At 40.7% G+C, this 288,358-nt stretch overlaps 2 long non-coding RNA genes across 8 annotated transcripts, besides 6 other annotated features; both read right to left on the reverse strand.

Annotated features, from left to right (window-relative positions):
* Nucleotides 48,654–49,154: an enhancer, noted in NCBI's record as "H3K27ac hESC enhancer chr17:13654264-13654764 (GRCh37/hg19 assembly coordinates)". NCBI's record gives its function as "activates a minimal SCP1, AML or CMV promoter by ChIP-STARR-seq in primed H9 embryonic stem cells {active_cell/tissue: H9 hESC(primed)}" and the evidence as "EXISTENCE:reporter gene assay evidence [ECO:0000049][PMID:30033119]".
* Nucleotides 63,556–63,756: a silencer, noted in NCBI's record as "peak2744 fragment used in MPRA reporter construct". NCBI's record gives its function as "represses an SCP1 promoter by STARR-seq MPRAs in K562 erythroleukemia cells {active_cell/tissue: K562}" and the evidence as "EXISTENCE:reporter gene assay evidence [ECO:0000049][PMID:32103011]".
* Nucleotides 70,527–70,696: an enhancer, noted in NCBI's record as "experimental_47013 CRE fragment used in MPRA reporter constructs". NCBI's record gives its function as "activates a minimal promoter by MPRAs in K562 erythroleukemia cells, with activity observed for the introgressed 17:13676222 variant allele {active_cell/tissue: K562}" and the evidence as "EXISTENCE:reporter gene assay evidence [ECO:0000049][PMID:34662402]".
* On the reverse strand, nt 74,335–88,018 carry LOC107985014 (uncharacterized). 4 transcript variants are annotated; one of them, XR_007065628.1, is made up of 3 exons: nt 87,976–88,018; nt 75,672–75,734; nt 74,335–75,443 (listed from the first exon to the last, which is right to left on the reverse strand). It is a non-coding gene; the product is annotated as an uncharacterized LOC107985014 (long non-coding RNA). The 4 variants fall into 4 exon arrangements; XR_007065627.1 differs by lacking the exon at nt 87,976–88,018 and adding an exon at nt 77,226–78,768; XR_007065626.1 differs by having other exon boundaries at nt 74,335–75,734.
* Nucleotides 88,019–88,033: 15 nt separating this feature from the next.
* LOC100506974 (uncharacterized) lies at nt 88,034–196,332 on the reverse strand. Of its 4 annotated transcripts, XR_001752797.1 has the most exons (4): nt 178,009–178,040; nt 162,786–162,973; nt 124,205–124,304; nt 88,034–88,782 (listed from the first exon to the last, which is right to left on the reverse strand). It is a non-coding gene; the product is annotated as an uncharacterized LOC100506974 (long non-coding RNA). The 4 variants fall into 4 exon arrangements; XR_001752796.1 differs by lacking the exons at nt 162,786–162,973; nt 178,009–178,040 and adding an exon at nt 190,432–190,718 and having other exon boundaries at nt 88,034–88,740; XR_001752794.1 differs by lacking the exons at nt 162,786–162,973; nt 178,009–178,040 and adding an exon at nt 190,432–190,718.
* Nucleotides 172,567–173,084: an enhancer, noted in NCBI's record as "NANOG hESC enhancer chr17:13778177-13778694 (GRCh37/hg19 assembly coordinates)". NCBI's record gives its function as "activates a minimal SCP1, AML or CMV promoter by ChIP-STARR-seq in naive H9 embryonic stem cells {active_cell/tissue: H9 hESC(naive)}" and the evidence as "EXISTENCE:reporter gene assay evidence [ECO:0000049][PMID:30033119]".
* Nucleotides 220,212–220,744: an enhancer, noted in NCBI's record as "NANOG-H3K4me1 hESC enhancer chr17:13825822-13826354 (GRCh37/hg19 assembly coordinates)". NCBI's record gives its function as "activates a minimal SCP1, AML or CMV promoter by ChIP-STARR-seq in primed H9 embryonic stem cells {active_cell/tissue: H9 hESC(primed)}" and the evidence as "EXISTENCE:reporter gene assay evidence [ECO:0000049][PMID:30033119]".
* Nucleotides 220,745–221,277: an enhancer, noted in NCBI's record as "NANOG-H3K4me1 hESC enhancer chr17:13826355-13826887 (GRCh37/hg19 assembly coordinates)". NCBI's record gives its function as "activates a minimal SCP1, AML or CMV promoter by ChIP-STARR-seq in primed H9 embryonic stem cells {active_cell/tissue: H9 hESC(primed)}" and the evidence as "EXISTENCE:reporter gene assay evidence [ECO:0000049][PMID:30033119]".

A 288,358-nucleotide genomic window follows, 5' to 3' on the forward strand; every position in this document is an offset into this window, starting at 1 on the left:
CAGAGTCAAATTTCCATTTAAAACACAGGTCTTGTTATTTTGGTACCAATTACAAGGTTATGGATCATGCTTAAAGGTGTTTAATATGCTGTAATGTTTAGACACACTTGGCTCCAACATTTATGAGGGCTGTTTGTAGCAACAAGAAGCATGCTCTCATTCCATAAGTATGCAAGACTGCAGTAAAAACAGTACAGATGGGCCGGAAAGAAAGAACCTCAAACTGCCTACAAAGAAGGGCAACAAGTGTTTTGGGCTGCACTGTGTTTTTACCTACTGCCAAATCTCTCATCAGCCAGAGCCTGTTTTATAGGGGCATATTTTGTTGTTGCTTTTTTAGTTTATTTCAATCCCTGATGTAGAGTATTTGTAAAAAATTGTGTGAAGGATTTTACGGCCTTGTATGACTATATTTTATTCAGGAGTTTTATATATATATATGTATTTCTTAATGAGACCACAGTTTCTGGAGAGGGTTGCTGATTATCTCTTCTTACCAAACCAAGGTAACAGGTGGTAGAAAAGTGCCTAAGGATACTCAGTGATGCAATGGTCAAAGGATGGAAAGTGGTCTCTTGACTCCAAATATTGTAGATGTGTTGGAGTCCTGGAAGGATTGGATTCCCTAGGCAACCTCAGCATATCTCCACGGAAAAACTTCTATCCAGATATGCTTTTAAATACCACGAAGGAAGTGAAATGTATAGTCCATTTAAGAACCAAATTCCTGGCTGAAGAACCAAATTAGATTCACAAGTAATGGGAATGCTAGGGGAAAAGACCAGCTTGCAAACGACCAGCCATGTGCATATGCCTGTAACAGAAAGAAAGAAAGAAAGAAAGAAAGAAAGAAAGAAAGAAAGAGAGAGAGAGAGAGAGGAAGAAAGAAAGAAAGAAAGAGAAAGAAAGAAAGAAGAAAGAAAGAAAGAAGGAAGGAAGGAAGAAAGAAAAAGAAAGAAAGAGACAAAGAGAAAGAGAAAGAAGGAAGGAAGGGAGGGAGGGAAGGAGTGGGGGGGAAGTGAGGGAGGGGGGACTGAGGGAGCGGGGAGAGGGAGTGAGGAAGGAAGGTAGCGGGGAAGGAGAAGACCCTCACTGGCTTGGTTGCAGGTGCTTGAGCTGAAGGCATCATGTTGGTGGAGAAGCATGCAGGCATACAAGGACTACTAGTTTAGCATAAAGGGACTAAAACATATAAAATGTCAGAGTGTGTGTGTGTGTGTGTGTGTGTGTGTGTGTGTGTGTGTGTGTGTGAAAGAGAGAGAGAGAAACAGCATCGTTAGAGGTGACAAAGATTGAAGGAAGCAGATGAAGTCAGCCTTAACGTACAAGGTTCAATTTAACTCAGTTAAACCTTTTCAGCATGCTTCCAGGGGTGGTGCTAGGCACTGGGGAGGCAATGCAAAACAAGGTATGATAAAGCAAAATAAGACGTTTATCTTGAGAGCAAGCAAATGTCAGCAAACTATGGCCAGTGGGGCCAAATGGCTTTTTTAAAATACTGCCAGTGAACTAATTTTTTTTTTTTTTACATTTTTAAGGGGTTGTAAAAAAAAATGAAAGAAAAATAAAACACAAAAGTTAAAAAGTAAAAGAGCATGCAAAACCATATGTGGCTTACAAAGCTTAAAAGATTTTCTGTCTGGACTTTTACATAAAAAGTCTGCAGACTTCTGCTCCATAGAAAAGTCAGATTATTGGAAGTGAATTACAAAAAGACAAGGGCTAGAATGGGGTGAATGTGTGGTTTATTAGGTCCAATAGAGAGATGATTTACCCAGAGGCTTCTCAGAGGAAGTGGCAACTCACCTGGGATCTAAAGAATGAGTAGAAAATAGATAAAGAAAGACGTGGACCTGAAGAAACAATATTCAAAGCAAATGAAACAGCATGGGCTAGGTATAGAGAATTGATGGGTGTCTCAGAAACATAAATGAAAAACGAGGAGTTGAAAGCAGTAAAGCTAGAAACTCAGATGGGTAAACTGGGATGTCATTTCTTCTTCCAGGTCCAGGTTTTATTATTCCTTGAGGACTTAACCCCCAGCTCACAATCTGCTAGCAGTCAAGACATGTGTCTTGTCATGATGTCAAGGGAGAGTACTGAAGCCAGCAAAATGGTTGACTTAGAAAAGTGGGCCTGTAGATTTAGGTAGGCACAGTGTGTCCTTCAGCCTGTGACAGGCACTGGCCTCGTCAGCTTGCAGCAGTTTTTCTCCATTCATATTAGTCCACTACCCAGACCACAAGGCTGCCAAATCCCTGAGTCATGTGAGTTTTTTTCCCTCTACCTCCCAAACTCAAAACCTCATTATCCTCTCTTTCTTCAGCTTCCTCAAGGAGACTGAGCTGCTTCTCTTTTTTAAATCCCTAAAACACAAAGATCTGATAAAACCCTCTTTTCTGGACAAAGATACTCCCTATTACTTTGTTTGTCATCAGCCACATGAGGCTTAGACTTAGGAGATATTGGTGGAAATAGTAGAAGGTGAATATATTTGGAAGACTTGCAGCAAATTTACATGCCATAGTGACTGACTTAGGCTGTCAAGAAAATGTATCTTTATTTTCAATAATTCAGCTGGAGATGTGGCTCCAGTCCAGTCTGCCAATTTATTGTAGGCATTTCAAAGGAAACTAAGTCACTTTTGGGATTACGTGAGGTCATTTAATGAATGAACCTTGGTCAATCTGGGCTTCAACTAGGTTAACTGAGATTTCTCTTTCAAGGAGACAGGCTTATGTTCATCAACACTCACCTGCTGGCCTCCGCTTTAGTAATCTTTAGTCATTGCTACCTATTCCTGTAGCAGAAACATCCACATTCTCCACTCCACTCTGATCTGTAGCTCTTGAAGTCACTCCCTGACCACAAACACTAGCTCTCAGCCAGTTCCGAGCTACGCTTAGGATATACAAAAAATATTCAGGGTTCTCCCGTGTCTCGTAGAAAAGTTTCAGACTCATTCTGTCCAAAGACATCTGATCATTCTTGCTTTCTTAAAAAATCGAGGTAAAATTTATACAACATAAAATTAACAACCTGTTTATGCAGTTCAGTGAATTTAGTGCATTCACAGTGTTATGCAGCCATCACCTCTTACATAGTTCCAAGGCATTTCATTACCTCAAAAGGAAACCCTATACCGAAGAAGCAGTCACTCCCCATTTCCTTCCTCTCCCAGCTCCTTGCAACCAGTGATCTGTGTTCCGTCTCTGTGGATTTACTTATTCTGGACATTTCGTATAAATGGGGTAATATATGTAAACTTCAGTGTCTGGCTTCATTCACTCTGCAAGATTTTAGAAGTCGGTCCATGTTATACCACATGTCAGTAATTTATTCCTCTTCATGGCTGAATAATATTCAATTGTATGGATATTTTGTTTTATATTTAGGTTGTTTCCACTTTGGGCTACTGTGAACAGTGCTGCTATGGACATGTATGTACAGAAATTTGAGCAAGTTTTCCATTTTTTTGGCTATGTATTCAGGAGCAGAATTGCTGGGTTATGTGGTAATTCTGTTGAACATTTTATTTTTTTTGAGACAAAGTCTCATGCTGTTGCCCAGGCTGGAGTGCAGTGGCATGATCTTGGCTCACTGCAACCTCTGCCTCCCAGGTTCAAGTCATTCTTCTACCTCAGCCTCCTGAGTTGCTGGGACTACAGGTGCCCACCACCATACCTGGCTAATGTTTGTGTTTTTAGTAGCGATGGGGTTTCACCATGTTGCCCAGGTTAATCTTGAACCCCAGACCTCAAATGATCCACCTGCCTTGGCTTCCCAGAGTGCTGGGATTACAGGTGTGAGCCAACACTCCCCACCTTTTGTGTTTAAATTTTACTGAACCTTCATACTACTTTCTACAGTGACTGTACCATTTTATATTCCATTATTGTTTTTTCAGACCTAAAGACACTTTTCTTTCAATTTGCTGCCTCCTTGGGCTGCACCATTGAAACTGAAGCACGTTCTATTTTGTAAATTCAGCCGACCCATTGTCTATTGCTCTCAGAACCTAGAGCATAAAGGAACAGCATGTATAGCATAGAGACCAATGAGAATTTACAATATAGTCATGTTCTTTGCATTTCTATTCACATTAGCTGGCTAAACTTCATCTCTTTGATAGGAAACACTAGACATGTCATTGTGGTTTTTTTCCTTCTCTATTTTTATAGTACAGCTGACCCTTGAACAACAAAGGGATTAGGGGCACTGATCCCTGCCCCATGCAGTTGAAAATCTGAATATAAGTTTTGAATTCCCAAATGCTTAATTACTAATAGCCTATGGTTGAATGGAAGCCTTATTGATAACACAATCAATGTGCATTTTGTATGTTATATTTTTATACACTGTATTCTTACAATAAAGTAAGACAGAGAAAAAATGTTATTAAGAAAATTAAAAAGGAAAGGAAATATGTTTACTATTCATTAAGTGGAAGTGGATTGGCCAGGCACTATGGCTCACGCCTGTAATCCCAGCACTTTGGGAGGCTGAGGCAGGCAGATCACAAGGTTAGGAGATCGAGACCATCCTGGCTAACACAGTGAAACCCCATCTCTACAAAAAATACAAAAAATTAGCAGGATGTGGTGGCATGTGCCTGTAGTCCCAGCTACTCAGGAGGCTGAGGCAGGAGAATTGCTTGAACCCAGGAGGCGGAGGTTGCAATGAGCTGAGACTGTGCCACTCCACTCCAGCCTGGGTGACAGAGTGAGACTCCATCTCCAAAAAAAAAAAAAAAAGAAAAGAAAAAGAAAAAAAGGAGGAAGTGGATTATCATAAAGATTTTCATCCTCATGATCTACATATTGAGTAGGCTGAGAAGGAGGAGGAAGAGGAGGGGTTGGTCTTGCTGCCTAAGGGGTGGCAGAAGCAGAAGAAAATCTGCATGTAAGTGGACCCACACAGCTTAAACCCACGTTGTTCAAGGGTCAGCTGTATACACTTCATGCTATGGGTACTCCATTCAGGGCCTTATTCGTCGGTACTCAAAGTTTCCCTCCAGAAAAGCCTGGATTTTGGAATAAAGATCATTCACTTTAAAGACTGTCTCAGACTTTATGATACTTTATGAATGTCAAAAAGATATTTCAAAGGCAAGCACCTGATTTTCTATTCTCAACTTTGATTAGCCCTCCTGTCGAAGACAGAGGATACCAAAAGCCAATCTTGTGTCCTGGATAGTGAGGAAAACAGCATGGAAAATACTTAACTAATATCTTAAAACATTACCTTGCTACTCTTGGTGAAATAGAAACTAAAGAACTTTGTGATTCGTTGATTGATATAGATGCGAGTAGGAGAAGTGAAGAATGTGACCAAGGTTTATAGCAATCCGTGGTAATGACTAGAAATCAGAAAGGAGTCCTGGTTAGTGAAAAGCATCAAGTTTGGTATATTTAGTTTAAGATATAAGGGTGATAAAAACCTTAAGATACTGATTGAGTGGTTGAAGTGATAGATTGCAGAATATAAACTGAAGGGACATGAAAATACAAATGGTAAATATTTAGGAGGAAGCTGGAAAATTCAAAAAATAGATGTGCCTGTGAGATTGAGAAACAGTTGTAGACTTTTACTAGAAGTCATATTGGAACCAATCCTTTTATGAACAACTAGAAAAGCTGGACAAAACGAGAGAAAATGCTACTGGAAGTTGATAGAGAGATGAAACGAGAATAAAGAATGATTGAGCCAGGAGTAAAGTAGGATGAGCTTGACATTTGGAATCACTTCTTACCTGAGGGCTTTGTTGATTCCCAAGGAGGCAGTGGAGAGGCTAAATTACTGAGCAGTCTTTTTAACAGCCTTGTGGGCCTTGGGGGACAAATATTAGAGTGAGAGTTGTAAAGCTGCTAAGATGGGGTGCCCTGGTGAAACTCTTTAATTTGTTTAGGATGCCAATTGGCTTTATCCTTAGAGGAGTCATTAGCCAGAAATAAATAAGTCTTCCAAGGATGTCACCACAACCTGAAATCCTCTCAATTCTTGAAATTAGTGAGTTAATTGACTGTGTTATCAGTAACGCTTCTAGTCAACTGTAGGCTACTAGTAATTAAGTCTTTGGTTATTGAAAAATTATATTCAGATTTTTTACTGCATTGGGCAGGGATCAGTGGCCCTTAGCACACACTTACAAACAGAATACATGGTTGCAATTTCAGTTCCACCCATTACTTTGGATAAGTTATTTCACTTTTCTGCTATACTGACCATATCTGTAACTTCAGCAGAGTAACATTTTTAAAAGTTGGGAGATATCAGCCCTAGTACTTCCCTCATTTGTTCCTTCCCACTTTCAAGCAAATATATCATTATGTGCTTATTCTCAAAGAAGGAATATGAGAGAAGCAAGTCAATAAACAAGAGTCTTCTCACAGTGTTAGGGTTTCGAAACATATATGTTCCTAAAGAAATAGAAAATATTTTTGATGAACATGACATATTTAGCAGAAAACCTCATAGTCTTCTCTATTCTTTTTTCCTTCAGATTGGAAAATGATGCTTTGGTTTGTAAGGGTAAGACATGAAGGAAGGAAACTAGGAGCCCCCAGTTACAAGGGCAGTTGGGAAGTCCCAATGAAAGTTGTCCAAGCTTGAAGGAGGCAGTAAAATATCAAATAGATTTGTGGGATGTGAGAACAGAGGGGTAGAGCTATAGGGAGGCATCTGGATCCCAGAGATGAATGACTGCATGGTGTACCTAAGACAGCCTTATGGCATATAGGCTAAGAAAAAGGGTTCTTTCCCCCAGCATGTGCCTGGGTATCAGAATGACTCCTGCTCCTAGCCAAGTGGCACAGAGACACCAGCGAAAGCCACCAGAGGTGAAGGCCAGGAACAAGGATGTCTCTAGAGACCTGCTGATGGAGACCAGAGAGTTGATCATCTGAGGACATGCCATTGTGCCAGATTGCATTCTTTAGCTCATTTAATTTTTATAAAAACTCATAAAATAAGTGTTGTTATTATTATTTCTATTTTATAGAGAGGGAAACTACAGCTTAGAAAAATTAAATGATTTATTTAAAGTTATGCAGTGATGGAGACAGTATCTAAATCCAAATCTGCCTGGATGCAGAGACCATATTCTGAAGCAAGGGCCTGTGCCTTAGACATTTGACTTTTGATCCTAAACCCACTGTATAAGAATGGGTTATTGCACATCTTAGCTTCCTTGGTACAGATGGCCAAACCTCTAATAATTTGCACAATCTAAGAAACTTATCTTAAGTAACTTTCTTGAAGGAGAATAAAATTCATCCATTTAATCCCTTTAGAGTGCTATTATGTAAAACTATATAATAGCCTTGGTTTTATGCTTTCCTAATTAATACTGTCTCTGCTAATAAATTTCTACTCCATAAAATCATAAGTGCAATCTTTTAGCCTATACAAATGTAAGCATGTACCAAAACCTTTCAAATACATATCAACATTATAAACCTCCCCCAACCCCAAATGGAAGGACACATGCATTATTTAGGATTAGAGATGACTGTAACATCTAAACTCAACACAAGAGTGTTTTAAACAAGACAGAAATTTTGTTCTCCTTCACACAAAGGCCCAGGCATGGCATGGAAGCTCCGTTTCACGAAGTTGTCAGCTACCCGGGCGTCTTTCTATTCCCCACTCATCCACTCCTCGAGTGTGGCCTCATCATAGTCCAAAACACCATGTATACTCCAGGCAACAGATGGATAGAGCAAAAAGACAAAACTATGTACTTAGCTCCTAAAGAAGGCTCTCAGAAACTTCTGTTGGATACTTCAAGTTTTATTCCATGGCCAGAATTTGGCCACATAAACATATCTGGCATCAAGGTAAGCGGGGAAATATACTCTATTCTGGACAGTCGTTTGCTTCTCTAGAAAATCTTTTTTTTTTTTTTTTTGAGACGAAGTCTTGCTCTGTCGCCCAGGCTGGAGTGCAGAGGCGTGATCTCGGGTCACTGGAAGCTCCGCCTCCCGGGTTCACGCCATTCTCCTGCCTCAGCCTCCCGAGTAGCTGGGACTACAGGCACCTGCCACCACGCCCAGCTAATTTTTTGTATTTTTAGTAGAGACAGGGTTTCACCGCGTTAGCCAGGATGGTCTCGATCTCCTGACCTCGTGATCTGCCCGACTCGGCCTCCCAAAGTGCTGGGATTACAGGCGTGAGCCACCGCGCCCAGCCGCTTCTCTAGAAATTCTATTGCTGTGGGAAAGGGAGGAAAACCAACCCTGGAAACCAGCTACAAGGCTCTGGCACAGAAAACCTTGTGTATACACTCACTTGACCACAAAATCCTGTAAGCCTGATTCCCTGAGAAATTAGGGATCCATGGTCTGAATCTTGAAAATTGATCTCATAAGAATTGATCAATCCATAGTTCACCTCAGTGTCCATCTTTATCATGGATATTGCTTATCAATCATGTATTAGGAAACAAGATAGAAGGACTAGACTCTGTTGTTGAAGAATGAACACTATGTATGCATGTTTTATACATAATGTCCATATTTATGTATATCTTTTTTAAATAAGTATATAATATAAATACTATATATATTATATATTTATATTGATATCTATGTAGCTATCTATATATAACTTTTTAAGATTGTTAAGTATGTAAAACATGCAAAAGTACATAAAACACAAATGTATAGTTTAATGAATTATCTGATATGGTCTGAAGGTTTATGTCTCATCTTCACTCCTAAATTCACATGTTGAAACCTAATCCCCAATGAGAGGATATTTAGATGTGGTGCTTTTGGGAGGTGATTAGGTCATGAAGGCAGAGCCTTCGTGAATGGGATTAATGCCCTCATAAAAGAGGCTCCAGAGAGGTCCCTCATGCCTCTGCATGAAAGATTACGTTCAAAAGACAGTTGCTATGCACCAGAAATGAGCCATCACCAGACGTCAAATTTGACAGCTCCTTGATCTTGGACTTCCCAGCCTTCAGAACTGAGAAATAAATGTATGTTGTTTATAAGCCATTTAGTATATGGCATTTTGTTATATCAGCCCAAAAGGACTAAGATTATTATCATAAAGTGAAATCCATGTTTTCAGTACACCACCAAGATCAAGAAATAGAACAATGCCAGCCCCTAGGAGCTTTCACATGTCCTCTCACTCATCAGAAACCTCCTCTTCCTTAAAGACATCTTTAAAGATAACCTCAAGACTGACTTAGGATAATCATAAAAATATATTTTTAGATAGAAAACTTGGGTTCTAATACCATTAGTGTCTCTGACTAGTTGTGTGATTCCGAGCAAACAATTCAATCTCCCATGTATGTAGTTAGAAAATTTACATTATATATATGCATATAATATAAATTTGTGTGTGTGTATATGTGTGTGTGTGCATATATGTGTATGTAATGAAAATCTCCAAGTAAATGGTGTGTAAGATTGTTTCCAGGTTTTAAAGTCTACTTTCTATGTGTGAGTACATAATTATATTTTTTGATTTGTTTGTTTTAATCCTTAAATGTTCTTCCTGGTAAGTTTTAATATCCTGAATAATAATAATAATAGCATAACTAGGTAAAATAACTAAAATTCTGCATCAGACATATGGTTTGGTTCATTTAGAAATAAAGTAATAAACCTCATTTAATAATGTCACTCTTAAGTGATGAATTTTTATGCTTAATGCTCCAGAAAGAAATTGTCTGACTTCTAAGTTTGTTTCTGGATCTGCTACCTTAATTAAATCCCTGGTGTCTAAGCTCCATTAAAGTGGCCAGGCATGAAAGATACCTGGTTTGTTGCACTAGATAATTGAATTGTGTCAAGAGAAGAATTGGCTCAATGAAGTAGTGTCAATGCTTTTTATCACTTACCCTGAAGAAACTAACTTTAATTATTGTCTTTACAGAATAACTTGGAATTTTCAACAAATGGCTTTCTTCAAACAAGGCTTTATGACTTTAAAAACTAGAGTCAGAATGCTACAAATAATTATAAATATGGATCTATATTTTACATAAGAGCAGTAAAAGAAAAGAGATGGGGGGAAAGGTTTCAGGAAGAGGAAAGAAGGCAAAGCAGTGGAAATGAAGGCAAAGAAGGGGGAGTGAAGACAGAGAAAAGACCCATGAGGGAAAAGAAGAGGAAGGTGGAAAGAGGGTTTGATATACTTAGAACTAGACTTATTAACGTTAACCACCTAATACATCTCAGGGCTTGCCTCCAGACAATGAATAGTGGAAGAAATGCCCTCCTTTTTATTATTGCCCTATGAATTGTCAATTAGTAATCATCCTCTGAGGAGTTTTTTCAAACTTCCTTCTTTACTATGGAGGTGCCACATTGTTGACTCTAACTTTTGCAAACCCAATTATGTATGCACATCAAAAAAAGAGAAGAAGAAACTACTCTTTTGGTGGTAGGCGTGATTCCACCCACATTTCATCCAAAAAGTATATTCTGGAGAGAATGTGAGGAGAGAAATGTGGCTTTGCAATTCCCTCCCATGTGAGCATGAGTGTGAACATAATGTTTAAAGGTACAAAATTGTATATATCATGGCTTTTGTTGCAAATGGAGCTCTGCTGAAGAAAGAGCAATCTGTTCCATTCACGGAGGAGGAAACTGGCCATGTTGGGCTTAACAAGACCCCATGCTGGTCTTCATCATGGCTCCTTCCTATAGAATTTTCAAGGACAATTTGCCTTACATTTTTATTTTAGATCTTAATTTCTTCTTAATATATGACATCACTTAATTGTTAAAACAGAACCTGTATAGTCTCTGGAATTTTGAAACTGTTTGAGAAAAGAAACAAAATTATAGAATAATAATATTTGAAATAGATCTTAGGCTGGGCACAGTGGCTCACGCCTGTAATCCCAGCACTTTGGGAGGCCTAGGTGGAGGATCGCTTGAGCTCAGGAGTTCGAGACCAGCCTCGGCAACATAGGGAAACCCTGCCTCTACAAAAAATATAAAAATTAGCCAGATGTGGTGGTGCGCACCTGTGGTCCCAGCTATTCAGGAAGCTAGGTGGGAGGATTGCTTGGGCCCGGGAAGTAGAGGTTGCAGCGAGCTGAGATTGCACCACTGCACTGTAGCCTGAGCAACAAAGTGAGATCCTGTCTCAACAAAAAAGAGATCTCAAGGGTCAGTTAGTATTCTCTCTGCCTCATAGAGCAAGCCATTCTATAACAGCTCCTTCAGATGGCCTGCCAGCTTCCTAATTACCTCCTAGGCAAGTAGTATGATTGCTGCAGTATCTGACCATTGGTTACTGTGCCCTCTTATTTGTGGGGCTCCCTCAGTTACCTGAGAGTTTATGTTTTCTTGCCTTAAATTTTTCTTTTCTGATTGGGCATGGTGGCTCACACCTGTAATCCCAGCATTTTGGGAGGGCTATGTGGGAGGATTGCTTGAACCCAGGAGTACAAGACCAGCCTAGGCAATATAGTGAGGGCCTGTCTCTACAAAAAGTAAAAAAAAATCTAGCTGGGCATGGTGGTGCACACCTGTGGTCACAGCTACTCAAGAGGCTGAGGTGGGAGAATGGCTTGAGACAGGAATTCAAGGTTACAGTGAGCTGTGATCATGCCACTGCACTCCAGCTTAGGCAACAGAGAGAGACGTGACTCAAAAAAAATTCTTTTATAATTTAAACAAAATTAGTACATTTTGCTACTAATAAGAGGTTATTATCTTCAGACTGCTGTATTTCCTTTTCAGACTCTTTGGGTTTACCAAAGATCTTCTTAAAGTCTGGTAACTTTAATGACAAGAATTATCTGCATATCATGTGAACATTGGAGAATCACATGGCCCCACCATTTCCTCTGATCCTGCACTTTCTTTTCACATAGTGTAAAATGTCATTAACGTATTTCCTACTTTTAGGTCCTGGCAACCACTGATCTAATTACTACTCAAATAGCTTCACCTTTTCCAGGATACCATCTGAATGGAGTCATACAGTATTCAGTGTTTTGAATCTGGATTCTTCCACTTATCAGAACAAAGTTGAAATTCTTTGATGTTACTGCATGTATCAGTACTTCATTCTTTTTTATTGTGGAGTAGTATATTCCATTGCATAGAGGTACCACAGCTTATGTATCCACTCATCAGTGGATGGACATTTGGGTTGTTTCCAATCTGGGGAACTACAAATAAAGCCATTATAAACTTTTGTATACAGTCTTTTGCATGAAAAAAAAAGTTTTTATTTCTCTTAAGTAAATACCTAAGAGCGCAAGGACTGGATCATATGGCAAATGTATCTTAAAGATATAAGAAATTTTCAGCTGGGTGCAGTGACTCACGCCTGTAATCCCAGCACTTTGGGGGACCGAGGTGGTAGATCACGAGGTCAAGATATCGAGACTATCCTGGCCAACATGGTGAAACCCTGTCTCTACTAAAAATACAAAAATTAGCTGGGCTTGGTGGCACACGCCTGTAGTTCCAGCTACCCGGGAGGCTGAGGCAGGAGAATCGCTTGAACCCGGGAAGCGGAGGTTTCAGTGAGCTGAGATCATGCCACTGCACTCCAGCCCGGGCAACAGAGTGAGACTCCATCTCAAAAATAAATATATATATATTATATATATATATATAATATATATATCTTAGTAGAAATCCGTCTCTACTAAAAATACAAGTATATATAATATATATAAATATATATATTATATATATTTATATATTTTTGTATATATTACATATACTTGTATTTTTAGTAGAGACGGGGTTTCTATTAAAATATATATAAAATATATATTATTTATATATTTATATATGTAATATATAATATATATAATATATATTTTCTATATTTATATTTATATATTTATTATATGTATATTTATATATTTAATAAATATATAAATAAATATATTTAATATATAATAAAATATATATTATATATAAAATATATAATAAAATATATATTATATATAAAATATATATAATATCTATAATATATGTAATATATTATATATAATATATAATAAATAATATATATTATATATAATATATAATAAATATATAAATAAATATATTTATATATTATATAAAAATAATATATATTTATATATTTTATATAAATTTATTATATAAATTTATATAATAGTTTATAAAATATATAATATAATATATTTTATAAAATATTATATAAATATTTTATTTATAAAATATAAATACATAATATATATTTATATTATTTATATATATATAATATATATATATATATATAAAAGAAAGTTTCAAACTGTTTTCCAAAGTGGTCTTGCACCAGTCCAGGGACTCCTCTTTGTCTGCATCCTCTTTTCCTCAAACTAGGCAGAAATTCAAGTCAATAACCATTTATCGGAAGCCTTTCTGGTGTCAGTCATTGTGCTTCCCTTTAGGGGGTCAGCCTTACTCAGGGGTCCAAAAACTTTACTCTGAGCTTTAATACAAATAACATGAAGTAGTGTTTGAAAAAAATACTTTTGTCTCTAATTCTTCAGTTTTTGAATGAAACTTTCTCCAGAGATTTATCTGTTAAATTATCTTTCGTGGTACTTTTCCCCCTTTCTATTTCATTGCACCCTTGAGGAGGAGCATTAGGGATGGTGGTCAAAGCTAATGGTCCTGTGGGACCATAATCCCAGAGAATGTGGTTTTCACTTTGATGAAGAAGCATCTTAAAGGGGCAATCCTCATATTGGTTGTGTCTTTTTACTTGGTTACTGAAACTGTATCTTCTTTTGTTATCCTTTCCCCCCAATGTTTGGCACTGCTTGGTTGCCCTTTTATGACATATCTATATTGAGGTCTTAGTCTTTGGAAATTCCACTAGGCTATTTTTGTAAGATGGACCTAGGGCATCTTCCCCTGAGATACATTCTCTCTGTGAGAATAACAACAATAACAACAACAACAATATAAATAGCAAAAGGAATTGTCAGTTATCAGGCTTTATGTGAAATGCCCTACATACACGTATTTTATTTAACACTCACAATAATTCCATAAAACAAGTGTTTTGTCCACATTTTATAGACAGGGGAACTGAGTCCTAGAGAAAGGAAACACTTTCACAAAACCATAGAGCTTCCATACGGCAGAATTAGAATCCATGTCCACAGCTGTCTGGTGATAAGGCAAGGATTGATGGCAACATTACGACTTTAACCCGTCTCCTATGCTGCTTTCCAAGCCAAGGAGAAATCAAGGAAGTTTCCTTGCACAGGAAGGCCTGAAACTGCTCAGCTCACTAAAGCCGGTGATTATTCTAAGTTTGAGAGATAAACTTCATCCAGAATACTAGTTAGCTTTTGCTGTATAATGTCAACCACAGAATTCTATAGGACTAGGATTAACAAGAGGTGAGCTAAGCACTTTGCTGATTATGGCTGGGTTTGCTCTTATGTCTGAGGGTTGTCTAATGAGTGATCTGATCCTGTCTGGCTACTACTACTAGGGCTAGTAGGTGACTTGGCTTTGCTTCCTGTGTCTCTTCTACCATCAAGCTAGCTTGGGTGTGTTCTCATGGTGATGGCACAGGCAGGAGAGAACAAGTCCCAGGGAACAGCCCATTTCAGAACTCTGCTTGTGCCAATATGCCCACATCCCATTGACCAAAACAAACCATATGGCACAGCTTAGGGTCAAGGGGCAGAATCAGTCACCCACAGAAGTGGAAGGGTATGGACAAAAGAGTAGGGTGCTTGCATAAGGATAAACACATAGACCAATGGAATAGAAAGTCCAGAAGTAAACCTGTACATCCATGTCCAACTGATTTTTGACAAGAGTCCCAAGGCCATTCAATGGAGAAAGAATAGTATCTTCAACAAATGTTACAGAGACAACTGGATATCTATATGCGAGAAATAAGGAAATTGGACTCTTACCTCACACCACACACAAAAATTAATTCAAAGTGGATCAAAGATTTAAATGTAAGAGCTAACCTGTAAAAGTCTTAGAACAAAACATAGAATAAATCTTTATGAGCTTGTATTTAGCAATGCATTTTTGCTATGACACCAAAAGTATGAAAACAAAAGAAAAAATAGATAAATTGGACTTCGTCAAAATTAAAAATGCTGTGTATCAAAAGACATTATCATGAACATGAAAATGCAACCAACAGAATGGCAGAAAGTATTTTTAAATCTTGTATCAGACAAGAGCCTGGTATTCCAAATATATACTTAAAAACCTTCTACAATGCAACAGCTAAAAAAAAAAACAAGCCAATTAAAAATGGGCAAAAGAGGCCAGGCACAGTGGCTCACGCCTGTAATCCCAGCACTTTGGAAGGCCGAGGCAGGTGGATCACGAGGTCAGGAGATCGAGACCACAGTGAAACCCCGTCTCTACTAAAAACACACACAAAAAAAACTCGCCGGGCGTGGTGGCAGGCGCCTGTAGTCCCAGCTACTCGGGAGGCTGAGGCAGGAGAATGGCTTGAACCCGGGAGGCGGAGCTTGCAGTGAGCCGAGATCGTGCCACTGCACTCCAGCCTGGGCGACAGAGCAAGGCTCCGTCTCAAAAAAAAAAAAAAAAAAAAAAAAATGGATGAAATACTTGATTAGACATTTTTCCAGAGAAGATATCCTAATGGCCAACAGTAGATGCAAAGATGTCCAACATTGTTAGTCATGAGGGAAATGCAAATCAAAACTACAATAAGACACTACCACACACCCACTGGGATGGCTATTTCAGAAAGTTCAAAATAAATTTTGGTGAGAACATGAAGAAATCAAACCCTTGTGTATTGCTGGCAGAAATATAAAAATTATTATAGTTATTGCAAAAAACAGTTTGGAAGTCCCTCAAAAAGTTAAACATAGATTTACTATATGACAAGCAACTTCATCCTTGACTATATACCCCAAATAATTGAACAAGCGTTCAAATAAACATTTGTAGATAAATGTTCATAGCAGCCCTATTCACAACAGATAAAAGGTGGAAACAACTCAAATGCCCACCAATGAATAGACACACAATGGAATATTATTCAGTCATGAAAAGGAACGAAATACTGATACATACTACAATGTGGATGAACCTTGAAAAAAATTATGTAAGTGAAAGAAACCAGACGTAATAGTCTATATTGTGTGATTCTATTTACATAAAATATCCAGATAGGTAAATCAATAGAAAAGAAAAAGCAAATGAGTGATTGCCAAGAACTGTTTAATGTGTATGGGATTTTTGGGAGGTGCGATGAAAATGCTTTGAACAAAATGGAGACGGCGACCACACAACATTGTGAATGTGCTAATTACCACTAAGTTGTACCCCTTAAGATTATTAATTTTATGTTAGGTGAATTTCAGCTCAATTAGAAAAACAATTGGAAGGTACTGCAAAGTTGCATGGCAAATGTGTACAGGGAGAAATGAAGAAGTGGGACCATTCATGTAATGGATCCCAACACAGCAATAGGGAATATGTTTTCCTGATACGCCCTCTGTACAAAGATTCCCCTGAGAAACAAGGGAGATGGCTGCAACCATTGTAGATGACGACTAAAGGTTTGATTATGCTGAATTCTGACAAACTCTTGATCTCTTCCCCGCTTAGAGACACAAACAACAACTACTAGTCCTACAGACTAAATGGATGAATATATAATATCAAATTACTTTTCCTCTCTGGGCTTCAGTGTCTATAATTTTATAAGGGCGTTGCCATTGACTGGATGGTTTCTTCCAGCCCAGCCACTCTATAACACTTGCTTCTGTTAGACTTACAGACAAAGTAGCTCCATGTGAATGCACTCATTTAGGAGAGGAAGAGGAAAAGTTGAAGACAGAAATGCAAGTATGGAAAAGATGTTTCACTAACTTCACCTTTTGCTTCGTAACACTTTCCACTGCAGATCACCTGAGAAATCTGTGTTCTCCACTTCTTTGGAAAAGAAAAATATTTCCCTTTTTCTCTGTCTTCTTGTCTAAGTGCCCAAATGTCTCCTTGACCCCTCTTTCTTCCTACACAGGATCATCAGGAATGGGGGACCTTGAGGTGCACCCCATGTATATTCATGCCTGAAGACCTGATTTTGTATACATGTGGAAGACATCTGCCTTGTGGGAAACGGCGGTATCTCCATTCCTAGTATCACTAGCATTACTATCAATGGTGTATGGTCTTTTGGGGATTGTGTAAGCAATGGAAATTTGCACAGCCAAAGATTCCATTACTGTATAAAACTAACGACTCCACAATTACGGAAAAATAAATTAGTGGTGGCTTCCAAAGTCCTGGCATATTAAGGGAGGATGCAAACACAGGTGTGTCAGCCAGGCATAGTAGCTCACGCCTGTAATCCCAGCACTTTGGAAGGCTGAGGCGGGCAGATTTCTTTTTTTTTTTTTTTTTTTTGAGACGGAGTCTCGCTCTGTCGCCCAGGCTGGAGTGCAGTGGTGGGATCTCGGCTCACTGCAAGCTCCGCCTCCCGGGTTCACGCCATTCTCCTGCCTCAGCCTCCCAAGTAGCTGGGACTACAGGCGCCCGCCACTACGCCCCGCTAATTTTTTGTATTTTTTAGTAGAGACGGGGTTTCACCGTTTTAGCCGGGATGGTCTCGATCTCCTGACCTCGTGATCCGCCCGCCTCGGCCTCCCAAAGTGCTGGGATTACAGGCGTGAGCCACCGCGCCCGGCCGGGCAGATTTCTTTAGGTCAGGAGTTGGAGACCAGACTGGCCAACATGGTGAAACCCCATCTCTACTAAAAGTACAAAACTTAGCCAGGCATGGTGGTGCATGCCTGTAATCCACCTGCTCAGGAGGCTGAGGCAGGAGAATTGCTTGAACCTGGGAGGCGGAGATGGCAGTGAGCTGAGATGGTGCCACTGTACTCCAGCCTGGGTAACAGAGCAAGACTTCGTCTCAAAAACAACAACAGCAACAAATCCCAAACACAGATGTGTTGACCCACATTTTGGAGAGAAAATCAAGCATTTTTCTGTCTGAAATTTGAAGTAATATTATATCTATTATTGCCTATGATAATATTAATCATCCCCAACCCTTACTCGGCATTTTATAAAGTACTAAGCAGTTTTGCATCCATTGTCTCAGTTTTATCCTCAAACAATCCTGTGAGGAAGGTGGAGCTTGTGCTATCCTCATTCAACAGAGGGTTAAACTGACAATCAGAAGTTTAAGTGAATTTCATAAAATTTTACAAACAATAAGAGACCAAGAGCCCACACCTGTGGCCTTTTTCTCTTTCACCACGTTAAGTTCCCTCACCACACTCATAGGCCCCTTACTCTCCTACCTGAGGATGCCCAACTTCAAACAATGCTCACCTCCTGGTTGGCTGTTGCAAGAGGCTCCTAAGGGTGTCCCAGCCTTTTTTATCCACCACATCGTATATAACTATTAAGTGATCATCATAAAATGCAAATATGATCATGCCTCTCTCCTCCTTAATAATCATTAATGCTCCTTCTGTCCTCAGAAACACTATTATCTACAGAATATAGAATGGTGTGATCTGGTGTCTAATTTTCCAGGCTCATCTCTTACAATTCGGTAGCACAAAATCTATCCTTAAAGCCCATAAAGTTGATTTTTTTTAAATCCCTGAATTAGAACTGCATGCTGCTTAATGATTCTGGGTCTCTTCATATACTCTTCTCTCCTCGTGGATCTTCTCTTCTCATCTGACACATTAATGCCTATTTATCCTTCAAGCATCAGGTCAAATATTACTGTAAATGAAGCTTGCCCTAACTTCCATAGGAAAAGCCAATCACTGCCTTCTGTCAGTTCTCCTGCTTTCTTGTGCAAAACATTGCCCTGTAATAACTTAACGTTTGATTGGAATTTTATATTATGAAATCCATGCTGTCAGATGTCAAGAATTTTCATCATTATTGCCTCAGTATCTATCACAGCTGTGGCATACAGGAAGTACTCAATAAATATACGTTAAATGTTTAAATGAAGGATTCAAGGAGAACTTTATAAAAAGTACACTCCTTTCATTTCTTCCTGTTTGCTTATCTCTATTGGCCAGTACTCATTCTTCCTAAAAGCAACTTACTATGTGGGGTCATTAACACTCTGTGGTGTTTTTCCATGGCAGATAAGGAGTTGAAGGCAGTCTAAGCAGGGACTCTGTGAGGCAGACACAATCCCACCTGATTCCTTTCCCTGGGTCAGGGGTCAGGAGTTGCATTGCATGTATTTCAGGGTCTTTGAGACTAAAAACCCGTAAGACAGCTGTTGTCCACAGCCACCTCAGAGAAACCCTGGACTGGCATTGACCCAAAACAACCCAAATCTCAGGGGCTTAGGCTGAAACAATCTGTGATGGGAATGTAATACTCCATATAGTTTTCAGTTAGTTCTGGTTTCCATTTATCTTTCTTTCTTGGCAGGTAGGGCAAGGGTGAGAGGAAAATGGGGTAGGTGGGGAGTGGAACTTGATTGAATTACCTGCCAGGCCTTCAGAAACCCACACAAAAGAAACTCACAACTCAACTTGGCATCTCTTTAGGAACCATTCCTTGAAGGCTGCTGATGGAGATGCTAGTGCTTAGGAAAGCATTAGGCTGCCCTCAGATAATTCGTGTGGCAGGATCAGTGTAAGAACATATCGTTCTTGGCAAAGGTGAAAAGAGCCTGCTGAGTTGGAGAGACAGATCGGAGACTTTCCCCAGCCTACCCTCTGCCTGTTGGCATTATTTACATCCTCACTTCCCTCGTCACAGGACAACTATGCCAAGGTTGTCTATCCGCAGAAGGTTTGGGTTCACAATTGCCATGCAATATTTATTCCTTTCCTTTCTTTACCATTGAACTTCTTACCTCGACCACTGAGAATTTGTTACCATCACTTCTACTTCATCTGATATTTATGAGCACAGTTTCTACATCATTTAGTAGCTGAGGCCTTTCTCTACCGCATGAAATATACAGATATCACTTACAAAAGAACATTTCATAGTTATTTCAATATGGTTACGGCTTTAAAATAGGTCAGTCTGTTTCCTCTGTCTTGTAGAACATTGTAGCATTTATTATTTCTAAAATTCATCTGACATTTATTTCTTGAACAGTACATTCACTGCCCATTAATTTGTATTAAGCAACTGATTGAGACCAGGGGTGGCACTCCTCAAACATAATTGTGTCATCTAATGTACTGCACAGATCTACACGTCTCAGACATCTTGCTGATGTGAATTTTTTGAGTCAAGAACTGGGCTAACTCAGCTTCGTATCACTGTGTATATCTCAGTACTGAGAATATAGAAGACCCACAGGTTTTCTAAAAAATTTAAGCCTAATTTCCCCTAAACTTTCACATTGCGGATAAAGATGGGATCATAGCATCATCAGTGATTAATCCAACTAACAGTGCCAATTCTTGGGCTCATCTTTAGAATCAAGACCTCCAGTGTTCAGCACTGTAATGTCCTCTATGTTTTTTCTGAGAGTTTCCAGGAAGCGTCACATAAGATCTGAAAAAGTGCTATTTCTATGACTCTGACGGGCCCCGTGGTCCCCACCAGAATACTGTCGATGGTCTGTCTTCTGTCGCCTGGTGTTTCCTCACTCTCCTTCGGTGGTTCCACCAGGTACCACAGACCCTCCTTGCACCCCCATGCCCACCAAGTGCCAATGCTACCCCCAGTCCCAGGCTGTGTATAGTCTCTGTGGGCTCTGAGAGACCATGAGGCAGAGGATGCTACTGCATTTAATGAAGCAGCTCTTTTTCCCTTCAACAAACCGTATGACTGGAGCGCCCCAGAATTTGAGGTTAACATCTACTACATTGTTCCTGGAAATACCATTTTACTGTAAAGATCATGGTTTGCTATTTTGTCCATAAGTTTTCTGAAACAGGCCCAGACACATCTGAATCCCCGAATGAGTCCAACTTGAGGCTCAAATCCATAGTATATTTTTTCATTTCTTATTATAAAAGTCATACATATTTACTGTAGAAGAATATAAAAGAAAATAACAATCACTTGTGATCTCACAGCCCAGACTAAACATTTTGACATATATTATTTAATCCCTCTTGCCATTTGTTTGAAATAAACTGGAGGAAATAGTATTGATCAAAATTTCTCTTGTATTCATTGAGAGATTTACTTTGAGGCTGAGACCCCAATAAGATGCTTAGTAGCAAAAGTTGGTTTCTGGAATTGCTCTGAAAAGTAATGAAATATGGAATTAGAGCTCCCCTGGAGAAAAAAAAACTGAGAAGGAAAGTGCATTTGGAAACTATGATGGCATGGCAGAGAAGGAACTGGGGCAAAATGAAAAGTTGGATGTAGGTTTTTGAGCCATACATTGTGCACAGCAGACTGCAGTCTTTATTACCCTGACCTTAACATGAGACAGAAAACCAACTGAGATATAGAATCCAACAGAATGCCACTGAAATGCAAATAAGAATTTTAAATAAGCCAGAAAAAAAGAATACCAAAAAAACTCAAAATAAAATTGAGGAAGAGATAGATCAGTTGAATAATTCCATCTAATTATAAAGCAACCTTGGTTGGTGAAGGATGGTGGAAGAGAGGAAGGGGGCAAGGAGAAGACTCCCTAAAGTCAGAAAGAAGAATGATGTATCTTGGATGTGTCTTGATCCCAAGAACATGCTTTTCTCTGAGCAGTAGAGGGCTGTGAGACCCCCACTACTTGGAGAAAATGAATATTCAAAAATGTTTAGGCAGGTCACTGTGGCTCACGCCTGTAATCCCAGCACTTTGGGAGGCCAAGGCGGGCAGATCACGAGGTCAGGAAATCGAGACCATCCTGGCTAACATGGTGAAACCCCGTCTCTACTAAAAATACAAAAAAATTAGCCTGGCGTGGTGGCAGGTGCCTGTAGTCCCAGCTGTTCTGGAGGCTGAGCTAGGAGAATGGCGTGAACCTGGGAGGCAGAGCTTGCAGTGAACCGAGATGGTGCCACTGCACTGCAGCCTGGCCGACAGAGTGAGAGTCCGTCTCAAAAACAAAACGAAACAAGAAACAATAAGGTTTAATAGTGTTGAATGTTTTGGGGACTACCAGATTTCACATCCTGACTTAAATTTTCTGACCTGTATGAACCTCCACCCATTAAGATGGTAACCCCAACTCACTATCATGTTGTTTCTTATTTTATTTTTAAAAATTATTTATTTATTTTATTTTAATTTATTTTATTTTTATTTTTTGACAGTGTCTCACTCTGTCTCCCAGGCTGGAGTGCAGTGGCATGATCTCGGGTCACTGCAAACTCCGCCTCCTGGGTTCAATTAATTCTCCTGCCTCAGCCACCCGAGTAGCTGGGATTACAGGTGTGCCAACACGTTCAGCTAATTTTTGTATGTTTAGTAGAGACGGGGTTTCGCCATGTTGGTCAGGCTGGTCTTGAACTCCTGAACTCTGGTGATCCACCCGCCTCGGCTTCCCAAAGTGCTGGATTATAGTCGTGAGCCACTGCACCCAGCCCATGTTGTTTCTTTAGTGGGTATATCTTAATATCCTAGAAAGGACAGGGAAGGAATAAATCACTTTCATGATATGAGTTTAATTAAATTTAGGAATAATCTGTGAACCCGTAATTTGTAAAGTACTTCTGATGATTAAGAGCAATTGGCATGCTGACTAATATGACAGATTAGTCTTGTGATCCCAATTTAAACTTTATAACTGTAATTTATTTTAGTCACATTGATTGAAATACGTAAAAACTTTGCTAACTTTGTACATAATACTAAAACATTTAAGAAAAGTTAAGGTTTTCTACAGTTATGTTGAATTTATTAGGTCTACTATGTTGGAGAAGCTTTGTTTGTTAGTGACAATTAGAAAATTGAGCATGTTAAATTTATAAATGCATTTAAAAATATTTAATAGAATTTAACTATGTTCATTGAATAATCAAATACTTCTTTCAACATACTTATCAAAATTTACCAGATTTTTATGAATAGAATAATACAATTTTTAAATATCTATGATGTTCAAAGAAAAAGCTGATATTTAAGTCTGTCACTATCACTTATTAATTTATTCAAAAAATGTTAGTGAGGGTCTTCAATAACTATTCTGTGTGCTGGAGACAGGGCAGTGACCAAAGTACTTGCTCTCAAATGACTTACATTCTCCTGGAATGACAGACATAAACAAATAAAAAGTGTAATCTGTAGCATGGCAGAAGATGCAAAGTTCAATAAAGAAAGCTAATTCAAGGCAAGGGGGATGGGGCTTGCTGGACAGATAAGCTGGGGTAAAGGTGTGGTCTGCTGTTTTTATATAAAGGGGTGAGAGATGGCCCCACTGACTGGGTGGCATTTGAAGAGAAACTCCAGGAATTGAGGAAAGGAATTGACAGAATTTACAGGTATCCAGTGGAAAAGCTTTTCAAGGCAAGGCACCCCAAGGGGACAGCAGGGGCTCCAGGAAGGGAGTCCCTTCACAGAAAGCCACACTGATTACATCCTTAGAGCACAAGCACATGGCATACCCCAGAGAGGGCAGAGCCAGACTACAGCCTTCCAGTGACTCGTCTTGTCCTGGCTTCCTAAACGCACACTCTCCAGAGACTTTGACCCTTTCAACTCCCTCCAGCATTTTTTTTCTGAAAAATCTAGATTGCACTTGTGCCTTTCACCCTTCTAAAAACAGATTCTACATTATTGTCACCTTATTATTATTACATGTGTAAGCTTACCTTTCCTAAAGAGTTATAAGAAACTTGTAAGAGAATCACATCTTAAGGCCGGGCACGTGGCTCACGCCTGTAATCCCAGCACTCTGGGAGGTCAAGGTGGGCGGATCACCTGAAGTCAGGAGTTTGAGACCAGCCTGGCCAACATGGTGAAACCCCATCTCAACTAAAAATACAAAAATTAGCCGGGCATGACAGTGGGTGCCTGTAATTTCAGCTACTCAGGAGACCGAGGTGGGAGAATCACTTGAACCCAGGAGGCGGAGGTTGCAGTGACCCAAGACAGTGCCATTGCACTCCAACCTGTGTGACAAAGTAAGACTCCATCTCAAAAAAAAAAGAAAAAAAAAAAAGAATCAGGTCTTCAGTCACTAAATGTATGGGATGGGATAGAATTAGCTCTTCAGCAGTAACATTTGCTATAGGATAATGGCTGATACTGATGGAGGACATGTGAGCCCCAAAATTGGAGCTTAGTACAGGAGGGTTCTTGGCTTTGCCAAGGGAAAGAATTCCAGGGCAAGCAGGTGGTTTTAGACAGCAATCTTTGATTGAATTGTACCGTTACCAGAAAAAGGTCCCAATCCAGACCCCAAGAATAGGTTCTCAGGTCTCATGCAAGAAATAATTTGGGGTGAGTACATAGAGTAAAATGAAAGTAAGTTTATTAAGAAAGTAAAGGAATAAAGAATGGCTACAATAGGCAGAGCAGCAGCATGGACTGCTCAGCTGCTTATACTTATTGTTACTTCTTGATTATATGCTAAACAAGGGGTGGATTATTCTTAAGTTTTCTGGGAAAGGGGTAGGCAATTCCTGGAACTGAGGGATTTTCGCCTTTTTAGACCACATACGGTAACTTCCAGACATTGCCATGGCATCTATAAACTGTCATGGCACTGATGGGAGTGTCTTTTGGCATGCTAATGTATTATAATTAGCATATGAGCAGTGAGAATGACCAGATGTCATTTTGTCGCCATCTTGGTTTTGGTGGGATTTGGCCAGCTTCTTTACTGCATGCTGTTTTATCAGCAAGGTGTTCATGACCTGTATCTTGTGCTGACATCCTATCTCATCCTGTGACTAAGAATGCCTTAACCTCCTGGGAATGCAGTCCAGTAGGTCTCAGCCTTATTTTACCCAGCCCCTATTCAAGATGGAGTCACTCTTGTTCAAACGCCTCTGACAGCACTGCTCCTTGTGAAGCAGTTCTAACTCCATAGGCAGTACATCTACAGTCAGCAGTCCATGGGCTCTTGGCAACTCTATACCTTCTTATACCCACTTTCATTTACATGCAAATGAAGGGGTGTATTAATGCAAATTGAGAGGTGGATTATTTCAAACGTTCTAGGAAAAGAATGGTAACTTCCAGGTCATTGCCATGGTAAAGAGTGGTAACTTCCGGTCATTGCCATGTCATTTGTAAACGGTCAGGGTACTGGTGGGAAAGTCTAATATTAATGAGCAATGAGGGTGGCTAGGGATCACTTTTGTGTCTGCCTATCCGTTCCCACCCATTTCTTCACTTTATCCTGTTTAGACTAGATCCTGTTTTGGTCAGCAAGGTTGACCAGAAAACAAGTCCTGCTGGTCTCCTACCTCAATGCTACTGCAGTTGTACCACAAGACTTGGAATTTATTCTAAGGCAATCAGAAAAATACATTCATCATTTTATCCAGCAAACACTAATACTTGCTTTGAGCTAAGGATGACTGTAGGCTTTGAAAGTTGGTTTATCAACAGCATCTTTAAAGGCGAGGTCACTTTGCTATGTAAATAAAAACTAAACAGAGCTTTTTAAAATTAATTATTTTTAACCGACAAAGATTATATATATTAATTATGTACAACATGATGTTTTGAAACACGTATTCATTGTGGAACGGCTGCATTGATCTAATTCACACATGCACTAATTCACATATTTTTGTGGTGAGAACACTGAAAATCTGCTCACTTAGTGATTTTCAAATATATAAGTCATCAACTATAGTCACTATGTTGTGCAATACATCTCTTGAGCTTATTCCTGTTGCCTAACTGAAATTTTGTATCCTTTGACCAATATCTCCCCAACCCCCTCAGTTACTCACCCTCAAGCCCCGGTAGCCACCATTCTATTCTCTGCTTCTATAAGTTTGACTTCCTTAGATTCAACATACAAGTGAGATTATGCAGTATTTATCTCTCTGTGTCTGGCTTATTGCACTAAATATGATGCCCTCCATGTTCATCCATGTTATCACAAATGACAAGATTTCCTTCCTTTTACAGGTTGAATAGTATTCCATTGTGCATTTATACCACATTTTCTTCATCCAGTCATTCGTTGATGGATGCTTAGCTTGATTGTATACCATGGCTGCTGTGAAAAATGCTGGAATGAAATTTTTTTAAAGAAAGATTTTCTGCATGAATGTTCTTTATAAAACATTCACTAAAACTCATCTTTCTCAACTCCTGATGCTGTTCATTTTTCTCAACATTGGCAGCCGTCTGCACCAATGAATGTGTTTGGGGAAAGGACTGTGAGTTACTCTTACCCTTTTAGGAGTCAGCCGTGTCAGGACAGCTCTAAAAACTATTTGTTGCTAGTAAATATTATTTCCTGAACAACAACAACAACAAAAAATCCCTTTTATATTTACTGCCCACTATAGTTTAATGACCTGAACAGTAGATTATAAGTAGTGATTCCGGCAGTCTCTATTCTTACGCTTTTGCCTCAAACTCCCAAACCCTCATTGGCAATGGAGCTTGCTCAAATTGCCCTGACCATTTTTCTTTTTAATTAGAGCTTTCAAAGAATGAAATAAATTGTTTTCTAAAGAGGATAATAGGAGGGACAGGAAAGTAAGAAAGACACGTTGCTGCATTAGAAAGTAGAACAAATGTCAATGCTCTCTGACCAGCATCTCCATTTGCTGCATGGACTATAAAATCTTTTAACAGCAGCGGGAAGTGAGTTCAGAATGACTAACCTTTCACCGTGTGTCACTAACGAGGGAGGTTATAGCAGATTCCATTCCCATTAAATGATATTATAGTGACATTCCATGGTCATTAACTAAATGTGCTAAATGTTGTTTTCCAAGACTGAGTTTGAAGGTACAGGAGAGAAGGTATCTTCTCTGGAGATAATTAAATGATATCCAATGATGTAAACTTGCCTGCCATTTGACCAATGGATACTTGTCAAGTAAACTGAGATCAGGAAATGTTCTCTAGATGAAAAATATGTCCAAAGAACCCCACTCTCTAATCCCCCTTGTTTTTAACTGGCCTGGGTTTTTTTTTTTTTTTCTGACTTGAATTGTAGTATAAAGACTTGCCATTAATTTCCATGTATATATTCTGGTTAAACAGATCAGAGTAGCAAATAATTAGTGACTCATTATATCCAAATATGTACATTATGCCAGAATATTTTTGTAAACAAATGTCCCCTTTTACAGATTTAGCATTTTTAAAGTTATTCTTCATAATATTAATATCACCTTTTTTAGATGGGGAGAGGTGAGATTCTGTGAAGTAGAATAGCTGATGAATCTGATTACGTGTCTTTTGTACTTTTTCCCAATTCCAATCCAACTATAAATGACTTTGCTTGAGTGTAGAGTTGTTAGAACAAAGTCAAGGGGCTCCCAGGGAGTGTTTGCAGAGTGAGGGCTTCTGTCTTTCCGTCCATGGGTTGGCACAGGGCTTGCTATGTATAAATAAAGCAGCACAAGACAGTGACCCCTCTAGGCCCCTTAAGAGTCAGGAGCCTGGCCGCGTGTGGTAACTCATGCCTGTAATCCCAGCATTTTGGGAGGCCGAAGTTGGCAGATATTTGAGGTCAGGAGTTCAAGACCAGTCTGACAAACATGGTGAAACCCTATCTCTACTGAAAAATACAAAAAATTAGCTGGGTGTGGTGGCAATGCCTGTAATCTCAGCTACTCAGGAGGCTGAAGCAGGAGAATCACTTGAACCCAGAAGGTGGAAGTTGCAAGTGAGCCGAGATCGCGCCATTGCACTCCAGTCTGGGCGACAGAGCGAGACTCTGACTCAAAAAAATAAACAGGAAAAAAAAAAGAGTCAAGAGACTGCCAGAGGGGAAGAATTTAAGCATCAATTTTGCTGGAAATAGCTTCACCTAAGAAGATCCATATACTCTATTAGTGAGTTGAATGGTGCTCCCTCCAAAAGATATGTCAATGTCCAAATTCCTGGAACCTGTAGATGTTACCTTACTTGGAAAAACGTTTGTAGATATGATTAAGTTAAGGATCTTGAGATAAGAACATGCTGGATTACCCACGTGGCCCCTAAACTCGCAGACAAGGAGAGACAGAAGGGAAGACACAGACACACAGAGCAGAAGGCAATGTGAAGACAGCGGTAGAGACTGGAGTGATGAGGCCACAAGTCATGGAAGCCGAGGAATACCAACAGCCATGAAAAGCTGGAAGAGACAAAGGAGGATTTTCTCCTAGAATCCAAAGGATGTATGACCCTGCTGACACCTTCATTTCAGATATCTGGCCTCTTCTGGAGAATGAGTTTTTATTTTATTAAGCCACCCAGTTTGTGGGAATTGGTTATTGCAGCCCTGGAAACCGATACATATCCCAAAGCAAAGGGCAGCGCAAGAGACCCGTGGCCACAAAGGAGCTGCAAAGATCTGAAACGTCAAGCAGTTAAGCTTCCCCCTTAAATCCAAGGCCCTGCAGCTAAGGAAACCAGGGGAGCAGGCAAGGTTTTCCTGGGGCCCCCGCGAGGACCAGAAACTTACAGCTGGTACATTACCAGCTAAATGGAGAAGAGACTTAAATACCCTCTACTATGCTCTGGGCCCCCAAACTCCACCTCAAAGTACTTGGGGAACTGTGCCCCAAGAGGAAATACAGTGATGTATGGATGTCTTCAGTTGAGTTCTCTGGAAACAGACTCTGAGATGGACAATTGTATTCTGAAGATTTACTGAAGAGAGCTCTTGAGAAACACATTTATGTAAAAGAAAGGAAGCCAGGAAAGGGAAGAGGGAAAATCTCATCTTCAATGTGGTTTCAACTGGCCACATCCTATGGAAGCCCAAACTTGGGCTGACCCTTCAGAGTTGTCCCAGATTGAGGCAAGAGGATCAGATCTTCCTTATACCAGCGAATTCTTGGCTTTGGGCTTCCCATAATTTTGATCAAAGCAATTCTTTGTTGCTGCATGTAACTCCAGCTGAGGGATATGGCTGGAAGCCGGCAGCAGCCAAAAGGTGCACATGATGGCCCTAAAGAGAGGATCTGGGTAAAGCATGCAGCATCCGGTGAAACAGACAACAGGAAGTGATAGCGCAGGTAAGAAGGCTCGGTAGCCTTAGAGGGGAAGAGCTGCCAGAGCTCTCAACACAGGGCACTGGGATAGAATAGGACAGTTGGGGCAGGAGCTGGCAACTTTAACATAAACATAATGACAAAGTCATTTAAAATGTACAAAATAAAAATAGAAAGACTTTGTACGGCTTAAACCTGGTTTTCAGATTTTAAATTCTGTAGATGAATTGAAGGAGAGTGCGTGTGACCCAAAGATCAAATGAAAGAAATGGCTTAAAACATGAAGCAAATATGGAGGAAAAAGAATCCAAACACAGAAATGTTGAGCAAAAAATTAAAGTCTTGGAGAGTAGACCTGACAGGCCTCGTCTGAATGCCAGATGTTTTTGAAAAAGAAATGTATAGATAGAGACAAAGCAATAACTAAACAAATAATGTAAGAAAAGTTATCTGAGCATGAAGAGCTTAATCTGCACATAAAGGCCTCATTAGGCTTTACATATAATTAGTTTTAATTAAAAAATAAAACCATACATCCAAGACATAGCCTTATAATATCTCTGAATTCCAGATAAAAGAAATAATTCTCAAGCTTCTAGACCAAAAGAGAAAGAATCAGAGGGCATTGAAGTTCTTGCTTACAGCACTGGAACTTGGAAATTAGTATAAGGACCTGTACATGCTGAAAAAAAAAAAGTTGCAATTTTAAAATGCTATACCCAGACAGGCATTGTTCTCCAGGGGGAGGGGATCACTTGTAGAAATGAAAAGATGTATGTCACCCACTTATATTGTTTGGCTGTGCCCCCACCCAAATCTCATCTTGAATTGTAGCTTCCATAATCCCTATGTGTCATGGGAGAGACTCAGTGGGAGCTAATTGAATCATGAGTTGGGTTTTTCCCATGCTGTTCTCGTAATAGCGAATAAATCTCAGGAGATCTGATGGTTTTATAAAAAACAGTTCCCCTGCACATGCTTTCTTGCCTGCTGCCATGTAAGACATGCCTTTGCTTCTCCTTCACCTTCCACCATGATTGTGAGGCCTCCCCAGCCATGTGGAACTCTGAGTCCATTAAACCTCTTTTTCTTTATAAATTACCCAGCCTTGGGTATTTCTTCATAGCAGTATGAAAATGGACTAATACAGCAAATTGGTACTGGTAGAGCAGGGTATTGCTATTAAGATACCTGAAAATGTGGAAGCAACTTTGGAACTGGGTAACAGGCTGTATTAGTCAGGGTTCTCTACAGGGACAGAACTAATAGAATATATATATATAATATATTAATATACATAATATATTATATATAATATATATTCTGTAGAATATATTTATATGGGGGGGTTACTAAGTATTAACTCACACAGTCACAAGGTCCCACAATAGGTTGTCTGCAAGCTGAGGAGCAAGGAAAGCCAATCTGAATCCCAAAACTGAAGAACTTGAAGTGCAATATTTGAGGGCAGGAAGGGTCCAGCACAGGAGAGAGATGTAGGCTGGATGGCTAGACCAGTCTAGTCTTTTCACGTTTTTCTGCCTGCTTTATATTCTAGCCATGCTGGCAGCTGATTAGACAGTCTGCCTTTCCCAGCCCACTGACTCAAATGTTAAGGTCCTTTGGCAACACCCTCAGAAACACACCCAGTATCAACACTTTGCATCCTTCAATCCAGTCAAGTTGACACTCACTATTAATCATCACACAGGCAGAGGTATGAACAATTTGGAGGGCTCAGAAATAGGCAGAAAGATATAGGAAAGTTTGGAGCTTCCTTGTTGATTGGTTTTGATAAAAGAAGTCCAGGCCGCGGAGGTCTCAGATGGAGATGAAGGAGTTATTGGGAACTGGAGCAAAGGTGATTCTTGTTATGCTTTAGCAGAGCGGCTGGCAGCATTGTGCCCCTGCCCTAGAGATCTGTGGAACTTTGAACTTGAGAGAGATGATTTACAGTATCTGGCGAAAGAAATTTCTAAGCAGCAAAGCATTCAAGATATGACTTGGGTGCTGTTCAAAGCATTCAGCTTTATTCATTCACAAAGATATGGTTTGGAATTGGAACTTTGTTTAAAATGGAAGCAGAGCATAAAAGTTCCAAAAATTTGCAGCCTGACAATGTGAAAAACCCATTTTCTAAGGAGAAATTCAAGCCAGCTGAAGAAATTTGCATAAGTAACAAGGAGCTAAATGTTAATCGCCAAGACAATGGGGAAAATCTCTCGAGGGCATGTCAGAGGTCTTCCCTGCAGCCCCTCCCATCACAGGTATGGAGGCCTAGTAGGAAAAAATGGTTTCATGGGCCGGGCCCAGGGCCTTGCTGCTTTGTGTAGCCCCGAGACTTGGTGCCCTGCATCCCGACCATGGCTAAAAGGGGCCAAAATACTGCTTAGGCTGTTGCTTCAGAGGGTAAAAGCCCCAAGCCTTGGCAGCTTACATGTGATATTAGGCCTGCAAGTCCTCAAGAATTGAGATTTGGGAACCTCTGCCTAGATTGCAAAGGGTGTATGGAAGTGCCTGGGTGTCCAGGCAGAGGTGTGCTGCAGGGGCACAGCTCTCATGGAGAACCTCTGCTAGGCCAGTGTGGAAGGGAAAATGGTGTCAGAGCCCCCACACAGAGTCCCCACTGGGGCACTGTGTAGTGGAGGTGTGAGAAGAAGGCCACAGTCCTCCAGACCCCAGAATGGTAGATCCACCTACAGCTTCCACCACACACCCAGAGAGGCCATAGACACTCAACACAAGCCTGTAAAAGCAGCTGGGAGTGGGGGCTGTACCCTACAAAACCACAGGGGCACAGCTGCCCAAGACCATGGGAATCAACCTCTTGCATCTGCATTACCTGGATCTGAGACACGGAGTCAAAGGAGATCATTTTGCAGCTTTAAGATTTGAATTCCCCACAAGATTTCAGACTTTCATAGGGGCTGTAGCCCCTTCATTTTGATCAATTTCTTCCATTTGGAATGGGCATATTTACTCAATGCCTGTACCCCCATTGTATCTAGGAAGTAACTAACTTGCTTTGACTTTACAGGCTCATAGGCAGAAGGGGTTTGCCTTGTCTCACATGAGACTTTGAACTTTGGACTTTTGAGTTAATGCTGAAATGAGTTAAGACTTCGAGGGACTGTTCGGAAGGCATGGTTGGTTTTGAAATGTGAGGACATGAGATTTGGGAGGGGCCAAGGGTGGAATGATATGGTTTGGCTGTGTCCCCACTCAAATCTCATATTGAAGTATAGTTCCCATAATCCCCACATGTTGTGGGAGGGACGGGGTGGGAAGTGACTGAATCATGAGGGTGGATTTTTCCTGTGCTGTTTTCATGATAGTGAATAAGTCTCATGAAGTCTAACGGTTTTATAAAGGGCAGTTCCCCTACACATGCACTCTTGCCTGCCACCATGTAAAATGTACCTTTGCTCCTCCTTCATGTTCCACCATGATTGTGAGGCCTCCCAGCTATGTAGAATCATGAGTCTTTATAAACTGTCTTTTTTCTTTGTAAATTACCAAGTCTTGGGTATTTCTTCATAGCAGTATGAAAATGGAAGAATACACCCACATACTCCATCTGTGGAAAATACCTCTAAAATTATTTTAACCAAAAAAACAATTGAATTAGAACAGGGACCGTCAGATGGGGAAGATGATAAGTGACAAAAACCTACACTAGTATACAATGAAATCCAAACAGGAAGTAATAGAATGACAGGGGATTTGTAATATGTATTAATTAGGGTTCTTAAACTAGGCATGCTGCAAAGGGAAGCCCCCAAGTCATCTGGGACTGAACATACTGAACTATGTATTTCAAACCTAGCATTTGTGGGGGGCCAGAGTTATGGTGTGGAGAAAAAGGAAGTAAAACTATTTTAAAGTTTCATGTTTCCAATGAAGCAGATATAGAAACAATCTGGGAAGTGAGTACCCAGGAGGAGTAAAAGTTGATATTTTGTTTTTATGTAGTACTAAGATCTAATAGCAAGTGTGTTGAATATGGGAAGGTAACAATCAGTGGAAAGGAAATGTATCATAAACTTCCAATTTAACAAGGAGAAAATAAAAAAAGAAAGGAGTGAATAATCATTTGACCAATGGGCAAAAATGAGGAAAAAAAACTAAGAGAAAGCACTGAGTGAAAATAACCAGTCAATGTAAAATAAAATGGGAAGCATAATATTAAGTATAAGAGTCACTAACTAAAGGTAGGAGAGCAAACTTCACCCATAAAAAGACAGAGATTGTTGAAATGAGTCACACACAGAGAGCAGCCCATGACAAACACACTGTGTGAGGTCTCTTTCACTTGCTCTTGCAGGTCTGTCTATTTCTTTCTCCAAGCTGTGATCGGCTCTGAGTAGCTGGCCTGTAGGGGTCCCTTTTCTCCTGGTTTCCACTTAGGTTCAGCCAGTGAGGATCACTGAGGGAGAGATAAGAAGGAGGGAGGAGAACGAGCTTCTTCCTTATGTGAACAGCCTGGACTGGCTCTGTTCCCCAGTGAAAATCCCTTGCTCCTCCCAAGATAATTGACTATACTCAAGTCTCTGTCTTTCCAGATTCCAGTAACCTCTCTCTCCCCTTGTCCCTCTGGCCTTAGGGGTGGTAACAGCTCCAATTCTCCTAACACCAGGTCTGCACACTATCCTTGTGATTCCCTTACACCAACACTTCATAAAGAGTTTGCCATCTGTTTTCCTATCTGGAATTATCCGATTTTGAGAGTGCCATCTGTTTTCTGTTGGGACTTGGCTGATAATTGGTTCCAGAAGTGGCCCCAGGAAAGAAGTTTTCAAAATGAGATTCTGGAATTGGGTTGGATGTATATGCAAGGAGTGAATGTTCCGTTTTACTTGTTGAGTAAACACAGAATATGAGTAACCTGTGATATTCAGTCATTCAAATTATCACTGGTGGACAGAGCAAGATAAAATATAGGGAGTGTAAGGAGAGGGAAGGGTGCTGGGAGTTCATCAGGCTGTGACACTGATTTCTTGTGGCGAAATTGAAATAATAAATATTACGAAGACACCTGGCATCTTCTTAGGCCTATAAAGAGAGTGCATAGAGAAGAAGAGAAATTAAATACCATGAGCACACAATCGAAGACATGCATGGAAAATCAGAAGTCTCCATGTCAGCATTAAAGGATCCTTTCTGTCTCCTGTGACCTTAGGGGAGGTGAGGCCCAGGGTATGAGGGTGAAGGTACAGCTCCAAGTAGATGCTCAACCCCACCACACCTCTTAGGCTATGGTAAAGACACTAGTGAGGAAAACTGGGAACCTGAGACCTGGGTTGAGGACATTTGAGCAGACATAGATACACCTAAGAACTTGGAATATTATTCCTTTGAACCTCTCTTTGCAGGAAGAGGATGCCTCTCTTCCTCCCCAATATAAAAGAACTGGCTTTTACCTGCATAAAAGCCGTTCAGTTTCTTCACATGGGGCAGGCCTTATAACACGATGCCTATTCTCTCAGCACCCACATCCAGGATGACCAACTTGTCCCAGTTTGCTCATGACTTTCTTGGTTTTAGCACTGAAAATCCTAGGCCCAAGGAACTCCCTCAATTGCTGAAAGCTGGAACAATAGTCACCCTACTCATAGCAACATCTCTCATTTCTTCTAGCCCCATAAAGCTAGTTAGAGTCCTCCCAGCCCAGATGTAGAGGTGAAAGGCTTGCTCCAGAAAGGACAGTTTACTGTTCAAGAAAGCAACAAATTTTTGCTAATGTGAATCAGCAGAAGCCTAGGGGACTTGTGTGGGAGTGGATCCCAAGAGTGTTAAGCCAAAAGGAAACACAAATTGAATTTGGATCCTGCAGAATTTCCTGACATAGATGTTATCACCCAGATCTGGGGATTTTGTGGGTTGATTCACACTAAAGCCCCACAATGCAATAATAGTTGCTAGGTTGCCTAATCAAACCTTGAATGTGATGAAGAGCTTGAAATGCCATTGCATTCCTAGTATGTGGTAGGAAGGAGTCTGGAGGCCTGGAAAAATGGGTTATGTTAGAGGAGCCTATTTTGTATGACTTCCTCGGTCACCCCAGCCCATCGTACCTCTAGGAGGGCCCGTGGACACTGTCTTCACCATTCTGATTACATAAGCACAGAAAATTATTTAGTAGGACACTTAATAGGTTATTAACATGAGTTCCCTGGAGTGGGATGGATTAAAAGAATAGAGGAAGAGCAGAGGTTAAGCAAAACAAAACAAAACAACAAAAAGCATGATATGATCTTATGTTTGTAAAAGTGTATGTGGATGTTTACAAACATAAAAGAATGTTATTTCGAATTTTCTTATTCTAATTTGTATCATTTCGCTGTTTACAGAGAACATGTGTTTTGTAATTAGAAAAAAATGTTTTACTGTGTTAGTTTTTTTAGACAGAAGAGATGAGAGAAGAAGATGAGGAGAGCAGTGTAAGACATCCCAAATATTATTAGGTAAGTTTTAAGAAAACAAGGTTTTTGTAGGTGATGATTTGGGGATTGCCTGAGAGGACATGCCAGGGAAATTTATGGAGATGCAGGAAGGAGAAGACAGCAATAGATGGAGTCTAGGCATGGGGAGATGATAGGTTGATAGGACACCCACATGAGAAATATCCAATTCTAGGAGAAAGGGGGTTGTGTGTATAACGGATAATTCTGGTAGACTAAGAACTCTGTAATATCCTCTCTTTCATTGTTAGAGGTGAGGGCATGAGGACTGACACATAGGAGAGAAATCTAGAATCCTATTTTAGATAAATATCTGAACCAAAAAGAAAAGGGAAAGCAAGGAAAGGAGACCCTTGGAGTCAGCCAACCATGTTAGTCCTGCACGTGGTCAAAAAGGAAAGGGATATGCTTAAAAAGCCCGTAGAACTCTTACAAACTCTGTTGAACCTCTGAAAATGAAACACCAGTCATAGTGCTAGGTTGAAGAATTTCCATGCTGATATATCGGGGTCCGGAAGATTCAAAGGTTGAGAGAAAACAAGTTTGGTGGAACTTGTAGCAGAAGCCACAGTGGTTCACCTGGGGACACCCACAACACAGATATTTAAAGCACCAACAGTTTCAGTTTAAAAAGTTATTGAGAGAGAAGGTCCTGTGGGAACAAACCTAAGGCTGATGGCAAAGTGCTTCCAGGAGGTTGTTTTCACAAGCTTTAAAAATTCTGAAGCAAAGACTAATGCTCACAGACACGTAGCACGGAACTCACAGGCCTTGGGACCTGGCTGAAGATGCAGTAAGGAAGGAGAACAGGAGGTCAGAAGAGTAAAAGCAGCAACTCCATGCATGCTTCAATTTCCCAACCGCTAACTGTGAAGAATCCTCCGCACAAGAAAGGATGGGAGATTTGTCAACAAAAATTGACAAAACTAAGTTCAGCACTCAGGTGCTGAGAATAATATTCAAAGGAAAATAGAAATTGGGGGTCCACAAAGACCATGATGGAGCCTAAAGGAAGAAAGGACACTCTAAATAAGACATGATGACTTAGACCAGCACCATGGCAGATTTTGCAAGATAGAAACGTCTTGAATACTACCTCCTCCAAAATACCAAAATAGCAGATGGAAGGTGCCGGAATTACTTGATGGGAGATTTCTCGACACCTAAGTTTGTCGGCTTTGGAGTTTGTACACCCAACGCAAGAATCTGACTGGCATCTTGGAACCTGAGATTTCAATTATTTTCTTTTCTTCTTTTTTTTTTCTTTTTAACTTTTCTTTGTCTGGACTCCTTTTTCAATAGATCATTCAGTCTTTACTAGAACCAGGTACTAAGTTCCAGAAGCATAATTTCATGGCAGGTAATTGCTAGAGGGCAAGGGTGATTCTTGTCAATTTCCTTAGACTTTTATGGTGGATCAGGATCTGTGATCCCTTATAACTCCCATTGACCCTCCAACATTATGAATGTAGGACGTATGAGAATCTTTGGTTTATTTTGCTTTAGATTACTTAAATTTTTACTCAATTTGGTGGAAGATAGTAAATGTTACAATTGCTGGAAAAGGAATCCTGACTTAATCTAGACATTACAAAGAAAGCAGCTGGGAATAAACAGAAAATAAAATTCAGAGGACAAAAACTTCCATTTGTTTATTTCTGTGAGATTTAATTTGAAACTTTAATTTCTCCTTAAAGAGTGGGAAGGTGGTCATATTTAGTCATATTTGAGGCTTTTGTTTTGCTTTCTTTTGCTCTGTTGTTCAATATTTTGGTCACTGAATTATTTGGATAGCTTTGGTATTCTTTGGTACCCATTTCATAACTCCTTTAGGGGATTCAGGTGAATTATATTGGACAACATGACAAAGAATAACAGATTCACTGAACACAAAATAATCACCTTTATGGTTGATACTATTTGTTTTAATTTATTATCAGTTAGCTTCACTTTCAGGGTTGGCTCATGTGTTATCCATATGTTGCATTTTTCCTACTATGTTACATTCTCTTTATGGCAAGAATATGTTTTTTGTGTGTGTGGTTTTGTAACCCTAAAAGGTATCACAGTGCCATCCACTAAACTGTGGTCAGTAGGCAAAATGAAGTGCCTGGAGTGCCTAGGACAAGGCTTGGCACGTGGAGAGTGTTTCAACCCAGTAGACTGGACGAGTCTTCTGTTGATGATGATGAGCCCAAGCAGCAGTGATGATGACAGTGGCTGGTGACAGACACAGCTGGGAAAATAAAATTCAGCTGGAAAAACAGTCCAATGAGTACTCAGCTAGAGACACAGACATACTGTTTGCTTATGGTTGAACGATATTTCCAGCGTCTGAGCAGGAACCTTACCTCCCACTCTTTGTATGCCTTCTCTTTCCATCATTTGTTACACACAGGAGTCACCGGCTTCAGACTTACCTGCCATGCTTAATTCCCTTAAACGCTAGGATGAGGCTCCAGCAGCTTGCTCTACCCATCGGCAAACAGAGACTTGTGGGGAGAGGGGAGGAGAGGGAATTTTGGCAGAATTTCACTTAAAAATGTGCAGAGAGCTTTATAATATTTTTCTTGGCCCTGCCACTCAGTAGTTACCTTTAAATTTACTTTATGTGAAACCAGAGAAACCTTACACTGAATAACCATTTCAGGTGAAGTTCAAGCTCACAATTTTGTCTTACCTGGTCGGTCTGTCCACGAACCCTCCCCTAAACTATTGGTCAAACTACCACATGTGTTTCTGACCCTTTGAAGCCTCTTTTTCTTTTTCCTCCATGTACATACCTAATATATATGATAGATATCACGTATATCTGCAAATATAAGATGATTATCCAATGTCCCAATGAGAATATTGAAGAAAATAAAATGTTGGTCAATTAAAATGTTAGTGATATAGGTGAAAAAATAAAATCCCTATGCCCAATAATTAATTAGGTAATATGATATTTAAAAATACATACTATATAAAATAATCTTTTAATTTGAAAATTTATTCTTTCAAATTTATGTTTAGCGAGAAATGTTTTTCAGATTTTTCCCACGCATCAATGTCTTCCTCATCATTAAATCACTTCTCTTGAGTCATCAAACGTGGTTTCCCAGAAAACAGCATTTCTGCTTCTTTTTTGAGATAAAGTACCCTTTTAAGCTGTGTCTAATGATGACACTTACATTTTTGCCCCAGGCCACAAGTTCCCATTTTCATAGCATAAGGACTGTTTTTTGTTTATTTTCCCATTCACCCTTGAGGGGTTTATGTGTGGTCTCTGAAATATATTCACTTACTATTTGGCTTTTAAAAATAATACTCTATATAAATGGCTTGATTGAAAAAAAATCTGATACCCCCAGGAATAATTACTGGATCTGTTTAAATTTCTTTGCCTCTTTTCTGTTTTTTCAAATAAATGATATCAAGTCCTCCACTATAAAGATCCAAAATTAGCTCTTTCAGGTTTATGTGTCTTTCCCAAATGGTATGTTGTTCAAATTAAAGTGATTAAGAAAGCAAATGCTGTACTGGAGAATTTGTGAGGATCTGAAAATAACACAACCCCATCTTTTTTAACTGATAACTTTTTGGGGGAAAATAAAAACGATGCTTTATAATCATAGATAGGTACATGTAAGTTTCACTTACATAAAACCTAAGACATATCTATCACAAGGGAATTAGGTCTTATTTAGTCAGGGATGTTGGCTTTTAAGACAGACACTTTACTCATACCAAGAAAACATATACAGAGACTTAGTAGGTCATATACACAAAGGACAAGAATGAAGTGGGTTCAGTACCGATCAAATCCAAGGACTAAAAGAACGTGGTATTCGCTTTTGCTTTTCCTCTCACTCTTGACTAGTCTCTTTGGCAACTCATCTCTCTTATCTCTACTTTTCTATATATTGGGATTATTTTTCTCTTCTTTCATAAAGTTCTTTGTGACGAGGGAAAACACACAGAACAAGCAATGGTAGCCTTCCACCATCCTCAATTAGCAACTGCAGAGAAAGGAAAAAAAGGCAAAGCTGTTTCTCCAAATGCTTGACATACAAAAAGTCCCCAAAGAGGACCTGAGATTGCTGGTCCATTTCTTGGACTCTTAGTCTTATCTGATCTTGTGAGTTATTTTAACTGACCTTGCCTAGATGGATCATCTGCCCCTAAAGCTGGTGTTGTGCAACTGCTGGCTCCTCAAGAAGGTTTCCTGAAGAAAGAGGGAGTAAGCTTTATGGAAAAGAGTAGGAAGAGAATTCTGAACCTACCCAAACCACAGAAGTCTACTGTGGACATTTTAGACTCGTTTAAAAGCAAACTAACAAGAGATGTTTTAAATAAAATATTTGGAAATTGCTTTATCTTTTAAATAATACACTACTTAATGCACATTTCTTTTTTTTTTTTGAGACAGACTTTTGCTCTGTTACCCAGGCTGGAGTACAGTGGCGCCATCTTGGCTCACTGCAACCTCCACCTCCCGGGCTCAAGCAATTCTCCTGCCTCAGCCTCCCGAGTAGCTGGGATTACAGGTGTGCACCACCGTGCCTGGCTAATTTTTGTGTTTTTAGTAGAGATGGGGTTTCACCATGCTGGCCAGACTGGTGTCAAACTCCTTACCTCATGAACTGCCTGCCTCGGCCCCCCACAGTGCTGTGTCTACGTCTGAGCTTGCAGACCAGGAAAGACCAAGTAATCCATCATTCACTTTGTTCTATTTAACCATTCCTATTGTCATCATATGTGATTTTTTTTTTTTTTTGAGATGGAGTCTTACTCTGTTGTCCAGGCTGGAGTGCAGTGGTGTGATCTTGGCTCACTGCAAGTTCCACCTCCCAGTTTCACGCCATTCTCCTGCCTCAGCCTCCCGAGTAGCTGGGACTACAGGTGCCCGCCACCACGCCCGGCTAATTTTTTGTGTTTTTAGTAGAGACGGGGTTTCACCATGTTAGCCAGGATGGTCTCGATCTCCTGACCTTGTGGTCTGCCCACCTTGGCCTCCCAAAGTGCTGGGATTACAGGTGTGAGCCACCGCGCCTGGCCCATATGTGATTTTTAAAAACTTTTCTGTTGTCCTATTATTCTTTACAGCCTGTAAGAGATGTAAAATCCACAAGTTCTCGAATCTAGAGCAGGAACTAAGTCCTAATCAATATTTTAGCATACCTGTAATCAAAGCTTTGGATTTTCCTTAATCTATGAATGATTATGCTTCACAATGAAATATCTTTCTTTCCTCCTGCTCTTTGCAAAAGGCTTCTAACAGCCTCCCTCACCTACCTTCAACTGCTTTTCCCAGCTGCAGGGGATTAAACAAGTTATGAGATTTTCCTAGCAGTAAACTTTCTGAACAAATAGAACAGTACCTAACAGTTTTCCATTGTGGTATTAGGGAATTTTTCAAAGCTTTAATTTTTTTTTTTAAAGTTCTTTTCCAATAGGTTTTAATTGGGAAAGTTTTATAAGCAAAATTAAGCAGGAGAATTAGATTTTCACTTATAAAAATTTCCAATTAGAAAAGCTTAATTAAACAATCCGGCTCTTGCCTCCTTCTTTCCCTTTACATGATCTGGGTGCAGGTATTCCAAAAACGAGAGGGGAGGGCTTAAAAAATCAGAAGATGTAAAATTTCAACATCTGCCACAGTGCTAATGGAGTAAAATGAGTATAGTGCAATTTTTTTATAAGTTCCAAATTCCAGCTACTACTCAGTCAGTTGGGACAGTGGGATGAGCAACTCTCTTGTTCCTGAAAGTTACAAAAGAAAACCTTTGTTCCAAGTAGAAAATCTGAAAGAAAACCTCAGCTTTCCAAGAAAAGAAATTGCTTTAAAAGTGTCAAAATCAGGAAGCCGAGGCGGGTGGATTGCTTGAGCCTCAGGAGTTCGAGACCAGCCTGGGCAACAGGGTGAAACCCCATCTCTACTTAAAAAATACAAAAAAAGTAGCCGGGTATGGTGGCGGGTACCTGTAATCCCAGCTACTCAAGAGACTGAGGCAGGAGAATTGCTTGAACCTGGGAGGCGGAGGTTGCAGTGAACTGAGATCACACCACCGCACTCTATCCTGGGTGACAGAGTGAGACTCCATCTCAAAAAAAAATAAAGAAAGAAAGAAAAGAAAAGCATCAAAGTCAAAATAAAAATGAAGAGATGAATCTCTATATTTAATATTTTATTTAAGAAGAATGAATTGCAGTTCAGGACATACACACCCACTAGGTGTCTTCACTATGTCCAAAGAACAAAGAGAAGGTTGGGTATTATAAAAGAGACATGTTCTGTCTTGCTCTTTGAGAAAGTTTATTGGCACTAGTCAGGACTGGGGGAGCTGGCAAGTTTGGTTGGTGAGTGACAGCAGTGGGTAAAGTTAGTTTTAGAGTTGCAGCAGCTTCAGAAGTCATTAGGTAAAACTGGTTTCAGGTTGGAGCAAGTGGTTTCAGCAGCCAGGCTTGCAGAGAATGACACTTCGGGAGCAATGTTACGTGTCGTGAGTGCTTTTGCCTCTTGGTTTCTCAACTGTTTTAGTTGGGTGTGACAATAATGACTCAATTCATATGATCAACTGTCACAGAAGCTACTTTGAAAAGCTTACAGCTATCAAAAATTCCACCATGCTGATCACCTCAGATCCTTTTTGTTGTTCACTCTGCCTGGAATTCTCTTCTCTCAGGTGCTCACGTAACCAAGGTTGCCAGACTTTGCAGATAAAAATGCAGGATGCTCAGCTACATTTGAATTTCAGATAAACAACAAGTACATTTTTGCTATGCATGCTATACACTGACACTAAAAATTATTTGTTGTTTATCTGAAATTCAATTGTAGCTGAGTATCTGCATGAGTTTTCTGAAGCTGCCATAACCAAGTACCACAGACTGGAGGGCCTCAACAACAGAAATTTATTTTCTCACCATTCTGGAGGCTGGAAGTCCATGGTCAAGGAGTTGGCAGGTTTGGTTTCTCCCAAGGTCTCTCTCCTGGGCTTGTTGACGGCTGCCTTCCTGCTGTGTCCTCACATGGTTTTTTCTCTGTGCACATTCTTCCCTGGTGTCTCTTTCTCTTCTTCAAAGGCCACCAGTCTTATTGTATTAGGGTCCCACCTTTGTGACCTTATTTAATATTAATTGCCTCATTGAAGGACCTATCTCTAAATAGGGTCACCTGGAAATTAGGGCTTCAATACATGATTTTTGCCAGGGGATACACAATTCAGTCCATAACAGCGAACTTATTTTATCAGGTAACCCTGCAGAAGGCTTGTGTCTTCCCCTTCATGAGATCACAACTCAGAAGCCATCTTCTCAGGGCTGCCTTCCCAGGCCCCCTATTTAAAATTACAACCCCCTCTACCCAGCCCCATCCCTTCTTCCCTCCTTTTCAGATGCATTTTCTCCTGCCAGTTACCACTCTTGTTTTTACTTGGTTATGGCTTGTCTCCTCCCACTTGAAGGTTAGCTTCCTGAGGGCAGGTAGTTTTATGTAAACTTTTTTTCTACTGTATATGCAAACCAGTACCTATTGCATGGTACTGACGCTGGTTTGGATCTGTGTCTCCACCCAAATCTCCTTCCAAATCCCCAGTGTTGAAGTGGCGCCTGGTGGGAGGTGATTGCATTATGGGAGCAGTTTCTCATGGTTTAACAATACCCACCTTTGTGTTGTCACAGCAAGAGTGAGTTATCGTGAGTTCTGGTTGTTTAAAAGTGTGTAGCACCTCCCTCCATCTCCTGCTCTTCCTCTGGCCATATAGGAGGTACCTGCTTCCCCTTCACGTCTGCCATGATTGTAAGTTTCCTGAGGCCTCTCCAGAAGCAGAAGCTGCTATGTTTCCTGTACTGTCTGCAGAACAGTAAGCCAATTAAACCTCTTTTCTTTATAAATTACCCAGTCTCATGTATGTCTTTATAACAATACAAGAATGAACTAATACAGGCACCGATCAATGTTTCTCCAATAAATCAACAGGCAACAAGTGGGAAGGGGGAAACCGCTGTCTATGGCTCTTGCAGCTAACAGGCCCATGGAGAAGAGCAAAATTTTGATAAGAAGATTTGATAAGAAGATTCCAGAGCTGCCTCCATATCCAGGTCATTGTGCTGTGAAATACTTGAGGAGTTATATAACTTTCATGGACCTGGGCCACTCGCTAGTAACACAAGCTCCTGGGCCTCATCCTCAAGCAACTGACTCAATTAGACAAGGGCTGGAGATAGAAATCTGCATATTCAATCAACATCTCAGATGATCCTGACATGTGGACAATTCACTGGAAAAGATAATTCCAAAATCAGCTCCAAAACCAGTTTGGATCAGACAAAAGGAATGTAAGAATCGAGGAAGAAGGTACTTCTTGAATTAAAAAACCTTTGGTATACTGAAACTTTTTGATGGTTGCTTATGCCCAGAGCTTGTTACTGAAACTCCACTCAAAATCATTAATCTGGATTTCTATTGCAAATTTGCTAGGGTTGCTGCCCTCATTTTCCCAAGCTTTATTCCCAGGGCCCAAGCTTAGGTCCTATGCTGAGGAGCCACATCTGGACCTGGAAGTAGATAGTATGGGCCTTCACCTGTGGGCTGAGCTATGAGGGGATAGGGCCTGCATTAGGGGCCAGGAGTGGTTATCCAATGAAGGAAGTCCCTGAAAGTGGACACAGAGCAAACCAAAATCCAAGGGACCATACATGAGCGTGCTTGGGAGCCTCAGGGCAAAGCCAGGAGAGCCATTGAGGCAGGGCGGTGAGTGGAAATGGAGGGAGCTGTCAGCGACCCAGAACTGGCTGACATTTCCCAGGCTCTGAAGCTCTGGTCTGCCTCACTGCACACCAGGAAGTGTGTATCCCTCTGCATTGGTTTCTTCTCTTGACACAGCACTCCTGCCTGTCGAGTTGCAGGATTCAGCCTTATCTCATCTTACTTTGGGCAAAACTGGAAGCCCTGGCTCCCGACACGCGCCAGCGTAGCCTTTGCCTATTTCTCTGACTTAATGTCATCTTTCTTCTTTACTCCTCTGTATTAGTGTACTCCTCTCTTTTAGTCCGTATCTCAGGTCTGCCCAGCCCTGGTACACTTTGACATGGATTTGTTTTCTGGGAAGTTCTTTACTTTACAACCAGATGACTGTGTTGAAGAAGGACAAAAAGACATTCCTCTCTGATTTAGGCTAACCTGCTGGTAGTAGATCTTATAAAACTATAGGCAAACAATTTAAAGCTACCTTTTAAAGTCTCCACATTTCTCCAGAAAATACAAATGCTTTCACATACAACCCTGGAACATTTCTTTCTCGTAACATTTCCAATCATGCTTTTTTATTTTAATTAAACTCTGCCACTTATCAAAAAGAATTTATACCAGCTTCCTAATCATTTTTGGAATACCTGTCTTCCTAATAAATGTCTAACCTGAGATACTTGCAGAAATATTATATTTTCTTCTCCACCTTTATTCTATTTAGAATAAGTCAAGAATAATATTTTAATTTAGTGTATTAAATTGTTTCTTGCCATATTCTGTTTTTTTTTTTCAGCTGGCGCTAAATTAAGTCTGCAATTTGTGAAAACTTTTTTAAAATAGTAATTCAAAATTCACATATATTATAAAACTAACAAAGTTTTTTAAAAATTCGAAATCATGTGTTCAGTCTCACTTCAAAAGTGGCACATAGTAAATGCTCAAGAAATATTTGTTGAATTAATAAAATGAAGGAAATGAAAGTGTCAGGAGGTTAACCACTCAGCCACTAAATTGCTTTATGATTTGGGGTTAGTTGGGTAACTTTGAGCCTCTGTTATTTCTCTCACAATATCTTATAAGCACCAAGTGCCATAAATATTCAGGAAATGCCTTGAAAACATTAAGTTGCAAATGTAAGTAATGTATTTTTTGCAGAAGCAGAGAGACTAGTTTCTTCATGAGGGCTAATAGCTGGCCTCTGTGTACCTCTTTTTCTTACTACATGTGAGATTACCTTCGAATCTATATATCAGCCACAATGACAATCTTGGCATGAGGTTTTGCAGGAATGCCAAGTGACATGGGTCCAAGGGTCGTGGATCTCATGAGAAATGGCTGTTGAGGACAAAGAGATGCAATTCTGTTGACCACAGTGCTCTTCTTCTGATGTCAAAACTCCCGTTCCTGTTACTTCCACAAGATCACTGTTTGCTCATCCGGATCAAGGCAGCAAACATGCCCTGAGAGCAACCTGTGTCCACTTGAAAAAGATGGACAGCATCGTGCCTCACCTCTGTCTGTGAGTGGCAGACTGGAAAGGAACCGACCTGAGGTCTTTTCTTTCATGCTGGGCTGCACACACCATTTCTGTGTTCCCTGTTATGGGCAAGCTGTGATGGAAGGCTGAAAAACCTCACCACGGTGTGTTCAGTCATTCAACCATGCACAAACAATTAGCTACTGCATGATATGTGTCTTGCTCTTTAAAAAAAAAAAAATCCATTTCGTGTGGATTCAGATTCCACTTTCAATTTTCAGTCGTGATCTAGAAATCTGCACATATGACTATAATATTTAAAAGATGAATATCAGAAAGAGAAAGCCTATTAGAAGCTAACTTTGAAGAGACGGTCCAAAGGGAAAAATAGGGGTGATGGTTTGGAGAGAAAAAAGTTATAGATAATGAGAAAAAGCTGAGAAGAGAGATCCCTTTTTCATGCTGTATCAGTTAGCTATGCTGCCTAACAAATCACCCCAAAACCCAGTGACTTAAAACAGTGAGCATTTATTATTTCTTGCTACTTTGCTCATCAGCTGGGCTCACCTGCCAGTTTGTGCCAGGCTTACTTATGCAGGTCAGGTAAGGCCAGGTTTAGGCCATTGAGAGGCAGATGTAGGATGCCCTTACCCATGTCTGTGGTTGGTTGGCTGTTCCTGAGGCAACAGACAGACTAGGCCATGTGTCTCCCAACACCCAGCAGGCTAACCCAGGCCTGTATATATGACTACGGATTTCCAAGTGAGTAGAAGCATACAAGGTCTTCGGAAGCCAGTGATTGGGTTCAGAACATGCCACCCCATAATATAGCACCTTGGAATTTGAGAAAACAGCAGAAGTAAGCAGGTCACTCTCACCTTCCTCTCAACGCTTCTCCCTTGAAGCTGACCTTCTCCTGAAGTAGATCATAAAAACTTCTTTCCAGAGGTGCCCTCCCTATACCTGGAGGAAAGAAACATTCTTATCCTTGAGGACACGGAGAAATCAAGAAGGATCTAAACAAACAGGCTTTGCTAAGTTTTCCCCAGTTTATTACTATTAGGTCATACCCCCATTGTCCACTCATACTTCTGCACAACTGTTTACTCTTTATCAAAGCTAAACATAAAAATAGTTTTTTCTCTTTCTTTGAATCTTCATTTCTGGAGTCTCCCATGTAATGTAAAACTTCATTAAATTGTTATGCTTTTCTCTTGATGATCTGTTTCTTGTTATAAGGCTTCTCAACCACAATCCTAGCAATGGATGAGAAAATAAATCTTCTCTCCTACAATGGCCATGGTACAGTATCACCTCTGCTGCAAGCAATTGGCCAAAGCAAGTCATAAGGCGGGCCACATTCAAGGGGTAGGATATTAATTCTGTGTCCTCCTGGGAGGAGCTGTGTAGTCTCTTTGCATAGGATATGGATTCAGGGAGGGCTGGAAAATCATTCCCTTGGCTGCAGTCAATATACTACGCTTGCCTTTCATGAACTTGTGAAAGTCCTACATGAGTGTGGATGTGTTTTTGGTAGAGTGCACAAAGCTGGAGGTAAGGGTTCCTGTGTAACCCTTGGATTCCTGAAAGGCATGTGAAGCCGACTGTGGTAGAGGCCTCTGGAAAAGCTCCCCATGTTAAAAAACCCATAACCTTCTCTTCTCAATAATTAAGCCTAGTGCTCAAATGTCAGCCAACAGATATTTATTGAGCATCCAGCTATGTCTGGCACTGGGGGGGTGTAGGGATGAACCACAAGGACACAGTTCCTGACTTCAAGCTAACAGAGAAAGCAGACAGTAAATGATTCCATGTGTGTTAAGTAAAGCACAGGGCCTGCCACTTCTCCAGCAATAACCCTTGGCATTTCTGTCTCAGATAGATGTACTTGCATTTTCGCACTGCATTTCCTTGCTGTTCGGGCCTCTGGGCCTCTCTACAGACTGGTTCCTTTGCTGGATGTGTTCTCTCTATACTGACAGCTTACATCTTATCTTTACCCCTCCTGCTGAGCTCCCACCCATCCCTCAGGCTCCAGCTTCGAAATCACTTCTTCTGGGAGGTCCTCCTTTTATCTGCTGTGAACTCCAGGATTCTCTGTCATCACAGTGTAAGTCTTATCTTGTCTCTCCCTGTAACCCTGCCTCTCTCTCCCAGGAGTCTGAGACTATGCCTCAGTGACATGAGAATCATTTAGAGCTGAAGACTTCTGGGAATCAACAGCTGCAGGAAGAAGCCTTTCTGAACACCCTTTATCTCCCTAAAAGCAAAGCCTCTCAAAAGAATTCAGTTGTCATAACTTCCCTCCCCAGGAGTTTCACAACCAGAGAAAAAGGACTCCTATCACTAGAGATGAGAAGTCACGTCAGCTCCTGAATAAGAAATCACCTAAACCAACATTGTCATAAAACAACCAGAACTCTCATGTGTTCTAAGGGCCCGTTTATTTTTCCTAAAAGTCATGTGGACTCCCAGAAGTGCCCCTCTGCCCTTCTTCATCCCCTATTAAGATGCTATTTAAGCCCCACATTTCCAACCTATCTCTGACACATTTTTTGGCGAAACCCTGTGTGTGCCTGTGTAATTATATCTGGGATTTTTCCCCCTCTTGCTAAACTGTCTTTTGTCAGTTTAATTTGCAGTTTGTCAGTTTAATCCTTCAAAAACTGAACCTAAGAAGGTAGAGGATAAGTCTTTTTTGTCCCTGACACTCTAAAACTGATGCAAGGGAGATTCTCTTTCTGTCCACTATAATGTTTCCCAAACCTGCCACAGGGTCTAGAAAAGAGGAGGGCTCAGTAAACGGTGGATTGAATTCCTGGATTACAATAGCTACTTGACTGGCCTTTCTAAATTTCAGTTCTTACTCTCTACAGAGAAAGGAAAGTGAGCATAGTTTTTTTTTTTTTTATTTTCTCCAAATGCTTTAAAATGACACATCCTCTAAGCCAAGAGTTGGCAAACTACAGACCCACATGCCAGATCCAGGCCACCACCTTTTTTGTAAATAAAGTTTTATTGGAACACAGCCCTGCCCATTCAATTATGTATCTTCTAGGGCTGCTATTGTGCTACAGAGGCCATATGGTCCGACCAGCCTGCAGTATTTGCTATTTGTCTTTTTGCAGAAAAAGTGTGAGCAGAGAGGAAGAGTGCCCAGGGACTACAGGAATTTAATCAACTTGAGCAATCAGACTGTTTTACATCCTCCCAGCTGACAGCCGGTTTTCCCCCAAATTCTGTGTGGAATGCAGCCACATCGTCTATTGAAACCAGCTCCTGACAGACCCCAACAACTTATACATGAACCTAAGTGAACTATCCTCAGTTCCATGCTAAATTCTCCACCGTGGGAGGGGCTACAGCTTCATTAGCATAACATGAGACCCGTGTTGCTGGCAGGATGACTCACTACATCTGCCCAAATGGGGCCTGTCCTCTATATGCGATGATCCACCCTTTCCTCTCTCACCCCCATAAAACCCTCCTGTCGCTTCCCTTGGGGAGACACCGCTTTGGAGAACACTTGTAGTGCTCTCCTTACTTGTGACAAGTAATAAAACTCCTATTGATTAAAATCTGCATTCTCATGTTACTCGCCAGGCAAATAAACCCTGTTTTTTCTCGGGTGACAAACCTTTACAGACTTCTGATCTAACTAGCTTCTATCTGAAGGGATCTTCACTCAGCAAACATTTCGTAAGTGACTATTCTGTTTCTCACACTGTTAGGCATTGAGAACACAACGATAAATGCAACCCTTGCCTGAAAAAATTGATATGCATGACATGCATGTGAGGAGCCAGAAAATTTCCAGATTTTGAAAAGTCCCTTTATAATATTTACAGACAAATTTTAAACTGGTAGTTATTAAATTCTCTGTCAGAGAGTTGGTAAATGGTGAAATGTCAAGAGAAACAAACCAAACAAAGGATGTTTATGCTTGAAAATGTGGAAAAAATAATGAAAGGCAGAACTGAGCTAATTCTAGGTTCTAAGGTTTTATTTTAAAGGGTACAGGCTAGGTGCGGTGGCTCACGCCTATAATCCCAGCACTTTGGGAGGCCGAGGCGGGTGGATCACGAGGTCAAGAGATCGAGACCATCCTGGCCAACATGGTGAAACCCCATCTCTACTGAACATACAAAAATTAGCTGGGCGTGGTGGCACGCACCTGAAGTCCCAGAGTCCCAGTTACTTGGGAGGCTGAGGCAAGAGAATTGCTTGAACCCTGGAGGTGGAGGGTGCAGTGAGCCGAGATTGCACCACTGAACTCCAGCCTGGCGACAGAGCGAGACTCTGTCTCAACAACAACAACAACAAAAAAAAAAAAAAAAAAAAAAAGATACCAGAGGAAATAGTAAAATGAAAAGGATAAAAGACAAAGCAAAAAATGTAAAGAAACCAGTTGGAGGAGGGGTATTGATCTGAAGGTCTTGAGGCAGGAGTAAGGACTCACTGTCCATGGGCGTCAGGCAGGAAACCTAAATGAATAAGGCAGACAAGGTGTAGGGAAAGCCAGTGTGCCTCTTGGCCATCTTTCATTCTCCCACTTTTTATGGAGACGTAAGTGTAGGAAGATAGTTCTCTACCAGAAGAAAAGGAAATTAATTGCAAGACAATGATAATGGAGAGTTATACATCCTCAGGGGTGGGGGGAACTGGAGCCCAGGAGAAATGGGGGCACATGCCCCTTCCAAAGAGGGTGGCTGCTCCTCAGAGTCTGCTGATCCCAGCCTCCTGAGAAAATAGGAAGACAGGACTAGTTTTGTGCCATCTTCCTAGTTTCCAAGTGAAGCTAGGGATCCACCTTTTTCTGTGAAATATCTTTTTTAAATATTGGCTTGAGCTTCCTAAGAGCCATAATGAAGGGAAAACAGGTCCCAAATGTGGGCAACCACTGAGGCTCCAATAGAAAGGACCTTGTTGGTCAGGAGTTCGAGACCACCCTGGCCAAGATGGTGAAAGCCCATCTCTACTAAAAATACGAAAATTAGCGGGGCGTGGTGGTGCACACCTGTAGTCCCAGCTACTCTGGAGGCTGAGGCAGAAGAATTGCTTGAACCTGGGAGGTGGAGGTTGCAGTGAGCCAAGATTGAGCCACTGCACTCCAGCCTGGGTGACAGAGCGAGACTCTGTCTCAAAGAAGAAAATTTAAAAAAAGAAAAAAAAAGAAAGGACCTTGTTATGTATAAGGCAGTATATGTAAAATATTATTTACAATTATTTCAACAATAGAAGTTTTTTCAGAAGAAATGGTAGCTACTCAGACATGGCAATCTCTGGTTTTTATTTACGCTGACGGGGGAAAGAGATTTGCTTTGAAGTGACTTGACTGGCTTGATTGGCAAAGCTGTAGAGACTGATAATGTTGTACTTGTTATCTTCACTCTGCAATTCTTCAGCCTGGGCCTTCATTTCAACAGGCACCGATACAGGTCCCAGCTGGATATCAGCTAATTATGTCCAAAGACATTAACTGATAATGGCTTTAAAGCCTTACATTTGCAAGAGTTATTTAAATTTTAAATAAGAACTCAAAGATGGAAATTCCATCTTCTTTCTTACCAATCCTTTTACCAAGAACCAAAGCATTATTAAACAACAAAGCATGAAACAAATGAATTGAAGGCCCTCAATAGATCATAGATGACATGGCACATTTTAGATTTCAAGTGGCATCAATTAATTAATTTAATAAAAATGAAGCTTTTCTTTAGTTCTGGAGGTTATTAGGAGTCTCTATTGATACTCTTTATGACATTCCAGCATCCTTAAGGAAATAAATCTAATTAATGGGAATAAATGAGAAATTTCAAGAGAAAAAGAAAGTGTGCGTTTTTTTCTTTTTCTTTTCCTTTTTTTTTTTTTTTTAGCTAGGAGCACTGGATCTGTTTACTGGAAAGATTCTATTTTAATGTTGGCCCCTCACACAGCTGAACTTGATTATGAAGAGAGAAATTGTTTGGTTCATTAGGCTTTAATTATAGAGATGAATTATTATGGATAAAAAGAGGAAGCCACAGAATTATGGAGATTGAATTCCAGTTCAATAAACAACTTCAAATATCTTGACTGGAGACATAAACTAGTCATGTTCTTTTTTTCCCAGTTTAATTTGATGTCTGTTGACAAATGATATTGGAATGTCCCTGAAAAAAAAAACTTCATATTTACAGTGTGTTAGAAGTTATCATTTAAATTACACTTCCTTCTCTAATTATATTTTCTGATGGTGTACGAAGATAGATAGGTGTTGCTTCCACATGAATTTATTTTGTGTAATAATGACAAAATGTTGCATTTCTGTTTTGCCACTATTCATGTAATCAGATTGCATTTATAATAGCTCAAAAGCCCTCCATTGGAACCCCAATGTATAAAAAGACAAGCTAAAAACCCTGAGCTTGAGATTTAAGGACTTTCAGAATCACATCCAACTCAAATACTTAATATTATCATTCCATATTTTGTTGTAAAGGTGCAAAGCTTTGACTGTAACAAGTGTTCTATTCACCATCTCACAAATAGTCCTTACATATTCCTGCTTCTGAGATTTTAGGCACATCTCTTCCTAGTCTGAATTTGCCCTTTTAAATTCTACTTACCTAATGCCTAAATGTCAGGCCCAGTTAAAAATTATGCTTCCTTTGGCCTTCTGAGCATAGGACTCAGTGGATGTTGATACCACTCTCTGATTTTATAAAATACTTAATATCTATAACATTCTTCTTAAAGACTCATACATTCTTGATAGTCTTTTACTCTGAAGTCATTCAGTCAGATTTTCAGCTCCAGACACATAATTTCTTATTATTTTAACATAATAGTTCTATCAAAACATTGTTTAAAAAAGTAATACCTGTATGGCAATAGAAAATCTGAAAGTTGTCTATTTGATGGTATCAAAGAACTATTTTGAAATTCTTAAGTGTGATAGTATTACGGTGGTTATGTGGTTGGGTTTTTTTAAGAACTTTTTTTATAGTAATTATGCATAAAGTAATGTAATGTCTAGAATTTGCTTAAAATTAATATAGGAGCGAGGTAATTTAGGGTATAGACAATATGTAGGGGAAGAAAAATATCTTTCTGCTATTCCTAGGTTTGTGGCTAAAGCCACTTGAATGAAAGACAGATTAACAAGAGAAAGCATACAAATGTATTTAATGTACATTTTATGTGACATGGGGGCCTTCATAAGGGAGCAAAGACCAGACAAACCTGAGCTAGGCTTGATGAAGAACGGAGAGTCGTGGAGGAATAAGATTCTCCGTGACAATAGGATCCAATGGTAATAAACTGAGGGGACTTAGTAGGGCCTGTTTGTTCAGATTTTTTCCGTGTCCCTGTGTGTTCAGAGAGAAAGATGCTCGTTTCCTCCAGGTATATGGAGGGCACCTCTCACATTTGACCAATCATCAGTGATGGTTGTTGAGTTTCAGGATTATGGGGGTTGATATACTATGCTATCTACTTTTATTATATATGTTTAACTTCCCTTCCTTCCTCCCTCTCTCCTTCTCTTTCTTTCTTTTTTTTCTTTCTTTCTTTCTTTCTTTTTTTTCACAGTCTCACTCTGTTGCCCAGGCTGGAGTGCAGTGGCACAATCTCAGCTCACTGCAACCTCTGCCTCCCAGGTTCAAGCGATTCTCCTGCCTCAGCCTTCTGAGTAGCTGGGATGACAGGGGTGCACCACCATGACTGACTAATTTTTGTATATTTAGGAGATATGGGTTTCACCATGTTGGCCAGGCTGGTCTTGAACTCCTGGCCTCAACTGATGCACCCACCTCTGCTTCTCAAAGTGCTGGGATTGCAGGTGTGAGCCATTGTGCCCGGACTAATTTTTCACTATATAAAAAGTTTTCATTTTGGGAGGCCTAGATGGGTGGATCACTTGAGCCCGAGATTTTGAGACCAGCCTGGGCAACATGATGAAGCCTCATCTCTACCAAAAAAAAAATAAAAATAAAAATTAGCAGGGCATGGTGGCACATTCCTGTAGCCCCGTTACTGGGAAAAGGTACTACTCTCAAAACGGAATAGCCACTTGGTCTTGGGTAAGTCGCTTCGCCTTTCTGAAGCTTCAGTTTCACTCTCTCAAGATGTTCCAGCGAATGCCCCAACCTCAGCCACTTTCAGCTGTAAAGTGCTGTGAATGTAGGCATTTAGGAATCAAAGATAGATTTTTTTGAAAATGAGAGAATATATAAACTCTCCAGCGTGATCACTTTAACACCAACAAAGTATAGTCCCTCTCGGGAGGGAGATAAAACACACATAAACTCAACAGGGCAGAAGGGGAAGAAACGTGGACTGATGGCCACAAGATAATGAAGCTTCCATTCCAGGGTTTGTTTTGAGAGCAGTGACTTGGTAAGAAAATGTTCACTCCTGAGATCTGTAAACCTTAAAAGCCCAGAGGGACTTGGAGTTTCAGCCTCAGTTCAGCCCGGACTGGGTTTACAAAGTCACTCTGGACACATGGTTGGTTTGAATCAGGGAATTGAAATAAATATTAAATCACAGAGTGTGAAAAGACCAAGGAAAATAGGTTAGGCAGGTGAAGGCCAATCCAACCAGAACCGGGTTGTATTTTACGGTAGGAGAGTGGTGGGTCTAAACATTCTGTAGTCTATTCCAGCATATTTTCACTCAGTGGCCAAGATCTAAATATTCTGTAGTCTATTTCAGCATATTTTCTTCTTGTGCAATTGAAATTTTTCCTTTCAACAGGGGTCCATGCTTCATTGCCGAGTCCTCTGCAGGCAGAGAGAATAAATAATGTTTCAGTTTCATGATCATCAAAAGCCCTTCAAATAGTTGAAGGCAGAGAACAAGTTATCTTGAGCCTTGCCATGGTTAACTAGCCTCTTCAAGAAAGGCAATTCACACAGATAAACTGGAGGGGGGAAAAAAAGCACTTAAAACTTCTCTGGATGATCAGAATGGAGGTATTTGCGTTTTACTGAGCACAAGTGTCAGACATCTGGGGGCAGTGATACTCTACTTGTTAGCCTGGTTGACTTTCATTGATCCCAAGCCTTGATTACAACAGGCGGCTCCTTTGATATGTGAGTTATTACTGCAATGTGTTGCTGAAGCTGGATGTCATATACTAAGATTATGGGAAAACAAAGCAAAATAAAATCCATTCTTTTAACTTTGAATATGTCAGCAACTAATAGGAGAAAAAACAACTCTAATTTGTTGAGTACTTGCAGTTGTGCCAAAGGCCTTTGAAAAACTGTTTGTATTATAATCACCTCAATAAAAAAGATATTTCCTTATATAACAAGTGAGGAAATGTAGAGTGACAGAGTTGGAATTTCAGAATAGATGACACCTAAAGCTATTTCCACGCTTAGTAGTTTCTCTACCTCGGCTGCACATTAGAATCACCGAGGAGGTTCAAAGAAGGCTGCGACCCTACCCTTCTAAGATTTTAACTCATTTGCTTTGGGTGAGGCATCAGTACTTTTTTTATTTTTTATTTTTCTGGAAATGGAATCTAGCTTGGTCACCTAGGCTGGAGTGCAGTAGTGCAATCTCGGTTCACTGCAACCTCTGCCTCCCAGGATCAAACAGTTCTCCTGCCTCAGCCTCCCAAGTAGCTAGGATTACTACTAGTTTTTTATTTTGTTTTGTTTTGTTTTGTTTTGTTTTATTTTATTTTATTTTATTTTATTTTATTTTATTTTATTTTATTTTATTTTATATTATTACAAGTAGCTAGGTGGCATAACCACCACAGCCAGCTAATTATATTTGTGTTTTTGTAGAGACGGGGTTTCACCATGTTGGCCAGGCTGGTCTCGAACTCCTGACCTCAAGTGATCCGCCTGCCTCAGCCTCCCAAAGTGCTGTGATTACAGGCATGAGCCACTGTGCCTGGCGGCATCAGTATTTTGTATTTGGGGGTTGCCCAATACACGTTGAGAGACTCTATCTGCCAGTAGGAAGTCACTTTCTCTCTCTTCCCCTTGGTTTGTATAACAAGGAGCTTGGTCTGATATACCTCTAAGGTAAAGAAGCAGTTTAGTGGATAAGCATGCAGGCTCTAGAAGCCACCTGCCGGGGTTCAAGTCCCCTCTCTGCCACTTACTAGCCTTCTGGGACTCTGTTAACATGCCTCCAAAACAGGGTTACTACCAGTACTTATCACATACAGTGGTGTTGGGAGAATAAGTGTAAAGTGTTTAAAAGACTGTCATCTCCTCTCCTATGTCATTGCTATTATCAGTGGTTGGCCCATCTCACTATGAGCCATCCAGAGCCCAGCCTCAGATGTCTTCTTCATGTGCTCTTTGAAGACAGAATTTCACTGCTGATATTCTTCTGCTTCCCTGGGTCTAACCTGTCGCCTCCCACTTCTCTGATCTTCACTGTTTTCCTATTTCCCCATTATAGTCTTCGCCTAAAACTTTGGTTCCAACAAGTTCAGGGGTTCATTATTCTATTGTACCTACTTTTTGTCAGTTTAAAATTTTCCATTTAAAATAGCTAAAATTGTTTTAATAAAATAAAATAATAAAATGAGCCTAAACTGTCTCTTCTATCTAATGCATGCACCATCTGGTTTCCAAAATGTTTACCAGTGGCTTCTGTCTCACATTTATTATTGTATGTTATTATTAATAAATCCATTATGAAACCTCATTGTTTATCTGCGTGAATGCCTATTCACCTGGATTTACCATTTAAACATTCAGAATAACCCTTCTGGGGAATGTGTTGCTTTTTCTAACATTAACACACAATCTTTAGTCTATGTCCCAAGAATGCAGACTGCTAAGTTTAAATGTATTTGCTATACATCACTGTTCCTGTCTTAGATAGTCAGGCATTTTTTGCCAAGGGTCTTATTATCTGCAAGGCTTTGATTGTTTATTGTGCTGTTATCTTGAGGAGTATTATCAGCCTCTCTTATCCTCTGGATGCCTTGGTAACATGCATAATGAGAGTGATGGTGGACGCTTAAGGTTTAGAATAACACTTAACAACTCTTAGAACGGTATAATATTAAATCTATAGGAACCTTGGTGATCTTCTAGGCCAACCCCTCATTTTGCAGATATGGAAACTGAGGCCCCAAAAGTGGCTGCACTTGCCTGAAGTCCCACAGCTATTGAACAACACAAACTCTTTCTTACTCTCAGATGTCTTTCCTAGTCAATATCTCTGATGAAAGAGAATGTAGTGAGGGCAGAGTGGAGAGCAGAGTGAGGATCATGTGAGTGTGGGGGAATTGCTTTCAAAAAGTAAACGTTGCAACTGGCCTAGCTTCAACAAATTTCTTAGGTTGGTTCTCAAACCTTACAGTGCATCAGAATTACCTGGAGGGCTTATTAAAACACAGATTGCTGGGATCTTGCCCCGGAGTCTCTGATTCAGATAGCCATGGAGCCTGAGCATTTGCCTTTTTAACAAAGGGACTACCCTTTGAGAAACAGAGTCTTAGGTAAGTACAACAGAACTCACGTTCCTGACTCCCAATTATTATAATTGTTGTTGTTAATCATTATTGTTATTATTCTCAAGTCCAGTGCTCTTCCCAACACATGGCTGTGCTTCCTTGCAAGGTAGTTTATATTGGCATCCGCACACTAGGTTTTCTCCCTCTTCTCCTTTTCACTGTTATCCTTCTTCCTCTGTCATCACTGAAGCTCCTGTTATGTGTCTAATGATGAATAACACTCTGCTTGAGTAACACAGATGAGCTACCATGCTAGAGTGGTCACTCTATGTACTGAAGCACTGTTAGTGGCTAGAATCTCAATTAAGTCATTTCAGCTCTGCAATGTGGTGGGAGAGGTAGGCAATCATTCGCATTTACAATCTTCAGGCAAGAGAAGCCAAGAGAACGCTTTCATATTCTTGATAAGTTATTTCTTCTGACTCACTCATAACTCCAATTGTGACTTGGTATCAAAGGAGTAATATTTGAATGGCTTATGCAGAGTTGTTAGAACACTGATCACAAGCCAGATACCAGATACCAGGACTGCTTTCCCTTGATAATAGCTTCTGAACCTCTTTCCCTTATAATAATGACTCAGGTCGAAATGCCTCATGCAACTGATACATATGTTGACTACATAGCATAAGAAATTCTATGCTGAAAATAAGAGGCATATTGCTATCCACATTATATATGGTAATGCACGTGGGATTGTGTTCCCACTAACAATGAATCACGCATTTCAATTTGAGTCAGTATTTTATGATGTCTGTCCATAGGAAATATGATAACATGTTCCAGAAGTTGTGAAAGGACCTTTCTTTTATCCATTGCTACAAAAGTCATTGCAAAAACACATCCCAAGTAGATGAGAAAGGGACAGATTCAATCTCCTGGGGAAAAACATTGCTGCATTCAAACCCATTGATAAGAAAAACTTCAGTCTCTAAAGCCATAAATACTTAAGGATTCCTAATACCTGGATAATCTGGTTCTTCTACAGTGCCTTGACTTCTCTACTTTCCTTATTGAGGAATGGTTCAGTCTTGTTTGATTTTTATTTTTAATATATTGCTCCCATTACAATTTATAATTGTAACAAAGCATTACATTTATGGTGTTATGTTAAGAAGAAGAAGAAAAAAGACTATGTCTCTATGAATTGAGTAAAATAGTTGCTCTTGGGACCTGGATAAGTTATCAGCTCACAAACAGTTATACTAAACATTGTTCTAACTGGGATGTTAGTGTATTTGCCTGTATTTTAAGGTTGATATTCAGGAGGACAATCAGACAACATATTCCTTTGTGTTGCTTTCAGAGAGAGGACAAGGTGGTGACTAGACCATGGAACATTTCAAACTGAAGACTGCATGAAATCTGATGGGCTGTGATCCAATTAACAGCAAAGCAATTCAACATAATTGACCCCCAAATAGTAAAGCCATTTCATTGATTCTATTTTCACTCAACTAAGTTGCACGTTACTAGGTCTTTGCAGTGGTTGCAGTGTACTTGAACAAATAAATGAGAACACAGGTAAGTATCTGTGCAGGTGTGGGGTCTGAAACAGAGGATGCCCAGGGACAGCAGGAGGGGTCGCTCAAAACAGAGCTCCTTCCCTCCTTTCCCTGCCAAGCCAAGGCTATTACCATGTAGTACATTGTATCATTCTGTCATTTTTCAGTTCTCTAATTTTTTCCAGCTGTGAGCCAATCAGATTGCTGACACCCCTTTCATGTCTCTTGCAGCATTATCTAGGGATTCATTATTTAAGAAGCCATTTTACCCATGTGTGTATGTGTGTACACACAGAGAATAAAGTCCCTCTTGTACTGTTGGTATGATGTCAGGGGCAGTTTCTCACTCCCTTCTACAAAGCTTTCCTTCTTCTGATGCAGCAATTAGTCGACTATTAATAAAAAGACATTAGGTTATGCTTATTTATTTTTAAAGAATGACATCATTCCAGGCCTTAATGTGTAGCAATGGAGCAATTCACAGGTCTTTCCATTTATTACATCATGGAAGCTGATTGAACTTGGCAATTACCTTGCTGTTTTCCCAACAGTTACGGAGGTGCTGAAAAAGGACTTGGTTGCAAGGGGCTGAATAAACATATATGTGGCTGTATGTCCTCTTATTTTGTTAAGTGAGTTTGTGCCCAGTGAAAAGTACCCACAGAGCCTAGTTTAGAGTACAGATATCCTCAATTTATTCCATAGCAAATCTACAACTCTCAGTCTGAGAGGTTTCGAATAAAGTCGTGTTAATCTTTAATTAGTTCGCTGGCCATCAGAGACTATCAGAAAACAAGGGCTGCTAACTAAAAGCTACAAACCTCCCATTTCTAAATTGAGCCATTATAGGAGCATACCAGCTGAAACACTCATAGATTCATAGGATTTTGAAAATGAAAAGGACTTTGAGGTTCAATTTTAGACATAGGGGAATTGAACCCTAAATTTCTGAGGAGCTTGATTAATTCTGCACAGTTAGCAAGTGGGAAGACTGGGTTTATTTCCACAATGTGATAATACCCCCTCTTAAACATGCTACTGCTCTAGAATATGGCAGATTCTCTTTCCATAAGTAGAACTTATGATATTTTACTTCAATTTACTTGGTACTTTGTATTGAATTTTTTTTTTTTAATAATCATCTTGTTGCAAGAATACTCAAGCCATAAGGATGCTTCCCATGTTGAATGACTTTATACTATAATTCAAGACTCAATGCCAGGACGGTTCAAATCACTGATGCTCATGAGCAACTGGAATCATGGCACCTCCCCCTTCCCAAAAGACTTCACAATTTAAGGACACTGATTAGTCTTCAGCAACAAAATCAATTTTTTTCCTCAACTTTCATTATGGTCAAGGGCAAAGCAGTGGTCTTATCAATAAAGGATTTGATTATGTTAGTCATTAAGAAGGTAATCAGATCTATTATTACTCAGTGATGGAACTGCCACAGGCCTAACTAATTGAATATAAGGACATGGCCTTTGACCAAAGCCAGTCAAGGGAAACTTCTTTTTCCACACTCACAGCTTCTGCTTATAATAAGGCCTTGGCATGACAGATAATGAAAAGACTCAGAAACTGACCATTGATGTTACCAATATGTATGTGTTTCCAGAATCAAGATTCAGATTTACAAAAAAGATGCGACAATTTGTTCAAGGTTGTAAGCAATTAGGCTCCATCCATGAATGCACTTAAAAGATTGTCATCCAACTCAAGCTATGGGTTTCAAAGGTTTGCAGAGTTTTTAATACTTTTGTGTGTTTTCAGGACGGAAGACCACTGTAAAATGACACCACATAAATATGACTGTTTCGTGTGAGGATATTTCTTTCTTTTTCTTTTTTTTTTTTTTTTTTTTTTTTTTTGAGAGGGAGTCTCGCTCTGTCCCCCAGGCTGGAGTGCAGTGTCATGATCTCGACTCACTGCAAGCTCCGCCTCCTGGGTTGACGCCATTCTCCTGCCTCAGCCTCCCGAGTAGCAGCGACTACAGGCGCCCATCACCACACCTGCCTAATTTTTTGTATTTTTAGTAGAGGCGGGGTTTCACCATGTTAGCCAGGATGGTCTTGATCTCCTGACCTCGTGATCCGCCCACCTCAGCCTCCCAAAGTGCTGGGATTACAAGCGTGAGCCACCACACCCGGCCGAGGATATTTATTTCAACATTTATGGTGATTGTCCCATCCATAGGAGAGTAAGCACAGCACCTCACATGAAGTGGACCATCAGGTGTGTTTACCAACAATAAATGGACTGTATTACTCAGCCCCAGACTCCAGGAAGAAAACTTGTCCATAACAAAATATGATTAGCTGAACAATATGGCTGGTGCAGCAACACAAATGCCTTAAATACACACCAGCCTTACCACTGTAGGGGCAGAAAAGTGTGAAGCCTTCCTTCACCCATCACAGGCGTCATGGTCGACACTCCTATAATAAGAAACAAGGTAACAAGAGAAATGCATAACAATCTTATTTTATCAAAGTCTTACTTGACACAGAGCTTTTTGAACTGAAGACCCAAAGACCTAGAGAAAACTATCTATTTTTATGCTTAGGTTCAATAAAGAATGCACAGCCATATAGAAATCTGATTGGACAAAAGGGTGTGATCTCGTGGTAATAGACTGAGGACAGGACAGACCCAGCAAGGTTCATCTGTTCAGATTCTTCTTGGTCTCTCAATGTTGTGTCTCTTCCCCAAGATATAGGACAGGACCCCTCTGGAATTAGGTCTTCAAGGGAGATGAGAGAAAGGAAGAGTGACATTTCTGGGTTTTACGACTTGCTTTGGGGAGAATAGTTCTAGTTTCTTTTCTTTTTCTTTTTTTTTTTTTTTTTTTGAGACAGAGTGTCACTCTGTCGCCCAGGCTGGAGTGCTGTGGTGCAATCTCGGCTCACTGCAACATCCGCCTCCCGGATTCAAGCAATTCTCCTGCCTCAACCTCCTGAGTAGCTGGGATTATAGGCATGGGCCACCACGCCTGGCTAATTTTTTGTATTTTTATTAGAGACAGGGTTTCACCACATTGGTCAGGCTGGTCTCAAACTCCTGACCTCATGATCCACTGGCCTTGGCCTCCCAAAGTGCTGGGATTACAGGCATGAGCCACCACGCTCAGTGAAGAGTTCTAGTTTATATAACGTGACTTGGGAAGAGGAATTCTGGATTCTATGACTTGCTCCAGAGGAGAATGAGGGACAAGAGAGGGGAGAGCAGAAGAATATTAGAGAAGCCTTGCTTCTGAGACCTTCCAGTCCTCTTGTTCAAAGTACTCAGTGGGTCAAGGTGCCGTAGTTTGAGATATCATGTTCTGAGCCACAGCCCCACAGATTCCAGCACAGGATCCTAACAGTTCCTATACCATATGCATGGCCAATGACACTAGGTATTGGACAATTTATGTATCCACTAGACTTTGTTACTTAATGAGAGGCACCCCCAGCATCGACATTGCTGGAAGCGTGCCAAAGAAACAGAGTCTTGGGCTCCCACCAAGACCCACTAAATGAGAATCTACACTCAAACAAGATCCCCAGGTGATTCATTTGCAAATTAAAGTTTGAGAAACCCTGTTTTAGAGAAGTAGTTATCACAACTTGAACACACTTTGGAATAATGAAGAGTTTTAGAAAAGACGAATGCCTGAGTCTGACCCCCTAGACATTCTGATTTAATTAATATGAGGGTACAACTTGGGCCCTGGGATTTTAATGTGTAGCAGTTTGCCAACCTCCGCTCTAGAGCAGTTTCTCAAGCTTCATTGATAAAAATCTCCAGGAAATGCATGTTATAGTTTCAAATTCTCAGGATTCCTCCTGGACTCATGATTTCAGTATCTCCAAGAGCCAGGTTTTGGAGGCTGCATTTTTACCAGCACCCTAGGTGACTCTTCATCAGGAACGTTTGGAAAACACTGTTTCAGAGTAGTTCAAAGACATAGAACCCAGAAAAGAAGGAGTATCTATCAAAGCAATGTGCTTCTTGACTCTCCTAATACATGGCATTACTTCGTGTGTCATCATAGAAATGCCCATTCATGAGGCACAATTATGAATTTATTGTGCTTGGTTCACTAATGAATTGTGTTGACTAGTAATCTCTATATTTTAGAACAGGATCTTTAAATTCATCATTTACTCATTCATTCATTCCAAAAATATTTATTGAAGGCTATAAGTACCAGACCAAGTTCTAATTACAGTAGACCCTTGAACAACATGGGCATTAGGGGTACTGACCCCCACACTATCAAAGACCCCCATGTAACTTTTGACTCCTCCAAAATTTAACTACTAATAGCCTGCTATTGACTAAAAGCCTTACCAATCCACACGTTTTGTGTGTTATGTGTATTATATGCTGTATTGTTAAAGTAAGTTAGAGAAAAGAAAATGTTATTAAGAAAATTAAAAGAGAAAATATATTTACTATTCATTAAGGAGGCGTGGATCATCACAAAGGTCTTTATCCTTGCTGTCTTCACTTTGAGTAGGCGGAGGAGGAGGAGAAAAAGTGGGCTTGGTCTTGCCGTCCCACTGGTTGCAAAGGTGGAAGGAAATTTGCAATAAGCAGGCTCATGTAGTTCAAATCCATGTTGCTCAAGGGTCAATGGTACCGAGGATATAATGTTGAACAAATAGAAGTCCCTACTACCTGGCATCTCTATTCTAATAAGAGACTAAATAGTAAAAAAAAAAAAAAGTAGTAAACAGGATAACCTAGTTATATATTTGAGGTGTTGTGAAAGAATAAAACTCATTAAATAGCAGAAACTGGCTAAGGGTAAAGAGTAGTTTACGTTAGGCAGGCTAATGGGAGTTAGATTTATTAATAAACTATGAGAACCTCTTTAAAAGAAACTCAGAAAAGTGTGCTCCAGACAGAGGAATAGCAAGTGCAAAAGGCCTGAGCTGGAACAAGCTCAGTGTGTTCTAAGAATAGAATATCAATGTAGTGGTTTCACAGAGAACAGGAATGTTTCAGGGTGAGGTGGCAGAAACAAGCATGGAATCAAGTCATGCAGGATCTTGCGGGCCCTGATAAAGGGGTTGGGTTTGACTCAAAGAAGAGTTGAAAGTCACTGGAAGATTTTGACAGACAAGTGATATGTTTTGGAAGCTTTTTGGAGAATGAATTTTGGTGGTCAGAGTGGAAGCCTGTTGGGCAGCTATTACAGTTGTCCAGGTAAGAGATGAAGGTTTTTTGGCCTGGAGAAAGTTCACCTATTCCCCAGTGTTTGTTCTATCGAAATATTTCTATCAGTTGATTTTCTTCCCCTGTTTAAGGAAAAAGAAAAAGAAAAACAGATTTTTTTTCCCCTGTGGTTTTTATGTTTTATAGAAGCCTTTTTTTTTCTTTGTACATCCAACCAGAACAAGTGAATTCTTACCATTTTCGGAGTGAGAGTGGGGGAGGACTGTCCACCCATTCCTGATGAGCCTTTTACTATGGTTTAGGTAAAGATTTTTATTCATAAATCTCTAGAGTATTTGCTTTTCATGACTTTTTTTCTAACTTTGGTTTTGAAGCCCCTTTAATGCTCTTTGTCAATTGTGCAATGCTTTCCATGTGAGTGGAAGGAGAACTCATACCATTTCGAGTGGTTAAGTGCCTTTAAATGATTTAAAATGCTGGGAAGATATTTAAGTCTTTGGCAGGGGGATTTGAAGAGCATGTTATTTCCAGCTGTGGGTTAGGTCCATATTTGGATGGAGAAATTCTTAGCATCAAGAATATCACAGAATACATCCAGGTGTTTTTAAGAGCTGCAAAAATGTCACAGCTAAGAAGAACCTTTCATTGTTCCTTCAAGATACTACACTGCCACACTCCTTTCTCAATGAAAATGAATACCATGAATCGTGCTGCTGAAAGGACTCTTGGATTCAATCCAGGAGGCTAGGAGGAAAGTGGGCTTTGGAGAACATTAAAAGCAGGAAACTGGAGCAGGAGAGTGTGGGCACTTGCGAAGGTGCTAAAGATGAACAGGACTTAGCTTTGTAAAGAAGGTGGTTGGGGGTAGGTGGTAGAAAATTCCATTCTGGAAGAGTAAGAGTTATAAAGAATGGGAATTGGGAGGGGAACTCGAAAAGTAATAAAGCATTACATTTATGGTGTTAGGTTAAGAAGAAGAAGAAGAAAGACTATGTCTTTATGATTTGAGTAACATAGTTGCTCTTGGGACCTGGATAAGTTATCAGCTCACAGGCAGTTATACTAAACATTGTTTTAACTGGGATGTTAGTATATTTGCCTGTATTTTAAGGTTGACATTCAGGAGGACAATCAGACAACATATTCCTTTGTGTTGCTTTCAGAGAGAGGACAAGGTGGTGATTAGACCATGGAGCATTTCAAACTGAAGACTGCATGAAATCTGCTGGGCTGTGATCCAATTAATGGCAAAGCAATTCAACATAATTGACCCCCAAATAGTTGACTCAGTGACACATGGATAGAGCTTTGACAGCTTAGCAGTGAGATCAGGAAAGGAAATTAATATGTGATTTAAGTAAATTCAGGAATCTGGTAGTTTAATGGACTTAGACACTTTCATCCTTTGTTATTAAATTGAATCTGGCCCAGTTAGGAGTTATTGGAAAATTGATTGTAATAAACTGGCGTCTGTGATATGCTTCTTCCTGGATCACCTGGGGGAAATGATTCAACAACAGCACAGGCACACACTCACACACTTAACTTACACAGACCCACCTTGTGTTTCTTCCTAGCAGGGTGGGTGTAAAGTGTGATAAATGGTGAAAAGGTTTGGAACCAAAAGTAGGACTTATGAATGCCAGAAAACCCAGGGTTGGACATAGTTCAAGCAACACATTTTTAATTAAAAGAAAAAATTGGTCTTAAGCTTGTTTCTTCTAGATTCAGGTTTCATATTTAATCTAACATTTTCATGGCTGCTGTAAGGACTTGGGTTTGTTGCTTAAGTCTCCCTTGAAATACCTGTTTATTCATTGGGTTTTAGACTCTACTGCTGTGACTCTTCCCCCACCACTTTATCTATGCATGTGCGGGTATATGTGTCATGATATAATATATGTGAAGACAGCAGGTTTAAATTTTTCATTAGTTTGTTAGTGCAGAAGGAATACATAATTAGAAAACTTTAAACCATTAAGTGAAATAACTCAGAAATAGAAAATCAAATACGGCATGTTCTCACTTATAAGTAGGAGCTAAATAATGTGAACACATGGACACATAGAGCAGTATAATAGACACTGGAGTCTCAGAAAGGTGGGATAGTGGATAGCGGGAGGTGTTGGTGAGAGATGAGAAATTACCTAATGGGTACAATGTACACTATGTGGATGATAGTTACACTGAAAGCCCAAACTTCTCCAGTGTGCAATATAACCATGTAAGAAAGCTGCACTTGCACCCAACAATCTATTTTTAAAATTTTAAATGTAAATAAAATTAAATTAAATTTCAAATTATATGAAAGTATTTGAAGCAAAAGGTAAAAGAATATTTAAATTTAAATAGACATTGTCAAATAGTCTTACACAGAAAGCTTGTGCCAATTTATACTCTCACAAACAGTATATGAGAAATCCCTTTTTTTATTCCTTTGCATAGTTTGTATAATAGTTTAGTATATGTGTCTCAGTGTAAACTTGAGCGTTTATGAATGTGGAGTTCGGGGTTTGTTTGTTTTCATTTCACAAAATGATGTTGCTTACTGTTCTCCAGGCTCCCTGTCTGCTTCATATTCCTCTCAAACAGCAAGCTCCAGCCAGGGCCAGGTCTATATCCTTACTCCTTCCTTGGCCTGGGAGACTTCTTTGATTCTGCTAAGTTGTCATCTTCTCATCTTCCAAGCCTTAGCTCAAACAAAATTTTCCCTACAGAATTTCCCTCTCCACTGTTATAGAGAAATCCCAATTCACTCCAAAGTAACCATCTGTATCACACTTCTCTATTTATTTCCCTCAAAGAATGTATCAGAATCTGAAATACCCTTGACCATGTATTTATTTGTTTTCTCTCTCTCTGTATTAGTCCATTCTCACACTGCTAATAAAGACATACCCGAGACTGGGTAATTTGTAAAGGCAAGAGGTTTAATTTTCTCACAGTTCTGCAGAGCTGGGGAGGCCTCAGGAAAATCACAATCATGATGGAAGGGGAAGCAAACATGTCCTTCACATGATGGCAGGAAGGAGAAGAATGAGTGTCCAGTGAAGGGGGAAGCCTCTTACAAAACCATCAGATCTCATGAGAACTAACTCACTATCACAAGAACAGGATGGGAGAAATCACCCTCATGATTCAATTATCTCCACCTGGTCCCTCTCATGACCAGGGGATTATGGGAACTACAATTCAAGATGAGATTTGGGTAGGGACATAGCCAAACCATATCATTCCATCCCTGGCTCCTCCCAAATCTTATGTCTTCACAATTCAAAACATAACATACCCTTCCAACAGAAGTCTTAACTCACTCCAGCATTAACTCAAAAGTCCAAGTCCAAAGTCTCATCTGAGACAAGGCAAGTCCCTTCTGTCTATGAGACTGTAAAATCAAAAGCAAGTTAGTTTCTTCGTAAATACAATGGAGGTACAGGTATTGGGTAAATACACCCATTCCAAATGGGAGAAACTGACAAAACAAAGGAGCTACAGGACCCATGCAAGTCTGAAATACAATAGGGCAGTCATTAAATCTTAAAGTTCTAAAATGATCTCCTTTGACTCCTTGTCTCACATCCAGGTCATGCTGATGCAACAGGTGGGTTCCTATGGTCTTGGGTAGCTCCGTCCCTGTGGCTTTGCAGGGTACAGCCCCCCTCTAGGCTGCTTTCATGAGCAGGTGTTGAGTTTCTGCGCCTTTTCCAGGCACATGGGTGCAAGCTGCAGGTGGATCTACCATTCTGGGGTCTAGAGGACTGTGGCCCGCTTCTCACAGCTCCACTAGTCAGTGCCCCAGTGGGGACTCGGCACTGGGGCTCCAACCCCACATTTCCCTTCCACACTGCCCTAGTGGAGTTTCTTCTTGAGGGCTCTGCCCCTGCAGCCAACTTCTGCCTGGACATCCAGGTGTTTCCATACATCCTCTTAAATCTAAATGAAGGTTCCATAACCTCAATTATTGACTTCTGTGCACCTGCAGGCTCAACACTATGTGGAAGCCACAAGTCTTGGGGATTGCACCCTCTGAAGCCATGGTCTGAGCTGTACCTTGGCCCCTTTTAGCCATGGCTGGAGAAGCTGGGACATAGGACACAAAGTCCCTAGGCTTAACACAGCAGGAGAACCCTGGGCCTGGCCCAGGAAACTGTTTCCTTCTCCTATGCCTCAGGGCTTGTGAGGGGAGGGGCTGCCATGAAGGTCTTTAACATGCCCTAGGGACATTTCTCCCACTGTCTTGGTGTTAACATTTGGCTCCTTGTTACTTATGCAAATTTCTCCAGTCAGCTTGTATTCCTGCCCAGAAAATGGGGTTTTCTGTTCTATCACATTGTCAGGCTTCAAATTTTCCAAACTTTTATGCCCTGTTTCCTCTTGTATGCTTTGCTGCCTACTTCCACCAGATGCCCTAAATCATCTCTCTCAAATTTAAAGTTCCATAGATCTCTAGGGCAGGGCCAAAATGCCACCAGTCTCTTTGCATAGCAAGAGTAAGCTTTACTCCAGTTCCCAACAAGTTCCTCAGCTCCATCTGAGACCACCTGAACCTGGACTTCATTGTCCATTTCACTATCAGCATTTTGGTCAAAGTCAGTCAACAAGTCTCTAGGAAGTTCCAAACTTTCCCACATTTTCCTGCCTTCTGAGCCCTCCGAGTCTCTAGGAAGTTCCAAACTTCACCACATTTTCCTGTCTTCTTCTGAGCCCTCCAAACTGTTTCAACCTCTGCCCGTTACCGAGTTCCAAAGTCACTCCCACATTTTTGGGTATCCTTAGAGCAGCATCCCACTTCTGGTACCAATTTACTGTATTAGTCCATTCTCAACATGCTGCTAATAAACACACACACAAGACTGGGTAATTTATAAAGGAAAGAACTTTAATTGACTTACAGTTCTGCAGGGCTGGGGAGGCCTCAAGAAACTTAAAATCATGGAGGGAGGGGAAGTCAAACAAATCCTTCTTCACATAACAGCAGGAAGGAGAAGAATGAGTGCCCAGTGAAAGGGAAGCCCCTTATAAAACCATCAGATCTCGGTGGATCACGAGGTCAGGAGATCGAGACCATCCTGGCTAACATGGTGAAACCCATCTCTACTAAAAAATACAAAAAATTAGCTGGGTGCGGTGGTGGGTGCCTGTAGTCCCAGCTCCTTGGGAGGCTGAGGCAGGAGAATGGTTTGAACCCAGGAGGTGGAGCTTGCAGTGTGCCAAGATCACACCACTGCACTCCAGCCTGGGAGACAGAGTGAGACTCCGTCTCAAAAAAAAAAAAAAAAAAAAAAAAAAAAAGAAATCATCAGGTCTCAGGAGAACTAACTCACTATCACAAGAACAAGATGGGGGAAACTGCCCCCATGATTCAATTATCTCCACCTGGTCCCTCCCACAACACATGGGGATTGTAGGAACTACAATTCAAGACAAGATTTGAGTGGAGACACAGCCAAACCATATCACTGGTGGAGCACCAGTGTCTTGAGATCCGAGATTTGTGTGTCTTTTACTGTACTCTTTTTCCAACCTGGCCCAGTGGCTGTCAGAGAATGAAGTTGAATTTGTTGTACTGATGGATTAGCAGCTCCTCCATGGTCCTGGAAGGATTAACAGGCCCTGAATGGAGAGGAGGGAGGCAGATAGACATGGTGTCTGACATCTCCACTGATGTTACAGCTTCATACCCAGTAGTTCTTTTGAGATAAACATGATGTTCCCCATTAAGCTGGTGAACTTTAAATAAACAAGAGAGGGTTTTTTTTTTCCTCCAGGTTCTCCTTTTGAGATGAAACTGTAGGAAATCTATCACATTTGAAATTCTTGCTCATGTTTTTCTATTTAGTTCAACTTATTTTCCAAATTACAATTTGGGTCATAAATACCAAAATAAGTTGCTTGGTATTTTTGGGAAAACAGTATATTAATTTATCTGATTTTTGCATTTTTTCTACTTCTAAGAAAAAACAGGAGACATTCATGGCAATGTGATATGACAGGAGATTGTCCTGTTGGTAGTGATGGTTTGTTTTTTTTCTGTATTGCCCACCCATTGTACAGCATTCAGAGAATTCTGAAAGTATAAAGAAGGAATTGTAATTCTTAAATTACCTTTTATTGTCAAAATAAGCATTTTTTTCTTGAGCTGGATTTCTCAAAAGCAAACACTGAGAGAAGAATTGGCATGTACGTTATTTATTTTGGAAGTAACCTCAAGATCACCTGTAGGAGAGTGGGGAAGTAAGAGGAGGAAGGAAGGTATTCGACAGAAAGTGTGTTGAAGAGCAGGTCACCATCATAAGCAACGGGCTTAATCCTGCTGGGGATGTCTGTGAGGCTATATAATACAGACCTCTGAGTTGTCCCACTCAGTTAAAAGTAAATTGATGTATTCATATGCCATGTCCGGCCCATGATTGGTTGAGGGCTGCTGCTAGGGATGTTAACTTGCTGGGCACCCACTCATGTCTTCTGGTCCTGCTCCAAGCACAGACTGACGAAGTTACCATGGTCAAAGAAAGCCCTTAGGCTGAGACTCGGGGGAAGGTACATTAAAAAGAGAGCATGCACCAGAACAGTGTGTGGTACAGAGGCACAGGAGGGCATGGACAGCGCCTCCCACACAATCATTAGAGACTGGCTGGCATAGACCCAATCCAGCACCAAGTTCTACCCTCCCCTACAAACAGGCAGTGCTTAACAGATACAGCAGTAACAGAAACAATAGTTTAGGAAAATCAAATTCAAGACTGAACATACCAACAAAAGTCACCTTTAGTGGTTGTGGCAGTGAACCAAGGCTCCAAACATGCTTGCACCAGGTGACTTGGTCTCTTGTGTTCCTGTCATTCACCAGGAGGAGAACATGCACCCACGTAGTTGCTTGTCCAAGGAGAGTGTGAAGTGGGGCAAACCTGAATCCAACCCAAATGCAGAAGCCCAGCCCAGCTAAATGTCACCTAGAGTAGAGCCACCTTAGTCTGCAGATGTGTGAGCAAGAAAAATAAATGCTTATCATTGTCAGTCACTACTTTTCAGGATTGTTTGTTATGCAGTATTATTGCAACAATAGCTGACTGACACAATACTCCAGGGAACAGATTTAATAGAGCAATGAGAACAATAGTTTAAATTTTTAATTGCAATCTTCACAGACATAGAGTGGATATTACAGACCTTTTTAAAAAGGAAGAGAGAATCAATGAGACAGCTTGTGAATTATAAATGCTATCACTAAAATTAAAATCTCAGAAATGTGGACTAAATGGTATCATGGATACAGACAAAGAAGAATAAATTCTTGAGTTCCTAGATACAGCCTAAAACTTGACCTGATGTTTAGCACAAAGAAAGAAAAAAATAACTATAAATCTTGATAAATGATGGATAGATCCAAGAAAGGAGGAAAGCAAATGTGAGAAGTAGTGATGGGAAAAAATATCGAAGAATTAAGAGCTCATCAAATATTTGAGAAGGAATGAATGAAAAAGGGCCATCACTGAGATACATTGCGGCAAATTTTTATTAGAATAATAAAATTTGAGGTAGAGAAAAGGATACCTATGAGGGAAAAAGACTGAATTAATACCAATGCTCTCATCAGCAATGTTGGATTTAAACATTAAAATTAAAAAAAGTTTTGATAAATTAGAAACAGAGGGAAATTTTACTAACTAACTAAATGATAATCCTAGGAACCTATAGCAAACGTCATACTTAATGGTGAAACAATTAAATTATTCTTTTTATAGTTTGTCAATTTTAATTTTCAGTTTCAAATATGTCATACGTAACTTTTCAAGCTAAATTGATACAGATCTATACAAAGAGTGTGAAGGGTTGCATACTATTTCATTCTATACCTGATGTGTTCTAATGTATTTAGTCAGTCCCTCTTTTGTAGGGGATTGATGATGTCTAATTTAAAATTGAAAAATGTGCATGACAGTTGAAAATTCCTCTACCCTCTCTAAATCTGATTGGATATTACCAATATCTTTAATCTTGAGTAATTAATGACTAAAAAATACATCTTCTGGGTTTATTAAAATATTCTTTTACAAGTACTACTCTGCAGTGTATATGCTGTGGAAATTTTAAAAATAAAATCGAAAAATAAAAGTACTACTCAGCTCAGGAGGCTAAGGTGGAAGGATCGCTTGAGTCTGGGAGGTGGAGGTTGCAGTGAGCCAAGTTCATGGCACTGCACTCCAGCCTAGGCAACAAACTTCTCTCAAAACAAGCAAACAAAAGAAAGTGCCACTAAAGCTAAAGATCCTCTTATATTTTTTCATTCAATATGAATGACTGGTGAATACGTGCACCAGGTCTTTCCCGAGCAATAGGAATACATCACTGAACCAAATGCGATTCACTGCCCTCAAGAACCCCATGTCTTCCTTCTTTTACCAGCTATCTGTTAATCTACTCAGCTGGTCTTCTTGCTCCCTTTGATTTTTACAAACCATTCATGCATTAGAGTAGTAATCCTTTGTCATGTGTGTTACAAAAATTTGTAGCACGCTGTTTATGTTTTAGCTCTTTAGAGTTCTTTTGTGGAATCTCAGGGAAGTTTTGACTTTATGTAGACACATTTTTTATGTTTGCCTATTTTTCTATCTATTTATCCCAGGATTGAAGAAATAGTCTCCTACATTTTCTTCTAATATTTTTATAATTATTGAGCTTTTAACTGAAACTTTTAACAGATTTATTCCCTGCCTGGGCATGACTTAAGAATCATATATACCATGTATAATCTAGAGTGCATTGTTTGGTAATGAAAGAGTGCTTTCACATATTAATGGTTATGCTTTTACTCCTGCATCAGATTCTCCTGTGTTAAACATGGTGATGTCACCAGAATGGTATCAAATCACCCAAGTCAAAATGTTCTTCTTCGAAGCAGCTGATGCCTTTAGAATAAGGTCCAAAATCCTTAACATGGCTTACACAGCCTTTCACCACAGGCCTCCCTAGCCTCTCCCCAGCGCAGCTCACCCTCCTCTTCCTGGCCCCTGCACCTACTTCAATTGCGGCTCCCTGCACATGTCATGCCCTCTCCCCTGGAGCCCTCCTGCCTGACCTGGTTGCTTCTCACTTAGCTAACTCCTATTTATCCCTCAGTTTCCATGTTCCCTGCTCAAGGAAAGGCTGGCAGTCAGTTTATAAATATTTCTTGGGCCACCTACTAAATGCCAGACCAATGATCACCCTCACTCCGCAACCAAGGCTGAAGAGGTATTAATCCTATGTCTGGCATATCAGCCATCACAACAACTTACAACAGCCTCATGGCTTGATGGTAACAAATTGCTAGGCAGCAAGCATCTTGAGGGTAAGGACCTTGTCTTTTTCACTAGCGTTGCAGCAGCTGACATAGAAATCAAAGTGAATACAGACAAAACGGTAAACCAATGAGAGCCAGGAGGAAAGTATGATACAATTTCATTTCCTGGAAAGTGAATAGGGCAAGAGAAAATATGCCTGTTGTTCAAATACCTGTGCCATGGGTGGCTTTGAAAGAACACTGACTTTGAAGTCAGGAGAACTTGTTTCAACTTGTGGTGGCATCCAGTCCCAACCCTATGACCTTGAATGAGTAAACTTTTTCAGCTCCTGTTTCCTCATCTATTAATCAGCATAACGCCTATGCTATCCAAATCTCAGGGTTATTACATTTCTTGAACTTTATGATGTGCCACACATTGCAATTATTTCATTAATTTTATTACCTTGTTTAATCTTCATGCTGTATGGTGGAGATATTATTATTATCCTCACCCATAAGTTGGAGAGTCTAAGGACACTGGGCCCACATGAGGAAATTAGAGAGGGTTACTTAGTGTAGTAAGAGTACTTAGAGTTTATTTAGTGTCGTCTGAACCTTGGAGGGGTTAAATGAGCTAACCAAGTTCACACAGCTTCAAAATGGTAGAGCTGAGATTCTGACCCAGGACTGCTCGACACCTGAGCAAGAGCACTTAATCACTGCTTAAGGCTCACTCATGTCAGAACAAGAGAGTTTGTAAGTGGACAGGCTTTGCAAACTGTCAAGCACAAGGTAAATGCTGGTGATGAGGAGCAAGTCATTTGTACAACAAGGAAGGCAGCGGTATCATCTGGACGTATGTTTGCCTTCAGGGAGGGATGAATGCCTGGGATTTCAGATCTGATCCAAGTTCAATGTGTCTGGCCCAAGGTTATTTTTGATTCAAGGCCACTGTGTCCTGGTTTCTATCAACACTGAAATAAACACCGCTTTGCAATCTGCGCCTTTTATTAATGATGTGACTCACTTAATGAGGGCTTTGCTGACTCACATCAATCTTCTTTGTAGAAGAGGCCCATCAAGGAATTGTAGACAGCTGCCAGGCTGGATCTACTCTGCGTCAGCGTTTGGCAAGTTCAGCCACCCTGCAAACACCTTTTCTTCAGAAGAGGGGAAAGAGTGAAGCTTCAAGGCTAAAGATCAGCACAACACACACACACACAGACACACACACACACACACACACACATTTAAAAACCTATTTTATTGGGTTTATCTGGACATTGTTGTTGTCGTTGTTTTAAGTTCCAGGCAGCCAAGCAGCCATGGATGGATTACTCTTAAAACCTGATCATAAAATATTGTCCACATGGGCAAAGGCACTAATCAAAACTGTGAAAGGAAAGGTTTGAATTAAGGAAAAAGTTCAATGAGACACAAGGGATTTTTCATTGCAAAGTTTCTCTAATTTTGTATCCCAGGCTGACCCATAAAGGAACAAAATATTCTGCCTTGATGACAACATGTGATTTAGCGTAGTCTGTATTACAGAATGGCCACAGCTTGAAGATGGCAGCATGGTTTCCCCAGAGTCTGGAGCAGAACTTGTAGTTTTGTCTACACACAATGACCCATTGACCATTTTTTCCTGAGGAATTGCTTTTTTTGTTGTTGTTATGTGAAAAAGCTTTGCCCAGTCTGCTAGTTCTTAGGTCTGTTTTTTGTCACTGTCCACATAGAGTTCTTGGAAAACAATACGGGCTAACCCCAAGTTTGGTTGTGAATTTCTTCCATAATAACCCACACGTCTTGTTTTACATGTAAGTTGCTTGCTGTGTCCTTCTCTCCTTGCCCTCCCTATGAGTCACCCACTTAGGTTGGGAGCTTCTAGATAACGACGCCCCTTCCAGGACCAGCATCCGTCCCTTTTCCAACCGCACAGTCCTGCCTGGACTGACGAAGGAAACCTAAAAACAAGGAAAGTTTTCATAAGCATTGCAATAAAAGGAATGGTGCTATTTAAATGTGAGATTATACAATAGATATAACATAGAGTAACACACAAGAATCACCTGGGCAGCACTGTAACTCACCTTTCCAGGATGGCAATTCTGACCTCATAAGAAACATGTAGGGAGTCCCCTTGTAGATTCTATTGTTTCTGGGTTGAGTGATGCTGGAAGTGCGGGGATGCTGAGAGGCTCAAAGAGATTGCTTCATTTAGAGGACTCTCTTTGGCTACCATGCAGAGGTGGAACTGCAGGGCATCTGTGCGGTTCTGAGTTGGGGGTTTCCACAAAACAGTCATTCTCCTCCTCCCCACCCCTGCCTCTAGGCATAAGGAGTGGCAGTGCCTGAGAAGAAGACATGTGGAATTCACAACTGGCCTTGACAGAACACTTGGGCCAGAAGCCAGGCACCAGCAAAGGCAATGGAGGCAGGATAGAGGATTCTCTCCAAAGCAAGATTCCCTATTGCAGCAGGCAGTGGTCACTACAGCAGTTGGCCAGATAGAGAGAAGAACTGCAGAGAGGAATTCATCCTGCCAGAATGCCAGGATGAATTGCTGAAGCATCACCCACCTATCTCGTTATTCGGCTTCTGAACTGGTAACCAGACACCCAGATTAAGAGCTGAGAGGATGACTGTGGAAAGGAAGGGGACAAATATAAGACATGGACACTGTTGAGGGATTCAAAGAAAATGAAAAGAAAAGAAAGGAAATAGCGCACTCAATAAGTAGAGAAGGAATTAGGGAAAATGGTCAGAAACAGTCAGAATGTGGGTGTGTTGGCTGCCATTACCAGTCTTAACAACACCCACAAGAGACAGATGACCGCCAGTTTACAATGGGATGGGCTGCAAGCCCTTGGAAGGGAATACAGCTTCTCCAGGAGGAACATTTTCTGCTTGTAGTCTTCAATTTTAGTAGACTGAGAGTTTAGTAACCCTTACAGGGCTAAAAACAAACAAACAAACAAACAAAAACCAATTTCTCCTAAACTCCAAACTGAAGCAGTTTTAAGTAATGACTTGAAGTCCTGGAATTAGCAAGATATAAAACTTTGGTCCCAAATCTCTGCTCAAAAATCTTTCATTACGGGATCCCTAGCAGATGACATGTTCTAGCCTGGTAGGAATGGTAAGATTACCCAGGATTATCCCCAAAGCCTGTTGTTTTAGACAACTTCAAGGTCACTATTGAGAGGAGGGTTGCATAGAGCACAGAGTTCGGTTTGGAAACTATATGGAAACAAGATCTTTGGCAGTAGTTACTTACACATGCAACTGATGGGAAGCAAATAAACAGGAAATCTACTAAATTATTAAGGGAATTCTATCCAAATAAATCACAAGCTTACCCTCAAAAGCCAGTAATCATTCAACCCCTAAGCAACTCCCAGGCCCTCAAAACTGCACCAGCAGGAAGAGAGCGAATAAAGGGCACAGCCCCCAGAAAGATCAACCTTTCCAAAGCCCACCCCAGATATGACCACCAAGGACAAAAAGCAAGGAGCAGAAGCTGAGGCTGCAGGATGGGACCACCAAGCCATCGACCGACCTGCCAGGTAGGAGGGTCTTTGCTGTGGCTACTTCATGGCATGGCTCATTGCTATAGATCCAGTTGGAAGGAAGAACAGAATTAGGATCACACAGTAGCCACTGCTCAGTAACTATTGTGTGTTTCCAATTCTTTTTCTCCAAGAATACATTTTTGTTTTGGTCATCATATTTCTCCTTCACTGATATAGATTAGATATGGAAGGACAGGAAATGTGTGTTTGGGGTTAGACACTGATTGATGAGGAGCCATAGCAGACATGGAGAAGATTGCACATCATCCTGCAATCATGGAGTTTGAGTTGAGCGCCCTAACTAAATAGGACTTGGGACTGTCTCCCTGTGGAAGAGGAATATGCCAAAGGAATGGAACAAATGCACCTGGATATTCAGGTGGTCAAAAGGGCAGAATGACAGAGACAGATAATTGACCTCAATATCTATTTTCTTCTATCCCAGAAATAAATGTCTAGCTGAACAGATGGCTAGTCAGAGTGAAGAAGATGCTTCATGGCCTCCCTCGCATTGTAACTAAGTTCTAGCCAATTGTATATAAGCCAACAAGGTATATGCACCTTCTAGGAAGATTCCTTAATAGGAGGGTCCAACCTCTTCTTTGGGCTTTCTTCCTTCATGCTGGATGGAAGAAGATGTGATAGATGGCGCTGCAGCAGCCATTTTGTTACTTAGGAATGAAAATGAAAATAAGATGGGCATCCTGATGACTGTGAAACTAAACTTCCACAGCAGCTCCAGACTGCCTAATGATTTTTTTATGAAAGAAAAAATCAACTGAATTTGTAAAAGTCATTATTTTTTTCCCCTTGGCCCTTACAAACTTAATATAACTATAATACATGTATAACCTAAAATTACCCAAAGAAATATTCCAATCAACTAGTAGATGGATCACAATAAAGAGTCCTCACATAGAAAACTATGATATGAAAGAATTGAGAGTAGGTGAGAAAACTATTAAAGTAAAACATAAAGTCTAAATAATTCCCCAGATAAGGCTGTAAAAGTAATTAATGAATAAAAAGTTTCATGATGTAAAGTAATGATTATCATTTAAAAAGTTAAAGGATGTATTCAATCTTACTGATCATTACAATGTTACTGCTGACTTACCATGTGCTAGGCACTGTTGTAAATGCATCCTGTGCACTATGTCATTTTATTTTCATAATAACCCTATGATACTATTATGCCCACTTTCGAGATGGGGCAGCTGAGGCACAGAGAAGGTAAACCCTTTGATCACTGCCCTATGTTATCTGTCAGCCAAAACCTAGGAGATGGCAGAGCAAAGTAAGAAGTTAAATAAGAGTGTTAGTTTCTTCATTTTATATAAAGAGGACTCATGAGTGTTTTGCACTTGTTATTGCCAATTAGGTTATCGATGGCAATGAAGCAAAAACAGAATGTATCTGTTCTAAGTCACTAGAGGAAAAGGTGGTTACGAAAAGGAATTACAGCCCATACAACAAAAAATTAAAAGTAAAGGAAAAATAAGAGAACATTAAAAATAAAGTACAAAACTACAGAAATAAAAGAAAAAATAACACTCATTACATTAAATGTATAGTTGGCCCTCTGCATCTACAGGTTTCACAACTGCAAATTCAACCAACCTCATATTTAAAATATTCAGACATGAACAATAAAGAATAATAATACAATAATTAAAAAGATAAAAATAACAGTATAAGAAAAATTTACATAGCATTTACATTATATTAGATATTATAAGTAATGTAGAAATTATTTTAAGGACACAGTAGGATGTGTGTGGGTGATATGCAAATACTATGCCATTTTTTATGCATGCTTGGATTTTGGCATCCTGGGGGTCCTGGAACCAATCCCCCACTGGTATAGAGGACTGACAGTAAATGCTTAAACTACTCTATTGAAGGGTGAAGTCCCACAAGTTTAGGCAAAATATAAGATACAACAGTGAAATCAATGTACTGTAAATAAGGACCAGAAACTAACCCACTTATTTAGTATATGCTAAAAGAGATATTTTAAGTCAATTGATACATGATTGTATTAGTCTGTTTTCACACTGCTGACAAAGCCATCCCTGAAGCTGGGCAATTTACAAAAGAAAGAGGTTTACTGGACTTACAGTTCCACATGGCTAGGGAGGCCTCACAATCATGGTGGAAGGCAAGGAGGAGCAAGTCACATCTTACGTGGATGGCAGCTGGCAAAAAGAGAGCTTGTGCAGGGAAACTCCCATTTTTAAAACCATCAGATCTCATGAGATTCATTCACTATCACGACAACAGTGCAGGAAAGACTTGCCCCCATAATTCAATCACCTCCCATTGGATTCCTCCTATGACATGTGAGAATTGTGAGAGTTACAATTCAAGATGAGATTTGGGTGGGGACACAGCCAAGCCATATCAATGATGTAATTCGCCAAATGGTAGCTTATCTACCATTAACTGCAAGAATTAAGTTCCCTACATCAAAATGAAGCTGAAGCGAATCATAGGTAAAAATATTTAAAAAGCAACCTAAAAAAATCATAAAAGTATCTTTAAATAATTTAGAGCAAGTATGGTCTTTATATACATATAAGAGTGAAGGTAAAAGCATAAATGAAAAGATATGTGATACAATAGAACCATTTACCAAAACACACAATAAGCAAATCGAGATAGAAGAAATTGGGGCAAAAATAGCAATATTGAAGGCAGGAAAATAGATTAAATTCAAGATATATAACGTCCAAAAATCAATAAAAGATAAGCAACAAGCTAAAATAAAAAAAGAGTTTGAACATAAAATTTACAAAATAACCATTTAAAAAAATTTTTTTTACAATTTTTTAATAGAGACAAGGTCTCACTATGTTGCCTAGGCTGGTCTCAAACTCCTGGGCTCAAGCAATACTCCCACCTTAGCCTCCCTAAGTGCTGGAATTACAGAAGTGAGCCACTGCTTCCAGCTAGTAACCATATTTAAAGCATGATACTGCTCAAAATCTAATAGCAATTTTCATTACTAACCATAAAAAGGAATACACTTTCCAATGTTGACAAAGATATGGGAAAACATACATCTATATAGCATTTCTGAGTGTGTAAGTTAGTTCAACTTTGGAAAAGTATTTTGGCAAAATATACAAATCTATCAAACCTTTAAAAATGCTCACCTGTTTTTACCCAAAAATTCTGCTTCTAATCATTTGTATTTTTAAAATAATTGGACTAAAGATTTAACTATAAGAATGTTTGGTCAGGAGTTTGAGACCAGCCTGGCCAACACAATGAAATGAAACCCCCTCTCTACTAAAAATACAAAAATTAGCCAGGTGTGGTGGCATCTGCCTGTAGTCCCAGCTACTTGGGAGGCTGAAGCAGGATAATCGCTTGAACCTGGGAGATGGAGGTTGCAGTGAGCTGAGACCATGCCATTGCACTCCGGCCTGGGTGACAGAGTGAGACTCTGTCTCAAAAAAAAAAAAAAAATATATATATATATATGTATACTTATATACATATATACGTATAATATATGCGTACTTATATACATATATACGTATAATATATGCGTACTTATATACATATATACGTATAATATATGCGTACTTATATACATATATACGTATAATGTATGCGTACTTATATACATATATACGTATAATGTATGCGTACTTATATACATATATACGTATAATATATGCGTACTTATATACATATATACGTATAATATATGCGTACTTATATACATATATACGTATAATATATGCGTACTTATATACATATATACGTATAATATATGCGTACTTATATACATATATACGTATAATATATGCGTACTTATATACATATATACGTATAATATATGCGTACTTATATACATATATACGTATAATATATGCGTACTTATATACATATATACGTATAATATATGCGTACTTATATACATATATACGTATAATATATGCGTACTTATATACATATATACGTATAATATATGCGTACTTATATACATATATACGTATAATATATGCGTACTTATATACATATATACGTATAATATATATGCGTACTTATATACATATATACGTATAATATATATGCGTACTTATATACATATATACGTATAATATATATGCGTACTTATATACATATATGTATAATATATGCGTACTTATATACATATATGTATAATATATATGCGTACTTATATACATATATGTATAATATATGCGTACTTATATACATATATGTATAATATATGCGTACTTATATACATATATGTATAATATATGCGTACTTATATACATATATGTATAATATATGTGTACTTATATACATATATATGTATAATATATGTGTACTTATATACATATATATGTATAATATATGTGTACTTATATACATATATATGTATAATATATGTATAATATATGTATACTTATATACATATATATGTATAATATATATGTATACTTATATACATATATATGTATAATATATATGTATACTTATATACATATATATGTATAATATATATGTATACTTATATACATATATATGTATAATATATATGTATACTTATATACATATATATGTATAATATATATGTATACTTATATACATATATATGTATAATATATATGTATACTTATATACATATATATGTATAATATATATGTATACTTATATACATATATATGTATAATATATATGTATACTTATATACATATATATGTATAATATATATGTATACTTATATACATATATATGTATAATATATATGTATACTTATATACATATATATGTATAATATATATGTATACTTATATACATATATATGTATAATATATATGTATACTTATATACATATATATGTATAATATATATGTATACTTATATACATATATATGTATAATATATATGTATACTTATATACATATATATGTATAATATATATGTATACTTATATACATATATATGTATAATATATATGTATACTTATATACATATATATGTATAATATATATGTATACTTATATACATATATATGTATACTTATATACATATATATGTATACTTATATACATATATAAGTATACTTATATACATATATATGTATACTTATATACATATATATGTATAATATATATGTATACTTACATACATACGTATATAATAATATATATATATTTTTTCACTGAATTGTAAATAGTGATTACCTCTGAGTTGAATGATCAAATTATGGACAATATACTGCAATTTATTTTCCTTTGTGCTTTTCTGTGTATTTTGATTTTTCTGTGTGTATTTTTTTATAATATGAGTATATACTAAGTATTAGATTAATAAGGATTTTAAATATTCTATTTAGCTCTTAAAAATCAAAATGAAGGGCTTTTATGTCCCAAAATGAATTAATCATCCTAGTCTCCTAAGTTCATGTTTTCTTTAATATTTTATCTTGGAACCCGCAAGCCAGAAAGCTGAGGATTATGCTCATCTCCACCTCTGCCTGGGCACCTCAAGATCTCCTAAGACCCACATTCCATTCGTTTCACTTCCATTCACATCTGACATCCTTCTCACCACACCCTTCGTATATAATAAGCTGATTGTGGTTGGAAAGATCCCTTAGCTGATGCTGTCCGTTCCAATAACTGCTTAGATACTTTCTGCCTTCCTTTCACACCAAGGGTGGACCTACCAGCTCAGCATTTCACTTGCGGCTTCCCATTACCAGCTGTGTCATGGTAATCTGTCAAGCCTCAGAGCCACAGAAGTTTAGAATGAAAAAGAACATATGGATTATCTTGCTCTGCCGCTAAATTATCTCAAAAGAAGAAACTGGAGGTCAGAGATGCAAAATGACTCCCCAACCTCACAGCTAATTCCTGTCTGGAGCCCAGTCTCCCCTAGTCTTCACCACCTCAAACCTCAAATTCATTCATTTCTTAGTAGAAGCCAGGCATTCTCGCCTGGCCTCTTGCAGCCCTAACAACAAAGGGGTTTGCACAATAAAAACACTGGTAAGATTTGGGGTGCAAACTCTGGCTTTTAGCTGAACTTGCTACGTGGCTGCAGCTGAGCCATAAAGTCATCTGGTCTTGGCTGCCCTCTTAACTCAAATTTGCAAAGTAAAGTAGTAAAGTATAACAGAAGCTTCCTTTGATTTAAGGCTGCTGGGGGAGAGAGCCTTGAGTTAGGAACAGAGATCCGAGTTGTTTATTTAAATAAATGAATGGAACTTTAACAGAACAGCTAATAAACAAATCCACAAGGTCATGCCAGGCTCCCTGGGACCCGAGGTGTTGGGTCTGAAATCCAGCCAAAGAGACCAACACATCACTTTGGCCTCCCAGAGTTCTCCAGTGGTCTCCAGGGTCCCAGTGGGGCCTTGGGTTTGGAATGGCTTCTGAGAAGCCAGGCCTGGGGCTGGGGGGTGGGGGGTGCTGGCAGTAAGGGGGAGCTTTATTTTACCTACCCTCTAGAAGGTCTAGAAGGAGGCGCAGCCCAGGGACACTGCCAGCTGGGAAAACCAGTGCCCCACAGCACTGAGGTCCACCCAGCTCCTCTTCTCAGACCACAGATTTGAATTTTAATGTTTTAACCCTTTAGATATGATTTATAATTTAGGTTTGCATATTGACGTCCTATTGGCAAGCTGACCTTAGAATGACTCCCGGCCCTATCAAGGAACTTTCTCCTTGAAACCCCTATCCCCACTTCCCTTCTATGTAGAAGCATCTTCCTTCTTTTCTCTCCCTCTTATATTTCAAGATCCTGTCCAGAAGCAACGTCCTTCATGTTGCCTTTGCTTAACAACCCAAAGTGAACTTTGTCTCTTCTGCTTCCCTGAAGGATGTGGTTGGCCCTTGGAACTCTGGCTGCCATTGTAATGAGCTTTCTCATATGGTAGAGATCTAGACACAATTTTCTTTTCCCTGTATGCTTTGCCCTGAATAAAAGTAAAAAGATATAATCAAACAAAGAAAACCTAAGCATGTGGCAGAGAGCAGTTGTCATCAAAGAGGCCATGAGGGAAGTAGAGATGTGTTACCACTTTCTGGGACATTATGGTCTGTCTACACTCACAAAATGAGTGCTAGATGTTGCTTTGTTTTGTTTTTGGCAAGATAGGTGCATTTCAGGGCTTTCTTCCACTGCTTCTGCCTTTCAAAGCAAGCTGGGGAGCCCTGGCTGACGTAACAACTGCTTATGACTTTCCCTTGCGGTATTTTTTACTAAAGCAGTTTTACTAATAGGCTGTTTACAGTCATTTTCCTTTCACAGCTGGCCCCGGAGTGAAATGAAAACAAAAAAAATGATACCCAGGGGTTTATCAATTTTTCTTCCTTATAAACTGTTAGTGCGTCTCAGCAGGAGAAGTTCACAATCCCCGATTTATAACTGTGTTCAGCAGGATTTGTCTGCCCAGATTGACTCACAACATGGAAAAAGCCCAGATCCCTCCAGGGGAGCTGGTGCCCCTTGCTGAGCCTGGCCGCCTCACTGCTGGGTCTGTGATGTGGCCAGGGGGTTGTGGCTCGCGGGGCATCAGAGCTGTGCAGGGAGAAATGGAGACACCGTCCCAAAGTGGCTTTATGAAGATTCCAAAAGGGTAGAGGGGCTTTATTCCTCCTGCATATATTTACTTAAGTTTCTTTTTAATATTTCCAAGGGTGGGGGGGGGGGGGAAACCATGATCATGACATTTAACATGCAAGAAGTAGGGGACAGCCCAACAGCAGTACCTAAAATCCCAAGCTAGAATAAGACAGTGAAGGGACAGAGACACAGAGAAGCAGGAAGGAAAAAAGTAAGAGGCAACAACTCAGATTTCTTCACCGATCAGACGGGGAAGAAAGACATAGCCAAACCTCATTTGGGTGGCACGTGGGAGAAGCTACCCAGATAAGCCATTGCTTTTAGGTTATGGTGAGTGAAAGGAAGGAGTTTGTGCAAAGGATCATTTCATCCTTTCCATATACACTTGGTTAAATAATCAAGCCCATAGTTGTGATTCCCTTTAAGGGTACTTTTTTCATTCATTTAATGTTTTATTCACTTACTCATTCATCCGAACTGAGAATCAACTGAAAGCTGGATAAGTCATAAAACAATCTCAGCTTCATGCAGCTTTCAATCTAGTGGTAGACACGGACTTAAATAAATTATTCTACTAATGATCTGTATAATACAAGGAATCAAATCTAGACTCAGTTTACCTAGCCTAAGTAAGAAGAACATCCCTGCTGAGGTTCCATAGAATCTGAAACCTAAATGATGAAACAAGCCAGAAAAAAGAGAAAGACAAATGATACATGGAAAAATGAAAATGTGAAAAATTCTAAGCTTGAAAGAAGCTTGTTGAGTTTGAAAAACAGTGAAAAGGCCAAAACAATCAGAGGATATAAGCAAAGGAAAAGGTGGCTTCGGAGTTAGCAAAGGATGGACCATCAGTGCCCTGCAGTCCACACTGAGGCTAAGGAAGATTCTCCTAAAAATGAGAGAAGCTATTGGAAAGTTTTAAAGGATGGCAAGACATGATCAGCTATGCATATTAGGAAGATTATTCTACCTGATCTATGGAAAATGAATCAAAGAGAAAAAAAACGACCAGTAGTTTAGTATGGCCTTCTAGGTAAGGAAATGGTGGTTTATTTTAGGATCCCAGCTTGGGCTAAGGTGATCGCAATGGAGAGGAAGAGGATGGAGATTAAATACGGTTTTTTTTTTTTTTTTTTTGGGGGGGAAATAGAATTGACAAGACTTGCTGATAGAAGGGATACGCTTTTTCTGGCATGAGTAACCAAGTAGATGAAGGTGTTACTTCCTCTAATCAGCACCTATTTCCCACTTCCCCAAACTCACTTGGAGCTGACAAGTTACATGAAGCTTCTGTCTCTCCAGTCTCACCTTCAACCCACCATTCACCTCTCTATGATTACCCCTAATCCCAGCCTCTCCACTTATCAGCTCTGTGTCTTTGGCAAGATATTTAGTCCCATGAGCTTGAGAGTCCTCATCTGTAAAATGTGGGACAGTCAAGAGAATTAAATGAGATCATATCTGCGGAGCTCCTGGAACACAGAAGGCATTCAATAAATGCGTGTTTATTTCCTCCCTGCTTCTCCTTCTTAGCGCTGGCCTTCGAGATCTTGAATTTGGTACTTCACGTTCCCAAATATAACCTTTTAGCTGGCTCCTTCTCTCATTCTCCATCCGACACAAATTTGTTCTTCCACCTCATCCAGATAAATATTCACTTATTAACTCCATCCATCTAGCTAATTCCATTTTCCATGTCTGTTCTACTCAAATTTCAATACTTGTTTTTGACCTCACGGTTATTTACAACCTGTGTGTACAATACCTCCCTGTTCCCTGGTGGGAGACACAGTAAAGTGGCTGAAGTTGGGGACACAGGTTGCGTGCTTAGGAAATCAAAAGATGTTGTGGGTCAAAGGCAGGGCAGGCAAGGATGCTGTCTGGTGCTGGAGTCAATTCAGAAGCTAAAAACCAGAGCCAGGCAAGCTGTTAGGTGAATGGAGGCAGACACAACTTGCCAGAGATAAGGGGTCTTGAAAGGAAAGCAAAGGTCTGCCTCAGACAGGAAACCTCTCATTCCCTCCTCTGTCACTGTTGCGGCTGGATCCAACCATGGCCTTCCTCCTCACCCTTGTTAACTGCATTCCCAGGATCATGGACTCATTCCTGTAGCCTCTGCTGACATTAGCACACCAGACAGCAGGATTCATGCAGGCATGTGGTCTGGCTTCTAATAGAGACATCCAACCTGCACTTGCTCGCCTCTGAGAGTGCTAATGTCTCCTCTCCTTCCCAGCATTAAAAATATTTTAAATTAAGCAGGAAGTTGAAACTAGTTTATCTCTCAGAGTCCTTCCAGTTCAAGGAGTTTTTGTGTTCAACAGAATGAGCTTGATTTTACTTCATTTGAAATATATTTATTGAATAAATAGTAGTTGCACATGGTAAAATAAAAACAGCCTAAAAGAGTGTATGCTAAACACCTTCACTTACCTTCCTCATATGCAATTGCTGTAACAAGTTGTGTGTGTGTGTGTGTGTGTGTGTGTATGAGTGTGAATGTTTCCAGAAATATTTTAACCATTTAAAAGCATAAGTGGCTGAGCACCTATCCCCTTCACTTGTATCTTCAATCATGAAGCCCCCACTGCCTTGGTCTGATTGATTGTGTCCCCACAAAATTCATATGTTAAAATCCTAACCATCACAGTTATAATATCAGGAAGTGACGCCTTTTGGAAGGCGTTTAGGTCATAAGTGCAGAGTTTTCATGAATGAGATCAGTGCCCTTATAAAAGAGGCTCAAGAGAGATTTCTCATTCCTTCCACCATGTAAGGCTATAATGAGAAGATGTCCATCTTTGAAGAATGGGCCATCACTAGACACTGAGTTTGCTGGTACCTTGATCTTGGACTTTCTAGTCTCCAGAACTGTTGTTTATAAGCATCCAGTTTATGGAATTGTGTTGAAGTAGCCTAAACAGACTAAGACACCCACTCTTTCCCAACCCCCATTTATAGAATAAATCTATTGTTCTTTTGTGTTCTCAACAGGCTAAGTATAGACTTCTATTATAGTTTCTATAATGCTTTTCTGCCTCTGTCTTACTTCCCATGTGAAAAAATATGAACAAAATAATAAAAGTAACCCAAAGAAAGTAAAAGGCAGAAATTATAAGGATAGCAGCAAGAATTAATGATATAGAAAACAGCCCCCCGAAAATATTCTCACTAATCTGCAAAACCGAAGTCTGCTCCTTGTAAAGACCAATGGACTAGATAAGTCTTTGGTAGGTCTGACTAAGGGGAAAAGAAAGACAAAAGTAAGACTTACTTTACTTAAAAAAAAAAAAAAAAAGTGGTATTATGTCAGCTATGCAGGAGGCTTATGAATTGTGAGGCTATCTTGCAACACTTTATGCCAACAAATTTCAAACTCTAGGTGAAATAAATGACTTCCTTCCTAGGAAAACAGAAATTATTCAAGAAAAAGTATAAATCCTGAATATACTAATAACCATACAAAAAACCAAGAAAGTAATCACAGATTTGCCACTAAAGACTCTGGACCCATGAGTCTGTTCAAGGAACAGACAATTTCATGTCATATAGCATATTCTACAGCATAACAAAAGATAGAAAATTTCTCCACTAAATCTATAAAAATAGTACATTTTAAAAAGTAGGCTAGTATCACATACATAGACTGAAAAGTTTTAAATGAATTCACATATCAAATCCAACCATTTAAAAATAGAATGTCAACATGGCTTACCTTATTTATCATTGGGCAATCCACTAATAAAATTCACCACATAGGCTGATTAAAAGAGAAAAAATATATGCTAAACTTAAAAGATGCCAAAGAGAACATTTAATAAAATTCATCATGCTTTCTCATTAAAAAAATACTTTAATAATATCATTTTATCACAATAAAATATCTTCATCTTCTAAAGCATAGTTACCAAATCCTACAGCAAACATCTTGCTTAATGGTGAAATATCAGAGGAAGTCTTACTACTTAGGAACAAGACAAGGATTTCCATTATCATTGCCACGAGAGATATTAGCCAATGTAATAAGACAAAAAAAAAAAAAAAGAGTTTTAACTATTGCAAAGGATGGCCTCAACTGCTCAACTGTCTAATTTTTACAATTCTCTACCAAGGAAATCTAAGAGAAGTCATTTTAAAAAAAACTATTATAATAAATAAGATAACTCAACAAAATGGCCAAATAGAAAAACAACATACCAAAACCATTTTTTGTATTCAGGAAAATAAAAAATATAGAGAATAGTAATAAAACAAGTATGTACATATCTTTACAATGTGCAAGATGTAGCTCTAAGTGTTTTACACAGGTTAACCAATTTTGTCCTCACAACCACCCTAGGAGTAAAGTATCATTATTGCCACCATGTTCAGAGGGGAGGAACTAAACCACAGCAAAGTAAAGCAACGTGCCTGGGATCATGCAGCAAATAAGTGGCAGAGCCATGGTATGAACTGAGGGAGTCTGGTCACAGGTTTCATGCTACGGAAATGAATGCAGAATGAAGACCTTATTATAAGTTTTCTGAAAAATACAAGAAGAATTTCTGTCAGATTAGCAAAAATGTTTCAAATTATATAAAATCAAGTGATGTGATCATTGAAGGATTCAGAGTCTCCTCTATGCTGTTACTTGAACTATAAACAGATGAAACTTTCCTGAAGGCAATTTATAGTATCTGTCAAAACTGAAAATAAATTAGAAATTTTATACCCTATATATCTTTGTGTATAAGATTACTTATTAAAAAATTGTTGAAAATAGCACAAAATAGACCACAAGAAAAGTCCATCAATAGGGTAGTCTTGAAATAGAGCATTCTATATCTTTGCTATAAAATATTATGGAGCTTTGAAAAGGAATATGAAATGGAAAAATCACCAAGACATATTTTCAGATGAACAAAGCAAACTATAGGACAATATGCATACTAGGGCCCTAACTGTGTTTTTTAAAGATGTAATATATACCCGTATGTGTAACTGTGCACAGCAAAGGGACTGAGAACCATGATCCAACCTGTTAACAGCAATGACTACTGGGAAAATGATTGAGATAGTGACAGAGATAAATGGGGGCTGTCAGGGTTCTTGTTAAACAATTTTATATTGTTTGAATCTCACATAAAAGGGATATATTTATAAATTTAAATGTTTGTTATTAAAAAGAAAAAAAAGTAGAAAATGCAATATTAGTTTCAAAACCAGAGTAAAAAAAATGTTGGCTGGGTGGGGGCAGAGGGGATTCCTTTGACTAAAGAATGCATGCAAGCACAAATGCACATTTTCCTATCTTTTTGTAAAAGGAGTGAGTCTTCTGTATCACGAGTCACTAATGGAAAAAAAAAAAGGATTGAGTGTCTTGGAGATAAGATAGTTTGGGGCTGGGCATGGTGGCTAATACCTATAATGCCAGAACTTTGGGAGGACGAGGCAGGCGGATCACAAGGTCAGGAGATCAAGACCATCCTGGCCAACATGGTGAAACCCTGTCTCTACAAAAAATACAAAAATTAGCTGGGTGTGCCTGTTATTCTAGCTACTCGGGAGGCTGAGGGAGGAGAATCACTTGAACCAGGGAGTCGTAGGTTGCAGTGAGCTGAGATTGTGCCACTGCACTCCAGCCTGGCGACAGAGCAAGACTCTGTCTCAAAAAAAAAAAAAAAAAAGAAAAAAGATAATTTGGAAATGTTCATTTGTTTGACCACTTCTACCAATACTTAATAAAATAAGGGGAACAAATTCTGTCCTACCTTATCCTCACACAGAAGAATGTGAGAGGCCCTGGAAAGAGAATTAACTGGCCCGTCTTATAAGAATGGGGAACAGAGTCCGCTTCATATTAGTCAGCAAAATGAATAAGAATTGTAGACTTGTGAATGAGGAGCCCTCTAGCCTTCCTCTAGAGAAGTGATTCAAATAAAAATTTAAAAAAGAAGAAAGAGAAGTGATTCAATGCTCTGCCTCAGAAGACATTGGAAAGCTGAAAGTAGAAGACTATGTGTTTGTGTTGGCAGGGAGAGACTGGCATTCCAGGAGACTGGTCATTTTAAATATAGCATCACTCATAGCTTGCAGAAAATGCTATCTCTGCTTCCAGGCTTCAGCAACACAGTGCCATGTCAGGTCAGGGGACAAGAGTTAGTATTTAGGAGGAGGCAGTGGTGACAGTGAAAAAAGCAGAAGACAAAGAAATGAGTGCATAGCTTGATCGTTAGTGGTGTGGGCTCTGGGAACATTTGACTGGTGCTTAATCCTGGCTCCAAAACCCAAAAGTTCTGTGACCTTGGGCAAATCGTATAATTTTTACCCAGTTTACTTACTTGTAAAATGGTGATAAAACAATAGTAATTATTTTTGTATAGTTTTTTTGTGAGTAATAGATGAAATAATCTTGTAAAACCGTTAGCAGAATGTCTGGAACATAGTAAATATTCAACATATATTAGGTATTATTAATAATAACACTATGTAGAAAAATAGGAAGAATAAAGAAGACCTACTATTTGATAACAACAGGGTGATTGTAGTTGATAATTACTTAATTGTGCATTAAAAAATAACTAAAAGAGTATAATTTGATTATTTGTAACAAACGGTAAATTCTTAAAAGGATGGATACCCCATTCTCCATGATGTGATTATTACACATTGCATGCCTATATCAAAACATCTCATGTGCCCCCTAAATATATAAACCTACTGTATATCCATAACAACTAAAAATAAAATTTTAAAATAATAATATGACCACTTTGGCTGGGCACGGTCGCTCACGCTTGTAATCCCAGAACTTTGGGAGGCTGAGGCAGGTGGATCACAAGGTCAGGAGATCGAGATCATCCTGGCCAACATGGTGAAACCCTGTCACTACTAAAAATACAAAAATTAGCTGGGTGTGGTGGCACGCAACTGTAGTCCCAGCTACTTGGGGAGGCTGAGGCACCAGAGAATTGCTTGAACCTAGGAGGCAGAGGTTGCAGTGAGCTGAGATGGTGCCACTGTACTCCAGCCTGGCAACAGAGCAAGACTCCGTCTCAAAAAAAAAAAAAAAAAAAAAAAAAGAATATGACCACTTTAAGGACTAGAAATGACACCACTTTTGGAATTTGGTCTCTAACTTTTGGTCATTTTTGCTTATTTGTAGGGCATATTCCAGTGCTCCTGGAGAAGTACATGGGTATTAGGGGTGACCTGGAAGATGCTTGCCAGCTGGGCACAACCTCAAGCTGTGGTGTCCAGTCCAGTAGCCACTAGTGGCAGGGGTTGCTGAGAAACTGATCTGTGGCTGGTCCAATGTGAGATGTGCTGTTGGCATCAAATACGCTCTGGATAGTGAAGGCGTCACATGAAAGAAAAGACTGTAAAACATCTCAACAATTTTCATATTATTTACATGTTTAAATGATAATATGTTAGATACATTGTGCCAAATAGATTACTAAAATTACTTTTGTCTGCCTCATTTTAAATTGTTTAAGTGGCTACCAGAAAGTGTTTAATTATGTTTTCATTGGACAGCACTGGGCTGATGCCCTGTCAAATCCTCTAGGTCTTGTTATAGCCTGTCCTGCTGTACCTATATTTCCTATTAAATGCATCTTCAGCATTTTTGAAACATTTTTGTATACATTTCCTTACGTTTCTGGAAAGGTAGGTGAGAAGACATTATTTTCTGCATTACAAAGATAGAGAAACTGAAAATTAATGTGATTCATCCAAAGACATTCTCCAAGTAACACATACCCATGTGGAAAAAAAATTAATTAGAACAGAAGGCCTCATCATAGAAAGTAGCAGTCTTCCTCTACCTCCCTGTCCCCTTCCTTGGAGGAACTTTATACATGTATGCATACTTTTTTTTGTAGGGCTATTGGTTTTCTCAGTATTACCCACACAGCTCCTGTTGACTCTGAACATTTTATTTCAAGATATTTTATGGTATAACACCTGCCTTCACCAGAACAACTCGTAGTCCATCAAAGTGGTGGCCTCAGTTATCTGAGCATAGTCTCCAGCTTATAACAAGAACTTAGGATTATTTTCAGAATAAAAGTGGAATAATTACTGATAAAGTAACAAATATTCAACAACAGGTTTCTTTTTCTATAGTGAGATCTTTTGTGGGCCCCATAGCTGCCCTAAGGTTTACAGCACAGGGTAATAGAAGTACGAATGTCCCTGTTAGAATCAGGATTTTCCCAACTTTTTGAACCAGGGATTCTTTTTGGGAAAAAAAAAATATGGCCTTTCTAAAGTCCAGCATCAATATATCAAAGGTAAAAAGAGCCAAAGATCATATATAGCACCTATAATATGAACTACAGGAAAGATTAACTTGGGAGTGGACAGGCTTTTTCTGTAAAGAGCTAGATAGTAAGTGTTTTAGGTTTTGTGGGCCAAACAGTACCCATTGCAACTACTCAACTCTACTGTTGTTGCACAAACATGGGCATAGATAATAGATAAATGAATGGGCATGGCTGTGTTCCAATAAAACTTTATTTATCAAAACAGTCAGAGGGCCAGTTTTGTCCAACAACAGCAGTTTGCAAACCCTTGGATGAAAGTTTTCAGTGAAACCATGCCCAAATGACAAAATACCTATAAAATTTGCACAAGAAAAGGAAAGGCGTATTAACATTCAGTGGCGTTCTTCATAAACTCCAGTAACACAGGAATATCATGGAAGAAGGAGTGCAGGATAAATCAAGATTGAGAGAAGATGCCTGGAGTTTTATGACGCAGTGTTGATAGTGTGATGGCAGCGTTGGTGAGGAGCATCATGGTAGGATTGACTTGAGATATTTGGTGGAGAAGGGAGACAAAGGGTAACCAGAGGAGGCTGACAATCCTGATGTAAGTTTTTTTTTGCCCTCCACCATGGAGAAGACGTGTATATGTTTAACAGGAATGATTAAACCATCAGGGAAGCTAGAGACCAAGGTATCGTAAAGAGGTTGAAAGGTTTGCCTGCACAAGGAGAAGTATCATTTTTTATTTTAAGAGAGGAATGAGAGTTGAGTTGTCCCCAGTCCCTCAGTTACAATTTGTTTCCATTTTTAATGCTTTCATGGCACATTGATCTTCACCATCTCCCTCCTATATCACCTTCAGCCTTGCATCTTCATCTGTATGTTGGCCTTTCATTCTTGAGGGAAAGGGACCATGTCAATCATCTTTCCATCTTTGTATTTGGTGACCTCCAAAGAGAAGGTGCTCAATATCATTTCCACTTGAATTACAGATGAGAAACAAGGAAGCATCACATTCTCGACTGTATTACAGTATCAGGCCTATAGGGCTGCTTTATTCCCAGGGCTTATCTTTAAGTTAAATTAAAAGGCATCTTAACTTAAGAGGTCACCTGGCAAGATGCCGGCCTACCAAGTGACCAGATGAGCATGAAATAGAGCAGACAGCAGTTATCCGTTCTGAGCATCTGCAGTCAAAGTATAAATGGAGATGGCCGATTTTCCTGAATAGAGCTGGGTTTGTGTTCAAGATAAATGGCCAGGCAAGGTGAGGTTTGATGATGAATGAATTGGGATTAGCATTGCAAGTGTGATGGAGAAAAGCTTTCTATTCCCAGCACTTAAAATCATTACTCTTGGTGAACATCTGCCATAATTAATCAATTCTCTCCTGTGTTTGCTCAGGGAACACTGTTTGGACCTCAGTTTGAGCACTGATTTGAGTCTACCTTCTTGATCCATAGATGCATAAAGTCTGTCTTTCCACTGGCCTGTGATCCCTTTGAGAACAGGGATTATTTTAATTAATGTTTGTATCACAGTGGTAACTCCAAAATTTCCCTACAGCACCACACACACACACGCACACACACACACACACATCCGTGTGTGTGCTATATAGAAATACATACATTTCCATATAGAATATAGAAATGCGTATATTTCCATATAGAATATAGAAATGCGTATTTTCCATATAGAATATAGAAATGCGTATTTTCCATATAGAATATAGAAATGCGTATTTTCCATATAGAATATAGAAATGCGTATTTTCCATATAGAATATAGAAATGCGTATATTTCCATATAGAATATAGAAATGCGTATATTTCCATATAGAATATAGAAATGCGTATATTTCCATATAGAATATAGAAATGCGTATATTTCCATATAGAATATAGAAATGCGTATATTTCTATATAGAATATAGAAATACATATAACCAGTGCTATATAGAAATACACACACACACTTATATAGAAGTACATATATTTCTACATAGAATATAGAAATACATATATTTCTACATAGAATATAGAAATACATATATTTCTACATAGAATATAGAAATACATATATTTCTACATAGAATATAGAAATACATATATTTCTACATAGAATATAGAAATACATATATTTCTACATAGAATATAGAAATACATATATTTCTACATAGAATATAGAAATACATATATTTCTACATAGAATATAGAAATACATATATTTCTACAGAGAATATAGAAATACATATATTTCTACAGAGAATATAGAAATACATATATTTCTACATAGAATATAGAAATACATATATTTCTACAGAGAATATAGAAATACATATATTTCTACAGAGAATATAGAAATACATATATTTCTACAGAGAATATAGAAATACATATATTTCTACATAGAATATAGAAATACATATATTTCTACAGAGAATATAGAAATACATATATTTCTACATAGAATATAGAAATACATATATTTCTACAGAGAATATAGAAATACATATATTTCTACATAGAATATAGAAATACATATATTTCTACATAGAATATAGAAATACATATATTTCTACATAGAATATAGAAAAACATATATTTCTACATAGAATATAGAAATACATATATTTCTACATAGAATATAGAAATACATATATTTCTACATAGAATATAGAAATACATATATTTCTATATAGAATATAGAAATAAATATAACCAGTGCTATATAGAAATACACACACACGTGTGTGTGTGTATTTCTATATAGCACTGGTTTGGGGAGGGGCAATCTATGGTTTGGGGAGTGGCCAGGTGTTATAAGAAAAGTGTCTGGCCTGTGTTTGCGTTATAGACTCATTTTTACTTAGATTTTATGTTTTTTTTAGGTAGCTTTAGGTGGTAGATGATGGAAGAGTAGTAAATCTCTGGTGAGGCATCAGTGCACCAGAAGAGTCCCTAAAATGCCTTGTACAAAATTGGTCTAATTGAGTATGTTGACATTTTGCTTGAATTTCTTTAAAATGTTAGGGGAATGGAGGAAATGCTCATCCAACCCAACTTTATCTTGTGAAGACTTGTTGTGCTTACAAGACATATTTTAATCAGTTCTGACAACCATTCCCTTCTAAGGATGGTGGATTCTATTTACAAGGGCCTGCCTTTAATGTTGCTGAGGGTGGGTATGTAGTTTAGGATTGAGTGTTTGGGCATGGCTGAGTCACTTTGCACAATAAAAGGAAGAGGCATGATGGTGCATGCTAAGGACTGAATTCATGTTGAAGCTCTAACCCCCAGTGTGACTGCATTTGGAGATGGGGTGACTAAGGAGGTAATTAAGTTTAAATAGATCATAAGGGTGGGGCCCTGATCTGATAGGATTAGCATCCTCTAAGAATACAAACTAGTGACCATTGATGGGCAGAAAGAAAGTGTGCACATATCCCCTAAAAAATATATACGCACACACACACACATACACACACATCTATCCTCTGGTGACGTGATTGAAAATGGATTTTTAAGGGCAGAAATATATAAAGAACATTTAAGTCTATTTCTGGGCTGGGCACAGTGGCTCACGCCTATAATCCAGCACTTTGGGAGGCTGAGGCAGGTGGATCACCTGAGGTCGAGAGTTCAAGACCAGCCTGGCCAACATGGTGAAACCTCGTCTCCACTAAAAATACAAAAATTAGCCAGGTATGGTGACGGGCGGCTGTAGTCCCAGCTACTTGGGAGGCTGAGGCAGGAGAATTGCTTGAAACCGGGAGGCGGAGGTTGCAGTGAGCCAAGATTGCACCACTGCACTCCAGCCTGGGCGACAGAAGACTCCATCTCAAAAAAAAAAAAAAATCTATTTCTGGCAAGATGTGCAATGTAATCCACCTGCTGCACACATAGTGACCAGAAGCACAAAGATTTTTGCTCCTAGTGTGAAACGGCAGAGTTGATGCAGAGAAGTAACAACTCAGCCAGGAACTACATTTCCCAGGCTCCTTGCATCTAGGTGGCTCTGTATGGCTAGTTATTGCAAATAGACTCTGGGTGAAGCAAGGTATGACTTTGCAGAATGAAGATATCAAGTCTCAGATGCTTGATCCTTTAGGTCAGAGGTAGGCAAACATTTTACCAAGGGCTAATAATACATATTTGTAGACTTTCCAGGCCATACAGTCTCTATTGCAAGTAATACTCAACTTTGCCTTTTAGCAAAAAATCATCCATAGAAAATGTATAAACCGGCCGGGCACAGTGGCTCATGCCTGTAATCCCAGCACTTTGGGAGGCCGAGGCGGGTGGATCACCTGAGGTCAGGAGTTTGAGACCAGCCTGGACAACATGGTGAAACCCCATCTCTACTAAAAATACAAAAAATATGAACCGGGCGTGGTGGCAGGCACCTGTATTCCCAGCTACTCAGGAGGCTGAGGCAGGGGAACTGCTTGAACCAGGGAGGTGGAGGTTGCAGTGAGCCGAGATCACGCCACTGCACTCCAGCCTAGGCAACAGAGTGAGACCCTGTCTAAAAAAAGTACAAACAAATAAGCATGGCTGCGTTTCAAAAAAAACTACTTACAGATATTGAAATTTGAATTTCATTTAGTTTTCACATGTCACAAACTATTCTTCCTTTTATTTTTTCAACCACCGAAAAATATGAAAATAACTATTAGCCCAGAAGCTATACAACTGGCAGTGGGCTGAATTTGGTTGCTGGGCGTTAGTTTGCTGACCTTGCTCTAGTTGCTGTCTTTTCTCACACTCTGTCACAGTACCTGACACCGAAGATCTTCTGGAGGACTCTGAGGACCCAGGACACAGTGGGCTGACAAGATGGAAGGAGAATCACCCAGGTAAGCTGCTCAAGAGAACTGCCCAAGAAGGAAGATCTTTGAGTGAGCAAGAAATAAACCTTTATTTTTGTTTAGCCACTGAGATTTGGGAGTTGTTACAGGAGGTCATGTTGCTTATCCTAATAACCCCCCTTTGCCATCTCTTGCCTCAGTGACAGATTCAATTAATTCTATATTGTTCACTAGGCTTTGTGGAGCTTAAGAAGGCCCAGAAGGGAAGGGCAAATACCTGGGCTATAATAATTTGTGTTAATTACTTTCTATATCAAAGTATTCTTGATATAGTTGAGAGTCTTTGGGAATGAGAAGACCATACTAAATCTTGCCTGGACTGCATCCAAAGGCTTTTTCTTCTATTTCAAACTTATCTCCAATGAATATGTACTAACACCTCATTTATCCACACAATTCCCCCATCTCCTTGACTACCTGCTGTATTTCTGGCAGTAGTTATTTGAAATTCATTGCATTTTTTTTCTCTAGTACATCCCTATCTCTTCCTCCATAAGTGAGCAGATTGTATCATTTTCTATGTATCTATGATTTGTTTTCCCAAGTCAGTTCCTCTATTAATTTGTCATCAGTCTCCTCATTTACTTGAAACACCTTTGCATCACTGTGAATGTTTTCCCCCTTTTTCCCTCTCTCCCTTGCAGAGAAGGAGGCTCCCTATCCCCTGGACAAGTGGATTTCATTCTGTCTCCCTCCCCGCACAACCTCAACAGCACCTTTAACCCCTCCACATCTTTGTTGCTGTTGTTGTTGTTGTTTGTTTTGAGACCAGGTCTCATCCTGCACCCAGGCTGGAGTGCAGTGGCACAATCATGGCTCACTATAGACTTAACCTCCCAAGCCCAAGCTATCTTCTCACCTTACCCTCCCGAGTAGCTGAGACCACCGGCATGCGCCACCATGCCTGGGTAATTTTTGTATGGTTTGTAAAGATGAGGTCTCTCTATGTTGCCCAGGCTGGTCTTGAACTCCTGGGCTCAAGCAATCCTCCCACCTCAGTCTCCTAAAGTGTTGAGATGACAGGCGTGAGCCACTGCACCCTGCCTAACCTTTCCACTTCTAATTGATTCTTTCCTTCTGCCTTCAATAATTCTATGATCATTCCTATCTTTAAAGTGGAAAAACTCTACTAACTTATCAAACCTATGACCTTTCAGAGATTAAGATTTTTGACACAATGCTTGGTACACAGCCACCCTTTTTCATGTACTGCTGTTTTATTTTGCTGCCAGTTATCAGTCTTACACCATTGCTGCAGATCTTGAGGTCACAGATGACCTCTTGGCTGGCAAATCAGTGGTTTTTCCTAACTCTTTAAGCCATCAGAACTCTGCAGTCCTTGACGTCTCGAAATACCATGTACCTTAGGTCTGGGGTAGTCCAACTTATTATGTACAACCTCAGAGATCCTGTATGAAGTTGCTCATTAGCCATTGATTCCCTGTATTTACAGGCCAAGAAGAAATGCTGTATTAGACATGAACTTGAGTGTTGATTCAGGCAAGAAAGAAGTCTGTGTGGATTGCTAGGGTCGTCAGTCATCCAGCGTGCATATATGTATTCTTTTTTTTTTTTTTTTTTTTTTTTTTTTTTTGAGACGGAGTCTCGCTCTGTCGCCCAGGCTGGAGTGCAGTGGCGCGATCTCGGCTCACTGCAAGCTCCGCCTCCTGGGTTCACGCCATTCTCCTGCCTCAGCCTCCCGAGTAGCTGGGACTACAGGCGCCCGCCACCACGCCCGGCTAATTTTTTGTATTTTTAGTAGAGACGGGGTTTCACCGTGTTAGCCAGGATGGTCTCGATCTCCTGACCTCGTGATCCACCCGCCTCGGCCTCCCAAAGCATATATGTATTCTTGTGAATTAAAGTGATGTAGACATTTAGCCACCTCTGTCAAGGCCAACTGCTTCAGAAAGTAGAGGATAAAAATGGTTGAGAGCAGCAGAAATTCCAGATATAAGGAAAACAACAAAGTAACTTATCAATATACCGCTATCATAGTACTTACATATTATTTGATTAAATCAAATGAAATAACCAATATTCGACATTTTTGGCCCACAAAAACAGCAATTGGTCATATGGTTCAATTTATTATAGAAAGTACCTGTTTTTTCTCATAGGCTGCATTTAAAGATCTGAAACTTACTCATATTTTATTTCTAGAGCTTAGTATACAGTGGGGTCAATGCATGTTGAACTGAATCAGAATTCAGTTCATAATGTACACCAGAAAATTTGGGTTCAAGTCAGCTCTGCCACAATGGTCCATGCCAACTTAGATAAGTCACCTTCATCGGAGCCATCTTTTCTCATCTGCAAAATAGGGGTTTCTGCACTGTCTTCCTCAAATATTTTTTGTAAGGATCAAATAGCATTGTATATATGGCAGCATTGTGTGATCTCTAAAAAGCTATATATCTTTACATAGTTTATATCTAGGATTCACTCATTATAGAAACTTAAAAACTAACATTGAAATGAGAATAAACTACCATTGTGGCTAGCTATGTTTTCCTATTTCATGGATGAATAACAGGATACTTACAAGGAACGTATCTCAGTTTACTCACACCTGTGATGTAGACCTACTCCTGGAACATGGATCTCCTGCTTACACCCTTTTTCTCTTCGAATTTTCCAGACCATTGACCTATTATAGTTGACCCTTGAACAATGCAGGGAATAAGGTCACCCATCCCCAGCACAGTTGAAAATCCACCTATAACTTTTGACTCTCCCAATACTTAGCCACTTGATAGTCTACTGTTGACTGGACACCTTACTGATAACACAAACAGTTGATTAACACATTTTTCATATGTTATATTATATTATATACTGTATTCTTACAATAAATTAAGCTAGAGTAAAGAAAACATTATTAAGAAAATTGTGTGGAAATTATATTTACTATTCATTAAATGGAAATTTATCAACACGAGTGTCTCATCCTTGTTGTCTTCATGTTGAGTAGGCTGAGAAGGAGGAGGAAGAGAGGGGTTGGTCTTGCTGTTTCAGAGGTGGCAGAGTCAGAAGAGGTGGAGGAGGTGGAAGGGGAGGTAGGAGAATTGCACTTGGTGTAACTTTCATTGAAAAAAGATCTATGTATAAGTGGAAATCCGTGCTGTTCTAGAGTCAACTGTAGTTACACACACCTTTTTCAGGTAGGGCTTTTAAAAAACTGCACTAGTTTTATCTCCAACTGAAAACTTTTAGACCCTAAATAGCTTACAGGTAATACTTTTGGCATTGAAATATTCCATCGTCAGCTCTCTAAGTCTAAGGATTCTTCCATTTACTACTTAGAGCTTTGCTCATGTCTTCCGCCCACCAAAGCACAGATCAGTTCCAGTCTCCAGTTTGCAAAAGATCTCCTGGACCTTTTCTGCTGCCTAGTCAAAAGCTTTTTGACTCAGTTCCAAATAATCCTTTCACCTTCATTTTATTAAAAGTATTTTATCATATTACAACCTTTCAAAAAGACATGAACTGCAACAGGGAAATAAATAGAGCTAATCTATTTTATATCATCAAAGTCCTTAAATGATGAAGATATGAAATATCCATTTTTCTTTCTCTTCCTGTTCATCATTGTGCAGAAAGATTATTGAGGCTAATTGAAGCCTGTTTCATTTTTCTGCTATTGGATGTGGGTTTTAGCTGAAGTGGAATGAAACATATCATATATGAAGGGAGATTACTTTTACAAATTAAACCAATGTATCTTACTGAGTTCTATTTCCAGAAATGTGACCTTATTATACTTGATAATTAAAAATGAGAGCAATAAAGACATGCTAGCCAACATGCCTTCTAAAAATGCCTGCTGGATTTGAATTAAGTTTGGTCTTGGCCAGTAAAATGTCACAAGGTACCCATCCCCTGTGGGGAACTGTGATGAAAAGCTCCTCATTGCAGCAGTTATTCCTGGCCACTCCAGATGAGATGCCAGCCTCCCTGTGTTCTTAGTAAATAAAAGGTTTTGGGGTATTCTTATTGGTGTTATTAAAGAAGGAAGGGGAAGATACTTAATATGGCTGCCTCCAAGATGACAGAAAAGGAGGGAGAGAGAGAGAAAGGAAGGAAGACTTGAAATCTTCATTTATTTTAAAGAGAAAGAATGGGTTGAAAAACAGACAAGAAACCTGAGGCCAAGGATGTGGGTGAGCTGGTGCAGGGAAAAGCTGACTTGGCAGAAGAAGTCAAGTAGAAGAGTGAGAATATCATGGATTATCTCATCCAAGGGAGGGAGACATCATGCTACGAAGTTCTAAGGACAGAAATTGAACATTTTTAGAACACCAGGAAAGAGGCTGGGAAGGGCAGAGTTGAGAGGATAAAGAAAAGGACTAAAGTCTTTAAAAGAGAAAAAGGTTGTTCAAATTTGCCGACTAAGCTGGACAATGCCAAACTCTTAACTCCATCGTTTCTTCTGGAATGGCTTCCCCTCATAGTTAAAATCCTGGGAATTATAATTATACATATAAAAAAGGGGTGCATTCAGGACAGCAGACCTTAGACTGCTAGTGTGCATACCTTAAAGCCAAGGAGGGGCTTAGACAGTGAAATGTAAGAGGAAAGCCCTGTGTTTCCAAGTCAAGTCTCCCATCTGGAGCCCCCGATGATTAAGAGTCTGGAACATGTTATCTCCAGTCTTCATTTATAGTTTCTCCTGGTAGGGGTAGTTAAAATGCCTTTACTCCTCTCTGTCCAGCTGGACTTGATCCCAGCCAAAGTCAATTTCAAATGCTCTAGTGTCTCAGAAAACAATCTGTATTGAGAATCCCACATGCCAGCACCTTTCTTATTTCACTCTGCAGTACAAAATGCATTGGTCAATTTTTTTTTATTTTATTATTTTTATTTTTTTTAGACAGAGTCTCACTCTGTCGCCCAGGCTGGAGTGCAGTGGTGCGATCTCGGCTCACTGCAACCTCCGCCTCCCGGGTTTAAGCAATTCTCCTGCCTCAGCCTCCTGAGTAGCTGGGATTACAGGCGCCCACCACTACACCCAGCTAATTTTTTCTATTTTTAGTAGAGACAGGGTTTCAGCCTGTTAGCCAGGCTGGTCTCGAACTCCTGACCTTGTGATTTGCCTGCCTTGGCCTCCCAAAGTGCTGGGATTACAGGTGTGAGCCACCACGCCTAGCCACATTGGTCATATTTTAAAACATCAAATGTCCAAAGATAGTCTGTGATCTTGCAGATGGATGAGATTTCAGATATCACCTCATTCATATTCAAACCATCCACAAGATGTGCTGCCCTTCATAGTGGACAACTTATAGAGGTAGGATTCATTATTGGTCAATTTGCCTACATTCTTTTTTTTTTTTTTTTTTTTAATGAGACAGAGTCTTGCTCTGTTGCCCAGGCTGGAGTGCAGTGGCATGATCTCGGCTCACTGCAAGTTCCACCTCCCAGGTTCATGTCATTCTCCTTCCTCAGCCTCCTGAGTAGCTGGGACTACAGGCACCTGCCACCACACCCGGCTAATTTTTTTTTTTTTTTTGTATTTTTAGTAGAGACAGGGTTTCACCGTGTTAGCCAGGATGGTCTCGATCTCCTGACCTCATGATCCGCCCGTCTCAGCCTCCCAAAGTGCTGGGATAGATTGCCTACATTCTTATCCTGCTTACAAGCTGTGTCAGCTCAAGCAAGTTTTAAAAATTGTCGTTCATCTGTAAAATATGAATATTAACAGCACCTACAGCAATGTAACATCACTGGCTATTTTCTGTCATGTAGAAAGCAGAGAGATGTAGCCCATAGTGATCATTCTGAATCTTTACAGGCATTTTACCCCTACCAGGATCACCAAGAAGCCTTGTTAAAACACATGTTGCTGACTCCCACCCTCTGTTTCTGGGATAGGGCCTGGAAATCAGCATTTGTAACAAGTTTCCAGGTGTCATTGATGCTGTTGGTCTGGATACCACACTTTGCGAACCACTAGTCTATAACAAGAAAGAAGAATAAAACCAACATATTCAAAAATCAAAGATAGATGCATGATAGAAGAAAAGGTAGGAAGGAAGGAAGGTAGGAAGGAAGGAAGGAAGGAAGGAAGGAAGGAAGGAAGGGAAGAAGGAAAGAAGGGAGGGAGGGAAGGAGGGAGGGAAAGAGAGAAAGATAACATATTCGGTCTTCCCCAGAGACATTCAATTTCTTCTTGAGGCTTAGCTGCTTCTCTTTTGGTTTTGGGAACTACCCCAAGATCATTCCATTCAAGTCCCTTTCTTGAGCTATTATAATTTGGTGTTTTTACAATTCAAAATATCATTAAAGTGTTCTTGATGGGCAATGCAGTCCCCTACTTGAAAAGCCAATTTCTCATACTTCATTTCAAACACCCAGAAAGTATCTATACCCATTCCCTGTATAAACAAGAAGGGTCTAACCTCCAGAGTAAGATGAAGACTTTCAAACAAAGGTAAGAAGACTCTCCCTCCAGGTAGACATCATAGCTGAGCACAGCTCAGTGACAACCGAGAAGATGAATCGCAGACTTGAAAAATCAGTTAAAAGCCCACAGGATTTCCTATGCAGCCAGGATATGAGGTGCTTGTTAGCCCAACCCGCATTTGCAGTGCCACACTGTAGTCTGCTATGGTGGAACAGGCCTGGGCTTTGGGAGCCAGACAGACTTAGATGTGAGCCCCACCTTTGCCATCACCAGCTGTGTGGCCTCAGATAAGTTACTCAGCATTTCCAAGCTTCAGTTACCGCATGTGTTAAATGAATTAATAACAGTGTCCACTTGACAGAAATTACACAGGGTGCTTTCCACAGCTTACCAGTCGGTGGGATTACCAATTGATCAATCCCAAAGATTGATAAGCTGTGGAAAGCACCATTTATAACTCCTGGGCCATTTCTGGGAGGTGAAGATAAATCATATCATCATTGTTAGGACACAGTGGGAAGAGGAGGCCAAAAAGATGAACGTTAATGAGAAATGGTTACGCAGAATACAGAACAGTCACAGGTGTCTGTCAGGCAACATGGCCAGAGGGTTGACTGGGGCTTTTTCCATGACCCCTCCCCAGCTGCATCAAACTCTACTACAGGGAGACACAAGTGCAGGACCCCAGCTCTCATTCTAATTTTTTTTTCTCTTTTTGAGATGGAGTCTCACTCTGATACCCAGGCTAGAGTGCAGTGGTGCAATTTTGGCTCATGCAAACTCTGCCTCCCGGGTTCAAGCGATTCTTCTGCCTCAGCCTCCCAAGAAGCTGGGACTATAGTCACGTGCTATCATGCTCGGCTAATTTTTCTTTTTGTATTTTTAGCAGAGACACGGTTTTGCCATGTTGGCCAGGCTGGTCTCAAACTCCTGACCTCAGGTGATCCACCCGCCTCAGTATCCCAAAGTGCTGGGATTACAGGTGTGAGCCACCACACTCGGCATCATTCTAATTCTTAATCTACTGCCTGACCCTCATTTTTTGTCAGTTTACTTCTTTCCACTCAGTAACTTCAATTCTTGGTCACAGCACAGAGTAACCAAAACTTTCCCTACCAGAGCACAATCACACCATGTCTGGAGAAAGCCCTGGTATTCCTGAGTTCCCCTTGTGAGGGCTCCAAAGCAGATGCCTCCAGAGATGTCTGATCCACCAGCCTGCTCACCAGCGTGGTGAGTGGAGTAGCAGAGGCCTCTCACCAGGGGTATTCCTGCTTCCTTTCGCCAGTCCTGGCCCCATCACAGGAAAGCCCTCTGCACCTATGACTGGGCCCCTCCAGCTGAGACCTACCAAGTGTAATGCTCCGGTAACTGAGCTGATTTTTAAGGAATAAACTTGCCAGGACATTGGCACCCAGATACATGCTGTCCTCTTTTAAGTGGGATCTATGTGAGGCTGCGCAGAACCAGGGATGTCATCTTGGTATAGATGTCTCCAACTCTGGAATTCTTTGAGCCGTCAACACTCACAGCGTGTCTTCCCTCTACAATACTGATATTGGTGGCAAATCTTCATTTGCTCCAAGTGGATTTGATTTTGAAAATAGCTAAGAGCTATTTAATACCAAGCCTTGAGAAGAAGGGTAATCAAGCAATTGAATAGCAGTTTGGGTAATAAACAAGTGTGACTTGGAGGTTGATTTTTCTGAGCATGGGCCATAAACCGATTCTGAGAGTAATCAGAAATGCAGGTATACAAGTGTTTCCACATGCCCTTTCTTCCCAAGTAAATGAGGTGTAAACTCATGAATGCTGAGGCCTACTGTGCACCAGACACTTTCCATATATAATCTTGTTAGAACCTCTCAAGAATTCTATGATCAAAGTTTGCAAAGAGGAAACAGATCCCCAGAGCAATAACTTTTCAGTCTCACAGAAATAATAACCGGCAGAGGCAGGGTGAGACTTTAAGCTACCTGATTCCCAAATACTCATGTGCTAGGACTTACTCAAAAGGCTTTGCACTCACCCAGAGCTGGGGACTTGATTCCTGTCTTGGCTGCCATCTTTTGGGTTTCATCCTCTCTTGCTGTCTGTTCTCTGAACCTCAGCTTCCCACTTGGCACCCTCCTGCTCTTTAAAACATGAAGTCAGTATAACTTTGCCTAATAAAGTAAACCTTCAAAAAGCTCTGATAAAAATAATATTCACAGTGTTCAACTGGCAAGATACCCCTACTTTTCTCACAAGTCACCCCAAAGCAACAAGGGAACAATAAAAAAAAAAAAAACAAGAAATATGGTCACAAACTCTGTCTTTCATGTAACCAGGAAATATCAGTAACTTAAAGTAACAGTACAGTTGGTTCTTGTTCATAGCAGCTATGGTCTACAAAGTCACTGCAAACGCTGAGTTACCAAATACTGAACCACTGTTAGGGGAGATACAGAGCTGGGCTCCTGCAAACTTCTGGTCACGATATGCTCATCAACCAATCAATACACAACTTTATGTGTAGACTTTATGTAACATATAGTTGGCCCTTCAACAACGTGGGCTTGGACTGCACAGATCTACTTATATGCCTATTTTCTTCCACCTCTGTCCCACTTGAGACAACAAGACTAACCCTTCCTCTTTTCCTCTTTCCCCTCCTCCTTATGATTTTTTTTTTTTTTTTTTTTTTTTTGAGATGGAGTTTCGCTGTTGTTCACTATTGTTGGCGCGATCTCGGCTCACTGCAACCTCTGCCTCCCGGGTTTAAGCAATTCTCCTGCCTCAACCTCCCTAGTAGCTGGGATTACAGGCATGTGCCACCACGCCCAGCTAATTTTGTATTTTTAGTAGAGACGGGGTTTCTCCTGTTAGTCAGGCTGGTCCTGAACTCGTGACCTCAGGTTATCTGCTGCCTTGGCCTCCCAAAGTGCTGGGATTACAGGCATGAGCCACTGCATCCAGCCATGATGTTCTTAATAACATTTTATTTCCTCTAGTTTACTTTATTGTAAGAATACAGTATATAATACCTATAACATATAAAATGTGTGTTAATTGACGGTTTATATTATCACTAAGGCTTCCAGTCAACAGTAGGCTATTAGTAGTTAAGTTTTGGGGAAGTCAAAAAGTATCCATCAATTTTCGACTGCACAAAGGGTGAGTCCCCTTCGTAACCGATTTGTTCAAGGATCGACTGTATATTGTTAATTCATTAACACTGAACTCATGGCCAACAGCATGATACTTCATGCCTGAACAAACGTTATCTAAACACATGTATTTTTTTCTGTAAGGCATATCACAGTCCGGGAGCGGTGGCTCACGCCTGTAATCCCAGCACTTTGGGAGGCCAAAGCGGGTGGATCACGAGGTCAGGAGATCGAGACCATCCTGGCTAACAGGGTGAAACCCCGTCTCTACTAAAAATACAAAAATTAGCCGGGCATAGTGGCGGGCGCCTGTAGTCCCAGCTACTCGGGAGGCTGAGGTAGGAGAATGGCGTGAACCCGGGAGGCGGAGCTTGCAGTGAGCCGAGATCACGCCACTGCACTCCAGCCTGGGCGACATAGCAAGACTCCGTCTCAAAATAAAAAAGAAAAAAAGAAACATTAGACAGTGCTTCAGCACTATGTTTGGTGGCCATTTTAAATGGCAAAATCACCAATTGATATGGTTTGGCTCTGTGTCCCCACCCAAATCTCATCTCAAATTGTAGTCCCCTAATCCTCATGTGTCAAGGAGGGTACCTGGTGGGAGATGATTGGATCATAGGGGCCGTTTCCCACATGCTGCTCTCATCATAGTGAGTTCTCGTGAGATCTGATGTTTTTATAAGTTTCTGACAGTTCCTCCTTCACATTCTCTCTCTCCTGCTGCCTTGTGAAGAAGGTGCCTGCCTCCCCTTCGCCTTCTGCCATGATGGTAAGCTTTCTGAGGCCTCCCCGGCCATGTGGAACTGAGTCAATGAAACCTCTTTTGTTTATAAATTACCCAGTCTGGGGTATTCTTTATAGCAGTGCGAAAATGGACTCATACATCAACCAAAAGCTCAAAAATGTGAAAAATGTGGCATTAAATAAACCACATTGCTTACAGTCTGAAAGCAGAAACAAGAAGGCAAAACGTTGAGATACAAGGGCTCACAGAAGATAAGTGAGCTGATAGAAGGAAATAAAACATAAGTTGGAAGCTTAGGAAAAATAAAAGATAAAAAAATCTTAAAGGTCACATTAGAAGCAGCATATAGAAGGATAAACACTGCTGTGAACATATAAAGAAATATAGAGAACAAAAATGAGGAAAGCAAAGAAAATTAAATGGAATAATCAAAATTTGAACATGGAAAAGACAACAACAGAGAAGAAAGACACGCATGATACAATATATAACATAAAATAATTGATATCTCCAAAAACATGAACTACCAGAGGATACATGTCAACTAACTGGAGATAAATGGGAAAAAAAAATGGCAAAAGGACAATGGAATTGTAGGATAAAAACAAAAGTGGTTAGTGGTTCAGTGTAAAATGAAAATATTAGAACCCCCAAAAATATAGAAATAAATCCCTAACAAAAGTTATGCATCTGTGGGGAGGAAGAAAAAGTTAGCATTTAAATATGATAGATCAAGTAATTGAGCTATAAATGTACTTAACAATTATAAGTTAAACAATAGAAAAAAATAAAGTCAACTAAAATTGAGTGGTAGAAGTTAAGGGCAAAACATAAAGAAGGTGTCATAGGCCAATTTGTTGTTATCTGTAGATATTACAATGTTTACATAGATATGTAAATGTCAAATACAAATACCTAAATGAAATACGCATCTTAATGTTTAAAACAGTAACTCTTAAACTAAAATAAAAATTTTCCAAATTAGTAAAGCAGACACATGCACACACACACACACACAAAACTGCACACACTAAAAGCAGAAAAATTCAACCCAGAAAGGTTAAAATATAGAGAAGGGCAAATAAAATTCAAAGAAGGAACTGCTCATAATCTTAACAGATAAAATTATATTCCAGGCAAAAAGACTTCAGTGAATCAAAGCAGAACCCTTTACAATAATATAGGTTCAATTTACAATGAAGATCTAATAGTTATTGATAATTGTGTACCAAATAATAGCATTATTATTCATACAGGAAATGAACAGGAAATCACTAGATAAGTAGACAGACATCATAATAGAAGACTTTATTTCACCTCTCCAAATCCATAAAAGAGAAACTAAACAAAAAATAAAAATAAAAAAGGATAAAGAAACTCAAGGAACATAATAATATGGACAAAACTGATATATAGTTACCTCTCTACCTTAGAGACAGAGGTAGAGGTATCTTCCTTGTAAGTACTTATGAATCATTGGGAAAAATCTGATCATGAGGTCAGAAAGTAAAACTCAGTAAATTCCCACAAGAGAAAATAGTTTAGAAATCTCTCTGATCACAGTGAAATAAAACTAAAAGGCAATTACAAAACTAGGGGTAAAAAAATACTCAACCATCTGGAAATGTTAAAACATGTTTTTAAATGTTGAGTTAATTACAAAGAACTAGAAAAATAAAGATAAGAAACTACTATATACCAGAACATGCAGGATACAGCTAAAGCAGAACTCAGAGAAACATCTTTAACTATATTAATGAACTAAAAAAAAGAAAAATAAATAAATATTATCAACCTGGCATCTTATAACTCATAAAATAAGCCAAAATCAGCCAACCAGTCAAAAGAATAAGGAAAACAGAAAAATCCCTGCCTCCACTAAAATAAATTTTACATTAATCAAAGATACAAATATTAAAAAGAAATAATTAAAAATTGCTATTTCTGTTTTTTATTTCTATTTTTATTTTTTTGAGATGGAGTCTCGCTCTGTCGTCCAGGCTGGAGTGCAGTGGAGCAATCTCAGCTCACTGCAAGCTCCACCTTCCGGGTTCACGCCATTCTCCTGCCTCAGCCTCCCGAGTAGCTGGGACTACAGGTGCCAAAAATTGCTGTTTTTGATGTAAGAAAGAGCATTCCATAAAAGGAAAAGCCGAAACACCACACCACTGAGAATATATAGTAAAATTTCTACATTAAAAAAAATCCATAAAAACAAAGAAAAGTTAAGAGGAAAAATATGCTTCCTCTGGCAAGAAATAATAATTTATTAATATACAAAAAGCCCCCAAACTCAACAGGAAAAGAAGACAAAGAGCATAAGAGAAAAATGGGCAAAGATTATGAATAGATATTTTAGAAAAGGAGAGACAAATGGCTTTAAAACTTTGAAAAGATGCTCAGCTTTACTCATACTTAGAAAAATCAAAATAAAATTCCAATTTTTTAAACTATTAAATGGTCATAGAGCAAATATTGGATAATCCACTGTCTTGCAAAAACATAGGGAGAAAGGTATTCACATTGCTGAGAGTGAAAACTGTGCTATTGACAGCAAGTGGGCAATAACTCAAAAACCAAAGTACATCTGCCTTTGATTCCAAAATTCTACCTCTAGAAATGTAGCCGTAAAATACACTCAAGCACTTGTTGAAATAACACACACGCAAGTGTTTTAGAGCATTGTTTACAGTAGCAAAAGAATTAAAACAACTTCAATATTTATCAGTAGGATGGGAGCTAAATGTTTTGAGGTAGTGATACAATGGATACAATATGGTTTTGTTAGTTTGTTTGTTTTTGAGACGGAGTCTCACTCTGTGGCCCAGGCTGGAGTGCAGTGACACGATCTCGGTTCACTGCAACCTCTGCCTCCCGGGTTCAAGCCATTCTCCTGCCTCAGCTTCCCGAGTGGTTGGGATTACAGGCACCCACCACCACGCCTGGCTAATTTTTGTATTTTTAGTAGAGACGGGGTTTCACCATGTTGGCCAGGCTGGTCTCGAACTCCTGACCTCAGGTGATCCGCCTGCCTCGGCTTCCCAAAGTGCTGGGATTACAGGCTTGAGCCACCGCGCCCGATCCACAATGTGTTTTTAAAAGGAAACAGCTCTGAATATACTAATAAGGAACCAACTTGACGGTTTACAATTGAAAGTAAAAAGCGAAGTGCAAAAGAAAAAAAAAAATAGGTCTCATATACTACTGTCTATGCCCACCGAAACAATCTATGTTGATACTGATGTACCTCTACACAGATATATTTGTGTAGGAAGGAAACTGATAGCAGTCCGTATCTGGGCAGGGAATAAGGGTGGCCGGCTGACGGGCAGTGAGGAGGAGGAGTGATCTAAGGTTCACCATATGCTATTTTTCAGAGTTTGTATTTTGAATCTGTGAGTGCATTACCTATTTAAAATATGTATTTTAACTTTAAGACAGTATGTACGGGGAGTGGCCGGGAAGCGTGGAGTTTCGTTGGCTTCCCACCAACCATACTGCTCAGCTGGGCGTCTCTGTGTGGAACACAGTGAGAGGTGGGACACAGAGATGACCAGCTGAGCAGTCGAGCTGGTGGGAAGCACAGGAGGACGTGCTAAGAATTGTGAGGCATCCTCCTTGCCTCTCCTTGTGGGTACTTCCCTGGCCTCAGCTCCAGTCTCCTCCCTACACTGCGACCTCTTCTACTGTACATAGCCCAAGTTCGCTGTCCGCTCAGCACCCAACCCACAGTCCTCTGTCGCAGAATTCAACTTCTAGTGGCAAATGGGTTGATTAGTTATAGCCTAGTCTATAAATTGGTTTCCCCTAAATCCAAGCTCCACTCTTTTTCAACGGGTAGCCAGGAGGATGAGATAACACAAATATAAACCCATTCCCTGTAATATCTCCAGCAGGGGCTTTAGTGGGAGGTAACTTACAAACAGGAAGAAATGTGAGGAGGACGGGGCAGTGATAGGCGAGTTTAGTATAAAACTGGTGGGAGAGGGCACACTTTTGAAATCACACATTTGTGTTTACATTCCTGCTCTGCTTCTTATCAACCACGTGACCTTGAGCTAACAACAGCCTCCACCTCTCTTGCATGGTTTTTGTGGGGATTGTTGATGAGATAGTTTAAAATGGCGGGCACATCGTAAGTGTTTGATAAGTGGTAGGTGTTGCTATGAGCAAATTGAAATGCCACAAGATTTCATTTATATGTGGAATATAAAAAAATAGAGAGTAGAATGGTGGTTAGCAGAGGCTGGGGGTCAGGATGGATGGGGTAAGGGGAGATGTAAGTCAAAGCATATGAACTTTCAGTGAGCCAGGAGGACTAAATTCTAGCGATCTATTGCACGACATGGGGACTATAATTAATAATAATGTATTATGTATTTCAAAATTGCTAAAATAATGAATTTTAGATGTTCTCCCCATAAGGAAATGAAAAGAATATATGTGAGGTAACAGATTTGTTAATTTGCCTGATTTAATCATTACACAGTGTATGCCTGTATGAAAACATCATGTTGTACCCCATAAATATATACAATCATTATTTGTTAATTAAAAGAAAAGTACATCTTAAAAAAATTATTTTCTAAGAGTTCAATAAGGCACAGGTAAGCCAAGCTTTTAAAAATCCTTTAAAAAGAGGCTTGGGGCCAGGCGCGGTGGCTCACCCCTGCAATCCTAGCACTTTGGGAGGCCGAGGGGGGCAGATTGCCTGAGCTCAGGAGTTTGAGACCAGCCTGGGCAACACAGTGAAACCCCATCTCTACTAAAATACAAAAGAAATTAGCCAGGTGTGGTAGTGCGCACCTGTAGTCCCAGCTACTTGGGAGGCTGAGGCAGGGGAATTGCTTGAACCCGGGAGGCAGAGGTTGCAGTGAGCCGAGACGGTGCCATTGCACTCCAGCCTGGGCAACAGAGCAAGACTCTGTCTCTACAGAAAAAAAAAAAGGCTTTGAGAAGATGGATTATGCACTGCCTGAGAGTGATAGTTTCTTAGGACACACGACGAAGCCCACACAGGAAAGAAGAGGTGAAGAAGCCAAGACTCCCTGTCATTCTGCATGTATGGGACCCACTCATGTTTCCTTTAGACTTAGTTCTAGAGTCTGGAGAGGCCTGAACAGGAAGGCAGGAAAAGTAACTCTGTCTCTGTGGTCCCTGCCTCCTTCTCAAGTGAATGCTTGCACCACCAGGCTCTTCTGTGCAGGACAGTACTGCTGTCTGCAGCATTCCAAGAGATACGGAAAGACAAGGGGAAAAGAGAGAAGACTTCATTTATGGGAGTTCCTACGTGTGCCTTTTATGTAATCTCTCTTGATACAATACTGGCAGGCAGACTTCAATGTGGCTATTTTATCAATGAGGAAACCAGTGCTTAGCCAGGTAATGACAGGTAATTAGAAAAGTATCCAGACTATACTCTCCCGATCTGGAAATCTAAATTCTCTTCACTATACCATGCCTTGTCTTTCACTTGTACAAGCTCATAGGACACCAATCACAGCAATCTTTTTTTTTTTTTTTTTTTTTTTTTGAGATGGTGTCTTGCTCTGTCGCCCAGGCTGGAGTCCAGTGGCGTGATCTCGGCTCACTGCAAGCTCCGGCTCCCGGGGTTCATGCCATTCTCCTGTCTCAGCCTCCCAAGTAGTTGGGACTACAGGTGTGTGCCACCACACCCGGCTGATTTTTTTGCATTTTTAGTAGAGACGGGGTTTCACCATGTTAGCCAGGATGGTCTTGATCTCTTGACCTCATGATCTGCCCGCCTCAGCCTCCCAAAGTGCTGGGATTACAGGCATGAGCCACCGCGCCCGGCCAGCAATCGTATCTTTGATTCTCTCTTGTGACATTTTATTTTCCTATGATTCACATAATAAGGTTCAACCTACATTTCAGATAACTGAAATCCAAGCATCTAGGAATCTTTGACTTTGAGACTTCCCTTCAGAATGTTAGAGACAGAAACTATCTGTGACATGAACCCAACCAAGTGAGGAAGTCTACAGAGGCTAGAATATAGAAATGGACATGCCAGTGGCAGAAAGAAGTGTGATGGTATGAGTTGATCAGGTAACAGTCCCAAAGAAACCTCTGTGGGGCAGAGGAGTGAGAAGAGGGTTTGCAATGGTTCAAGGTCAGTAATCCAGGTGGTAGAAGAGCACTGGAAGGGAGGCTGAAACCGCAAGGGAAGTACAGGGATAAGTGGATCCCCACTATCGAATCAGATAAGAAAGTGAGTGAATGAGTGCCTTCAAAAATTATGGGTTGGGTGCAGTGGCTCACACCTGTAATCCCAGCACTTTGGGAGGCTGAGGCAGATGGATCACAAGGTCAGGAGTTCGAGACCATCCTGGTCAACATGGTGAAACCCTGTCTCTACTAAAAATACAAAAAATTAGCTGGGCGTGGTGGCGGGCACCTGTAGTCCCAGCTACTCAGGAGGCTGAGGCAGGAGAATGGTGTGAACCCGGGAGGCAGAGCTTGCAGTGAGCCAAGATTGCGCCACTGCACTCCATCCAGCCTGGGTGAGAGAGCAAGACTCCATCTCAAAAAAAAAAAAAAAAAAAAAAAAAATTATGATGTTGTCAAATGCTGAAACAGTGGTTGCCAGAGACAAGGGGCATTGCCCAGGATTCTCCAGGAAAACAAAAAACAAAACAAAACAAAACTCACTGGAGATATCTGTATTTATATCTATACCTAGAGATTTATTGTAAGGAATTGGCTCACATGATTACAGATGCTGACAAATCCTAAGATCTGCAACCAGCAGGCTGGAGACTCAGGAGAGCCAATGGTATAGTTCCAGTCCAAAGGTCTGCAAACTCAGGACCCAGGAAGGGCCAACATGTCTCTGTTCAAAGGCAGTCAGATAAGAGTTATTTCTTATTTGTAGAAGGATCAGACTTTTTGTCCTATTTGGGCCATCAAAGGATCAGATAAGGCCTGCCCATGTTAGGGAAGTTAATCTGCTTTACTCAGTCTACTGATTCAAATATGAATATCATCCAAAACCATCCTTCTGGGCACACCTAGAATAATGTTTGACCCAATATCTGGGCAACCCATGGCCCAGTTAAGTTGACACAAAAAATTAATCATACACAAGGGTATAGGAGTGAATATGAAATGAACTCAGGAAAATAACTAACGAATGTCACTGAGAATCTGGCTTGAGATGATAAGGAATGGCTAGAGGAGAGATTAATGCAGATCTTAACAGTATGAAATGGCAAAGCCACCAAAGGAGAATTTGCTTGGCATCATTGATGGCTGGGGTGAGAGGAGTGTGTAGGTGAATACTGGGACAAACAATATACGGGCCTGTGTAAACTTAGAGTAGCATGACAGGTGCTTCTACAGCCAATTTGGATTTGGAATTAAAGCAAAATTGCTTTCACTCATCTTCTGTCCAAGGAAAATTATACATCATTGTTGAGATAATGGTGTTAGGAGACCAGTGCAATCTGTGCGAAAGTTCCTTAAAAAGAAGTTCTGCTCTTAAATGCAAGTGTGTAATGCACACATTCACAGGATGTCATAGGACGTAGGACCCAGTGTGGTTCTCTTGATATGATGGTGCTTATTACCCACCCCAAGACCAAAGGCAAGGGTAGTGCCATCAAGAGACACTGAGTTTCCTTCAGACCCAGCTGACCTAGGTCATTTAGGGAGTTCCATCCAGAGGCTGAAGATATAAATTCAGTAGTAATTCAGCATAGTGATGATACTATATAAAACTGTGGAACAAATGAGACCACGTAGGGCAGTGGTTCTCATTCCTGAGTGCATGTAAGGATCATCCATGATGATTTCGAAACCAGCCACAGCCAGAGCTCCAGTCCCAGGGACTCTAATTCCCCTTGCCTGGAAATTATCACTGCATTTAGAAACCTTCTGGATGACGCTAATGAGCAGGTAGAGTTGAGAACAGATGATCCAGGGGAGCAAAGAGGAACCTGGACCAACATTGAAGCACTCAACATTAGACATCAGTTTGAGAAGTAGAAGCTAGAAAAGACAAGGAAAGCCAGAGATAAAAGTGATTTGAGAGGAGGCCAGGTTAATGGTATCAAATCCTGCCAAGTGAATCAGATGAGGCCAGAGAAGTGACCTAGGCATTTGGCAGTCTGAAGGTAGTTTGTTACCTTGGCAGTTTCCTTGTGGAGTGGTAGGGACAGAAATCAGCCTAGAGTGAGTTGAGGTGGAAACAGTCATTATAGCAACATTCTTGAGTTTTGTACTGAATTGATGAGTGTAAATGATGCAGCAGCTGCTATAGGATGTGAGAATGGGAGCTTTTTACTGTGCTGATGGGAGTGATCCAATAGAAAAGAGTAATTTTATAACAAATAAGAAAAGTATAATAACCATATCAGTAACGTCCCTGCAAAAGCAAGAGGAGATGGAGTCCAGATAATAAGCAGCATTGGGCCAGGTGCAGTGGCTTATGCCTATAATCCCAGCACTTTGGGAGGCCGAGGCGGGCAGATCATGAGGTCAGGAGTTCAAGACCAGCCTGGCCAACATAGTGAAACACCGTTTCCACTAAAGATACAGAAAATTAGCAGGGCATGGTGGCATGTGCCTGTAATCCCAGCTCCTCGGGAGGCTGAGGCAGGAGAATTGCTTGAACCTGGGAGGCGGAGGTTGCAGTGAGCCGAGATCATGCCATTACACTCCAGCCTGGGCAAAAGGGTGAGACTTCGTCTCAAAAAAAAAAAAAGCAGAAAGAGAATGGGGTCCCCATCTGATGACTTCTACAAACATCTATTTAAGTCAATGGAATTACAAAATAAATATTTTGAAGTCTATTTTGGTCACCCCACTGACTATATCATAGACATATTTTATGTCAGTACATCTATATCTCAATCATTCCTTTAAAATTACCACATAATAGGCCAGGTGTGGTGGCTCACACCTGTAATCCCAGCACTTTGGGAGGCCGAGGTGGGTGGATCACGAGGTCAGGAGTTCAAGATCAGCTTGGCCATGATGGTGAAACCCCATCTCTACTAAAAATACAAAAAATTAGCCGGGCGTGGTGGTGAGTGCCTGTAATCCCAGCTACTCGGGAGGCTGAAGCAGAGAATCGCTTGAACCCGGAAGGCGGAGGTTGTAGTGAGCCGAGATCGCGCCACTGCACTCCAGCCTCGGTGACAGAGCAAAACTCCGTCTCAAAAAAAAAAATTACTACATAGTATTTATTTGTATAGGTTATCATTGGTTTAGTTAATACTGTTGGAATGGGAGCATATAGATTTTTTTCCATCTTTTTTACGATAAATATATTTTACAGATGTTTTTCTTATTTCCATTAAGATAAATTCCTAAGTATGAAATTCCTATAAAAATCATCCTTTATTATATTATTAATGGTTCTTCAGAACCAGTAGGATATATAGACATACACAAGAAGAGATTTGTTGTGGAAACTGGTTTCATGTGATTATGGAAGCCAAAACCTCCCACAATATACTTAACTGTAAGTTGTTGGAGAATCAGCAAAGCCAGCGGTGTCATTCAATCTGAATTCAAAGACCTAATAATAAAGAAGCCAGTCCTGTAACTAAGTCTGAGTCCAAAGTCCTGAAAACCAGGGGGGCTGCTGGTGTAACTCTTAGGCTCTGAAGGCTGGAGAACCAGGAGCTTCAATGTCTGAGGGCAGGAGAAGATAGACATCCCAATTCAAGAAGAGAGAGTGAGTATGCCCTCCCTCAGCATGTTTGTTCTACTTGGGGTCCTCAACAGATTGGATGATGCCTCCCCACATTGGTGAGGGTGGGGCTTCTTTACTCACGCCACTGATTCAAATTCTAATCTCTTCTAGAAACACCTGCACAGATACATCCAGAAATAGTGTTTAACCAGCTATCTGGGCATCCCTTAACCCAGTCAAGTAGACAGATAAAATTAACCATCACTATTATTAATTAGCTTTCCCTTTGCTAGTATTTTTATTACCCCTTTAAGCAACCAGATTCTGCTTATAGAAAGCCACAGATATAATTTCCATTTTCTTTAAACTTCCTATGCTAGGCAAAGAATATATTATTATATATTAGTATACATATTATGATATTACATAACATATAATATATAGCCTCTTTTAATATATTGTGGTCTCACAGATTAGTTGAACTTCATGTGAAATTTTATATTAATTATTTAAAGAGCTGCTTTTCATTTTTCTAACAACCCAACGGTAAGCAAGAAGCTGTTTGGCCAACCTTGAAAAAGCTGCTTCTGGAAGTTGAAAGGAATTGCAGTTTAAATTCACAAGGACGATCTCTCCTCTCCTTCCACACATACCCTCCACACACACATACCTTTTATCTTCCTTCCTCTGCTCATATTTGTTAATCTCATTGGCGAATTTTTAATTCTCAAAAACTGACCCTAAGCCCTCTGAAGATACGATTTGTGCCAAAATTGGTTCAAATGCTCTTGACTTTTCTCCACCCAAAGGCAATTATCAGTTCTTGACATGGCACTGAATCCTTGAATTCTTCCCCGACACTTATTACACTGGAAGCTACTCTGCAGAAGGACACTGGCTGCCACTTCATTTGAATCCTTTGCTTTATCCAGTATAGAATCACAAGGTGACCAACTCTTGGTCTAAAAGACTCAGTAGCCAAGGCCACCACAAGACCCGACACCCAATTCTAATGTCAAAGAAGAGGTATCTTTTAAAAATACAAATATGATTTGATCCTTCATTGCTTAAAGCCCTTTGCTCTTGGAATAAATACAGGCCTCCGTAGCTGGACCCAAAAGAGCCCTCATGCTCTTTGATCACATATTCACCATGCTACCCCTCAGCCTCTGAAATCCATTTGCACTGGTCTTATTTCAGTTTCTTGAGCAAGTCATGTACACTTCTATCCCCGCTTGCAAGGAACTCTTCTAACATCCTTCTTTGCCTCATCCTTCAGATCTTGATATACCTCACCTCTTCAGGGAAGCCTCCTTTACTCCAGATAGGTTGAACACCCCTATTATTTGCCTTCATAGTGCCATGTGATTCTCCATTCTAAGCCCTCCCCTCCATTGAAATTTCATATGTGTTTCTGTGCTTTTTGATTAATATCTATCTCCCTTTCCAGAGTAAAAGTTTCATGAAAACCAGAATGGTACTTGCTTCCCTCATCATTACATACCCATCATCAAACACAGTGTGCAAGAAAATGTTTGTTTTCTTGAGTGGCTGAATGAGAGAATTCAATTGGTTGAATGAGAGAATGAATGAGTGGCTAAAAGTGAAAGTCATGGTCTACAAGAGGTAGAGATGGGTAGCTGACAAATGGACCTCATGGTGGTGGTGTAGGGAAATAGGGGAAGCAGGAAGTTGAAATCACCTAGTCAAACACCACCCCACTCTTGTTTTAGAAATGGGTGTCTCACTCTGTCACCCAGGCTGGAGTGTACTGGCATGATCATAGATCACTGCAGCCTCAAATTACTGGGCTTAAGTGATCCTCCCACCTCAGACTCCTGTGTAGTTGGACCATGGGCATATGGCACGATGCCTGGCTTATTAAAAAAATATATATTGTTATAAGACAGGATCTTGTTTTATTGTGCAGGCTGGTCTTGAACTCCTGGCTTCAAGCAATCCTCCCATCTTGGAGTTCCCAAAGTGCTGGGATGACAGGCATGAACCACTGTGCCCAGCCTCCAAGCCTTCTTAACATGGACGCATACAAAGAGTTCAGAGAATCAATGACTCTACTTTAACTGAATATAACATTTTATGTATACATATACCTTGTGGGAACAAAGTCTACCGAATTCATCACAATTTCAAATAGAAGCTGGGCACTGTGGTGCACACCCGTAGTCCCAGCTACTCAGGAGGCTGAGGCAGGAGAATTTCTTGAGGCCAGAAGTTTGAGACTGCAGTGAGCTCTGATCGCAGCTGTGAATAGCCACTATTACACTCCAGCCTGGGCAACATAGCAAAATCCTGTCTCTTAAAAAAAATTTCAAATGGGTCTTGATCCTCCAAAAGCATGAAAAACCACTAGTCTAATCCAATTTCTGAACAAGAACTAGATACATGGCCAGAGGTGAAATCAGTGCTTTATCCATTGCACTTTCTTTTTTTTTTTTTTTTTTTTTTTTTTTGAGACAACGTCTCGCTCTGTTGCCCAGGCTGGAGTGCAGTGGTGCGATCTCGGCTCACTGCTGCGACCTCTGCCTCCCAGGTTCAAGTGATTCTCCTGCCTCAGCCTCCTGGGTAGTTGGGACTACAGATGCCTACCACCATGCCCAGCTAATTTTTTGTATTTTTAGTAGAGGCAGGGTTTCACCATGTTAGCCAGGATGGTCTCGATCTCCTGACCTTGTAATCTTCCCACCTCAGCCTCCCAAAGTGCTGTGATTACAGGCATGAGCCACCACATCCGGCCATCCATTGCTCTTTCTATCAAATAACAATAATAGTAATAATTCATATCAAAACATCTTTTAGCCAGCTCCTGATTCTTTGAGATTCCATAGGCAAAATTAACTTTTTGATACCCATGCTGGTTAAGCATCCAATAAAGTGAGAGCTGGCTAGCTGTCCCTCGGCATCCAGCCTCATGGCCCCTTCTTGAATCCTCACTAGCAGATAGCTCTGAAGGTGGCGTGCAGCCTGGGGTGTTTCATCTTTCATTTGCCCCTCATTCCTAGCTAATGAAGCTTCATGCCCTTGTCAGGCCTTGTTTCTACAAGGCTGGACACCTTCTTTTAACAGGACGTACTTGAAAAACAAGATATTTCCCTTTGTACTAGAAACAAATGGTGATTAATGTACTTGTTGTAATTAATCTGTGGTGACAGATTAGCGGGGTAGCAGCAGTTCTTTTGCTGCTCTGGGAACCTTCCTTGATAGGACAGCTGGTGAGAGGGGACACCAAATTCAATTTGTTTCTCATTTGCATACATATGACAACCATCTGTGCTAATAGCACTGCAATGTCTCCATTAGGCCCAGAGCTCGTGTGCTGGCTCTCCCTTTCTCCCATTAGGCCTGGGAGAGGGAGAGCTCACAGCACAAATATTTGTAGAGGAAAAAGGGTGGGCTTGATGGAACACAACCAATTATGTCCCCTCCTAGCAAAGGTCAAACATCCAACATGAGCTAAGATCCTTCTCACCCATGGGAGGGTAATCTTCTTTGAAAAACCCCTACTCCTTTCATCAGAAGGTCTCTACCCTCTCCATCTCAAAGACCCAGTCGAATTATTCACAGCCTATTCCCTATGGTCCAGTCACTCAAACCAGCTTCACTTTGGCAGATATCTTTTCTTTTTTTTAAACTGATACCTTCATTCAAAAAATATTCATGGAATATCAGTCCACTGATCATGCCAGTGTACTCCAGCCTGGGTGACAGAGTGAGACCCCCATCTCTAGAAAAAGAGGGGGTGGTGCTTGACTAGGTGATTTCAACCTCCTGCTTCCCCTGTTTCCCTACATCACTACCATGAGGTCCATTCCTCAACTACCCATCTCTACCTCTTTTAGGCTATGACTCTCAGTTTTAGCCACTCATTCATTCTCTCATTCATTCAACAAACATTTTCCTGTACACTGTCTTTGATGATGGACATGTAATGCTGAGGGAAGCAGATCCCATTCTGGTTTTCATGAAACATTTTACTCTGGAAAGTGGGATGGATATTAATCAAAGTAGCACAGTTTCAGTGGAGAGGAGGGCTTATAAGGGAGATCACACGGCACTATTCGTGCAATAAATATTCATGGAATAGTGCCTGAACTTAGGCACTATTCCAGGTGGAGGAGGAACAGCAGTTAACAAGAGAGAGAAGGTTTTTGTTTTATGAAGTTTACATGATAGTGATGCACGCTGATGATAAACAAATAAACAAGAAAAAATTCATGTAGTGTCATGTCCTAAGCAGAGATTCAAAAAACAGGGTTTCAGATGGTGTGAAATAGGTCATATGTGACGCCACATTAGTTTTGATGCTCAGAGATGTCCTTTCTGAAGAGGCGACGTGCAAGCTGCCATCTGAATGGCAAAGAGGATCCAGCCTGTGAACACCAAGGGAACACACATTTTTCCGGAGGGAGAGAACCGCTAAAATAAAGGCCTCTAGAGAAAGTGAGCTTGACGTGTTGAGTAAGAGGAAGATAGACAGCATGTCTGAAGGGAGGTGGGAGTGATACATCTGCGCTAACTTGCTAGGGCAGCTGCAACAAAGAACCACAAACTGGGGGCTTAAAACAACAGAAATGTATTGTCTCAGAGTTCCGGAGCCTAGAAGTCCAAATCAAGGTGTCCACAGGGCCTTGAAAACTACAGAGGAGAATCCTTCCTTGTCTTTTTTAGCTTCTGGTGTTTGTTAGCAATTCTTGATGCTCCCTGTCTTGTTGATGCACCACTCCAATCTTTGCCTCTGTCATCACATGACTGTCTTCTCCCTGTGTGTTTCTATTTTCTTATAATGACACCAGTCATAATGGATTAACCCCCTGAACCACATGGGGATTTGGAAGCCAGGTAAGGCATGCAGATCATAGTGTAAAAGGAATGATGACATTTAAAGGTTTATTGCAATGAAATGGCATGATCCATTTTATATGTCGGTATCATGTATAGATTGAATGGGGCAGGGCAAGAGGGGAAGGATGAAGGTGAACCACTGAGGAAGTTCATCTTTGGATCTACGTGTCATGGCAGCCTGAACTAGGAAAGTGACAGAAGAGATGGCATAAAGAAGGAGGTTTTGAGATATATTTAAAAGGTAGGATCCATAAACTTTATAATAGGTCAGATATAAGTATTTGGAAAATGAGAAGAATCATGTTCCTATCCTGAACAATTGGCAGGATGGTGCATACTTGCTGGAAGAGGGAATACTTGGGGGAAGGGAACAAGTTTGAAAGAGAAAATCAAATGGTCCATTTTGGACACATTGAGTTACAGACGTTTAAGGGATAGCCACACAGAAATATAAGATCACCTGTTTGAGTACGTGAGTCTAAATGTCAGAGGAAATGCTTGAGATTAAGACAGAAATATGAGCATTATCAGTTTAAAGAGGTTATTTAAAGTTCACGGTGCTGGATGAGATCTCTCCTTAGGGGGATAGAAGATATAGAAAAACAGGACCCAACCCCAAACCCCAGGGAACTCTGTGACCCTCATCTCTTCTTCTGTCCATGCTTGTGCTAGGGGTCCTCACTCCCCATGGTAAGTGCTCGTTCTTATTATGAACAGCTTTGCTCTATGACACATTGCATATGGTGGAAAGACAAGGCAGACCCCTCTCTGTTTCGTGCCTCATTATACACATATTTTATCTCAATTTCCCTTTGTCTTGCTTTTACTCCATGGGGGAAGAGGCTATGTTCGGCATGTCTTCATTTCCACAGACTAGGGATTCTCAAGCCCTCATACTATTGATGTTTTGCACTGGATGATTCTTTGTTGTTGGAGGGCTGTCCTGTGGACTATAAGATGTTTAGCAGCATCCGTGGCCTCCACACACTAGATGCCAGTAGCACCCCCTAGTCATGGCAATTTAAAAATGTCTCCAGATACTGCCAAATGTTTTCTGGGAAGGAGAAGGAGGCAAAATGGACCCCAGTTGAGAGCCATTGCCACAGACATCTCACAGGGCTCCATATACAGGAGAGACACTCAGTAAATAGCTGCCGTTGGCATTGGCAGCAACTATCTCTTGGCACACAGCTTCCTTCTGCCTTCCCCTGTGCACTAAAGGAAATGCATTCTTCATTAAAACCTTGTAAAATAGCCTTGGAATTTCTCATTAGTCTCTGGCCAGACCTCTAGATTCCAGACTCCTTCTTCAGAGTTGAAGACAAATGTTTGAGGGACTAGAATGAGGTGTGAGAGGGTGTCATTCATTCAGCCAGTCAACAAATGGCAAAGTTAAACAATTGAATTAAGAGAGACCTTCCACAGCCAAAGCCTGCTTTGATAAGATAGGGGAGGGAGGTTATTACCTAAGAAAAATTGCTACTCCACATTCCAGTGACTTTGCATCCTAAAGAAAAAGCCATCTTTAGCACAACAGATGTCCTTTTTAAAATTTTATCAGCCAGAAAAATTGAGGGGGAGAATGCAAACCAGACCATTAAAAAGCAATGTAGAGTCTACACAAATTAATACAATGATAGCATAATCAGGTTGAAAATGACATAAAATCAAATGATATGTAGCTGTCCTTATGGTGTATCACAGCTCCTGAAATCTTAAAGAGTAAGTGAAAATACGGGGCCTCCTGCAGCGTGGTGAACATAGCAACCTTTCCCAGTGACTCCCTATACAGCTTTAGCAGCCTTTCTGAAAGCCACTAAGTCAGTCAGAGAAACATTGCAGATAATGCGTATTTGCAAAAGCAGCCCCACTGGAGGACTGCACGAGTCCACACCTGATCATGATCTCCAAATTGAACCACTTTTGCTGTCAAGTAGAGACGTAGAACATTGAAACCAGGTTAAAAAACAAAACAAATAAACAAAACTGTAAAACCTGATCCACTGGCTGCTCGTCTCTTTTCCCCTGAACCCCATCTAGGTCGGTCCTGAAAGGTCTTCCACGGTAGAGATGAAAAGGGTGGCTGGACCACTTCCTGTGCAGAAAAGAGTCTTGGGTTAGCCCTGATGCTTCTGTGACATGAATTCAAAGGGGGAGAAAATTAGAAAGGAAAAGAAAGATGTTCCCAACAAAGGGCTTTCAGAAAACAACCTTGTGTGAAGAAATCAAAGTGTTCTGATTATCAATAGCAGCATAACAACCCACCCCAAAATGAAACAACAATTTATTATTGTTGTTGCTAAAGAAATGACAATTTATTATTTTTTATTCTGTAGGTTTTTTACTTCTTTTGTTGTTGGCTGGGGTATTAGAATGACTGGAAAATCCAAATTGGCCACATTCCCATGGCTAGCAATTTATGCTCACTGCTAACTGTAAGCTCAGAAGGAGCTGCTGGTGGAGGTTCTTGGTTCTCCTCTATGGACACCTTTCCACATATCTGTTTGGTCTTCCTCACAACATGGCACCTTCTTTCCAAGAAGAAGCATTCAAGAAGAAGGAAGTAGAAATTGCCAATCTCTTAAAACCTGAGCTTGAAAGTATTGGGATGTAACTTTAACTATATTCTATCGGTGAAAAGCAGTCACAGGGCCAGCCTAGATTCAAGACGAAGGAACATAAGCTTTCTTGTGATGTAAGGAGTAGCATATACACAGTGGGAAGGCTGCCTTTGGAGGGTAATAGTCATAATAAACTTGTCATTTGACTCCACATCTTACCACTCTGGGGGTATTTCTATGCTCTTGATCCATATTTGTGTTTCTTTCTCTAAAGCACTGTCATATTGCAAGAGCAACGGATGAGAAAGAGATGACTTGCCCTCCTGCAATTACATATATGTGTATGTGTTGATCATATATACCTATATGAATTGAAAGAGTCATCAGAAGCCTGGAAAGAATGACTTGCTTCATGCTAGCTTTTGGTTTTGAATACCAATTATTCCCCATGTTGTTATGACAAGGACATATATAGAAAATGTGCAAGAGCCATCTCTTTAATCAAGTTTTTTTTTTTAATTTTAAGTTCTGGGATACAGGTGCAGAACGTGCAGGTTTGTTACATAGGTATACATGTGCCATGGTGGTTTGCTGCACCTATCAACCTGTCATCTAGGTTTTAAGCCCCACATGCATTAGGCATTTGTCCTAATGCTCTCCCTCTCCTTGTCCCCCACCCCCCGACAGGCCCCAGTGTGTGATGTCCCCTCCCTGTGTCCATGTGTTCTCATTGTTCATCTCCCGCTTATGAGTGAGAAAGTGCAGTGTTTTGTTTTCTGTTTCTGTGTTAGTTTGCTGAGAATAATGGTTTCCAGCTTCATCCATGTCCCTGCAAAAGACATGAACTCATTCTTTTTTATGGCTGCATAGTATTCCATGGTGTATATGTGCCACATTTTCTTTATCCAGTCTATCTTTGATGGGCATTTGGGTTGGTTCCAAGTCTTTGCTGTTGCAAATAGTGCTGCAATAAACACACATGTGTATGTTTCTTTATAGTAGAATGATTTATAATCCTTTGGGTATATACCAAGTAATGGGATTGCTGGGTCAAATGATATTTTTGTTTCCAGATCCTTGAGGAATCACTACACTGTCTTCCACAATGGCTGAGCTAATTTACACCCCCACCAATGGTGTAAAAGCATTCCTATTTCTCTATGTAATCAAGTTTTTAAGAAACCTAATTCCTACTTCATCTTCTGATATTAAGTAACTAATACCTAAGTAAACAGTTGGCTCTCTTTTTAAAAAAATACTTACTTTATAAGCCCAGGACAAAATTAAATGACAGAATATGAGATTTCTTTTAATATAGTAAATGTTCAAAAATATCAGATGATGATGAGGATGATTAAAATTGCTACCACAGAGTCTGATGTAGTAGGTGCTTAATTAATGACAGCTAATATTTTGAAGAGAAGCTCTTTTAGAGGAAGGAATGGTGAAGGAAGAGGGTACAACCATTTGAATGAGGAGAGAGGAATGTGAGGGCGAAGAAGCTTGGGGTCAGGAGAAGGGCGACACTCAGTGTCTCGAGAGGCATTTGACAGAGCTGTCTTTAATACCAAATTATCAGAGACAGTTTTGGGATTTTCCCTGGCACAGAAATGCATTCCCCTTGAGCCCTCGAATAAATACTTAGAAGGTTAAAGGTCAGTTCATTAATCTCCTCACTTGCCCATTTGTTTGGACATACAGATGCTCTGTTGTTAAGGCAATCTGAGCAGACAGGAAAAAGTGTGGACTCTCATCCACTTCGATACTGTCCCACGTTGGATGGAGGTGTGTGCAAGAGAAAACATTTGTTTTAAATTTAATTCTGTGCTTTTCAAAACTGTAATGAAAATTGGAAAGTTGTGACTTGGTTCAGTTCCTTTCCAGGGTTTGTTTATGAAACTTGCCTTCTAGTTCACATTTGAACAAATTTTCTTTGCTAAGAAAATTCTTATTTTCCTCAATGACCCAAAGTCTGTCAAGCAAGAGCAATGTAAGTTCCTACCTGCCCCTTTGTACCAGTGCTACCCTACTGCTTTACACAAATTCAACACATCTCCAAGCTTCTGAGGGCCTTGGGGAAGCCTCATTCTTAGAGATATTGAAAGAAAAGCAGAGAGAGATTTATACTTTTTTTTTTTTTGACAGAGTCTCGCTTTGTCACCAGGCTGGAGTGCAGTGGCGCAATCTCGGCTCACTGCAACCTCCGTCTCCCAGGTTCAAGCAATTCTCCTGCCTCAGCCTCCCGAGTAGCTGGGACTATAGGCGCGTGCCACCACACCTGGCTAATTTTTTAATTTTTAGTAGAGACGGGGTTTCACCATGTTGGCCAGGATGGTCTTGATCTCTTGACCTCGTGATCCACCCGCCTCAGCCTCCCAAAGTGCTGGGATTACAGGCATGAGCCACCACGTCAGGCAAGACTTATACTTTCTAATGAGGTGTAATGAGGGAAATTTTGACTAAAGTTATCTCCGCTCGACTCCGCATCATTTTTTTAAATGGCCAATAAACATTTTTTTAATTTTGATTCAAATGACAAATGACTTATCCTGAAAATGGTCAGCTGTCTCAGAGACATTCTGGAATGGAAAGAAAGCCTCGGGAAAGAGCTGATGTGACTTGCTAAAAGTCACTTCTATAGACAATAGAATAAATATTGTCTATCGAATAATAGACAATATAGACTTCTATAGACAATAGAATAAATAAAGAAGGCAAATTGTGTATGATTACCATCTACTTGCATGAGGGTGTGGCAGGCTGACTTTAAGGTGATTCCCCCATTATCTTTACCTCTTGATGTTCCCACCTTTGTGCAGTTCTCTCCTCTTGGGTGTGGGTAGGACCAATGGCTTGCTTCTGAGCAATGGAATATAGCAAATGTAATGGGATGTCATTCCCATGATTATGGTATGTTATAAAATACTCTGTATTATTAGCAGATTTATCCTAGAGGCTCTCCTTGCTGGATTCATGAAGGAAGCAGCCGTGTTGGGAAAGCCCACATGGTTTAGAAGTATGAGTGCTTTCTAAGTATGGGTGGTCTCTAAGAACCATAGGTGTCCTCCAAGAAAATACAGGCAGCAGACTCTAGGAGCTGAGAGCAGCCTCCGGCCAAGGAAAAAGCTAGAGCCTCAGTCCCCCAACCACAAGGAAATGAAATGATACAAAGAACCTCAGAGAGCTGGGAAGTGGCTTCTTTCCCAGCTGAGAAGTGGTTTCTTCCCCAGTCTGTCTTTCAGGAAAATATGTCCTGGCTGACACCTTGATTACACCCTTGTTGGATACTAAGCAGAGGAGCCAACTAAGCTGTGCCTGGACTTCTACCCATAGAAACTATGGGATAATCAGTGTGTGTTGTTTTAAGCCACTAAGTTTGTACTAATATGTTACACCGTAATAGAAGAATAATACAGGGGTCCTTTCCTGGGTGATAGCATTCTCTGGCATCCTACTATCATCTTCCATGAAGACATTTGGGACTACTTAGAGAAAAACTCAGGGTTCCTTCTGGTATTCCTTATCAATCCCAAAATTTCCCCATATTTCTTAAAATGAGGGGACTTAAAAATGAGTCTCCATAGCCAGGCACAGTGGCTCACGCCTGTAATCCCAGCACTTTGGGAAGCCAAGGTGGATGGATTACCTGAGGTCAGGAGTTTGAGACCAGCCTGACCAACATGGAGAAACCACATCTCTACTAAAAATACAAAATTGGCTGGGTATGGTGACACATGTCTGTAATCCCAGCTACTCGGGAGGCTGAGGCAGGAGAATCACTTGAATCTGGGAGGCAGAGGTTGCAGTGAGTCAAGATCGCGCCATTGCACTCCAGCCTGGGCGACAAGAGTTAAACTCCGTTTCAAAAAAAAAAAAATGAGTCCTCATATTTCCTACCTCAATATGACTGTGACTCTCAACCAAAATGTATTATTAATGTCTCACATATATATATATTCATTTATAATTGTATTTTATTGTTTCATTTGTTGCTTCATCTCTGTTTATCAGACACCCAAACACAGTCATTATTAGTAAAAATTAGTTGATGTTTTAGTACCATATTAAAATATCTACAACTCTACTTTCACCAGAATGTTTTTAAATTTAAAAACAAAAATTGAATCACAATTTATAAATTTAGAGAAAAAATGCATTCTAGGAGTTCTTTGTTCTCACTTTCTCATTTTACAAATAAGAAAGATGACACCCTCCAAAAATTAATAATGTGCGAAGCCTAGACAAACAGTTATTGTCAAAATGGGACAAGAATGAAATTTACATTGATAGGGCATCTGCAATGTTCAAGGCACTGTGATAAATACTTCTGTGTTACCACTTCATCCTTAACAGTTTTGTAAAGTATGCATTGCTTTCCCCATGGCAGGGTACCCTTCTAGAGATTATTTTTTTCTTTATTTTTCAATGAGAAAGGTGCCTTAAATTAACTAATTGAAGACTCCCTTAGAAAGTGGGGACCAGGAAGGTACAATGGAGGGTCAGAACACATTAGAAACATGGAGGTGATTGCACTTAGAAGAGTGAATATAGGGCTAGTAGTCCCATTTTCCAGGCAAAGCTGTATAAAACTAGCCCCTTTTAGAGATGTAAAAGCAACCTGTGATCAATCCCTTGTAGAGAAGCTTTAGTTTAAAAATACTGAGTTCAGAGAATATGGGCCCAAAATTCAGGACAACAACATATTTTAATTTTTTTTTTTTTTTCTTGAGACAGAGTCTTGCTCTGTCGCCCAGGCTAGAATGCAGTGCTGCAATGTTGGCTCACTGCAACCTCCGCCTCCTGGGTTCAAGCAATTCTCCTGCCTCAGCCTCCAGAATAGATGAGACTACAGGTGCAAGCCACCATGCCCAGCCAATTTTTGTATTTTTATTAGAGACAGGGTTTCTCCATATTGGCTAGGCTGCTCTCGAACTCCTGACCTCGTGATCCATCCGCCTCAGCCTCCCAAAGTGCTGGGATTACAGGCGTGAGCCAAGGGCTTAAAAGATACATTGCCCATCTCCCCAGGGAAGACTGGTAGAGGAATACAGGACACTGACCCTATATCTGTGATTTCGGGCATAACTGATTCAACCATGAACCAGCTAGCTGTTTGCATCAGTTATCTATTGCTGCATAACAAACCACCCCCAAAACTTAGTGGCTTAGAACAAACACCATTTATATAGCTCATGATTCTATGGGTCAGCTGAGTAGGTCTTCTGGTCTGATCCAGCTCAGTTACTGTCTGCTGGCCTTGCTCAGACATCCCTGGTCTGCTGGCAGGTCAGTTGGATGATCTAGGATAATGTGGTAGGCAGAATAAGGGTCCCCAGAAATGTCCATGAATTAATCCTCAGAACTTATAAATATGTTATCTTACATGGCAAAAAATACTTTGTAGATGTGATGAAGAGTGTAGACCTTGAGATGGAAGATCATCCTGGATTATCTGGGTGGACCCAGTCTAATCACACAAGTCCTTAAAAACAGAGGACCTTTTCCAACTGGGTGTAAGAAATGGGAAGGAAGAAGGAGGAGGAGAGATTCAAAGCATGAGAAGATATGACCTGCCATTATCAATTTGGAAGCGAGAACAAGAGAGATTTAAGCCAAGGAGTATGGGTAGATTTTCAAAGTTGAAACGATCATCACTTGACAACCAGCAAGAAAATAAAGATCTCAACCATACAACTACAAGAAACTGATTTCTCCCAACAACCCAAATAAGCAAGGAATGCCCATTCTTACCTGGATTGGGGATGGGAAAAAATGTATATTTATCAAACCAGGAGTACTGGGATGAATTCTTTCAAAGACTGTTTGAGTCCCTATGCAGATCTTTCCAGCTAAGATGTAGGGATAAGAAGATTTAATTAATATAGTGGTTTACAGCATGGGCTTCATGGTAGGCAGATATCACTCCCCTGCAAAGGTTCATGTCCTAATCCCCAGAAGCTGTATGTTACATGAAATAGAAAAGGAGAATTAGGCCCAGCGTGGTAGCTCATGCCTATAATTCCAGCACTTTAGGAGGCTGAGGCAGGCGGATCACGAGGCCAAGAGATCACGACCATCCTGGCCAACATGGTGAAACCCTGTCTCTACTAAAAATACAAAAATTAGCTGGGTATGGTGGCACACACCTGTAGTTCCAGCTACTTGGGAGGCTGAGGCAGGAGAATCGCTTGAACCTGGGAGGCAGAGGTTGCAGTGAGCTGAGATCGTGTCACTGCACTCCAGCCTGGAGACAGAGCGAGACTCTGTCTCAAAGAAAAAAGAAAAGAAAAGGAGAATCAAAATTGCATATGGATAGATTTCTAATCAGCTAATCTTAAAATAAGGATATTATCCCAGATTACCCAAGGGGGCTCAATATAATTACAAGGAACTTTAAACATGGAAGAAAGGGGCAGAAGTGTCAATGTCAGAGTTGTGCTATGGGAATGAGATGAGCAGACACCGCTTGCTTTGAAGATAAAGGAACGGACCATGGACCAAGGGAAGCAGGTGGCCTCAAGATGGAAAGGGGCAAGGAAATGGATTCTCCCCCAGAGCCTCCAGAAGGAATGCAGCTCTGCCAATGCCTTGATTGTAGCCCAGTAAGAACCATGTTGGACTACTGACCTGCAGATCTGTAAAATAATACATGTGCGCTATTTAAGCTGCTAAGCTTGTGGTATTTTTCTTTTTAATGGCAGCAATAGAAAACGAATGCAAGAGCATCTCATTCACATATCTGGTGGCTGGAAGATTTGTTGATCAGGGAACTTCAACTCTCATGGCCCCTCAACTCCAACAAGCAGGTCTGAGCTTCTTCCCGTAATAGGCTCAAGGATCCAAAATCCAGAAATAGAGGACACATTTTCATTTCCAAATGCTTTTACATCTCCTCTTTAGCCATGTTTATTACTGTTTGACTGCTCAAAGGCGGTCTTAAGGCTAGTCTAGATTCAGGAGAGGAAAAATAGACTCCACCTCTTGATGAGAGAAGCTGCAATCTAACAAGCAAGGGCAAGGGAGTGGGAGGAGAAATATTTGTGGTCATCTTGTAATCTACTGCATGATCTGAGAAGGAGCCCAGTGTGTGAACCAAAAACACCTGCTAGGGAAAGGCATCATTCCAGTTTCTGCATCTAGGGTGGAATGGAAGACTGAGTTTCACTGTACATCTAGGACTTAACGACAGCATTGACTCTGCTCCCAGTGCTTCTCATACTATGGCCAAAACAAGAAACAGTGCCCTTTCCCTACCTTCTTCTCCCTCAGCCCCTAAATGCAGGAAGCATCATGCTAACATTTCCCAGAGACCTGTCAGTCCAAGGAGATGTCTGACCACATATAGTGGGAATTGTTACAAACTTGCTGTGAATATCACCTAGGGAGAGGGCCCAGGATTCCACCTTCTGGTGATGAACATGCAGAGGCATGAGGATCACACCCTGAAATGTGGAGACACCCATATATTCCAGTTTTACGGATAAAGAAATTGAAGTTTTGAAGAAATGAAACCATTTGCTGAAAGCCACATCATGGCAGAACTGAGCTAGATCCCAGAAATATGGACTATTGGGAGGCAGCAAAATATAGGAAGGCAAACAGAAACCTTGGAGATACACACACTGCAATCCGACACTGCTGATTACCAATAAACACCCTTCCCTTCCTCTACCTCCCTGCGTGGCAGAATTTCAATTTCATTTCAATTTCCACTCCTCTCCCTATGGTTCCAGGAAGGGCGGCCCCTACCCCAAGTTTGAGGAATAAATCTCAGTTCAGCTAAGCCAGTGATAGTGGCCCTATTCCTTTTGTCTATAATTACAGTTGATCCATGAACAACACAGGTTTGAACTGCATGGGTCCAATTATACACAGATTTTCTTCCGCCTCCACCAATGCTGAGAGAGCAAGATCAACCCCTCCTTGTCATCCTTCTCCTGAGCCTATTCAATGTGAAAACAACAAGGATGAAGACCTTTACAATGGTCTATGTCCACTTAGTGAATAGGCAATATATTTTTTCTTCCTTTTAATTTTCTTAGTAACATTTTCTTTTCTTTAGCTTTTACTGTAAAAATACAGTATATAATGCATATAACATATAAAATATGTGTTAATTGACTATTATGTTATTGGTAAGGCTTCCAGTCAACAGTAGGATATTAGTGGTTAAGTTATACACCAAGTTTTGACTGTGCAGAGATCGGCACCACCAAACCACAGCATTGTCGAAGGGCCAAATGCAGCTTAGCCATGAGCATGGGCAGTACTGGCTCTATGGGCATGCAGCCAGTCCATGCTGAGTCTTGTGCCCAGAAGGACCTAATGTTTCATTCAATGCTTGTCATCATCCTAAAATTCTTAGTAACTGTTGAACAAGAGATCCTGAATTTAATTTTGCACTGAGCCCTGCAAATTATGTAACTGTTCCTAAGCATATGGTGCAATTCTGTTGAAAATGACATGGGGAAGCTTGTTGGAGAACTTTTAATAAATATTTTCTTTGTTGTTATTGACAGGAAACATACACATGCACATATACACGCACAAAGACACGGCCTTCTTCTTACGCATGCAATGCCTGGAACTCCTGCAGCCATCTTGCACCCTTGAGCAAAACAAAGCTTACAAGCTTGACAGAGCAGAAAGTTGGAAAGAACCTAAATTCTGATGATGCCACTGAGCTGCTGAATGAATGAGCCTTTGAGTGTTTTGTCATGTGAGATAATAAACCTTCTGCTTTGTTTTTACCATTTGAGATGGAATTTTCCTTAAAGATTTTGCAGAATACATGTAATCGACAAGTATTAACTAGATGACTTTGAGAATGGTATTTGACTTTGGTGAGCATATTTTCCTATCTATAAAATAAGAGCAATGCCACCTCACACACATGTTGTGAGAAATAAATAATATTTGGCACACGACAGGTGAATTAGTTCATTCTTGCACTGCTATAAAGAAATACCCGAGACTGGGTGATTTATTTAAAAAAGAAACAAGAGGTTTAATTGGCTCACGGCTCCACAGGCTGTACAGGAAGCATGATGCTGGCATCTGCTCAGCTTCTGGCAGAAGGCAAAAAGGAATCACGGAAAAGGCAAAAGGGAAGCACGCTCCTCTTACCTGGCCAGAGCAGGAGCAAAAGAGAGAGGGGACAGGGAGGTGCTATGCACTTTTAAACAAGCAGATCTCACAAGAACTCACTCGCTATCATGAGAACAGCACCAAGGGGGATGGCGTTTAACCATTCATAAGAAACCATTCCCATGATTCAGTCACCTCCCACTAGGCCCTGCCTTCAACAGTGGGGATTACAATTCACCATGAGATCTGGCCAAGGACACAGATTCAAAACATATCAGCAAGGAACAGTCCAATGATGGTAGTAATAGTGATTGTCATTGTGTTGTTATTATTGCAGTTCCTAGCCCAGTGCTATTATTCATCATAACTTACAACCTACCCCCATTCCTACCCTATTTTAAATATATTTTAGTTCACCATTCATAGGCCACTTAAATATATATTCACTCACAAGGAAAGCACTTCAGTTAAGAAAATTCTATATAGTGCCTATGAGTCACGTGAATGCCAATTATGAAAGCTGCTTAGTTCATGTCTGTATGTGCGCTCCACTAAACCAGCTCATTTATCCCATACCTGAACCAGGAACTATCAAAAGTAAACTTAGATATTCACATAACAATATATTTCTCAAACTCATAATACTTAGTGAAAAAAAGTTGTAAACTGATATGTATTATATACCGCACGTTGCCCTTAAATGAATGTAAAATGATCATAATGACTTCTGCTTCTGGGAGGATGAAGTAAATGTATTTTTTCCTATTCTTCCCACTAAGTACAACTTAAAAAAAAAAACACTGGATGTTAGATCTAAAGCTAACATATAAAAAGACTTTGAAAGGTGAAGAGAAGGAGGTCAACAGCCTAGTGGCTGTTGGAACCAGAAGAATGGCATGGTGGTGGATTCCATAGCTTTTTTTTTTTTTTTGAGATGGAGTCTCCCTCTGTCACCAGGCTGGAGTGCAATGGTGTGATCTCGGCTCACTGCAACCTCTGCCTCCTGGGTTCAAGAGATTCTCCTGCCTCAGCCTCCCAAGTAGCTGGGACTACAGGTGCATGCCACCACACCTTGTATTTTTAGTAGAGACGGGGTTTCACCATGTTGACCAGAATGATCTCGATCTCCTGACCTGGTGATCTGCCCACCTTGGCCTCCCAAAGTGCTGGGATTACAGGCGTGAGCCACCGCGCCCAGCCCATAGGTTTTCTTTTTAACTTCATATATCCCAGACTTGAAGCAAAGGTAGCCTGTGATCAGGAAACACCAACAGGCTCAGACAAAAAGATCCCGGTAAAATTCTGCTGAGTCTAACCACAGACCGAGGGACGGGGCAGCCTAGAGCAACAGAAAACCTGTAGGAGTAACTGCTCTACTCTAGCCAAACACCGCAAAAGAAAACTGTGGCCCGCCTGCCGTGCCATCTCCATCATCAAAGGCCGAGTGGGAAGCTTAGACTTCCACCCACCCCACGAAGCTGTAACAAAGTGCCGAACGCCCCCACTCTGGCCCAGGGCGGTGCCAGAGAAGGCCAGGTAAGAGACTGAGATTTTCATCCCCATGAGCCAGTAAGGAGCTCCCTGGCCCCTCACAATGTCTATGGAGACCGCATGGGATAGGTGCTGAAACTCCCACCCCACCCCACAGTAAGGAGGAGCCCATCTGATCCCATAGGTATCAACAGAGACCAAGTGGGAAACCTGGACTTTTATCTCCCTATGGCACAAACAAGTTGACAACCCCCCTCTTCTGCCAGAGCAGTGTCAGAATAAACCGGTTAAAACAAAAAATTTAGGCTAGGCGAGGTGGCTCGCACCTATAATCCCAGCACTTTGGGAGGCTGAGGTGGGCAGATCATGAGGTCAAGAGATCGAGACCATCCTCGCCAATATGATGAAACCCTGTCTCTACTAAAAATACAAAAAAAAAAAAAAAAAAAAAAAAAATTAGCTGGGCGTGGTGACGTGCACCTGTTAGTCCCAGCTACTCACTAGGCTGAGGCAGGAGAATCGCTTGAACCCAGGAGGCAGAGGTTGCAGTGAACTGAGATCAAGCCGGTGCACTCCAGCCTGGCGACAGAGCGAGACGCCGTCCGGAAAAAAAAAAAAAAAAAAAAATTAAATAAGATCCAATGTCACATAACACCCTACAAAAATGCACGTTTCAATAAAAAAAATTTATCCTATCAAGAAACAGAAAGATCTCAAACTGAGTGAAAAAAAGACAACACTAAGACAAGAGAGATATTAAAGTGATCTGACAAAAATTTAAAACACCCACAATAAAGATGCTTCAATGAGCAATTATGAACACACTTAGGAATGAACAGACAAAAAGTGGCAGCAAAGATATAGAACCAAATGGAGATTTTAAAACTGAAACATACGGTAGTTACAAAAAATATGGAACAATACAGAAATAAAAACCTCGATCAGTGGGCTCAACAGCAGAATAAACGGAACAAAGGAAAGAATCAGTGAACTGCAAAATAGAACCATAGAAATTATCCATTCTGAACATAGGAGAGGATAGAATGGAAGAAAAAAATGAACAAAGTCTCAGGGACCCTTGCAACCGTAACAAAAAGTTTCACATTTGTGTCATTGGGCATTCCAGAAGCAGAGTTAAAAAAAAAAATGTCCTGGCCGGGCCTGGTGGCTCACGCCTGTAATCACAGCACTTTGGGGGGCCGAGGTGGGCGGATCACGAGGTCAGGAGATCGAGATCATCCTGGCTAACATGGTGAAACCCCGTCTCTACTAAAAATACAAAAAAATTAGCCAGGCGTGGTGGTGGGCACCTGTAGTCCCAGCTACTTGGGAGGCTGAGGCAGGAGAATGGACTGAACCCAGGAGGCAGAGAGTGCAGTGAGCCGAGATTGCACCACTGCACTCCAGCCTGGGGAACTGAGCAAGACTCCATCTCAAAAAAAAAAAAAAAGTCCTGTGTTATACTCAGTGTCTACATGCAAACCCAGCTGTAAGACAAGTCTCCAATGTCTGACTCCTCAAAGTGAGATTCAAGGGCCAGCACATCAGCATCACCTGAGAGCTTTTCAGAGGCACATCATAGACCTAACAGGCCTGAATCTGTACCTGCAAGATCCTCAGGTTAAAGGTTGGGCGTGGGGGCTCACATCTGTAATCCCAGCACTTTGGGAGGCCAAGGTGGGAGGATCGCTTAACCCCAGGAGTTCATGACCAGGCTGGGCAACATAGTGAGACTCCATCTCTTAAATAAATAAATATCCCCGGGTTTGCATGAAAATCTGAGAAGTATTTCTCCAGCTGCCTTCTCCTTTGCCCCAACCAAATGGATACCCCTGCATCCTTCTTACATAAAAATTCTGGACTTCCCTATGAACCACAGATTAGAAGCAGATCAAAAAAGAATCAATGTATAAAACTAGGAAAAGTATTGGACTAAGGGGTCTGAATTTTAAATCTCCATCCTGAACCTTTTTATCAGTGTTGGCAGGATTGCTGGTTTTTGTTTGTCTTCCTTATGAATTTAGGGGCGAAGACAAACTAGAAAACTAGAAGGTTCTTCCTATTTGAATATTCTAGGATTCTATTACATGCCAATCAGATTACCAAAAACTACGCAGGCAAAGCTCATGCACAGGGAAGGTCTTTACCATGTCTGGTGTATGATTATGACAGGAATATTTTTGAATCTAACTGTAATTCTGTTTAGGAATTTGGATAACTTGAGCTTTGCGCCTGCAGCTTATAATATCACTGGATACCTGTCACAGAATTGTAACCTTGTAACTCACTTACCTGTTGATGCTCAAATATATACGTATATAATTTTAATAGTACTCATTACACATAGACTTCCATTATAACACTATTTCCACTCTGTCATAATTTTATAAAAAATTCCCTATTGGCTAAAATTTTCCAGGCTGAATCACACTCTTGAGGTGAACTTTTTCAATTAAACTCCACTTAAGCCAATTTTGAGGTCTTTGAATGAAGGAAAAATATATATATGCCAGACTCTTAAAAATAATTGTCAGGCAGGTTCTCTGTTTTTTTTTTCTTACATGTTTATTTAACACACTATCATCAATACTTCAAAAAAAGGTCTGACCTGTTTTGCATGTTAAATTTCCCAACGATGGAGGCAGAAGTGCTTTTTTGCTTAGAAGTCCCCAATAACCCTCTCAATTATCTCCTCTGCCATGGAGAATTATGGAGAGTCTGTAAAACAGGTAGTTAGTTCTAGGCTTGTGGGGCCACTTAGCATCTATGAGGCAGAATTCAGTTAATACACATTAACTCTCTTCCTTACAACCATGTCAAAGTTTTCCATTTAGGGACTAATGAGAAAAAAGTCATTTGGTTTATTGATCCAGTGTGAGTCATCTAGAATGGGGAAAAATAGGTAATTATCACTGTTTTGAATCACTTCCTTTATTGTTTCTAAACTTGATTCTGGAACCCACAACCTCTGTTGATTGTGTTATTTTTACAGGGGAAAAACAAGCTTTGACTTATCTCTCAAAGTAATTAGAAGGCAGTGCCTTCTGGCATTTGGTCCTGTATCTGATCGTCTGTTTGGTTGTTTTGTTTTGTTTTGTTTTTCAGCAAATGCTTTGTATTCACTCTGTACATCTTCATTTGGTTGATTGGGAGCAGGAAGTCTGCCACAATACACACAGCCAAACTCTGTGGCATGGCCAGCCCAGGGCAGGGCAAGAGTGAATTCTTTGCTGGATTCTTCATGCCCAGGCCTTGGTGCCAATTGACAAGTGGTGGAGACTTACTTCTTGATTCTAAAGAGATCTCTCCAGCACAGTTGCACAGAAAGGATGAAAAACCTTCATGGATTTCAATTGCCCCTTCTCCCAGCTAAAGCTTTTGCATGCTGCTTAGGGAAGAACCATGTCTGAAGAGCTCCAGTTGGGCAGAAATAGTCTTCTGTATTGGGAGGCCGAGGCGGGCGGATCACGAGCTCAGGAGATCGAGACCATCGTGGCTAACACGGTGAAACCCTGTCTCTACTAAAAATACAAAAAATTAGCCAGGTGTGGTGGCGGGCACCTGTAGTCCCAGCTACTCGGGAGGCTGAGGCAGGAGAATGGCCTGAACCCAGGAGGCAGAGCTTGCAGTGAGCCAAGATTGCACCACTGCACTCCAGCCTGGGGAACAGAGCGAGACTCTGCCTCAAAAAAAAAAAAAAGAAAAAGAAATAGTCTTCTGCAGAAAGGCAAGACACCTTGGACCACTGACTTCTTTTCTGCCAGAGCTCAACTCTGTCCTCTTCTTTTCAGGGAAGCCTTTTCTGCCTTCTTTGAAGAGGTCACTTTGCTCTCTGTACAACGGTCACACTGATCTTTCAGTCCTGGACTATGCCATCCTACCTCCTGCCACAGGACCTTGGCACATACCATTCCCTTTGTCTGAGACACTCTAACTACCCCTCTTTCTCTAGTGAGCTCCACTCATTATTTATATCTTAGTTTATATTTCCTCAGGGAAGAAATTCAGCCTTTTTGGTAAGTATGAACAATCATGTATTAAATAAACATTTTAAAAAAGAGATAACTGGCTGGGTGCGGTGGCTCAAGCCTGTAATCCCAGCACTTTGGGAGGCCGAGGCAGGCAGATCACCTGAGGTCGGGAGGTCAAGACCAGCCTGGCCAACATGGAGAAACTCCGTCTCTACTAAAAATAGAAAAATTAGCCGGGCATGGTGGCACATGCCTGTAATCCCAGCTACTCGGGAGGCTGAGGCAGGAGGACTGCTTGAACCCAGGAGGGGGAGGTTGCACTCCAGCCTGGTTAACAAGAGTGAAACTCCATCTCACAAAAAAAAAAAAAAAAAAAAAAAGTTAACCTGCCTGACAGTGATTTTCCCAATCAAATCAACCTCTCCTAACGTTTCGTAACATACCAACATATGCTCCCATTTCATGGTACCTGTCACTGCTCTAATCTTACATTTATTTGAGATATTTTTGCTTTATTAATGAGAGTATCTATTGTAGCTGCCTGAGGATTTAGACCACATATAATCCTGATGCTTGACATAGGGCTTAGCACATAGCAGGTACTCAGTAATTATTTGTTAGATAAATGACAAATATTTGGCTGGGTGCGGTGGCTCACACCTGTAATCCCAGCACTTTAGGAGACTGTGGCGGGTGGTTCACTTGCAGTCAGGAGTTCGAGACCCGCTTGATCAACATGGTGAAACCCCCGTCTCTACTAAAAATACAAAAATTAGCTGGGCATGCTGGCACGTGCCTGTAGTCCCAGCTACTCGGGAGGCTGAGGCAGGAGAATCACTTGAACCCAGGAGGTGGAGGCTTCTGTGAGCTGAGATTGTGCCACTTTACTCCAGTCTGTGAGACTCTGTCCTCCAACCCCCCCAAAAAAGTCAAATATTTGTTATATAGTATCAATGAATGAATACGTCATTTATTAGACATTTCCAGGGGGAAGGAAGATCACAGGGCCTAACCCACCTCTGCCAAATTCCTCAGCATCAGAATGTGCCTGTTCTCTTGTATGATGTTGTTCTCATCTTGATACATATAAGACCTGTGAAATGAGTAAAAGGACAGAAAGGGAAGAGTTCCGAAGAGGATCTGGGGAAGCCTCCATTGAGCTCTATGTAAAACACCTTCTGAGCCAAAATGCTGTAAACCTAGAAATGAACCTGGGACATCATTCCTGGGATTTTCCAGGTGAAGAAAATGAGACTCATGATTCCACTGTAGTTACTGGCAGACCCCACCCCTTCTTACTCCTCATCCCTTCCTGATCCACTTCTCCTACGAGGAGACAGCCCTTAACAGAGATGCAAAAATTGAAGAGAGTGCAGAAATTACCAGGAGCTGAAGCCCTGAGCAGAGACGACCACAGGAGAGGAATAGAGTGATTAATTACATGTAAAACCATAGGGTCTAGCTTCACTGGGAAGGCCCCAAGGGTATAATTGTCCTCTTTTTTCCGTAATCTCTAGTGAGCTCTTTTATTCTTTAATCTATGAAGACACTAAAGGAGGTCAAATAGAAAAACTTACCCAAGTCTCACTCATTTTGTTAATATAAATCCCACCTGTGCCACTTTCAAGTTGCTTGTAACCAATCTCATCTAAGTTTTCTCATCCATAAAATGGGAACAGCTGAGCCCATCTTTTAGGGTTATTGTGAGAATGAAATGGAATATGATTTATAAAGTGCCTGTGCATGGCACATAAGAAACGCTTCGTATGACCTAGTTTAATTCAACATTAAACGTATATGTGAGTGCTTACTATATGTCTAGTTGGGACTAAGCTAGGTACTAGGGCTGGGACTTGCATTACGATGGAGGAAGAAAGACATATTTAAGAAACAAAAGAATTGCCAGTAAGGCTCAGAGATATGAATAAAATGTTACAGAGAAACTGGAACAGAGTGGGGTTTGGCTACTCATAAATAGGTTAAACCAGGAGATCGTCTTAGAGGATGTGACATTTAAACTGATTCAACCATGTAAAGAGTTGGGGAAAGTGTGTTTCGACCCAGGAAATACTGGAAAAAGAAAGTATAAGGTATTGAGGTGGGGATGTCCTTATTCCCAGTGTGACGGGAAGCCTATGGAAGTGTTTCAGCAGGAGTAAGAGAGAATCTGAGTTATATTTTAAAAAGATCTTTCTGTCTGTTATGTGGAGAGAATGGGTTTTAATGGGGCAGAGAGGCCAGTTAGAAAGCTAGTGTGGAAATAAAGGTCAGAGATAGATTGATGGTGGTATGGACTAGGATGGGTGGGAGGGAGAGGAGTGAATGCAATGAAGACGTATTTTAGAGACAGAGGTAAGGATGATCTGCAGGAAAGGGGAGGTGGTAGGAAAAAGGGAGGAATTGAGGTTGAGTCCTAGTTTTTTGTCTTAAACAACTGAAAATAATGATGTCATTTGTCAAGATGGAGAAAAATGGAAGAATGAGACTCTGGGGCTTTTGGTGTTTGCTTTTTTTGTTTTGTTTTTTTTTTTTTTAACAATGTGGGAGGTAGATCTGGGAATCTAGAAATCTGTGTTGTCCAATAAAATATAGCTCCTCTCAGAAGGGTTTTAACAACATAGAAAGTACGAATTTATCCAGAATGGTGACATGGAGAGCTCTTTAGGAGAAAGAAAATGAATTAGTTCACTTCTAGCAATGCTACTCATTCTTTAGAAATTGGGGTTACTTCTTTCTGGTGACAGAGTCCTCATATATGCTATGAGATCATTTTTTTTAATGCAGATAATAAACAATGATGCCAAGTACCATCCGTCTTTGTTTCCCAGGAATCCCATTTAACCACATTTCCTTTCTTTGTTCTCTGTTTTTTCTTTTGAGGTTTGAGGCAGAAAAATTCTCAAAAACAGCACAGAGAACATAATACATGCCTTTGTTCCGGGAATTTAGTAATGTCAGTCACACTCTGTTTAGGAAAAATTCAAGAGTTTACCTTTAAAAGTAGTTAAGGTTTTGAGGGATCTTACTTTATTATAACAGATGGCAAAGCCTGTAAACAACTCAGTGTCACTTTCATATAAGCTTTTTATTTTTAACACAAATACAATGAAAAGAGCATTAGACCTGAGAAAAGATAGCAGTCCCAACTCAACCATTAAAAGTCACCTACCCTCTATGGGCTTTGGTTGGTTTGCCTGGGAATAAAGAGAACTTGGACTCCACATCCTTTCCAGATTTAATGGTCCATCAAATGTTGGCCAGGGTGAGACAAACTTGCTCACACTAATCAAGGTGATGAACGTGTGTGCATTTGCATTTCCTGGTCTTTGATTTCCCAGATGCTCTGCCTTGCTCCCTGCAATGCAGCCCATCGCTTTGATAGCCTGTCGGCTTGACAGCTCTTTCCATAAACTCTAAATTGGCAACGAAGTTTGGAGAAAAGAAACAGCCTTTACGTTTCAGAATCGACCCTCAGCATAAACGTCGTCTGGGGGCCACATGTCTTGGAGAGGAGTCATTTTCAACCAAGAGTGCTTCAAGTCACAAGTCATTCCAGCTTTGATTCATTTTGGGAAGCTGCCTTGCCTGCCTGACAAACAGGGGAACCACCATCAGAGAGATTATACAATGTGTAATGCCATGGTAATCAGGCTTGTCAACTTATTTTATAACAAATCTGTGGCTTTGATTTGAAATTAAGGCAAAAGTCATGGCTACAAAGTGATGGGCAGTAAGATAGGAATGAGGCAGGATGGTGAAGAACAAAGGTAGCAGGCTGGAAACACAGGTCTTCGCTCTAGAACTACTCTTGCCCCTAACTGGCTGCATATCCTTGGGTAATTCATTCTGTCAGACCCAGTCTCCTCATCTGCAAAGTGCTGGAGTTGAACCATCACCTCTCATGTCTCTTCCAGCTTGGAGATTCCACAAGCAGTTGCGGGGCCCTGTTAGTGTCTGTGCATACAGGACAAGAGAACAGTGCTATTTGGCCTAACTGGACTTGATATACCACATTCTTCCTCCCATAGAGAAATATCAGGCAAGGAGGAGTGGCTGCCCTCTCCCAGTAACAGGGGCTGGGGCGTGGGGAGGCTCTAATGAAGGATTTCACCTTTCCCTGAAGGTTTCCACTAGGGTCTTTGAGTTGGAGCCAAGACAGGTGGCGACTAGAGGGGAATGGTGATTAGTAAGACATGATGAGGTGGAACCTGCAGGGTGAGGTATTTACTTTGTCCTTCTCTACAGGAGGAGAATGAACAGATGGAGCCTTAGACCTTCACGAACATTTTATTAACTTAACCTTGAATGTGCAAACAGGCAAAAGCCTAAACCCTAAAGGCCAAAAATATTAATATTGATTCTCTTTTCTTTCTTAAAAAAAAAAAAGAGGTCAATCCCATAATATTTCCCCAGATTGAAACTATTCATAGTCTCTTAAAACACACAACTGGAGCCAGAGAATAGGATTTAGAGAGGGGGCTTTTCCTTTTGGGCTTTTTAAAATGGAAATTAATGACTGGTATTTTGCTCAATGAAACATTTCTCCTAAGAAGCTAATAATTATTTGAGCAGTATGATTTCAATTATTCTTAACAGTGTTACCAGTGCCCTGAAAAGCTTTCAGGTAGAAGGAGACGATAGCTCTATCAGGAGTTATCATATGCCCTAAACCAAGGCATGGACTTCCTGTCCCTTTTTGAACACTACTGTTTTTTCCATTCAGTTGAGTATGAATTCTGTGACATGCATTCTGTTATACACTGAGAAGGTGATAAACAGGACAGATAAGTCTCAGCCCTCTCCTATCTTTTACATAAATTTGATTCCCTTCCTGTTTTTTTTTAAGTTCCTCCATAATGTGGCCCCATTCTATCAACCCAAACTATTTTCCACTATTCATCAGTGTATTTTAACCTACTCTGCTGTTTGTCCCCACACATACATACATGCATACCTCACCAGTATGTTCACATAGACAAATATAATATTCAGTTCCGCGTTGCTTCATTTTTTCATGTTCCCCTATACTATTGATAACTCTACAATCTCCTACTCATTTCTCTAAATCCCACCCAGATTTGAAGTCTCAACAAAAATACCCCTTCTCGGGAAATTTCTTTGCTAACTTTGCTCTATATCCTTTTGCTCACACATCTAATCAATCCTTTTTTCTAGCACCTTTTTTCCTCCTTATTTGCTGTATGCCAATTTGCTTATCACATATAAGTTCTATAGTCCTTAGAAAAATAAATAATATTTTACATCTTCAGTAGCCCCACAGTCTTTGTTCAGTGTTAGTCTCAAAATAAGTTTTCAAGTCCTTGCTTGGTTGGTTAAACATGTTGTCACTAATCAAGATAAGCTACTATAATAATGGTAGAAACTCAACCAGATGGCAGATGTTTAGAGCAATATGCTTTAATCTAATTAACATGCTTTAATATACTACATTTATCTGAACCTTAAGCAGACCTTTCCCTTAACTCTATAATTATTAAAATCACAAAACATTCCAGGACATCATACTTTAATGTGGCACATATATAAAATATCTAAGTACAATTTACTACCTTTCTAACTTCAATTATTATACTTAATTAAAATTAAAGTTTTAAAAAAATCTGTTTCTTCTTTAGTGCTCTGTAATGTCACCTTCATCATGAATCAATTGACCATATACATGTGTTTATTTCTGGACTTTCCTTTTACCCTACTGGTCTGTTTGTCCTTATGTCTATACCACCTAGCCTTAATTACAATAAATCTTGATATCTAGTAGAACATAATTTATACATTGTTTCCCTTTAAGGATGTCTTGATTATTTTCAGTCTTATGCATTTCCTAATGAATTTAGGGATAAGGCTGCCAATTTCCTCCAAGATACCTGCTGGTGTTTTGGTTGGGATTGCACTAAATCTAGAAATGAATTTGAGATATTTGACATCTTTACTATATGGAATCTTATCTCACATGAACAAGAGATATCCTGTCATTAAAAATATGATAGCCAAATGGGAAAAAGTAAAACATGATCCCCTACCTCACACCACACACAAAAATCAATTCCAGGTAGACTGAAGTCCTGAAGTTCCAAGTGTGAAAACTAAAACAATGGAAGGTCTAGAAAATAACATTAAGAAGATTTTTATCATCATGGGAGTAGGAAAGGACTTAAACAGGACAAAAAAGCTAACTATAAAAGAAATAATAACTTGGGTTGCACTGAAATTACAAATACAGTATAGGTACTAGAGGAGAGTGAAAATGCAGGCTATTGAGTGGGAGACATTTGCAAAACATACATATATATATAAAACAAAGGGATTATACCCAAAATATACAAAGAGCTCTTACAAATCAATGAAAAGGACAGAAAACTTAAAGGAAAATTGGGCCATAAACTTGAAGAGGAATTTAGCAAAGGAAATTCAAATGGCCAATAAACACAAATAAAGATGCTCAATGCTGTATTTTTCATCAGGGAAATGAAAATTAGAACTACAGTTAGATACCACCATGCACCCACTATAAAGACTATTATTATCAAGTCCTAGCAATAACATAAAGCAACAAAAACTTCCCTACACCAGGAAATGGAAGTTGGAGTGACCGCTTTAGAAGATCCTTGAGCATTAATTGAATATATGTATAATCCATGAATATATGGGTTGAATATACGGATTGAATATATGTATAATCCATAACTCACTAATCCTACTCCTTATACAGCCAACAGATATTCATCAAAGACCTGTGCAGCAAAACACATGAACAAGAATAGCAGCATTATTTGTAATGGTCAAAAAAATTAAAATAGCCCTAATCCATTAAATTCCATCAATGATAATCTAGATTTTAAAACCTGTAGTTTGTTTTTTTTTGCAACATTGAAAATAAGTAACAATTTCTACATGGATGAATCTCATAAACAATGTTGAGCAAAAAAATCCAGTTGAAAAATAATTTATACTGGATAATCACACTGATAAAAGTTCAAAACAGGCCAAATTAGTCTATACAAAATAGGAGGGAGTAGATAGTAACTGGAAGGAATATGAGGAGTCTTCTGTAATGTTGATAATGACTAGGTGGTGATCAATCAGGTGTGCTTACTTTGTGATAATTCATCAAGCTGTGCACTTGTAACTTGTATACTTTTCTGTATGTATATTATATTTAAATTAAAATGCTTTTTAATTAGATAAAATTTACTACCATTGTTTCAAAACGTGAGTGTAAAATATGGATTCAACATTAATTACTAAAGGAATTAAAATTATATCACTCTGGCATATTGATTATTTAAGTTAAAGATATTTGAAAAACACCAAGTGCAAGAAGATCACTCTGACATTCACACTGCTTTTTAAAAGTAGAAGATGAAATTCTCAGGTGAAAGATAGTCTCCCTATTAAAAAAAAAAAAAGCAACATTCTTATGATGAAGGTTAGAAAAGTTAAGCCAAAGGAATTCTATATAAACTAACCTTGTTAAACTAACCCTTATCTTCCTAGTCACTTTTCTGCCCAATTAAATATCCTCATCCAAGTCCTTTGCCTTATCACATCTTCACAACTTACTATTCTTTGTTCAATTAAGTATATAAGTAACGAACTGAACTATTTCTTCAGATTTTCATTTCCTTATGAGCGCTTTCTTGCCACATAAAACTCATATTAAATAAACATATATGCTTTTGTCTTGTTAATCTGTTTTATGTCAATTTAATTCTCTGGCCCAGCTAGGACTCTAAGATGATGGAGGTAGAGTTTTGCCATGCCTACAGAAAAATAGTTTCTGAAAAATCTGAAGTGATATGTAAATATGCTTAACACTTAGGGAGAGATGGCACCTTTTCTGCTTGATGCCATCAGTTTTCAATTTTTACTTGGTTAACCTGTTCTTTCCTTGCCATTCGTTGGCTGTTCTGGATCCTTGATAACCGGGTGGTGGGATTAGGACACCACTTGGCTGTTCTGACTCAACTGCTTTGACTTCTGATATCTTGCCAGGGCTAGAAAGGTCTCACAGCCACTGCCACAGGGGTGTCATTACTGCCCATTTTCAGCAAAAGGAAATTGCTTTGACAGTCTATTTTCTCTGTAAACCTGCAAAATGGTTTGTCACCTTCCTGGCTAGAAACAGAAAAGGTTTTAGAAAATGCTATGCTATTATTCACTCATTTAACTGCTATGATTTTTAACTTTTCTGCCTTCCTAATAGCTCCATGATGAAAAAGCCCAAGGTTTAGACTTTCTCATCAATGACATCTGAGGAGCCTTCTTCATTACATGTTCATTAGTTGTTCTTTTTTTTCCTCTCTGCCCAGGTACAACAGATGCAACAGGAAGAGAGAACAGACAATTCTCAGATACTCTTTTAGATCTGCTAAAGCTTCAATGCAGTAGACCAGAGTAGAAAGCTGTAGATGAGGTGATAGTAAATTCATTTGAGTCAACTCTCCTGACTTCTCTTTCATAATATAAACACATAATTTTCCCTTGTATCCTTACAAAAGAGAGACTTCAATATCCATAAACATGTATTTCTATTTTGAGGTTACAGACATAAAATTTAAAAATTCAACAGTTCTCAACCATTTCCTTTAGCAATCGCCCATACATAGACTATGATGGAAATTAACTAGCAATGCATGAAATTTCTAAAGGAGCTCCTTATGATATCTCTCTAAAAAAATTTTAAAAGGAGCTATAAAGTTGTTAAACAGATTTATGGTAGTTTTAATGTATCTACTAAAATGTTGGATTCATGTCGGCTTTTGTATTAAGGAAAAATGATTTCCTAATAACCCCTTATAAAAGTAATTGCTGATTCTAAAGCCGTTATCTTTAAAAATGCTAATATAGTTTTCTTAGTAAAGCTTCTAAGCAATACTCAGTATGCCTTTCTCATTTTACATATATTCCTGACACTGATAAATATCAACATATTTTATTTTTGTTTTGCAATTTCTTTTTATAAAGACAATTTTTAACGAGCAGTTTCAGGTTCATAGCAACATTGAGTGGAAGGTACGGAGATAGCCCATATGCTCACTTCCTCAACACATACGCAGCTCCTCCAGTAAGGACATACCCCATCAGAGTGGTACATTCTATACAATTGATGGACTTAACATTGATACGTCATTGTCACCCAGAGTCCATAATTTACATTAAGGTTGCCTCTTGGTATTGTATATTCTGTGGGTTTGGACAAATAAATAATGGCATCAACCAATCATTGTACAAAGTAGTTTCTTTTTCTTTTACATAATTTGTAATATTTATTAATAAATAAGGAGTTATATATAATCAATTCACCGATGGCACTTTTATCACAGACTAAATTCTTATTAAGTTGTTCTGCCTCGGGCCTTTCTGTTTTGTTGCATTAATGGGTCTAACGATCCATAAAACAGTACCACACTTTGAATTCTTAAAATTTAAAATATATCTTTAAATCTGCCCAAGAAAATGCTTCTTCCTTTCTGTGCTCCACACCTGCTCTACTGCTGGAGTCATTGCTGCCACCGTTACCTGATTCTCCTCTCTTTGAGAAAGAAGTAAGATTCACAACCAAATCCCTTTGGTTGGGGAGTGCCATATGACTTGTTCTGGCCATACCTCATGAACTCAGTGACGTGCTATTTCCAGGCCACAGTACTTAATGATCAGTTTGAGACCCTCTAAAGATCTCTTTTATCTGCTGCAGTACCTGCCAACCTCTGAGCTGGAGGCTGCTACTTCAGCTCGAATTCATAGTAAGGAAACAAAAAGACATCAACCTGCAATGAACACAGCATCAGAAATAAAGCTTTGTTATTTTAAGTCATTGAGCTGGGCAGAGAAGGAAAGCGTTGTTACTGCGTCCTAACTGAGTTGATTCCGACTAATACACAGCAAAATAATTGATGTTTTCAAAAACTGCCCCAAATCTCATTAGGATTTTGATTAGAATTGTATTAATCCTGAAGATTCATTTTGGAGGAGCTAGCATTTTCACAATATTGAATCTTCCCGTGTCCAAGAATGTGATATGACTCCTCACTCATGTCTCTTATTCTGAATAAGGTTGTATATATTTCATAAAGTTTACACTAAGAGCTAGGCATGTATTGCTATTTCTTATTTATGTTTGTTCCCATACTATAAGGATTTTTAATTATTCTGCAACTGGACATGCTGGTGAATTTTCTTAATAGTTCTAATAGCTTTGGATTGAGCTTGTTGTTCCCTAAGTCAAAAGTAAATGGTGCTGAATAATGGTAATTTTATGTATTTCTTTCTGCTAATGAATGCCTCATTTCTATTTCATATCTTACTGTTTTAGATGGAAATTCCAGAATAAGGTTGATAATATCTTTGAATAAGGATATTTTTCTCTCCTTTATCAGAGGTCAGAAAGCTTTTTCTGTAAAAAGTCAGATTGTAAATATTTTTAGCTTTGAGAACCAGACCATCTGTCACAGCTACTCAATACTGCCATGGTAGCATAAAAGCAGCCACAACCAACAAATAAAAAAATGAACGTAGCTGGATTTGACTGATAAACATGGTTTACTGAACCTTTTTCTACTTTAATGGCAAGGCTTTTAATGTTTTGCCATTACTATGATTTTAGTTACTAATTTATTATTTTAAGAAATTATTCCTCCAATTCTACATTGCAAAATTTTTCTCTTTTTTGATAATTCATTTTTGACTTCAATCAAGATCATTGTTTTAAAAATCTGTTACATAGTAATTAAATTAATAGATGCTAAATTTCTCTAGAATGTTCTACAAATTTTCTAGTATTAAACCACTCTTACATCCCTATATGAGTTTTACTTAGTTTTATTTTTGTTTTTGTTTTGTTTGAGATGGAGTCTCACTCTGCAGCCCAGGCTGGAGTGCAGTGGCACAACCTTGGCTCACTGCAACCTCCGCCTCCCAGGTTCAAGCGATTCTCTTGCTTCAGCCTCCTGAGTAGCTGGGATTGCAGGCACCTGCCACGACACTCAGCTAATTTTTTTGTATTTTTAGTAGGGATGGGGTTTCACCATGTTGGCCAGGCTGGTCACGAACTCCTGACCTCAGGTGATCCACCCGCCTTGGCCTCCCAGAGTGCTGGGATTACAGGTGTGAACCACTGCACCCAGCCAGCCATTTTTATTTATTCCTGGATTTTATTAAACAAACCTTAATTGGATGCTCATGATGTATCAGGCACACTTGTAGAAGTAATGGATGCAGCAGTCAACAAAATAGAAAAAAGTTCCTGCTCTCATGGAGCTGACATTCTAGTGGGAGGACAAAGATAATAATAAATTCACTTAAATATGTCAGGTGAAGGATAAGAAAGCAAAGACAAAGAGTGTCAGGGTAGGGTGCCATTTTAGAAATGAGGTTCAGGAAGGCCTTTCTGATCAGGTGACATTTGAGCAGAAACTTGAAGGAAGTGAGGGCACAGTCTAATAAATTAAATAAGCAACTGGAAGTAGTACACTAAATTGCCAGGATAGAGAATAAGCAGGATGCTAGAGGGGCACATGGCAGGATCGCCTAATGTGGTCACAGACGTGGGGTGAGGAGGGCTTCTGGGAGGAAGCAACGTTTATTCTGAGACCTTGAAGAAAAGTTACACCTGTGTGATGGTTAATTTTATGTGTCAACTTGACCAGGCCATGGGGTGCCCAGACATTTGGTCAAACATTATTCTGGGTGTATCTGTGAAGGTGTTTCTGGATGAGATGAATATTTGCATTCATAGGTTGAGTAAAGCAGGTTGCCCTTTCTTACATGGGTGTGCCTCATCCAATCCACTGACGATCTGAATAGAACAAAAAGACTGAGTAAGAGGGAATTCTTCTTGCCTGACTGCTTGAGCTGGGGTATCAGTCTTTTCCTGTCTTTGAATTTGAACTGAAACTTTGGTTCTCCTGGTTCTCAGGCCTTTGAACTGGTCCTACAACTACAACATCAGCTTTCCTGGGCCTCTACCTTGCCAACTACAGATTTTGGGACTTCTCAGCATCTATGATCGTATGACCTGATTTCTTATAAATCTCTTTATATGTATACACATGCACACACACACACACACACACACACAACCCTATTGGTTCTATTGCTCTAAAGAACCCTGACTAATTCAATGAGCAGGAGAAAAAATAATATTCTATAATAGCATAATTTATAGTCCCCAAATTAGAGGAAAAGAACAGTTTCAAGCAAATGAAAGTTCAATATAGAGGAAGAGAAGAAATGAGGTAAAGAGTGGGGCTGAACAGATGGGAAGAAATCGGGTTGTTCACGATCCTGAAAACCTTCCTGAGCATGCGCTGTGTCCTGTGAGCAGTGGGAAGCCATTGTGTGTTTTAAGTAGCAAAGTTAAGTAACCAGTGGGGCCACCAGGTATCACAGCCCCAGTGGTCACCACCCCATTATATCCACCCATAGAATACATGGGCTAGTGCCCATGGAGTTCAGTCGTATAGAGACATTGAACTGTGTTTTATCATATACTGGGCCACAAGGAAAATTTAGATGGACTTTATAAATAAGAAATTGTTCATGCTACATTCTCTGGATTAAAGCAAAAAGAAATTATAATATAATAAAAGGGTAGTCAAAATATATATATAAAGCCACTGTAGAGTAGGAAAGATACTGTTCTACCCATCATGATCAAGGACCCTATAACAAAAGACAGATTAACAGAGAGAAGCATAAAAAAGATATTTAATATAGATTTAACATGACATAGAAGTCTTCACAAGAAAATGAAGATCCAAAGAAACAGGTACACTTGAGTAGCTTTGTGCTGGTTTTGATGAAGACTTGAGAGTGGAGGGGAAACGTAATAAAGCAGAAAGGGTGTGATCTAATGGTAATAAACTGAGGGAACTTAGCAGGGCCTATTTGTTCAGATTCTTCTCTGTGACCCTGTGTCCTCAGGGATAAGGATGCTCATCCATTCAGAGGTATAGGGAGGGCACCTCTCACATGAGGGTTTTGTGACCTGGTTCAGGGGAAGGTCAGAAAATCCTTCCCGGTTGTATGACCTGCTTCCGGGGAGAATGATGTGGGAAGGTCAGTGAGACCTTCCTGATTCTGCCGTTATTATAAATTCCTTCAGCTTGATATATTCAATAGGCCAAAATGCCCTATTTTGGGGTAGTGTGTCCTGAACACATATAGGAAAATTTTTAAATTCTTCTGTAAAATAAGTCTTGGGCCAATAAGTACATGAAACCTGCAGCTATCAACTTTATGGACATTAAAAACAAATTAAAAACTTGGAGAGAAAATGATCACAGCAATTCAAAGACCAAAAAAATCATAGGCTTGAGGCTTAAATGAGAAAGACTGGCTTAAATGAGAAAAGTCAAGGAGAAAAATGACCCAAAGGATAAAGGGCCTCTGTGTTTGTTGTGCTCTCCACCCATCTTTATGCCTGTTGCCCTCACTTTCTTCAAGTCCCTGCCCAAATTCCACCTGATCAGAGAGGCTTTCCCTTTAGCCCCTTTCTAAGATAGCATCCTTTCCCTCTGCTATCCGTCACTCTCTACCTCTGCTTTATTATCCTTCCCCTGGCACATTCTGTGTGTCTTTGCTATCATCTGAGTCCTCCCCCTGGAATAAAGCTGTGAGCGCAGGGACCTCTGTCTATTTTGTCCCCTGCGGCATCCCCTACTTCTAGAACAGTGCCTGGTACTGGGGCTCCATGTGGCAGGTCTGTGACTGGCCTGTTCAAACTTCATCCCCTACCCAGGCCAGGCATTTGCCAGATGCTTAATAAATACTTTTTGAGTTAATGCTACAATGCATCACTGGACATCTTTTAAAAGTAATATTCTTTTGGAGGTATCAAATCTATCTAAAAATATATAGGGATCGTTCCAAGATGGCCGAATAGGAAGAGCTTCATTCTGCAGCTCCCAGCATGATCGATGCAGAAGACAGGTGATTTCTGCATTTCCAACTGAGGTGCCTGGTTCATCTCACTGGGACTGGTTGGACAGTGGGTAGCCCATGGAGGGTGAGCTGAAGCAGGGTGGGGTGTTGCCTCGCCCAGGAAGTGCAAGGGGTTGGGGGGTTTCCCTTTCCTAGCCAAGGGAAGCCATGACAGACTGTACCTGGAAAATCGGGACACTCCCACCCTAATACTGCATTTTTCCAGTGGTCGTAGCAAATGGCTCACCTGGAGATTATATCCCATGCCTGGCTCAGTGGGTCCCATGCCCACAGATCCTTGCTCACTGCTAGCACAGCAGTCTGAGATCAAACTGCAATGTGGCAGCCTGGGCTGGAGGAGGGGCATCCACCATTGCTGAGGCTTGAGTATGTAAACAAAGCAGCCAGGAAGCTCGAACTGGGTGGAGCCCACTACAGCTCAATGAGGCCTGCCTGCCTACCACTGTAGATTCCACCTCTGGGAGCAGGGCATAGCTGAACAAAAGGCAGCAGAAATTTCTGCAGACTTAAACGTCCCTGTCTGACAGCTCTGAAGAGAGAAGTGGTTCTCCCAGCATGGGGTTTGAGCTCTGAGAACAGACAGACTGCCTCCTCAAGTGGGTCCCTGACCCCCGTGTAGCCTAACTGGGAGACACCTCCCAGTAGGGGCCGACTGACACCTCATACAGCCAGGTGCCCCTCTGAGACGAAGCTTCCAGAGGAAGGATCAGGCAGCAATATTTGCTGTTCTGCAGCCTCCGTGGGTGATACCCAGGCAAACAGGGTCTGGAGTGGACCTCCAGCAAACTCCAACAGACCTGCAGCTGAGGGTCCTGACTATTAGAAAGAAAACTAACAAACAGAAAGGAATAGCATCAACATCAACAAAAAGGACATCCACACCAAAACCCCATCTGTAGGTCACCATCATCAAAGACCAAAGGTAGATAAAACCACAAAGATGAGAAGAAACCTGAGCAGAAAAGCTGAAAATTCTAAAAACCAGAGCACCTCTTCTCCTACAAAGGATCACAGCTCCTCGCCAGCAATGGAACAAAGCTGGATGGAGAGTGACTTTCACAAGTTGACAGAAGTAGGCTTCAGAAGGTCAGTAATAACAAACTTCTCCGAGCTAAAGGAGGATGTTCGAACCCATCGCAAAGAAGCTAAAAACCTTGAAAAAAGATTAGATGAATGGCTAACTAGAATAAACAGTGTAGAGAAGACCTTAAATGACCTGATGGAGCTGAAAACCATGGCACAAGAACTACGTGACGCATGCACAAGCTTCAGTAGCCGATTCGATCAAGTGGAAGAAAGGGTATCAGTGATTGAAGATCCAATGAACGAAATAAAGCAAGAAGAGAAATTTAGAGAAAAAAGAGTAGAAAGAAATGAACTAAGCCTCCAAGAAATATGGGACTATGTGAAAAGACCATCTATGTTTGATTGGTGTACCTGAAAGCGACGGGGAAAATGGAACCAAGTTGGAAAACACTCTTCAGGATATTATCCAGGAGAACTTCCCCAACCTAGCAAGGCAGGCAGACATTCAAATTCAGGAAATACAGAGAACACCACAAAGATACTCCTTGAGAAGATCAACCTCAAGACACATAATTGTCAGATTCACCAAGGTTGAAATGAAGGAAGAAATTTTAAGGGCAGCCAGAAAGAAAGGTCGGGTTACCCACAAAGGGAAGCCCATCAGACTAACAGTGGATCTCTTGGCAGAAACCCTACAAGCCAGAAGAGAGTGGGGGCCAATATTCAACATTCTTAAAGAAAAGAATTTTCAACCCAGAATTTCATATCCAGCTAAACTAAGCTTCATAAGTGAAGGAAAAATAAAATCCTTTACAGACAAGCAAATGCTGAGAGATTTTGTCACCACCAGGCCTGCCTTACAAGAGTTCCTGAAGGAAGCACTGAACATGGAAAGGAACAACTGGTACCAGCCACTGCAAAAACATGCCAAATTGTAAAGACCATCAATGCTAGGAAGAAACTGCATCAACTAACGAGCACAATAACCAGCTGACATCATAATGACAGGATCAAATTCACACATAACAATATCTACCTTAAATGTAAATGAGCTAAATGCCCCAATTAAAAGACACAGACTGGCAAATTGGATAAAGAGTCGAGACACATCAGTGTGCTGTATTCAGGAGACCCATCTCACATGCAGAGACACACATAAGCTCAAAATAAAGGGATGGAGGAAGATCTACCAAGCAAATGGAAAACAAAAAAAAAGCAAGGGTTGCAATCCTAGTCTCTGATAAAACAGACTTTAAACAAACAAATATGAAAAGAGACAAAGAAGGCCATTACATAATGGTAAAGGGATCAATTCAACAAGAAGACCTAACTATCCTAAATATATATGCATCCAATACAAGAGCACCCAGATTCATAAGGCAAGTCCTGAGAGACCTACAAAGAGACTTAGACTCCCACACAATAATAATGGGATACTTTAACACCCCCCTGTCAATATTAGACAGATCAATGAGACAGATGGTTAATAAGGATATCCAGGACTTGAACTCAGCTCTGCACGAAGCAGACCTAATAGACATCTACAGAACTCTCCCCCCCAAATCAACAAAATACACATTTTTCTCAGCACCACATCGCACTTATTCCAAAATTGACCACATAGTTGGAAGTAAAGCACTCCTCAGCAAATGTAAAAGAACAGAAATCACAACAAACTGTCTCTCAGACCACAGTGCAATCAAATTAGAACTCAGGATTAAGAAACTCACTCAAAACCACACAACTACATGGAAACTGAACAACCTGCTCCTGAACGACTACTGGGTAAATAACGAAATGAAGGCAGAAATAAAGATGTTCTTTGAAACCAATGAGAACAAAGACACAACATATCAGAATCTCTGGGACACATTTAAGCAGTGTGTAGAGGGAAATTTATAGCACTAAATGCCCGCAAGAGAAAGCAGGAAAGATCTAACATCAGCACCCTAACATCACAATTAAAAGAACTAGAGAAGCAACAGTAAACAAATTCAAAAGCTAGCAGAAGGCAAGAAATAACTAAGATCAGAGCAGAACTGAAGGAGATAGAGACACAAAAAACCCTTCAAAAAATCAATGCATCTAGGAGCTGGTTTTTTGAAAAGATCAACAAAATAAATAGAATCTAATAGAAACAATAAAAAATGATAAAGGGGATATCACCACTGATCCCACAGAAATACAAACTACCATCAGAGAATACTATAAACACCTCTATGCAAATAAACTAGAAAATCTAGAAGAAATGGATAAATTCCTGGACACATACACCCTCCCAAGACTAAACCAGGAAGAAGTTGAATCCCTGAATAGACCAATAACAGACTCTGAAATTGAGGCAATAATTAATAGCCTACCAACCAAAAAAGCCCAGGACAAGACCAATTCACAGTCAAATTCTACCAGAGGTACAAAGAGGAGCTGACACCATTCCTTCTGAAACTATTCCAATCAATAGAAAAAGAGGGAATCCTCCCTAACTCATTTTATGAGTTATGAGGCCAGCATCATCCTGATACCAAAGCCTGGCAGAGACACAACAAAAAAAGAGAATTTTAGACCAATATCCCTGATGAACATTGGTGCAAATATCCTCAATAAAATACTGGCAAACTGAATCCAGCAGCACCTCAAAAAGCTTATCCACCACGATCAAGTTGGCTACATCCCTGGGATGCAAGCCTGGTTCAACATTCGCAAAACAATAAATGTAATCCATCACGTAAACAAAATCAAAGACAAAAACCACATGATTATCTCAATAGATGCAAAAAAGGCCTTTGACAAAATTCAACAGCCCTTCATGCTAAAAACTCTCAATAAACTATTTTGATGGGATGTATCTCAAAATACTAAGAGCTATTTTTTGACAAACCCACAGCCAATATCATACTGAATGGGCAAAAACTCCTTTGAAAACTGGCACAAGACAGGGACGCCCTCTCTCACCACTCCTATTCAACATAGAGTTGGAAGTTCTGGACAGGGCAATCAGGCGGGAGAAAGAAATAAAGGGCATTCAATTAGGAAAAGAGGAAGTCAAATTGTCCCTGTTTGCAGATGACATGATTGCATATTTAGAAAACCCCATCATATCAGCCCAAAATCTCCTTAAGCTGATAAGCAACTTTGGCAAAGTCTCAGGATACAAAATCAATGTGCAAAAATCACAAGCATTCTTATACACCAATAACAAGGCAAACAGAGAGCCAAATCATGAGTGAACTCCCACTCACAATTGCTTCAAAGAGAATAAAATACCTAGGAATCCAACTTACAAGGGATGTGAAGGACCTCTTCAAGGAGAACAACAAACCACTGCTCAACAAAAAAAAAGAGGACACAAACAAATGGAAGAACATTCCATGCTCATGGATAGGAAGAGTCTATATCATAAAAATGGCCATACTGCCCAAGGTAATTTATAGATTCAATGCCATCCCCATCAAGCTGCCAATGGCTTTCTTCATAGAATTGGAAAAAACTACTTTAAAGTTCATATGGAACCAAAAAAGAGCCCACATTGCCAAGACAATCCCAAGCCAAAAGAACAAAGCTGGAGGCATCATGCTACCTGACGTCAAACTATACTACAAGGCTACAGTAACCAAAACAGCATGGTACTGGTACCAAAACAGAGATCTAGACCAATGGAACAGAACAGAGGCCTCAGAAATAACACCACACATCTACAACTATCTGATCTTTGACAAACCTGACAAAAGCAAGAAATGGGGAAAGGATTCCCTATTTAATAAATGGTGCTGGGAAAACTGGCTAGCTATATGTAGAAAGCTGAAACTGCATCCCTTCCTTACACCTTATACAAAAATTAATTCAAGATGGATTAAAGACTTAAATGTTAGACCTAAAACCATAAAAAACATAGAAGAAAACCTAGGCAATACCATTCAGGACATAGGCATGGGCATGGACTTCATGACTAAAACACCAAAAGCAATGGCAACAAAAGCCAAAACAGACAAATGTGATCTAATTAAACTAAAGAGATTCTGCACAGCAAAAGAAACTACCATCAGAGTGAACAGGCTACCTACAGAATGGGAGAAAATTTTTGCAATCTACCCATCTGACAAAGGGCTGATATCCAGAATCTACAAAGAACTTAAACAAATTTACAAGAAAAAATCAAACAACCCCATCAAAGAGTGGGCAAAGGATATGAACAGACACTTCTCAAAAGAAGACATTTATTGCAGCCAACAGACATGTGAAAAAATGCTCATCATCACTGGTCACCAGAGAAATGCAAATCAAAACCACAAGGAGATACCATCTCACACCAGTTAGAAGGGTGATCATTAAAAACTCAGGAAACAACAGGTGCTGGAGAGGATGTGGAGAAATAGGAACACTTTTACACTGTTGGTGGGACTGTAAACTAGTTCAACCATTGTGGTAGACAGTGTGGCGATTCCTCAAGGATCTAGAACCAGAAATACCATTTGACCCAGAGATCCCATTACTGGGTATACACCCAAAGGATTATAAATCATGCTACTATAAAGACACATGCACACGTATGTTTATTGCAGCACTATTCACAATAGCAAAGACTTGGAACCAATCCAAATGTCCATCAATGATAGACTGGATTAAAAAAATGTGGCACATATACATCATGGAATACTATGCAGCCATAAAAAAGGATGAGTTCATGTCCTTTGTAGGGACATGGATGAAGCTGGAAACTGTCATTCTGAGCAAACCATCACAAGGACAGAAAACCAAACACCGTATGTTCTCACTCATAGGTGGGAACTGAACAATGAGAACACTTGGACACAGGAAAGGGAACATCGCACACACCGGGGCCTGTTGTGGAGTGGGAGGAGTGGGAAGGGATAGCATTAGGAGAAATACCTAATGTAAATGATAAGTTAATGGGTGCAGCACACCAATATGGCACATGTATACATATGTAACAAACCTGCATGTTGTTCACATGTACCCTAGAACTTAAAGTATAAAAAAAAAAAATGGAAAGACCGTTCTTAGTCAAGGGCCATACAAAATCAGGCTACAGGCCAGATTTGGCCCATAGGGCTTAGTTTGCTGACCCCTGGTTTATACCACTTATATTTAATGTGATTGCTTTGTTAGGTTTAAAAATATATCATCTTGTTATTTTTTAAAAAATAAAAAAATAATAAATTATAAAAATATATAACTACTAATTCAAATGTAATAATTAACTATTCTATTCTTTTGCATATAGCAGCCTTTTTTGGTCTGATTGACTAAATTCTGAAAGTCACATGTTGTTAAGGTTATAACATCAAGGTTGTATCAACGGCTTCTCGTCTTTTAAGTAGCTAAGCTTTATACTTCTCAATATTATATATTTTTGCTACATAAAGTTTTAGAACTCCTGTCCAGACTTAATTTTTCTTGTTTTGAATTTTTCATTAATAACAAATAAACTTTTGTTTCCATTTAATGCTTTTAGTCTTAAATTTCATTTTGTGTGATATTTGTATTAAACTCTGGGTTTATTTTTGTCGCATTTTTCCGAGATATCATTTCCCATCTCATTGTTTTTAGTTGTTCTGTGCCATTTTGTTTTTTGTCTTTCCTGTAAACAGTATGTAGTTGAAATTTGCCTTGTTACCCAATCTGAGAATTCTGTCTTCTAATCAGAAGTTTAATCTATGTGTATTCTCAGTGTGATAACCAGTAAATCTGGGCACATGTTCGCCACAGTATTATGTGCTTTCTATTTTATGAGTGTCCGTCTTAGTCTTCTTAGGCTGCTATAACAGAAATATCATAGACTGGGTGCCTTCAACAACATTTATTTATTATCTCCATTCTGGAAGCTGGAAGTACAAGCCCAGGGAGCCAGCATGGTTGGGTTCTTGGGGAGGGTCCTCTTGCTGGCTTATGGACAGCAGCCTTCTTGCTGTTTCTCACATGGCAGAAAGAGGAAGTGCTGGTGTCTCTTCCTCTTCTCATAAGGACTCATGAGAAGGCCTCACCCTTGTGGCTTCATGTAAGCCTAATTATCTCTCAAAGGTCCCACCTCCAAATAACATCACAATGGGTGTTTAGGGCTTCAACATATGAATTTGAGGGGTTGCGCACAAGCATTTAACCCGTAACAGCATCTTCATACTTTGGCCATCTTTCTAGATCTAGTTGTTTCTTCTACCTGGTCTTTCCACATTCCACCTACCTGCCTTACAGAGAAAGAGCCTTGTAGCTGAGAGAATGTCTCAGAAAGAAAAATAGGTCCACCCTAGCTGTTTTCTCCTGTTGACTTGTCCCTGCACCTCCCAGCACTGATGCTCCTGGGAGCTATGGATCCTGGCATTTAAAGGGATCCATGGAGCCAACATCCAACTCTTCATGGCCTCCAATCCCTGCCACACACCCTCACACCCACATAAACAGTTTAGGGGCTTATTCCAAGCTCCCATTTACACAGACTTCCCATAATACTCAACAGTGTGATGAGCCAAATAAGGTAGGCTCTGAAAAGTTGAATCTGTGTGGCCAGTCCTAATTCTGCACTGGTAGCTTGAAATTGGCCAAGGCAGGTGCATTTACACCACTTAGTGTAAGTGCCCCAAATTCGGGCTTTAGTTTTCCAGAAAGCCAGTTTACCAGCTCACCTCTGCCAATACCCACATTTTCTAATGGAGGAGAGGAGAGGAAAGGGGAGGGGAGGAATTTTCTAAATAAGAGAAATTATGACGTTATCTTTTGCCACTTCTTCTGTGCTGTCTCAAAACTTCTTCCGACTTTGTAACATGTTGATGGAACCTTTTCTTCATTTTCAGTGCAGATGCTGTGTTTTCCTAATCTTCATGACCCTTTGGTAATTTAACTTGGTGTCTGAATGCGGGGTAGGGACGTATCTTTGAAATCATGTTGTCATATATTTCAGAAGTCCTTGTGACATGTCTTCATTCCATTATCTATGCAAATCATGGGCAGAATTACACAGATCCCTGTTTGCTGCTTTAATTATCCCTTCTCAGCCAAATAGCACTTGCTCTGCCACTAATGATTCTAATCTGAACTGGGAATTGATGTTGACAAAACACAAGCTGTTTAGTTTTTGCAAAGGCTTATCAAATCTCCTACTGAAAACAGAAGTTTTACTGGATATCCAGAATCGAAGCCCCATTTATTGGAAAATATTCCAGCTGATAAGCAAGAGAGCCAATAAGAAATATCCCTGGGAAGGCAGGAGGGAATTCACAAGATCATAAAAATATAACCACAGTTACATCACTGAGATAAGAGCTAATCTAAGTTATAAGGTTGTCCCTTGTGAAAACATGACAAAATAATAATTAAGTGTACATGCCTTGCGAATGTTCTCCACTGTTAAAATAGCGCCTCTATTTAGGGCAGCTTGTAAAGGGAACTGGGTATGTTTAGAGCTTAGAAAAGCATACAGTTGGAATATGAAAAAAAGAGAGAGATTATGGCAATTTTGTAAATCAAGAAGAATTTGTAGTGGGAGATAGGGAGCCACTGAAGGTTTTTAAGCAGGAAAACAATGCAATAAAAGATGTAATTAAGGAAGATTAGTCTGGCAGTATTAGGGCAAGATCTATCTTAAGTTCCTTATAAAAAACAAAAATAGAATTAGTAATGAGTTAACCCCCCAACCCCACCACCAAAAAAACAAAAAAAAGAGAGAGAGAGGAAAAGCATCAAATCTCTTCTACTTTTCGTAGGCAGTTAAGGTAGCACATAGACTGGGAAGTACTCAAAGAGTCTTGCAAAACTTTCTCAGCTTATTAAGTTAAATTACTTCTTTGCTCTCATTTGGTATTCATGAATGTTAAAACAAGTTCCGTAACAGTGCACTCAAAGTCTCCAGGCAGTCCAGGGACCTCTTGAAGACTTCTTTTCATGCTGTTCCATTGTTGCAGCCAATGAGCACTGTCAGCCAACAGCCCACATGCCATCTGATCCTCCCATTGTCCTGTTTTCAGAAACAGTTTAAATCTCATCCACTCTTATGAAAATGAAGGAATAGGGGCCCATGTCTTCTAATTCTCATTCAAGAGTCACTAGACTGCAGTAAAAATCCAACCAATGATACCACAATGACTCAGGGCTCTTGTAGGCTTAGCACATGAAGGAAATGGACGGTGCCAATTGTGACAGAGTTCATCCAAGGAACAGATACGACCTAAAAGACACCAGCCAAACTGCTATTTCTCAAAAGGACAATGTTCCTGCCTTGAGTGCCTGTCCCACTTTGTCTGCATTGTCTGCCTCCTACCCAAGACCCAGCGAAAGTTTCCCCTTGTTGGTGAATTCTCAGATTCTCCAGCTCATAGCAATCCTTGACCTTCTGAACTATCATGGATTTTGACTAGACCACAAAATTGCATTGAGCTTATATATTTCCTAAATGGTTATTTCTTTTCATGTGTAAATTCTCTCTCCAACTACAATAAAAACTCCTTAAAAAGAGAAACCATGTCTTACATGTCATATGTCATCCAAGTTCAGTGGCATAGGAAGAAGATGGAGATATTGAGGCTGAACTCTGTCTCCAAAATCCTGTGTTCCAAATTATGCTCACCATGGTGAAGATGTTTGCAAGTCTCCCAAGCCTCAAACCCTACCATTTATTTTTCAGTCTTAGTAGATGTCCTTGCTTTCCTTTGTTTTTCCTAAAAAAATAGAGTTCACACAAATTAAGTTCCCACAATTCCCTTCCACTCCACTTCATGATTTTTATTTTCCTCCTCTGCTTTTTTCAGAAGAAGGCTTGTTTCTTCTTGGCAAAACTGGTTGCTTCCTTTTGGAATTTGATTCAACAGTTACTCTACTTTTTAGCCCAGTATCTTCAATCCATCCTGCTTCTGCTATAAACATCACAAGTTTCCCTACTTTTTTCTTTGTTAGCATTTTTACTGTTTTCCTTAGAAAAGCTTTCCCCAAAGCCAATTTTTAAAAATAGTATGTACTCACTCACTACTTCCTCTCTTCTATTATCTATGAACTCCTTGACTTTTCTCAATTTGAGTTTTGATAAAAGAACTTCAAGAGGGTTCTGATGAAAGAACTCAAGAATGAGAAAAGTCAAGGAGTTCATAGATAATAGAATTAACTCCTGATTAATTGAAGCTGTTCCCTTGGAATGTCCAGTTCAAGCTCAGAACTGGAATCCTGTGTTTAACTCCCCTGAACATGGAAATTAATCACCCAGATCCGCCACCAAAGAGGACTTCCTGTGCATACATGGGGCATGTGGTCCACCAGCCTCTCCCAGCTGTCAGCTCTTTCAGAACCTGCTGCAGCTGGGCCGCCTGTCTAAGATCACAGCTTTCTCAGGCAGCCCACATCTAAGGTGGCCAGATGAAGCACAAAACACCCAGTTCAATTTGGCTTCCAGATAAACAATGGATAGTTTAATTTTTTATGATAAGTACACCACAGGCAATATTTGAGACATACTCCTATTTTTAAAATATTCATTGTTTATTTGAAAAGTTGAACTGGGCATTCTGTATTTTAACTTGCTATATCTGGCAACTCTACCCATCCAATGACTCAGTGAGGTAAGAGCAGAAGGGCCAGGACCTTCGGACCCAAAGAGGGTCAGCTGTGTTGGGCAACACTGGCTCCAGACCTCCATGAAGGGTTGGCAAAGCTTTGTCCCACCAGCATTGCATTTGCCTTTTTCTTCTCCACAATCCTGCTTCCTTCTCTTCCTTAGGAGGGGGATAAACCACTAAAGCATCTCTAAACCATACTCTGTCTTAGCATCTTTGCTCAGGGAACTCATCCTGAGACATCTCTCCTGAGACAGGGAACTCATCCTGAGACATCTCCTTTTAAATGTCCACAGAAAGATAAAATGAGGTATAATATAATTTGAACTCCAGAAATCAAGGGAGGGGAACCAGCAGGAGGTAATAATCAGGCATTCCTCTAATCTATGCATGTGAAGGAAAAAGCATTCTGGGTAACAAATGAACAGTATTCCCAGAAGACCAAAATATGCTAAGTAGAAAACAACTGGAATAATTAGTAATCAAAGAAAAGCAAATAAATATCATTGAACGATCATTTTTTTACCCAAAAAGTTGGTAAAAATAAAGAAGGAATATATCCAGTATTGTTGAGTATATGATAAAGTAACCAATTGTATGTTTTGCTAGTAAAAGTATGAAGTGGTAGAAGCTTTCTAGAAGGCAAAGATTATATCATGTACATATCCTTGAATCTAGGGAATTTATGCCTAGATATTTAACCTAAGGAAATAATCAAACATATGTACAACCACATATGAACAAAACTTTAAAATCTCAAAAAATTAAAAACTACCAATAAGGAATGGGTCAAATAAATTATAGCAGTTCTATTACAACCAGAATAACTTGAAGTCATTTTAAATTACCATTTGTGTATATTCATTGACATGGAAAAATTTTATGATATATTGTTATATGAAAAACTGATTTCATATTTATATATATGATGTCCCATTTTTGTTTACAAAAACACAGATTTATATTTTTTGAAAAATAATTATAAATTTTAAGTGCTTATATTTGAATGGTGGTATTATAAGTGTTTTTTTGTAATTTGTAATTTTTTCTATGATAAATAATACTATTTGTATGCTTTAACAAATACTTTGCTCTACACTATATGCACCAAAGCCTTCAGATTTTTTCGCCTTGACGTCACCTTTTTATTTTTTCTTTTTTACCTTTCTGTAACATTTTATATATTAAATACTTAACTCTCTAGAATCCTTTTCCACCTTCTTAAACTCTCTTCCTTAGTTCTTTTTCCTTTTCCCTTTATGTTGATATTTCCCAATATTGTGTCATCAGATCTTTTCTCTGTTTTCTATCTGCATGACTTACATTATTGTCTATATGCAGATAACTCAAACATCTGAGTCTCAGCAACACTGACGTCCCTCAAGAGCATGTGAAACCCTAGTTCCAAATGCCCACTGACTTCTAGATTCAAACATTTATACTGCACCTGCTATGTTCGGGAAATAGAGTCTAGAGAAGAGGCTGCAAAGACAAGGAGAGCCCACAAATCTCCACCAAGAAACACTGGATCTGCCAATTTCAAAATATTTCACCTTTTCCCAAGTCAATTCTTCTTCCTGATCTTTCTTTTTCTGCTACCAGCACAACTATCATTTTAGTTGCCCGGCCATGCCTATAGCAGTAATTAATTAATTAGCTCACTTAGCAAGTGAGGGATCTGATAAAATAGTGGTACTCAGACTCAGCTATGTATGAGAATCACACAGGAAGCTTCAAAAAATACTGACGCTTATTTCCCACCCCAGAGATTCTGATTTAATTGGTCTGGTATCCCAACTGGGCAGTAAGAGTTTTATCCCCTCCCCAGGTGGTTTCTAATTTCAGCAAGAATTAAAAGTCACTGTGCTAGACACAGAAAGAGCAGCATATAATGACTGATTGTGTGATGGGAGGAAAACAGTCAAAACTTTTTTAAAAAATACACTTACTTCTTAGTGATATCATCTGAGTTAAATATATATTCCCTGGATGGCAGAAGCTCAATCAGCTTTCCTAGTGCACTTGTCTCTTTATTCAACTCAACTCCAGCCTTTATAATATTTCCAGAATGCATGGAGAGAATATAGCCATACTGTCATTTAGGCATTCCCATGCTCTGACCCACGCAGTCTTTGCTGTTATTGTTCCACACACACATCAGTTAAACAGGACTACCCATTGCTCCCTAGACATTGTCTCCAATCTAACTCTGCCTTTGCCCTTACTATTCCTCCCACCTTAACCATCCTTCACTCCCACCTCAATCAATCACAACTCCACCAATCCATTAGCTCTAACGATTGATGGTGAACCAACCTTGATAGCATGCCCCTCTGTATGCCCAGGAGTAATTCCTCACTCTCCTTAACTCCAAAGCACCCCTTATTATACTTAACAAACTCTGTCTATGGAAAAGTTATGAGTACCCTCATCATATACTTCCAATCAGATTTTAAGCTACCTGAAGGCCAAAGGTAAGATCTCTTATTTCTACGTACAGGAATGAAGGAGGGAAAGCTGAGGGCTCCAGAGTCATCCTGCCTGAGTTTATACCCAAACTCTGCCAATCATACACAGAGTGTGTGATGTTTAGGCAAGCAACTTACCTTCTGAACCTGTTTCCTCCTCCTTTGAATGAAGATAACAATAGGACACACAAGATTGTTATGAAGGTAAAATAAATAAATAAATATATATATTTATATATAATTTATATATATTATATATCTATATAATTATTTATATATATTTATATAATTTATATATATTATATATTTATATAATTATTTGTATATATTTATATAATTTATATATATTATATATTTATATAATTATTTATATATATTTATATAATTTATATATATTATATATTATATAATATATATATGTATATATAAAGCGCTTAGCACAATAATTGCTCCAAATGGCATTGATGATGATGGGAATCAGTGTTTGGGAGTCTAAACTATATCAAGAAAGATATTTGGTTGTGAAGGTGACAGCATCTCTGTGTAGTAAACAGAAGGCAAATAAAGCTCTTGGATTTGGAAAATGTTTATTATATTTTCTAACATTACTCCCTAGGACAACTCAAGTTATTATTGCAGTTTCAATTATTCCAGACAGTTAGTCCTGCTTCCTGATAGTATGTAAATTTCCCAGCTTGGTGCCATCTCTAAGGTTCTAAATTTCATTTTGCACTAACAGCTTTTCCGAAAACTCTGCCACTCGGAGACCCCTGTGTCCTAAATGCTGTTTCTTTGTGGAGTACAATGTTTTTAATTGGGTGAAACAGTGATGGAGAGCGTGTCAGATTTCCATGCAGGATACACTCATTTGTGAAGCATGCAATCCCGCTGTTAAGACTGCAGTGAACCAAGAGAGCAACAAGCTATTTCTACCTAGTGGGCTGATAGCATTACAGCCTCTGGATCTGAAATGAGATCTATTTTAAATTTAATTCATTTTCTGAGGGATACGTAACAAGAGCCTCTTCTGTATGCACCTGAACCAAAAGACCATAAGCCATACTGACAGCGAGGCAGGGGAATGTGAGGACGCAGAGGCAGCTTCCTCAGGGACTCCCTGTTGCCAGGCTGCCATCTCTCCCAGCAAAAACAATCTTGCTGTTTTTTATGCCCACTTGAAGTACCAGAGACATAACAAAGAGTGCATCAGTGTGTCGAAGCTGCAAACAAACGGATCATCTGCTCTTAGAGTGGCTCTGTAAATTCTTTTCTCTCCTTTATCAACTTTCCTCTCTGTGGTGGAACCTTCCTATCAGCACTGAAACATGTTCAAGTCCCTCTTATCTTTAAAAGTAAAAATAAAACATAAAAAATCTACCCTTGGTCCCACTCCCTCCTCCAGGGACTGCTCCACTTCCTCATCCCCTTCAAAAGGCTTGAACCTGCTCTCTACATTCACCGTGTGCCTTCCTCATGCCTCATGCATATTTCAAACCACCTCAACACAGATGGCTTCCAAATCTTCATCCTCTGACCTCATGAGAACCATGCTGAGGTCACTAATGACTTCCAGGTAGCTAAATCCATTCCTCAGCTTATGTGGCACAATTAACCAGGAGCTTCTTCTTTTCAGGAGCGCTTGATCACATCCAATTACCAACGACCCCTCACTTGATGTCCTCAGCCCACCCAGACCTCCCCTCTGAGTAGCCCATATCCAAATGCTGACTCCATCTCTTCTACCTGCATTCTCAAAATCTCTGCAAAACATCTTCCAAACTAGCTGTCACCTCCACTGCTTAAGTGATCACACCAGATACCCAAGAGACATCCTTGACCCTTCCCTTGCTGTGGTCCACGCTAACCATTGCAGGGCCCAGAATAAGAATATGTGTGGCGCTCATATGCATACGTGTAGCTTTTATGTTTGTGTAAAGAATCAGTGTCACACTTCATTCATGTTGGGTCTAAACCAGAGTCGCATGAGTTGTAAAGTGTAGCAAAATATCCCTCAGCTGCCATGCAAAATCACTCCAGAGACCACACTAACTTAGGAGTATCCCAGCGCTAAGCAAAACAATGAAGGGGGATACTGAACACATTGAGAAATTGCACTTCGTTTCACTCATGTAATAGACTAGATAAAGATTTTGACAAGTCCATTAATTCATCTTTTCTTTTATGGAGGCATTTGCTCTGCTCAGATCCTTCCTGCACTGGAGAGCAGTGTTAGCAACAGCACAAGCCAAAGTCTCCACAACATTTAGATACTTTCGTATAGAGGAGCCAGGTTGAAGAGATGGAGAGAAGCGTCTCCCTGGAACCTGGGCAGTCTTAGTCTTGAAAGTGGATGTCTAAGGTTATGGGTAAGTAACTTGCCTGGGCTGAGAGACACCCATTTGTTTATTTTTCTTTTTTCTTTTTTTTTTTTTTTTGAGACGGAGTCTCGCTCTGTCGCCCAGGCTGGAGTGCAGTGGCTCGATCTCGGCTCACTGCAAGCTCTGCCTCCCAGGTTCACGCCATTCTCCTGCCTCAGCCTCCCCTAGTAGCTGGGACTACAGGCGCCCGCCACTAATCTTTTGTATTTTTAGTAGAGACGGGGTTTCACCATGTTAGCCAGGATGGTCTCGATCTCCTGACCTCCTGATCCACCTGCCTCGTCCTTCCAACGCATTTGTTTATTAATACCTTTATTTTTTGTGAGTGTTTGTGAAGTGAGTAGTCCTCTACAACAGGAATTGGCAAAATTTTTTGTACATATTTTAGGCTTTCCAGGCCAGAAAGGCCACTGTAGCAAAGAAGTAGCCACAGAATGAATGACTGCAGCTGTGTTTCAATAAAACTTTATTTAAAGAAAAAATCAGGACAGGGGCCAGCTTTGGCCCATGGGCTGGAGTTTGCCAATCCCTGGTATAACATATAAGGCGCAGAGTCGGATCTCTTTTGCCCCAAACTAAGGATAGTATTGCCTTCATTCTCTGCTTCTAATAAATTATCCTGTTCTACTTTACACCTTAAATATGTTTCAAATCCATGCACTTCTGAACATTTCACCATCACCACCCTGATCAACACTGCTTTTATTTCCCACGTGGGCTGCATTTCGGAATAGCCTCTCAATAGGCTTCTCATTTCATTTTCACTCACCCACTCTCCTACCTCACCTCTGCAGCTAAGGTGATTTTTCTAAAATGCAAATATGACCACGTTGCTTCTCAACTAAACACTTTTTCGTACTGTCTCTGAAAATCAAAGCCACAGTTTCAACAAAATCTATCAGCCCCTCAGCAGCCTCAACAAAGGCCTCCCTTCTTCTGGCCCCCTACCCTCAAGCCGCAGCGACTTGGTTCACATCTTCAGATGCTCAAGTTACCTTCCTTGCCGCATGCTGCCTCCTCACCTTGAAAAACTGTTGCTCCTCTTTATCTGGGAAATTCTTATCCTTTGCCTGGGGCTCCTCTAAGAAGGGAATTTCTTGGCCTCCCACATCAAGCCTGGCATCATCATTTTTTTTTCAACTACTTACCCCAGTTTAAAAAAAAAAAAAAGAATTGCTTAAGTCATCAATCGCTGAATAAAGTACAGGCTCAATGAGGACAGAGCAATACCCTGTTTAGTCCATTGCCAGGTGCACCCAAATCAAGAACATCTTATTATATGAGGAGGAGTTAAAGAAATGAGAAATGGAGATGGGGGTAGTAGAAGGAGAAGGAGCAGGCACCAAACAGGGAGGAGAGAAGACAGGGCGAGTCATGCCTTCAAACACATCAAAGTGTTCCAGGTAAAAGTGGCCACAGGCATAGTCTACATGGCTTCAGACAGAGATCAGCATAGTACCCACAGCTGGAAGTTAATGTGAAGGTTTAAGCCTGGAACTTTTAAGAAATATCTAGGCCGGGCGTGGTGGCTCACGCCTGTAATCCTAGCACTTTGTGAGGCCAACGCAGGCGAATCACGAAGTCAGGAGATCAATACTATCCTGGCTAACACGGTGAAACCCCATCTCTATTAAAAATACAACAAAATTAGTCTGGCATGGTGGCACGCATGTGTAGTACCAGCTACTCGGGAGGCTGACACAGGAGCATCGCTTGAACCTGGGAGGCGGAGGTTGCTGTGTGCTGAGATCACGCCACTGCACTCCAGCCCAGGTGACTGAGCAAGACTCTGTCTCAAAAATAAATAAATATCTAATGATTAAAACTGTCCAGCAGCGGAACAAGCTGGCCTTATCGTGACAGCCTCCCTAGGACTGTGCTGTGAGAGGAAAATTGTACCTGTAGGACCAGAAAAAGACTTCTCCCTCCTCTGTCTCTGACGGCTTTTGCAGGAGCAGGCTGGCAGTTCTGCTCAATTCTTTTGTTTGTTGCTGTAACTGTTATTGTTATGGAATGTCCACCTAAAAACTAAAATAGGACACATACAACTCCAGTCCTTGCAGTCGATTCTTCACCCTGTAAAATTACATACTTTGTTGTGGGTCAGATTGCGTCTCTCAAAAAAAAAAAAAGATATGTTGATGTCCTAACCCCCAGTATCTCAGAATGTCATGTTATAGGGGGACAGGGCCTCTATAGAAGTTATCAAATTAAAATAAGTTAATTGGGCCTGCAATCCCAGCACTTTGGGAGGCTGAGGCAGGCGGATCACCTGAGGTCGGGAGTTCAAGACAAGCCCGGCCAACATAGTGAAAACCCGTTTCTACTAAAAATACAAAAATTAGCCGGGCATGGTGGCAGGCGCCTGTAATCCCAGCTACCAGGAGGCTGAGGCAAGGGAATCGCTTGAACCTGGGACACAGAGGTTGCAGTGAGCTGAGATCATGTCATTGCACTCCAGCCTGGGTGACAGAGTGAGACTCTGCCAAAAAATAAAAATAACAAAACTAAAATGAGGTCATTGGGATGGGGTGAGTCCTAATCCAATATGATTGGTGTTCTTATAAAACGGGGAAATTTGGGTGCAGACGCACAGGGAGACACACACAGAGGGAAGATGAGGGGAAGACGCAGACAGAACACCATCTAAAGCCAAGGCACCCCTCAGGCTACCAGAAGCCAGAAGAGAGACCAGGGACAGATTCTTCCTCACAGCCCTCCAGAGGCACCGAGTATGCTGTTACGGACCAAATTGTGTGCCCTCAAAATTTCTATGTTGAAGCTCCAGTCCCCAGTATCTCAGAATATGACTGTATTTGTAGATAGAGCCTTAGAAAAAGGTAATTAAGTTAAAGTAAAATCACTATGGCGAACCAGTCTGACTGGTGTCCTTATCGGAAGAAGAGATGAGGACACCTGAGTGACACCAGGGATGCCCATACAGAGAGAAGGCCGTGTGAGGACAGTGAGAAGACAGCCATCTGCAAGCCACAGAGACAGGCCTCAGGAGAAACCAACCATGCTGACACCTTAATCTCGAACTTTTAGCCTCCAGAACTGTGAGATAATGCATTTCTGTTGCCTATGCCCCCCAGCCTGTGGTATTTTATTATGGCAGGCCCGGGAAACTCATACATTTTCCCACAGCACTACTTTGGTACATGTTGCTTTAAAATTGTATTAAACGTGCATTTTCCCATGAACAATATATAATATTGCTTTGGACATTTCTTGACTTTGTATGGATGGCATTGCATCATGTGTATCCTTCTCAGCTTGCTCTTTTGCTTAACGTTATTTTTATGAGATTCATCCATGTGCATTCATGCTGCTGTCACTGGTGCTTTTTCATTGCTATATAGTATTCCATTTTACGAGTGTGCTACAGTGTATTTACCCATGCCATGATGATGGGCTTTTAGACTGTTTAGAGTTATTCACTATCACAGACAATGCTCCAATAAGTATTTTCTCAGTCCCAGTATGTAAGTGGGAAATGGAAGTAAAGGTGAAACTCAGTTCTCCTTCCAGCATGATCACCATATAAGCTCTTAAAAAAAAAATTCAGCCAATCAAACAACACTGACAGATAACCCTGTTCCAGGCAGCCACTGACATGGAAATTAATGCAGGACAGAAGATGCAGTTTCTACTAGGGAGAGTAATCTTTACCTACAACAAATATTTACTGAAAGATCATTCTGGGGAAATGACTTAAACAAGGCATTGAGAATATAAAGATGAATAGGACGAAGCTCTTGCTTTCATGGGCTTCACAATCTCATTGGATGGTTCCACAGACAACAAAAAGGGTGAACACTAGGGAGCAGCTTACACTAGGAACCAGATGAGTAGTGTGGGGGAGCAGTGCTCTGGGAAATTGGGAAAACTCACTTTGGGCTGAGGACAAGGTCTTCATACCGGACTTGAAGATGACTAGACTCAGAGAAACACAGAGAAAAAGGGAACTACCCCATGTGGGAGTTGCTCTCAGTAGCAGAGATTGGAAAAGCATGTGGTCAGCTTAGCAGACAGTAGTTGACAAAGGTGTTTGTCAAGGAGTTGTAGGAGAGAGATTTAGAGGTTGAATGGGGCAAGATATGGATGCCTGGGGAGACTGTGCCTGATCCTCTAAGTAAAAGGGAACTTTGTGGATTGTGCTTAATCCTCTAAGTAAAAGGGAACTTTGAGGATTACCTATGAAATGTTGAATGCCCACTCCTAAGAGTGTGTGAAGAGAGGGCAACCACTGTGTTCAGGAGATGATACAGAGCCCATTTCTACAACAGGATGAAGTTGAGCTACCTCACCTCTAAGACCCTATCCTCTGCATCTAGCTCCCATTTGTAGAATGAATGTATTATGACGAATGAACAAAAGGCAACCCAGTAGATGGTGTTTAAATACGAAGGCTCCAGACTTGGGCTCAACCCTCATCCTCACCATGAGTGTCCTTTCTGAGCCTCTGTTCCCCCTTCTGTACAACAGCGAGGATAAATGTATAGACACCTGGGACCACACAGGCAGAGTCCCTGGTGCAGTGCTAGCCTGATGAACGTTCAGCAACACGATGGCCCTTGTGAGGTTGAAGCACCACTTTAGTAAGGCAGATCAGATAGGACCTTTGATAATAACACCTACCACAACCCATTTTATGATGCTTTTATTTCAAAGTGTTTCCATCTCAACCATCTTATTTATTTCAACGCACAATACCTTGCATTAGGAACGCCTTGAGAACTTTTAGCATCATCAAAATAGATACATGGTATGGGATAGAATAGGGCATGATCCAAATTCTTCATGAATTTAGGAATCCATTTTGGATTCCCTTGTTTTTGGAGGTTCTTCAGAGGCAGCAAGGTAGCTCATTAGCCAAACTGTCAAGTGCACTTAATTTTTTTTTTTTTTTTTGAGATACAGTCTCACTCTGTCACCCAGGCTGGAGTGCTGTGGCACAATCTCAGCTCACTGCAACCTCCACCTCCCTGATTCAAGCAATTCTCCTGCCTCAGCCTCCTGAGTAGCTGGGATTACAGGTGCACACCACCACCACGCCCAGCTAATTTTTGTATTATTAGTAGAGACAGGGTTTCACCATGTTGGTCAGGCTGGTCTCAAACTCCCGGCCTCGTGATCCACCCACCTCATGATCCACCCGCCTCGGCCTCCCAAAGTGCTGGGATTACAGGCATGAGCTACCAAGCCCGGCCGCACTTAATTTGTCATCCTGAAACAGGAGAAAAATCTCCAGGAGGTCTTACTTCCTAGTCCCAGCTCTGCTCATCACTGGACAAACTGCTTTTCCACATCTGGAAGGAATGGGAGAAAAACTATCCCTCAAAACTCACTAGAATCTGTTCTAATAAGGAAGACTGTCTTACTCATCTTTGTATGTTCAGAGGCTAGTTTGGGGCCTAACCAGGCATTTGTCTGGGACATGGTATGGCCCAGACTCAAGAGCACAGGCTTTGGAATCAGGTAGCCTTGAGCTCACACCAGGGAATAGTAGGCCACTGCCAGCAATGAGCCTGTGAGCAAATGACCTAACCACTGGTCCCCTCACTCTTCTCATCTGTAAACTGGGCCAATAAATTTGCAAGGCCAGTGAGGATTGGTGCTCAGGGGTGCAACAAACCCAGCACAGAGAAGCCACACTGCTGATTTTCAAGCCTATGGCTTAGAGAAGATTTTCCCCAAATAGATTTTTCTGAGCACCATCTCAGATTCGCCTCTGCTGTTTTAAGCATAAAATGCAGATTCAGAGCTCTGTGCAAACCTACTGAATCAAAGCAGAGATTAGCTTTCCCATTCTGTATTTTTAGGAAGCTCTCCAGGAAATTTGGGTATGCACTCAAGTTTAAGTGTAAGGCCTGATTTAGGTTCTATTGGATGGATAAACCGCTCCTCCCAGTAAATTATTACACCTGGCTTTTACTCTCAGGCATCAGGAAATTGGGATGAGAAGCTCCTGCTTAGAGGAGATGGCAACAGCCCTGTCAGGGGCTTCAAACACAGTTAACACTGTAGGAAAGACAGACTTGGGAAGCTTCCATGGAGACCTCGAAGATCCCCTGACACCAGGCAGGCAGCATGAAGCACAGAGATGCCTTTGCCTCCCAGCACACCACAGATTGGCAGTGAGCTTCACTTGAACAAGGCCATGCACCTTGGTAATGTTCTCCTCATTTCCACAGACCTCAGCCAGCCAAAGTTCCCGTGCTAAGCACAGAGACACCTCTCCTCCCTTTATCTTAACGGGGCCAAGTTCTTCAGGCAGAGCCAATGATGCAAAAAAGCCAAACACAGAAACACTTAAAGGCATAAAGCAAACACCATTTTTAGCAGAGGTTTCCTAAAATGACAAGATTGTTTGCAACATTTTTTGATGACAGCGATGATGATGACAAATAATCCACCGTCAGTAGGAAGCTGAGCTTTTATTCTTCCATTTTGAATAACGTCCACTTTAAAAGGTTAGATTGCTCTGCAGTGAGGTTAAAACCATTGTTATTCCTCCTCCATCTTGGAATAGATAAAAGAGTATTTCTGAAGACTCCAAGAAGGTTGTTAGAGCAAGAAATAAATGTTGTGTGGATTTTCCAATGTTGTTGAGCAAAGGTGAACTACTCTAGAAGCAAGTGGAAGGTCAGGATGTAAATCTCTCTAGCTGCAGACGTATCTAAACGTTAGTATCTACGGAAGGTCAATTGATTGTCTGCGAGTTCAAAATAAATGGGTCATATTCTCAGTGGCTCCTAAATCTGGTCTTGCAAGACCTTAAAGTTTTTCCATTTATTTGAAAGAGTGGGAGACAGTGGTGTTTGGTGGTTGAAGAGGGTGGGGGATGTTTGCTGATAGTACTGACAAGCAAGGTGAGCACAGTCTTTTAAAGTGGCACATTTTCAATAGCTTTCAGTTGAAATGTTGGTGTGAAAGTTATTAAGAGAATGGTGATAAACCATTAGGGGAAGCAGTGTGAAAGGGAGGTCAGGGTATTCAATACGAGCTTGAATCATAGGGGTCAAATAAGGAGACACACAGAGAAACAGGCACAGCTGAGGCTTTGTAAATGTGCTCTCACCCTGGCCAATGCCCAGCACAAGCCTCAGGGTCCACTCCACCTCAGAAGCTGAGGGTGACACCTCCTTACAAAGGCTTGGTACTCTTGATGCTAAAGCCACCTTCGACTTTTAACTGGGGGTGCAAATAAGGGTCAATAGCAAGAAGGAGAGGTCAAAGATACTCAAAATAATTAAGCTTCCTGCCACTAAAAATTTAAGCCAATGGAAACATATTTGAGATGGCTATAACAGGAAGAGAATCCTATCCTGGGTAGGAAATTCAAAGGTGTTTGCCCCTGGGAAGATTTCATCTGTACCCTTCATATTTAGAACACCATCTACACTACTGAGTGTCCAAAAGCCATTCTTTCTTGCATTCTGAACTCTGTATTCTGGTCTCAATCCTTTCCCATGAAATATAGAGAAAATTCCTGAATGGACCATCCAGAGAAGCATGGCAATCCCAATGCCAATTCTAGTGGGGTCAGCTTAGGAAGGAGCACATGAACCAGCCCCGATTAACAAGCTTATCTTGCTAAGATAAGAGAGCAAGTCTTTTGGGATTTTCTGGGAGCTATTTCCTCTATTGGAAATAGAGAGATACAGGGGAGAACTCTCTTTCTCTCCTAGAGATCGTCTTGTCTGGATGCCATACTTGGAACTGCTGAAGCCATTCTGAGACCATGAGAGGAGCCATTACTCCAAAATGGAAAATGGGAGAGGTGAAAAACCTGCCCAGCTGCCCAATCAACCAACCTTAGAGCTGCCCTATTTCAGGTTTTCTTGTTAAGTGACATAATAAGTTTTCCCCATTGCTTGTAACAAATTGAATTTGGAGGTTTTGTTCCCTGCAGCTTAAAGTACCCTCACTGATGCAAAAACATGAACATTCTCAGGTTGATGGTCAGACTTCATTCTGCCTTTGTCTCTTTAAATACATAGTTCCATCATTAGGAGAACACATGTACAACACCCAAGATCAAATGGAGACTGCATAGAAAGAACAGGCTGGCAAACCCATTGGAAAGTACAGCTTTCTCCTTGCCCAATCTTACCAAATTGAATGAAATTAAGAATAGCTGGCCGGGCGCGGTGACTCACACCTGTAATCCCAGCACTTTGGGAGGCCAAGGCGGGCGGATCACGAGGTCAAGAGATCAAGACCATCCTGGCCAACATGGTAAAACCCTGTCTCTACTAAAAATACAAAAATTAGCTGGGCGTGGTGGCAGGTGCCTGTAGTCCCAGCTACTCAGGAGGCTGAGGCAGGAGAATTGGTTAAACCAGGGAGGCAGAGGTTGCAGTGCGCCGAGATCATGCCACTGCACTCCAGCCTAGCAACAGAGCGAGACTACGTCTCAAAAAAAAAAAAAATAAGAATAGCTAACATGTATTTCTATGTACATTCTAGGCACAGTGATGGGCATTTTACAGCAATTATCTCTTTTCATCCTAACTTTTTAGATATCTACTGATATTGTTGTTTTGATGACAATAAGTTACCTGGGAAATATTGATAATCATTCTTGTTAATCATAGAGGATTATTTAATCCTTTCATTTAAATGCCTTATGCAAAGTATGTACACATTCATTCTGACATTTGATTTTCCCAGTTTTTTAGTACATGAAAATTAAAGCTGAGAGCACACAACTGGTAAACAGGGAATCGGAAATTGAATCTTGACCTCACCCAGTACTCTTCTCACTTTACCTTATGTCTCCCATACACTGCCATTAACAGGGTCCAATTATTTAAAAGCTGGAATAAAAATTATACTCTTGTTGTGGCCTAAAGCCTTGCTACTCAAATATCACCTGAAAGCTTGTGATAAATGTAAAATCTCAAGCCTCACCCCAGACCCGCTGAATAAGAAACTGCTTTTCAGTAAAATTCCCAGTAATTCAAATGTACATGACAGCGTGAGGAGTACTGGGCTAGAGGGTGCAGCCCTCGGAAGAAAGGAAGGCAGCAGTAATTACAGAATGTTAGTCTAAGAGAACTCAAGAAAGACCATGGAGGTGACAGCAAGTGTCTGTGGGGGGCCGGCATGGGCTGTCTGTGCAGTGTTTATATGAGTTTGGTAGTCAGTCTCCTGGCAAAAGTTAATCTAGTTGCTTTGTGTTCCAAATAACAGAAGAGTCATCTTGGCTTAAACATTAGTTCTTACACTGAGTAGCTGAGAAACACACTTCTGAATACAAACACAAGATAAATCAAGAGTAAATTGAATTCAGCACCTGGATCCAACCAGTCTAGCAGTGAGCCAAGATCGCACCACCACACTCCAGCCTGGGTGACAGAGCAAGACTGAAAAAAAAGAAAAAGAAAGAAAGAAAATTAACAAAAATACTAGGACCTGAACTCAGCTCTGGATCAAATGGACCTGAGCGATATCTACAGAACTCTCCACCCAAAAGCAAGATAATAGACATTCTTCTCATCATCACGCGGCACTTACTCTAAAATCTATCATATAATCAGAAGTAAAACACTCTTCACCAAATGCAACAGAACTCAGATAACAAACAATCTCTTGAACCACAGTGCAATCAAATTAGAACTCAAGACTAAGAAATTCACTCAAAACCATATAATTACATGAAAATTGTTCCTGAATTACATGAAAACAGGTTCAGAAACCTGTTCCTGAATGACTTTTGACTGAATAATGAAATTAAGACAGGAATCAGGAAGTTCTTTGAAACTAATGTGAACAAATATACAATGTACCAGAATCTCTGGGACACTGCTAAGGCAATATTAACAGGGAAATTTTGGGGTTTTTGTTTTGTTTTGTTTTGTTTTTTGTTTGTCTTTTTTTTTGAGATGGAGTATCACTCTGTCACCAGGCTGGAGTGCAGTGACGTGATCTCGACTCACTGCCACCTCCGCCTCCTGGGTTTAAGTGATTCTCCTGCCTCAGCCTCCCAAGTAGCTGGGACTACAGGTGCCCGCCACCATGCCCAGCTAATTTTTTTATTTTTAGTAGAGATGGGGTTTCACCATGTTGGCCAGGGTGGTCTCGATCTCTTGACCTCATGATCTGCCTGCCTCGGCCTCCCAAAGTGCTGGGATTACAGGTGTGAGCCACTGCATCTAGCCTAAGAGGGACATTTATAGCACTAAATGTCCACATCAAAAAGTTAGAAAGGTCTCAAGTTAACAACCTAACATGACAACTATTAAATAAAAGAACCAGAGAACCAAGAACAGACAAATCCCAAAGCTAGCAGAAGACAAGAAATAACCAAAATCAGAGCTGAACTGAAAGAGTTAGAGACACGAAAATCTATTCAAAAGATCAACAAATGCAGGAGCTTGTTTTTTGAAAAAATTAATAAAATAGACGGTTAGCTAGACTAATAAAGAAGAAAAGAGAGAAGATTCAAATAAACACAATCAGCAATAAGGGGGATATTACTACTAACTCTACAGAAATACAAACAAACATCACAGAATATTATAAACACCTCTATGCACATAAACTAGAAAATCTGGAAGAAATTGATAAATTCCTGGACATACACACCCACCCAAGACTGAACTAGGAAGAAACTGAATCCCTGACTAGACAAATAATGAATTCTGAAATTGAGATAGTAATAAATAGCCTACTAACAAAAAAAAGCCCAGGACCAGACAAATTCACAGCTGAATTCTACCAGATGTATAAAGAAGAGGTCGTATCACTCCTACTGAAACTATATCCAAAAATTGAAAAGGAGAGACTCCTCCCTAACTCATTCTATGAGGCCAGCATCATCCTGATACCAAAACCTGGCAGAGATACAACAGAAAAAGGAAACTTCAGGCCAGTACCCTTTATAAATATCAATGCAAAAATCCTCAACAAAATACTGGAAACCAAATCCAGCAACACATAAAAGCTTATTTATCATGATCAAGTAGGCTTCATCCTGGGATGCAAGGTTGGTTCAACACATGCAAATCAACAAATGTGATTCATCACATAAACAAAACTAAAGACAAAAAACACATGATTATCTCAAAAGATGCAAAACAGGCTTTCTACAAAATTCAACAACCTTCATGTTAAAAACTCTCAATAAACTAGATATTGAAGGAACACACCTCAAAATAATAAGAACCACAAACAACATCATACTGAATGGGTAAAAGCTGGATGCATTCCCCCCTTGAAAACCAGCACGAGACAAGGATGCCCTCTCTCACCACTCCTATTCAACATAGGATTGGAAGTTCTGGCCGGGGCAATCAGGCAAGAGAAGGAAATAACGGGCATTCAAATAGGAAGAGAGGAAGTCAAACTATACCTGTTTGGAGATAACATGATCCTACATCTAGAAAACCCCATCACCTCAGACCAAAAGCTTCTTAAGCTGATAAGCAACTTCAGCAAAGTCTCAGGATACAAAATCAATGTACAAAAATCACTAGCATTCCTATATACCAACAACAGTCAAGCCAAGAGCCAAATCTTGAATGAATCCTCATTCACAAGGACCACAAAAAGAATAAAATACCCAGGAATACAGCAAACTAGGGAGGTGAAAGATTTCTACAAGAAGAACTACACAACACTGCTCAAAGAAATCAGAGATGACACAAACAAAAGGAAAAACATTCCATGCTCATGGAGAGGAAGAATCGATATCATTAAAATTGCCATACTTGCTCAAAGCAATGTATAGATTCAATGCTATTCTTATTAAACTATAATTAACATTCTTCACAGAACTAGAAAAAAACTATTTTAAAATTCATATGGAACCAAAAAAGAGCCTGAATAGCTAAGGCAATCCTAAGCAAAAAGAACAAAGCTGGAAGCATCACACTACCCAACTTCAAACTATACTACAGGGCTACAGTAACCAAAACAGCATGGTACTGGTACAAGAACAGACACATAGACCAATGGAACAGAATAGAGAACCTGACCCTAATGACATTTTAGAAAGAGCAAGAAATATAGTAGATAGTTTTAAATATTAAATTAATGACACAGAGAAGGGCTTCAGGTATTCTCAATGAATGAGAAAGACAAATTAAAGCAATCGCAGAGTGGATGATTCATGTAGAAGACCAAGAAGATCCAACTGAAAGCTAACTGGGGCTCCTGTCATTAAGGACCAAAAACTGGGAAAAAAATATTTAGAGATACAGCATTGAAAAATTTCCATGAAATGGAAAAAACAGAATCTACAGATTAAATTCATACAACATATATGGGAAATAATAAGTGACAGAAAATTATTGGCATCAACACATAACCTCATTAAATGATTTAACTTCAAGGATAAAGACAGAATTTTTATCCCTCCTGACAAAAAAAAAAAAAAATTATAGTTCAGTGCAGGAGAAAAAGTCAGGCTGGCTTAAGATTTTACCACAAAAAATTCAGCATGAGTTATTGACTGTGGAGTGATACTTTAAAAGTTACGAGGGAAATAAAGTATAAAACAAGAATATATCTAGCCAAGTTCATTCTCAAGTATAAGAGCAAGTAAAAAACTCAATAATATGCCACTCTTAAGCCACTGTGGGAGAAGAAAATAAACTATTCCTATTTCTCTCTCTTTATGGTTTCTAAATCTTTTTGCCTAAAATTCAAAAAAAAAAAATTGAGATCTGATGTTTAGTGCAGTGAAAATTTCTTCAGATTTACTTCGTCTTCTCTTTGTTCATTTAAATGAAAGTTGAAACCTTTTATTAAAGTATAAAAACGTTAGGAGAATTTCATGCCACCTAAGAGTTGGCAGGATTACTACTTGGACAGGTCGTTTGAGTTAGCAAATGCAAAGCAAATACATCACATGTCACACAAACACACACACACACACAGACATTGTGGTTGTACAAGACCCAAGTGCTTACAAACTCACTAGACTGTATGTTTCCATCTCTAATCAGATGTTCTGTTTGGTAAAATAAAGTATATCTTTTAGCAGGTCTATATCTTGCTATGAATTTCCTGACCTCATGGCTTGCAACCAGGATGGCATATTAGAATCACCTATAGAGATTTCTTTCTTTCTTTTTTTTTTTGATACAGAGTCTCGCTCTGTCACCAGGCTGGAGTGCAGTGGTGCGATCTCAGCTCACTGCAACCTCTGCCTCCTGGGTTCAAGCGATTCTCCTGCCTCAGCCCCCCGAATAACGGAATACGGGCACGCACCACCAGACCCAGCTAATTTTTTGTATTTTTAGTAGAGACGGGGTTTCACCATGTTGGCCAGGATGGTCTCAATCTCTTGACCTCATGATCCGCCTGCCTTGGCCTCCCAAAATGCTGGGATTACAGGCGTGAGCCACTGTGCCTGGCCAGAGATTTCATTTTTTAAAATACATAGGCCTTGGTATGTGTTATTTCTAGAAGCTTTCATTTCCAGTATCCACACTCACTGATTTAAAGAAAAGTTTCTTTCTTGCATAGGAATTTAGAATCCCCTGTATCTCCCTGTGACTGCGAGCTATTGCAGAGTCCTGTATGTTCTTGTTTACTTAGGAGTTCAAAGACAACCAGGAGAAGGCAGCACAGCAATATACAGCTGTGATCCTGTTTTTCTCCTTTAAAGAAACAAAAATGGCTATTTTGCATCCTGATTGAACAGCCCAGACCTTGGCAAATATATTATTCCATGGCATTCTTTGTGAGAGTGATATCTTGGAGAGAATAAAAAGGTAAGGCCACCCCTCTGTAGGCAGAAGTGGAGTCTCTTCTAAAGGAAATGAGCTGTCAGTCATTTAAAAGAGATCAGTCCTGGGATAGAAAAGGAAGACTTGGTGGATGAGCCTTAAACTGGCTTAGAGGGAAGCTTCCTTCTCCCTTTGGGGGCCTTCCAGCAATTGAGCCTGAATTTTAAGGCAGAGAATTGCACAGAGCTTCCCAGTGAGGAAGAAAAGAGTAGAGAGTATGGTGGTTAAGAGACCCTGGTGTCAGACAGGCGTGGTGGCTCACGCCTGTAATCCCAGCACTTTGGGAGGCCAAGGCGAGTGGATCACAAGGTCAGGAGATCTAGACCATCTTGGCTAACACGGTGAAACCCCGTCTCTACTAAAAATACAAAAAATTACCCGGGTGTGGTGGCGGGCGCCTGTAGTCCCAGCTACTCAGGAGGCTGAGGAAGGAGAATGGCGTGAACCCGGGAGGCGGACCTTGCAGTGAGCCGAAATCACGCCACTGCACTCCAGCCTGGGCGACAGAGCAAGACTCAGTCTCAAAAAAAAAAAAAGAAAAGAAAAGAAAAAAGAAGACTCTGGAGTCTGGCAGCCTGGCATCGGATGCCACTCCGTACTTGCTAGTGTGTGCCCTTGACCAGTCGCTGAAGCTCTCAGTGCCTTAGTGTCCTCATCTAAAAAATGAGGATCATAATAGCACAAAGAGTTTTATGAGGATTAACAGAATAATACACACAAAATGCTTAGAATACTGCCTGGCACATAATAAGCACACGATAAATGTCAGCTGTTGCTTTTATTACATGGAGCAAGAAGGAAGCCTGATAAAGAATCTCAGAATTGGGCTGGACAGATGGAGAGAGATATGAGAAGTCATAATCAGCCTTTTGGTAAAGGCTCTATCAGAGTTATGGTTCTGTCTTTGTATCATTAGGAGGGAAGACTTACCCCCCATCTCACCCCCTGACCCATCGCCCCAAAGCCAGGTGGAGGCAGCGTGGTCACTAGCAGCTGGTCACTATGCCCCACACTGGTGAGCTCTAGCAGGTCTATTAATATCAATGTGGCAGCATGATGTGGTATCCAGCATCCTCTTCAGAAACATGTTAGGCACACTTTCAGGAGGCCTAATTTCCCATAATTAAGCCAGCAGGGGTGTTCACCATCAAAATTTAGACATTAAAAGGAAGTAAGTTCTACCTTGGCCAAAAAGTGATGAGGCCTCACCATTTGGATTATTCTAGTATAAGTATCCCAACACAACAGGTGCTCCAGACAGGGCATCAGTGAGGAACAGCAGGTACATAACACCCAGGGCCTCCCTGCTCTGCAGTGCTGTGGTTTGGGATGGCCTGGGATCAGCCCTCCCGCCCTGTATCACAGCTGTGGAGGTGTGAAAGCAGAGAGACCAGATGCCAGGAGCACTTACATGCCTTAGATTAGTCTCCGAGGACAATCACAGTCGTAGGACAGATGACGATGTGAGCAGAAAGGGTGATTAGTCATTACTGAAACTTTGGAATACTCTCCAGCCAGTGCTAAGATGATAAAACAACAACAGAAAAGACCTCTTTTCTGCTGGGCAAGCCCCTGGTAACCTTTGCCACTGAACTAAAAGCTTTCAAAGGGCGAACAGAAGAGCCATAAATCTCAGGGGTGACATTAAATATTTGTCACTGAAACACTTAAGACTTGTTTCAAAACCATTCCTTTCTGAAAGTTTATAACAAATAACTGGGTGACTTAACCTCTACAAGAGCATCTCCTTTTTCACTACAAATGGAAACAAATGGTCTATAAAGAGCGGGACCCTGCTGATGGTCAATTCTCAGCCACTGTGTGGTCTCCCAGCCCTGCCCAAATGGGTGAGTTGCCCCTTTTGTTTAGATTAAACTGGCTCTTGCATCCATGACATCAGGGCAGCAAAGGTTTTAACTGGACTTTCTTTTAAACTGCCCATTAATCTTCCCTCCCTTCACCCTGCTGAAAGAATGAGTAAAGTAAATTATTTACATTCTGATGTTGCAAGAACTCTTCCTACATTAAGCTTTCAGTTGAGCCTAAACATCTTTTTAGTGTTTTCCTCACAACCCCTCCCCTTATCATAACTCCATAGCTTCTCAGAGAGATCACCTGTTAGACTAAAATATGACAGGGATACAAACCTCTTCCTAACCACCTGTGTGTGCCCTGGGCACACATACCAGAGAGAAAACGTTTTTAGCCAAGTTCCAATTTTACCAAGTTCCAAATATGACAATCTTCATTCCCAGCATTCTAGAGTTTGCTCTTCAGTATGCCATAATATTCCTTCGGCATCTCCGGAGGAAAACTGAAGCGCATCAGAAACTTTGCAAAAGATGTTCGTTATGCCTCTTGTCAGAGTGAGGAGCAAAGGCTTTTGTTGGGAAGAGTAATGTCACCTGCATCAGCTCCCTCTGGGCTCAGAGGGACAAGCAGCCACCTACATGGAGGGTTTTCAAGCATGGAGCTGGGAGGTGGCTCAATAGGACACACACCCACATTAAAGTTCCCATTCAACCCTGAAATCCCACTTCAGACAATTCACTTCTCTTGTATGACAGAGAAAAAGAAAGAAAGAAGGTTCTTGTAAGGTATCAGAGTAGAAGGAGCCAGAAAAGGCCATTGAAAAGGAATTCATAAAGCAAGGTCAGAGAATGAGGAAAGAATTGGAAGCACAGACCGTCACAGGCATCAGGAAACCTGGGCTGCCTGCAGTCGAAATAACTAATTCCTATTAAGTTTGAATTAATGAAGTAACTTTTAATTAGAGAAAGATAAACCAAGTAATATCTATTAGGACAAAGATGCATTTACGAAGCATCTGTTCCTCCCTCTCTTAATATGCTGCCTCATTCGTTTCCTTAGGCCTTAATTTCTTTTGGCCTTCTTTACAAGTTCTTAGCTTCCCCTAACAAGCATTTGTTATTTAAAGTCAGCACCCATATAAGTCATATTTTGCTGCCTCTTGCCCAAACTTTGCCACTAACTGCAGACGTGTGTCCCCTGAAAATCACCTCCAACCATTGATAATTTCAGTATGCTCCCAAGGAGAACAGTGTCACCTCTGGCTTTGCTTTGGTTAGTGGTTAACATTCTCTTGCTCTGATATTTTGACACCAATGATGTCCTGAGGCATGAAGGTCCCCTCTGAGCCTTGCCACTGGCTTCTGCTAGGAATTGCCATCCCTCACTATGTTCTCCAACGAATGCAGAAGGACAGGGAATGCTGTTTTCTGGGGTCCATAGGGCACCAAAGCTCCCTGTAAAATTCTCCCTTCTTTTGTTCCTTTTGTACCTCACTCTTTCTTATGAACAACAAAAAAATGCTGCCTGTGTTTCCATATCTTACTGTTATTGGCCAAAAATTCTTTAGATTTTTGCTCAGACACATCGTCCTTGTTGGTTCCCAGATAGCAGCCAGGATCAGGATACAAATCTGAGTGCAAAGCACTGCCTGGAACTCAGATTCCTCTCTCCCTTCCACTGCACATGGGCTTGGCACTGGGCCAAGTTTTTCTCCATGGCACTTTATGGCTATCAACTTCTGGTGGCCAGTCCTACTGGTAATGCAGACATGTAAATTCTGGCAATAGACACAGCTGAGACTCAAGCTGGCGGACCCAGCCTCTGCCTCACACACACTAGTATTACTTAACTCATACTAAAGTATTACTTAACTTGTACTAAAAAGCCATCAAGTCTCAGCTAGCTCTTTTGTAGCCCCCCCCCGCTTCTTTATTTCTGGAGAAATTCATAAATACTGGCTAGAGACCAGTGGCATCGGGAATGCCTGCATCGTTTGTTAAAAATACAGACACCGGGCCCCCATCCAGAGCTTTCGAATCAGAAGCTCTTTGTTAAGACTCAAGCATCTTTTTCTTTTTAAGTTCGTTCAAATGATTCTTTCAGACATCTAGCTTCGCAAAGGGCTATTTCAGAGCGCCAGTCTAATTTCAGCCCTGTCTGAGCACATCTTACCCTCATCAAATTTGACTTCTTCTAGAATATCATTCTCTCTTGGCCTTCCCAGACTTGCATAATTAAGGCATGTTATGGCCCCTCTTCACATCTGCTCTTTCTACTAGACTCTCTCAAGGTGAGTCTGAGCTAAAGCTTTAGTTAGTGCTTCACCCACTTGTGGAGATGGAGGGAGGAGGGGCGTGAGGGGATTCAGATACTAGGGTGCCACCCTGTATCTGGATTCAACATATCCAGAGCTGGGCCCAGGAATCTTTTTGTTGGTTTGCAAGGTGCCTCAAGTTTGGGAACCTTAGTAGGATTTAACATGGTGATGGGTTTTTTTTTGTTGTCGTTGTTTTTGAGTGGGGGAGGCGGGGGTGGGCAAGCATGGGCCAATATATGTTAGAAACAATTATCTCACAATTTTTACTTGTATAACCAAAAGGTTTCCTCATGATAAGAAACAAATTTTAAAAATTTACTACCTTTGAAATGCATCAGAAAATAAAGTGGATTGATAGATGAGTAACAGGATGGATATATGGATGAATCAGGAAATCTAGTAAGATGCTAGTAGTAGAATCTAAGTAGGCAGGTACATGGATATTTGTTGTTGTTGTTGCTTTTATTTATTTATTTATTCATTTTGAGACTCACTCTGTTTCTCAGGCTGGAGTGTAGTGGTACCAAGGTGGCTCACTGCAGCCTTGACCTCCTGGGATCAAGCCTAGGTCACTTCAGCCTCCCAAGTAGCTGGGACTACAGGCATGCGCCACCACACCCGACTAATTTATTTTATTTTGTTTTATTTCATTTTATTTTAGAGACAGGGTGTCACTATGCTGCCCAAACCGGTCTCAGACTCCTGGGCTCAAGTGATCCTCCTGCCTCAGCCTCCCAAAGTGCTGAGATTACAGGTGTGAGCTACCACACCCAGCCTTGTTGTATAATTCTTGCAACTTTATGTACGTTGGAAACTTTTTATAATGAAATGGTGGGATTAAAGACACTAGGATTAAATTTTGCCTCAAAATTATATTTTAACTCTATACCTCAACTTAATAATGATTAATAATGACTAAGTTGAGGTCATCTAATATAATCATTAGATGACTGATAGGTGATTGATTACTCCAATGCCCCCTAAATGTTATGTATACTATATCTGAAGTAATTTATTACCTATGTCAGTAAATTAATTTTTTTAAATGGTGGTAGAGATGCGGTCTCATTGTGTTGTCAAGCTGAGTGCAGTGGTGTGATCATAGCTTACTTCAGTCTTGAACTCCTAGGCTCGACAATTCTCCTGCCTTAGCCTCCTGACCATAGGCATGCACTACCATGCCCAGCTTTTTTTTTTTTTTTTTAATGTTTTGTGAAGATAGGGTCTCACTTTATTTCCCAGGCTGGTCTTGAACTCTTGGCTTCAAGCGATCCTCCCGCCTTGGCCTTCCAAAGTGCTGAGCACAGGCATGAGCCACCTCGCTGGGCCAACGTATTTTGTTTAAGTGAGATTTTAAAAATAAATTGTAGATGTTTATTCTTGCTAAAATGTAAAATCTCTTTCTCTTTGCACCATCTTCCCCTTTTTATCTGTGTATACATTTTCTAGTCCTAAAACTATTTGAATAGTATCAATCAAAAAATATATATGAATATTACTGTGAACTAAATGTACTATTATGTTATTATGAAGATGTAAAAAAAGCTACAACTTCAGAGCAAAGTTGTTAACAGAAAGTGTTACTGCAGTCCATGTAGTAACTTTGACAAGTTTATATTCAAAGTTGAACATTTGCTGCTGAGGAAATCGAGCCGGGAGAACTAATGACATATTTAAAATCATGTAACTAGTGGGAAACCCAAACAAGAACATAAATCTTTGTTGCTAAAATAAATTCACTCTAAAATTATGCTCAGGAACACCAATATAAGTGACTTTAAATGGGGGTAAAAATTGGTGTACTTAAAATTATTTTCCCTATTAGTCAATAAATGGTATGGGGACATTGATAAAGTTGCATTTCTAACTCAGTCTTTTCAACAAATTAAATCCTTCTTAAAGAGATTTAAAAATGAAACATAAGACAAGTCATAAACTGGAGAAATTATCTGCAAATAAAATCTAATGAAGGACGTATTCATAATATATTAAGAACATTCAAAACTCAAGAACAAGAAAACAGACCACCCAATATTTTGTAATGGGTGAAAGTTCTGAACAGACATTTTATCACAGAAGATATACAGATGACAAGTGTACTAAAAGATGTTCAATGTTATTTATCATTAAGGAAGTGCAAATTAAAGCCACAATGAGATAGCACTACTCATCTATTAAAATGACTCAAAATGAATAAGTAGGTAAACAAATAACTTATAATGGCAAGTGCTGGCAAAATTGCAAAGCAACTGGAACCCACTTAGCTATCTGGCAGGAACGCCAAACAGTACAGCCACTCTGATAAACAATTTGGCAGTTTCCTATAAAATTAAATATAACCTTACTAAACGAGCAAGCCATATTACCCCTAGATATCAATCCAAGTGCCCTAGATATCAATCCAAGTGAATTGGAAATGTATGTTCCCACAGAAAGCTGTACACAATTGTGGATAGAAGATACATTCATAAATGCAAAAAACTGGAAACAACCTAGACCTTGAATATGTAAGTGGATAAACAAACAGTGGTACATCTATACAATAGAATACTCTCAACAATAAAAAATATTAAATTGATTTTTACATCCGAGCAAGGTGGAGTAACAGAGACTGAATTTGCCCTTCCACATGAAACAAACAAACAAATGAAAACAATATATGAAAACAACAGTTTGCAAAACACTGGACACCAAATAAGGAAGAACAATGATCTCTATAAGACAAGGGAGAAATAAGGTAAGCCTTACGATCAACACAACTTTTTTCCTTGAGAGTTTCCAAGCAACGACACAGAGCGAAGGAACTCAGTTAGAGTCCAGTGGACTCCCTGAGTTGAAGACACAGAGCTGAGAATTCAGGCAAACCAAGACAGCTAGAATTCCCAAGACAGAGTAGAGTAGAAAAGACAGCTACAAAGAGACGGAAATGCAGAGATCTGCAGAAGATTCTTGTGTAGTATTCAGGTGAGCAATCATCAACAAATGCCTGTGAAGAAACCACCTGAGGCTGAGGAAAGACCCACCTGAAAGGATTAGAAGAAACAGTGACTGGTACTCAAGCAGGACTATTTACATTTAACATGTTATTGATGTCGGTGGGTTTTAATCTGTCACCTTACTATTTATTTTCTATGTGTCCGTATTTTCTTTTTCTGCAGAAAAACTCTTCTCCTGCCTTGTTTTGGATTAGTTGAATATCTTTTTATGAATTCATTTTAACAACATTGGTTGCTTATTGGTTTTCTTTGTTATTTTAGTGATTGTTTTAAAGTTTATGTTATATTAATACCGTTTTAACTTACCACAATCTAGCTGTAAAAATGGGGTGCTACATTGTACCACTTTATGTACAGTATAAGAACCTTCCAAAAATATACTTACATTTCTTCCTGCCAATTTTTGTGCTATTGTTTTCATACATGCTACGTTTATATATGTAGTGGATCTATAGACAATTTACAGGCAGAACTTGCATCTTATCAATATTGACTCCTCAACCAATTAATGAACATGTACATCTCTCATTCATTTAGGTTCTCTTTCTACTTTCTTAGAAAAGTTTTCTAGTCTTCACCAGTCTTTCACATCTTCGTTGAACTAATCTCTAAGTATTTCATAGTTTCGATGCTACTATAAATTGTACTTTTGGTTATAATTTCTGATTGTTGCTGTTATATAGAAATACATGCTACTTTTATACATGTATTGGGTCTGTAGATAATTCAGAGGCAGAACTTGCATCTTAACAATATTGATTCCTCAACCAATGATTAACCCCATGCTACATGGTTGTTCTTTTATTGAAATAATTATCTTTTATACAGTTTTAAATAGTAAGAAAATACATATTTACCAGTATAGTTACTATTTCCTGTGCTCTTCGTTCCTTTATGTGGATCCACATATCCATCTGGTATCATTTTTCTTCTTCCTGAAGGAATTCTTCTCATTTTTCTTACAATGCAGATCTGCTGAAAATAAATTATTCCAGCACTTATATGCCTGAACACATTTTTATTCTACCACTATTTTTCAAAGAAATGTTTGCTAGGTGTAGAATTGTAGGTGAATGTTTTTTGCTCATTCGTCTTTTCAATAGACATAGAAAAAGTTTTTGACAAAGTCTACTCCTCATTAAAAAAAAACTCTCAGCAAACTAGAAACAGAAAGAATCCTTCTCAATCTAATATAAGACATTTAAAATAACCAAAACCTTACAGCTAATATATTTAATAGTGAAAAACTGAATGACTAGCCCTTTGAAATCAGAAACAAAACAAGGACGTTCTTTCTTAATATTTCTTGTCGACATCATACTAAAGATTCTAACCAGTGCAACGAGACAAGTACAAGAAATTCAAGGCATCCAGTTCAGAGAGGAAGACATAAAACTGCCTTTATTTTCAGATGACACAATTGTCAAAGTAGATAATTTGATGGAATTGAAAAAAAAAAAACTACTAGAACTAATAAGAGAATTTAGCAAGACTACAAAATACAAGACCAATGTAAAAAAAAATTGTATTTCTATATAACAGCAACAAACAATCAGAAACCGAAATTATAACCAAAAGTATAATTTATAGTAGCATCAAAACTATGAAATACTTAGAGATTAGTCCAACAAAGATGTGAAAGACTAGTGGCAACTAGAAAACTTTTCTAAGAAAATAGAGAACCTAAATGAATGAGAGATGTACAGGTTCATTAATTGGTTGAGGAATCAATATTGTTAAGACGCAAGTTCTGCCTGTAAATTATCTATAGATCCAAAGAAACCTGAATAAAAAATTCCAAAAAGTGTTTTTGCAGAAATTGATAAACTAATTCTAAAATTCATATGGAAATTCAAAAGACCTGAAATAGGCAAAATAATTTTGCAGAAGAAGAACAAACTCGAAGACTAACGCTACCTGATTTTAGGAATTCTTATAAAACTACAGTAATCAAGACAGTGTGGTACAGGTGTAAAGATAAACAATAAGGCCAAAAACAAATAGAGAAACCTGAAATAAACCTACACATAGATGGAAATCTGATTTTTGACAAAAGTGAAAATGCAATTCAGTGGAGAAAGATGGTCTTTTCAGCATAGTAAATAAACTTCAATCCACACCTTGTACCATAAAGAAAATTAACTCAAAATCATCCAAAAATTAACTCAGAGACCTCAATGTAAAACCTAAAACCATAAAACATTCAGAAGAAAACCTTTGTAATCTTGAGTTAGACAAAGATTTTTTCCATACAACACCAAAAGCATGATTCATTTAAAAAAGAAACAGATACATGAGATCTTATTAGAATTAAAAACTTTTGCTTTTTAAAAGATACTGTTAAGAAAATAAAAAGACAAGCCACAGACAGACTAGGAGAAAATATTTCCAGGTCATATATCTGATAACAGACTTGCATTCGAAATATTAGACATCTCAAAATTCAGTAAGAAGAAAACAAATTTTTAAAAACATAAACATAAGATTCAAACAGGCAAGTAAATCCCTGAAAAGATGCTCAATATCATTAGTCATTAGGTAAACTCAAATTACACACAGTGAACTACCATTATATAACCATTAGAATGGCTAAAATTTAAAAGCATTGACCATATCAAGTGTTGGCAACAACATGGAGAAATTAGAACTTTCATGCATTGCTGATAGGAATGTAAAATAGGGTAACTACTGCAAGAGTCTGGCAGTCACTTAAAAAGGTGAGCATACACCTACCATATGAGCCAACCATTCCACTTCTAGGTATTTGCCCAAGAGAAACAAAAGCATATATCCATGCAAAAGACTAGTGTGTGAATGATCCTGGTCACTTTAGTTGTTGTAGCCAAAAACTGTAAACAATGTCCGTCAACAGGTGAAGGATAAACAGAGCTAGATTCATACAAAGGAATATTTACTCTGCAATAAAAAGGAGCTCACTGGTGAAGCATACTACACTATGGTTGAATCTCAAAATAATTTTGCTGAGAGGAAGAAGCCAGACAAAAAGGAGTGTATATCCATACACATAGAATTCTAGAAAATATAAACTTATCTGCAATGATAGAAAGCCAGGTGGTTGCTTAGGGAGGGGAAATGTGGACAAGGGCATGAGAAGTAATTGCGAAGGTGAACAAAGAAACTTTGACAGTGATAGATAATATGTTTATTATCTTGATTATGGTAAAGGTCTTGTGTATGTATATTTATATCAAAATTTATCGAATTGAACATTTTAAATATATGCAGTTTACTGTATGTCAATTGTACTTCAATAGACACGTTATTTTTAAAAGAATGCACTATTGATCCACTCAACAACATGGGTTAATCTTAAATGGGTATTGCTAAGTTAGAGACGTCAGAATAGAAAGGCTATATACTGATTGGTTCTATTTATAAGACATTCATGAAAAGACAAAATTGTAGGAATGAAAACACTCATCAATGATGGCCAAAGAGGGAGGTTGGTTGAGGAGTCAATTACAAAGAGGCAGCACATGAGAATTTTGGGGTCAGTGTCTCCTGCATGGTGTTTGATATACAACTCTATGGAGTTTGGAAAATCTCTCAAATTTATAAACATTCATACCTTGTAACCCAGAAGTTCTATTTCTAGAAATTTATTATAAATATGTCTAAATAAGAAATAAGGTTACTCATTGAAGACTGTTTAAAATAGCAAAAAGTTAGGAATTGTTTAAATATTCATCAGTAGGAGCCTGACTAAATCAATGATGGCATATTCACGCAATGGAATACTGTGAAGCCTTTAAAAATAAGAGAGTGTAAGAAACCATTTTCAAGAGGCACATAAGGTAGAGGACAAAGCATATAATGGGCTACCATTTGTGCTTTACAAAAAGAAAAAAAAAGGCATGTGCTTATAGTTTTTGTAATTGCATAGAACATCTTTAAAATGATATAGAGTCATTGCTTGGTATCTATGGGGATTAGTTTCAGGACACTGCCTCCCCGCCAATACCAAAATCCAGGGACGCTCAAGTCCCTTATATAAAATGGCATCACATTTGCATATAATCTACACACATCCTTCGATATACTTTAAATAATCTCTAAATTACTTATAATGTCTTATACAAAGCCTACATATCACTTCCTTTGTGTGGATTCAACGTAGTACCCAGTGTGTACCAAATTCAAGTTTAGCTTTTTGGAACTTTGTGAAATCTTTTTTCCAAACATCCTTCATCCATAGTTGGTTGAATCCATGGATATGGAACCCACAGATGAAGAGCCCACAGATACGGAGGGCCCATGGAATAAGAAAGAGGTGAGAGTGTCTGCCACTGAAAACAGAAACTGAGTGACTTGGTGAAAGGGGTGGGACAGAAATTCATTAACACCATCTATTAACTAGTCAAAAAATTAATTAACTACTTAGATATTCCTTACCTGTATTAAAGACACAGAAAAAGAAGGTTCTGTAGGAACATACTCAAAACAATAGTAAGAACATATATGACATACGTATTTGAGTTATCCAGGCAAGAGCCACAGCTGACGGTGGAGAAGCTAAGTTAGAAATCAAGGACTTCAGAATATCTTTGAATACTCTGAAGTTACAGCCCTAAAATGAAGCAGCAAGATGCATCTGTTAATAGAATTCCTGTCTCAGAGGTGCCGTGCTGCCATCCAACTGGCACTGGGAGTCTGGCTTTATTGATAGATGGATAAGATTGAACATGACACCTGTGTCCAGTGAATCCCCTGGCGCCATTTAACTAGCACTTAAAGCAGCTGCTTTTGAAAAATTACCTTCAGACTGGGCCCACCCTAGCAGAACAAAATCCTCACCTTAAGTACTTTTCCAGTTCCCAATAAATGAGGATTTTTGCCCTGCAAGAGAACTGAGCCATATTTTATTTGAAGCCACATCTGTCACTTTATTTTTATTTCCCCTGCTGTCTACCTTAGATCACAATGCCTGTGTCATGGCAATATCCTTCCAAGGGATCACAGCAACCCCCTCTTTGAAGACCTTACTTGGCTGCTCATTGCCCGTAATATAAAGTCATGTTCAGTTGTGTTTACAAGGCCTATTACAATCTGCTCTCAAAACACAATTTCAGCCTGATCTCGCCAGCCTCGTGCCTCTACACAAAACTATTGGACTTTCTCCAGCCACGCTGTAATCTTCTGCATCTTCAAACCATTGCTCGTTCTTCTCTCTTCATTATCTTCTTTTTTATTTATTTATTTATTCATTTAGTTATTTATTTATTTATTTGGTGTCGGAGTCTCACTCTGTCGCCAGACTGGAGTGCAGTGGTGCGATCTAGGCTCACTGCGACCTCTGCCTCCCGGGTTCAAGTGATTCTCCTGCCTCAGCCTCCCGAGTAGCTGGGACTGCAGGCACACACCACCACGCCCAGCTAATTTTTGTATTTTTAGTAGAGATGGGGTTTCACCATGTTGGCCAGGATGGTCTCTTATCTCTTGACCTCGTGATCCGCCCGCCCCAACCTCCTGAAGTGCTGGGATTACAGGTGTGAGCCACCACACCTGGCCCTTCATTATCTTCTTAAGAACCACCACTAATTGATCAAGACTCAGGTACAATATCACCTCCTCGTGAAGTATTCTCCAGCCCTACTAGACCAAACTGATGAGTATCTTCTCCTTGATTCCAGAGCAAAGGCACAGCTTGTGTGAGTCTCTGTATTTATCCCAACGCCTTACTTATTTCATATCTTACCCCTCTCTCCTCAATATTTGTGGTCTCCATGAGATATGGGGAATATGATTTACTCATGTTTATACCTACACTGCCTTAGTAACTAACACAGCTTCTAGCACATAGGAAAAGCTCAATAGTTACATTTTTACTATGGAGAATCTGTGGAGATCTCTGTGTGTGGTTTCTGAATGTCTAATTCAACTCTCACATTCTTCCCAGCTGTCCAATTTGTAGCCTCCTGGTTCAAACATTGCCCGTGCTCCCTGCCTGCCTGGAGGAGAGCATTTATGACCTGTCTCACTCTAATTGCTGCTGAAACATCCAGTTCCATTTCTCACTTACGAAGGCATTTTAACCTGGTTGAGCTGCCCTAAATGTAGTATGTACATCTCCACCTCCACACCCTCATTTACCTTATGCTTCTTGCCCATATTGTCCACCTGCACACATCAAAATCGTAGTGTGATGTCACTATACACCCACCAGAATGGTTAAACTGAAAAAAACCCGTTCATTGCTGCTGTGAAGGTAAATCGGCATAACCGCTTTGGAAATCTATTTGGCTGAATATAAATTCTTATGAACTACAAATGTTACTCCTGGGTATATGCCCAACAGCTTGTACAGGACATGTACAGGAATGTTCATAACAGTGCACTGAACTAGAAACAACCAAAATGCCATCCCCAGGAGAAAGGACAAACTGCGGTTCATTTATGCAATGGAACACCACAGAGCAATGAGAACGAGCCATTGCTCCACAAAACAATATGGATCAATCCCACACTGTGGAGTATATGAAGAGATTCCTAAAAAACAAAAGATTTAATCTACAAAAGTTCAAAACCAGGCCAAACTTATCTATGGGGACCAGAAGTCAAGTGATGGCCTGTGTGGTGGCTCACACCTGTAATCTCAGCACTTTAGGAGGCCAAGGCAGGAGGATCCCACAAGGCCAGGAGTTCAAGACCAGCCGAGGCAACATAAGAAGACCTCATCTCTATAAAAAATTTAAAAAATTAGCCAAGTGTGATGATACTCACCTGTAGTCCTAGCTACTTGGGAGGCTGAGGCAGGAGGATCACTTGAGCATGGGAGTTCAAGGCTGCAGTGAGCTGAGATCGCGCCACTTCACTCCAGCCTGGGCGACAGAGTGAGAACTTGTCTCTAAAACAAAATAGTAAGAAGATTATGGGTGGCTCAGTAACTGGGATGGGGAATGAGGGGGTCTTCAGTGGTGCTAGTAAAGATTCTATTTCTTGGTCTGGGTTATGTTACATGTCTCACATTTTGAAGACTCATCAAACTATATCCTTATGACTTGTGTTATACCTGAATAAAAATAAAATCTCCACAGCCTCTAGCCTATGCCTTCTCATAGGTGAAGTTCACTTAAATGGTTGGCAACCAGTTAACTTATAGAACTCTACTTCCCTTTAGGTATCTGGGTATGTTTGGGGGCAGGCTCAATGGCTTTGAATTATACTCAACCACGTCTAGTTTGCCCTTCTCTACATTGAACCACACAATTCGATTTCAGCCTGGTGAGCAGCTGGGGCAGTTGTGATGGGAGCTGTCTGAGAACAAGCTTGCTCTACACACAGTACATTTTTGGGATGCCAGCAATGGCCTGCTCATCTCCTTCACAGCAGTGCTACTTAAAGCATGGTCCACAAACCACCTGTGAGCTGGTTAGAAACGCGAATGATGAGCCTCACCTCCGACCCAGGGAGTCAGATGGTGCTGGGCCCCAGGAGTTGGTGTTTCTCAAGATCCCCAGATTTATTAGCCATGTCTTTGATTTTCTGTATTCTGAGGCTTTAACATGTGGAGCCTTGCTGATCCTGGGGGCACTGCTCCTCCCAGGGCTGGCCAAGTCCTAGAGATGGTAAGCAACTCAACCAGAGTGTGTTTTTCAAATACAAACCAACCCAGCAAGAGCCCACCACCAACCACCTCCTTTATAGAGCTGTCACATTCAGGGCCAGTACTCCCCTGTCCTAATCATCCCAGGGCCAGGGATCAGACAACTAAGAACAGAGCTGCAGCCCCCATGCCCCAGAGCCCATTGAACTTATTCCAACTAGCCAATCCCAAGCCTGCTTACCCTGCTTCCCCCATTCCTTTTTGCAGAAACCACAGTAACAGCTCTTGCCCACCTCTCCCCTTTTTCCCCGCCTCTCTCCTTTCTCCCCCTGCCCCATGGTTGACCCCAGGGTTTTCCTGTGTGGTTTCCCATAGCCTGGCATCCCCCCACCTCTTGGGTACTGTGACTTACAAACTACCTTTTCAGTGACAATTGTCTCCTAATCTGTCGGCCTTTCTATGCCTCAAATTTTCTATTAATATACCATATTTTAAAACACCAAGGCCAGGCATGGTGGCTCATGCCTGTAATCTCAGCACTTTGGGAGGTCCAGGTGGGTGGACCACAAGGTCAGGAGTTCGAGACCAGCCTGGCCAATATGGTGAAACCCCGTCTCAACTAAAAATATAAAAATTAGCTGGGCATGGTGGTGGGCGCCTGTAGTCCTAGCTACTCAGGAGGCTGAGGCAAGAGAATTGCTTGAACCCAGGAGGCGGAGGTTGCAGTGAGCTGAGATCGCACCATTGCACTCCAGTCTGGGTGACAGAGCGGAACTCCATCTAAAATAAATAAATAAATAAAACATCAAGAGATTTGTGTGCACATTAAAGTTTGAAAGGCAGTATTTCAATGATCCTCTCCTACCATTTGCAAAAGAGTGACCTAGAACAAAGTTGAGTCCTGAATTCATCTTCTTCCCAGAAAAGGGAATAAATTCTATCAGAGAGGGAATTATCTTTGAAGACCATGGCTCTGAATCTCTCCTCAATGTGATGGCAGCAATGACAGACCTCTGCCACCCCCACTCCTGCCCCATCTCTGGCCCTCCCAATGACAGGTTAGGTCTGAGCAGCTTTCTGGATTTATAGGGATGAGAGCAGAGACAAGCAGTGCTCCTCAAAGAATTCCAAAGTTAAAATGGCCCTTGAGGCTGCTCCATCTTAGAATGGCTTATTCCAGGGATTTTTCCACTCTGTTTACCCTGTTTCTCCACGGTGTTTCCCACTTTCTCTCTTCTCAAAAGTTGTAACTCAATGCTTCTAAAATAGATTTTGGCTGGGCACAGTGGCTCATGCCTGTTATCCCAACAATTTGAGAGGCCAAGGCAGGAGGATCGCTTGAGCACAGGAGTTCGAAACCAGCCTGGGCAACATAGTGAGACCCTCATCTCTACAAAAAAATTTATTTTAATTTGCCAGGCATGGTGGTGGGTTCCTGTAGTCCAAGCTACTCGAGATCCTAAAGCAAGAGGATCTCTTGAGCCTGGGAGGTTGAGGCCGCAGTGAGTTATGATCATGCCATCGTACTCCAGCCTGGGTGATAAAGCAAGACCTTGTCTCAAAAAAAATTTTTTACGAATAAATTAATAAATAATGGTCTTAGATGGTTTTTTCAGAATTTTTTTAAATTTCATTTTTATTCTTACATTGCTATAAAGAAATACAGAATGGTTTTGTTGGTGGTGGTGGTGGTTTTGTTTGTTTTTTTTGTCCTCTGGTCACTGTTTTAGTTCCAAATTATGTTTTACATGTTATTTAATATACGCTGTCAGAAGAGAACTTATGAAAGCATATAGAATATGTCATGTGTAATTGACATAAACTAACAAATAAACATAAGAGAATTCTTACTTCATTGTTTTCTTTCACAGCTATCTATATTCATAAACAAGAACTCTTCTTTCCTCCTAAACATGGGATGCAGCCATTTGTCATTTTAAAGTGTTATGGGTAGAAAAGTAGGGGCCGGGCATGGTAGCTCACTCCTGTAATCCCAGCACTTTGGGAGGCCAAGGTGGGTGGATTATCTGAGGCCAGGAGTTTGAGAGACCAGCCTGGGCAACATGGCAAAACCCCGTCTCTACTAAAAATGCAAAAATTAGCCAGGCATGGTGGTACATGCCTGTAATCCCAGCTACTCAGGAAGCTGAGGCAGGAGAATCACTTGAACCCAGGAGGCAGAGGTTTCAGTGAGCTGAGATCTGCCACTGCACTCCAGCCTGGGTGACAGAGTGAGACTCTGTCTCAAAAAACAAAAAAGGAAAGTTGGGATGAGGGAGAACTCTGACAAGAGGGGATCTACCCAAACTCCCCTGTCAGTGCTGGTAGAGCCCAGGTAATCATACTCATGATTCCAGCCTCAGCACCACAAATATATCATAATAAGAGACCATTTGTGGGCCGGGCACAGTGGCTAACGCCTATAATCCTAACATTTTGGGAGGCAGAGGTGGGCAGATCACCTGAGGTCAGGAGTTCAAGACCAGCCTGGCCAACATGGTGAAACCCTGTCTCCACAAAAATACAAAAATTAGCTGGGCATGATGGTGGGCACCTGTAATCCCATCCACTCGAGAAGCTGAGGCAGGAGAACTACTTGAACCGGAGAGGCAGAGGCTGCAGTGAGCTGAGATCATGCCATTGCACTCTAGCCTGGGCAACAGAGCCAGACTCCATCTCAAAAAAAAAAGAAAAAAGAAAAAAGAAAAGAAAAGAGACCATTTGCGGAATACATTCTAAGCACCAGGTAATAAACTAAGTGCTTTATAGAACTGTTTTGTCCTGGTAACCTCATGATAACCCTATACCAGATGAGGCACCTGAAACTCAAAATATTAAGGGACTTTTGGTTTATTGCCTTATAAGAAGTACTGTCATTATTCAAACTCAGGTCCTTCTGATTCAAAAGACACTGTTCTTAATGACTGCAAGATGGATATAAAAACTTGAGCTGCTTTTCTGCAGAACAGCTTGGAAGTTAGCTGTGGGATTTTCTAAAGGATCACTGCAGATTTTCAAATATGATAGTCATGAATTTTTCCATGATACTTGAGGTGAAAAAATGTCATATTTCTTAAATTTTGTAAATCAAATTAAAATCTGGCTCACAGCCCTCACCCACCAAAGTCAATTTGGAGTCCAATATGAGTAATAATTGAGGCTTTCTTTCCCCTCTTCCACTGGTGAAACTGCCCGCACAAGGTTAATGCGAATTGCAAGCCAGGCTTTAGGCAGAATTATGGTTAGGCCCTGCCCAGGGTGCACTGGGGTACTTCCAGCCACTCCCCTGCAGCTGCGAACTAACCGACAGTCACATAGCACACGGGCCACCTGTTCTCCCATTGTTCCTATAGATGGAATTCTGACACTGGACCTTTTTACCCAAGAATTTCTAAAGGTGTTCCTCAGATTCTGATTTCCAGCAGAATGGCTGATTCCAAGTGAAAATCCCCACCAAGTAAAGCAGTTTCTTCATGGCTCCATCCCATGACTTCACCCCTCACTTCTCAGCCAATCAGCAATCCCCACACTTTAGCCATCACCTGTCCAGACCTCTTTAAGAACCCATCTCCTGGCCGGGCACGGTGGCTCATGCCTGTAATCCCAGCACTTTGGGAGGCCGAGGAGGGTGGATCACGAGGTCAAGAGATCAAGACCATCCTGGCCAACATGGTGAAAACCAGTCTCTGCTAAAAATACAAAAATTAGCCGGGCGTGGTGGCGTGCGCCTGTAATCCCAGCTACTTGGGAGGCTGAGGCAGAAGAATCGCTTGAACCCAGGAGGCAGAAGCTGCAGTGAGCCAAGATCACGCCACTGCACTCGAGCCTGGCAACAGAGCGAGACTCTGTCAAAAAAAAAAAAAAGAAGAAAAAAAAACTCCCCACCTCTTGTGGACACAGATTTGAGGTTTCCTCTCATCTCCTGGGTTGTCTGTCCTATAATTGTTAAACTCTTTCTCTGCTGCAACTCCTTGCCCTGCTGGTCTCGAGATCTCAAGACATTAACTTGCTGAGCAGCAGGCAACAAACCTGTTACAGTTACACTGGGCTTACTTAGGTTCATAGAAATGGTGAGGAACCCAGTCTTAGGGTGTTCTGGTATTTGATGCCCTGAGGGTTAGTGTTTCTTCGCTACCTATGGGTCTCTGTGTCTTCTAGTTATCGTCACTGGCTTCTACCTTCACGCAGGTTTTCAGTACCACCAGGCCATCCTCACATGAGGTCCTGCTGTCTTTGGGCTGCCTTATTCAAGTGGGATCCTAGTTTTCTACAGCTCTACATAGCTCTACCAAACTCCTCTGGGTCAAATAACTCTTCCTGTTCAACTGCACCAGCCTCCAGTCCCTTCCCCTCGTCAGATTCAATTGTGTTCATTTCCATCAATATCTGTAAGCAAAGTATTTTTAGAGTTGACCTGGGGCTTCCCATTCTTCCCCCCACATCACGTACAAAGCAAAAACATACATACAAAAACAGCACATACAAAACAAATTACATACATACATGTATAACAAAACACATTGCGTATAAAAACAAAATACACTACCTGCTATTGCCTTTGGTCAAGGAAGTCCAAAACTAAGAAAAGAGAGAGTTCATTTCTTTTTTTTTTTTCCTTTTTCTAATGAGAACATGGAGAGGCCAGGGGAGAAACAAAATATCAATTTTTCAATTGCTCTCATTTTTACTGAAGTGATAGTTGACTTGGGGTCAAAATATTAAAGCTGAAAGCAAGACAATCCCTTTCTTAACTCTGAGATTCTCCCTTCGTACATTCCCAAGATTGAAACCCTCTAGAGCCCAGCAAGTAAATGAACAACATCAACATGCTATTGTTTCCTTTGTCTTTCAAGGCCCTGTTCAAATGTCTCCTCCTCCATGAAGACTTCCTGACTATCATTTTGATTCAAGTCATTTTTTTTTTTTTTTTTTTTTTTTTGAGACGGAGGCTCGCTCTGTCACCAGGCTGGAGTGCAGTGGTGCAATCTCGGCTCACTGCAAGCTCCGCCTCTCATGTTCAAGCGATTTTCCTTCCTCAGCCTCCTGAGTAGCTGGGACTACAGGTGCATACCACCTCACCCAGCTAATTTTTGTAATTTTAGTAGAGACAGGGTTTCACCATGTTGGCATTTTTTTTCCTTTCTTTGTTCCCACAGTAATTTGCTGGATCTCTACCTTGTACTGTGATCTGCTTTATATCCTAGATACGTGTTAAGTGTATTAAATACAAAGTTTTTGAAAATACCTGCCACATCTCCTAACTGTATGTTTTAGAGTATACCAGTATGAAACCGCTTTATGTAGTCCCAGCAGAGAATGGGGGAAAAAAGTTTTGGCTTCATTGTCATGAACTGAGATGAGAAAATCATAAATATGCCCAGAGTTTGGCAAACATCATCTCCAAAACTTTATTGGGCAGAGTAATTTTAACTGGCTTCGAAGCATTGACAGTGATCCAGGGTAATTTTATGACAAGTTCTCTTGCTTAAAAACTTAACTTGGACATCAACCAAATCTGTATAGTAGCATTCTTATATTTCCAGAATATCTTGACTGCTCTGGGAGGGGAGTCTGTCCCTAGGAAATGGTGCAGAACAGTCCAAATAGGAGGCTGATTATTCCTCCTGGTGTCAGGGGCTGAAAATCCAACCCTGAGGCCGCAAAGTGCATCCCGGGATACCAGCCAGCTTAAGATGCAATCTAGTATAGCACAGAGAGCGTTCGGACACTCGGATTGGGATCAGACGCCTAGGACACAAGAAGCAGGAATAACTGTGAGACTATAGCCACCTGCTATTTGGATGCATCTGATGGGTATGTTTAGTTTCCACTCTGTAATGACTGCCTTGCCTCCTGGGCCCTATTTTTTTTTTTTTTTTTTTTTTTTTGAGATAGAGTCTCGCTCTGTCACCCAGGCTGGAGTGCAGTGGCACTATCTCGGCTCACTGCAACTTCCGCTTCCTGGGCTCAAGCAATTCTCCCTGCCTCAGCCTCCCTAGTAGCTGAGATTACAGGCTTGTGCTACCATGCCTGGCTAATTTTTTTTTTTTTTTCATATTTCTAGTAGAGACGGGGTTTCATCATGTTGGCCAGACTGGTCTTGAACTTCTGACCTCAGATGATCCACCCACCTTGGCCTCCCAAAGTGCTGGAATTACAAGCATGAGCCAACGCACCCAGCCCCTGGGCCCTGTTTTCCCCACAGCCGCAGCCCCTTATCCCTTACCTATAGGCTCAGCTTAGTTTCTGTGCGCATGATGAAGTCAAAATCATGAAGGATTTAAGGAATCACATTTGATCTTCACCCCTGCATGGCATAACTACACTGTGACTTTGCTTTTTGACACCAAGCTTCTGGCCGCTCTTACTCCAACTTCACTTCTTGTAACCTTTTTGGATCGACTTTTGCCTCTTCTTGAATTCCTGAATATTTCTTAGCCCCTAGAGAGGAAATCTCTCTTTGCTTTTATGCCTCCATCCCTGAACTCCAAGCTTATATTTGAGATCCAGTTACCAGCTACCAGGCCCCAGGGATTATTCTGACTCCTTCCTGGAACCTCAGCATGTGGCCTCTTCCCAGCTTTCCCAGGTGCTAAGCTCTGCAGTGTTGGGAGTCTTTGATGTTGTCTGCTGGGTGCTACTACCTGCCAGGTCCTCATACCAACTGCCGTCTTGTTCTAGAGTCATCCAAGAGTGGATATTCCCCTGGCCTCCTGCTGCTGGGCTGGTTTCCAATTGGCTGCCTTCACTGGGTGGATCTCTCCATCCTCCAGGTATCACTGCCCACTGGTCTGACCAACCTCACCAGCAGCCAACCCCTGCTTTGGACAGGTTTAGTTATATGGGTGCCTCTCTAAATATGTTCTGCAGAACCTTGACTCTGCAGTGTTGGTAGACATAATGTACACAAAGGGTTCTATAGTGAAATATGTTTTGAAGAGAATGTGTAAAAGAGTTAAACAGGATTCTTCATGGGAAGATTTCACAGAGCCTTTAATATAATAACACGCACTGACGATGTCTAAGGAGGGATAGAGTGAGCGTTCAGTGTTCCTGAAACTTAACTGTGTTTTGCTCTGAGCATGTTATTGGACTTAATGTCCACACAACAGACTTTGGGAAATGCTAAATCACATTCTTCAGGTTCCAGCCCCATGTTAACCCTTACCTCTTGCCACAGTGACATGAGCAAGGACAGCATCCTACCTTTAAGAAGTGTTTGTGTTGGCTGGGTGTGGTGGCTCACACCTGTAATCCCAGCACTTTGGGAAGCCGAGGTGGGTGGATCACGAGGTCAGGAGATCGAGACCATCCTGGCTGACACGGTGAAACCCCATCTCTACTAAAAATACTAAAAATTAGCCAGGCATGGTGGCGGGTGCCTGTAGTCTCAGCTACTCAGGAGGCTGAGGCAGGATAATGGCATGAACCCGGGAGGCAGAGGTTGCAGTGAGCCGAGATCTTGCCACTGCACTCCAGCCTGGGCAACAGAGTGAGACTCCATCTCAACAACAACAACAACAACAACAACAAAAAAGAAGTGTTTGTGTCTTCATAATCCCAAGCCCCAAATGCAGCCCAATTCATGGGACAGTGGAGCCACATGAGCTGGTTTTGGATCCTGGGCCTTCTCCTTTTTTCTGTATCCCATTCACCAGTTGTTTGACTCTAAAGATTGCTTAACTTACCTGCATCTCTATTTCCAGTTCTGTATCATAGAATGGTTGATATATAATTACATACTTTATTTTGACTATCCAATAATAGCAACAGCTAATATTGAGCATTTGCTATCTACTTATCACTGTTCTAAACACTTTGCCTATATCATCTTTTTTCAATACTCGCACAAATCACATAGTATAGGCATACCCCATTTTTCAGAGAAGGCTATTGAGACACGAAACAGCTAAGTAGCTTACCAAAGTTTACCAGCTAATCATGCTAACCTGAGATTCAAGCCAAAGTAGTTTGGCTGCAGAGTCAGCATTCTCAATTCCCAGCACTATAATTTATTTCTTCATTCAACAAATATCTATTGAGCACCAGGTCATGCTATTGACCCTAGAAGTATAGCAATAAATAGACAGACATTCTTGCCTTCATGGAATTTATATTCTAATGCGAGAGACAGGCACTATGTAAATAAACATGGGCTTTGTTGTAGGTAATAAGTGACATGGAGAAAAATAAAGCAGTGTAAGGGATATGAGAGTCGAGGGGCAGTATTTTGATATCAAGTTGGGCACTGTAGGAGGGAGCGTTTCAATGGGTACATTGTTCCACAGTTTGGCTGAGGCTAGCTCCTGCCTGTGACTAAAGGTGTCCATGTGACTTGAGCTGCATTACACATCGCAATGGGCCACTCTTTCTTCGGGGTTGTCCCAGTGACTTGGCCTCCATAACTATGCCTCTCACTGCGGCTCCTTGAGGGAGATAATTATAGCATAGAGTAACAGAACTTTAAAAGTAATGACTGACTACATAGTTTCCTAAATATTTGTGTTTTACTTATTTGTATCATTACTTTTTAATCACTGTGATTCTAGGGGTTGAGTTTTCTTTTCAAATTTTTCTTTGTATCTAATTTCCTTGCTGTTAGATACAACAGCAAAAGTACAAAAGACAAAAGAAAACCTAAATAAATTGGATTACATCAAAATTGAAAATGTTGTGCTACAATTGATACTATCAAGAAGGAAAAAATACACTTTACAGAATAAGGAATAATATTTGCAAATTACATACCTGATAAGAGACCTGTATCTAGAACGTATAAGGAGCACTTACAACACAGCAATAAGAAGATGACCCAATTAAAAATTAGGCAAAGGCTTTGAATACACATTTCTCCAAAAAAAAAAAAAAATAGAGAAATGGCCAATAAGTAAAAGGAAAACATGCTCAACATCTTTGGTCATTAAGAAAATGCAAATCAAAATCACAATGAAATATCACTTCATACCCACTAGAAAAGCTAAAATTAAAAAGACAAATAATAACAAATGATGACAAGGGTGTATATACAGTGCAAACTTAATTTACCTCTGGTAAAAATTGTAAAATGGTGCAGGTGGTTTTGAAAACAATTTGGCAATACCTCCAAAAGTTAAATATAGAGTTACGATGTGATTTAGCAATTCTACTCCTGAGTATACATCCAAGAGAAATAAAAACAGCTGAGCACGGTGGCTCAGGCTTGTAATCCCAGTGCTTTGAGAAGCAAGGTAGGAGGATGACTTGAGGCCAGGAGTTCAAGACCAGCCTGGGCAGTATTATGAGATACCATCTCTACAAAAAAATTAAAAATTGACTGAGCATGGTGGTACACACCTGTAGTCCCAGCTACTCAGGCTGAGGCAGGAGAATTGCTTGGACCCAGGAGTCCAAGGCTGCAGAGAGCTGTGATTGCACCACTGCACTCTACCCTGGGTAACAGAGCAGGAACCCTGTCTCTCAAAATAATAATAATAAATAAAAATTAAAAATAAATGAATATGAATAAATTTGTAATTAAAAAAAAATAAAGAAAATAGCACGCCAGGCATGATAGCTCATGACTGTAATCCCAGTATGATATGGTTTTGTTGTAATATGGTTTGGTTGTGTACTTGAATTGTACTCCCATAATTCCCACATGTTGTGGGAGGGACCCAGTGGGAGATAATTTGAATCATGGGGGCAGTTTCTCCCATACTGTTCTTGTGGTAGTGAGTAAGTCTCCTGAGATCTGATGGTTTCATCAGGGGTTTCCACTTTTGCATATTCCTCATTTTCTCTTGCCACTGCCATATAAGAAGTGCCTTTCACCTCCTGCCATGATTCTGAGGCCTCCCCAGCAATGTGAAACTGTAAGTCCAATTAAACCTCTTTATCTTCTGAGTCTTGGGTATGTCTTTATCAGCAGCATGAAAATGGACTAATATAGTAAATTGGTACCAGTGGAGTGGGGTGTTGCTGAAAAGATATGAAAGCAACTTTGGAACTGGCTAACAGGCAGTGGTTGGAATAGTTTGGAGGACTCAGAAGAAGAAAGGAAAATGTGGAAAAGTTTGGAACTTCCTAGAGACTTGTCGAATCGCTTTGACCAAAAGTCTGATAGCGATATGGACAATAAGGTCCAGGCTGAGGTGGTCTCAGATGGAGATGAGGAACTTGTTGGGAACTGGAGCAAAGGTGACTCTTACTATGTTTTAGCAAAGAGACCGGTGGCATTTTGCCCCGCCCTAGAGATTTGTGGAACTTTGAACTTGAGCGAGATGATTTAGGGTATCTGGCAGAAGAAATTTCTATGCAGCAAAGCATTCAAGAGTTGACTTGGGTGCTGTTAAAGGCATTCAGATTTATAAGGGAAGCAGAGCATAAAAGTTCAGAAAATTTGCAGCCTGACAATGTGATAGAGAAGAAAAGCCCATTTTTTGAGGAGAAATTCAAGCCAGCTGCATAAATTTGCATAAGTAACAAGAAGCCGCATGTTAATCCCCAAGACAACGGAGAAGACATCTCCAGGACATATCAGAGGTCTTCACAGCAGCCCCTCCCGTCACAGGCCCAGAGGCCTAGGAGAAAATGGTTTCCTGGACCTGTGCAGCCTAGGTACTTGGCACCCTGTGTCCCAGCTACTCCAGTAGTGGCTGAAAGGGGCCAAAGTACAGCTTACGCCATGGCTTCAGAGGGTGCAAGCGCCAAGCCTTGGCAGCTTCCGCATGCTGTTGAGCCTGCAAATGCACAGACGTCAAGAATTTGGATTTGGGAACCTCTGCCTAGATTTCAGGAGATGTGCGGAAGTGTCCGGATGCCCAGGCAAAAGTTTGCTGCAGGGGCAGGGCCTTCATGGAGAACCTCTGCTAGGGCAGTGTGGAAGGGAAACATGGGGTCTGAGCCCCCACACAGAATCCCTACTGAGGCACCACCTAGTGGAGCTGTGAGAAAAGAGCCACCATCCTCCACACCCCAGAATGATAGATCCACCAACAGCTTGCACCATGCACCTGGAAAAGCCGCAGACATTCAACACCAGCCCGTGAAAGCAGCCAAAAGGGGGAATATATCCTGCAAAGCCACAGGGGAGGAGCTTCCCAAGACTATGGGAACCTACCTCTTACATCAGCACGACCTTTGTGTGAGACCTGGAGTCAAAGGAGATCATTTTGGAGCTTTAAAATCTGACTGCCCTGCTGGATTTCAGACTTGCATGGGCCCTACAACCCCTTTGTTTTGGCCGATTTCTCCAATTTGGAAAGGCTGTATTTACCCAATACCTGTACCCCCATTGTATCTTGGAAGTAACTAGCTTGCTATTGATTTGACAGGCTCATAGGCAGAAGGGACTTGCCTTGTCTCAGATAAGACTTTGGACTGTGGACTTTTGGGTTAATGCTGAAATGAGTTAAGACTCTGGGAGACGTTTGGGACGGCATGATTGGTTTTGAAATGTAAGGACAGGAGATTTGGAGGGGCCGCATGTGGAATAATATGATTTGGCTGTGTCCCCACCCCAATCTCATCTTGAATTATACTCCCATAATTCCCATGTGTTGTGGGAGGGAACTGGTGGGAGATAATTTGAATCATGGGAGCAATTTCCCCCACACTGTTCTCATGGTAGTGAATAAGTCTCATGAGATCTGATGGTTTTATCAGGGGTTTCTGCTTTTGCATCTTCCTCATTTTCTCTTGCTGCTGCCATGTAAGAAGTGCTTTTCGCCTCTCGCTGTGATTTTGAGGCCTCCCTAGCCATGTGGAACTGTAAGTCCAATTAAACCGCTTTTTCTTGCCAGTCTCAAGTATGTCTTTATCAGCAGCATGAAATGGACTAATACCCAGTGCTTTGGGAGGCTGAGGTGGAACGATCACTGGAGGCCAGGAGTTCAAGACCAGCTTGGCCAATAGAGTGAGGCACCATTTTCACAAAGACAAAACACAAAAACTTTGCTAAGCAAAGTGGTGCACACCTGTAGTCTCAGTTACTCAGGAGGCTGAGGCAGGAGGATCACTTGAGCACAGGAATTCGAGACTGTAGTGAACCATGAGCATGCCACTTCACTTCAGCCTGGGCAACACAGCAAGACCTTGTCTCAAAAAAAAAAAAAAAAAAACACAACCACAAAAAAGGCCAAGTGCAGTGGTTCATGCCTATAATCCCAGCACTCTGGGAGGCTGAGCCAGGAAGAAGCCAGGGGTTTCAGGCCAGCCTAGGCAGCATAGCAAGACCCTGTCTCTACTTAAAAAGTAAAACATGTCCAAACAAAAACTTACACAAAAATATTTATAACAACATTAAACATAATAGTCAATAAGTGGAAATTTTCCCAATATCCATCAACTGATAAGTATGGTAGTTTTGATTTGTGAAATTTTTTATTTGTCAGTGAAAAGGAATGGCACAACACAGATGAACCTTAGAACATTATGCAGTGAAAGAAGTCAGTCACAAAAGACTACATATTACATGATTCTATTTATATGAGCTATCTCGAATACAAAAATTTATAGAGACAGAAAATAGATTAGTAATTGCCTAGGGCTGGGAGGTTTGTGGGAAATGGGTAATGACTGCTAATGGATAAAGGGCTTCTTTCTATGGTAATGAAAATGTTCTAAAATTAAATTTAAATTAGATGGTTGCATAATTCTGTGAATATACTAAAAAAAACCATTGAATAATATAATTTACAGGGGTGAATTGTATTGCTGGGGCTCAGAAAACAATATCCCAAAATGAAGGGCCTAAGAAGCAGGCTCAGAAGCAAACATTTTTCTCTGACTTTCTCATGCTCTCCTATCTCTGAGTCCCATTCTCCCCCAAGGCTAACCATACAAATTAGAATCCCTCCATCCTACAGCGGGTCATAGAAACCAGAACCCATTTTCCCCAAACCAGTCGTAAAAGCTAAAAATATTACTCTAACTTTTACTCTGCCTTTCTGTATAAATACTGGTCATAAAGAAATTATCTGACCTACCCCATTTGACTGTAGGCTATAAGACTCCATTCTAGAGATGGTCCTTCCCCACACCAAGAAGGAAGAAGGCATTCTTGGAGCAGGAGGTAGAATCTAGACAAACAGGCCCTGCTGGGTTTCCCCACCCAATCTATTAGCATTAGATCGTACTCATTTTGTCCAGTCCTATTTCTACCAGCTGTCCACACTTTGTTGAACCTAAGCACAAAAACAGTCAACTTGGGCCGGGTGCGGTGGCTCGTGCCTGTAATCCCAGCACTTTGGGAGGCCGAGGCGGGCGGATCACAAGGTCAGGAGATCAAGACCATCCTGGCTAACACAGTGAAACCCCGTCTCTACTAAAAAATACAAAAAATTAGCTGGGCACGGTGGCAGGTGCCTGTAGTCCCAGCTACGTGGGAGGCTGAGGTGGGAGAATGGCGTGAACCTGGGAGGCCGAGCTTGCGGTGAGCCGAGATCACACCACTGCACTCCAGCCTGGGCGACAGACAGGCTGGACTCCATGTCAAAAAAAAAAAAAAAAAAAGGTCAACTTTCCCTGCATCTTTAGGTCTTCATTCTAAAGGCTCCTGTGTATACACATTAATAAATTTGTATGCCTTTTCTTCAATGAATCTGCCTTATGTGAGTTGACTTTTCAGCCAAACTTCATATGGTATGTGATATGGTTTGGCTGTGTCCCAACCCAAATCTCAAATTATAGTTCCCATAATTCCCATGTGTCATGGGAGGGACCCAGTGGGAGGTAATTTTATCATGGGGTGCGTCTTTCCCATGCTGCTCTCATGACAGTGAATAAGTCTCACAAGATCCGATGGTTTTATAAAGGGGAGTTCCCCTGCACATGCTCCCTCTCTTGCCTGCTGCCATGTAAAATGTGACTTTGCTCCTCATTCACCTTCCAACATGGTTACAAGGCCTCCCCAACCATGTGGAACTGTGAGACAGTTAAACCTCTTTCTTTTATAAATTACCAGTCTTGGGTATGATTTTATTAGCAGTGTGAGAACAGACAAATGCTGTATGTGAATTATATCTTAATAAAACTATTAAAAAATTTTTTTACTAAAAAAAGATAATTTTTTTGTCTACTAAAATTTCTTTACTAAAAAAGGGGTTTTGCGGAGATGATGGTCAAAGGATACAAAATTTTAGTTAGACACGAGAAATAAGTTCAAGAGCTCTATTGTACAACATGGTGACTGTAGTTGTAAGCTAAAAATAACATTCTAAGGCCCCCTGCCAAACCATCTGAATGGACCCTTCCTCTCGGCCAAGGGCATTCCAAATTTAACCTGAAAAAACTAGCTCAGGCCATGATGGGAAGGGGGAACCAGACATGCTTTACTATACTCTCGTCCCTTTTGGAATTACTGATAGAACGGACTCTTTAAGTCTGATAAGAAACATTTACAATCTATTCTCTCTGAAGCCTGCTACCTGGAGGCTTCAACTGAATAATAAAGCTTTGGTCTCCACAACTCCTTATCATAACCCAGACATTCCTTTGTATTGATAATAACTATATATATATATTTTTTTGAGACAGAGTCTTGCTCTTGTTGCCCAGGCTGGAGTGCAGTGGCGTGATCTCGGCTCACTGCAACCTCCGCCTCCTGGGTTCAAGCAATTCTCCTGCCTCAGCGTCCTGAGTAGCTGGGATTACAGGCATCCACCACCACGCCTGGCTAATTTTTGTATTTTTAGTAGAGACAGGGTTTCACCATGTTGGTCAGGCTGATCTCGAACTCCTGACCTCCTGATCTGCCCTCCTCGGCCTCCCAAAGTGCTGGGATTACAGGCATGAGCCACCGTGCATGGCCGATAATAACTCTTTTAACCAGTTACCAATCAGAAAATCTTTAAATGTGCCTATAACCTAGAGGGCTCCCTGCTCTGTCCCCACCCCTAACCCCACTTTGATTTGTCCCACCTTTTTGGATGAACCAATGTACATCTTACACGTTTTAATTGATGTCTCATGTCTCCCTAAAATCTATAAAACCAAGCTGTACCCTGACCGCCTTGGGCACATGTTCTCAGGATCTGAGGGCTGTGTCATGGGCCACTGGTCACTCATATTTGGCTCAGAATAAATCTCTTCAAATATTTTACAGTTTGACTCTTTTCATTGACATACTTATTAACAATGTATTGTATTCATAAAAATTGCTAAGAGAGTAGATTTAAGTGTTTTCACTTCCAAAAGATAAGTTTGTGAGAGAATGCATATGTTAATTAGTTCAATTTGGCCCTGCCATAATGTATACATATTTCAAAACAACATTTTGTACATGATAAATACATAAAATTTTTATTTGTCAAAGAAAGAAAGTGAGAAAAGAACTTATATCTAAAGAATGTGAGTCCCTTTAAATTATCACCTCCAGAGAGACACTAAAATGAGGCAGCACTCACTTCCTACTCCTCCACTCCTGCCCTGCTTTAAGCTATGTATTTGTCTCTTGGAACTGTTTGCTATCACAAGTAGCTATATATTCACCTAATAATGCCACAGTGAACATTATAACCTACACTCTATAGCTTAACAATGTATAGTCAATCACTAATCAATGTTCTATCAGACAGTGAGAATTTCTGACAAACAACTTTGTATCTATCCTTCTTCTTTGACTTTAAAAACTTGCTTGAAACAAAGGCCAAATGGAGCTCATATTCAAGGCTACTTGCATCTGACTCTTCCAGGCACCTGGCCTCACTTTGGCTCAAGTAAACTCTTTAAATTACATTTTGTGCCTCAGTGGAAGGAAGAAAGGAAGGAAGAAGGAGGGAGGGAGGAACCAAGAATATTCCACCTCAAAATACACACTTCTTTGGCATATTTGGAGATGGATGTTCAGAGGCTCTCCTGCAAGGTGCCTTTTGTGAAGCAGATTTGCATCTGTAGAGAAACTCTGCATTGGTGAAACAAACAGCCAGGTTTTCCCTACCCGCTGTCCCTGATCAGGAATCAGGATGGAGACATGACTACCTCCTAGAAGAGAGAGACTGAAGTCTGATACTTTTGGGGGTCTGACAGAAACTCCCTCTTTCTGAGATCTGCTCACTGTAAGCTTTCATCTGCATAACAAGACATGCTTTGCTAGCCAGGCCTCTTCTCCTCTCCCTCCCAGAAGTGGTTTTGTCCCTGCCCCAAGCCCCTGTTCTTTCCTCAACCTCAGGACAATATAAAACTTTAACCATGTGGCTTTTTCTTTGAGCTTTTCATATACGATAAGACTTCTATGCACACATGTTCACATTAACAAATTGTGTATCCTTTTTCTCCTATTAATCTGCCTTTTGTCAAGTGATTTTCAATGAACCTTCAGAGAGCAAAGAGGAAGTTTTCCCTTGGCCCGCTACAAAAGAAAAATAGAAAACACCAAGCGTTGTTGAAATGTGAAGCAACTGGAAAGCTCACATATTGATGGGGGAAATGTAGCATTTTTTAAAAGGTAGTTCTATTTAAATTACTAATAGATAATATTACAGGAAATCTGCAGACACTGACAAAATTGTAAAGATGTTACCCAAGTGACTGAAGTATGAAAAAAGCCCCAATCTTTAACTGGGCATTCAGGGCCCTACACATTTTAGCTCCACATTCTCAATCCTCTTAGCTGCTCCCCTGCCCCTAGAATACCCCAGGGCACACCAGTTACCTTGCTTTTGTCTTACTGTGAGAATGATAACTGAAATTTACAGAGAGTTAACTCTACTTTCAATGTGGGTAGCCATTAAGTCTAGACATCCATGAACATATGCAATCTTTATACTATCTCTATATAAATAGTTATTATTGCCCACAGTTTGCAGATAAATAAACATGAAGCTACAGAGGATTAATAACTTGAGCCTGACTGCAATGAAACTCATTACTATCATGGTTCCTCTTGAAATAAATGTCTACTTGCCCTCACCTTTTGGGTTGTGTCTTGGTTTTGGATATGGAGACAGGATCAGATGTTCTGCTGTTTGTATCTCCCCACACACAGTGAGGACAGAACCCAAACATGGGTCGCTGTGAGCTCATGAATCTTTCTTGTCTGTTGGTCAGTCACATCTTTGGCTTTAGGATATCTTTCACTTTAGCAGAAATCCCAGGAGACAGATGATGTCTTCAGGTTCATATATACTTGACATTTAGTAAGTCATAAACTTGATTCTGAGCATTACCTCTCATATCTAGGCAAAGTTTCCATCCTTGAGCTTTCCAACTAGTTTAATTTGGCCAAGATCACATCAGCATAGTAAATACTCAGCACTAATTTTTTTTTTTTTTTTTTTTTTGAGATGGAGTCTCGCTCTGTCACCCAGGCTGGAGTGCAGTGGCGCAATCTCGGCTCACTGCAAGCTCCACCTCCTGGGTTCATGCCATTCTCCTGCCTCAGCCTCCCAAGTAGCTGGGACTACAGGCGCCCACCACCACGCCCAGCTAATTTCTTGTATTTTTTAGTAGAGACGGGGTTTCACTCTGTGTTAGGCAGGATGGTCTTGATCTCCTGACCTCATGATCTGCCCACCTCAGCCTCCCAAAGTGCTGGGATTACAGGCGTGAGCCACTGTGCCCGGCCCACTCAGCACTAATTTTAAGGGAGGAGACCACCCATCATATTGTCTTATGCCCAATTTCTGCCTCCAAAGAAAGAAGAAGTAAAAACTAAAAGGCAGAAATGAAATCCACAAGCAGACAGCCCAGCACCACACCCTGGGCCTGGTAGTTAAAGATCAACCCCCAACCTAATCAGTTATGTTATCTATAGATTACAGACATTGTATAGAAAAGCACTGTGAAAATCCCTGTCCTGCTCTGTTCCATTCTAATTACCAGTGCATGCAGCCCCCAGTCATGTACCCCCTGCTTGCTCAATTGATCACGACCCTCCCAGGCGGACCCCCTTAGAGTTGTGAGCCCTTAAAAGGGACAGGAATTGCTCGCTTGGGGAGCTCGGTTGTTGGAAACATGAGTCTTGCGGAAGCTCCCAGCCAAATAAAGCCCTTCATTCTTTAACTTGGTGTCTGAGGGGTTTTGTCTGTGGCTTGTCCACTATGTTTCAGCATAGTGGAGGCTCATGCTGATCTTGTCTTCAAGTCTTAATCTAGGATCAGAAGGCAGAGGTTCAAATGATGAGGCAAGGCTGGCCTGAATACTCAAGGTTGGCCCTCTATTCTGCCTCTGCTACTGTTAGTGAGGAAAGAGAAGGCATCACTCACCCCCTATGTAACTCAGTAGAACTATAGCCCCAAATTCCAAGAAGTGACATGCCTCCCATTTCAGAGCTGAGAAACAATGATCTCCTTGTTTTTCTTCTTTTACCCATTTGCCTAACCTCATATATAAAGGCTTATGTGTCCTTTAATTTCCATGTTCTACCTACATAATCCCTCAGCAGGCTTTAGCTAAGAAGCATGGGCTTCCTCTTTCTATTTCCTCTCTTAATCTTAGGTCCTGCTGATTGCATGCTCCAGCAGAACTGTATGTTATAGCTGGCTCTTTGATTTCCTGCTTATGTCTAGAATGCTGTCAATTCTTCAGTGATTTTACACAGAGCAAGCTCTAGTGTTTGCTTCATTTTCTTTCTCTGCCTCTTATATTTGGCTTTCTCAATACTTTAGTCATATAGGAACAACAGTTATAAATAAGGCCCTTTATAACTCTATATGTGTCAAGGCCCCCATATATCACCTGTACAATGAACAATTAATAGTTGTCTTTGCATTGTCTCAATTTGTATAATAAACATATAGATACACACACACACACACACACACACATACATACACACACATACACACACATGAGAAAGCAAGATGTTTTTTAAAAGAAATCAAATGGATAAGGCAGGAAAAAAGCACAAAAACCAGACTGGGCGATGACCCCAGAGAAAACGGAGTAGTGGAGAAAAGAGCAGTAATTAGTCTTCCAATCGTAAGGCTCTGGTTTGGGGATCCTGATAGGAAAAAGAACTTGGGTTTTAGATTTGATTCTCTGTGCTTCCTTCCCCTAGCACTGACTGGACAAAACTTCAGAGAGCCCGTTTGTTTATTTTCTTTTCAACTGATAGGTACAGTTTGTCTGATGTTTGCCAGGTTATGCAAAATGTCTTCAAAGCCTGTGAATGACCCAATTTAGTTCCCAAGACAGAGAAAAAACATCATGTGCAAAGCATTGTACTCCTGTTATGTGGTTTAATTTATCTAACAATTTTGTGAAATAAATATAATTATTTCCCTTTCTTAAGAAACTGAGGATCCCAGAAATCAAATAGTGACCAGAACAGACAGTGGTATGTTATGCACAAGCTTTTGAGAGCTAGGTATACACCTCTCTTCTCAAATCCGTATATAGTGATGTCAAGTCATTAGCTTGGAATCAACCATCCTGAGAGCATTTGCACTATGGAAATTAGAAAATGCTATAAATGAGTGCTTTCTTTGAGTGACAGTTGTCAAATATTTTATGCTACTGACAATAGTGTTATAATCGGTAGCTACTTAGACATGAGCAGGGCACGAGAGGGCCCCCTTCCCTCAACTAGGAATGTCAGATGACCAGCAGGTGATGGCCAGGTGGTTGTTAACTGTCTCTCTAAAATATTAATTGGTTGCAGCCAGCACCAGAGAAAGACAGTCTCCTAATAGATAGAAATACCTGAAACTGATGACCAGCAGCTTCCCAATAAGATCTCAGGAGTTAGGCAAGTGGGCTCAAGCATGCACACTGAAAAGCAATTTGGTGGAGTTTAACTGGGATATGGCTGATGTGGTTTGGCTCTTTGCTCCCCACCAAATCTCATGTTGAATTGTAATCCCCAGTGTTGGGGGAAGGACCCGGTGGGAGGTGATTGGATCATGGGGGTGGATTTCTTCTCTTGCTATTCTCATGATAGTGAGTTTTCATGAGATCTGGTTGTTTTAAAGGGTATAGCCCTTCCCCCTTCCCCTTCTCACTCTTCCTCCTACTCCCACCATGTAAGATGTGCTGGTTTCCCCCTTCACCTTCTACCATGATTGTAAGTTTCCAGAAGCCTACCCAGCCATACCTCCTGAACAGCACATAGAACTCTGAGTCAATTAAACCTCTTTTCTTTATAAATTACCCAGTCTCAGGTAGTTCTTTATAGCAGTGTGAGAATGAACTAATATAATGACTGCCCTCTGGGAACACTGGACTGGTAAGGGAAGAATGCTTCAAGTGAGCATGCGTACAACTCCAGCAAACACATTGAAAACGCGGCCCCTCTTAAGTGCTGGCAGGCCACTGCGCTTGTGGACAGTCCCTCCCCAATGGAAGAATCAGGGGAGAAGAGACACAACCCCCTGGAAGCATGCCAAAATTTAAAACCCCAAGTCAAAAGGTCAAACCATACACTTGATCTCAAGTCACCCACCTGGCCCTCTTCCAAGGGTTCTTTATCTCCTTTTATTCCTGCTCTAGAGCTTTTTAATAAACGTTCACTCCTGCTCTAAAACTTACCTCTGTCTCACTTTGCCTTATGCCCCTCAGTCAAATTCTTTCTTCTGACCACGCAAGAATTGAGGTTGCTGCAGACCCATATGGATTCGCCACTGCTAACATACTTTGGTGTCGTGTGACTCAAAGATGTTCCCTAGTGCTAACAATAGGATTAGAAACAGTCTTTTAGACACAACTGTAAGTTCCTCCTTTGAGGCTAACACAGACCCTTCAATAGGCTGAGATTCTACCTCAGAGTTTTGTCTTCCAGCAAGTACATTACCATCATTCCAAAATGACTTCTCTGGATACTTTCTAACTTTATATTTACGGCCCTGCTCCGCACTTTGGTCAGCTTTGCACTCTCTTCATAATTTGTGCCAAGCCTGCATACCACCTGCACTATTAGTCATTTAATATTTTTCTTTAAATTGCCTCAAATTATTTTGTATATTCATAAAGATGTTTTTAAAGGAAACTAATGGATAAGACAGGCAAAAGTGGAAAAAGCAGGAAAGAACAGAGACAATCTGTTTACTCTGTGTTAGAGGACAAAGCCCACAATTGCTACAACATGGAGAGAAAAGTGGGCTTTGAGGGTTGACAACCAAAATGAGTGACTGAGGTAGGTGTCTCCATCCATCAAGGTTTACTGAGCCAGCTTGAAGGCACATCGGGAAATAGGCAAATCATAGATGTGTCTGTGGCTGTTTTTTCCAAAGAGACTCTCAGGTTTAATATTTACACATTTTCCACTAAAAAGAGGAAGCAGTTAAGCAAATGATTACATACTTGGAGACTTTAGTTCGTGCTCAATAAGTCTGCATTTGACATAGATATGTAAGCCCTTGAAGAAAAGAGAGTAGAGGAACAAGACAAGCAGACGTCTCAGGGTGGGGTGCAGGACCCATTAATCTTATCTTGTCTTTGTTCCTTACCTGGAGAGATAAGCTAGGAATAAGCATTATCAGTGTGGAGACTTTTGAAAGGACTGTTTTCTGTTCAGCCCTTAGGGAAGAAACCCTACTGGCCATTAGCAAGAGAGGGGATATAATGAGACCTATGAACCCCCCATCTGGTTATGACCAGGAACTCAGCTTTGAAGGATTTTCTGAGGATCCTTCAGCCAAGAAAGGGGTCTGTTCAGTCAACTGGGGGCTTAAAATTTTACTTTTATTTCTCATTCACCACTTTTGGTGAAGATTTGCCACAGACAGCATCAATGGCCAAACCTTTATTTTGTCCCGTATCATTGTCAGAATGATGTTGCTGCCCGCCCCAGGTCCGTCCTGTCCATGACCCATCCTGTGGTCAAAAGACTTAGAGCCAAAAATCTTACAGCCAATTTCATCATTCCAGACAGGAACGGAGGTGGACAGGTATCTATCAACCCTTAAAACCTTTTAAGCAATGTAAGAGCCAAAAATCAAAGCCAAAAAGAAAGGTTACAAAATTGGCTTATCTATAAATTCTATGCATTGTGCTGCCATAATCTTGGTTTTAGTTAGACTGGTAGCAATGAGATGTACAAAACATAAGCATTTTGCTAAAACCATTTAAGCTTAAGAAGTTAGAGGCTTTTGTTATGCCAAAATGCTTGACACCTTTTTAGTAATTTGTCCTAAGGTGGCCAACAAATTTTTTTGTCATATCTTTATTTGCATAAACCCCATAACTGAAAACAACTATATGCAGAAGGCTCTATTGCCAGGTATCTTGGTATCCTCTTGGTAATTCTCTTTTCAGTCTATGGGAAGCAGGAAATTCTTTATGGTTTGGATAGATGAAAAGGAGGTCACATAATGACTCAGGAGGCAAAGTCCCTCAATTTGCCAGCTGTGTGTCTGTGTGCTATCTGTGTGTTGGTCCTTGATTTGGAGGGTCTGAACTAATTATTTCCCTCGAAACTAGTCCGTATAATCTCCTGTGCCTACCTCTTCTGTGATAGCCCCTAGGCTTACAGAGAGGGTGCTTATGATATGAGAGGGAGGCAGGGAAGTGCTGGGTAGAGAAGGGTGGGGTCCCTGGCTAGGTCTCCACCCTCAGGCCTGTGCCCACGGACCTAGGTGAGGGCGGGCATTTCTGTTTTTGTGCCCAGATGTTGCATTTTCCAAGACAACCCTGGCCTGCCACTCCCTGCATCCTGTGCCTATAAAAACCCTGAGACCCTAGTGGGTACATACACAAGCGGCTAAATGTCGAGAAGAACACACCAGCAGAAGAACACACAGACACTGACAGGCCATCCATGACAGAACAACGCGGATGCCAAGGGAAATTTGGCTGAGGGCGGTCAGAGGAGAGCCCAGCTGCTGAGTGGCCTGTCTCCAGGGGAAGACCACCTTCCCATTCCATCCCCCTTCTGGCTTTCCATCCACCTGCTGAGAGCTACCTCCACCATTCAATGAAACCTTGGACTTATTCTCCAAGCCCGCGTATAAACAGATTTTTCCAGTACACTAGGGCAACCCCGGGATACAGAAAGCCCTCTGTCCTTGCAGTAAGACAGAGGGTCTAATTGAGCTGATTAACACAAGACGAGTGCAGATGGCTAAGTTGAAAGAGGACACTGTAACACATGCCCACTGGTGCTTCAGGAGCTGTAAACACTCAGCCCTAGATGATGCCGTGAGGTTGGAGCCCACGTTCCCCACGACCTGCCTATCTGCATTCTCCCCCTAGGGGGTTGAACTGCAGGGCGCTGAAGAAGCCAGCCAGTCCCCATGTCACACACCCTGTGAGGGGAATAAGGAAACTCTTCCTGTTTCAACTGGGGCCTTGCCTGAGATCCCGGAAGGTGAGTGCAAAAGTGAAACTGTTGGATCTGCCTCTTTTCCAAAATCCTGCCACCTGTCTCTCTTTCCTGAAGGCAAAACGTTCTGTTTCCCTTCATGGAGTTTTAACTGCCCTAACGGGCCGCCAGAATCCCCAGACTCCATCTCTTTTCTCATTCTCTGTCTCACAGTTTGAAATGGCTCTTATCTCTTCCTTTATAATGTTAAGAGTTTTGCTACAGGCTGTGGCAATGTTACTAAGTAAAATGATTATTCGGCTCAGCCACCAAAGGTGCAAATCAGACCAACAGTTGTTAGAGGTAAAATCTCCTCCCCTGCCCTGACAGCTGCAGGCACCCATGGCTCAAGGCACCTCTCATTAGCCTATCCCCTCCCAGGTTGGGGGCCTGGGCATGTTCACGGCATGCAAAGGTCATGCCCAACAGCCATCAGGGGGCAGGAGGAGAAGTGCCGCCATGGCCCACGCTGCCTCCACCTCCATAGCCTGGGATGAGCTGGAAGCAGGAGAAAACTGCAGCAGTAGGTGGCACCCCACAGGGCTGAAGGGTGGGCACTTCTCACCCGCCACACCAATGGAACTTTTCCTCTCCTGGCCAAGGAATTCAACCCAGTCTGATCTGGGGGAAGAATACAAGGATTAATGGAACCCACTTGCCCTGAGCCAGGGGCTCTTCCCCCAGGACCTCCCCTTTTGCCCCTGAACCTGTTTTTCTATTTTTCTTTTTTTTTTCTTTCTTTTTTTCCTTTTCTAAGTGAGAGGGCTCGCCCTTCCCAGCACTGTTTCTGATAGGGAAGTTAATGGGGGAATAGCCCAGGCTGGCTGATAACTGCAAATTCAGCAGGGCTCATTTGAGACACTCTAAACGGATACAAAACAGCCTCTGAAATACCTTTTCAGTCCTAAACTCAATTCCAAGCTTCAGGCTGAGGCCCTAAAAAGAAAAACCAGGTCAGGGATCCAAAGCCAGGCAACAGGCATGATGTAAATGGCCAGGACCAATTCCTGCCGACTGAACCCCCCACCCCATGGAAGGAGGCCATGCTCCGTGGGCTAAACAGGCCCAGGGAACTCAAAGGTTGTCGACAGCAGGGAGAAAGGGAGGCATAGGGGAGGGTGGTTAATTCCTGTTCTCTAGGTCTTCCCTGCTTCATGGGTACACACCACATTGGTATCTATGGGCAGCACGTGCCAAGGTTGCCGGGCTCGAGGATAAAATAAGTGGAAGGGAAAGGGGGAATGCTTGTTTTCTCGCTCCATCACACTCTGAGTTTTCACTGAAAGAAGGAAGGGAATGAGGGAGACCTCTATTCCCTGTCTTTCAGAATGGACAACCAGATCGCTTCACCATACCCAGCTTATACTCCTCTGGAGTGTATTCGGAACCACTGGCACTGCTTTAACCTCAGAATCTGGAGGAAAAAATGCCTCATAGCCCTCTGTACAAAGGTTTGGCCAAATTATGAAGGACTGGGTTGGCCCCAGGAAGGAACCATTCATTTCAACTCCATCTGGCAGTTGGAACTTTTCTGTAGACATGAGGACAGATGATCTGAGGCCCCATATGTGCAGACTTTCTATACCTTGCAAGGCAATCCAGGCCTTTGCGAACAGTGTAGGATTGATCCAGCCCTCCTGTTTGCCGTCTCAGGGAAGGCTGCAAGGGGCAAGCCCGGGGAATTAAAGATACAAATCCCAGAGGCACTCCCAGCAGAGGAGCCAGCTCTCTCAAGCCCTGCTCCTCTGGATCCACCTCAACCTCCCTATCCAGCTTCTGCCTCTTACTTGCCCCCTCCTAGAAATCCTTACCCTAAATAAGCCCCAGTCTCCCTCTTGCCCCTCCAACAGATGCCCAGTGTATTTGGGCCCAGTAAGGTCCAGGTCCCCTTCTCCTACAAAACTTAAAGCAAATTAAGTTGGATCTTGGCAAGTTTTCAGATGACTCTAATAGATATATACAGACTTTCCAGAATTTCACTCAAATATTTGAACTCTCCTGGAGAGACGTTATGTTACTTCTGAATCAAACCCTGATGGATACTGAAAAGCAGGCCATTCTGCAAGCAGCAGAGAGATTTGGGGATGCGCTTTGTATCACATATGGCATCAGAGAAGGGGGCGAACATTATCCAACTGGAAGAGAAGCAGTACCCGTGGATGACCCTAAATGAAATCCCAACAATGAAATGGAAAACTGGAAGAGGAGACACTTTCAGGTGCGTGTAATGGAAGGCTTATGTAGAACTAGGACCGGGCCTCTCCATTATACTAAGTTGTCCATGATCAACCAGGGATTCAATGAAAACCCCACTGCTTTCTTGGAAAGGCTAAGCGAGGCCTGGGTAAAGCACACCTTTCTGTCTCCTGATTCGTCTGAGGGACAACTAATCCTGAAGAATAAATGTATTACTCAGGCAGCCCCTGATATCAGGACGAAGTTACAAAAACAGGCCCTGGGGCCAGACAGTATTTTAAAGAACCTCCTGAAAGTAGCCACCTCAGTCTTTTATAATAGAGACAGGGAGGCCCAGGAAAGAGAGAGGAAATACAGGAAATGGAGGCTTTAATGGCTGCCAGGCAAGCCCACAAACCCCAGAATTCCCAGGGTGCACCTGTTAACTGCTACAGATTTCAAAATGGATTGCCCAGCTGGCATGAGGAAGCCACCCCGACCCTGTCCAATCTGCAATGGAGACCACTGGAGAGTGGACTCTCCCCAGGGATGCTGGTTACTGGGTCTAGAACCAATCTCCCAAATGGTCCAGCAGCATGACTTCTGGGTCCCGGCACTCCTCTTCCCGGCTCCAGTGGCCTACACAACCATTACCATCCAGGGGCCTTGGGTAATTCTGGAAATTGAAGGGAGGAAAAAGGACCTCCTCTTGGACACTAGAGCCAGTCTCTCAATTCTCTCCAATCTGGGCTCCCTTTTTATCTCAGCATGACCATGAGGGGCAGCTCAGGAAGGCGTCTAACCCAATATTTCTCTCAACCCCTTAGTTGTAGCTGGGGAGACCTTTTGTTCACTCATGCTTTTCTAATTATGCTTTAAAGCCCAACTCCTCTGTTGGGCAAGGATATCCTGGCCCGTACGGGGAACACCATTCTGATGTCCCCTGGGCAAACTCTTTGTCTCCCCCTAATGGAGGCTGATATTAACCCAGAAGTTTGGGCAACTTGAGGGAAAATTGGACAGCCATACTAGTCCGGGTCCATCTTAAGGATCTCACCTCCTTTCCTAACCAGAAACAATATCCCCTGAAACCAGAGGTCAGGAAAGTGCTAGAAGCCATGATATACGACTTAAAGATGCAGGGCCTCCTCAAACCCTGCAACAGCCCTTGTAATACCCTGATATTAGGGGTATGAAAACCCAACATGGAATGGACGCTAGTTCAGGACCTCTGCCTCATTAATGAGACTGTGGTTCCAATGCACCTGGTGGTTCCCAATCTATATACCCTGCTAGCCCAAATGCCTGAGGGGACTAAATGGCTCACAGTCTTGGACCTAAAGGCATGCCTTCTTCTGCATACCATTACACCCTGACTCCCAGTATTTGTTTGCATTTGAGGATCCCTCTAACCAAACCACCCAATTAACCTGAACGGTGTTACCTCAAGGATTCCAAGACAGCTTCCACTTGTTTGGGCAGGCATTATTGAGCGACCTCTCTGAGTTCCTTTATCCTTAGGTGAAGGTCTTGAAATAGGTAATGAACTTCTCTTCCGTGCTCCAACTGAGGAAATCTCTCAGGAGGGCAGTAAGCCTCTCCTTAATTTTCTAGCTAACAGAGAATATAAGGTTTCAAAACCAAAACTCAACTCTGTCTGTCTTGAGTGAAGTAACTAGGCCTGGTCTTGTCAGAGGGGACCACAACATTAGGCAAAGAGAGAATTAAACCCATCTCCTCCTTTCCCCTCCCCAGAACCCTCAAGCAACTGAAGGGATTCTTGAGCATTACAGGAATCTGCAGACTACTGATACCTGGGCACAGTGAAATAGCTCAGCTATTTCATTATTATCATCTAATAAAGGAGACTCAGGCAGCTAAAACTCACTGTCTAACTTGGGAGCTGGAGGCTAAAAAGGCCATCGATCAACTAAAACAAGCCTTGCTTAAGGCACCAGCCCTCAGTCTCCCCACAGGGAAAACGTTTAATCTTTGTGTAACAGAGAGAAAGGGAATGGCACTGGGAGTCCTAACACAGACCTGGAGTCCAGCCCAGCAGCCTGTAGGCTACCTAAGTAAGGTGCACATTTTGGTAGCCAGAGGATGGCTGGCCTGCCTCCAGGCAATCGCAGCAGAAGCCTTGCTGATACCATTGGCTACTAAGTTGACCATGGGGAATAACTTAACTGTTTATACCCTGCACAATGTGGCAGGACTACTGTCTTCTGAGAGACAATAGTCTCCTAGAAGACTAATAGACAACTGTCTCCTCAAGCATCAAGCTCTATTGTTAGAAGGATCTACGGTCCAATTAAGAAACTGTCCCTCCCTAAATCCAGTCATCTTCCTCCCAGATGAAGCTGGGAAACTTGAGCATGACGGCAAACAAATAGTAGCACAAACTTGAGCAGCAAGAGAGGACCTCAAGGAAACTCTCTTAGAGAACCCAGACTAGATTGTCTTTACAGATGGGAGTTCTTTTGTAGAACAAGGAACCCACAAAGCAGGCTACGCAATAGTTACTCTAAACGATATTATTGAGAATGCACTTCTTTCCTCAGGCACAACCAGCCGAACTAATCACCCTCAAGAGGGCACTTAAGCTAAGCAAAGAAAAGACAGTTAACATATCTACTGATTCTAAATATGCTTTCCTAGTCCTTGACACCCATGCCACTATCTGGAAAGAGAGGAACTTCTTCACAGCTAATGGGTCTCCTATTGAATACCATCAGGAAATTAACAGCCTATTATCCTCAGTCTTCCTCTCATGGGAAGTGGCAGTGATACATTGTAAAGGCCACCAAAGAGGGATGGATGAAATAGCTGAGGGAAATGGGCTGGCAAACTAAGCAGCTAAAACAGCAGCCAGGGGGTCCCCAGGTCTCTGACCCACTTGAAGTCCCATTGGTCTGGGAGGGCCTCATCAGAGAAATAAAACTGCAATACTCTCCCGCAAAAATAGAACGGGCCACCTCTCAGGGATACATCCTTCAGTCCTCAGGATGGCTACAATCAGAGCACGGTAAACTTCATCTACCTGCTGCCAACCAGTGGAAAATTTTTTAAAGCCTTCACCAGGCCATCCACCTAGGTAAGGATAAAACCTATCAACTGGCCCAGAGATTGTTCTCAGGTAAAAGCCTAATACAAATGGTTAAACGAGTTGTTACTGCTTGTGAGAACTGCCTGAAAAATAATCCCCTCAATTGACAGCTTCTTCCTCCAGGAACCCAAAGGACAGTAGGCCACTAAGAAAAAGAGTGGCAAATGGATCTCACTCATATGCCAAAGGCAAGAGGCATCCAGTCCTCCTAGTGTGGATAGATATTTTCACTAACCAGGTAGAAGCAATTTCATGTCAGACAGAGAAAGCCCCTGAGATGATAAAAGTACTAATCAATGAGATAATCCCTCACTTTAGACTCCCTAAGTACCTCCAGAGCAATCCTGGCTTTTTTGCTTGGCTTCCTTCTCTATTAGATTACTGGCTTTTGGGTGGAGCCCTTTAGTGAATAGGGAAAAGAAAGCATGCAGTTCTTAGGGCCTAAACTGCACTTTTTTGTTTGTTTGTTTGAGATGGAGACAAAGTCTTACTCTGTCGCCCAGGCTGGAGTGCAGTGGTGCAATCTCGGCTCATTGCAACCTCCACCTCCCAGGTTCAAGTGATTCTCCTGCCTCAGCTTCCCAAGTAGCCACCACACCTGGCTATTTTTTGTATTTATAGTAGAGATGGGGTTTCACTGTTACGCGCGTCCGTGTGAAGAAACCACCAAACAGGCTTTGTGTGAGCAACGAGGCTGTTTATTCACTTGGGTGCAAGTGGGCTGAATCTGAAAAAGGAGTGGGCAAAGGGAGATAAGGGTGGGGCAGTTTTATAGGATTAGGGTAGGCAGTGGAACATTACAGTTAAAGGTGGTTATCTCTTGCAGGCAGGGACAGGGTCACAAGGTGCACAGTGGGGAGATCATGAGACTCATTGTCCAGGGGAGGGATACACAAGGTCGATTGACTAGTTAGGGTGAGGCAGGAACAAATCACAATGGTGGAATGTCATCAGTTAAGGCAAGAACTGGTTGTTTCACTTCTTTTTTGATTCTTCAGTTGCTTCAGGCTATCTGGATGTATACGGGCAGGTCACAGGGGTTATGATGGCTTAGCTTGGGCTCAGAGGCCTGACATTCACCATGTTGGCCAGGCTGGTCTCGAACTCCTGACCTCAGGTGATCCGCCCACTCAGGCCTCCCAAAATGCTGGGATTACAGGCATGAACCACTGCACCAGGCCCTAAACCACATTTTTTTTAACCCAAATGTGCAAGAAGCAAGTAGCCCTCTGTAGTAATGACCATTTACCATAAACAACTTCCATCAGCCACCTCTAAAACTGTATCTCTTACCCAACCATTACACACACCAAAGTCTAGTTTTCTCACAATATAATGTAATTTCTGGCACCCCCCACAAAAGCCAAAGAGATTAGGTAACAATTCAAAAGAGGGCAGAGCTTTAGACCCAAGAAGACCATCACTCTTGAATCTTCACAAGGAAAATGGAAGACCTCCACAAAAGGGGTGAGTAATACATTTTTCCGGGTTCCTAAAGGGGTCTGAGTCTTCTCTAGATCTTTTCAAACAATACTGAATATGGCAAAGAGGAAGAAGAAGTAGGAAGAGTAAAAGTAAAATGGGAGAACAATTTTTAAGAAAGGAAATGAACAGAGGCATTAAGCACATGTGTTCTTTTTTTGAAAAAGATGTTTTAGTCCACTAAAATGTTTCCAAAACAGGATCTAAAAAGAAAAAGCAGAAAGGACTTAAATTTTATATATGTATGTGTGTATATATATATTTATATATAGTATATATATTTATTTATATATGTATATGTATATATATTTTATATGTAAATGTGCATGTGTATAGGTATGTGTTTATATGTAAATATATATATTTATATTTTATATAAATCTATCAGCTTTTAATTAAGCTGACTTCTAACAGTAGGACTCTTTTTAAAAATTTTTTCAAGTAATTTATTACCAGATTTTAGCTGAGAGAAACAGCTGATATTTCAAGTCAACAGAAATATCAAACCAAAAGGGACCGATTCCTCATTAGGAAGACAACCCAAGCCATGATGGGAATTTTAACCACCAAACTACAAAATGGACTAGCCTCCATGTTAATCCTGAATGGAGTTCAAAGTGGGCAGTTTGAGTGTAACTGTTTTAGGTCAGATTTTTGATCTTTGACTTAGTCAAGATAATTTTTAAGGGTAGCCATGACACTATTATAGCTCCTTCTTTTAATTTGATCTTCCCACCAATTGTTAAGAATAAGAGATCTCTAAAATCCCTTTCTTTATTGTTAAGAATAAGAGATCTCTAAAATCCCTTTCTTTAAAAAGGATTCAGGTGTCCAAAGGATCAATCTTTTGGTCATTGACAATTAGAATTTTCAGTGGTATATTTAATCCCAATAGCAGCTCAATTCAGTAGCTCACTCAATTTCAGTGAGTGACATCAATGAACAGCCACATGCTTCTAATAGTGTACACACCATACTCTGGGGAACATGGCCTCCATATAGACCAACTTGGTATCCAAAAAGGAAACGAAGTCTGTTTGTATGATCCCTTCTTAGGGGATGCTTGTCATTGTCTGACCATTGCTGAATTCTTTAATTTTCCATTGTTATATAGCCAGATACAGAATTTTGCCAAGGATTGATACCAAGCTTAACAGTTTAAATAAACCAGATCTTTGCTGTTCCCCTAAATGGAGATCATCCAAACATTGTCAATTGCTGTACTAGCTCTCAACACACACACACACACACACACACACACACACATACACCGTTATTACAAACAGTGATGGTTACAATCAACTGATCCCATGTTACGTGCCAGTTCCCCTGCACTCATTCTTTCCAGTCCTGACAGCCCTAAAAACTATGTATTATCACCATTTTAAAGATGAGGCAATGGAAGTTTAAAGAGGAGGCTTAAGCCTTTACTCAAATACACCTGTATTTGAAACTAAACTCTGCAACTTACTTACTAGTGGCAGAATTGAGTTCCATTGTTCTATGAACTTTGCTAAATCTCACCCTGGAAAACCTCATACCTTGTAAATATACAAAATATTTTCTTTCCTATGGCTTTTAAATTTTCTAAAACTATCTACTTTTATAACTACCTGGAAAGTGTAGTAGATGCCGTTAGTTGCAATCCAGCACCCATTCTCCACTCTTCCTTCCCAAGAGAATGCCAGTTTCATTTAGGTCTGTATCATGCATATCACAGGACGCAGGAGAATTTGACGCCACTCTGAAATCCAGGGGTAGGCCTGACTGGGCTAAAGCTAAACCACTCCTCCTGGTCAGTGGTTGGTTTGGCCTTGAGCATGTGACCTACTTCTAGACAATGAGACATAATGAGAGGCCTGTCAGAGGCTTTGGAAAACTTCTCTTTATTCTGAAGAAAGCCCCAGGAAGTTACTTTTCCAAGGGTTGTAAGCAAGCAACTTGTAAACTTGATTGCTACCAGCAGCTGTCCTAAAACCACAAGCGGAACCAGTCTTAAAGTGAAGCCAAAACTGTGGCTTGCAGAGCAAAAAAACAGAAGTGAATCACATGGGTCCTTGATGACATCATCAAACAGCACTGAAGGCTACCCTATCCTGGACTTTCTCTTTATGAGCTAGTAAATTCTGTTTATTAGACATAAATCCATTTAATAACTTTCTAAACCAGTTTGAGTTCTCTTTTCTGTTGTTACAGTCCAAAAGACCCTAATTGAATACTGACAATAATACAGCCAATATGGTAGACAATGGTTTAAAAAAAAAAAAAAGGCTAAAATGGAGCACAAAATGAAGTAAATGAAGTGGGAAATCTGCCCATTGGGGGATAAGGAGACCACCAGATGAAGGAGTAAACAAACTCTTTGGGGTAAATAATCATGACTATGTCCTTGGCATCAACTGTCTTCATTAAACAAATCAGTAGTTTTCATCATGTTGCTCTGACACCAGCAGCATCAGCAACACCTTGGAACTTGTTAGAAATGCAAATGCCTGAGCTACGCCCCAGCTCTAGTGAATCAGACAGCCTGGGGTGGGGCCCAGCCATCTGTGTTTTAATAAGCCCTCCAGGGGATTCTTACGCAAGCTCAAGTGTGAGAACCACTTCCTTAAATGTATTGGGAAAAGTGAATTTGCCTGAGTCGTTCTCATTATTAACTATTAGCACTTGACTTGAAGTCAGAGTTTAGAACCTGCTGTCTTTATTCCAAATTTTTAGTGTGGGGGTCTCAGATCCTCATGTGTTTAGAGTCTTGAGTCACTGAGTAGCCGCTTCTGGCAAACTGAATCTTGTGCATGTTGACCTAAAGCCAAATTAGAACTCCCTTTACTGCTGTTAAGAAACCAAACTTTACAAAGCACCAGTCCACCCTGCAGAGTAAATAGAAACAGTTTTATTTGGTACTGGAGGCACATAGAGAAGTGTGGTATTTTCTACCTCTTTAAATTGCCACTTCTGGAACATTTCTAGTGTAGTTTTGGGCTGGCTAAGTATAGATTTTTAAATTAATGTATTTTTTTCTTGCTAAGTAATTTTATGGTTTGAAAAATTTTCTTTAATATGCAATTGGGAGGTTTAATGCTCTAAGCTCCATGAATATTTCTGTAGAGCAACCTGCTCATAGACAATTATTTTAGCAGTATCCTAGGAATGATCAGTATCATTAACACAGTGTAATCATGTTAAAAGGAAAGTGTCTTTCACCCAGGGAATGTAGCATGTGGTTAGTGTCTTGATAATTAACCCATTGCCCTTGAAAAAAACCCATTGAAGGTAATCAGAAGCAAAGACAATTAACTCCTTTCAAACAATTTCCTTTGTATCTTTACTCCCATCTTAGAAAGGAGATTCCAGAAGGACTTGAAGGAAACAAGAAGACAGGGATAGTTAGATCACGTCAGAGGTGCTGATGAGGCCACTGTGCCAATGAACGTTAGGTGTGCTGCCGGATGCGAGGAGGTTCTCTCTCTTTTCGTGATTCTACTCTATTCCTGTGACACCTCAGAAACATCAGGTGCCATGGCTTCCAGACAGGTGCTTTTTATTAGGCCCCAATCCTCAATCACTCCCCATTTCATCACCTGTAAAATGATGATATGCCTCTTTTGGAGGCTGTTATCAGGATTCAATGCAATAACTATATGCAGAAAAGATTTATAAACTTACAGTGTAGACTCATATAACACATTTTTGTTGGCAGTTCCTACTTTGACGGCTTCCTTTCAGAGGTTTCTGTTCCTTCCATCAGAGCACTTCAACATGTATAGTAAGTCACTCTGCACAGGAAAGATAAAGATAATATCTGCTTCTTTTTTTCTTTTTTTGAGATGGAGGTTCAATCTCGTTGCCCAAGCTGGAGTGCAATGGCACAATCTCTGCTCATTGCAACCTCTGCCTCCCAGGTTCAAGTGATTCTCCTGCCTCAGCCTCCCGAGTAGCTGGGATTACAGGCACGTGTCATCACACCCAGCTAATTTTTTTCTATTTTTAGTAGAAACGGGGTTTCACCAGGTTAGCCAGGCTGGTCTCGAACTCCTGACCACAGGTGATCTGCCCACCTCGGCCTCCCAAAGTGCTTGGATTACAGGTGTGAGCCACTGCACTCGGCCCATATCTGCTTCTTAATATAAGGGACTGGAAGCCTGTGATATAATTTCAAGTTAAAACAGAGTCATGTTAAGTTACTAAAAACTGCCATTCCATGTGATGAGAGAAGAATGTTCAGAATGCTTCAAACAACACTGACGGCTGTCCTATGATGGACTTCCTCTTTATGAGCTAGTCAATTCTGTTTATTAAATGTAACTCTTGTTGAGATAGGTGCGAAGTGCCAGGGAATGATTTCCAGAGGGTATGAAAATATTTGAGGAATTGAGCAATGTTTAGAGTTAGCCAGGTGAAGGAGGGACAGGAGAGTAAACAGCATGAACAGCATGTGCAAAAGATTGCGGAAAAAAACTGGAACACACAGCCCATCTGGGGAAATGCAAGTAGCTCAGAAAGGTTAGAGTATAGAATGTGTTGGGAGGGGAGTTGGGTGGGGAATAGCAAAAGGTAGAAGTGGAGATAGGAGCCTGCTTTGTAATAAGCTTGTTTGCAACCTATTTCAAGGGTTTATGACACACTCAGACACACATGCACACACTAAACCATAGAGACAGGGTAAGCCAGAGGCAGGGCCAGAAATAACCAGATCGAATGTTTGCCCGATTATCTATTTTAACTTGGCTTTTTATTAAATTAAACAGAATCTCTCCGGGATGGAAATCCTTGGCTCTTAGGTTCATTGGGTCCCTTCTGCACCAGTCTCTGCCAGTTTCATTGAGTCTGTTCTGCACCAGTCTGTTGGTTTCAATATCCCACCAACTCCTATCCCACCTATCCCTACTTTGGATGAATGGATGGTTAGGATAAGTTTGGGATGTTATCTCAATGGAAATAAGAAGCCAAAATTTTCAGCATCTGCCACCACTTCTCTCCAAGTAATATGATAAAAATCACTGGACAGAACCTGGCTTTGTGAATAATTTTCTGAGAGAACCGAGTGAATCTTTGGCCTTTATTTTTCTGTCCATAAAATAAGGAAGAGAATAAATGTGCCGGGTATCTGAAAAAGTGATAGTGAAAAACAGAAAAGGAAAGAAAAAGTAAAATAAAAATCAGGGTTATTCCCAGAAGAACTGGGTCCTGAATGGAATCAGGATGCAATACTCCCCAAATTCTCCCAACAAGTATCTCAAATACGTGACAACTTTATGTACATAAATGATGGTCAAAATGAACATTAAGACTGTTCTAAATGAAGCATCCTGAGAAAAAACAACGGGGGAGGATGAGTTAATTCCTAACAAAGCTATCTTATATGTAGCGAATAATTTCTACCTTCCTATACCCTATATATAACCCCTCAGTTACGAGAAGTTCATGACAATTGTCTGCTTTGCATCTGAAATTTATCTTACTCCTCAATGCAGCCTCTAGCCCCCCACTGCATTTTTGTGATAATATATTACAGGTGGAATGAACTGCAAATTATGCTCAACTTAAGAGTTGTAACTGGTGGAGGAAAGGGGCTCGCTGGTGATTAAAATCTAGAGATGGCTCCAGTTTCAGGAAATATGGACCAAGCACTGTCACACTGACTTTCTCACTATGTGCAGCTGTAAGTCCCGAACCAAATGCATGAAGTAGTTATTCAGAGCCTGTGAAAAATAACTAGTAGCAGGTAAACTAGGAAAAAGGATTAGAGTGTGATGTGCCATTGAACTGGGAATGTGAACGGATTTACCATCTTTTCTCTTATGGTATCTCCAATATGGAATCAAGGAAGCTTGAAACCAACAGGGATCCATGCAGACAGAGAGAGCTCTAGGAGAATCCCTCTAGTTCTGTATCAAGAAGCAGGAATGAAGTATCCTAATATTCAGGGAGAGTGGGGGAAAATCTCCCATTTTTAAATTTTTTGTTCATTAATTTCTGATTTTTTTAATTCTCCTCATCCCAGTCCCCAGTGCCTGTAGTGGTAGCAACAGTAATGGAAGAGAGGACCCATGGAAGCCTAAAATTCTGAACCTTTCTTTCTTATCAGAGGAGTAGTGGGTCCAAAGGGGTGGAGATCTTTCCCTATTATTTTCTTCCTCTCTCTGCTCTTCTGCAGTTTTTCAGGCATGTTACAGAAAGTATATAGTAGAGCAAGGCACATGAAACCCCATCTTGCTGATCATAGAACCAAAAAGAGAGAGCCTCAGGAAGCCTGAAAGTATAAGGATAATCTCAAAGAGGAAGGAACTCAGGAAAGAGAACTGGACTTCATACAGGTGTTTATGAATTCCCAAGCTCACCTACAAATTGTGTATGTGTGAATCTGACACTAAACAGAAAACCAAAGGCTTTGGGAACTATAATTCAGGATATACTACCATCCAAGTCCCCAACTGGCCATAGGGTGGAGCCCACATGTGACAGATCCAAATAGCACTGTGAAGGCATTGAAAATGTAGCCAGCACTAAAACACCATCCATAGAAGGCTGATGAGACCTTCAACCTGAACTCAGATGGTTGACTGCCTTTTAAAGTAAATATATTGATATTCGTCGTAAGATTTACTTAAGTCCCAAAGTCTCATATGATAATATTCAATATAATTAAAACACAACAGAAATGCATATAAAAATTTAGAAAATTCTCAGTTCAGATGGAAAATGACAGTCAACAGAAGTGAATGATGAGATAATACAGATATTGGAGTTATCTTATGAAGACTATAAAGCAGCCATCATAAAAATGCTCTAAGAAGTAAGAGTAATACCCTTGAAATAAATGAAAAGATAGAAGGTATCAGTAAAACCATAGAAGACACACAGAATAATCAAATGGAAGTTTTAAACTGAAAAATACTACTAATAAAAATTTTAAACTTACTGAAAAGGATGCATAGCAGAATAAAATGACATTGGAAAGAGCCAGTCAACTTGAAAATAGATAAATAGAAATTATCCAGTCCTCAATAGAGAGGGAAAAAAAATTCAAAAATGAACAGAGACTCAGAGAACTATAAGATAGTAGGAAAAGGTTTAGCATTTGTGTCATAAGCATCCCAGAGAGAAGGGAAAGAATACAATGCAGAAAAATAAATAAATAAATAATAGTGAAAACTTCTTTAATTTGGCAAAAGATATAATCTTGTAGATTTAAGAAGCTCAACAAGTCCCAGAAAGAATAAATCCAAAGGCTGGGCACAGTGGCTCACACCTGTAATCCTAGCACTTTGGGAGGCCAAGGCGAGTGGATCATCTGAGTTCAGGAGTTCAAGACCAGCCTGGCCAACATGGTGAAACCCCGTCTCTACAAAAATACAAAAATTAGCTATGCCTGATGGCAGGTGCCTGTAATCCCAGCTACTCAGGAGGCTGAGGTGGGAGAATCATGAATCGCTTGAACCCAGGAGGCAGACATTGCAGTGAGCTGAGATCATGCCATTGCACTCCAGCCTGGGTGACAGAGTGAGACTCCATCTAAAAAAAAAAAAAAAAATCCAAAAAGTCCACACCCAAATACATCCTTTAAAAGTGGCTGAAAACTAAATACACAACAAAAATTTTTGAAAACAGCCAAATAAAAATGAAAACAAAGTGAAACATAAATATTAACATAATACAATGATTCAAATGGCTAGACTGGCTCATGCCTGTCATCCCAACATCTTCAGAGGCCAAGGTGGGAAGACTGCTTAAGCCCAGAAGTCCAAGACAGTGAGACTCTGTCTCTACAAAGAATTTTAAAAATTAGCCAGGCATGGTAGTATGTCCCTGTGGTCCCAGCTACTCAGGAGGCTGAGGCAGGAGCATTTCTTGAGCCCAGGAATTCAAGGCTGCGGTCCTCTGTGATTGTGCCACTGCACTCCAGCCTGGGCAACAAAGTAAGAGCCCGTCTCTAAAGAACAAAACAAAACAAAACAAAACAAAAGAAGGAAAGAAAGAGGGAAAAAAAAGGAGACCATAATAAAGTTAATATTTTCAAAGTCCTGAAAGATATTACTGTCAAACCAGTCATATATATAATGTTATCTTTTTTATTTTATAGACAGGAAAATTAAAGCCAAATATTTACTGAGTTCTCACAGAAACTTATCCACACAGCCAGGTTCTGTCTAATGATTTTATCATATTACCTGGAAAGGAGTGGCAGCAGATGCTAAAAATTTTGGCAATATGAGAAAAAGATAATTAAAAACAAGGATCTTCAAGCATATGAAAGGTATTATGTCGAGGTAAAAATACAGAGATAATTTCCTCAGCAAAACATATTGAAAGAATTTTCTTGACCCTCAGAGTTACAGAACTCCCAGAGGTCTATACCCAGTAAAAATATTCTTCAACACTGAAGCTAAAACAAAGATAGCCTCAGTGAAGAAAAACTAAGAGAATGCATTTTCAGCAGATCTGCTTCTTTATAAAAGTAATTCTTCCAAAAGAAAGAAAATAATACCAGAAATCCACTTGGAATATCAGAAATAAAGGAAGAGCAAAATAAATGGTAAATATCTGCATAAATATAGTAGACTATCATCCCCTTAAATTCTTTAAAATATAATTGATATCTGAAACTTGAAATTGTAACATTGCTGGGTTTTCAATATATGCAGATGTGATAAATAAGACACCCACAAGATAAGAGGAGAAAATGATGGGAATTTAATGGCGACAAGGTTTCTATATTTAATTTGAAGTGGGAAAACATGTATTTTAAATAAACTGAGAAAAATATATATGTATATTGTAATCACTGTAGCGATCATTAAAAAATTATACCAACAGATATTATCAAAAATACAATGGATAAAATAGAATACTAAAAGTATTTAAATAACCCAAAATAAAGCAGGAATATAGAGCAAAGCTATGAAAATAAAAAGAAGAGGAAACAGAATTAAATGGTAGACTGAAATGCAAATATACCAATATTTTCTTTAAATATAAGTGCATTAACTATACCAAATAAAAGACAGAAATGATCTTTACCATGAACCAACTTTATGCTGTCTAAAGACACTCAGTCTAAATATAATCATACAGGCAAGTTAAAAACGAACATGTAGAAAAAGTTATACTATGCAAACACTAAATAAAAGGAAGCTGTAGTGGTTACATTAGTCTATGCATACATTAGAGCAAAGAAAATTACCAGGGAAAAAGAATGATATTACATAATCCTAAATATACATGCATGTAACAAAAGATATTCAAAATATATGAAGCAAAAACCGACAGAAATGAAAGAAGAAATAAATAAGTCCATCATATAGCTGAGAATATCGATACAGGAGTGGGACAGGGAAGGGCTGAGTAGAGAAAGACAGGGTCCCTAGGGAGGGCTCCACCCTCAGGTCTGTTCCCATAGACCTAGGTGAGGACAGGCACTCCTGTTTTCATGCCCAAATGTTGTATTTTCCAAGACCAACCTGGCCTGCCACGCCCTGACCCTGTGCCTATAAAAACTCTGAGACCCTAGCAGGCATGCACACAAAGCAGCTGGATGTCGAGAGAAACACACTGGCAGAAGAACACACCAGTAGACACCAGTAGGGCATCTATGGCGGGACAACGTGGAATTTGGTTGGCGGTGGTTGGAGGAGAGTCTGGCTGCTCAGCAGCCCCCAGGGGAAAACCGCCTTCCCACTCCATCCCCTTTCTGGCTCCCCATCCATCTGCTGAGAGCTACTTCCACCATTCAATAAAACCTTGCACTCATTCTCCAAGCCCAAGTGTGATTTGTTTTTTCCAGTACACCAAGGCAAGAACCTCAGGATACAAAAAGCCCTCTATCTTTGCAATAAGGCAGAGGGTCTAATTGGGCTGATTAACACAAGCCACCTGAGGCAAAACTAAAAGAGCATACTGTAACAAACATCCACTGGGGCTTCAGGAGCTGTAAACATTCACCCCTAGTCGCTGCCATGGGGTTGGAGCCCCACAACCTGCCTGTCTGCATGCTCCCTCTAGAGGTTTGAGCAGTGGGGCTCCAAAGAAGGGAGCCACACTTCTATCACATGCCCTGAGAGGGGAATAAGGGTACTTTTCCCATCTCAATATCAGCACTCCTCTTTTAAATAATTGATAGAACTGGTAGATAAAAAACTCATTGACACTATAGAAGAACTGAACAACACCATTAACTAACTGTATCTAATTGACATTTATAAAACATTTCTACTCAACAACAGCTAAATACACATTCATCTCAAGAGCACATGAAACATTCTCCAATATGGACAACATCTGGATTCATTATAAAACAAACCTTAACAAATTTAACAGAACTAAATTATGTAAAGTATGTTCTCTGATTATAATGGACTTCAACTAGAAATGAATAACAGAAATGTAAAGGGAAAATATTCAAATACTTGAAAGTTAAACAACATACTTCAAAATAATCAATGCAATGTAGAGAAAGTTCCAAAAAAATAGAAAAGATTTTGAACAGGATAACAATTCAAAATTTACAGGATGCAGCTAATGCAGTGTTTAGAGGAACACTTATAGAATTAAATATGTGAAAAGAAGAAAATTCTCATATCTATCATCAAAAGGTCTTCCTTAAGAAACACTGGGGAGGGGGGAGAACAAAACAGGCACAGCATACACTGAAGAAAGGAATTAAAAATTGAAATTTCAAAAATTAGACAAAATCAGTAAAACCGAAATCTGTTTCTTTAAAAAGACTGATACCTCTGGAAGGCTGACAAAGAAGAAAATAAAAGAAAACAGGCCCATTACTAAAATTACAAGTGAAAGAAGGATCTTCCTATGACCACAGAGTCCACAAATTAGGTAACGGGAAAAATCACTTAAGCTGCAGCACTAGATCAAAATAATCAACATTTTCCATTTCAGAGTATATAATATATTAAGTAAAATTAGTTCAGCTTCAAAGCAATATTGATTTCAGGACAATGAAAATACGGAAGTAGTCTGCCCAGAGCTGGCATAGTGCTCTAGCATATCAGAGTCACTGGCTCCTAAATTTTTGTTGCTCCACCATTCATGGCTTCTATTCCAAGATGACCTCTCTGTTCAAGATGGCTGCCAGAGCAAATTATTAAACATCTATTCTGTCCAACAGGAGGGAGAAAGCTACAAAAAGAGGTAGGGATCATACCTTGAGAGACTCTCTTCAGAAGTTGCAGATCACTTCCACTGTATCCTATTGGCTAGAATTTAGTCACATGGTCACTTCTAACTGCAAGGGAGGCTGGGAAATGTGATCTGTAACCCAGATGCCCATATCTCTGAGTAAAATAATAAAGGAAGGAGTAGATAAGGAATGTGGGTACAATCTGTAATGTTTGGCGCATATCTTATGAAAGTTCTTCTAGATATTATCAGAACAGTTTGTACTTCAGAAACTGAAGTTCCTTCAGCCAGGAAAAAAAAAAAAATGTTCCTTGTGGGACCATATTAGAACCTCTACCTTCAATTCAAAATTCTATTCTGAACTAAGTTCCTGTGAATAGGTGATGTCTGTTAAACTACTAAAGTCTTGTGTTTTTCTCTCATAAAATAAGCTCCTCATATTCACTCAGAACCATCCCCATCCATTAATGTTATTCTCTGTCACCACTAGGGACACATCAGCTCAAATGTAATTCCTATCTAAAAACCATTCAGCAGCCATTTGGATGAAGTTCAAAATGGGGCATGTCAAGGGTCTTTCAAGAGTCCAAGAAGTTGAGGTGTCCTGCTTTGCACTGTGACCCTTCCTTAACTTCTCCTGCCTTTTTTGCTCCCTGTGGAGCAGGGCTAACTCACAGGCACTACACCCAAAGTCGGCAAATATGGGCTCTTGACAACTGTATTTATACTCACAAAAACTCACTTTCAATTACATGCAAATTAAGAGGTGAGTCAATGCAAATTGAGGGGCGGATTATTTAGAACTTTCTAGGAAAGGGACAGTAACTTCCAGGTCATTGCCTTGGAATGGTGTGGTCACTTCCGGGTTGTTGCCATGGCATTTGTAATCTGTCATGGCACTGGTGGGAGTGTCTTATGCCAATGAGTAATGAGGGCAGCTAGGGCTTACTTCTGTAGCCATCTGCTGGTTCCTGCTGGTTTTTCCACTTTATCTTGCCTGGACCAGATCCTGTTTGGGTCAGAAAGGTTGTGACCTGAAAACAAATCCTTCTAGCCTTCTACCTCATCTTCTCTTCCCCTCATAACCCTCATCCAACCTACCAGCAATTTTTTTAGCATGAATCTTCAAAATACACGCTGAATCCTACCACTTCTCAATTCTATACCTTTGTCCAAACTTTCCTGACTCTTGACACTTTTTATTCTTGATGTCTAAAACAAGACCTAACACTCTCATAGGTCTACATCAGGAGTTGGCAAGCTTTGTCTATAAAGGACCAGTAGCAAAGGTTTCAGACTCTGCAAAACAAAAAAAAAAATATGATCTCTGCAACTACTCAACTCTGCCATTGTAGCATGAAAGCAGTCATAGATAATAGGTAAGCAAGTGATCATGGCTGTGTTCCAATAAAACTTTATTTACAAAAGCCAGCAGCAGGCAGGATTTGAACTGGCTGTAGTTTGCCAACCCCTGGTCTAAACTCATTGTGGGAAGTCCCTGCAGCGTGTTTTTCATTCTTTAAAACACATTTTTCTGTCTTCATTTTTACTCGTGATAACACAACCACTTTTTTTAGCGCAATGTTCTATATTTTATTACATGCCATTTTCAAGTACATTATTTCATTTGGTCATACACACATCACAGTGACTTTTTCCATACAGTGTTGTAGGGTAATCATCCTAAACTCCTGAAATCAATATTTCTTCATGTCTGACCTTTCCAGATAATGATCTATGTGACAGAATTGCTCCACACATACCCACTTTATCCCTATAGGAAAACGAACACTCTAATTAATGACTCCTCTAATTAAATCTTTTCCTTCACCCTGAACTTTAGCTAAGAATAGAAGGACAGCCAAACCGAAAATAAATCAAGCTTGTGTTTTTCTTTCTGTTAGAGAATATCTCAGGACTCAATATACAATTTGTTTCTAGAAGTTTTCCATGTTGGGAATGAGACAGTCACAGCATTACATGGGAGGTAGGAATATAAAGTTATAGAAAAAAGAAAGAATGAACATGAGTTAAGAGAGAAGTTACAAACCAATGGTACCTGAGTTAAATCCAACCCAGGGACATGTTGCTTGGGCTTCAAAGTAGTTTTAAACAATTTGAGCCACCACTAAAAAAAAGAATTATTTTAATATAAATTTACATGCCTCACTTATCTAAAAAAATACATGAGGTAATAGCTATTTCTGGCACCAGTGGGACCAAACTATTTCAAGGTAATAACAAGCTGGAGCTGAACAGTGCCAATTACTTTTAGATAAAAAGTGTTCCCCAGTTTTCCACAATCTCCACCACTCCATATTATGTACTTAATACTGAAGCAAAGTATTGGCTGGCAATTACTATTATTTTTGCACTTTTTTATAGTAAATAAATATTTTTCTGTGCTCTTTTTCCAATGAAAATCAGGAAAATAATAAATTGAGAAGTCCATGTAATTTAAGAAAAAATGGAAACAAGTAGCTCATTTTGTTGCCTGTCTGACCACTATAGGCATTTGAGTTTTCCTCCAGTGCAGGAGAAAGGGACTAGCCTGGAAACTGGACTTGAGTTCTAGTCTTAGTTCTTATTTAGTATGAGGGATTTTTAAGCAAGGTATATACCCTGTTTTAGCCTCAATTTCTTCTCCAATAAAATAAAAGTTTTTGTATAAGTTAGGGTGTCTTCGTTGTGAAAAAAAAGTAGTTAATTTTATATGAATATCCAAGGTCATATAATTGATTCAAAAGCTAAGGAATCAAGTTTGAGAAATAATAAGGAACAAAGCAAGACACTGCAAGGAACTTGGCAGCATCAGCTACAGAAAAAGACCCATTATAGAGCAAAGTGAGCATTGACTGGGGAAGATGAATCCTGACCATTACTTTTACCTTTGCGTTCTTTGTTCACTCTTCCAAGTTCCAGCATATGATTGGCCAAGCTTGGGGTAGGTGGCCTTTTCACTGGATGTACCAGGTCAGAAAGCAGGCAAATCTTGGAGATGGTGCCCCAGAGACCCCTTTTATCTCCCACTGCAGAATAGACACCTAAATTTCCAGTCCCACTAAGACAGTACATAGCAGGGGAAGAGGTAATGCCTCGAACAGAAATTGGGATGCCGTTGGGAAAGGATAATCCATGCTTCCCAGACCAAAAATCAAAAGAAAGTGTTCTCTTTTAGATTAAGCAAAATTGTATATGCAGCCTAAATACAAAAAGCACAGGAAAGCACAGCAGCTCCAGCTGAAGCAGTAGTGGGCTACCTGGATCCCAATCCACTCTGTGACCCCCTCTCTCTACATTAGCCCCTGAAGTACTTCTGCTGACCCAAGATATCTCTGAAGCACAGAGTAAAAACTACAGGATGAGATGATCCCTTGAAGCTGCAATTTTGAGATTTGAATGACAGAAAAATTAGTTGAGTTTCCACTGGTTGACTCGGCTCAGAGACTCTAACTAGATGATGGCTGCAAGATAAATCTTGACAGGCAACTGAGCCATGAGAATTGTTCCCCTGGGAACTGCAATAGCACTAGTAAATCATTCTCATTGACTGCTGATGAGAGAAACTGGCTTCTAGGTTACCACCATCAGAGACAGGGTTGGAAACATTGACCTCAGTGTTAGCAGCTGAAGGGCTCATCATTGACCCCTTAGCCTCTGAGCCCTCAGACATATGGAATGCCCCCGGTTTTGGATTGCTGAGGACATCTCTGTGGCCCACCTCTCTCATGCACATTAATATGTCTTCATCCTTTGTTTAGCATGGGAAAAAGAAAGGGGAAGAAAACAAGCTCTTGTGGACTCTTAGTGTGAGCAATCAACAGGAAGAAATGAGGAATGGGACAAAAATATCATATTGATCAAAGATTTGTTTTGAATAACCAGCCACTCTGGGTAGCAGGCAGCTGGAAGCACATTATGAAACTATTACAGTATTTATACAGAGCTATGCTAATAGTGAACACAATAGTGCAGAAAACCCCAGTTGCAGAAATCATCAACTTTTTGGAGATTTCAGAATAATTTTTTTCTATTAAGGAAGTATCTCGACCTCACACCGATCTCTTTACTGAGCCTCTCTTGGGACTGGTGTTTACATAGACAAACACAGGAAGCTCAGTGAGCTGATCAAAAGTTTTCTCCTTACAAAAGGGTCCTATTTATTGCATTATCTTAATTTGTTCTTCATATGTGACTGTGTCTTACTCTTCTGGGTGAATTATTGCTGTGTTCTGAATGTTTGTGCCCCTGCCCCCATCCACTTCTCAAAATTCATATGTTGACATTCTAATTCCCAAGGTGATGGTATTAGGGGGAGGGGTCTTTGGTTGGTGATCAGGTAATGAAGGTGGAGCTCTCATAATGGGATTGGTGCCCTTATAAAATACTCCCATGGGACTTCATTCACCTCTTCTACCACATGGGGACACAGTAAGAAGGTGCCATCTATGAACAAGGATGCAGGCCTTCACCAGACACTGAATTTGCCAGCATCTTGGTCTTGGACTTTCCAGCCTTTATAATTGTGAGGAATAAATTTCTGTCATTTATATACCACTCAATGTATGGCATTTTGTTATAGCAGCCTGAACAAACTAAGACAGTTATCAACACGAAACTCCACTATCTTGTTGGGGGGTTGGGGGTGGAAATGAGCCATTGGAGGAGCTCAGATGGATATTACAAGTGCTGTCTCTTACCCAAAAGAGTTCAGCTCTCCAGGAAGACACGAGAAAGAAGGTTGGAAAGTTGGACTTAGCTTCATCTCTTCAGAAGTCAGGGACTCCTGACTACCATCATGAAGGAACATTTCATCACTCTCTTCAGAGGACAGGCCACTGTAACTGGTTCTAGGAGTCACAGTAAGACATCAAACCTTCCTTCACATAGTTTATAGGCTGTTCTGCCTGGCAGGATGTACATGCATCAAATGGGAGAACCCAATAAACAAATGAGCTGAACAGCCTTCCCAGGAAAAAAACAAAGCCCTCAGATATGTGACCCACTGCACTCAGGCCCCATGTGGCCAGAAGAACCATAAAGTACCATATATAGTAGCACAGGCACTGGAGACATGTCAAGATGTGGATGTGAATCCAGCTTTATCACATATAAGCTTCATGATCTCCACAATACTCAGTTGCTCAGTTTTTCCATTCTTGAAATGGAAATAAAATCTCATTGGGCACATGGAGGCCTGAAAGAGATGATGTATGTTGTAAAGGTCCTCTCACAGTGCTTCATGCATCGTACACCCTCAATAAATAGTAACTTTCATTATCATCAACCTTACCCAATAAATTGCTGAATGTTATAAATTAGCCTAGTGATTCTCAAAGCTGAATATGCAATAGAATCACCTAGAGCTATATTTTCAATAATCTTCATGGACTCTACCCAAGACCAGCTGCATCAAATGACTCAAATTACTGAGGATGGAATGTGTGTGTGTGTGTGTGTGTGTGTGTGTGTGTGTGTGCGTGCATGTGTCTGCAGGCGTTAAGCTTTCCAGATGATTCTGATACATGATTCTGATATAGCTCATGTCTGGACTAGAATTTGAGACCCGGTGTGCATAACTGGAGACAACCTACATATGCAAATGTAGTTACCACCAATCAGAAGCCACAGTCACATACCCAGCATGATCTAAGAGAATAAGGAGAGCAGAGAAGCAGAAAGAAGACACAGAGTCAACACATGGTGACCATCTCAAAACCAATCTAACCTATGTCAACTGAAGATGTTATTTATTAAGGCCCTTCTAAGCACAGTCTACAAATAATTTGCAAATCTCTCATTATTAAAGGGCTTAGCTGAAAGTGCTAAAACTACATAGCTAACACATGCAGGGAAATAAAAGATTCCTTTAGTAAATTTAGGCTACATAACAATTTAACTTTCTTTCCCACATTCTTTTTTCTTTCAGGAATGACTCTCTATCGGCACTCATTTTTAAAAATTACATAGCCTACGTTTGCCACCTACATTGAAAGAATCATTCCAGGAGTGACTTTTTATCAAATTTAGCAGTGTACTGTGTAAACCAGAAACCATGTTGTAGAAGGTAGAATAGAGAAATGGCTACTGGTGTGATCTTAGAAACTGGGAAAGGCTTTCCCGACCCCCTTTTCTTTGTTTTCTAATGAAAAAAATGCCTTCAAAGAATTAATATTTTGTGCTGTGCTTTTCAATTCTAGCCATGTACTGTTATCTCCTAGGGAATCTTAAAAAATTCTGAACTCCAGCTTCAGATTTTCTGATTCAGTTTAGTTAGGGTGGGACCCAATTATTGATTTTTTTTTTTTTTTTTGAGACAGAGTCTTGCTCTATCGCCCAGGCTGGAGTGCAGTGGCACAAGCTGGGCTCACTGCAACCTCCGCCTACTGGGTTCAAGCGATTCTCCTGCTTCAGCCTCCTGAGTAGCTGGGATTACAGGCCCACACCACCACACCTGGCTAATTTTTGTATTTTTAGTAGAGATGGGGTGTCACCATGTTGGTCAGGCCGGTCTCGAACTGCTGACCTCATGATCTGCCTGCCTCGGCCTTCCAAAGTGCTGTGATCACAAGCATGAGCCACGGCGCCTGGCCAATTATTGATATTTTTAAACTCCTTGGAAGACTCCAATATACAGGCAAAATTTACAATGACTGCTTCAATGAAAATTTCAAACCCTGTTAAGAACAACACCATATTCTCTCACATTGAGAGAATATTTTAAGCTATTAACAGCTTCTTAGGCACTAGTATTTCCAACAGTTTCTTCTGTGAGGTACTAAAGGGTTGCCAGAGAAAATATAAGACGCCTGGTTAAATTTAACTTTCATATAAACAACAATTATGGGACATACTTACACCAAAACACTATTCATGATCAGAAATGCAAATTTATCCGTACGCTCTGTGTTTTTATTTGCTGTATCTGACAGACAACCCTACAGTAAGGGCATCGGGAAAACTGGACAGAATCTTCTAGTATAATTGGAAAAAGAAAGAAACTGTGGACATCTGTTGGTTTTTCTTGGCATTCTTCTCTCATTCCACACATTAATTTTCTTCAAGGAACACCCCTTCCCTCCTCAGTCTACGTGGTTCCAGTGGACACATAGTCTAGACCTGCCAAGCGAATCAGTCCTTCTCCCTGGACACAGTGATCAGCATAGGCGTGATGGGCGCTTAAACCGGCCAAACCAAACAGACACCATTCCAGAACTTTTTTATGTAACTGTGGGGCAAGAGGTACTCTTTCTACAAAGGTAGCTGAGAAGATAGACTATAAACCAGAAGCTACTGGGGGTCTCCTTACCATCATGTATGAAGGGCCTCTCTGCATAAAGCCAATAAGAAAGAGCAGAGCTGGGAAATGAAGAGAGTCCAAGCCCTAATGGGCCCATAAAGGAAAATTGGATATCCACATGCAGAGGAATGAAACTAGATCCTTATCTTACACTGTATACAAAAATCAACTCAAAATGAGTTACAGACTTAAACATAAGACCTGACACTGTACACCTACTAAAAGAAAACCGGGAGAAAGCCCTATGACACTGGCCTAGGGCCTAGGCAATGATTTTTTTTTTTTTTTTTTTTTTTTTTGGAGACAGAGGCTTGCTCTGTCACACAGGCTGGAGTGCAGTGGGGTGATCATGGCTCACATCACATGGCAACCTCCGCCTCCCAGGGTAAAGCAATCCTCTCACCTCAGCCTCCCAAGTAGCTGGGATTACGAGCATGTGCCACCACACTTGGCCGATTTTTGTATTTTTAGTAGAGACACGGTTTCACCATGTTGATCAGGCTGGTCTCAAACTCCTGACCTCAAAAGATCCACTCACTTCAGCCTCCCAAAGTGCTGGATTACAGGTGTGAGCCACCATGCCTGACCAGCAATGATTTTTTTAATATGATCCCAAAAGCACAAGCAACAAAAGCAAAAATAGCTAAGTGGGATTCCATCAAACAATACAGAGTGAAGACATAATCTATGAAAGGTGAAAATAGTTGCAAACCATACATCTGATAAGAGGATAATATTAAAAATATATAAGGAATTCAAACAATAGGAAGAAAACCAATAATTCAACTAATGAGCCTGTGGATCCAGCCATACCTGAAAATCTGTATCTTGCACTTTTTGTGATGCCAGTCAACTATCTTATTTTCTAGCTTATACCAATTTGAGTTACTTTTCTGCCATTAACCCCCAAAAGAGTCCTGAATAATACATATAATGTTACAGATTGAAAAGCTGGAATCCCAAGATAAGGTTTCAACCTATAAATGACTATGTTTTTTTAAGCCTATGAAATGGTTCTTCCACATGAACCAGTGTTTAACTCCCCTAATAACTTTCACTGACCCCCACTGTTCCTAATTCACTATTTCATCCTCTGTACCCCTCATAGCTTCTACTTTCTGTCATGTCATATCTCACACGTTATAGCTATTTATACCCGTAGCCTCCCCCAGATGGTTTCCTGATCATTGTATTCCTAGCTGGAGTCTGACACATAATAGGTACTGAATAAATGTTGCTTAAATTAAAGCAACTGTATAGGCAGGCTGTGATGATGATGCCTTGGAAAGCTAAGTTGAGCCACAGGTTGAAGCTATTCCAGAAGTGAGGGAAGGTGGCAGAGGAGAGAGCTGACCCCAGTTGCACAGAACTATTGCTTCCGTCAACCATCCCTGCATGTGTGGAACAGGACCTAAGCTTTGGGCTTTGTGTTTAATCTAACCTCCAGTGTCATCAGATTTTTTTTTTACCAAATGTATTTGAACCACATACACTATTCAGTTTACAATTACATTCTAGAATTCAGTGGCCAATAGTCATTTCCAGGTAACCTGAACAAAAATGGAATCAAAGTTAGATAATTAGCTTTTTCCCCGTGGAAATGGTCCCTAGTTACTGAGGTCCACTATGTGAAGAAACACAAAGGGATGTATTACGCAGATGACACATGATAGGGTGGAATCTAATATTGAATGGTTTGAAGTACTTGGCAACCCTAAAAGGATAAAATATCACTCAGAGTACAAAATTCTCCTGCTTACGTGAAGGATCAAGTAGTCCTGGATTTCCTATCAGCTAATTGCAGGATCCCGAGTCCGTTTTTATAGCTGTGCTTGCAATGGCAAAAATAAAAGGCATGCTGAAGAGTAGTGAATGAGTGAATGATGTGATTTTTTTTTTTTGGCTTCGCATTCAGATTGGATGCCATGAGGACACAGTCTCCTAAAAGCATGACATCTGACTTGCTGTCTCAATGTGCATCTTTGTAGACTGGCACAGAAATTCCATTTGAACTCCCTTGTGTTTTTTATAACTATAATGAAAATCATTTTCCCTCTCAAATTAAACTCATTACAAGCTCTGCACACCCTGTGGGGGGCCTCAACCTTGGCCACTAAGAATTCTACACTATCAGGACCTATGGAAGTACTTCCGGTACCCAACCTGACTGTTGATCTAGCAAAACTGACTGGTACTTCTTAAAGTCATCAATTAACAGTAAGTGAAGCCTTAATCCAGCAGGAACCTCTCACTCTCAGGCTAATCAACACTTTGAAGTGGCAAGGTGTGCCATGGAGCTCATGTTCAGAGGATTCCCTTTGAATGAGTAGCCTCTCATCTTGGGGTGACATTACAGGCAGTGTCAGCCCCTGTCTGAGGATCTTGACTAGAATCTGCCATCACAGGAGCTCCAAGACGAAAAGTCTCCATGTTCCCCTTTAGAACTGCCCATCATCCATTTTCTCTGGGAGATTTGCTTGCTAGTTAGTAAAACCATCCGGAGCAGCCGTGACAGGGATAATTACAGAGGAAGACAGCTCCTCACACAATTGTTTTAAATAAAGAATGGGAGGAAAGCATGGGGAACAAAGAATGCTCCAAAGGTTTGACTTCAAATAGCATTAAAGGAGGACAATTTTAATTTCCTGCATGAGTTTATTAGTATCCATCTCCTGACCTAAAGGAGTTATCAGGATAAGAGAAATTCCTGGGAGCTAGCCACATCTGACTGCTACAATACCATAGATCCTGGACAGATTCCAGGGAACCTGAAGATCTAGTGGAGGAGAGCATATGTCCCCTTTCTTCACAGAATCAAAGGATCTGAAGTGCCGGGAGCACTTTTAAGTCCACACCAGGCAACCTTCCACCCAACGCAACATCGCTTGTCACTTGGTCTTGCTTTGAGTATTTCCAATGATGGGGAACTGTCTGCTTTTTAAGGGAGCGTGATCTTTCTAAAAAACAGTTCAAGCCAGGCACAGTGGCTCATACCTATAATCCTAGCAATCTGAAAGGCCATGACAGGAGGATTGCTTGAGGCCAGGAGTTCAAGGCTTCAGTGAGCTATGATAGTAGCACTGCACTTCAGCCTGGGTGACAGAGCAAGAACCTAAAAAATAAATTAATCAATAAAAATTTAAAAATACACAGTTCAGTTTGCTGAAAAGTTCTTTTTAGGAGACTAAATAAAATCTGTTTCCTAGTAACTTTCAAATATTTGTCCTGGTTTTACCACCTGGAATAACATAGCGCTAATTTAACTCCTCCTTCAGATAGTCATCCTTTGACCAGACAGCGTTACCATGTCATGAATATCTCCAAGTGTTCCTTATATGGGTTAGTTTTCAGTTCTACATCATGCTAACTCACTGCTTCAGTCTCTCCAATGTTACTAGTGCTTTTAGAAACTCTGGCAAGCATCTTTAAAAAGCAAGAGGGGTTTTTCCCTGTATCTGCCCAACCTAGTTCCTTAACCCTGGGAGGAGTGCTGCTTGAAGCCACACACCCCAGTGGCTCAGTGAGCATCATACATGTTATTTATAAAGTGAACATCATACAGTTATTTATACAGTGAACATCATACTATCAATTGTGTAGTACAAATATTGTAATTGTAAAGTACAATGACTGGGCCAGGCGTGGGGCTCATGCCTGTAATCCCAGCACTTTGGGAGGCCAAGGCGGGTGGATCACCTGAGGTCAGAAGTTCGAGACCAACCTGGCCAACATGGTGAAACCCCATCTCACCAAAAATACAAAAAAAAAAATTAGCCAGGCATGGTTATGCGTGCCTGTAATCCCAGCTACTCGGGAGGCTGAGGTAGGAGAATCGCTAGAACCTGGGAGGTGGAGGTTGCAGTGAGCCAAGATCGCGCCACTGCACTCCAGCCTGGGCAAGAGTGAAAACTCCGCTCCCCGCCCCGAAAAAAAAGTACAATAACTGACTTTGTTCCTTATTCAATAAACTTTCCTAAGGTGGCAGGGGGTGTTGTGGAAGAGTTAAAAGAAACAGCAAGAAATAACCCAGGAGACCCTTGGTTATTACTTCTTTGAGGCCAACAAAAAATAATCCATTTGGTTGGCAAATTAGCATTTATTGGAGAATAACTGCTGAGAAAATAGAAATAATTTGGCAGCATGCTGGTCGCAGTTGGCTATTCTTGGGAATTCTGCTGTTTCCCAGAATAATACAAAAGTAATCTGGGACTGTCCAAGACACAAGGACTCTCAAGCAGGACAGTGAATTTGTAGTATTCTCTTTTCATGGTGTGTAGCATCACAAATGATGCTCTCACATAAACCCGTGGGTGGCCCTCAAATGTCCATGTGTGTTTCTTTGCTGGTAACATGACTCGGGGGCATTCTGTGGCTGCGTTTCCATGTCCTATGGGCTCCACCCTTTTAAACTGAATTGATTCACCCTTGAGGTTAAAAATCAGTCAAACAAGTGTTGACATGGTCTTTGAGTCTCTTTCCTGCAAAGACTAATCTAACCAGCTAGACTGCCATTGATTCCCCCCTCCCTTTGCCAATATTGACAATGGAGGGCAAACAGCATCTCAGGAATAGATCTGTCCATTTGCCTGGGCCTGGAGCCCCAGGTCAGCAATGTTAAAGCCCAACACACCAGCAAAGGTTAAAAGATAAGCCCCCAGTGTATTGAGCTGTGTTTGTTGTTTTGACAAAGTAGAGAGTTTAAGGACATAGAAGGCAGTTCATTTCTCCTGTCAGTGTCACTGCAGAAGATGGATGTTTTTTGGGAACAGGAGCCAGAGAGCCAAGAACCTTGGCATAAGGCCAAACCGTATTGTCCACATCAGTGATTAAGGGAATCAATCCCTAGTACTCATGCTGCTGAGCTGACTTATAAGAGGCTGCAATCAGAAATCCAGAGCCACAGGGTGGCTGGCCTGGGCCTGGTCTCCATCAAGTACTAAAGTCAGCTGTTCTGAGATTCTTCCAAACAGAAGGCCAGGTGACCAGCGAGGCTGTGGCCCAGCAGAACCTATGTCTTGGGTTTACAATGATGGAGTGAATCAGGGCTCTCTCACTGTTTTCTGCCCTGTAAGTGATCTGTTTCACAGCATCCCTATGAGAAATGGGCGTGGACACAGTGCTGCCCTGTAGACTCACACTGGATAAGTCACAGCAAGTTCTTCTTGAGGATGTCATTTATTTCCTTACACTGTGTTGATTTTGTGCCGAACACTAGCTTTAAACAATATCGTAGTTTCCAGATTAGGAGGAGAATGAGTGCAAGGCTTTCAGATAGATATTTAACAGTACTTGAATGTTTTCTATATATTCTCTCTATATAATATATACACATATATATATAAACAGACATGTTGTGTATAATGTATAACATATGTTATATATACATAACATATGTATATGTAAACACAGATATACAACATATATACACATATATACACACATACACATACATACATATGCATGTTTTATTATTACAGTACATATATAATATTTTATATATTTGTAGTAGTATCTTCCAGACTTCATTTTATATTAAAGTAATTCACAAATGTCATTCTCTTTCCTATTTATTATCAGTGCCTCAGGGGCAGGGGCCATGAATACCCCCAGGGCATTCTAGGATGGTTTCTTATACATTGTAGGCATTCCATCAGTATTAGTTCAATTGTTATTTCAGTTAGATGGGTCTATACCCGCTACTGCTCTGTGCTGTCTCTTTATAAAGCCATTTGCTACACCCGATTTCCTGCCCATTGTCTGGGTAAGCCTATTTGTCTTTCTTATCCCATCTTTTCCATCCTTTTTTCCTAGAGAGGAGGCCAATTTTGTTCTTTCGCCTATCATCCCCTTCCCACAAAGAGGGAACTTGAAGCTACCTCTTGTTGCAGCGTTTACTCCGTAACTCCAGAAAATTACTTAAAGCATCATCAGCTAAATACTGTCCTTTGAGGGTTGAAAGTGGTCATTTGGTTTTATGAACAAGGGATGCAACTTGCTTACTTCTCTTCCTAGAACTTTAAACAGTAGAGATTAACTGATAGCTCATTGTAGTTTTCATACAGGCTTAGCAGACTCGCAATTTTGTAACCAAATGTGCATCTTCTTCACTAAAATATTCATCACTGTACTTAGTTTCCACTTTTTGCCAATTTGGTTTATATCTCTCATTTGTCATGACTAATAAAGAAGAAATGCCCTCTTCTGCTATCTCTGCCTCCTCCTCTAGTTATTGCTGCTAGAGGAATAACAGCTAGAGGAATGCAATGACATGTATCCAGTAAACATTGTCTCTTAGAGTAATTCACCAAGGAGGCCTTCCTCCATGAAATTAATCTCTTGAAAAATACTGACAATTTACACTTTGAGTCTCTAAATCATTTTGCCTACTAGCATTTTGAAATGCTTAACTGATATATGTAGAATGCCCTGCATTAGTATATACTAAATAATTATTTATTGACTTAATAAATAAAAAACCTATTTTAAGGATCCTTTACCATCCAATCCAAGCCCTTCTGACACCCACCACTTTGTTAATGCTTCTTCTTTCTACTAGACTAGACAGCCCCTGTGGGTGTCTTTTTAAAAACACTGTAATTAGATATTTGCTTGTTTATTAATTTGACAAATATTTAATTACTATTCTGGATGGCACTTAGTAGACACACAATGAACAAATAATTTGTTGAATGAATTAATGGAAGAGTAGTGAGAGATCTAAATACCATGTCCTATAAGAGACATTTGACACCACAGCAAGATTTCAACCCAGAAAGAGAGGCTCTTAGAAGCCTTAGAGGCTCTGAGAGGTTTTCAGACACCTGTCTAAAAATATTTGAAGGATTGTCACGGATCTTGTCTTTTTAAAGTTTGATATGTTTTTTATCTTTTTTTACTAGTTTGCTTTTTTAAATACTTCATTAAAATATTATTTAACTTGATTAATAAGCTTTTTGGCATCGCTTTGAATTCTGTCCATAAGGTAGGTGCCCCAGTAACCTCACTTAAGACTGAGCCCCACATGTGATATTTACTCTACGGGCTCAGTAATTTCCCATCTCCACATATTCAAATCATGCATCTTTCGAAGCTCATATTAGGGTTTTGAGGGAAGGGTGTGTGAAGACTGTTAGTTGGCACTTGGATCGGGGAACCTGGTATATTCAAATGACTTCTTTATCACAGAGGCTCAACAGGGAATATGCAAAGGGAACAATGACAGATCAGATTGGAACTCAAAGTCATCACTTAATTTTGATCTTGTGGCAAAAAATATTGGAACACTGGTGCAGATCCAAGCCCTAAGGAAGACTTGGCTATAGACTGTGATGGTTAATACTGAGTGTCAACTTGATTGGATTGAAGGATGCAAAGTATTGATCCTGGGTGTGTCTGTGAGGGTGTTGCCAAAGGAGACTAACATTTGAGTCAGTGCGCTGGGAAAGTCAGACCCACCCTTAATCTGAGTGGGCACCATCTAATCAGCTGCCAGCATGGCTAGAATATAAAGCGGGCAGAAAAATGTGAAAAGACTAGACTTGCCTAGCCTCCCAGCCAACATCTTTCTCCCATGCTGGATGCTTCCTGCCCTCAAACAACAGACTCTAGGTTCTTTAGTTTTGGGATTTGGACTGGCTTTCCTTGCTTCTCAGCTTACAAACAGCCTATTGTAGGACCCCATGATTGTGTGAGTTAATACTTAATAAATGCCTTGTTCTCTTGGAAAACTTAGTCACAGACATGGACACAGGGAGAACGCCATGTGAAGAGAACCAGGGAGAAGATGGCCATCTGCAACCCAAGGAGAGTGTCCTGGAACAGATCCTTCCCTCACAGCCCTCAGGAGAGCTGCCAACACCTTGATCTCAAACATCTAGCCTTCAGAACTGAGAACATAAATTTCTATTTTATAAGCCACCCAGTCTGTGGAATTTTGTTAAGTTATAGCAGCCCTAGAAAACTAATATGGACTTTTACTCCACTGTAATACCAAAGTTATATCTTACCACAGTCATTCTAAAACGAGGCTAAAGTAACCAGGATACAAAGGTCCTTGAGAGGAAGAGACTGGCAAGCAAGATGGCAGCCTCTGACAGGAATTATCCGTTCAGCCTACACATCTATTGGTGATAGGATTGCTGGAGATGAAAGAGAGTACAGTGCCCAGATCAATAGAAATTTACCTATATGGAAACAGGAAAGGAGAGAGACCACTGCATCATGCATTTGATCTAACTTGATGTTCTTTGGACCTACCCCCTAGGAAATGTGAGCCATCCATGGCCCAAGGTTTAATCAATTCTGTATACCTCCCCATCCAGAGAAACGAAAAGATGGTAGAGGAAGAAAAATAGACTTCTTCCTCCCTAAGGCTCAGTTCAAATGTTACTTCTGAAAAAAGCTTTAAGTTTTACACTCATCTTCATTCCCAAAGCTGGAAGTAAATTCATTAATCTCTAGACTCCCACATCATTTACCAATTTCTTTTTTCCTATGGAACTTAGCACTCTTTTATAACTACCATTTACTGAGCCAGGCAACAGGAGTCATTGGATCTTAAAAACAATCCTATGGGGCCAGGTGCAGTGGCTCACACTTGTAATTCAAGCACTTTGGGAGGCCGAGGTGGGTGGATCATGAGGTCAGGAGTTCGAGACCAGCCTGACCAATGTAGTGAAACCCCCGTCTCAATTAAAAATATAAAAATTAGCCAGGTGTGGTGGTACGCGCCTGTAATCCCAGCTACTGAGTAGGCTGAGGCAGGAGAATCACCAGAACCCAGGAGGTGGAAGGTTGCAGTGAGCGAGATTGTGCCGCTGCACTCCAGCCTGGATGACAGAGCAAGACTCTGCCTCAAAACAAACAACCAAAAAAAAAAAAACTCCAACTCTCTGGGTTAAGTATTCCCCCACACCACTGTAATAGGTCTTAAAATAACTTATTTCAACAAACATGTACAGAGAATCTAGTATGTTTTATCAAATCTGTATACCTGAGGGCCCTAAAAATGCCCTCAAGAAGAGTCAAGGACATTTATGGAGAATGCAGTAGAGACAGTTTTTTCATTGAAAGTGGTTAGGTTTTCTTACTGTGAAAAAAATTGTAGTAAGATAATTGACTCTGTAATCAGTGACCACAGCATGAAGCCCTTTCCACACATATTCTGTTCCATCAGGAGACAGGCCAGAAGCTGTGGGCCTCTTGGAAGGAAAGTTTCACTGAGCTGATGCAGGCTTTTGAGTGGCTACACTTGGGAACTCATTCATTTCTTCTGTTTAGAAAAATGCTTATAATATTGATGTACTGCTAGTCTGACTGATGACTTAGGGAAATCAACAAAAGGAGGCTCTCTTCACTCCTCCTCCCACCCTAAGCCCTCCAACCTATACACAGACACTAAGCAGCCACCATATTTTCTCCTTTAAAAGCATTTTTTCCCTTTTTTTAATTGAAAGTTTTGCTTGGGGTCTAAAATTTAAATCTACGCTTCCACCTAGAAGAGCTCTTCTGGACTGTCAAATTTATAAGTTCAATGCTAAACTTCCCACAACAAAGGGATCACAGCACATTTAGAAAATAGCAAGGGAAATAACACTGAAAAACCTTTCTTTCTCTGTTCTGGTCACTTAAAGAATAGACCAAGAGCAGCCAGTGTTGTTTAGAAGCACCTATTGGCTGGATTGAGAAGCTATTAATTTAATCCAAGTGTTACATTGGCTAGAAGTTCTTTCTTTAAGATAACATATCCCTGATGATCAATAATGGCCAGAATTTTCAGTTAGTTTTAAGTTCCTAGGTCTTTACAATAAGATTTAAAAAATCTTCCAGCAAGAAACTCAGTTTTAAGATATGTATCAGTCATGAAAGTAAAACTAAGTGGATTTCTCCATCCCCTCTCTGGGCCTGTTGCCAGAATTAGCCATTTTATTAGAGGACACTTTTCACAATGCTTTCGGTTGACTTTTTCTTTTTTCAGGGATGAGGGTGTCATGTTATAGAGGGGTGAAGGCCAAGATCCTGGATTCAGACTACCCACGTTCAAATCTTGGCTTTGCCTCTGACTAGCTGTGTGGATTTAAGCATGTTGCTTAACTTCTCCAGGCTTCAGCCTTTCTTCTCTAAACAAAAGTACTAATTATGGCAACTCTCTCTCTCTCTCTCTTTCTGATTTTCAGTGTGTGTGCACGAGTGTTTGTTACCTTCTGCATGCATAAGTTACCTGGAAAAAACCCCAGAACCCAAGAAGAAATGAAAAAATTGAAAACAGAAAGTATAGGTTTTGGTAATAGCTCTTTCCTTCAGCAACCGTGACCTTGTGCCTATCTTTCTGTGCCTTGGTTTACCCTTTTGGAAAATGGAGAATGGTTGCTAAGTTAGGAGAGGTCTTCCTTACAGTCTCTTCTTCTTCAGAAATATCATAACAAGTTCATATCTGTAAGTGGAATATAAATACAATTTTAGGGATTGTGGCTGGGCCTAAATATTAAATACAAGAATAATCTTAGAGCAAGGAAAAAAAAATTAATTCCACGTTTGAAAGACTTCTCTAAAACCCAAATTTGTATTCATTTAGTAATAAACCAACATTTCCAATATATGTATATTTATCAAAAACTATTTTAATTACCAATTTATCATGATGTATCAAATGAAAACTGTATATTATGTTAAAAGCAAAAGACAAAAAAAGCTATTAAAATAAGGCTTTGTCAGCCTGTACAAGACTATAAGGATAAAGGCATAATTTCTTGACATTTTTTATGTATACAAAGTAGTTCAGAGACCTTACCATCATTTTGGACCTCTCGAGGTTAGGGAACCCCAAGTTGAGAGCCATTTGCTTATAAAACCCTGAGTCAGTGCTGAGAAAGCAATAATGGCCTGCCCACAATTGTGTAAGTAATAATGATATTACTAATCATTTACAAGAGCCCACTAGGGATTTTGGAAATAACCTCAAAGCAATTAACTAATGACCTACCTTTGATTATATCTCCAGCTTTGAAAGCAAAAGGTTAGAGTTCCTATGCCAAACTGATGTGGAGGGAGTGACAGAGCACGGTGGCCAGCTCTCTTCCTGAATACATCACATAACTCCTACCTGCTTAATCTCCCTTCCGAGTGCACTTCCAGAAGATGGTAATCTTTATAGCCTTTTAACATTTTTATAACGTCTTTTTTCATTCTAATTGAAACTATTGCTCAGTGCAGAAAACTTGGAAACTACAGAAAGACATGAGGCTACAAAATGTTACCCATAATCCCGTCATGCTCCCCAAAATTACTTTTAACTTTTTTGTGTTTGTCTCTCTAATTTTTCTCATAGAAATGTATACTTTACTAAAAAAGCAACAAACTATTAACATGGCTGTTTCACCTGCATTTTAATCACAACACATTTTGAGCATGTTTTCATAACAATAGGTGTTTTATGTGGTTGTACAATCTTTTATTTAACTAATTTCCTTCTGTTGGACATTTAGGCAGTTCAAAGTGTCTCACTCTGTAAATAATACAGAGATTCTGTTATTTCATTCGCTTATTGACACCCCCTTAGTACGTCTCTTTTCATAGAAAAAGCAGTTCCTTCCTACTAACGTATTTACATTGATAGAATAAAATTTTACAAAAGGAAACAACATCAACGACATATACACGGTTCGATTTTGCAGATATTTCCCCCTAGAACTATTATTTTAATTTTTATTCTCTTTGGAAATATACTTGAAAGTGCTATTCACAGCTCAAAAGTTACTGATTTTAATAATATTTACATATTATGTGTAATAATAAATACATCTGATGATATTTTTACTTGCCTTTCTTTGATTTTTAATCAGGTTGAATATTTTTAATATGGCAATTGGTGATTTCGTATCTATTTTTTATTGAATCACAATATATGTCCTTTGAATATTTTTCTACCAAGATATTAACATTTTCCCATTTTTTTAATTGTTTTCTTTATTGGCATATTATTGTATTGTTGTATTATTGTGGTTATCTCTACAACTTGGTAGATACAAAGCTAGCTCATCTTTTATAAAGATTGCCTTAAAAAGTGTCTTATGTACATACACAAAATGGACACTTTTACATAAATTGAATCATACCATGCATGACATGATTTATAATGCTATTTTTTCTTGCTTCTCTCCACCCCTCAAGTTCACCCACATCTTCACCGACACACCCACAATAACCCATGTTAATGACCTAGTATTTATTTTTCTTATTTTTCTCAATTTTCACAATTACATTTCAATATGTACAGATAAAATATATACATGTACAGGGTTTTGTCATTTATGATTTCACATAAATGATAGTATATGAAACATTTTCTGCATCTTCTTTTACTCTCTCAAGGATACCTCATAAAAATCCTGCCAAGGTAATTGGTGTAATTCTAATTCATTCTTCTTAATAGCCACATAAGCTTCCCTGGGGTGGATGGACCACAATTTATTCAGCCATTCCCCTATTACTGCCATTCACTTTGTTTCTAAATTTTTGCAACTACAAATGGGGCTGCAATAAACATCTTTGAGGAGATTTGCTTACTTATGGGTGTTTTTATTTTGATAGGATCGATTCACAGGACGAGTATTGCTGAGTCAAAGAGCATGTTCAATTTATTTTTATTTTAATGGATGCTGCCAGATTGCTTCCTAAAAAGGCTATAACAATTCATAGTTCCACTGGCAATGTATAAGAAATTTCCTATATCTGCATTAGCAATATGTATTGTAGCTCTTTTCAATTTTTTTAAGTCTAAAGAGTGGAAACATATGGTCGACCATTCATGAGCTCAAATGACATACGATTTATTGAACATTTGAATTTCACATCTCTAAATCCATTTATTTCTTGGTACTTTTTAAAATTTTTTCATGTCAACTTGTATATTTTCTGTATACTATAGAGTTTAATACTTTGTCAGCTGTACTGCAAATAACTTTGTTCCAGAGTTCACGCATGTATATATACTTTGCTTGTGGAAGTGTTTCTTAAATTCTCTGTGCCAAAGGCCCAGTATTGGAGAATATTTCCAATCTATAGCAAATCATTGTTTTGTAAAACACAAAATCACACACTTGGATGTCATAGCAATATCGAATGTCTATAAAAGTCCATAAATGCTTATTCTCAGTTTCTGTACTTGCCTAGGAATGGGTTGGTAGCACATGGCAGACTGGACAGCTCTACAAATTTACAGACAGGTCTAAGTGACACTAGTTTGTGTCATCCTTTTTTTTAATCAAAACTTTCACTTTTACATAGTCAAATATAGTTCCTTCTATAGTTTCTAGACTTTGTCTCTTAAAATAGTTTAAGGTCTGTTTCTAGGAATTATATTGCTAAGATGATTCTATTTAAGTCTCAAATACATGTAGATTGTTTTTCTAATTGTATCCTATCTTTTCCCCTTTTTTGTCTGGATTTTTTAACCATATGGGATGAAGTCCAGTGCTATTTTCTTTCAGAAGTGCTGCCGTGCTACCTTGGTCGTTGCGGAAGATATTGTGATCTGGCTCATTCAGCTGCCACTCCCTTCTAGTTTGCCTTCTTATACAGTCTGAGGCTAAAGGCAAAAATCCTGCATTCTTAGATCCAGTTGTACTATTGTTACATATGAGATGAACATGCCAGCAAACAGACACACCCAAGCAAGTCTTACAGCAGAGAGGTCAATATGATAAGTAGTTGTACAAAAGAATGTTTATTCTCTTAGAAAGCACAGTGAAATTGTCTGGGCACAGTGGCTCACACTTGTAATCCCGGCACTTTGGGAGGCCAAGGCTGGTGGATCACCTGAGGTTAGGCGTTCAAGACCAGCCTGACCAACATGGTGAAACCCTGTCTCTACAAACATACAAAAAAATTAGCCGGGCATGATGGCGGATGCCTATAATCCCAGCTACTCAGGAGGCTGAGGCGGGAGAATCACTTGAACCCAGGAGGCAGAGGTTGCAGTGAGCTGAGATCATGCCATTGCACTCCAGCCTGGGTGACAGAGCGAGACTCTGAAAAAAAAAAAAGAAGGAAGGGAAAGGAAGGGAAGTGAAGGGAAGGGAAGGGAGAAAGGAACGAAGGAAGGAAGGAAGGAAGGAAGGAAGGAAGGAAGGAAGGAAGGAATAAATAAATAAATATTTTGGACCAGGGACGGTGGCTCACACCTCTAATCCTAGCACTTTGGGAGGCCAAGATGGGTGGATCACAAGATCAGGAATTCGAGACCAGCCTGGCCAACATGGTGAAACCCCATCTCTACTAAAAATACAAAAATTAGCCGGATGTGGTGGCAGGTGCCTGTAATCCCAGCTACTCAGGAAGCTGAGGCAGGAGCATCATTTGAACCTGGGAGGCGGAGAGTGCAGTGAGCCGAGGTTGTGCCACTGCACTCCAGCCTGGGTGACAGGGGGAGACTCTGTCTCAAAAAAAGAAAGAAAGAGAAAGAAAGAAAGAAGGAAGGAAGGAAGGAAAGAAAGAAAGAAAGAAAGAAAGAAAGAAAGAAAGAAAGAAAGAAAGAGAGAGAAAGAAGGAAAGAAAGAAGAAAGAAAGAAAGAAAGAAAGAAAGAAAAAGAAGGAAGGAAGGAAGGAAGGAAGGAAGGAAGGAAGGAAGGAAGGAAGGAAGGAAGGAAGGAAGGGAGAGAGAGAGAAAGAAAGAAAAAAATATTTTGCTCTGTTGGGGTAGCTGTGAGGGGATTTCTCAAGTTCTTATATCATAAATTCCAGTCAATAAGAGTAGCAGCAATGCTACTTCCGTTTGAAATGTCTCATGTATGGTGAACCCTCTTCCTGGCTGCATAACATCCAAGCAGTTCTTTCATCTAGAAATCTACCTAACCTATCCTAGCAGATCCCCTTCATTTGAACTAGCTAGAGTAAATTCTGTTGTCTGCAACAAAAAGCCTTGACCAAAAATCATATATTAAATGATCTCATATACTGAGACACTTTACTATAGTTGCTCTTTTGTTTCCTTGATCCGTTTTGAATGGATTCCATATCATTAAGTTCATACCAGTAACACTGATCTTACCATGTCCTGAGATGTTTATCTTATTTGCTCTTCTTAGGAATTTATACTTTCATTTGGACTTTAAGATAATTGTATCACCTTAAGTCAACAAACAGAAAGAGAAACAGAAACAGAAACCCCAGCTGAGTAAAAGTAAGAAGCTTCCCTAAATCCAAGCTACAATATATGAAGACAAAGACTGAATGAAGAAATGGAAAGTGACTCAAAAGCTAAGGAGAGTCAAACCAAGGCACTCATGGAGTAGCATACTAATCATCAACCTGAGGACCTTGGAAAACTAACAAACCAATGGCACTAGGTCCAGCCAAAGATCATGGCGGGAGTGCTATATAAAAGCATAAAAAAGAAATAATTAAACTCCTAAATATCCACCCCCTCCCCTGCTCCAACAGAGTTAGGCAACAACCCTTCTTCTTCCTCTGTAGGAATGGGAGGTGTATTCTCTAAAGAAAATGTCCTACAGAACCTTTGCACTTGGTGTCACCAGACATAGAAACAGATAGAGATGAGGTCTAGGGCAGGAGTCAGCAAACTTTTTCTGTGAAGATCCAGATAGCAAATATTTTAGGTCTTATGAGCGATCTGGTCTCTGCTGTAACTATTCAGTTCTGAAATTGTATCGCCAAAGCAGCCATAGACAACACTTAAACAAATGGGTGTTGCTGTGTATCACAAAACCTTTACAAAAAAGATGGTGGGCTGGATTTGGTCACTTGCCCATAGTTTATAGACACCTGCTCTAGGGAGGTACCAGGAGTTTTAAGAAAAAGTCTACATGCTGAACAGGGAAACTCTCAGTCATCTTTCTCTGACCTCTTCCTCTGTTAGATTTATTGACCACACCCCACTTTCTACTAGCCTTCATCCTCCCCTTTCCCTTGCCAAAAAAGTAAACTAGTAAAGAGGAATATTATTCTCTCAGTCCCTTTTCCAATGGTGCCTCTAATTTTTCCAAACTCTTACTGAAAATTGACCTATTCGAACTTCCTACTTCTTGAGTACAGTTTGGTGAATTATGTTTTGTTAAGAAATAATCCCTTTTTCTAGGATTTTAGAAAATCCTAGAAAAAGTATTGCCATAGGAGTTGGATGTGGGGTTTTTATGAACATTTTAATTTTTTCTATATCTGTGAAAATATCTCCTTTCTTATTTTCAATATTGTATATTTTTACTCTCATTCTTTCTTTTTAAGTAGTCAAACTCACAAGAAGTTGATTTATATTGTTGGTCTTTTCAATGAACCAGCATTTGAATTTGTTTATTCTTCTTATGATTTGTTTCCATTTCAATAAATACTTGTTAAACAAATAAATGGCAGTCATCAGCAAATAGTTTGTTGTTACAGATCATCTGAGAGAAAATGTGTTGAGTGAGAAAGAAGGAGCCCTCTTAAGAACACCAGTATCTAAGGGTTGGGCAGAAAGAAAACAATAACAGAAAAAAAAGGAGATTGAGAAGAAACAATCTGATCTGATTAAATTGGAGAAAAACCAGAAAAGCACAGTGTCACAGACACCGAGATAAAAGTGTTTTAATAAGGAGAACCTTGTCAACAGTGCCAAATGCTGCCCAGAGGGGATTTCTTGCCTAAGGACTTAGAAGTGTTCCTTAACATGAGCTACAAGTAGGATGACCCTTGCAAGGGCAGGAGTAAAAGTCAGATTTCAACGAGTAGAAGTACAAGAAAAAAGTGAGAAAGTAAAGATAACAAGTAAAGATTACAGATAACTCTCAAAACAGATCTTTGGGGACCATAAGACATGCAATAGAGAGAAACTTTTATAAAGATTTGAAAATCTCAAGCATATTTAAATATGGACAGAAAGAAGCCAGTCAAGGGTTGGGTGGAAGATCCAGAGGAAGAAATGTCAGGCAGAGCACAGATGCAGATATTAGACCCACATCTGAGAAAGATGCCCGTTCCCTTATGACAACAAGGCAGGAGGATAATATATCTGTGGACCAGCGTGGGTGAGCATGTTTTTATAGACATAGTTGGAAGTATCAAAAAACTAAAGGATTTGAAATCGCTACAGTAAGTTTTGGAGGAAAAAGATAACTTAGGAATGGAGAAGAATGACCTGTCAGCACTGAGAGCCTTGTTAAGCTTGGAGACCTCACAGTTATGAAAACACAAAGCCTAGGGGTGAGGGTAAACAGAGGATGGATCCAGGCTTGCCTGTTGGCGTGACAGTCCCAGGTGATAACCAGTGATACTTGGGAGATTCTCACAGCTCCTCTGGCTCTGCCCACTCTGCACCAAAGCAGCCACAACGCAAAAGCTTTCTCTTCTACTTTTTCTACAGAAGGGAAAGAAATAAGCCTCTACTGCACTTATTGGAATAAATTCCCTTTCTGCTTCTCAGTGCCAACTTTTAAATCGTGGGCTTGGGGAGTGAAGAATCCTAAGGTTTCCTTCCTCGTACTGAGATGGGATTGTTCCCTTGACCCCCTTCATGGGTAGAAATTGGAGTGGCTCCTTTCACTCAGCCGGCCTCTGGCCACTCCAGGCAAGAGGGAGCAGGCAAGCAAGCAAGTCCAGGAACTAGAGGGAATGAAGGCTGAAACCAGCCAGTCGCTCCTCTCTGGTGGGAGCAGGCTCTGTGCCGCCCTGCAGCAGCGTCCAAGTCCCTGCTCTCCCAACACCTAGGTTCTTGTCCGGTGTCCAGAAAAAATCAGGTTGTGCAAATGGATTGAAGGGTAGTGTATGTGGAGGATTTTATTGGGTGATGGCTGTCATCAGGATGGGAGTTGGAAAGGCGATGGTGCAGAAAGAAGACGATCTTTCCCTAAGCCACACCTCTGAAGTTATCCACGTCTATCCATAGTCTGCAACACTCAGCCACTCATATCCCCGACGTTCAGCAGCTTGGATCCCCAATGCCCAGCTGCTTGCATCCCCAACCGCTTGCATTGACTATTTGCATCAGCCACTGTGTTGCTCTGCCAGCTGAAGTCTTTTCATGGGCACAGGATAGGGGCACGGCAGGCCAGAAAAGCAACATTTGGGCAGACAAATGGGGTCAGCTTTTTTGCACTTAGGGTGGTGGTTCTAGGCTTAGGGGTGGGGTCTAGTGGGGAGCCTGGAGCCCAGTCATTCTATATCATCTCCCCGCTCTGAAGAGGCACATCTAAGTGCCTTTAGAATATGGACAACGACCGGTCTTAGCTACTTCCTGCTGAAAGGGGACACTGTTTGCAGAAAATGGCAATCAGATTCCTCCCAGAGATTTACCTAAGGATCCCCGGCAAAAGGGAGCCATCGTCCGAGGCTCTGGCTGCCTGCCTATTTGGAGCCCTGATGGCCTCCAGGAGAGAGAAAAAAACAAGCTTTACAAGGTTAAATATGCATGGATCAAACGTGCATTATGCAAGGAAAGAATTTATTGCCAAAGATTACAGAAATAAGAAGTGAAATATACTAACAAGATTGTACCCCAAGCTGTCTCACCCCGGTGAAAAAAATTAAATCTTGTATGGGAGTGGTTACACTTTGAGAGAGAGAACTGTTCTTGCCACATCTGTAGTGGTTAACAGGTGAACGTTAGGAATTCTGGGGTTCATGGGCTTGCACGGTGGTCATTAAAGCTTCTGCCTCTTTCTTATATCTAAAAGACCAAGGTGGCCACTTTCAGGAGATCCTCTAAAGTACTATCTAGACCCAGGGTCTGTTTCTGAGTAGAAACTGGAGATGATAAAGTTTGTTGGTTGTCCATTCTGAAAGACAGGCAATTTGGGGCATCCCTCATTCCCTTCCTTCTTTTAGCAAAAACTTGGGGTGTGAGGGAGAAAGAAAGAGGGTGTTCCCCCCTTTTCTTTTCTATCTCCATCCCCGAGTCCCAGTGACCTTGGCAGGTGCCACCCATGGGTGCCAAAGCGGCTTGCACCGATGAAGCAGGGGGGCCTAGCGGGTGGGAGTACCCGCTCTTATCCACATACACCCTATCTCCCCTGCTGTCAACAGCTTTAAGTTCCCTGGTTCTCACCTATGCCATGGAGCATGGCCTTCTTCCATGAAGCAGGGTTTTTGTTGGCAGGAATTGATCCTGCCCATTTACATTGCGCATGTTGCCTGGCTTTGGATCCCTCAGATCTCGTTTTCCTTTCCAGGGCCTCAACCTGAAGCTTGGAATCAAGTTTGAGATTAAAAAAGGGTATTTGAAGGGCTGCAGAGATTCACTTAGATTAAGTCCCACAGGCTTTGGCAAATTTACAGCTACCAGCCACGAAGGTTTCCTCCTCTGTCATTTTCCTATCATAAGCAGAGTGCTGAGGTAGGAAGAGAACCCTCTCCCTTAGAAAAACAGAAAAACAACTTAAAGGGCATAAGGGCAGTGGGTGGGGTTGAAGGAAGAGCCTCTGCTCTGTGGAAATGGGTTCCTTTAATCACTGTATCCCTTCCCCACTTCAGACCAGCTAGACCTCCATAAAGGGAAAAAGAGCCAATATTCCTTTTACCAGGTGGAAAGAGAGAGGTGGCAGGGTCTTGAAAAAAAGGCAGATCCGACAGGCCCGCATGTTAACTAACCATCTGTTGTATCCCAGATGGGCCCCTAGATGAGATGGGATTGTTCCCTTGGCCTCCTTTGTGGGCAGAAACTGGAGTGGCTCTTTTCAGTCAGTCCGCCTCTGGCCACTCCCAACGAGAGGGAACATTGAGAGCAAGTGATTGTGGGAACCAGAGGTAACAAACGCTGGATCTGTCCAGTCACTCCTCTCTGGTGGGAGCAGGCTCTGTGTGTGTGTGGCCCGCAGCAGCGTCCAAGCCTCTGCCCTCTTGGCACCTGGGTTCTTGTCCAGCATCCAGGAAAAATTAGGTCACATGAACGTATTGAAGGGTAGTGTAGCGTATGTGGAAGATTTTATTGGGTAATGGTTCTCAGTGGGATGGGAGTGGGAAAGGGTATGGTGTGGAAAGAAGATCTTTCCCTGGGGCCACACCATCTGAAGTTAGCCGCTTCTATCCTTAGTCTCCACCACTCAGCCACTTGTATCCCCAATGTTCAGAAGCTTGTATCCCTAAAGCTCAGCTGCTCGCATCCCTAACCACTAGCATCATCCATTTGTGTTGCTCTGCCAGTTGAAGTCTTTTTATGGGCACAGGATAGGGGCGTGGCAGGCCAAAATGCAACATTTGGGTGGAAAAACAGGGTCAGGTGTTTTCACTTAGGGCCGTGGTTCCAGGTTTAAGGGTGGGGTTTAGCCAGGAGCCCAGCCATTCTGTATCACTACTTTGGAGTGGCAACACTGGGATAGGCAGCCTCTGATAAAACTATCCTTGACCTGAAAAAGCTAGAGATAAGAAGGACATGAACTGAGATGGGTCTTTTGTCACATGAGCCAGGTCTTATTTTTCTTTATTGCTGTAGAAACTGTTCATCTTGGCTTTATTTTCTGTGAGTTATTATTCAATTTTATAAAAGAAACACAAACATGTTATGTATGTATGTTTATATGTGTGCATATATATATGTGTATATATGTGTATATATATGTGTATATATATGTGAATATATATATATATTCTGTGCAAAGATCCTGTAGACAAACTAGTTACATGCATAGGAAAAAGACTTAATGGATATATGAAATATGATAGTAGAAAATGAAAGCTTTTCTTCTTCATATTTGAGCCATGAACATGTACTCATTTGTAATGAGAAGAAAATCAATAAAATGTATTTTTAAAGTCAACACATTTGAACAAATATTTTTCTAGCAGCCACGTTCAAAAAACCATATTCTGGTCTCATTTCTTTGCATTCAGGAAGCACTTTTCAAATATATCTTCGACGTTCCTGATTTGATTTTCATAGAATAATTCTGCTTTGAATGAATTTTTAAATTCCATTAGAGCATGTTTACTTACCTGAAATTCTTTCCTTATCTAATTTCTTTATAATTTCTGATTTATCTCAATCTGTTCCCCTCTCAGCTCAAATTTCTTATCATTCATCTTTCATCTCATTTGTCCATGTTTCCTTGAGCCGTGAGAGTACAAGGCACATGCTGGTGAATAGTTTCTTCTGTTTATTGCAGTAATATTTTAAAAACGATATTTCCTTCTATTTTTTCCTTTATGTTATAGCATTACTTCATAGGCTCCCTACTGGTTTGCATTTAATTTCCTCATCCTTAAATGATAGGAGATACATCAAGAACTATTTATTCCAAGATAAGGCATTCTGCACACTGTCTGCTTGCAAGCTGTTAAACGCAGGGTCTGAGATGTGAGCCTCCAATTTTGAACCAGTTCAATGATTCCCAGCATTGTGGGAAGAGTGGGCCAGAGGAAGTTCCCCTCAGCCAGGAGGTGTTCTGGTTTTCAGTGAAGTCTGTATGCTGGGGGCCAGACAGTATAGCTTGACTTCCTTTTAATTTCTTTGGTAAGAAGTCCTGACCCAGTGATGAGAAGACCTTCCATTGCCACCATGCTCAAGAACTTCTGGTAGCAGCCCTTGACCCCCTGACCTCCAGCTGAAATTTCTTCTGACCTCCTCTGGTTACTTTCCAGTGCCACCCCTTGCAACTCCAAAGAAACTGACTCTAAACAGAGGTTGATCCCCAGCCACTGCTCTGGTGGAGCTGAAAGGTTTCCATGTGGAAGCCCCTGACTACCACCAACCAGTTCAGGCGAGAGACCTGAATCCTTTCCCCCTTTTCTTTTTACCTTTTCTGAATCCTATTCCTTTTTTCCTTTTCCTGAGTTCTTTTTTTTTTTTCCTTTTTCAGCCACTGCTAAGCCCTTTGTATGGTGTTGATGCCTGTGTCCTGGACACAGCTGCTCTTAGATCTTTCCTTCCTTTTGTTCTGGGGTGTCACCCTTGCATCCCTCCTATTCAGTAGCTGCTACAGTCCCCATCAAAGTTGTCCTGGAGCTCACCCTGCAGACACATAAGATTCTAAGAGGAGTGTTTGCCCACCTCACATCCTGTCTCCAACTCCACTCCTTGCCTCCAGGTGAGGGGTGCTCATGGAGTTTAAAATCCCTGATTTCTGTCATTTATCAAACCCTGTTGACCTTTTCTTCATATAAACCCATCAATATTTTATCTAGAAGAAACCACTGTACATTTCTAATATGTCATTCATATTCTCCTAGCTGTAGTAAGAATGCAGATATGGTGCCTAAGTTCGAGGCAGGAGAATAGGGTCTGGAGGCAGGGAATCTAAGGCCAATTCATGCTGACTTCCTAGAACTAAACTGATAAGGGAAAACCCCAAATTTTCACGCCTAAGTAACAAAAGGACCAGATGCTACTCACTTTGCAACCCCACCACCTCTTCTGCACGGCAGATGGAAATATTAAAGTACCTCTGATTGGCTGCTTTCCAAAACCAATCAGATGGTTGCATAGGAGTGTAACTTTGTAACTTCATGTTAGCCTCTGATGGTTGCTTTCTGCAACCAATCAGATTGATTGAGGGCCACCACTTCATTTGCATGGGGTGGACACCAGTGGCCAATGGGAAACCTCTAGGGGGTAGTTGGACCCCAGAAGATTCTGTAACCGGGGCTCTTGAGCCACTGCTTAGGCCTGCTCCCACCTTGTAGAATGTACTTTCATTTTCAATAAATCGCTGCTTTTGTTGCTTATTCCTTCCTTGTTTGCTGTGCATTTTGTCCGATTCTTTGTTCAAAATGCAAAGAACCTGAACAACTTGCAGTCAAGACCCTTTACCGTTATGTTACCCTTAACATATTTTGGAGAGCCAACCGGAAGATAAGCCCAAAGTTAGGGATTTATTTTTCTCCTTTCCCCTTTTCTTCTCTGCTGCATACAGGGGAATCTTTTTTTCTCTCTCTCTTTTCCTTTCCAACTCAGGGAGCTCGATGGACAGCGCCAAAGCACGGAGGCAACTGCAAGTTGCTGGCCAGGGCCACTCTCTGGTGAAACAGAAAGGTTTCCATGTGGAAGCCCCTGACCACCACCCAGTTCAGGTGAGGGACCTGAGTCCTTTCCCTTTTTTTTCCTTTTTCTGAATCCTATTCCTTTTTCCCTTTTTCTGAGTTCATTTTTTATTCCTTTTTCAGTGTTTCGGCTGCTATTTCCTAGTAGCTCCCTTGTACGTGAGGGCAACTGGCCGGGACCACTGTCTGGTGCTGTCTGAAGGCCAAGGAATGAACAAGGATGACTGCCCGGCCCAAAAAAGGAAAAGACTATTTTCTACCCTTTCTAGTTATAGTCCCTGGTCCCTACGTGTGATGCAGCGGGCAGTGGCAGCTTGTCCAGGGTGAACTCACACAGGTTTCAGGCAACTTGAACCTTCTTTTCTTATGCTAAATTCTTCCCTTCCCCTACTTGACTGGCAAAGGACAAAAAACCCACCTAGCTATGCAAAAAAGATTATACAACTAGTTGTTTAAAGAGAGAGTTGTTTAGGGCAAGTCACAGGGTCCAGGCATGTTGTAGGTGGTGTATGTGGGTCATGGGTTGGGGGGGATCCATGAGAAAGGGAATTTATGCAGGAACTGACAGGTGGGTTTATTGCTTTAATTTACAGAGTTAAAAGGTTGCTTTAAGTGGGATAGAAAAACCTTGAAGAAAGTTCATAGCAGGTCATCAGTGGTGAAGGGAACCAGTCCAAAGTGGTGCCAGCACCCATCTAAGTTCAGAGACATTTGATGGACTAAGTCAGGACCCTAAACTGAAGGCACCCCTGGGGACTCCAGTCAGGGCCTAGAATTTTTCCAGGGGGATGACCCAGGTAAAATTTGAGTCACTTGATAAACCCTCCACTTTTCAAAGTCCTCTTCCCTTTTCCAGGCCACTATGGACAACTCTGAATCTATTCCACCTGATTCCTCGCTTGACTACATCCTCCACCATTGGAAGCAATTTGACCCTGACAATGTAAAGAGAAGGAGCATATTTTTTTTTCTGCAATACTATCTGGCCCCATTATGAGCTGCCCAGCCAAGAACAATGGGCAGTCAACGGTAGCCTTCATTATGACACCATCCTGCAATTAGACCTATTTTGCAAGAGGCAGGGCAAAAGGTCAGAAATCCCATAAATACAGGCTTTCATGACCCTATACCAAAACCTAACAATCTGCAAAACTCCCAGAACCCACCCCCTAAAGGGAAGTTCTAAGGCACAGCTCAATATTATAGATGATCCCATTTTACAAGGACCACCTGTCTCTCAGAGTAAATAGCAACTGCCCCCATATAGCCCCTTGCCAAGGCTCCTGAGGCTAAAACCCAGGAGCAAACACTGGGAACCCTACTAAGTCCCCCTCACACTTGGAGGGGAACACCTTATTCAACTCTCCCTCCAGACCTGCTACCCCTTAGGGAAGTAGCAGGAACCAAGGGGCCTGTCCTAGTGCAGGCCCCCTTCTCTATAACTGATATACAACAATGTAAGGGGAAGCTATTCTGAGATTCCTAGGAAATGTGCAGATGGGTTCCAAATTTTGACCTTAGCCTTTGAACTCTCATGGAGAGATGTTCAATTCATTTTAGCAACCTGTTGCACTCCCTCAGAAAAGGAACGAATCTTTGAGGCCACTTCCCCAACCCGAGAAGTGGATGAATTATTCACTTGAAACCCTCAGGACAATCACTGGAGGCCAGATACAGTTCTCATTACTGATCCTAATTGGGACTATAACACCCCCATGGGAATGAACAACCAGGCTAAATTTCTTGAGGCTCTCCTTGGAGGAATGAGAAAGGGAATAACTAAGCCAGTAAATTATAATAAAGTAAGAGAGGTTACACAAGGCAAGGAGGAAAATCCAGCCATGTTTTACAGCAGGCTGGAGGAAGCCTTTAAGAAATATACTAATCTGGACGTTTCCTTTCCCGAAGGCAAAACATTAATGGCACAGCATTTCGTCAGTCAATCCACCCCAGTTATCAGACATAAGCTGCAAAAGCTACAGATGGGGCCACAAACTAATCAAAATCAACTTCTTAATACCACCTTTATGGTGGTATTATGACCTGGAGGAAGTAAAAAGGGAACAGAGTGAAGAAAAACAGCAAGCCAAAATTATGGCAGACATCATTGGTGATGCCCTGAATGCCCAAAAAGCATTTAAGGGAAACCCGAAGGGCCATAAACCACTGCCCTTTTCTGCAGGGCAGATGGAAAATTGGTTTTAGAAAGCAATGAATCAGACGTTTGTGTAGGAGTGTAACTTTGTAACCTCACTTCAGCCTCTGATTGGTTGCTTTCTGCAACCAATCAGAATGATTGTAGGCCACCACTTCATTTGCATGGGTTAAACACCAAGTGGCCATAATGGGCTCTTAATGCCAGCAAAGGCTTTTGCTTCAAATGCAAGGAAAATGGGCATTGGGCAAAGGAATGTACTAAGCTTCCATCAGGCTCCTGCCATCAATGGGAAGGCACCAGTTGTGACTCCTGGCACTGGAGAATTGACTGCCCCTGCTCCCACCAAGGGGCTCAGTCAGGCAAAACTCCAGCAGTGCAAAAGGAGGAATTAGATGAAGACTGAGAGGGCCCAGGGTCTTCCTCACCCCCCCGTCCCGTAACACTGTAATTACTACTTAGGATCCCCAGGTAACTGGACGTCAGGGGCTCTCAAATTCAGTTTCTTTCCAATACAGGGGTGAATTACCCTGTCCTTACTGCTTATGCAGGCAAATTTTCCTCCTGGTCCATGGGTTTTATGGGATTGGAAGGAAAGCCACAAACAAGATTCTTTACCCCTCCTTTGATCTGTCAATTTGAGAAACAAATCTTCCACAGAAATTTCTAGTAGTACCAAGCTGCCCAGTCCCCCTGTTTGGAAGAGATATTATGGTTAAAATAGGGACACTACTACAATTTAAGCATCCAGCCTGTCACCCAGTCTGGAGTGCAGTGGCGTGATCTCGACTCACTGCAACCTCCACCAGGTTCAAGCAATTCTCCTGTCTCAGCCTCCCTAGCTTTAGACTGATCCAGTTCTCCTCACTTTCTTGCTTGCCGTTCCAAGAATAACTGTAAAATGTGCTGGGAATGAAACATCCTGAAATATGGAGGGACTGGGAAAAGCAGGGTGAGCTCTGCTCCTGTTCAAACCTGCCCCCAGAAACAAAATGTCCTTCAATGCTTTAGCCCAGCATGTCATGTCCATGGGGCAATACATGGGAACACAGGGAGGGCTGTTTTGGGGTCCCTCAGCTGCAGTGCTAGCGGGGCACACACAGACAAGACTGTCCTCTCCAGGCAGCTTTCCTGAGGCTTGTGGGATCAGCACATCACGAACACTAGGCTTCTGCTGTCCCTTGCTGCCTAGAAAGTAATAAATCCATTTCATGTGACTTGTGTGCATGGTGTGTTCTGTCTCACCAGACTCAGACAAGTTGGTAGCCAGTGCACGGTGAATCTACTTCACAGTGATTCTGCTTCAGAGTACTTTGTTCTTCTGTCCTGAAAGAACTCTTGGGTGATATACACGCTGAGTGCCACTGCCTGTCGGAGTCATAAAGGCACCTTGCCACTCTCCCCTTTGTCTACACCAGGCCACTTGCCGCTGAGCAATGCACTGGCATCTCATCCCCTCAGCATCACATCTGCTCATGCAGCTGGTTTAGTCTTTCAGATTCAAAGCGACACAGACGCTCTGGGCTTCAAAGCATCTCTGTATTCCCAGCCCAACCATTTCTTATATTCATGACTAAATAATGCAGCCTGTTGACTGGTGCTCACCCACAGTGGGGGCGGGTCTTCCTCTCCCAGCCCACCAACTCAAGTGTCAGCCTCCTCTGGCAACACACTCACAGACACAACCAGAGACTATGCTTCATCAGCCATCTAGGCATTCCTCAAATCCAGTGAAGTTGATACCTAATATTAACCATCACATCACCTAATATTAACCATCACCCTCACTCATTAACTTATTTATTTGTTTATCCCTTCAAAGGAAATATTTATTGAATGCCCTTTATATGTCAAGCATTGTGGTAGACCCTGGGGGCATGGCATCTTTCCTCCTAGTGGGACCTTGGTTTTTATTGTTTTTTTCTTTAATTTTTAAAATATTATGTTTAGTTGGCAAATAATAATTATATGTATTTATAAAGTATCATTGTAGGAGGACGAGCCGCAGGCAAAACTCCTGAGACACAGAGTTAAAGAAGGAAGGGGTTTATTCGGCCGGGGGCATCGGCGAGACTCCTGTCTCAAGAGCTGAGCTCCCCGAATGAGCAATTCCTGTCCCTTTTAAAGGCTCACAACTCTAGGGGGGTGCAAGTGGAGAGGGTCGTGATCGATTGAGCAAGCAGGGGGTATGTGACTCGGGGCTGCATGCACTGGTAATTAGATCAGAACAAAACAGGATAGGGATTTTCACAGTGCTTTTCTGTGCAATGTCTGTAATCTATAGATAACATAACCGATTAGGTCAGGGGTTGATCTTTAACTACCAGGCCTAGGGTGTGGCGCCGGGCTGCCTGCTTGTGGATTTCATTTCTGCCTTTTAGTTTTTACTTTTTCTTTCTTTGGAGGCAGAAATTGGGCATAAGACAGTATGAGAGGTGGTCTCCTCCTTTACCATGAGATGTTTTGACATATGCATACATTATGGAATAATTAAATCCAGCTAATGAACATATTCATTACCTCACATGCTTATCTTTTTTTACTTTGTAGTATGAACCTTTAAAATCTGCTCTCTTAATAATTTTGAAATATATATTATGATTAACCATAGTCATCATGCTGTGCAACAGATCTCAAAATAATTGGGTCAAACTTGTGTACCCAACTCTCTGGGCCACCAATAAATTCTCTCCCACAAGCCTTCTCAGTCCCTTATGCAAAATTATTCTAAGCAATAACACCAGAATAAACTCAGAACATTCTAGCTGTGTAAGGAGTCCCTTAGTCTGTCTCACAGCACCCTTTATTAGAGTCTACGTGCCTTCAGGACAGGGATCATATCTTCATCAACCAACCATCCTCTAAAGGAGTATTTTTATAAACTATAATTTTTCAATACTATATGACAGCATCTTTCAAGACATGGTCTTGGACTAATTGAATTAGATTACTTAGGATTTTTAAAAAATTCATGAAATACATCCTGCATCAGAATCACTGAGGATGCTTGAAACGCAGATTCCTGGACCAAATCTTGAACCCTCTAATGTTGAATCTGTAGAGTTCCACAGGATACTCTGTGAAGCATCCTAGGGCATTGTTAACATGCTCCCTGGTGATTCTGAGGCACGTCAAAGTCAAGTAGGTTCTTCATATCTGCATCTGTTCACACATAGGGAATCTGCAGAAATTAATCCTTATCTAAAATTTATTTTAGATAAGGATTATGTCATTGCTTAAAAGAAAAACTTGACAATAATTCCTCTAAAACACCCAAGCCAAGGGTGCAGTGTGAGATGAGCTAAGAATTGAGATGAAATCATCAAATTGTTAGGAGATTAAAGCAAAATAAACATGGAGGTGAACAGAAGTTGGGAAAGAGGTATCCATAGAAATGCAGTCAAATCTAAGTCAGGGGAACCAAAGGTCAGTTTGTGTGACCCTCTGGGGTCTTGATCTAAAGGCTTTAGCCAAGTAGCAAGTTCAGAGAATTTTGGAAGCCTCTACTGAGTGGTCCAGAAAAAGCTGCAAAGACCTTGTTAGGGTGCAGCTGGATCCCCTTTGAAAGACTGTAGCTTCTAGGCCGGGCGCGGTGGCTCACGCCTGTAATCCCAGCACTTTGGGAGGCCGAGGCGGGCGGATCAGGAGGTCAGGAGATCGAGACCACGGTGAAACCCCGTCTCTACTAAAAAAAATACAAGAAATTAGCCGGGCGCAGTGGCGGGCGCCTGTAGTCCCAGCTACTCGGGAGGCTGAGGCAGGAGAATGGCGTGAACCCGGAAGGCGGAGCTTGCAGTGAGCGGAGATCGCGCCACAGCACTCCCGCCTGGGCGACAGAACGAGACTCCGTCTCAAAAAAAAAAAAAAAAAAAAAAAAAAAGAAAGACTGTAGCTTCTACCTTGTTACTGTGTCTCTGCTGCCCTTCGAGGAACTGTGCCCGTTTTTCGCCAAAGCCATGTGTGAGCTGAGAACAGGAGCATGAAGGCAAACGGGTAAGCCAGCTCTTATCATTCTCATCTGTAAAGCAAAGGAGATGGGCCAGGTGTCTCTTCTATGTCTCTGTCAGGAGTAGCATTTGGAACCTGAGGAAAAGTGGTCAGCCTGACGATAGAACTTGAGCATCCATTGATCCCATCAACATAGGCTTAGATGCAAAGATACTTCTGCATTCACATAAATCAGAAAAATAAAAATCAACTGGTGAGCCTCCTAGGGAGAGAAGAGCATCAAGGAAAAAGCAGTATTTGTGATTCTTCTGCTCCATAGGTACTTCTCGGAAGCAAAGGACTGATTTCAAAGAAATGAAGGGATTCCTTGTATCTCATGAAAAGGCTTCCTGTCTAGCAGAGAGGTGGAGAAAATGCAGTCATCACTGCTAATTCCAGATCATCTTTGAGAGGAGGAGACACCTCTGTGCAGGACCTGGCTCCCTTAGAGATAAAACCAGCTTGAGGAAGAGCCAGCAGTCTGTTGAGTAGCCCCAGCTCACTTGGAGAAACCATTTTCACTGGAATTTTTCAGAGGCCAGATCTGGATTCCAGAGCAACTTTATGAGGTGCTACTGTAAGTAATGAATGCATATTTACCAAATGTTCCAGAATTTACAGAAGTAAGTGTTGAAAATTCTTTTTTGTAAATTTCTCCAGAGCCTGCACCAGATCTTAATCCTTGAGTGGGATTTGAGATTTACAAACAGGCAACAGACAGTTGGGAACAGGGAAGATGAATCGGGTCAGTGCCCAAGCCCAGTAATTGGGGTCATAAAAAGGTGACACTTTTTCTATAATGAGGATGCATCACTTTTATGATAAATCAAAGTTAATTTTAAAAAATCAGACTGATTCCATTACGTGACTCAAATTAGCCTTGAAAGTAATCTGCCAAGAGGAAAGAAAAATGGCTGATAGCAATGGTAGCACCATTAGAATTCATAGACAGCTGCCCATAGTGATGATATTGTAGGAAACAGTCTTCACTAGAAATACCAGCATTTTATTTTAAAAGGTCTTCATAGAGGTCTGAAACAAACACCCTGTTCAGAGACATTCCACCACCGCATTCACCAGGTGAATGCCTGACATTCCACCACCTGCATCATGAGGTGGTTCACTGCATGAACCACCTCCACTCAGGAAACCTAAGATCCTGAAGCATCAAAATCCTCAGTGGAACTTTTCTGCCTTGACTAGCTCAAAACACATCTCACCCCCTCAGTGGGGGCCCCAGCATAGTCTTGGTATTGAGGAAGGTTACAGAGACTGGAGGGAAGCCAGGGGATCAGACTGACTTCCTAGTGTGAGGGCTATATATAAATGGATATTAATGAAGAGAAAAAGGCCCAGACCATGCCAACAGCCTCCTTCCTAGCCCTTCTGGCACTGGTCTCGCCTGCCCTGCACACAATCCCACAGCACTCTCAGAGAGACTCTCTGACAGTCAGGTCACACCTCCAGTCACAGGTTCAAAGTTTGTAAGGGTCTCATCACTTTTCCAGGAGAAAATGTAAGCCCACTTGCATGGTGCAGAAGACTTTCTCCACTGCTTCCCTGTTGATATAGTTTGGATATTTGTCCCCTCCAAATCTCATGTTGAAATTTGATCCCCCATGTTGGAGGTGGGGCCTGATAGAAGGTGCTTTGGTCATGGAGGTGGATGCCTCATGAATGACTTGATGCCTTACCTGCATAATGAGTGAGTTCTCACTCTATTAGCACATGAGAGAGCTGATTGTTTAAAAGAGTGCAGCACCTCTCCCCTCTCTCTCCATTGCATCATTTCCTCAACTTCCTTCTGCTTGGCTCCCTTTTTCTCTTTATTATTGCCCCAATACCTTCTATGTGCCTCACCCATCCTTCTATGGCAGAGACTAGCTCACCCGATTACAATTATCCAATGGAAATAAAACTAGGAATTGAAATGGGGTTGCATGATAGGCAGAATTCTAGGCTCTAGAAACACCATTTGGTCACATTCAATAAAATGCACCACCTGGCTTTTCACAACCACCTGGTTGGTTTCTCCCTTTGGAAGGAATTAGGCCAGACTCAAAAGAATCTGATTTGACAGGTGGATACCAAGTAGGGTTTCAGAAAACTAAGGCTGCTGGGCTAATAAGGTAGTTACTTAGAATGGCCAAAAGCACAGATCCAAGTTTGAGATGAAAAGACCTATCTGTAGGAGGGTTCTAGAGAGATAGAATAACTGTATTAGATCCAAACAATGGGAGTCCAAAGGAGAGAGAGAGACAGAGAGCACAGATCAGAGGTAAGAAGACCAGTATGAGAAAGCAGATGGAGGTTGTACCAGCTTGATATTGAGGGGTGAGGGTTTACTGGGAAGGGGCTTGAAAGAACATTGTAGGGTAATGTAAATATTCTGTGTCCTGGGCCAGGTGCAGTGAGTGGTTCATGCCTGTAATCCCAGCACTTTGGGAGGCCGAGCTGAGCAGATCATTTGAGATCAGGAGTTTGAGACCAGCCTGGGCAACATGGGGAAATGCCATCTCTACAAAAAATACAAAAGTTAATCAAGTGTGGTGGCACTTGCTTGTAGTCCCAGCTACTTGGGAGGCTGAGGTGGGAGATTGCTTGAACCTGGGAGGCTGTGAGCCAAAATTACGCCACTGCATTCCAGCTTGGGAGACAGAGTGACACCCTATCTCAAAAAAAAAAAAAAAATTGGCTGGAAATCATCATTCTGAACAAAGTATTGCAAGGACAGAAAACCAAACACCGCATATTCTCACTCATAGGTGGGAATTGAACAATGAGAACACCTGGACACAGGTTGGGGAACATCACATACCTGGGCCTGTCATGGCGTGGGGGGAGAGGGGAGGGATAGCATTAGGAGATATACCTAATGTAAATGACGAGTTAATGGGTGCAGCACACCAACATGGCACATGCATACATATGTAACAAACTTGCACGTTGTGCACATGTACCGTAGAACTTAAAGTATAATAAAAAAAAATTTTTCTTTTAAATTCTGCATCTTGATTGTGGTTATGCAGGTACATTCACTTGTCAAAAGTCATCATATTGGATGACTTTTATAGTATGTCAATTATTCATCAGCACACTTGATCAATGTTTTTAATTAGGGAAGAAGAAATAGGCGAATAAGTTTTTAAAGGGTTATAAGTGCCCAGAGCCCACTATATGGACCATAGACAAGAACTGAAGGCAAAGGGGAACTCCAGAAGGTTGTTCTGTTCCTCCCTCTCTCAAAATATCAAAAAATCATATCTCAGAGCTGGATCACTTTTCTGAAGTATATTCCACAGAATACTAATTTCATGAGTTGCTCCTTGAATCAAAAGAATCTGAAGTCAAATAAATTTTGGAAATGCTCATACTTTATCCACCTTTTGGATGATCCCAACATATATTAGACCAGCACTGTCTAGGAAAATTATAACCCAAGTTCCATTAGTAATTTAACATTTTTGAGAAGCCATATTTTTAAATCAATTTAGGTTTAATAAAATATTTATTTTATGCCTACAAATACACACACATACACACACAAACACACAGAAACAGAGAGATTTATCACAAGGCATTGGCTCATATAATTAATTATGAAGCCAGAGAAGGCCCAAGATCTGTAGTTGGCAAGCTGGAGGGCCAGGAAAGCCAATAGTATAGTTCCGATCTGAGTCCATGTCTCAAGGCAGAAGACCAACGTTCCACCCTGAAGATGGTCAGACACAGAAAGAAAATTCTTTATTGCTCAGCCTTTTATTCTCTCCAGACCTTCAACAGATTGGATGTGGCCCACCCACATTAGGGAGTTTAATCTGCTTTCTGTGGTCTACTGATGCAAATGGTAATCTCATCCAGAAACACCCAGAGATCATGTTTAACCAAACATCCATGTGCCCAGTCAAGTTAACAATAAAATAAACCACATTTACATGCTTTTACACTGAACGGCACATCTCAACATAGATGAGCCACATATCAAGTGCTAAACAGCCACTTGGCTGATGGCCACCATATTGTAAGTAGAGCATTAGAATAATAAAGGCTCTGAGAAGACTTACAATAAAGAAACCTTTTTAATGTTGTTTAATCCAGTGTGTTCAAACTTTATTTGACTGCAGGACCCTTATTTCCAGTTATTGATCAACCAATTGATTGATTGATTGATTTTTACTGATTTCATTTATTATTATCTTGTTCTACAGTAACACACTTTAGAAATATCAACCTAGTTCAAAGTCCATAAAGTAGAGGTCCAACAATTAGATATAACCTACAGATGTGTTTTAGTTGCTTTTTTGAGTGATGTTTTAAAAATTGTTTTTGAGTAGTTTAAGCCAGCTTTTAAAAATTAGGAGATTTCACATGTAAATCTGGATTTGTAATTTAAAAGTGGAAACACCTGATCACACTGAGTCTGTATTTCCTCATGGCAACAATAGGCTAAAGTTGAGTGTCTGCTGCTCTCTTTATCATGGGGTGGGGAGTGGAGTGGGCTCAGAGGCACACAGCTCAGGGCATCCACACTAATGCTCCAATGTACGTATGTGTACCCACACCTGGGCAACGCATCCGTGAGAGTTATCTACTTGCCCTGTTAACAATTAAGTGTGCATGCCCTGATCAATCTCAGTCATCCCACTTTCAGATAAATAAATTTAAGCCTAGAGAGTTTAATTTAGGTCATTCACCTAAAGTCATTTCTTGAGTTAGTGGCAGAGGAAGAACCATTCCCCATTTCTCCTGATGGTTCTATATGCTGTCCTGATACTTCTACCGATGTTCCTTCTCCTTCTTTACCTTCAGAGAAGCACAGAATCTGTGAGCCTGACTTACTAACTCTTCACTCTCTCATTATGCTCTTTAAGTTGAAGTGATTCTCTCTGCCTGACACTATTTGGTTCTGCACTCATCACTAATGAGATGCTAACTTGAAACAAATCAAGGGATGAGAGAACCTTTGAGGAGGTCAATATATCCCACTGTGGTACCAGAGACAGTCCCAAATTCCTTAGATAATCATTCAGTCTTCTTGTTTGGACTTAATCAAAACATTGTGTCCACTGCTGAGGAGCATCCCGACTGAACAGAATCCCACCACGAGGCCTTCAGGAGATAGTGCATCTGGGCAGAATGCCAGAGCAGTCAGGATTTAGCTACTCCCAGAGGGACATGCATTCCTCCCATCACGATTCCAATCTCCTATGGCTGATTCTTATCTTGAGGCCAAGGCCAAGAGCATTTTTTTTCTTTATAACAACAGTTGATTTTCCTAGGGAGTTTCAGCTAGTTTTAATAAGAGAAAGTTTATCCAAGAATGTGGAAGTGTGTGTGTGTGTGTGTGTGTGTGTGTGTGTGTGTGTGTGTGAAGGTATGGGTGCTCTAATACCTGTTTTAGTGTGAAGTTTAGTAACCTTGAACATGAAAGGCTTCTTTCTTATCTCTGTGATTGCTGCTTGGTGGAGATTTAGGAAGTGATCTGCAGAAGAGAATGAAGAATCGAGTCAGAAGTTTTACACTCAGAGCTAACCTCATTGGCCTAGAAAGACAAGGAGCATAAAGAAAAGAAAATTCATCCCGAGTGGCCCTGTTTCTAGTCACCTAATGGACTCGTAAGTCTATTGCGTGTTAGGAGCTAAACCTAGAGGTTAAAGAAATGAGATGCCGTCCCTGAGATAACACTGTTTTCAAATGCAGACTCTTGGATCCTCCCAAGGAAAGCTCTTATTTCTTCAATTTCTTGCTATCGCCCAAATCATGAGCAGAGTGGCTCAGCGACCCGGCCAAGGAAGCACCATGAAGAGCTATACAAGGAGTGTCCTAAGATTGGCCTAGGGAGATGCTTCCGTACTTGCCATCCTTCAGTTGTAGTTAACCTCGTAAGTACTTCCAAAGGCAGAGCTGGTTTGAGAAGAGCCATGTTTCCTTTCTCTATGACATCTAGCAGAGTTTTGCACTTAGTAGTTATATTTGTCTGGCTTCCCCAGAAATCAGAGCCCAGAGTAGAGGCCTATTTCCTGTGGAAATAGGAAGCACAGCACCAGGGGGCAGGAATGAGGAGGAGGGGTTAGGCAGGGGCAGAAGAAGAGCCAACAGGAAGGTGTGTTCCTGACTTGCCATCCCGTGGTATCAAGTGAGACTTGGAATCAAGCACTCCTTCTTGTAGGACAGTCTTACGAGAGTCTGCATAAGCAACTCATTCTTAGAGCAGTCGAATAGGCAAGAAATATTTATCCTGTTATCTCAGTTTTGCAGAGACCACAAGGGCAAGAAGTATAGGCAATACCATCCCTCATTGTACTGTGAGGCGCTAAGCCATCTGCACAAGCAATGGCCCCAAGTTATCCCATTTGCTTGCATTCCCCCATTACCTACCTCAAGGTTAATAATGGGAAGCCCAGAGATTGGATAAAGAGAAAGATTAGAGAACATTTCTTTACAAAGAACAGTGTTTCTTTTCTCTCACCCAAGGCGGAAAGAAATGGAGTGTTCCTCCCTCCCCTTCATCTATTTTCATCAGGAGTATAACTCAGACACTTGACTTTTTCCCATGGAATTTGGAGACACAGGGACTGGTACCTGTCTCACGCCTGAAAAAAATGAATGGAACGGGCTTTTGGCAGGAGGAGGAGGGCAGGAGAGCAAAGAGAATGGCCTGAAATCTCAGAGGTTGAGGTAACAATGCATCCGTGTTGCTTTGGGTCATGTGAGGACCTTCTGAAAGAGCCCCGGCCATGAGTTGTTTTGAAATGGACCCCACCTAAGAAAGCTGCAGGAACAAGGTGACCCTAGTGAAGAAGTGGGTCAGCAGAAGCCAGTAGACAAAGGCATCATAAATAGCTGGGTAACTGAGGGATCACCTCCTCAAGGAACTGTGGGGTAGCAGAGCTTAGCATGGAGGAGACTGCATGGGAGGGAGCTATAAAAAACTCAAAAATATACACAAGAGAAGATGTCAAAATGTTCACCGTGACACAGTCACAGCATACCAATGCCAGGTAAAGCCTCACCACCCACATGAGACTGTGTTCTCCTCCAAGCTCATCGTCACCTTCCCAGCTAGTGAATGAAGGAGTAGGTAGCCAGAGGACATGAGGGAGAAGCCAGGCTGTGTCTCCTTCCACGACTTGGGGTAGAGCTGCCCAAGGCAGGCTCAGGCAGAGGGAGGGAAGAACTTTTAAACTGAATAAGAGCCCAGCGTTTTGACGTTAGGCTGGTCTGGGTTGTATTATCATTATTACCCCCAAAGAAATAACCAGAAAAGCTTTGGGAACTTTCTGGGACTTTATCCAAAGGCAGAGAAAAAAGTACATGAACAAAACAAGTTGGAAAGGGGTGGTGGTGAGGAAGGTGGAAATTGTTCTCTATGTGCCCCGCAGAGCAACGGAGCAGGAGCAATGGAGCAGCTCCAGTGATCAGCAGAAGGACTGCGTTTTGTGGGGGCGCATCGGAAATGCCGTGTAACTTCTTTTGTTAAATAGATGTCAAGACAGAAACTAGATGCCATATAATCCCATCAGTGATTCTTTTCTACAGAAACTAATTTACTAAAACATCACAGGAAAGTCCCTGGACATGTGAGGTATTCGTTGAGCAATCTGTCTTCTTCCCCTCAACCTCTCTGCTGGGTTTCCCTCCTCCTTAACTGGCAAATACACTTTGCCAACAGCAAAGATGTCAAAAGCAAATTTCTAGGGCAAAATAATACCAACTCTTGACTGTGAAACTAAAATTCTTAGAGAATACATGAGAACCAATAGCACCAAGTTGGTCATTTTCTTAAAAAAAAAAAAAAAAAAAAGCACTGTAAAAACGATGGAGAAAACAATTAAAAAAATAGAGTGATAAGTCAGCTGGAGCTTGAGGAAAATCAAGGGAAAGGAAGAAAATAGAGATACCCACAAAATTTGGGGGTATACATATGAAGGAAAGGACGGCTGACAGGCTGGCTCCCAGCTGTTATTTGAAAGTGGCAGCCCTAGGGACAAAAAAGAAAATGGAAAACAGTGGATGGTGTATTTAAAGATAAGATTCTAAGTGGAGTTAAGACTCTTCTGTGGGCCTGGGAATGGTGTGAGAAGGAGCTCTAGATTTTCCTGGGTCCAGAGTGAGAGGCAGGAGGCAGCTGAATGGTTGCCCTGACCAGCCCCAAGAATTTCCTGATAAAATGAAGGGAAACACATCAAAGCAAAATACTGGGCTATCTGCCAGATGTGCGACTGGGCAGCTGCATCTGTATGGGAGCATCCACGCCATATCCCCACGCTGCAATCGGGTGTGCCACTCCCCAGAGCCACCGATGCATCCCTCCTGTGGCAAGTGGAAAAAAAGAACACACAAGGACAACAACTGCTGACGGTAGAGAGAGACTTAAAAGAAGCCTCCAAATGGGACATCCCTCCACCTGGACTCATCACCTGGCTGAGGTTGTTGCTTTATAATCAGCAACAGTAAGGACGGGAAGCAGAAAAGAAATTCAGATGAACAGCTTTGAACAGACTGCTAGGAATCACTAGATTGGAAGCTCAGAATGAACTGAATTAAGTGATTTATAGATAGTAGGTAGTGGATCAGAGCAGAGATCAGACCAAAATTATAGCAACAAACTCTATTCTCTGCAAGCTGCATCTGACGAACTCTTGTAGCTGTGAAACGACCCAGCCTCTGGAGAATGCAAAGCTTTCTCTTTTTCTCTGGTGGCGGAGAGAGGGAAGCAAAGTGGGATGGAATGGCTAGGTCCTGACTTCCTTCATATGATTTTCTTATTCCTCTTCCCTCCTTGATCACATCAGTAAAGAGACAGAAGACAGACTAAGCTACTTAAACTACATTTCTTTGTGATTTCCTTTTTTTATTCCATTGGAATAAAAATGTCTCCACCCCATTCCCTTCTTTTCTATTACGTTCTTAAAAAGCTTGCATCAATTTGTTTAAAGGTTATACATCAACCACCCTTAAATTGCTACCAGTTTAAGAACTCCCTGGCAGAACCCAGCTTCCACAAGGAGTTATTTCCTTTTTCTGAATATTTAAGCAGAATAAAACCATTTACAGATAAAAATATGCAACGGCCACCTTCTTTCCTTATGAAATTGAGGGGCTGTCAGTTCTAGCTCCCTCTTACTGAAATGAATATTTGGACTACACCAGTATGAAAATAAAACGTCTTGACAGTTTCTCGAGGTTAATGGTGCAGAACCACCTGTATTTAACATTCCGACTTCTACTCCATTAACGCGCCTAACTCAGTTTTCTTTATCTGCCAAGGAGAAATGGAACAAAAATCAATATCCTACCCAAAGCAGTGATGAGGTTTTATTCCCCCTCAAATCTCAAAGGAATGTCAGACCCCTTTATATCAAGAATCTCCCTAAACAAATTGCGGGTTGCCACTGTGTGAACCAATGTTGTATGAAATCAAGAGTTGAAACGATTGCCACCTCGTTATTTATTTTCCATCCTGCAACATATATTTCATGTTCGCGTTAGTGCATTCAGATGCCAAGGAGATAAGTACTTTAACAATCCTAAGACAGAAGTCTATGGAGGCACTTGTTAATAGCTTCAATACATTTCCTTGTGTTGTAAATTTCAGCTTTCATATCTTTCCAAGAAGTTCCTCCCACTATTTTGGCAGTGAATGAACTTGCCAGGAGGCCTGTTCTCCATCCTCCCTTTCTTCTTACTTCATCTCCCACTCGGACCCAGGCCCAGCCTTCCTGAGGCACAAGCTGCACACTGGGATCCCTCCCCAGCTGCAGGCACACTCTGGGAGCCTTGCCCACTCATGCCCAAGGAAAAGGGTCACAGCAAGGCTGGTGCTGCTATGGGAATGAGGTGGCGGCTCCTCCTTGGTTACATTGCTCCAGGCTGATTCTCTGCCTCTCAAAGTGGAAAGCATGTTTGCCTAGACCCTTCTCAACTTCCAATGGCCATTCATACTTCAGCTACTTCTTGAACCACAGCTTCTTCTTCCCTGAGTTGCACTGGCTGATTAACTGACCTATTCCTGCCCCAGCGCTTATCTGACTCTTGATATTTATAGAACTTCCCCCTACCCCAGCCTAGGGTTGCTCTTGGTCCTAATCAGTTCTTCCTGCCATTTCACCCTTGCCATTTAAACACCAGGGTCATGTGCCCTGTGTTTTGAGTGTGTACTTTATCTGTTAGATCAGTGGTCAGCAAACGTTTCCTGTAAAAGGCCAGAGAGTAAGTTTTTGTTGTTGTTGTTGTTGAGACAGAGTCTTGCTCTGTTGCTCAGGCTGGAGTGCAATCGTGCAATCTTGGCTCACTGCAACCTCCGCCTCCCAGGTTCAAGTGATTCTCCTGCCTCGGCCTCCTGAGTAGCTGGAATTACAGGCACGCACCACCACACCCAGCTAATTTTTGTATTTTTAGTAGAGACGGGGTTTCGCCATGTTGGCCAGGCTGGTCTCGAACTCCTGACCTCAGGTGATCCACCTGCCTCTGCCTCCCAAAGTGCTTAGATTACAGGCATGACCCACTGCGCCTGGCCAAAAGTGAGTATCTTAAACATCATGGGTCATGCCATCTCTATCCTAACCACTCAGACCTGCCTTTGGAGTGTGAAAGCCACCCTAGCCCGTAAGTAAACAAATGAGCCTGGCTGTGTTCCAAGAAAATCTCATTTATGGACAGCTGAAATTTGAACCTCTTCTAAATTTCACTTCGTAAAACATTATTCTTCTTTTGTTTTTCAAAAAATCCATTTAAAGATGGAAAAGCAATTTCATAATGCTGTATGAAAACAGGAATGGGGCTTCGTTTGCTTGGTCTCTGTGTTAGGGATTTTCAATAAGTTTCTTTGCAAGTGGCAGAGTAGATGTGCAAAAAGTAGTTACTTTGTGAGTAATTTTTTAAAAAAAAAAGATAAAGAAATGAACGATGGAATGAAGGACTGAATGGTAAAATGAAAGGATTAATGAAGAAATGAAGGCATGAAGAACGAAATACCTATGAAAATTATTTGCTCCAAGGAACTCTGAAAATGTCTTCAATCATTTTTCCTTTTAATTCCAGTCTCCATTTCCAGCTCTAGAATACCCTGTATCCAGTCTTCCTTGCCATGTCCCATTCACTCATTCAATAAATGCTTATTGCACACCCGCTAAGGTACTGCGAGGCCTATTGCCAGGCGCTGAGAATAGAACAATGGAGAAGACAGGCCCCATCTTCAGGGAGCTCAAGCCCTAGAAGGGGCTTTAATAAGTGAGCAAGAAATCATATTACCATATGAAATGTCTATGAAATGGTTCAGGGTACTCTGGAATCACATGGGATGTTACCAGAGTCCAGATGGAATTAGGCTTAAAAAGATTTAGGAATTTGAGATCAGCCTGGGCAACATAGTGAGGACACTGTCTCTATAAAAAAAAATAGAAAAAATTAGCCAGATGTTGTAGTGAGTGCCTGTAGTCCTAGTGACTCAGGAGGCTGAGGTAATGGGATCCCTTGAGCCCGGGAGGTCCAGGCTGCAGTAAGTCATGATTGTACCACTGCACTACAGCCTGGGTGACAGAGCAAGACTCTGTCTCAAAAAAAAAAAAAAAAAAGGATTTAGGGAGATCAAGGGAGATGGGCCAGGTGGACACTGTGACTTCCACCAAGACAGGACTCCTTTGCTTTTTGATCAGACAAAACTCATGTAAGTCAGTAGGTAAATTCTGGGATCCTCAACAGGACAGAGCCCAAATGACATGTTACGCACTGAATTTTGATGTCTCTCCGCCACCCCAAATAAGCTGAACGGTGGTGTTTGGAGGGGGGCCTTTGGGAGGTGATTACATCATGAAGGTAAAACCCTCATGAATGAGATTATTGCCCTTATGAAAACACGAGAGGTCATTTTTCTCTTCACCATGTGAGGATACAAGGAATAAGTTGCTACCAGCAAACCAGGCTGAGTGCAAACCAGACATCACATCCGCCTTGGTTGTGGACTTCCCAGCGTCCAGAATAGTGAGAAATATATGTTTGTTGTTGAGGCCATTCTATCCATGGTATTGTGTTTTAGTAGCCCAAATTGACTAAGACAGGTTCCCCTAAGGTTCAAAAGACTTATCGGAAGTTCTCTTACCAGCCCTTTAATCATCAATCTGCATGTTTGTTGTTTATAAATCCCAAGAAGAATTTGAGATAAATTTTAATCTTAAAACACATGTAAAATATTTTCTTCAAACAAAGAAAAATCATGCTGCAGTTGCCATGTGTTTTAACGAAAGATACAGAAAGGTTCTCAAAAGGGGTGTTTCTTGCACGGCTCTTAGATAAAAGCTAGGGAAGCAGCATTAAATCTTAACAGAGTGGAAGCGTTTCTAAAAGGGACTAAGATAATACGGACCAGACACATGGCTTTCTGCAGACCAATCTCAATCCTGGGCCTGAGCTCAAAGAATGTAGATGAATGGATGTTTAACATGAACCCTCAACAGACTCTTATGCACATCACATCTCCAGCCAGCTTCTGGCAAGTGCTGAATTGTAGCAAATTCATGATGGGTTTCCCTGATGAGTTCCTGAAGTGTCAGTGGACCCTGCTTTAATCACTGAAAGGCAAAGGCAGCCTTCCGGGGAGGTAGACAGAGCCATACATAGTGCAGTGGGAGAGGCAGGAAAGCCCGCTACTCAAAAACATCTGCATGTGTCCAGGTGCCACAGAGCTGCAAGCCTTCCATTAGAGCAAACCTCATCACATCACTGCCCCTGCTCAGCTTTCTCCAGGGATTCCCTATCAATTTCCAAATAAAATCCACACCCCTTGGAGTGATATAAAGGGATCTTCAGAGAAAAAAAATTAAGTTAGATCTCTACCTCATGCTTTAAACCAAAATAATTTCCAGATGGGTTGAAGAGTTAAATGTAAGAAATAAAACCTAAAAGAACTTGAAAAAAGTACACATGAGTAAGCATTCTCTGATCTAGGGATCGCAAAGATTTACTAAACATACAAGCAAAAAAAGGAAAAGGTGGATAGATTGGACCATATAAAAATTAGGAAGGTCTATATATCACAAAAATGAAACCAATGAAATCAAAAGGTGGGCAGCAAATAGGAGAAAATATTTTACCACATGATGAAGGGCTAATGTCTTTAAAATTAAAGCAGCTCTTCACAAAGAAATGAGAGAAAAAAAATACAATAGAAAATAAAGGGATATAAGACATGAACAACAGAAGAAATAGGAATTTATTGATTTGTTCAACAAATATTTATGCTTACTCTATGCCACAAGGTGTTATAGGTACTGTGTGGCACACAGTGTCCTGCTGCTGGGCGTGGTGGCTGTCTGGGGCAATGTCTGAGTCCCTGTCTAGACATTTCCTCCAGCAAAAACAGCTGATTGATATGGTTTGGATCTTTGTCCCTGCCCAATTTTCATGTCAAATTGTAATTCCCAGCGTTGGAGGTGGGGCCTAGTGGGAGGCGATTGGATCATGGGGGTGGTCCAGGAGATGGTTTAGCACCATCTTCTGGCACTGTTTTCATGATAATGAGTGAGTTCTCACAAGACCTGGCTGTTAAAGTGTGCAGTACCTACCCCCTCTCTCTCTTCCTCCTGTTCCGGGCATGAAAATGTGCCTGCTTCTCCTTAGCCTTCCATCATGATTGTAAGTTTCCTGATGCCTCCCCAGAAACAGAAGCTGCTATGCTTCCTGCACAGCCTGCAGAATCGTGAGCCAA

Source organism: Homo sapiens, chromosome 17, assembly GCF_000001405.40.
Source record: "Homo sapiens chromosome 17, GRCh38.p14 Primary Assembly".
Taxonomy (NCBI): Eukaryota; Metazoa; Chordata; class Mammalia; order Primates; family Hominidae; genus Homo; species Homo sapiens.